The 272,357-nt window shown below is 46.8% G+C and overlaps 106 non-coding genes and 7 pseudogenes across 106 annotated transcripts; all 113 read right to left on the bottom strand.

Moving 5' to 3' along the window:
* Window positions 1-1,433: 1,433 nt before the first annotated feature.
* On the bottom strand, window positions 1,434-1,624 carry LOC130333920 (U2 spliceosomal RNA). Its single transcript, XR_008875967.1, has one exon. It is a non-coding gene; the product is annotated as a U2 spliceosomal RNA (small nuclear RNA).
* A 2,095-nt stretch (window positions 1,625-3,719) lies between these two features.
* LOC130333919 (U2 spliceosomal RNA) lies at window positions 3,720-3,910 on the bottom strand. Its single transcript, XR_008875966.1, has one exon. It is a non-coding gene; the product is annotated as a U2 spliceosomal RNA (small nuclear RNA).
* Window positions 3,911-5,995: 2,085 nt separating this feature from the next.
* On the bottom strand, window positions 5,996-6,186 carry LOC130333918 (U2 spliceosomal RNA). Its single transcript, XR_008875965.1, has one exon. It is a non-coding gene; the product is annotated as a U2 spliceosomal RNA (small nuclear RNA).
* A 2,098-nt stretch (window positions 6,187-8,284) lies between these two features.
* On the bottom strand, window positions 8,285-8,475 carry LOC130333917 (U2 spliceosomal RNA). The gene has a single exon (XR_008875964.1). It is a non-coding gene; the product is annotated as a U2 spliceosomal RNA (small nuclear RNA).
* Window positions 8,476-10,553: 2,078 nt separating this feature from the next.
* Window positions 10,554-10,744, bottom strand: LOC130333915 (U2 spliceosomal RNA). Its single transcript, XR_008875963.1, has one exon. It is a non-coding gene; the product is annotated as a U2 spliceosomal RNA (small nuclear RNA).
* A 2,086-nt stretch (window positions 10,745-12,830) lies between these two features.
* LOC130333932 (U2 spliceosomal RNA) lies at window positions 12,831-13,016 on the bottom strand. The gene has a single exon (XR_008875977.1). It is a non-coding gene; the product is annotated as a U2 spliceosomal RNA (small nuclear RNA).
* A 5,389-nt stretch (window positions 13,017-18,405) lies between these two features.
* On the bottom strand, window positions 18,406-18,623 carry LOC130333946 (U2 spliceosomal RNA; annotated as a pseudogene).
* A 2,088-nt stretch (window positions 18,624-20,711) lies between these two features.
* Window positions 20,712-20,902, bottom strand: LOC130333914 (U2 spliceosomal RNA). Its single transcript, XR_008875962.1, has one exon. It is a non-coding gene; the product is annotated as a U2 spliceosomal RNA (small nuclear RNA).
* Window positions 20,903-22,986: 2,084 nt separating this feature from the next.
* On the bottom strand, window positions 22,987-23,177 carry LOC130333912 (U2 spliceosomal RNA). Its single transcript, XR_008875960.1, has one exon. It is a non-coding gene; the product is annotated as a U2 spliceosomal RNA (small nuclear RNA).
* A 2,086-nt stretch (window positions 23,178-25,263) lies between these two features.
* Window positions 25,264-25,454, bottom strand: LOC130333911 (U2 spliceosomal RNA). The gene has a single exon (XR_008875959.1). It is a non-coding gene; the product is annotated as a U2 spliceosomal RNA (small nuclear RNA).
* Window positions 25,455-27,547: 2,093 nt separating this feature from the next.
* Window positions 27,548-27,738, bottom strand: LOC130333910 (U2 spliceosomal RNA). Its single transcript, XR_008875958.1, has one exon. It is a non-coding gene; the product is annotated as a U2 spliceosomal RNA (small nuclear RNA).
* Window positions 27,739-29,829: 2,091 nt separating this feature from the next.
* LOC130333909 (U2 spliceosomal RNA) lies at window positions 29,830-30,020 on the bottom strand. Its single transcript, XR_008875957.1, has one exon. It is a non-coding gene; the product is annotated as a U2 spliceosomal RNA (small nuclear RNA).
* Window positions 30,021-32,108: 2,088 nt separating this feature from the next.
* Window positions 32,109-32,299, bottom strand: LOC130333908 (U2 spliceosomal RNA). Its single transcript, XR_008875956.1, has one exon. It is a non-coding gene; the product is annotated as a U2 spliceosomal RNA (small nuclear RNA).
* A 2,084-nt stretch (window positions 32,300-34,383) lies between these two features.
* On the bottom strand, window positions 34,384-34,574 carry LOC130333907 (U2 spliceosomal RNA). The gene has a single exon (XR_008875955.1). It is a non-coding gene; the product is annotated as a U2 spliceosomal RNA (small nuclear RNA).
* A 2,080-nt stretch (window positions 34,575-36,654) lies between these two features.
* LOC130333906 (U2 spliceosomal RNA) lies at window positions 36,655-36,845 on the bottom strand. Its single transcript, XR_008875954.1, has one exon. It is a non-coding gene; the product is annotated as a U2 spliceosomal RNA (small nuclear RNA).
* A 2,086-nt stretch (window positions 36,846-38,931) lies between these two features.
* On the bottom strand, window positions 38,932-39,122 carry LOC130333904 (U2 spliceosomal RNA). The gene has a single exon (XR_008875953.1). It is a non-coding gene; the product is annotated as a U2 spliceosomal RNA (small nuclear RNA).
* Window positions 39,123-41,211: 2,089 nt separating this feature from the next.
* LOC130333903 (U2 spliceosomal RNA) lies at window positions 41,212-41,402 on the bottom strand. The gene has a single exon (XR_008875952.1). It is a non-coding gene; the product is annotated as a U2 spliceosomal RNA (small nuclear RNA).
* Window positions 41,403-43,499: 2,097 nt separating this feature from the next.
* Window positions 43,500-43,690, bottom strand: LOC130333902 (U2 spliceosomal RNA). The gene has a single exon (XR_008875951.1). It is a non-coding gene; the product is annotated as a U2 spliceosomal RNA (small nuclear RNA).
* A 2,089-nt stretch (window positions 43,691-45,779) lies between these two features.
* LOC130333900 (U2 spliceosomal RNA) lies at window positions 45,780-45,970 on the bottom strand. The gene has a single exon (XR_008875949.1). It is a non-coding gene; the product is annotated as a U2 spliceosomal RNA (small nuclear RNA).
* Window positions 45,971-48,050: 2,080 nt separating this feature from the next.
* On the bottom strand, window positions 48,051-48,240 carry LOC130333929 (U2 spliceosomal RNA). The gene has a single exon (XR_008875975.1). It is a non-coding gene; the product is annotated as a U2 spliceosomal RNA (small nuclear RNA).
* Window positions 48,241-50,330: 2,090 nt separating this feature from the next.
* On the bottom strand, window positions 50,331-50,521 carry LOC130333899 (U2 spliceosomal RNA). Its single transcript, XR_008875948.1, has one exon. It is a non-coding gene; the product is annotated as a U2 spliceosomal RNA (small nuclear RNA).
* A 2,086-nt stretch (window positions 50,522-52,607) lies between these two features.
* On the bottom strand, window positions 52,608-52,798 carry LOC130333898 (U2 spliceosomal RNA). The gene has a single exon (XR_008875947.1). It is a non-coding gene; the product is annotated as a U2 spliceosomal RNA (small nuclear RNA).
* Window positions 52,799-54,887: 2,089 nt separating this feature from the next.
* On the bottom strand, window positions 54,888-55,078 carry LOC130333897 (U2 spliceosomal RNA). The gene has a single exon (XR_008875946.1). It is a non-coding gene; the product is annotated as a U2 spliceosomal RNA (small nuclear RNA).
* Window positions 55,079-57,157: 2,079 nt separating this feature from the next.
* LOC130333896 (U2 spliceosomal RNA) lies at window positions 57,158-57,348 on the bottom strand. Its single transcript, XR_008875945.1, has one exon. It is a non-coding gene; the product is annotated as a U2 spliceosomal RNA (small nuclear RNA).
* A 2,083-nt stretch (window positions 57,349-59,431) lies between these two features.
* LOC130333895 (U2 spliceosomal RNA) lies at window positions 59,432-59,622 on the bottom strand. Its single transcript, XR_008875944.1, has one exon. It is a non-coding gene; the product is annotated as a U2 spliceosomal RNA (small nuclear RNA).
* A 2,086-nt stretch (window positions 59,623-61,708) lies between these two features.
* LOC130333923 (U2 spliceosomal RNA) lies at window positions 61,709-61,899 on the bottom strand. The gene has a single exon (XR_008875970.1). It is a non-coding gene; the product is annotated as a U2 spliceosomal RNA (small nuclear RNA).
* Window positions 61,900-69,636: 7,737 nt separating this feature from the next.
* On the bottom strand, window positions 69,637-69,827 carry LOC130333893 (U2 spliceosomal RNA). Its single transcript, XR_008875943.1, has one exon. It is a non-coding gene; the product is annotated as a U2 spliceosomal RNA (small nuclear RNA).
* A 2,095-nt stretch (window positions 69,828-71,922) lies between these two features.
* Window positions 71,923-72,113, bottom strand: LOC130333892 (U2 spliceosomal RNA). Its single transcript, XR_008875942.1, has one exon. It is a non-coding gene; the product is annotated as a U2 spliceosomal RNA (small nuclear RNA).
* A 2,086-nt stretch (window positions 72,114-74,199) lies between these two features.
* Window positions 74,200-74,390, bottom strand: LOC130333891 (U2 spliceosomal RNA). Its single transcript, XR_008875941.1, has one exon. It is a non-coding gene; the product is annotated as a U2 spliceosomal RNA (small nuclear RNA).
* Window positions 74,391-76,487: 2,097 nt separating this feature from the next.
* LOC130333890 (U2 spliceosomal RNA) lies at window positions 76,488-76,678 on the bottom strand. Its single transcript, XR_008875940.1, has one exon. It is a non-coding gene; the product is annotated as a U2 spliceosomal RNA (small nuclear RNA).
* A 2,089-nt stretch (window positions 76,679-78,767) lies between these two features.
* Window positions 78,768-78,958, bottom strand: LOC130333888 (U2 spliceosomal RNA). The gene has a single exon (XR_008875938.1). It is a non-coding gene; the product is annotated as a U2 spliceosomal RNA (small nuclear RNA).
* Window positions 78,959-81,046: 2,088 nt separating this feature from the next.
* LOC130333924 (U2 spliceosomal RNA) lies at window positions 81,047-81,237 on the bottom strand. The gene has a single exon (XR_008875971.1). It is a non-coding gene; the product is annotated as a U2 spliceosomal RNA (small nuclear RNA).
* A 2,096-nt stretch (window positions 81,238-83,333) lies between these two features.
* LOC130333887 (U2 spliceosomal RNA) lies at window positions 83,334-83,524 on the bottom strand. The gene has a single exon (XR_008875937.1). It is a non-coding gene; the product is annotated as a U2 spliceosomal RNA (small nuclear RNA).
* A 2,084-nt stretch (window positions 83,525-85,608) lies between these two features.
* On the bottom strand, window positions 85,609-85,799 carry LOC130333886 (U2 spliceosomal RNA). The gene has a single exon (XR_008875936.1). It is a non-coding gene; the product is annotated as a U2 spliceosomal RNA (small nuclear RNA).
* Window positions 85,800-87,886: 2,087 nt separating this feature from the next.
* On the bottom strand, window positions 87,887-88,077 carry LOC130333885 (U2 spliceosomal RNA). Its single transcript, XR_008875935.1, has one exon. It is a non-coding gene; the product is annotated as a U2 spliceosomal RNA (small nuclear RNA).
* A 2,089-nt stretch (window positions 88,078-90,166) lies between these two features.
* Window positions 90,167-90,362, bottom strand: LOC130333936 (U2 spliceosomal RNA). The gene has a single exon (XR_008875980.1). It is a non-coding gene; the product is annotated as a U2 spliceosomal RNA (small nuclear RNA).
* Window positions 90,363-91,055: 693 nt separating this feature from the next.
* Window positions 91,056-91,243, bottom strand: LOC130333944 (U2 spliceosomal RNA). Its single transcript, XR_008875984.1, has one exon. It is a non-coding gene; the product is annotated as a U2 spliceosomal RNA (small nuclear RNA).
* A 2,092-nt stretch (window positions 91,244-93,335) lies between these two features.
* LOC130333884 (U2 spliceosomal RNA) lies at window positions 93,336-93,526 on the bottom strand. The gene has a single exon (XR_008875934.1). It is a non-coding gene; the product is annotated as a U2 spliceosomal RNA (small nuclear RNA).
* A 2,088-nt stretch (window positions 93,527-95,614) lies between these two features.
* LOC130333939 (U2 spliceosomal RNA) lies at window positions 95,615-95,816 on the bottom strand (annotated as a pseudogene).
* A 693-nt stretch (window positions 95,817-96,509) lies between these two features.
* On the bottom strand, window positions 96,510-96,697 carry LOC130333943 (U2 spliceosomal RNA). The gene has a single exon (XR_008875983.1). It is a non-coding gene; the product is annotated as a U2 spliceosomal RNA (small nuclear RNA).
* A 2,092-nt stretch (window positions 96,698-98,789) lies between these two features.
* LOC130333882 (U2 spliceosomal RNA) lies at window positions 98,790-98,980 on the bottom strand. Its single transcript, XR_008875933.1, has one exon. It is a non-coding gene; the product is annotated as a U2 spliceosomal RNA (small nuclear RNA).
* A 2,082-nt stretch (window positions 98,981-101,062) lies between these two features.
* On the bottom strand, window positions 101,063-101,253 carry LOC130333881 (U2 spliceosomal RNA). The gene has a single exon (XR_008875932.1). It is a non-coding gene; the product is annotated as a U2 spliceosomal RNA (small nuclear RNA).
* A 2,091-nt stretch (window positions 101,254-103,344) lies between these two features.
* Window positions 103,345-103,518, bottom strand: LOC130333931 (U2 spliceosomal RNA; annotated as a pseudogene).
* A 5,818-nt stretch (window positions 103,519-109,336) lies between these two features.
* Window positions 109,337-109,494, bottom strand: LOC130333945 (U2 spliceosomal RNA; annotated as a pseudogene).
* A 2,082-nt stretch (window positions 109,495-111,576) lies between these two features.
* LOC130333880 (U2 spliceosomal RNA) lies at window positions 111,577-111,767 on the bottom strand. Its single transcript, XR_008875931.1, has one exon. It is a non-coding gene; the product is annotated as a U2 spliceosomal RNA (small nuclear RNA).
* A 2,086-nt stretch (window positions 111,768-113,853) lies between these two features.
* On the bottom strand, window positions 113,854-114,049 carry LOC130333935 (U2 spliceosomal RNA). Its single transcript, XR_008875979.1, has one exon. It is a non-coding gene; the product is annotated as a U2 spliceosomal RNA (small nuclear RNA).
* Window positions 114,050-114,742: 693 nt separating this feature from the next.
* Window positions 114,743-114,930, bottom strand: LOC130333942 (U2 spliceosomal RNA). The gene has a single exon (XR_008875982.1). It is a non-coding gene; the product is annotated as a U2 spliceosomal RNA (small nuclear RNA).
* Window positions 114,931-117,004: 2,074 nt separating this feature from the next.
* LOC130333879 (U2 spliceosomal RNA) lies at window positions 117,005-117,195 on the bottom strand. The gene has a single exon (XR_008875930.1). It is a non-coding gene; the product is annotated as a U2 spliceosomal RNA (small nuclear RNA).
* A 2,087-nt stretch (window positions 117,196-119,282) lies between these two features.
* LOC130333878 (U2 spliceosomal RNA) lies at window positions 119,283-119,473 on the bottom strand. Its single transcript, XR_008875929.1, has one exon. It is a non-coding gene; the product is annotated as a U2 spliceosomal RNA (small nuclear RNA).
* A 2,081-nt stretch (window positions 119,474-121,554) lies between these two features.
* On the bottom strand, window positions 121,555-121,745 carry LOC130333876 (U2 spliceosomal RNA). Its single transcript, XR_008875927.1, has one exon. It is a non-coding gene; the product is annotated as a U2 spliceosomal RNA (small nuclear RNA).
* Window positions 121,746-123,842: 2,097 nt separating this feature from the next.
* LOC130333875 (U2 spliceosomal RNA) lies at window positions 123,843-124,033 on the bottom strand. The gene has a single exon (XR_008875926.1). It is a non-coding gene; the product is annotated as a U2 spliceosomal RNA (small nuclear RNA).
* Window positions 124,034-126,113: 2,080 nt separating this feature from the next.
* Window positions 126,114-126,304, bottom strand: LOC130333874 (U2 spliceosomal RNA). The gene has a single exon (XR_008875925.1). It is a non-coding gene; the product is annotated as a U2 spliceosomal RNA (small nuclear RNA).
* Window positions 126,305-128,394: 2,090 nt separating this feature from the next.
* Window positions 128,395-128,585, bottom strand: LOC130333873 (U2 spliceosomal RNA). The gene has a single exon (XR_008875924.1). It is a non-coding gene; the product is annotated as a U2 spliceosomal RNA (small nuclear RNA).
* A 2,085-nt stretch (window positions 128,586-130,670) lies between these two features.
* LOC130333871 (U2 spliceosomal RNA) lies at window positions 130,671-130,861 on the bottom strand. The gene has a single exon (XR_008875923.1). It is a non-coding gene; the product is annotated as a U2 spliceosomal RNA (small nuclear RNA).
* A 2,086-nt stretch (window positions 130,862-132,947) lies between these two features.
* On the bottom strand, window positions 132,948-133,138 carry LOC130333995 (U2 spliceosomal RNA). The gene has a single exon (XR_008876027.1). It is a non-coding gene; the product is annotated as a U2 spliceosomal RNA (small nuclear RNA).
* Window positions 133,139-135,222: 2,084 nt separating this feature from the next.
* Window positions 135,223-135,413, bottom strand: LOC130333993 (U2 spliceosomal RNA). The gene has a single exon (XR_008876026.1). It is a non-coding gene; the product is annotated as a U2 spliceosomal RNA (small nuclear RNA).
* A 2,103-nt stretch (window positions 135,414-137,516) lies between these two features.
* LOC130333992 (U2 spliceosomal RNA) lies at window positions 137,517-137,707 on the bottom strand. The gene has a single exon (XR_008876025.1). It is a non-coding gene; the product is annotated as a U2 spliceosomal RNA (small nuclear RNA).
* A 2,083-nt stretch (window positions 137,708-139,790) lies between these two features.
* LOC130333991 (U2 spliceosomal RNA) lies at window positions 139,791-139,981 on the bottom strand. The gene has a single exon (XR_008876024.1). It is a non-coding gene; the product is annotated as a U2 spliceosomal RNA (small nuclear RNA).
* A 2,089-nt stretch (window positions 139,982-142,070) lies between these two features.
* On the bottom strand, window positions 142,071-142,261 carry LOC130333990 (U2 spliceosomal RNA). Its single transcript, XR_008876023.1, has one exon. It is a non-coding gene; the product is annotated as a U2 spliceosomal RNA (small nuclear RNA).
* A 2,084-nt stretch (window positions 142,262-144,345) lies between these two features.
* On the bottom strand, window positions 144,346-144,536 carry LOC130333988 (U2 spliceosomal RNA). The gene has a single exon (XR_008876021.1). It is a non-coding gene; the product is annotated as a U2 spliceosomal RNA (small nuclear RNA).
* A 2,091-nt stretch (window positions 144,537-146,627) lies between these two features.
* Window positions 146,628-146,818, bottom strand: LOC130333987 (U2 spliceosomal RNA). The gene has a single exon (XR_008876020.1). It is a non-coding gene; the product is annotated as a U2 spliceosomal RNA (small nuclear RNA).
* A 2,082-nt stretch (window positions 146,819-148,900) lies between these two features.
* LOC130333986 (U2 spliceosomal RNA) lies at window positions 148,901-149,091 on the bottom strand. Its single transcript, XR_008876019.1, has one exon. It is a non-coding gene; the product is annotated as a U2 spliceosomal RNA (small nuclear RNA).
* Window positions 149,092-151,184: 2,093 nt separating this feature from the next.
* Window positions 151,185-151,375, bottom strand: LOC130333928 (U2 spliceosomal RNA). The gene has a single exon (XR_008875974.1). It is a non-coding gene; the product is annotated as a U2 spliceosomal RNA (small nuclear RNA).
* Window positions 151,376-153,463: 2,088 nt separating this feature from the next.
* Window positions 153,464-153,654, bottom strand: LOC130333985 (U2 spliceosomal RNA). Its single transcript, XR_008876018.1, has one exon. It is a non-coding gene; the product is annotated as a U2 spliceosomal RNA (small nuclear RNA).
* A 2,088-nt stretch (window positions 153,655-155,742) lies between these two features.
* On the bottom strand, window positions 155,743-155,933 carry LOC130333926 (U2 spliceosomal RNA). Its single transcript, XR_008875973.1, has one exon. It is a non-coding gene; the product is annotated as a U2 spliceosomal RNA (small nuclear RNA).
* A 2,087-nt stretch (window positions 155,934-158,020) lies between these two features.
* Window positions 158,021-158,211, bottom strand: LOC130333984 (U2 spliceosomal RNA). The gene has a single exon (XR_008876017.1). It is a non-coding gene; the product is annotated as a U2 spliceosomal RNA (small nuclear RNA).
* A 2,080-nt stretch (window positions 158,212-160,291) lies between these two features.
* Window positions 160,292-160,482, bottom strand: LOC130333982 (U2 spliceosomal RNA). Its single transcript, XR_008876016.1, has one exon. It is a non-coding gene; the product is annotated as a U2 spliceosomal RNA (small nuclear RNA).
* A 2,082-nt stretch (window positions 160,483-162,564) lies between these two features.
* Window positions 162,565-162,755, bottom strand: LOC130333981 (U2 spliceosomal RNA). The gene has a single exon (XR_008876015.1). It is a non-coding gene; the product is annotated as a U2 spliceosomal RNA (small nuclear RNA).
* A 2,085-nt stretch (window positions 162,756-164,840) lies between these two features.
* Window positions 164,841-165,031, bottom strand: LOC130333980 (U2 spliceosomal RNA). Its single transcript, XR_008876014.1, has one exon. It is a non-coding gene; the product is annotated as a U2 spliceosomal RNA (small nuclear RNA).
* Window positions 165,032-167,118: 2,087 nt separating this feature from the next.
* Window positions 167,119-167,309, bottom strand: LOC130333979 (U2 spliceosomal RNA). Its single transcript, XR_008876013.1, has one exon. It is a non-coding gene; the product is annotated as a U2 spliceosomal RNA (small nuclear RNA).
* A 2,091-nt stretch (window positions 167,310-169,400) lies between these two features.
* Window positions 169,401-169,591, bottom strand: LOC130333978 (U2 spliceosomal RNA). The gene has a single exon (XR_008876012.1). It is a non-coding gene; the product is annotated as a U2 spliceosomal RNA (small nuclear RNA).
* Window positions 169,592-171,679: 2,088 nt separating this feature from the next.
* Window positions 171,680-171,870, bottom strand: LOC130333975 (U2 spliceosomal RNA). The gene has a single exon (XR_008876010.1). It is a non-coding gene; the product is annotated as a U2 spliceosomal RNA (small nuclear RNA).
* A 2,086-nt stretch (window positions 171,871-173,956) lies between these two features.
* On the bottom strand, window positions 173,957-174,147 carry LOC130333974 (U2 spliceosomal RNA). Its single transcript, XR_008876009.1, has one exon. It is a non-coding gene; the product is annotated as a U2 spliceosomal RNA (small nuclear RNA).
* Window positions 174,148-176,243: 2,096 nt separating this feature from the next.
* LOC130333930 (U2 spliceosomal RNA) lies at window positions 176,244-176,434 on the bottom strand. The gene has a single exon (XR_008875976.1). It is a non-coding gene; the product is annotated as a U2 spliceosomal RNA (small nuclear RNA).
* A 2,086-nt stretch (window positions 176,435-178,520) lies between these two features.
* On the bottom strand, window positions 178,521-178,711 carry LOC130333973 (U2 spliceosomal RNA). Its single transcript, XR_008876008.1, has one exon. It is a non-coding gene; the product is annotated as a U2 spliceosomal RNA (small nuclear RNA).
* A 2,089-nt stretch (window positions 178,712-180,800) lies between these two features.
* Window positions 180,801-180,991, bottom strand: LOC130333972 (U2 spliceosomal RNA). The gene has a single exon (XR_008876007.1). It is a non-coding gene; the product is annotated as a U2 spliceosomal RNA (small nuclear RNA).
* Window positions 180,992-183,077: 2,086 nt separating this feature from the next.
* Window positions 183,078-183,268, bottom strand: LOC130333970 (U2 spliceosomal RNA). The gene has a single exon (XR_008876006.1). It is a non-coding gene; the product is annotated as a U2 spliceosomal RNA (small nuclear RNA).
* A 2,078-nt stretch (window positions 183,269-185,346) lies between these two features.
* On the bottom strand, window positions 185,347-185,537 carry LOC130333969 (U2 spliceosomal RNA). Its single transcript, XR_008876005.1, has one exon. It is a non-coding gene; the product is annotated as a U2 spliceosomal RNA (small nuclear RNA).
* A 2,085-nt stretch (window positions 185,538-187,622) lies between these two features.
* On the bottom strand, window positions 187,623-187,813 carry LOC130333968 (U2 spliceosomal RNA). The gene has a single exon (XR_008876004.1). It is a non-coding gene; the product is annotated as a U2 spliceosomal RNA (small nuclear RNA).
* Window positions 187,814-189,898: 2,085 nt separating this feature from the next.
* LOC130333967 (U2 spliceosomal RNA) lies at window positions 189,899-190,089 on the bottom strand. Its single transcript, XR_008876003.1, has one exon. It is a non-coding gene; the product is annotated as a U2 spliceosomal RNA (small nuclear RNA).
* Window positions 190,090-192,164: 2,075 nt separating this feature from the next.
* Window positions 192,165-192,355, bottom strand: LOC130333966 (U2 spliceosomal RNA). Its single transcript, XR_008876002.1, has one exon. It is a non-coding gene; the product is annotated as a U2 spliceosomal RNA (small nuclear RNA).
* Window positions 192,356-194,423: 2,068 nt separating this feature from the next.
* Window positions 194,424-194,614, bottom strand: LOC130333965 (U2 spliceosomal RNA). The gene has a single exon (XR_008876001.1). It is a non-coding gene; the product is annotated as a U2 spliceosomal RNA (small nuclear RNA).
* A 2,084-nt stretch (window positions 194,615-196,698) lies between these two features.
* LOC130333963 (U2 spliceosomal RNA) lies at window positions 196,699-196,889 on the bottom strand. Its single transcript, XR_008875999.1, has one exon. It is a non-coding gene; the product is annotated as a U2 spliceosomal RNA (small nuclear RNA).
* Window positions 196,890-198,979: 2,090 nt separating this feature from the next.
* LOC130333933 (U2 spliceosomal RNA) lies at window positions 198,980-199,155 on the bottom strand (annotated as a pseudogene).
* A 5,820-nt stretch (window positions 199,156-204,975) lies between these two features.
* Window positions 204,976-205,146, bottom strand: LOC130333941 (U2 spliceosomal RNA; annotated as a pseudogene).
* A 2,086-nt stretch (window positions 205,147-207,232) lies between these two features.
* Window positions 207,233-207,423, bottom strand: LOC130333962 (U2 spliceosomal RNA). Its single transcript, XR_008875998.1, has one exon. It is a non-coding gene; the product is annotated as a U2 spliceosomal RNA (small nuclear RNA).
* Window positions 207,424-209,501: 2,078 nt separating this feature from the next.
* Window positions 209,502-209,692, bottom strand: LOC130333961 (U2 spliceosomal RNA). Its single transcript, XR_008875997.1, has one exon. It is a non-coding gene; the product is annotated as a U2 spliceosomal RNA (small nuclear RNA).
* Window positions 209,693-211,784: 2,092 nt separating this feature from the next.
* LOC130333959 (U2 spliceosomal RNA) lies at window positions 211,785-211,975 on the bottom strand. Its single transcript, XR_008875996.1, has one exon. It is a non-coding gene; the product is annotated as a U2 spliceosomal RNA (small nuclear RNA).
* A 2,084-nt stretch (window positions 211,976-214,059) lies between these two features.
* LOC130333958 (U2 spliceosomal RNA) lies at window positions 214,060-214,250 on the bottom strand. Its single transcript, XR_008875995.1, has one exon. It is a non-coding gene; the product is annotated as a U2 spliceosomal RNA (small nuclear RNA).
* A 2,091-nt stretch (window positions 214,251-216,341) lies between these two features.
* Window positions 216,342-216,532, bottom strand: LOC130333957 (U2 spliceosomal RNA). The gene has a single exon (XR_008875994.1). It is a non-coding gene; the product is annotated as a U2 spliceosomal RNA (small nuclear RNA).
* Window positions 216,533-218,618: 2,086 nt separating this feature from the next.
* LOC130333956 (U2 spliceosomal RNA) lies at window positions 218,619-218,809 on the bottom strand. The gene has a single exon (XR_008875993.1). It is a non-coding gene; the product is annotated as a U2 spliceosomal RNA (small nuclear RNA).
* Window positions 218,810-220,893: 2,084 nt separating this feature from the next.
* LOC130333934 (U2 spliceosomal RNA) lies at window positions 220,894-221,087 on the bottom strand. The gene has a single exon (XR_008875978.1). It is a non-coding gene; the product is annotated as a U2 spliceosomal RNA (small nuclear RNA).
* A 3,584-nt stretch (window positions 221,088-224,671) lies between these two features.
* LOC130333955 (U2 spliceosomal RNA) lies at window positions 224,672-224,862 on the bottom strand. Its single transcript, XR_008875992.1, has one exon. It is a non-coding gene; the product is annotated as a U2 spliceosomal RNA (small nuclear RNA).
* A 2,088-nt stretch (window positions 224,863-226,950) lies between these two features.
* On the bottom strand, window positions 226,951-227,141 carry LOC130333954 (U2 spliceosomal RNA). The gene has a single exon (XR_008875991.1). It is a non-coding gene; the product is annotated as a U2 spliceosomal RNA (small nuclear RNA).
* A 2,086-nt stretch (window positions 227,142-229,227) lies between these two features.
* LOC130333953 (U2 spliceosomal RNA) lies at window positions 229,228-229,418 on the bottom strand. Its single transcript, XR_008875990.1, has one exon. It is a non-coding gene; the product is annotated as a U2 spliceosomal RNA (small nuclear RNA).
* A 2,104-nt stretch (window positions 229,419-231,522) lies between these two features.
* LOC130333951 (U2 spliceosomal RNA) lies at window positions 231,523-231,713 on the bottom strand. Its single transcript, XR_008875988.1, has one exon. It is a non-coding gene; the product is annotated as a U2 spliceosomal RNA (small nuclear RNA).
* A 2,086-nt stretch (window positions 231,714-233,799) lies between these two features.
* LOC130333950 (U2 spliceosomal RNA) lies at window positions 233,800-233,990 on the bottom strand. Its single transcript, XR_008875987.1, has one exon. It is a non-coding gene; the product is annotated as a U2 spliceosomal RNA (small nuclear RNA).
* Window positions 233,991-236,070: 2,080 nt separating this feature from the next.
* Window positions 236,071-236,242, bottom strand: LOC130333940 (U2 spliceosomal RNA; annotated as a pseudogene).
* A 3,668-nt stretch (window positions 236,243-239,910) lies between these two features.
* On the bottom strand, window positions 239,911-240,101 carry LOC130333948 (U2 spliceosomal RNA). The gene has a single exon (XR_008875986.1). It is a non-coding gene; the product is annotated as a U2 spliceosomal RNA (small nuclear RNA).
* A 2,089-nt stretch (window positions 240,102-242,190) lies between these two features.
* Window positions 242,191-242,381, bottom strand: LOC130333947 (U2 spliceosomal RNA). The gene has a single exon (XR_008875985.1). It is a non-coding gene; the product is annotated as a U2 spliceosomal RNA (small nuclear RNA).
* A 2,088-nt stretch (window positions 242,382-244,469) lies between these two features.
* Window positions 244,470-244,660, bottom strand: LOC130333921 (U2 spliceosomal RNA). Its single transcript, XR_008875968.1, has one exon. It is a non-coding gene; the product is annotated as a U2 spliceosomal RNA (small nuclear RNA).
* Window positions 244,661-246,729: 2,069 nt separating this feature from the next.
* Window positions 246,730-246,920, bottom strand: LOC130333937 (U2 spliceosomal RNA). The gene has a single exon (XR_008875981.1). It is a non-coding gene; the product is annotated as a U2 spliceosomal RNA (small nuclear RNA).
* Window positions 246,921-249,002: 2,082 nt separating this feature from the next.
* LOC130333925 (U2 spliceosomal RNA) lies at window positions 249,003-249,193 on the bottom strand. Its single transcript, XR_008875972.1, has one exon. It is a non-coding gene; the product is annotated as a U2 spliceosomal RNA (small nuclear RNA).
* Window positions 249,194-251,276: 2,083 nt separating this feature from the next.
* Window positions 251,277-251,467, bottom strand: LOC130333913 (U2 spliceosomal RNA). Its single transcript, XR_008875961.1, has one exon. It is a non-coding gene; the product is annotated as a U2 spliceosomal RNA (small nuclear RNA).
* A 2,091-nt stretch (window positions 251,468-253,558) lies between these two features.
* Window positions 253,559-253,749, bottom strand: LOC130333901 (U2 spliceosomal RNA). Its single transcript, XR_008875950.1, has one exon. It is a non-coding gene; the product is annotated as a U2 spliceosomal RNA (small nuclear RNA).
* Window positions 253,750-255,847: 2,098 nt separating this feature from the next.
* LOC130333889 (U2 spliceosomal RNA) lies at window positions 255,848-256,038 on the bottom strand. The gene has a single exon (XR_008875939.1). It is a non-coding gene; the product is annotated as a U2 spliceosomal RNA (small nuclear RNA).
* Window positions 256,039-258,121: 2,083 nt separating this feature from the next.
* On the bottom strand, window positions 258,122-258,312 carry LOC130333877 (U2 spliceosomal RNA). The gene has a single exon (XR_008875928.1). It is a non-coding gene; the product is annotated as a U2 spliceosomal RNA (small nuclear RNA).
* A 2,098-nt stretch (window positions 258,313-260,410) lies between these two features.
* On the bottom strand, window positions 260,411-260,601 carry LOC130333989 (U2 spliceosomal RNA). The gene has a single exon (XR_008876022.1). It is a non-coding gene; the product is annotated as a U2 spliceosomal RNA (small nuclear RNA).
* Window positions 260,602-262,689: 2,088 nt separating this feature from the next.
* LOC130333922 (U2 spliceosomal RNA) lies at window positions 262,690-262,880 on the bottom strand. The gene has a single exon (XR_008875969.1). It is a non-coding gene; the product is annotated as a U2 spliceosomal RNA (small nuclear RNA).
* A 2,077-nt stretch (window positions 262,881-264,957) lies between these two features.
* On the bottom strand, window positions 264,958-265,148 carry LOC130333976 (U2 spliceosomal RNA). The gene has a single exon (XR_008876011.1). It is a non-coding gene; the product is annotated as a U2 spliceosomal RNA (small nuclear RNA).
* A 2,088-nt stretch (window positions 265,149-267,236) lies between these two features.
* Window positions 267,237-267,427, bottom strand: LOC130333964 (U2 spliceosomal RNA). Its single transcript, XR_008876000.1, has one exon. It is a non-coding gene; the product is annotated as a U2 spliceosomal RNA (small nuclear RNA).
* A 2,089-nt stretch (window positions 267,428-269,516) lies between these two features.
* LOC130333952 (U2 spliceosomal RNA) lies at window positions 269,517-269,707 on the bottom strand. Its single transcript, XR_008875989.1, has one exon. It is a non-coding gene; the product is annotated as a U2 spliceosomal RNA (small nuclear RNA).
* A 2,084-nt stretch (window positions 269,708-271,791) lies between these two features.
* Window positions 271,792-271,982, bottom strand: LOC130333870 (U2 spliceosomal RNA). The gene has a single exon (XR_008875922.1). It is a non-coding gene; the product is annotated as a U2 spliceosomal RNA (small nuclear RNA).
* Between the last annotated feature and the right edge of the window lie 375 nt (window positions 271,983-272,357).

Genomic DNA, 272,357 nt, shown 5'->3' with positions numbered 1-272,357 from the left:
ATGGATGCAACAATCTCCTGTTGCTTCTATGAAGGCCGTAATAGACGACATCACCAAACAGCTCCATAGTCACATACACAGCAAAGGAGAGATGTTGTTTACACCTAGTGATGTCAGTGGTATTGAGTGACATCACAGCACAGTGCTAAGGCTCCTGGGCCTGGACACAGCAGCGGCTGCAATATCTCAACGGAGAATACGTTTATATCTATGTGTGTGTGTGCGCATATATATATATATATATATATATATATATATATATTTCTCCGCCGAAATCACTTTTAAACCCATTTCCACCTTTTTTTCCCTTCTCTTCCTCTTACTTTTTTTTCACGTTTTTTTACGTTTTTCTCCTTTTCGCCTCTTTTCTGGGCGTATTATTCTTCTTTTTCTTCTTTTTTTTCGTCTAATGCATACCCCATCAGTGCAGCAATGCTTATTCAATACCGCCAGCAGATGGAGACACTGGGGGATAATTTTCTAAGGATTTATACTGATTTTTCCTGTCTGAATTTGTCGCACAGAAAGTTGCAGGCCAAATATGTGTGACATTTCTGCGACTTTAGCTTCTAGAGCATTTTTACAACATTATACATAGGTGCTGAATACATAAAAAGCGACTGTTCAGCGACAGACAAGTCGCATCGGCTGAAAGTAGGCCAGAATGTCAGTCCATGTTGGAGCAGGTTTAGATACAGTCTAAAGCATAGATCTCAAAGTCTGTGCACAGAATTTAGCAAGGGCCTCGCACCTTCTGATGCATCAGGTAGGTGCACAATAGCATAGCCTAACCCTCTGTACTTTGGTCTATATTGATGCGGGACATAGACAGCCAGCTGATGACCAATCCATTAGTGCAATGGATGGCTGGAAGCATTTGTCTTTGCCTTTGCAATACCACAGAAGCAATGCATGGTCAATGTACAGCAATGACACACCTGTGTGAACAGCCAGGAGACCCCCCCCCCCCATGTTATGTTACATAGTTACATAGTTAGTACGGTCGAAAAAAGACATATGTCCATCACGTTCAACCAGGGAATTAAGGGGTAGGGGTGTGGCGCGATATTGGGGAAGGGATGAGATTTTATATTTCTTCATAAGCATTAATCTTATTTTGTCAATTAGGAACATTCAGCACCCACCCGCTATCAAGGCAGCTGCCTATCATGTCATGCCCTACCTGCACAGGTGTGCTGGCTACTCAAATGATCCAATTAAGGAGGCCATTTAGTCAGCAGCAGCAGAAGTCCTGTGCCTGGACGCTCCAACAGGGGCCAGACACAAGCAGAAGCAGAAGCAGCAGAAGCAGCAGCAGCACCACCTTTTGTTTTTTGGCTGCAGCAGCAGCAAGGCCCACAGGGCTGGCTAGCTGGCTAGCCAGCAAGCAGGTAGCAATGAAAGTAGGAATCTTTCTTTTTAACCCTGTAAGGGGGTGGTGCACTGTACCCGAAGATACTGCCATATCGGGTCAATGCATAGGGCGACGGAAGCAAGCTTCGAAATCGGCCCCCGTTCTCAAAAATCCATTTAATATATGGTCCCCAGATAGGGGACGTATCAGATATTAAACTGATAAGAACAGATACTACACTTGATCTTAGCCAAAAGGCCGAGAAGCGATAACCGTGAAAGGGGCGGGCCCAACAAGGTCCCCTTCATGGGCACTATCACTGCTTGCTGTCAGGGAGGCTGCCAGACAATTTTCCATGCACACTCTGGGCTGGGGGGCAGTCAACCACCAGTACACACAGCAGAACCTAAACCCATACCATTATTGCTAAGCAGCAAGACAGGGGCCCATTGCACTCCCACGGGGCCTTTTTAAATGCAATCCATAACCCGGATTTGCCAGGAACCCTTCTTACTCCTCCTACTTGCATGTGACACTGGGCTTAGGATCTGCATAGGAAACACACACACAAGCACACACCTACCTTTGTTGCCTGCAGATGCCTCCTTGGCTGTCCCCAAACGGTATCAAACCAACACCCACGGGAAGCTGTAAGCATAGAGGACATGCCTGCACCCCATTGGACTTACCTGTGTGGGTTAAATCCGGGTTATTTGACAACCTATGGCGGTGATGGTTCTGCTCAGGCAGAGCAGTGCTGATGCTCCTCATAAAGCTGTCGCTGCTGTGAAGGTTCTAGGTGACATCACAAATCCCTTTGGTTACATACACAACAAAGCTGGGTTGTTGTTGTTTACACTCTGCAAGGCCTGTGGAAGTGAGTGACATCATAGCACTGTAGTTCTGAGGGTTCAAGATGGATGCAACAATCTCCTGTTGCTTCTATGAAGGCCGTAATAGACGACATCACCAAACAGCTCCATAGTCACATACACAGCAAAGGAGAGATGTTGTTTACACCTAGTGATGTCAGTGGTATTGAGTGACATCACAGCACAGTGCTAAGGCTCCTGGGCCTGGACACAGCAGCGGCTGCAATATCTCAACGGAGAATACGTTTATATCTATGTGTGTGTGTGCGCATATATATATATATATATATATATATATATATATATATATATATATATATATTTCTCCGCCGAAATCACTTTTAAACCCATTTCCACCTTTTTTTCCCTTCTCTTCCTCTTACTTTTTTTTCACGTTTTTTTACGTTTTTCTCCTTTTCGCCTCTTTTCTGGGCGTATTATTCTTCTTTTTCTTCTTTTTTTTCGTCTAATGCATACCCCATCAGTGCAGCAATGCTTATTCAATACCGCCAGCAGATGGAGACACTGGGGGATAATTTTCTAAGGATTTATACTGATTTTTCCTGTCTGAATTTGTCGCACAGAAAGTTGCAGGCCAAATATGTGTGACATTTCTGCGACTTTAGCTTCTAGAGCATTTTTACAACATTATACATAGGTGCTGAATACATAAAAAGCGACTGTTCAGCGACAGACAAGTCGCATCGGCTGAAAGTAGGCCAGAATGTCAGTCCATGTTGGAGCAGGTTTAGATACAGTCTAAAGCATAGATCTCAAAGTCTGTGCACAGAATTTAGCAAGGGCCTCGCACCTTCTGATGCATCAGGTAGGTGCACAATAGCATAGCCTAACCCTCTGTACTTTGGTCTATATTGATGCGGGACATAGACAGCCAGCTGATGACCAATCCATTAGTGCAATGGATGGCTGGAAGCATTTGTCTTTGCCTTTGCAATACCACAGAAGCAATGCATGGTCAATGTACAGCAATGACACACCTGTGTGAACAGCCAGGAGACCCCCCCCCCCCATGTTATGTTACATAGTTACATAGTTAGTACGGTCGAAAAAAGACATATGTCCATCACGTTCAACCAGGGAATTAAGGGGTAGGGGTGTGGCGCGATATTGGGGAAGGGATGAGATTTTATATTTCTTCATAAGCATTAATCTTATTTTGTCAATTAGGAACATTCAGCACCCACCCGCTATCAAGGCAGCTGCCTATCATGTCATGCCCTACCTGCACAGGTGTGCTGGCTACTCAAATGATCCAATTAAGGAGGCCATTTAGTCAGCAGCAGCAGAAGTCCTGTGCCTGGACGCTCCAACAGGGGCCAGACACAAGCAGAAGCAGAAGCAGCAGAAGCAGCAGCAGCACCACCTTTTGTTTTTTGGCTGCAGCAGCAGCAAGGCCCACAGGGCTGGCTAGCTGGCTAGCCAGCAAGCAGGTAGCAATGAAAGTAGGAATCTTTCTTTTTAACCCTGTAAGGGGGTGGTGCACTGTACCCGAAGATACTGCCATATCGGGTCAATGCATAGGGCGACGGAAGCAAGCTTCGAAATCGGCCCCCGTTCTCAAAAATCCATTTAATATATGGTCCCCAGATAGGGGACGTATCAGATATTAAACTGATAAGAACAGATACTACACTTGATCTTAGCCAAAAGGCCGAGAAGCGATAACCGTGAAAGGGGCGGGCCCAACAAGGTCCCCTTCATGGGCACTATCACTGCTTGCTGTCAGGGAGGCTGCCAGACAATTTTCCATGCACACTCTGGGCTGGGGGGCAGTCAACCACCAGTACACACAGCAGAACCTAAACCCATACCATTATTGCTAAGCAGCAAGACAGGGGCCCATTGCACTCCCACGGGGCCTTTTTAAATGCAATCCATAACCCGGATTTGCCAGGAACCCTTCTTACTCCTCCTACTTGCATGTGACACTGGGCTTAGGATCTGCATAGGAAACACACACACAAGCACACACCTACCTTTGTTGCCTGCAGATGCCTCCTTGGCTGTCCCCAAACGGTATCAAACCAACACCCACGGGAAGCTGTAAGCATAGAGGACATGCCTGCACCCCATTGGACTTACCTGTGTGGGTTAAATCCGGGTTATTTGACAACCTATGGCGGTGATGGTTCTGCTCAGGCAGAGCAGTGCTGATGCTCCTCATAAAGCTGTCGCTGCTGTGAAGGTTCTAGGTGACATCACAAATCCCTTTGGTTACATACACAACAAAGCTGGGTTGTTGTTGTTTACACTCTGCAAGGCCTGTGGAAGTGAGTGACATCATAGCACTGTAGTTCTGAGGGTTCAAGATGGATGCAACAATCTCCTGTTGCTTCTATGAAGGCCGTAATAGACGACATCACCAAACAGCTCCATAGTCACATACACAGCAAAGGAGAGATGTTGTTTACACCTAGTGATGTCAGTGGTATTGAGTGACATCACAGCACAGTGCTAAGGCTCCTGGGCCTGGACACAGCAGCGGCTGCAATATCTCAACGGAGAATACGTTTATATCTATGTGTGTGTGTGCGCATATATATATATATATATATATATATATATATATATATATATATTTCTCCGCCGAAATCACTTTTAAACCCATTTCCACCTTTTTTTCCCTTCTCTTCCTCTTACTTTTTTTTCACGTTTTTTTACGTTTTTCTCCTTTTCGCCTCTTTTCTGGGCGTATTATTCTTCTTTTTCTTCTTTTTTTTCGTCTAATGCATACCCCATCAGTGCAGCAATGCTTATTCAATACCGCCAGCAGATGGAGACACTGGGGGATAATTTTCTAAGGATTTATACTGATTTTTCCTGTCTGAATTTGTCGCACAGAAAGTTGCAGGCCAAATATGTGTGACATTTCTGCGACTTTAGCTTCTAGAGCATTTTTACAACATTATACATAGGTGCTGAATACATAAAAAGCGACTGTTCAGCGACAGACAAGTCGCATCGGCTGAAAGTAGGCCAGAATGTCAGTCCATGTTGGAGCAGGTTTAGATACAGTCTAAAGCATAGATCTCAAAGTCTGTGCACAGAATTTAGCAAGGGCCTCGCACCTTCTGATGCATCAGGTAGGTGCACAATAGCATAGCCTAACCCTCTGTACTTTGGTCTATATTGATGCGGGACATAGACAGCCAGCTGATGACCAATCCATTAGTGCAATGGATGGCTGGAAGCATTTGTCTTTGCCTTTGCAATACCACAGAAGCAATGCATGGTCAATGTACAGCAATGACACACCTGTGTGAACAGCCAGGAGACCCCCCCCCCATGTTATGTTACATAGTTACATAGTTAGTACGGTCGAAAAAAGACATATGTCCATCACGTTCAACCAGGGAATTAAGGGGTAGGGGTGTGGCGCGATATTGGGGAAGGGATGAGATTTTATATTTCTTCATAAGCATTAATCTTATTTTGTCAATTAGGAACATTCAGCACCCACCCGCTATCAAGGCAGCTGCCTATCATGTCATGCCCTACCTGCACAGGTGTGCTGGCTACTCAAATGATCCAATTAAGGAGGCCATTTAGTCAGCAGCAGCAGAAGTCCTGTGCCTGGACGCTCCAACAGGGGCCAGACACAAGCAGAAGCAGAAGCAGCAGAAGCAGCAGCAGCACCACCTTTTGTTTTTTGGCTGCAGCAGCAGCAAGGCCCACAGGGCTGGCTAGCTGGCTAGCCAGCAAGCAGGTAGCAATGAAAGTAGGAATCTTTCTTTTTAACCCTGTAAGGGGGTGGTGCACTGTACCCGAAGATACTGCCATATCGGGTCAATGCATAGGGCGACGGAAGCAAGCTTCGAAATCGGCCCCCGTTCTCAAAAATCCATTTAATATATGGTCCCCAGATAGGGGACGTATCAGATATTAAACTGATAAGAACAGATACTACACTTGATCTTAGCCAAAAGGCCGAGAAGCGATAACCGTGAAAGGGGCGGGCCCAACAAGGTCCCCTTCATGGGCACTATCACTGCTTGCTGTCAGGGAGGCTGCCAGACAATTTTCCATGCACACTCTGGGCTGGGGGGCAGTCAACCACCAGTACACACAGCAGAACCTAAACCCATACCATTATTGCTAAGCAGCAAGACAGGGGCCCATTGCACTCCCACGGGGCCTTTTTAAATGCAATCCATAACCCGGATTTGCCAGGAACCCTTCTTACTCCTCCTACTTGCATGTGACACTGGGCTTAGGATCTGCATAGGAAACACACACACAAGCACACACCTACCTTTGTTGCCTGCAGATGCCTCCTTGGCTGTCCCCAAACGGTATCAAACCAACACCCACGGGAAGCTGTAAGCATAGAGGACATGCCTGCACCCCATTGGACTTACCTGTGTGGGTTAAATCCGGGTTATTTGACAACCTATGGCGGTGATGGTTCTGCTCAGGCAGAGCAGTGCTGATGCTCCTCATAAAGCTGTCGCTGCTGTGAAGGTTCTAGGTGACATCACAAATCCCTTTGGTTACATACACAACAAAGCTGGGTTGTTGTTGTTTACACTCTGCAAGGCCTGTGGAAGTGAGTGACATCATAGCACTGTAGTTCTGAGGGTTCAAGATGGATGCAACAATCTCCTGTTGCTTCTATGAAGGCCGTAATAGACGACATCACCAAACAGCTCCATAGTCACATACACAGCAAAGGAGAGATGTTGTTTACACCTAGTGATGTCAGTGGTATTGAGTGACATCACAGCACAGTGCTAAGGCTCCTGGGCCTGGACACAGCAGCGGCTGCAATATCTCAACGGAGAATACGTTTATATCTATGTGTGTGTGTGCGCATATATATATATATATATATATATATATATATATATATATATATATATATATATATTTCTCCGCCGAAATCACTTTTAAACCCATTTCCACCTTTTTTTCCCTTCTCTTCCTCTTACTTTTTTTTCACGTTTTTTTACGTTTTTCTCCTTTTCGCCTCTTTTCTGGGCGTATTATTCTTCTTTTTCTTCTTTTTTTTCGTCTAATGCATACCCCATCAGTGCAGCAATGCTTATTCAATACCGCCAGCAGATGGAGACACTGGGGGATAATTTTCTAAGGATTTATACTGATTTTTCCTGTCTGAATTTGTCGCACAGAAAGTTGCAGGCCAAATATGTGTGACATTTCTGCGACTTTAGCTTCTAGAGCATTTTTACAACATTATACATAGGTGCTGAATACATAAAAAGCGACTGTTCAGCGACAGACAAGTCGCATCGGCTGAAAGTAGGCCAGAATGTCAGTCCATGTTGGAGCAGGTTTAGATACAGTCTAAAGCATAGATCTCAAAGTCTGTGCACAGAATTTAGCAAGGGCCTCGCACCTTCTGATGCATCAGGTAGGTGCACAATAGCATAGCCTAACCCTCTGTACTTTGGTCTATATTGATGCGGGACATAGACAGCCAGCTGATGACCAATCCATTAGTGCAATGGATGGCTGGAAGCATTTGTCTTTGCCTTTGCAATACCACAGAAGCAATGCATGGTCAATGTACAGCAATGACACACCTGTGTGAACAGCCAGGAGACCCCCCCCCCCATGTTATGTTACATAGTTACATAGTTAGTACGGTCGAAAAAAGACATATGTCCATCACGTTCAACCAGGGAATTAAGGGGTAGGGGTGTGGCGCGATATTGGGGAAGGGATGAGATTTTATATTTCTTCATAAGCATTAATCTTATTTTGTCAATTAGGAACATTCAGCACCCACCCGCTATCAAGGCAGCTGCCTATCATGTCATGCCCTACCTGCACAGGTGTGCTGGCTACTCAAATGATCCAATTAAGGAGGCCATTTAGTCAGCAGCAGCAGAAGTCCTGTGCCTGGACGCTCCAACAGGGGCCAGACACAAGCAGAAGCAGAAGCAGCAGAAGCAGCAGCAGCACCACCTTTTGTTTTTTGGCTGCAGCAGCAGCAAGGCCCACAGGGCTGGCTAGCTGGCTAGCCAGCAAGCAGGTAGCAATGAAAGTAGGAATCTTTCTTTTTAACCCTGTAAGGGGGTGGTGCACTGTACCCGAAGATACTGCCATATCGGGTCAATGCATAGGGCGACGGAAGCAAGCTTCGAAATCGGCCCCCGTTCTCAAAAATCCATTTAATATATGGTCCCCAGATAGGGGACGTATCAGATATTAAACTGATAAGAACAGATACTACACTTGATCTTAGCCAAAAGGCCGAGAAGCGATAACCGTGAAAGGGGCGGGCCCAACAAGGTCCCCTTCATGGGCACTATCACTGCTTGCTGTCAGGGAGGCTGCCAGACAATTTTCCATGCACACTCTGGGCTGGGGGGCAGTCAACCACCAGTACACACAGCAGAACCTAAACCCATACCATTATTGCTAAGCAGCAAGACAGGGGCCCATTGCACTCCCACGGGGCCTTTTTAAATGCAATCCATAACCCGGATTTGCCAGGAACCCTTCTTACTCCTCCTACTTGCATGTGACACTGGGCTTAGGATCTGCATAGGAAACACACACACAAGCACACACCTACCTTTGTTGCCTGCAGATGCCTCCTTGGCTGTCCCCAAACGGTATCAAACCAACACCCACGGGAAGCTGTAAGCATAGAGGACATGCCTGCACCCCATTGGACTTACCTGTGTGGGTTAAATCCGGGTTATTTGACAACCTATGGCGGTGATGGTTCTGCTCAGGCAGAGCAGTGCTGATGCTCCTCATAAAGCTGTCGCTGCTGTGAAGGTTCTAGGTGACATCACAAATCCCTTTGGTTACATACACAACAAAGCTGGGTTGTTGTTGTTTACACTCTGCAAGGCCTGTGGAAGTGAGTGACATCATAGCACTGTAGTTCTGAGGGTTCAAGATGGATGCAACAATCTCCTGTTGCTTCTATGAAGGCCGTAATAGACGACATCACCAAACAGCTCCATAGTCACATACACAGCAAAGGAGAGATGTTGTTTACACCTAGTGATGTCAGTGGTATTGAGTGACATCACAGCACAGTGCTAAGGCTCCTGGGCCTGGACACAGCAGCGGCTGCAATATCTCAACGGAGAATACGTTTATATCTATGTGTGTGTGTGCGCATATATATATATATATATATATATATATATATATATTTCTCCGCCGAAATCACTTTTAAACCCATTTCCACCTTTTTTTCCCTTCTCTTCCTCTTACTTTTTTTTCACGTTTTTTTACGTTTTTCTCCTTTTCGCCTCTTTTCTGGGCGTATTATTCTTCTTTTTCTTCTTTTTTTTCGTCTAATGCATACCCCATCAGTGCAGCAATGCTTATTCAATACCGCCAGCAGATGGAGACACTGGGGGATAATTTTCTAAGGATTTATACTGATTTTTCCTGTCTGAATTTGTCGCACAGAAAGTTGCAGGCCAAATATGTGTGACATTTCTGCGACTTTAGCTTCTAGAGCATTTTTACAACATTATACATAGGTGCTGAATACATAAAAAGCGACTGTTCAGCGACAGACAAGTCGCATCGGCTGAAAGTAGGCCAGAATGTCAGTCCATGTTGGAGCAGGTTTAGATACAGTCTAAAGCATAGATCTCAAAGTCTGTGCACAGAATTTAGCAAGGGCCTCGCACCTTCTGATGCATCAGGTAGGTGCACAATAGCATAGCCTAACCCTCTGTACTTTGGTCTATATTGATGCGGGACATAGACAGCCAGCTGATGACCAATCCATTAGTGCAATGGATGGCTGGAAGCATTTGTCTTTGCCTTTGCAATACCACAGAAGCAATGCATGGTCAATGTACAGCAATGACACACCTGTGTGAACAGCCAGGAGACCCCCCCCCCCATGTTATGTTACATAGTTACATAGTTAGTACGGTCGAAAAAAGACATATGTCCATCACGTTCAACCAGGGAATTAAGGGGTAGGGGTGTGGCGCGATATTGGGGAAGGGATGAGATTTTATATTTCTTCATAAGCATTAATCTTATTTTGTCAATTAGGAACATTCAGCACCCACCCGCTATCAAGGCAGCTGCCTATCATGTCATGCCCTACCTGCACAGGTGTGCTGGCTACTCAAATGATCCAATTAAGGAGGCCATTTAGTCAGCAGCAGCAGAAGTCCTGTGCCTGGACGCTCCAACAGGGGCCAGACACAAGCAGAAGCAGAAGCAGCAGAAGCAGCAGCAGCACCACCTTTTGTTTTTTGGCTGCAGCAGCAGCAAGGCCCACAGGGCTGGCTAGCTGGCTAGCCAGCAAGCAGGTAGCAATGAAAGTAGGAATCTTTCTTTTTAACCCTGTAAGGGGGTGGTGCACTGTACCCGAAGATACTGCCATATCGGGTCAATGCATAGGGCGACGGAAGCAAGCTTCGAAATCGGCCCCCGTTCTCAAAAATCCATTTAATATATGGTCCCCAGATAGGGGACGTATCAGATATTAAACTGATAAGAACAGATACTACACTTGATCTTAGCCAAAAGGCCGAGAAGCGATAACCGTGAAAGGGGCGGGCCCAACAAGGTCCCCTTCATGGGCACTATCACTGCTTGCTGTCAGGGAGGCTGCCAGACAATTTTCCATGCACACTCTGGGCTGGGGGGCAGTCAACCACCAGTACACACAGCAGAACCTAAACCCATACCATTATTGCTAAGCAGCAAGACAGGGGCCCATTGCACTCCCACGGGGCCTTTTTAAATGCAATCCATAACCCGGATTTGCCAGGAACCCTTCTTACTCCTCCTACTTGCATGTGACACTGGGCTTAGGATCTGCATAGGAAACACACACACAAGCACACACCTACCTTTGTTGCCTGCAGATGCCTCCTTGGCTGTCCCCAAACGGTATCAAACCAACACCCACGGGAAGCTGTAAGCATAGAGGACATGCCTGCACCCCATTGGACTTACCTGTGTGGGTTAAATCCGGGTTATTTGACAACCTATGGCGGTGATGGTTCTGCTCAGGCAGAGCAGTGCTGATGCTCCTCATAAAGCTGTCGCTGCTGTGAAGGTTCTAGGTGACATCACAAATCCCTTTGGTTACATACACAACAAAGCTGGGTTGTTGTTGTTTACACTCTGCAAGGCCTGTGGAAGTGAGTGACATCATAGCACTGTAGTTCTGAGGGTTCAAGATGGATGCAACAATCTCCTGTTGCTTCTATGAAGGCCGTAATAGACGACATCACCAAACAGCTCCATAGTCACATACACAGCAAAGGAGAGATGTTGTTTACACCTAGTGATGTCAGTGGTATTGAGTGACATCACAGCACAGTGCTAAGGCTCCTGGGCCTGGACACAGCAGCGGCTGCAATATCTCAACGGAGAATACGTTTATATCTATGTGTGTGTGTGCGCATATATATATATATATATATATATATATATATATATATATATATTTCTCCGCCGAAATCACTTTTAAACCCATTTCCACCTTTTTTTCCCTTCTCTTCCTCTTACTTTTTTTTCACGTTTTTTTACGTTTTTCTCCTTTTCGCCTCTTTTCTGGGCGTATTATTCTTCTTTTTCTTCTTTTTTTTCGTCTAATGCATACCCCATCAGTGCAGCAATGCTTATTCAATACCGCCAGCAGATGGAGACACTGGGGGATAATTTTCTAAGGATTTATACTGATTTTTCCTGTCTGAATTTGTCGCACAGAAAGTTGCAGGCCAAATATGTGTGACATTTCTGCGACTTTAGCTTCTAGAGCATTTTTACAACATTATACATAGGTGCTGAATACATAAAAAGCGACTGTTCAGCGACAGACAAGTCGCATCGGCTGAAAGTAGGCCAGAATGTCAGTCCATGTTGGAGCAGGTTTAGATACAGTCTAAAGCATAGATCTCAAAGTCTGTGCACAGAATTTAGCAAGGGCCTCGCACCTTCTGATGCATCAGGTAGGTGCACAATAGCATAGCCTAACCCTCTGTACTTTGGTCTATATTGATGCGGGACATAGACAGCCAGCTGATGACCAATCCATTAGTGCAATGGATGGCTGGAAGCATTTGTCTTTGCCTTTGCAATACCACAGAAGCAATGCATGGTCAATGTACAGCAATGACACACCTGTGTGAACAGCCAGGAGACCCCCCCCCCCATGTTATGTTACATAGTTACATAGTTAGTACGGTCGAAAAAAGACATATGTCCATCACGTTCAACCAGGGAATTAAGGGGTAGGGGTGTGGCGCGATATTGGGGAAGGGATGAGATTTTATATTTCTTCATAAGCATTAATCTTATTTTGTCAATTAGGAACATTCAGCACCCACCCGCTATCAAGGCAGCTGCCTATCATGTCATGCCCTACCTGCACAGGTGTGCTGGCTACTCAAATGATCCAATTAAGGAGGCCATTTAGTCAGCAGCAGCAGAAGTCCTGTGCCTGGACGCTCCAACAGGGGCCAGACACAAGCAGAAGCAGAAGCAGCAGAAGCAGCAGCAGCACCACCTTTTGTTTTTTGGCTGCAGCAGCAGCAAGGCCCACAGGGCTGGCTAGCTGGCTAGCCAGCAAGCAGGTAGCAATGAAAGTAGGAATCTTTCTTTTTAACCCTGTAAGGGGGTGGTGCACTGTACCCGAAGATACTGCCATATCGGGTCAATGCATAGGGCGACGGAAGCAAGCTTCGAAATCGGCCCCCGTTCTCAAAAATCCATTTAATATATGGTCCCCAGATAGGGGACGTATCAGATATTAAACTGATAAGAACAGATAAGGTTTCAACAAAATTTTATTGAATAAATAAGAAACCATACAAAATTTAAAATGCAAAATAATAAAAGGTTCACAAAAGTTTTAAAATACAAATAATAAAACCAGTAATAAAAGGAGAAAAAATAAAAATGGCAGGATAAAACATTATATAAATGTCATAAAAACTGATTATATTGTTATTTCGTTCCATAGAGGCAGACACCACATGGATGCTGCCTCGCTGGCCCCCAACTGCTTCTTGTCTCTTAGGTAATAGATGTACATCTCACTCAGGGCCAGCTTTATACAGTTTTTAACATCAATAAAATCATGTTTAAAAAGTAAGATGTTCCTAACTTTCCAGATGGCATTTTTAAAACAATTAATAATCATCCAGCAGATCATCTGCTGTTTAAAATTGGGGCAGTTAAAAAGACCGTAAAAGACACATTCGTGATTAAAATCTTTTAGGCCGCAGGCCCACTTCAAAAGTGGGCCTACCTTCCTCCAAAGCTCCCGTGCAAAAGGGCAGTTCCAAAATATGTGCAGCACCGTTTCGTCCACTCCGCAGCCATCTCTCGGGCACTTGGCTCTCGCCACCAGTCCTCGCCTGTGCTGGAACTCACGAGTAGGGAGGCACTGGTGGACGATTGCCCAGGCAAGATCCCTGTGTACATTCGCCAGAAACTTCCCGTACACGTTCCGCCATACCTTTTTGGATCTTGCCTGTGTGAAATTGGACACTGCCAGGGTAACCTCACTCCGCCTGAGGACCTTTGATACCTTTCTCTGGTCCCCCAGTATGTCAGGCTCCAAATCTTGGAGACCTAGGAGCCTGACTGTCTTTTCCAACACCACATAATGTTTTGGGGGACACAGAAGCACCGGAGCGTTCAGAGGGATGCGCAACCATCTTTTAAAAACCATGCCCGCAGCGTACCTTAAAAAGCAGCTAAAAATGCCATCGGATTTAATAATTTTAAAACAGAAACAGAAATACTTTATGTAAAAGAAAGTAAAAAGGTTAGGAACATCTTTCCCGCCATTATCTTTACTTTTGTACATAAAATCACGCTTTAATTTCTCCATTTTTGAACCCCATAAAAAAGTAAAAACAATTCTAGTTACTTTTTTAATGTATAAAATAGATGGAGGAAATACCATGGCAATGTATAGCATAATAGGGAGTAAAACCATCTTTATTATTAAAATCTTCCCCTCCATGGTAAGGTTTCTAAGATTCCACATTAAAATCTTCTTCTCCATCTTAGCTATAGCTGAATCCCAGTTAGGGCTCCCATCATTGACCTGGTTAAAAACAATACCTAAAACTTTAATTTGATCCTGTTGCATTGTAACTCCTGGGGTGATGGATGAATCCCAGGAGCCAATATAAAAACAGTCACATTTATCTGTGTTTAGCTTAAAACCAGAGACCTCGCAGAAATAGCTGGTGTTCCTCAATGCCCCCCTCATGGATGGAGAGTCCGGGCACAGTATGGTGACATCATCCATGTACCCCAACACCTTTAGATGGGTCCCTCCTCCACCAGGTATCGGTACGCCTCTTACTACCCGGTCTTTTCTGAGGAGGGCCATCAGTGGTTCGATTGCGCAAATAAAAAGGAGTGGGGACAGGGGGCAGCCCTGTTTGACACCTGATAAAAGAGGAACACCGCTGGTTAAAAAGCCATTAACAGAGACTTGACTAAAACAGGATCGGTATAAAAGCATGATTCGGCTTAAAATCGTTTCAGGCACTGCCATCTTTTTAAGAACTAAAAACAGGTATTCATGGGAGACCCTATCAAAGGCTTTTTCAAAGTCTAAGGATAAAATTGCTACAGTTTGATTTCTATCCTTAAAATACCATAAAACATCTCTTAAAATATTTAGGGATTCAGCTATAGACCTTCCAGGTACCCCACAAACCTGATTTGGGTGAATTAATTTATGAATAAAAGGTTTAAAACGGACAGCTAATAACTTGGCTAAAACTTTATAATCGACATTTAAAAGTGTGATGGGGCGCCAATTTTTTAGCATATCCTTTTCACCCTTTTTAAAAAGTAATGATACAATCCCCCTCCTCCAGGAAGGGGGAAGTTCATTAACAATAAAAGTTTCTTTATACAATAAAACCATATCATCCTTTAAAATATCCCAAAAAGCTAAATAAAATTCGATGGGTAAACCATCTTCCCCAGGGGCCTTCCCAGTAGAAAAACTTTTAAAAACAAATAAAAGTTCATCTAAGTTAAGATCACGGGATAAAACCTCCTGGTCTAAAACATCTAGCTTAAAATCAAGGGAATTAAGAACATGTTCTAAAAAGGATGGATTAAGATCTTTCTTATTAAAAAGAAGCTGGTAGAAGTTAAAAACTGCATCTAACATGCCTTTTGGAGTGGATTCACCCTCAAGGTTTTGGATGATATCCCTCCTATTCATCACTTTTTTAAAAAAGAAACGGGAACATTTCTCGCCCTCCTCCAGGTGCTGCACATGTGAGTTAAAAATGATTTGTTTCCCTTTCTTTTCTATGGCATGTTTTATTTCAGTTTTAAGGTTTAAAATATCATTTTCTACATCCATACCAGCTTCTTTCAATTTAAAAAGTACATTTAAACGCATGTTAAGAACATAAAACCACTGTTTTTCCATTTTTGCCTTCTTCTTACCTGCTTTGATAAAAAAATATCTGATTTTAGATTTGGTGCCCTCCCACCAGTGCAGCATAGGCTCGTGGGGTTTTCTTTGTGATTGCCAGCATTGGTAGGTCCGCACAAACTCCTCTTTTATCTCAGGGTCCTCTAGGAGTGTGGTGTTTAATCTCCAGAGGCCCCTTTTTGCTTTTTGCTCCCCCTCTAGCTCCAGGCCCACCAAGAGGAGCTTATGATCAGAGAAGATATTCTGCTCGAGCGTGCATTTCAGGGGTTTAAAAGCTCTAGAGGAAAAAATAAAATCGATTCTGGAGCTCACTCTTCCATTGGACCATGTGGCGCCCGGGTCCTCCGGCAAGAGATCCTTCCAGCAATCTTTCAAATTAAAATCATCAATAAAATTTTTAAGCAGGTAAGAAGTGCGGTCTTTACGATTAATATCCCCACCCTGCCGGTGTTCCCCATCACGTATGCAGTTAAAATCACCTCCCACCAGCAGGGGGGAAGACCCAACACAAAACAGTGGTAAAATTTCAAATAGTTCTGCCCGCTCCTGTTTATCAGGAGGGGCATACACATTTAAAACACGAATTAAAAGTCCATTAAAATATAGATGAATTAAAAGAGCTCTGCCAGGCACAATCTCAGTTACTGTATGAATAGAAAAGGACTGGCCTCGGCAGAGCAGCCCAACACCCACAGAACGACAGTCATTTGCACCGGACCATATGGATGGGCCCAGCTTCCAGTCTTCTTTTAAGTCTTTATAGTCCATTTTACTAGGGATTCCACATTCTTGTAGCAGGCAAAGGTCAAAGTCACATGTCTCTAGATAAGAAAATAAAGCAGCCCTGCGATCAGGGCTCTTTAAGGACCTCACATTGAGTGAGGCAATTTTTACAGGGATAGGCATAGTTTATGGAGAGTCCGTGCTTGGAGAATCAAAGTCAATAATAAGCTGCGTACCGTCATCCCCCGCCTGCGGGGTCATCAGCTCCTTGATGTTCTGAGGGTCGGAGCTTGAGATCGATGATGCCCCGACCCTGAGCTCGCTCTCGTCCGAACTACGGCACGCCGCTTTCCTTTGAATGTCTTCCTCTTCTTCTTCTCTTTGTCTTTTAAATGTCACACTGCTGTCCATATCCTCTGTGTTGCTCTCACTCGATGTAATCTCTGGCCCCCGGCTGATGGATCTGCGTCTTCTTTCATCTTTTGACGACTGAAACTGCTGCACAGGGGCCTGTGAGGCCTCTTTTCCGGAACCTTTGCCGCTACCCTGGGAAGTTTTCATCGCTTGTTCCCCAGCAAGCGTTGCTGAGGACTGTTGCTCCAACTTCCCCATCGATCGACGATGGCCAGTTTTACCCACCGGGTCCACTGCTGGCGGGGCAGCAAACCCTGGTTTGGCGCCACTTGTCTTCTTGGCCCTGTCCTGTATAGGCGGAGTAACAGGACCGGGCTCAGACCTGGCCACCTGGCTCCCCTTCCGGCGGGCTTTCACCGGGGCCTCTTCGTCCGGAGCAGGGCGACCCTGGGCCAAGCCAGTACCTGGCTTATGTTGCAATTTTGGGTCCACCTCTGCCCCCACCGAGGCCCGTCGGCTGCCACCCGCCACAGGTGAGCCCCCTTCAGAAGTTTCGGCGGGCTCTTGAGCCAGGTAGGAAGTCGATCGACGTCTTTCAATTTCCCGGGCAGTAAACTCGATCACCCGCCCGGGCTTCGTGGAATCCCCATGGCCTCCCCCTAGCACTACCACCGGTGGGCCCCCCGATGGAGCACCAGAGGTCTTGGGCCTGGACCCATCAGTACCTGCCATCTGGGGTTTGGGCATCTTAAAAAAGGATGTCTTTTGTCCTGTCCCCTCTTTGGGTGGGCCCAGCCTTGACCCACCCATCGTAGTTTTTGCTTTATGGGGACAGGAATTAAAATCGTGATTTTCCTCTCCGCAGAGGTTGCACCTTATCGTGTGGCTACATCTTGAGGCTATGTGACCTTCTTGGCCACACCTATTGCAGCGAATCACACGCTCCGCGCCGCAGGTCTCCTGGGTGTGGCCAAACCTCAAGCAATTTCGGCAATACATAGGCATTTGAGGATAGAACAGGAAGCCCCGAACTCTCCCGATGGCAAAATTTGGGGGCGGATGGCAAAGACCCCCAATACCACCGGGATCCTTACGGAGCTTGACCCAGAACTTCCTCTTGCCGTTCCAGAACCGCACGGAGTTCAAGATTTTGTTTGCGAATCGCACCTCTTCGCAGTATCGCCGAAGAAAAGTGGCTATATCCTCCGTGGTCACATGAGGGCTGTGCATAGCCACCACCAACGGTATATGTTCCTCACCATAGAGGAACTGGAACGAAAGACCGTCGAGTCGATCGTCCCTCTGGTCCGCACCAGACAAGGTTGCATAGATGTTATCGCAACACGCCGTGGCCGTGAAGGTGACGGTATACAGGCCACGGCTTTCCTGGTCATTTAGACACAGGATGTCCTCCCTATTGAGGCGGAAGTAGTCAAGAAGAATCACCTCCGCAATGAAGCGGAGGTTCTTCAACTGACGATGGCTCTCCGACACCTCTATGCGGATGGTATTTCGCATCGACATTTCCCCAGAGGGGAAAGCCCAGGAGAACGGCATCTTCCACACCCAGGGACTAAGCCCCTTCCCCAATAGCAGCAGGGGCTCGGAATCCCGCTATAAAAGCGGAACCCTTACCCAAGGCAGAGGTCGGGGGTACCCTAGGTGCTTCCGAAGCTACAGGTAACGCTCAACGTACCGAAAATGCCTTCTGAGACACAAGGTCCCAGAGACAGGGGGATCGCAACCCGTTGTCTGTGGACTAAGCCCGCTCCCCAATAGCAGCAAGGGGGTGAAGTCCCTCCGTAAGGAGAGACAATCCCCCAAGGCCGAGAAGCGGGGTACCACAGACACCTTCCGACCAGACCAAATGCAGATACTACACTTGATCTTAGCCAAAAGGCCGAGAAGCGATAACCGTGAAAGGGGCGGGCCCAACAAGGTCCCCTTCATGGGCACTATCACTGCTTGCTGTCAGGGAGGCTGCCAGACAATTTTCCATGCACACTCTGGGCTGGGGGGCAGTCAACCACCAGTACACACAGCAGAACCTAAACCCATACCATTATTGCTAAGCAGCAAGACAGGGGCCCATTGCACTCCCACGGGGCCTTTTTAAATGCAATCCATAACCCGGATTTGCCAGGAACCCTTCTTACTCCTCCTACTTGCATGTGACACTGGGCTTAGGATCTGCATAGGAAACACACACACAAGCACACACCTACCTTTGTTGCCTGCAGATGCCTCCTTGGCTGTCCCCAAACGGTATCAAACCAACACCCACGGGAAGCTGTAAGCATAGAGGACATGCCTGCACCCCATTGGACTTACCTGTGTGGGTTAAATCCGGGTTATTTGACAACCTATGGCGGTGATGGTTCTGCTCAGGCAGAGCAGTGCTGATGCTCCTCATAAAGCTGTCGCTGCTGTGAAGGTTCTAGGTGACATCACAAATCCCTTTGGTTACATACACAACAAAGCTGGGTTGTTGTTGTTTACACTCTGCAAGGCCTGTGGAAGTGAGTGACATCATAGCACTGTAGTTCTGAGGGTTCAAGATGGATGCAACAATCTCCTGTTGCTTCTATGAAGGCCGTAATAGACGACATCACCAAACAGCTCCATAGTCACATACACAGCAAAGGAGAGATGTTGTTTACACCTAGTGATGTCAGTGGTATTGAGTGACATCACAGCACAGTGCTAAGGCTCCTGGGCCTGGACACAGCAGCGGCTGCAATATCTCAACGGAGAATACGTTTATATCTATGTGTGTGTGTGCGCATATATATATATATATATATACATATATATATATATATATATATATTTCTCCGCCGAAATCACTTTTAAACCCATTTCCACCTTTTTTTCCCTTCTCTTCCTCTTACTTTTTTTTCACGTTTTTTTACGTTTTTCTCCTTTTCGCCTCTTTTCTGGGCGTATTATTCTTCTTTTTCTTCTTTTTTTTCGTCTAATGCATACCCCATCAGTGCAGCAATGCTTATTCAATACCGCCAGCAGATGGAGACACTGGGGGATAATTTTCTAAGGATTTATACTGATTTTTCCTGTCTGAATTTGTCGCACAGAAAGTTGCAGGCCAAATATGTGTGACATTTCTGCGACTTTAGCTTCTAGAGCATTTTTACAACATTATACATAGGTGCTGAATACATAAAAAGCGACTGTTCAGCGACAGACAAGTCGCATCGGCTGAAAGTAGGCCAGAATGTCAGTCCATGTTGGAGCAGGTTTAGATACAGTCTAAAGCATAGATCTCAAAGTCTGTGCACAGAATTTAGCAAGGGCCTCGCACCTTCTGATGCATCAGGTAGGTGCACAATAGCATAGCCTAACCCTCTGTACTTTGGTCTATATTGATGCGGGACATAGACAGCCAGCTGATGACCAATCCATTAGTGCAATGGATGGCTGGAAGCATTTGTCTTTGCCTTTGCAATACCACAGAAGCAATGCATGGTCAATGTACAGCAATGACACACCTGTGTGAACAGCCAGGAGACCCCCCCCCCCATGTTATGTTACATAGTTACATAGTTAGTACGGTCGAAAAAAGACATATGTCCATCACGTTCAACCAGGGAATTAAGGGGTAGGGGTGTGGCGCGATATTGGGGAAGGGATGAGATTTTATATTTCTTCATAAGCATTAATCTTATTTTGTCAATTAGGAACATTCAGCACCCACCCGCTATCAAGGCAGCTGCCTATCATGTCATGCCCTACCTGCACAGGTGTGCTGGCTACTCAAATGATCCAATTAAGGAGGCCATTTAGTCAGCAGCAGCAGAAGTCCTGTGCCTGGACGCTCCAACAGGGGCCAGACACAAGCAGAAGCAGAAGCAGCAGAAGCAGCAGCAGCACCACCTTTTGTTTTTTGGCTGCAGCAGCAGCAAGGCCCACAGGGCTGGCTAGCTGGCTAGCCAGCAAGCAGGTAGCAATGAAAGTAGGAATCTTTCTTTTTAACCCTGTAAGGGGGTGGTGCACTGTACCCGAAGATACTGCCATATCGGGTCAATGCATAGGGCGACGGAAGCAAGCTTCGAAATCGGCCCCCGTTCTCAAAAATCCATTTAATATATGGTCCCCAGATAGGGGACGTATCAGATATTAAACTGATAAGAACAGATACTACACTTGATCTTAGCCAAAAGGCCGAGAAGCGATAACCGTGAAAGGGGCGGGCCCAACAAGGTCCCCTTCATGGGCACTATCACTGCTTGCTGTCAGGGAGGCTGCCAGACAATTTTCCATGCACACTCTGGGCTGGGGGGCAGTCAACCACCAGTACACACAGCAGAACCTAAACCCATACCATTATTGCTAAGCAGCAAGACAGGGGCCCATTGCACTCCCACGGGGCCTTTTTAAATGCAATCCATAACCCGGATTTGCCAGGAACCCTTCTTACTCCTCCTACTTGCATGTGACACTGGGCTTAGGATCTGCATAGGAAACACACACACAAGCACACACCTACCTTTGTTGCCTGCAGATGCCTCCTTGGCTGTCCCCAAACGGTATCAAACCAACACCCACGGGAAGCTGTAAGCATAGAGGACATGCCTGCACCCCATTGGACTTACCTGTGTGGGTTAAATCCGGGTTATTTGACAACCTATGGCGGTGATGGTTCTGCTCAGGCAGAGCAGTGCTGATGCTCCTCATAAAGCTGTCGCTGCTGTGAAGGTTCTAGGTGACATCACAAATCCCTTTGGTTACATACACAACAAAGCTGGGTTGTTGTTGTTTACACTCTGCAAGGCCTGTGGAAGTGAGTGACATCATAGCACTGTAGTTCTGAGGGTTCAAGATGGATGCAACAATCTCCTGTTGCTTCTATGAAGGCCGTAATAGACGACATCACCAAACAGCTCCATAGTCACATACACAGCAAAGGAGAGATGTTGTTTACACCTAGTGATGTCAGTGGTATTGAGTGACATCACAGCACAGTGCTAAGGCTCCTGGGCCTGGACACAGCAGCGGCTGCAATATCTCAACGGAGAATACGTTTATATCTATGTGTGTGTGTGCGCATATATATATATATATATATATATATATATATATATATATTTCTCCGCCGAAATCACTTTTAAACCCATTTCCACCTTTTTTTCCCTTCTCTTCCTCTTACTTTTTTTTCACGTTTTTTTACGTTTTTCTCCTTTTCGCCTCTTTTCTGGGCGTATTATTCTTCTTTTTCTTCTTTTTTTTCGTCTAATGCATACCCCATCAGTGCAGCAATGCTTATTCAATACCGCCAGCAGATGGAGACACTGGGGGATAATTTTCTAAGGATTTATACTGATTTTTCCTGTCTGAATTTGTCGCACAGAAAGTTGCAGGCCAAATATGTGTGACATTTCTGCGACTTTAGCTTCTAGAGCATTTTTACAACATTATACATAGGTGCTGAATACATAAAAAGCGACTGTTCAGCGACAGACAAGTCGCATCGGCTGAAAGTAGGCCAGAATGTCAGTCCATGTTGGAGCAGGTTTAGATACAGTCTAAAGCATAGATCTCAAAGTCTGTGCACAGAATTTAGCAAGGGCCTCGCACCTTCTGATGCATCAGGTAGGTGCACAATAGCATAGCCTAACCCTCTGTACTTTGGTCTATATTGATGCGGGACATAGACAGCCAGCTGATGACCAATCCATTAGTGCAATGGATGGCTGGAAGCATTTGTCTTTGCCTTTGCAATACCACAGAAGCAATGCATGGTCAATGTACAGCAATGACACACCTGTGTGAACAGCCAGGAGAGACCCCCCCCCCCATGTTATGTTACATAGTTACATAGTTAGTACGGTCGAAAAAAGACATATGTCCATCACGTTCAACCAGGGAATTAAGGGGTAGGGGTGTGGCGCGATATTGGGGAAGGGATGAGATTTTATATTTCTTCATAAGCATTAATCTTATTTTGTCAATTAGGAACATTCAGCACCCACCCGCTATCAAGGCAGCTGCCTATCATGTCATGCCCTACCTGCACAGGTGTGCTGGCTACTCAAATGATCCAATTAAGGAGGCCATTTAGTCAGCAGCAGCAGAAGTCCTGTGCCTGGACGCTCCAACAGGGGCCAGACACAAGCAGAAGCAGAAGCAGCAGAAGCAGCAGCAGCACCACCTTTTGTTTTTTGGCTGCAGCAGCAGCAAGGCCCACAGGGCTGGCTAGCTGGCTAGCCAGCAAGCAGGTAGCAATGAAAGTAGGAATCTTTCTTTTTAACCCTGTAAGGGGGTGGTGCACTGTACCCGAAGATACTGCCATATCGGGTCAATGCATAGGGCGACGGAAGCAAGCTTCGAAATCGGCCCCCGTTCTCAAAAATCCATTTAATATATGGTCCCCAGATAGGGGACGTATCAGATATTAAACTGATAAGAACAGATACTACACTTGATCTTAGCCAAAAGGCCGAGAAGCGATAACCGTGAAAGGGGCGGGCCCAACAAGGTCCCCTTCATGGGCACTATCACTGCTTGCTGTCAGGGAGGCTGCCAGACAATTTTCCATGCACACTCTGGGCTGGGGGGCAGTCAACCACCAGTACACACAGCAGAACCTAAACCCATACCATTATTGCTAAGCAGCAAGACAGGGGCCCATTGCACTCCCACGGGGCCTTTTTAAATGCAATCCATAACCCGGATTTGCCAGGAACCCTTCTTACTCCTCCTACTTGCATGTGACACTGGGCTTAGGATCTGCATAGGAAACACACACACAAGCACACACCTACCTTTGTTGCCTGCAGATGCCTCCTTGGCTGTCCCCAAACGGTATCAAACCAACACCCACGGGAAGCTGTAAGCATAGAGGACATGCCTGCACCCCATTGGACTTACCTGTGTGGGTTAAATCCGGGTTATTTGACAACCTATGGCGGTGATGGTTCTGCTCAGGCAGAGCAGTGCTGATGCTCCTCATAAAGCTGTCGCTGCTGTGAAGGTTCTAGGTGACATCACAAATCCCTTTGGTTACATACACAACAAAGCTGGGTTGTTGTTGTTTACACTCTGCAAGGCCTGTGGAAGTGAGTGACATCATAGCACTGTAGTTCTGAGGGTTCAAGATGGATGCAACAATCTCCTGTTGCTTCTATGAAGGCCGTAATAGACGACATCACCAAACAGCTCCATAGTCACATACACAGCAAAGGAGAGATGTTGTTTACACCTAGTGATGTCAGTGGTATTGAGTGACATCACAGCACAGTGCTAAGGCTCCTGGGCCTGGACACAGCAGCGGCTGCAATATCTCAACGGAGAATACGTTTATATCTATGTGTGTGTGTGCGCATATATATATATATATATATATATATATATATATATATATATTTCTCCGCCGAAATCACTTTTAAACCCATTTCCACCTTTTTTTCCCTTCTCTTCCTCTTACTTTTTTTTCACGTTTTTTTACGTTTTTCTCCTTTTCGCCTCTTTTCTGGGCGTATTATTCTTCTTTTTCTTCTTTTTTTTCGTCTAATGCATACCCCATCAGTGCAGCAATGCTTATTCAATACCGCCAGCAGATGGAGACACTGGGGGATAATTTTCTAAGGATTTATACTGATTTTTCCTGTCTGAATTTGTCGCACAGAAAGTTGCAGGCCAAATATGTGTGACATTTCTGCGACTTTAGCTTCTAGAGCATTTTTACAACATTATACATAGGTGCTGAATACATAAAAAGCGACTGTTCAGCGACAGACAAGTCGCATCGGCTGAAAGTAGGCCAGAATGTCAGTCCATGTTGGAGCAGGTTTAGATACAGTCTAAAGCATAGATCTCAAAGTCTGTGCACAGAATTTAGCAAGGGCCTCGCACCTTCTGATGCATCAGGTAGGTGCACAATAGCATAGCCTAACCCTCTGTACTTTGGTCTATATTGATGCGGGACATAGACAGCCAGCTGATGACCAATCCATTAGTGCAATGGATGGCTGGAAGCATTTGTCTTTGCCTTTGCAATACCACAGAAGCAATGCATGGTCAATGTACAGCAATGACACACCTGTGTGAACAGCCAGGAGACCCCCCCCCCCCCATGTTATGTTACATAGTTACATAGTTAGTACGGTCGAAAAAAGACATATGTCCATCACGTTCAACCAGGGAATTAAGGGGTAGGGGTGTGGCGCGATATTGGGGAAGGGATGAGATTTTATATTTCTTCATAAGCATTAATCTTATTTTGTCAATTAGGAACATTCAGCACCCACCCGCTATCAAGGCAGCTGCCTATCATGTCATGCCCTACCTGCACAGGTGTGCTGGCTACTCAAATGATCCAATTAAGGAGGCCATTTAGTCAGCAGCAGCAGAAGTCCTGTGCCTGGACGCTCCAACAGGGGCCAGACACAAGCAGAAGCAGAAGCAGCAGAAGCAGCAGCAGCACCACCTTTTGTTTTTTGGCTGCAGCAGCAGCAAGGCCCACAGGGCTGGCTAGCTGGCTAGCCAGCAAGCAGGTAGCAATGAAAGTAGGAATCTTTCTTTTTAACCCTGTAAGGGGGTGGTGCACTGTACCCGAAGATACTGCCATATCGGGTCAATGCATAGGGCGACGGAAGCAAGCTTCGAAATCGGCCCCCGTTCTCAAAAATCCATTTAATATATGGTCCCCAGATAGGGGACGTATCAGATATTAAACTGATAAGAACAGATACTACACTTGATCTTAGCCAAAAGGCCGAGAAGCGATAACCGTGAAAGGGGCGGGCCCAACAAGGTCCCCTTCATGGGCACTATCACTGCTTGCTGTCAGGGAGGCTGCCAGACAATTTTCCATGCACACTCTGGGCTGGGGGGCAGTCAACCACCAGTACACACAGCAGAACCTAAACCCATACCATTATTGCTAAGCAGCAAGACAGGGGCCCATTGCACTCCCACGGGGCCTTTTTAAATGCAATCCATAACCCGGATTTGCCAGGAACCCTTCTTACTCCTCCTACTTGCATGTGACACTGGGCTTAGGATCTGCATAGGAAACACACACACAAGCACACACCTACCTTTGTTGCCTGCAGATGCCTCCTTGGCTGTCCCCAAACGGTATCAAACCAACACCCACGGGAAGCTGTAAGCATAGAGGACATGCCTGCACCCCATTGGACTTACCTGTGTGGGTTAAATCCGGGTTATTTGACAACCTATGGCGGTGATGGTTCTGCTCAGGCAGAGCAGTGCTGATGCTCCTCATAAAGCTGTCGCTGCTGTGAAGGTTCTAGGTGACATCACAAATCCCTTTGGTTACATACACAACAAAGCTGGGTTGTTGTTGTTTACACTCTGCAAGGCCTGTGGAAGTGAGTGACATCATAGCACTGTAGTTCTGAGGGTTCAAGATGGATGCAACAATCTCCTGTTGCTTCTATGAAGGCCGTAATAGACGACATCACCAAACAGCTCCATAGTCACATACACAGCAAAGGAGAGATGTTGTTTACACCTAGTGATGTCAGTGGTATTGAGTGACATCACAGCACAGTGCTAAGGCTCCTGGGCCTGGACACAGCAGCGGCTGCAATATCTCAACGGAGAATACGTTTATATCTATGTGTGTGTGTGCGCATATATATATATATATATATATATATATATATATATATATATATATATATTCTCCGCCGAAATCACTTTTAAACCCATTTCCACCTTTTTTTCCCTTCTCTTCCTCTTACTTTTTTTTCACGTTTTTTTACGTTTTTCTCCTTTTCGCCTCTTTTCTGGGCGTATTATTCTTCTTTTTCTTCTTTTTTTTCGTCTAATGCATACCCCATCAGTGCAGCAATGCTTATTCAATACCGCCAGCAGATGGAGACACTGGGGGATAATTTTCTAAGGATTTATACTGATTTTTCCTGTCTGAATTTGTCGCACAGAAAGTTGCAGGCCAAATATGTGTGACATTTCTGCGACTTTAGCTTCTAGAGCATTTTTACAACATTATACATAGGTGCTGAATACATAAAAAGCGACTGTTCAGCGACAGACAAGTCGCATCGGCTGAAAGTAGGCCAGAATGTCAGTCCATGTTGGAGCAGGTTTAGATACAGTCTAAAGCATAGATCTCAAAGTCTGTGCACAGAATTTAGCAAGGGCCTCGCACCTTCTGATGCATCAGGTAGGTGCACAATAGCATAGCCTAACCCTCTGTACTTTGGTCTATATTGATGCGGGACATAGACAGCCAGCTGATGACCAATCCATTAGTGCAATGGATGGCTGGAAGCATTTGTCTTTGCCTTTGCAATACCACAGAAGCAATGCATGGTCAATGTACAGCAATGACACACCTGTGTGAACAGCCAGGAGACCCCCCCCCCCCCATGTTATGTTACATAGTTACATAGTTAGTACGGTCGAAAAAAGACATATGTCCATCACGTTCAACCAGGGAATTAAGGGGTAGGGGTGTGGCGCGATATTGGGGAAGGGATGAGATTTTATATTTCTTCATAAGCATTAATCTTATTTTGTCAATTAGGAACATTCAGCACCCACCCGCTATCAAGGCAGCTGCCTATCATGTCATGCCCTACCTGCACAGGTGTGCTGGCTACTCAAATGATCCAATTAAGGAGGCCATTTAGTCAGCAGCAGCAGAAGTCCTGTGCCTGGACGCTCCAACAGGGGCCAGACACAAGCAGAAGCAGAAGCAGCAGAAGCAGCAGCAGCACCACCTTTTGTTTTTTGGCTGCAGCAGCAGCAAGGCCCACAGGGCTGGCTAGCTGGCTAGCCAGCAAGCAGGTAGCAATGAAAGTAGGAATCTTTCTTTTTAACCCTGTAAGGGGGTGGTGCACTGTACCCGAAGATACTGCCATATCGGGTCAATGCATAGGGCGACGGAAGCAAGCTTCGAAATCGGCCCCCGTTCTCAAAAATCCATTTAATATATGGTCCCCAGATAGGGGACGTATCAGATATTAAACTGATAAGAACAGATACTACACTTGATCTTAGCCAAAAGGCCGAGAAGCGATAACCGTGAAAGGGGCGGGCCCAACAAGGTCCCCTTCATGGGCACTATCACTGCTTGCTGTCAGGGAGGCTGCCAGACAATTTTCCATGCACACTCTGGGCTGGGGGGCAGTCAACCACCAGTACACACAGCAGAACCTAAACCCATACCATTATTGCTAAGCAGCAAGACAGGGGCCCATTGCACTCCCACGGGGCCTTTTTAAATGCAATCCTAACCCGGATTTGCCAGGAACCCTTCTTACTCCTCCTACTTGCATGTGACACTGGGCTTAGGATCTGCATAGGAAACACACACACAAGCACACACCTACCTTTGTTGCCTGCAGATGCCTCCTTGGCTGTCCCCAAACGGTATCAAACCAACACCCACGGGAAGCTGTAAGCATAGAGGACATGCCTGCACCCCATTGGACTTACCTGTGTGGGTTAAATCCGGGTTATTTGACAACCTATGGCGGTGATGGTTCTGCTCAGGCAGAGCAGTGCTGATGCTCCTCATAAAGCTGTCGCTGCTGTGAAGGTTCTAGGTGACATCACAAATCCCTTTGGTTACATACACAACAAAGCTGGGTTGTTGTTGTTTACACTCTGCAAGGCCTGTGGAAGTGAGTGACATCATAGCACTGTAGTTCTGAGGGTTCAAGATGGATGCAACAATCTCCTGTTGCTTCTATGAAGGCCGTAATAGACGACATCACCAAACAGCTCCATAGTCACATACACAGCAAAGGAGAGATGTTGTTTACACCTAGTGATGTCAGTGGTATTGAGTGACATCACAGCACAGTGCTAAGGCTCCTGGGCCTGGACACAGCAGCGGCTGCAATATCTCAACGGAGAATACGTTTATATCTATGTGTGTGTGTGCGCATATATATATATATATATATATATATATATATATATATATATATATATTTCTCCGCCGAAATCACTTTTAAACCCATTTCCACCTTTTTTTCCCTTCTCTTCCTCTTACTTTTTTTTCACGTTTTTTTTACGTTTTTCTCCTTTTCGCCTCTTTTCTGGGCGTATTATTCTTCTTTTTCTTCTTTTTTTTCGTCTAATGCATACCCCATCAGTGCAGCAATGCTTATTCAATACCGCCAGCAGATGGAGACACTGGGGGATAATTTTCTAAGGATTTATACTGATTTTTCCTGTCTGAATTTGTCGCACAGAAAGTTGCAGGCCAAATATGTGTGACATTTCTGCGACTTTAGCTTCTAGAGCATTTTTACAACATTATACATAGGTGCTGAATACATAAAAAGCGACTGTTCAGCGACAGACAAGTCGCATCGGCTGAAAGTAGGCCAGAATGTCAGTCCATGTTGGAGCAGGTTTAGATACAGTCTAAAGCATAGATCTCAAAGTCTGTGCACAGAATTTAGCAAGGGCCTCGCACCTTCTGATGCATCAGGTAGGTGCACAATAGCATAGCCTAACCCTCTGTACTTTGGTCTATATTGATGCGGGACATAGACAGCCAGCTGATGACCAATCCATTAGTGCAATGGATGGCTGGAAGCATTTGTCTTTGCCTTTGCAATACCACAGAAGCAATGCATGGTCAATGTACAGCAATGACACACCTGTGTGAACAGCCAGGAGACCCCCCCCCCCCATGTTATGTTACATAGTTACATAGTTAGTACGGTCGAAAAAAGACATATGTCCATCACGTTCAACCAGGGAATTAAGGGGTAGGGGTGTGGCGCGATATTGGGGAAGGGATGAGATTTTATATTTCTTCATAAGCATTAATCTTATTTTGTCAATTAGGAACATTCAGCACCCACCCGCTATCAAGGCAGCTGCCTATCATGTCATGCCCTACCTGCACAGGTGTGCTGGCTACTCAAATGATCCAATTAAGGAGGCCATTTAGTCAGCAGCAGCAGAAGTCCTGTGCCTGGACGCTCCAACAGGGGCCAGACACAAGCAGAAGCAGAAGCAGCAGAAGCAGCAGCAGCACCACCTTTTGTTTTTTGGCTGCAGCAGCAGCAAGGCCCACAGGGCTGGCTAGCTGGCTAGCCAGCAAGCAGGTAGCAATGAAAGTAGGAATCTTTCTTTTTAACCCTGTAAGGGGGTGGTGCACTGTACCCGAAGATACTGCCATATCGGGTCAATGCATAGGGCGACGGAAGCAAGCTTCGAAATCGGCCCCCGTTCTCAAAAATCCATTTAATATATGGTCCCCAGATAGGGGACGTATCAGATATTAAACTGATAAGAACAGATACTACACTTGATCTTAGCCAAAAGGCCGAGAAGCGATAACCGTGAAAGGGGCGGGCCCAACAAGGTCCCCTTCATGGGCACTATCACTGCTTGCTGTCAGGGAGGCTGCCAGACAATTTTCCATGCACACTCTGGGCTGGGGGGCAGTCAACCACCAGTACACACAGCAGAACCTAAACCCATACCATTATTGCTAAGCAGCAAGACAGGGGCCCATTGCACTCCCACGGGGCCTTTTTAAATGCAATCCATAACCCGGATTTGCCAGGAACCCTTCTTACTCCTCCTACTTGCATGTGACACTGGGCTTAGGATCTGCATAGGAAACACACACACAAGCACACACCTACCTTTGTTGCCTGCAGATGCCTCCTTGGCTGTCCCCAAACGGTATCAAACCAACACCCACGGGAAGCTGTAAGCATAGAGGACATGCCTGCACCCCATTGGACTTACCTGTGTGGGTTAAATCCGGGTTATTTGACAACCTATGGCGGTGATGGTTCTGCTCAGGCAGAGCAGTGCTGATGCTCCTCATAAAGCTGTCGCTGCTGTGAAGGTTCTAGGTGACATCACAAATCCCTTTGGTTACATACACAACAAAGCTGGGTTGTTGTTGTTTACACTCTGCAAGGCCTGTGGAAGTGAGTGACATCATAGCACTGTAGTTCTGAGGGTTCAAGATGGATGCAACAATCTCCTGTTGCTTCTATGAAGGCCGTAATAGACGACATCACCAAACAGCTCCATAGTCACATACACAGCAAAGGAGAGATGTTGTTTACACCTAGTGATGTCAGTGGTATTGAGTGACATCACAGCACAGTGCTAAGGCTCCTGGGCCTGGACACAGCAGCGGCTGCAATATCTCAACGGAGAATACGTTTATATCTATGTGTGTGTGTGCGCATATATATATATATATATATATATATATATATATATATATATATATTTCTCCGCCGAAATCACTTTTAAACCCATTTCCACCTTTTTTTCCCTTCTCTTCCTCTTACTTTTTTTTCACGTTTTTTTACGTTTTTCTCCTTTTCGCCTCTTTTCTGGGCGTATTATTCTTCTTTTTCTTCTTTTTTTTCGTCTAATGCATACCCCATCAGTGCAGCAATGCTTATTCAATACCGCCAGCAGATGGAGACACTGGGGGATAATTTTCTAAGGATTTATACTGATTTTTCCTGTCTGAATTTGTCGCACAGAAAGTTGCAGGCCAAATATGTGTGACATTTCTGCGACTTTAGCTTCTAGAGCATTTTTACAACATTATACATAGGTGCTGAATACATAAAAAGCGACTGTTCAGCGACAGACAAGTCGCATCGGCTGAAAGTAGGCCAGAATGTCAGTCCATGTTGGAGCAGGTTTAGATACAGTCTAAAGCATAGATCTCAAAGTCTGTGCACAGAATTTAGCAAGGGCCTCGCACCTTCTGATGCATCAGGTAGGTGCACAATAGCATAGCCTAACCCTCTGTACTTTGGTCTATATTGATGCGGGACATAGACAGCCAGCTGATGACCAATCCATTAGTGCAATGGATGGCTGGAAGCATTTGTCTTTGCCTTTGCAATACCACAGAAGCAATGCATGGTCAATGTACAGCAATGACACACCTGTGTGAACAGCCAGGAGACCCCCCCCCCCATGTTATGTTACATAGTTACATAGTTAGTACGGTCGAAAAAAGACATATGTCCATCACGTTCAACCAGGGAATTAAGGGGTAGGGGTGTGGCGCGATATTGGGGAAGGGATGAGATTTTATATTTCTTCATAAGCATTAATCTTATTTTGTCAATTAGGAACATTCAGCACCCACCCGCTATCAAGGCAGCTGCCTATCATGTCATGCCCTACCTGCACAGGTGTGCTGGCTACTCAAATGATCCAATTAAGGAGGCCATTTAGTCAGCAGCAGCAGAAGTCCTGTGCCTGGACGCTCCAACAGGGGCCAGACACAAGCAGAAGCAGAAGCAGCAGAAGCAGCAGCAGCACCACCTTTTGTTTTTTGGCTGCAGCAGCAGCAAGGCCCACAGGGCTGGCTAGCTGGCTAGCCAGCAAGCAGGTAGCAATGAAAGTAGGAATCTTTCTTTTTAACCCTGTAAGGGGGTGGTGCACTGTACCCGAAGATACTGCCATATCGGGTCAATGCATAGGGCGACGGAAGCAAGCTTCGAAATCGGCCCCCGTTCTCAAAAATCCATTTAATATATGGTCCCCAGATAGGGGACGTATCAGATATTAAACTGATAAGAACAGATACTACACTTGATCTTAGCCAAAAGGCCGAGAAGCGATAACCGTGAAAGGGGCGGGCCCAACAAGGTCCCCTTCATGGGCACTATCACTGCTTGCTGTCAGGGAGGCTGCCAGACAATTTTCCATGCACACTCTGGGCTGGGGGGCAGTCAACCACCAGTACACACAGCAGAACCTAAACCCATACCATTATTGCTAAGCAGCAAGACAGGGGCCCATTGCACTCCCACGGGGCCTTTTTAAATGCAATCCATAACCCGGATTTGCCAGGAACCCTTCTTACTCCTCCTACTTGCATGTGACACTGGGCTTAGGATCTGCATAGGAAACACACACACAAGCACACACCTACCTTTGTTGCCTGCAGATGCCTCCTTGGCTGTCCCCAAACGGTATCAAACCAACACCCACGGGAAGCTGTAAGCATAGAGGACATGCCTGCACCCCATTGGACTTACCTGTGTGGGTTAAATCCGGGTTATTTGACAACCTATGGCGGTGATGGTTCTGCTCAGGCAGAGCAGTGCTGATGCTCCTCATAAAGCTGTCGCTGCTGTGAAGGTTCTAGGTGACATCACAAATCCCTTTGGTTACATACACAACAAAGCTGGGTTGTTGTTGTTTACACTCTGCAAGGCCTGTGGAAGTGAGTGACATCATAGCACTGTAGTTCTGAGGGTTCAAGATGGATGCAACAATCTCCTGTTGCTTCTATGAAGGCCGTAATAGACGACATCACCAAACAGCTCCATAGTCACATACACAGCAAAGGAGAGATGTTGTTTACACCTAGTGATGTCAGTGGTATTGAGTGACATCACAGCACAGTGCTAAGGCTCCTGGGCCTGGACACAGCAGCGGCTGCAATATCTCAACGGAGAATACGTTTATATCTATGTGTGTGTGTGCGCATATATATATATATATATATATATATATATATATATATATATTTCTCCGCCGAAATCACTTTTAAACCCATTTCCACCTTTTTTTCCCTTCTCTTCCTCTTACTTTTTTTTCACGTTTTTTTTACGTTTTTCTCCTTTTCGCCTCTTTTCTGGGCGTATTATTCTTCTTTTTCTTCTTTTTTTTCGTCTAATGCATACCCCATCAGTGCAGCAATGCTTATTCAATACCGCCAGCAGATGGAGACACTGGGGGATAATTTTCTAAGGATTTATACTGATTTTTCCTGTCTGAATTTGTCGCACAGAAAGTTGCAGGCCAAATATGTGTGACATTTCTGCGACTTTAGCTTCTAGAGCATTTTTACAACATTATACATAGGTGCTGAATACATAAAAAGCGACTGTTCAGCGACAGACAAGTCGCATCGGCTGAAAGTAGGCCAGAATGTCAGTCCATGTTGGAGCAGGTTTAGATACAGTCTAAAGCATAGATCTCAAAGTCTGTGCACAGAATTTAGCAAGGGCCTCGCACCTTCTGATGCATCAGGTAGGTGCACAATAGCATAGCCTAACCCTCTGTACTTTGGTCTATATTGATGCGGGACATAGACAGCCAGCTGATGACCAATCCATTAGTGCAATGGATGGCTGGAAGCATTTGTCTTTGCCTTTGCAATACCACAGAAGCAATGCATGGTCAATGTACAGCAATGACACACCTGTGTGAACAGCCAGGAGACCCCCCCCCCATGTTATGTTACATAGTTACATAGTTAGTACGGTCGAAAAAAGACATATGTCCATCACGTTCAACCAGGGAATTAAGGGGTAGGGGTGTGGCGCGATATTGGGGAAGGGATGAGATTTTATATTTCTTCATAAGCATTAATCTTATTTTGTCAATTAGGAACATTCAGCACCCACCCGCTATCAAGGCAGCTGCCTATCATGTCATGCCCTACCTGCACAGGTGTGCTGGCTACTCAAATGATCCAATTAAGGAGGCCATTTAGTCAGCAGCAGCAGAAGTCCTGTGCCTGGACGCTCCAACAGGGGCCAGACACAAGCAGAAGCAGAAGCAGCAGAAGCAGCAGCAGCACCACCTTTTGTTTTTTGGCTGCAGCAGCAGCAAGGCCCACAGGGCTGGCTAGCTGGCTAGCCAGCAAGCAGGTAGCAATGAAAGTAGGAATCTTTCTTTTTAACCCTGTAAGGGGGTGGTGCACTGTACCCGAAGATACTGCCATATCGGGTCAATGCATAGGGCGACGGAAGCAAGCTTCGAAATCGGCCCCCGTTCTCAAAAATCCATTTAATATATGGTCCCCAGATAGGGGACGTATCAGATATTAAACTGATAAGAACAGATACTACACTTGATCTTAGCCAAAAGGCCGAGAAGCGATAACCGTGAAAGGGGCGGGCCCAACAAGGTCCCCTTCATGGGCACTATCACTGCTTGCTGTCAGGGAGGCTGCCAGACAATTTTCCATGCACACTCTGGGCTGGGGGGCAGTCAACCACCAGTACACACAGCAGAACCTAAACCCATACCATTATTGCTAAGCAGCAAGAGAGGGGCCCATTGCACTCCCACGGGGCCTTTTTAAATGCAATCCATAACCCGGATTTGCCAGGAACCCTTCTTACTCCTCCTACTTGCATGTGACACTGGGCTTAGGATCTGCATAGGAAACACACACACAAGCACACACCTACCTTTGTTGCCTGCAGATGCCTCCTTGGCTGTCCCCAAACGGTATCAAACCAACACCCACAAGAAGCTGTAAGCATAGAGGACATGCCTGCACCCCATTGGACTTACCTGTGTGGGTTAAATCCGGGTTATTTGACAACCTATGGCGGTGATGGTTCTGCTCAGGCAGAGCAGTGCTGATGCTCCTCATAAAGCTGTCGCTGCTGTGAAGGTTCTAGGTGACATCACAAATCCCTTTGGTTACATACACAACAAAGCTGGGTTGTTGTTGTTTACACTCTGCAAGGCCTGTGGAAGTGAGTGACATCATAGCACTGTAGTTCTGAGGGTTCAAGATGGATGCAACAATCTCCTGTTGCTTCTATGAAGGCCGTAATAGACGACATCACCAAACAGCTCCATAGTCACATACACAGCAAAGGAGAGATGTTGTTTACACCTAGTGATGTCAGTGGTATTGAGTGACATCACAGCACAGTGCTAAGGCTCCTGGGCCTGGACACAGCAGCGGCTGCAATATCTCAACGGAGAATACGTTTATATCTATGTGTGTGTGTGCGCATATATATATATATATATATATATATATATATATATATATATATTTCTCCGCCGAAATCACTTTTAAACCCATTTCCACCTTTTTTTCCCTTCTCTTCCTCTTACTTTTTTTTCACGTTTTTTTACGTTTTTCTCCTTTTCGCCTCTTTTCTGGGCGTATTATTCTTCTTTTTCTTCTTTTTTTTCGTCTAATGCATACCCCATCAGTGCAGCAATGCTTATTCAATACCGCCAGCAGATGGAGACACTGGGGGATAATTTTCTAAGGATTTATACTGATTTTTCCTGTCTGAATTTGTCGCACAGAAAGTTGCAGGCCAAATATGTGTGACATTTCTGCGACTTTAGCTTCTAGAGCATTTTTACAACATTATACATAGGTGCTGAATACATAAAAAGCGACTGTTCAGCGACAGACAAGTCGCATCGGCTGAAAGTAGGCCAGAATGTCAGTCCATGTTGGAGCAGGTTTAGATACAGTCTAAAGCATAGATCTCAAAGTCTGTGCACAGAATTTAGCAAGGGCCTCGCACCTTCTGATGCATCAGGTAGGTGCACAATAGCATAGCCTAACCCTCTGTACTTTGGTCTATATTGATGCGGGACATAGACAGCCAGCTGATGACCAATCCATTAGTGCAATGGATGGCTGGAAGCATTTGTCTTTGCCTTTGCAATACCACAGAAGCAATGCATGGTCAATGTACAGCAATGACACACCTGTGTGAACAGCCAGGAGACCCCCCCCCCCATGTTATGTTACATAGTTACATAGTTAGTACGGTCGAAAAAAGACATATGTCCATCACGTTCAACCAGGGAATTAAGGGGTAGGGGTGTGGCGCGATATTGGGGAAGGGATGAGATTTTATATTTCTTCATAAGCATTAATCTTATTTTGTCAATTAGGAACATTCAGCACCCACCCGCTATCAAGGCAGCTGCCTATCATGTCATGCCCTACCTGCACAGGTGTGCTGGCTACTCAAATGATCCAATTAAGGAGGCCATTTAGTCAGCAGCAGCAGAAGTCCTGTGCCTGGACGCTCCAACAGGGGCCAGACACAAGCAGAAGCAGCAGAAGCAGCAGCAGCACCACCTTTTGTTTTTTGGCTGCAGCAGCAGCAAGGCCCACAGGGCTGGCTAGCTGGCTAGCCAGCAAGCAGGTAGCAATGAAAGTAGGAATCTTTCTTTTTAACCCTGTAAGGGGGTGGTGCACTGTACCCGAAGATACTGCCATATCGGGTCAATGCATAGGGCGACGGAAGCAAGCTTCGAAATCGGCCCCCGTTCTCAAAAATCCATTTAATATATGGTCCCCAGATAGGGGACGTATCAGATATTAAACTGATAAGAACAGATACTACACTTGATCTTAGCCAAAAGGCCGAGAAGCGATAACCGTGAAAGGGGCGGGCCCAACAAGGTCCCCTTCATGGGCACTATCACTGCTTGCTGTCAGGGAGGCTGCCAGACAATTTTCCATGCACACTCTGGGCTGGGGGGCAGTCAACCACCAGTACACACAGCAGAACCTAAACCCATACCATTATTGCTAAGCAGCAAGACAGGGGCCCATTGCACTCCCACGGGGCCTTTTTAAATGCAATCCATAACCCGGATTTGCCAGGAACCCTTCTTACTCCTCCTACTTGCATGTGACACTGGGCTTAGGATCTGCATAGGAAACACACACACAAGCACACACCTACCTTTGTTGCCTGCAGATGCCTCCTTGGCTGTCCCCAAACGGTATCAAACCAACACCCACGGGAAGCTGTAAGCATAGAGGACATGCCTGCACCCCATTGGACTTACCTGTGTGGGTTAAATCCGGGTTATTTGACAACCTATGGCGGTGATGGTTCTGCTCAGGCAGAGCAGTGCTGATGCTCCTCATAAAGCTGTCGCTGCTGTGAAGGTTCTAGGTGACATCACAAATCCCTTTGGTTACATACACAACAAAGCTGGGTTGTTGTTGTTTACACTCTGCAAGGCCTGTGGAAGTGAGTGACATCATAGCACTGTAGTTCTGAGGGTTCAAGATGGATGCAACAATCTCCTGTTGCTTCTATGAAGGCCGTAATAGACGACATCACCAAACAGCTCCATAGTCACATACACAGCAAAGGAGAGATGTTGTTTACACCTAGTGATGTCAGTGGTATTGAGTGACATCACAGCACAGTGCTAAGGCTCCTGGGCCTGGACACAGCAGCGGCTGCAATATCTCAACGGAGAATACGTTTATATCTATGTGTGTGTGTGCGCATATATATATATATATATATATATATATATATATATATATATATATTTCTCCGCCGAAATCACTTTTAAACCCATTTCCACCTTTTTTTCCCTTCTCTTCCTCTTACTTTTTTTTCACGTTTTTTTACGTTTTTCTCCTTTTCGCCTCTTTTCTGGGCGTATTATTCTTCTTTTTCTTCTTTTTTTTCGTCTAATGCATACCCCATCAGTGCAGCAATGCTTATTCAATACCGCCAGCAGATGGAGACACTGGGGGATAATTTTCTAAGGATTTATACTGATTTTTCCTGTCTGAATTTGTCGCACAGAAAGTTGCAGGCCAAATATGTGTGACATTTCTGCGACTTTAGCTTCTAGAGCATTTTTACAACATTATACATAGGTGCTGAATACATAAAAAGCGACTGTTCAGCGACAGACAAGTCGCATCGGCTGAAAGTAGGCCAGAATGTCAGTCCATGTTGGAGCAGGTTTAGATACAGTCTAAAGCATAGATCTCAAAGTCTGTGCACAGAATTTAGCAAGGGCCTCGCACCTTCTGATGCATCAGGTAGGTGCACAATAGCATAGCCTAACCCTCTGTACTTTGGTCTATATTGATGCGGGACATAGACAGCCAGCTGATGACCAATCCATTAGTGCAATGGATGGCTGGAAGCATTTGTCTTTGCCTTTGCAATACCACAGAAGCAATGCATGGTCAATGTACAGCAATGACACACCTGTGTGAACAGCCAGGAGACCCCCCCCCATGTTATGTTACATAGTTACATAGTTAGTACGGTCGAAAAAAGACATATGTCCATCACGTTCAACCAGGGAATTAAGGGGTAGGGGTGTGGCGCGATATTGGGGAAGGGATGAGATTTTATATTTCTTCATAAGCATTAATCTTATTTTGTCAATTAGGAACATTCAGCACCCACCCGCTATCAAGGCAGCTGCCTATCATGTCATGCCCTACCTGCACAGGTGTGCTGGCTACTCAAATGATCCAATTAAGGAGGCCATTTAGTCAGCAGCAGCAGAAGTCCTGTGCCTGGACGCTCCAACAGGGGCCAGACACAAGCAGAAGCAGAAGCAGCAGAAGCAGCAGCAGCACCACCTTTTGTTTTTTGGCTGCAGCAGCAGCAAGGCCCACAGGGCTGGCTAGCTGGCTAGCCAGCAAGCAGGTAGCAATGAAAGTAGGAATCTTTCTTTTTAACCCTGTAAGGGGGTGGTGCACTGTACCCGAAGATACTGCCATATCGGGTCAATGCATAGGGCGACGGAAGCAAGCTTCGAAATCGGCCCCCGTTCTCAAAAATCCATTTAATATATGGTCCCCAGATAGGGGACGTATCAGATATTAAACTGATAAGAACAGATACTACACTTGATCTTAGCCAAAAGGCCGAGAAGCGATAACCGTGAAAGGGGCGGGCCCAACAAGGTCCCCTTCATGGGCACTATCACTGCTTGCTGTCAGGGAGGCTGCCAGACAATTTTCCATGCACACTCTGGGCTGGGGGGCAGTCAACCACCAGTACACACAGCAGAACCTAAACCCATACCATTATTGCTAAGCAGCAAGACAGGGGCCCATTGCACTCCCACGGGGCCTTTTTAAATGCAATCCATAACCCGGATTTGCCAGGAACCCTTCTTACTCCTCCTACTTGCATGTGACACTGGGCTTAGGATCTGCATAGGAAACACACACACAAGCACACACCTACCTTTGTTGCCTGCAGATGCCTCCTTGGCTGTCCCCAAACGGTATCAAACCAACACCCACGGGAAGCTGTAAGCATAGAGGACATGCCTGCACCCCATTGGACTTACCTGTGTGGGTTAAATCCGGGTTATTTGACAACCTATGGCGGTGATGGTTCTGCTCAGGCAGAGCAGTGCTGATGCTCCTCATAAAGCTGTCGCTGCTGTGAAGGTTCTAGGTGACATCACAAATCCCTTTGGTTACATACACAACAAAGCTGGGTTGTTGTTGTTTACACTCTGCAAGGCCTGTGGAAGTGAGTGACATCATAGCACTGTAGTTCTGAGGGTTCAAGATGGATGCAACAATCTCCTGTTGCTTCTATGAAGGCCGTAATAGACGACATCACCAAACAGCTCCATAGTCACATACACAGCAAAGGAGAGATGTTGTTTACACCTAGTGATGTCAGTGGTATTGAGTGACATCACAGCACAGTGCTAAGGCTCCTGGGCCTGGACACAGCAGCGGCTGCAATATCTCAACGGAGAATACGTTTATATCTATGTGTGTGTGTGCGCATATATATATATATATATATATATATATATATATATATATATATATATTTCTCCGCCGAAATCACTTTTAAACCCATTTCCACCTTTTTTCCCCTTCTCTTCCTCTTACTTTTTTTTCACGTTTTTTTACGTTTTTCTCCTTTTCGCCTCTTTTCTGGGCGTATTATTCTTCTTTTTCTTCTTTTTTTTCGTCTAATGCATACCCCATCAGTGCAGCAATGCTTATTCAATACCGCCAGCAGATGGAGACACTGGGGGATAATTTTCTAAGGATTTATACTGATTTTTCCTGTCTGAATTTGTCGCACAGAAAGTTGCAGGCCAAATATGTGTGACATTTCTGCGATTTTAGCTTCTAGAGCATTTTTACAACATTATACATAGGTGCTGAATACATAAAAAGCGACTGTTCAGCGACAGACAAGTCGCATCGGCTGAAAGTAGGCCAGAATGTCAGTCCATGTTGGAGCAGGTTTAGATACAGTCTAAAGCATAGATCTCAAAGTCTGTGCACAGAATTTAGCAAGGGCCTCGCACCTTCTGATGCATCAGGTAGGTGCACAATAGCATAGCCTAACCCTCTGTACTTTGGTCTATATTGATGCGGGACATAGACAGCCAGCTGATGACCAATCCATTAGTGCAATGGATGGCTGGAAGCATTTGTCTTTGCCTTTGCAATACCACAGAAGCAATGCATGGTCAATGTACAGCAATGACACACCTGTGTGAACAGCCAGGAGACCCCCCCCCCATGTTATGTTACATAGTTACATAGTTAGTACGGTCGAAAAAAGACATATGTCCATCACGTTCAACCAGGGAATTAAGGGGTAGGGGTGTGGCGCGATATTGGGGAAGGGATGAGATTTTATATTTCTTCATAAGCATTAATCTTATTTTGTCAATTAGGAACATTCAGCACCCACCCGCTATCAAGGCAGCTGCCTATCATGTCATGCCCTACCTGCACAGGTGTGCTGGCTACTCAAATGATCCAATTAAGGAGGCCATTTAGTCAGCAGCAGCAGAAGTCCTGTGCCTGGACGCTCCAACAGGGGCCAGACACAAGCAGAAGCAGAAGCAGCAGAAGCAGCAGCAGCACCACCTTTTGTTTTTTGGCTGCAGCAGCAGCAAGGCCCACAGGGCTGGCTAGCTGGCTAGCCAGCAAGCAGGTAGCAATGAAAGTAGGAATCTTTCTTTTTAACCCTGTAAGGGGGTGGTGCACTGTACCCGAAGATACTGCCATATCGGGTCAATGCATAGGGCGACGGAAGCAAGCTTCGAAATCGGCCCCCGTTCTCAAAAATCCATTTAATATATGGTCCCCAGATAGGGGACGTATCAGATATTAAACTGATAAGAACAGATACTACACTTGATCTTAGCCAAAAGGCCGAGAAGCGATAACCGTGAAAGGGGCGGGCCCAACAAGGTCCCCTTCATGGGCACTATCACTGCTTGCTGTCAGGGAGGCTGCCAGACAATTTTCCATGCACACTCTGGGCTGGGGGGCAGTCAACCACCAGTACACACAGCAGAACCTAAACCCATACCATTATTGCTAAGCAGCAAGACAGGGGCCCATTGCACTCCCACGGGGCCTTTTTAAATGCAATCCATAACCCGGATTTGCCAGGAACCCTTCTTACTCCTCCTACTTGCATGTGACACTGGGCTTAGGATCTGCATAGGAAACACACACACAAGCACACACCTACCTTTGTTGCCTGCAGATGCCTCCTTGGCTGTCCCCAAACGGTATCAAACCAACACCCACGGGAAGCTGTAAGCATAGAGGACATGCCTGCACCCTATTGGACTTACCTGTGTGGGTTAAATCCGGGTTATTTGACAACCTATGGCGGTGATGGTTCTGCTCAGGCAGAGCAGTGCTGATTCTCCTCATAAAGCTGTCGCTGCTGTGAAGGTTCTAGGTGACATCACAAATCCCTTTGGTTACATACACAACAAAGCTGGGTTGTTGTTGTTTACACTCTGCAAGGCCTGTGGAAGTGAGTGACATCATAGCACTGTAGTTCTGAGGGTTCAAGATGGATGCAACAATCTCCTGTTGCTTCTATGAAGGCCGTAATAGACGACATCACCAAACAGCTCCATAGTCACATACACAGCAAAGGAGAGATGTTGTTTACACCTAGTGATGTCAGTGGTATTGAGTGACATCACAGCACAGTGCTAAGGCTCCTGGGCCTGGACACAGCAGCGGCTGCAATATCTCAACGGAGAATACGTTTATATCTATGTGTGTGTGTGCGCATATATATATATATATATATATATATATATATATATATATATATTTCTCTGCCGAAATCACTTTTAAACCCATTTCCACCTTTTTTTCCCTTCTCTTCCTCTTACTTTTTTTTCACGTTTTTTTACGTTTTTCTCCTTTTCGCCTCTTTTCTGGGCGTATTATTCTTCTTTTTCTTCTTTTTTTTCGTCTAATGCATACCCCATCAGTGCAGCAATGCTTATTCAATACCGCCAGCAGATGGAGACACTGGGGGATAATTTTCTAAGGATTTATACTGATTTTTCCTGTCTGAATTTGTCGCACAGAAAGTTGCAGGCCAAATATGTGTGACATTTCTGCGACTTTAGCTTCTAGAGCATTTTTACAACATTATACATAGGTGCTGAATACATAAAAAGCGACTGTTCAGCGACAGACAAGTCGCATCGGCTGAAAGTAGGCCAGAATGTCAGTCCATGTTGGAGCAGGTTTAGATACAGTCTAAAGCATAGATCTCAAAGTCTGTGCACAGAATTTAGCAAGGGCCTCGCACCTTCTGATGCATCAGGTAGGTGCACAATAGCATAGCCTAACCCTCTGTACTTTGGTCTATATTGATGCGGGACATAGACAGCCAGCTGATGACCAATCCATTAGTGCAATGGATGGCTGGAAGCATTTGTCTTTGCCTTTGCAATACCACAGAAGCAATGCATGGTCAATGTACAGCAATGACACACCTGTGTGAACAGCTGAACAGCCAGGAGACCCCCCCCCCCCCCATGTTATGTTACATAGTTACATAGTTAGTACGGTCGAAAAAAGACATATGTCCATCACGTTCAACCAGGGAATTAAGGGGTAGGGGTGTGGCGCGATATTGGGGAAGGGATGAGATTTTATATTTCTTCATAAGCATTAATCTTATTTTGTCAATTAGGAACATTCAGCACCCACCCGCTATCAAGGCAGCTGCCTATCATGTCATGCCCTACCTGCACAGGTGTGCTGGCTACTCAAATGATCCAATTAAGGAGGCCATTTAGTCAGCAGCAGCAGAAGTCCTGTGCCTGGACGCTCCAACAGGGGCCAGACACAAGCAGAAGCAGAAGCAGCAGAAGCAGCAGCAGCACCACCTTTTGTTTTTTGGCTGCAGCAGCAGCAAGGCCCACAGGGCTGGCTAGCTGGCTAGCCAGCAAGCAGGTAGCAATGAAAGTAGGAATCTTTCTTTTTAACCCTGTAAGGGGGTGGTGCACTGTACCCGAAGATACTGCCATATCGGGTCAATGCATAGGGCGACGGAAGCAAGCTTCGAAATCGGCCCCCGTTCTCAAAAATCCATTTAATATATGGTCCCCAGATAGGGGACGTATCAGATATTAAACTGATAAGAACAGATACTACACTTGATCTTAGCCAAAAGGCCGAGAAGCGATAACCGTGAAAGGGGCGGGCCCAACAAGGTCCCCTTCATGGGCACTATCACTGCTTGCTGTCAGGGAGGCTGCCAGACAATTTTCCATGCACACTCTGGGCTGGGGGGCAGTCAACCACCAGTACACACAGCAGAACCTAAACCCATACCATTATTGCTAAGCAGCAAGACAGGGGCCCATTGCACTCCCACGGGGCCTTTTTAAATGCAATCCATAACCCGGATTTGCCAGGAACCCTTCTTACTCCTCCTACTTGCATGTGACACTGGGCTTAGGATCTGCATAGGAAACACACACACAAGCACACACCTACCTTTGTTGCCTGCAGATGCCTCCTTGGCTGTCCCCAAACGGTATCAAACCAACACCCACGGGAAGCTGTAAGCATAGAGGACATGCCTGCACCCCATTGGACTTACCTGTGTGGGTTAAATCCGGGTTATTTGACAACCTATGGCGGTGATGGTTCTGCTCAGGCAGAGCAGTGCTGATGCTCCTCATAAAGCTGTCGCTGCTGTGAAGGTTCTAGGTGACATCACAAATCCCTTTGGTTACATACACAACAAAGCTGGGTTGTTGTTGTTTACACTCTGCAAGGCCTGTGGAAGTGAGTGACATCATAGCACTGTAGTTCTGAGGGTTCAAGATGGATGCAACAATCTCCTGTTGCTTCTATGAAGGCCGTAATAGACGACATCACCAAACAGCTCCATAGTCACATACACAGCAAAGGAGAGATGTTGTTTACACCTAGTGATGTCAGTGGTATTGAGTGACATCACAGCACAGTGCTAAGGCTCCTGGGCCTGGACACAGCAGCGGCTGCAATATCTCAACGGAGAATACGTTTATATCTATGTGTGTGTGCGCATATATATATATATATATATATATATATATATATATATATATATTTCTCCGCCGAAATCACTTTTAAACCCATTTCCACCTTTTTTTCCCTTCTCTTCCTCTTACTTTTTTTTCACGTTTTTTTACGTTTTTCTCCTTTTCGCCTCTTTTCTGGGCGTATTATTCTTCTTTTTCTTCTTTTTTTTCGTCTAATGCATACCCCATCAGTGCAGCAATGCTTATTCAATACCGCCAGCAGATGGAGACACTGGGGGATAATTTTCTAAGGATTTATACTGATTTTTCCTGTCTGAATTTGTCGCACAGAAAGTTGCAGGCCAAATATGTGTGACATTTCTGCGACTTTAGCTTCTAGAGCATTTTTACAACATTATACATAGGTGCTGAATACATAAAAAGCGACTGTTCAGCGACAGACAAGTCGCATCGGCTGAAAGTAGGCCAGAATGTCAGTCCATGTTGGAGCAGGTTTAGATACAGTCTAAAGCATAGATCTCAAAGTCTGTGCACAGAATTTAGCAAGGGCCTCGCACCTTCTGATGCATCAGGTAGGTGCACAATAGCATAGCCTAACCCTCTGTACTTTGGTCTATATTGATGCGGGACATAGACAGCCAGCTGATGACCAATCCATTAGTGCAATGGATGGCTGGAAGCATTTGTCTTTGCCTTTGCAATACCACAGAAGCAATGCATGGTCAATGTACAGCAATGACACACCTGTGTGAACAGCCAGGAGACCCCCCCCCCCCCCCCATGTTATGTTACATAGTTACATAGTTAGTACGGTCGAAAAAAGACATATGTCCATCACGTTCAACCAGGGAATTAAGGGGTAGGGGTGTGGCGCGATATTGGGGAAGGGATGAGATTTTATATTTCTTCATAAGCATTAATCTTATTTTGTCAATTAGGAACATTCAGCACCCACCCGCTATCAAGGCAGCTGCCTATCATGTCATGCCCTACCTGCACAGGTGTGCTGGCTACTCAAATGATCCAATTAAGGAGGCCATTTAGTCAGCAGCAGCAGAAGTCCTGTGCCTGGACGCTCCAACAGGGGCCAGACACAAGCAGAAGCAGAAGCAGCAGAAGCAGCAGCAGCACCACCTTTTGTTTTTTGGCTGCAGCAGCAGCAAGGCCCACAGGGCTGGCTAGCTGGCTAGCCAGCAAGCAGGTAGCAATGAAAGTAGGAATCTTTCTTTTTAACCCTGTAAGGGGGTGGTGCACTGTACCCGAAGATACTGCCATATCGGGTCAATGCATAGGGCGACGGAAGCAAGCTTCGAAATCGGCCCCCGTTCTCAAAAATCCATTTAATATATGGTCCCCAGATAGGGGACGTATCAGATATTAAACTGATAAGAACAGATACTACACTTGATCTTAGCCAAAAGGCCGAGAAGCGATAACCGTGAAAGGGGCGGGCCCAACAAGGTCCCCTTCATGGGCACTATCACTGCTTGCTGTCAGGGAGGCTGCCAGACAATTTTCCATGCACACTCTGGGCTGGGGGGCAGTCAACCACCAGTACACACAGCAGAACCTAAACCCATACCATTATTGCTAAGCAGCAAGACAGGGGCCCATTGCACTCCCACGGGGCCTTTTTAAATGCAATCCATAACCCGGATTTGCCAGGAACCCTTCTTACTCCTCCTACTTGCATGTGACACTGGGCTTAGGATCTGCATAGGAAACACACACACAAGCACACACCTACCTTTGTTGCCTGCAGATGCCTCCTTGGCTGTCCCCAAACGGTATCAAACCAACACCCACGGGAAGCTGTAAGCATAGAGGACATGCCTGCACCCCATTGGACTTACCTGTGTGGGTTAAATCCGGGTTATTTGACAACCTATGGCGGTGATGGTTCTGCTCAGGCAGAGCAGTGCTGATGCTCCTCATAAAGCTGTCGCTGCTGTGAAGGTTCTAGGTGACATCACAAATCCCTTTGTTTACATACACAACAAAGCTGGGTTGTTGTTGTTTACACTCTGCAAGGCCTGTGGAAGTGAGTGACATCATAGCACTGTAGTTCTGAGGGTTCAAGATGGATGCAACAATCTCCTGTTGCTTCTATGAAGGCCGTAATAGACGACATCACCAAACAGCTCCATAGTCACATACACAGCAAAGGAGAGATGTTGTTTACACCTAGTGATGTCAGTGGTATTGAGTGACATCACAGCACAGTGCTAAGGCTCCTGGGCCTGGACACAGCAGCGGCTGCAATATCTCAACGGAGAATACGTTTATATCTATGTGTGTGTGTGCGCATATATATATATATATATATATATATATATATATATATTTCTCCGCCGAAATTACTTTTAAACCCATTTCCACCTTTTTTTCCCTTCTCTTCCTCTTACTTTTTTTTCACGTTTTTTTAAGTTTTTCTCCTTTTCGCCTCTTTTCTGGGCGTATTATTCTTCTTTTTCTTCTTTTTTTTTCGTCTAATGCATACCCCATCAGTGCAGCAATGCTTATTCAATACCGCCAGCAGATGGAGACACTGGGGGATAATTTTCTAAGGATTTATACTGATTTTTCCTGTCTGAATTTGTCGCACAGAAAGTTGCAGGCCAAATATGTGTGACATTTCTGCGACTTTAGCTTCTAGAGCATTTTTACAACATTATACATAGGTGCTGAATACATAAAAAGCGACTGTTCAGCGACAGACAAGTCGCATCGGCTGAAAGTAGGCCAGAATGTCAGTCCATGTTGGAGCAGGTTTAGATACAGTCTAAAGCATAGATCTCAAAGTCTGTGCACAGAATTTAGCAAGGGCCTCGCACCTTCTGATGCATCAGGTAGGTGCACAATAGCATAGCCTAACCCTCTGTACTTTGGTCTATATTGATGCGGGACATAGACAGCCAGCTGATGACCAATCCATTAGTGCAATGGATGGCTGGAAGCATTTGTCTTTGCCTTTGCAATACCACAGAAGCAATGCATGGTCAATGTACAGCAATGACACACCTGTGTGAACAGCCAGGAGACCCCCCCCCATGTTATGTTACATAGTTACATAGTTAGTACGGTCGAAAAAAGACATATGTCCATCACGTTCAACCAGGGAATTAAGGGGTAGGGGTGTGGCGCGATATTGGGGAAGGGATGAGATTTTATATTTCTTCATAAGCATTAATCTTATTTTGTCAATTAGGAACATTCAGCACCCACCCGCTATCAAGGCAGCTGCCTATCATGGTCATGCCCTACCTGCACAGGTGTGCTGGCTACTCAAATGATCCAATTAAGGAGGCCATTTAGTCAGCAGCAGCAGAAGTCCTGTGCCTGGACGCTCCAACAGGGGCCAGACACAAGCAGAAGCAGAAGCAGCAGAAGCAGCAGCAGCACCACCTTTTGTTTTTTGGCTGCAGCAGCAGCAAGGCCCACAGGGCTGGCTAGCTGGCTAGCCAGCAAGCAGGTAGCAATGAAAGTAGGAATCTTTCTTTTTAACCCTGTAAGGGGGTGGTGCACTGTACCCGAAGATACTGCCATATCGGGTCAATGCATAGGGCGACGGAAGCAAGCTTCGAAATCGGCCCCCGTTCTCAAAAATCCATTTAATATATGGTCCCCAGATAGGGACGTATCAGATATTAAACTGATAAGAACAGATACTACACTTGATCTTAGCCAAAAGGCCGAGAAGCGATAACCGTGAAAGGGGCGGGCCCAACAAGGTCCCCTTCATGGGCACTATCACTGCTTGCTGTCAGGGAGGAGGCTGCCAGACAATTTTCCATGCACACTCTGGGCTGGGGGGCAGTCAACCACCAGTACACACAGCAGAACCTAAACCCATACCATTATTGCTAAGCAGCAAGACAGGGGCCCATTGCACTCCCACGGGGCCTTTTTAAATGCAATCCATAACCCGGATTTGCCAGGAACCCTTCTTACTCCTCCTACTTGCATGTGACACTGGGCTTAGGATCTGCATAGGAAACACACACACAAGCACACACCTACCTTTGTTGCCTGCAGATGCCTCCTTGGCTGTCCCCAAACGGTATCAAACCAACACCCACGGGAAGCTGTAAGCATAGAGGACATGCCTGCACCCCATTGGACTTACCTGTGTGGGTTAAATCCGGGTTATTTGACAACCTATGGCGGTGATGGTTCTGCTCAGGCAGAGCAGTGCTGATGCTCCTCATAAAGCTGTCGCTGCTGTGAAGGTTCTAGGTGACATCACAAATCCCTTTGGTTACATACACAACAAAGCTGGGTTGTTGTTGTTTACACTCTGCAAGGCCTGTGGAAGTGAGTGACATCATAGCACTGTAGTTCTGAGGGTTCAAGATGGATGCAACAATCTCCTGTTGCTTCTATGAAGGCCGTAATAGACGACATCACCAAACAGCTCCATAGTCACATACACAGCAAAGGAGAGATGTTGTTTACACCTAGTGATGTCAGTGGTATTGAGTGACATCACAGCACAGTGCTAAGGCTCCTGGGCCTGGACACAGCAGCGGCTGCAATATCTCAACGGAGAATACGTTTATATCTATGTGTGTGTGTGCGCATATATATATATATATATATATATATATATATATATATATATATTTCTCCGCCGAAATCACTTTTAAACCCCTTTCCACCTTTTTTTCCCTTCTCTTCCTCTTACTTTTTTTTCACGTTTTTTTACGTTTTTCTCCTTTTCGCCTCTTTTCTGGGCGTATTATTCTTCTTTTTCTTCTTTTTTTTCGTCTAATGCATACCCCATCAGTGCAGCAATGCTTATTCAATACCGCCAGCAGATGGAGACACTGGGGGATAATTTTCTAAGGATTTATACTGATTTTTCCTGTCTGAATTTGTCGCACAGAAAGTTGCAGGCCAAATATGTGTGACATTTCTGCGACTTTAGCTTCTAGAGCATTTTTACAACATTATACATAGGTGCTGAATACATAAAAAGCGACTGTTCAGCGACAGACAAGTCGCATCGGCTGAAAGTAGGCCAGAATGTCAGTCCATGTTGGAGCAGGTTTAGATACAGTCTAAAGCATAGATCTCAAAGTCTGTGCACAGAATTTAGCAAGGGCCTCGCACCTTCTGATGCATCAGGTAGGTGCACAATAGCATAGCCTAACCCTCTGTACTTTGGTCTATATTGATGCGGGACATAGACAGCCAGCTGATGACCAATCCATTAGTGCAATGGATGGCTGGAAGCATTTGTCTTTGCCTTTGCAATACCACAGAAGCAATGCATGGTCAATGTACAGCAATGACACACCTGTGTGAACAGCCAGGAGACCCCCCCCCCCCATGTTATGTTACATAGTTACATAGTTAGTACGGTCGAAAAAAGACATATGTCCATCACGTTCAACCAGGGAATTAAGGGGTAGGGGTGTGGCGCGATATTGGGGAAGGGATGAGATTTTATATTTCTTCATAAGCATTAATCTTATTTTGTCAATTAGGAACATTCAGCACCCACCCGCTATCAAGGCAGCTGCCTATCATGTCATGCCCTACCTGCACAGGTGTGCTGGCTACTCAAATGATCCAATTAAGGAGGCCATTTAGTCAGCAGCAGCAGAAGTCCTGTGCCTGGACGCTCCAACAGGGGCCAGACACAAGCAGAAGCAGAAGCAGCAGAAGCAGCAGCAGCACCACCTTTTGTTTTTTGGCTGCAGCAGCAGCAAGGCCCACAGGGCTGGCTAGCTGGCTAGCCAGCAAGCAGGTAGCAATGAAAGTAGGAATCTTTCTTTTTAACCCTGTAAGGGGGTGGTGCACTGTACCCGAAGATACTGCCATATCGGGTCAATGCATAGGGCGACGGAAGCAAGCTTCGAAATCGGCCCCCGTTCTCAAAAATCCATTTAATATATGGTCCCCAGATAGGGGACGTATCAGATATTAAACTGATAAGAACAGATACTACACTTGATCTTAGCCAAAAGGCCGAGAAGCGATAACCGTGAAAGGGGCGGGCCCAACAAGGTCCCCTTCATGGGCACTATCACTGCTTGCTGTCAGGGAGGCTGCCAGACAATTTTCCATGCACACTCTGGGCTGGGGGGCAGTCAACCACCAGTACACACAGCAGAACCTAAACCCATACCATTATTGCTAAGCAGCAAGACAGGGGCCCATTGCACTCCCACGGGGCCTTTTTAAATGCAATCCATAACCCGGATTTGCCAGGAACCCTTCTTACTCCTCCTACTTGCATGTGACACTGGGCTTAGGATCTGCATAGGAAACACACACACAAGCACACACCTACCTTTGTTGCCTGCAGATGCCTCCTTGGCTGTCCCCAAACGGTATCAAACCAACACCCACGGGAAGCTGTAAGCATAGAGGACATGCCTGCACCCCATTGGACTTACCTGTGTGGGTTAAATCCGGGTTATTTGACAACCTATGGCGGTGATGGTTCTGCTCAGGCAGAGCAGTGCTGATGCTCCTCATAAAGCTGTCGCTGCTGTGAAGGTTCTAGGTGACATCACAAATCCCTTTGGTTACATACACAACAAAGCTGGGTTGTTGTTGTTTACACTCTGCAAGGCCTGTGGAAGTGAGTGACATCATAGCACTGTAGTTCTGAGGGTTCAAGATGGATGCAACAATCTCCTGTTGCTTCTATGAAGGCCGTAATAGACGACATCACCAAACAGCTCCATAGTCACATACACAGCAAAGGAGAGATGTTGTTTACACCTAGTGATGTCAGTGGTATTGAGTGACATCACAGCACAGTGCTAAGGCTCCTGGGCCTGGACACAGCAGCGGCTGCAATATCTCAACGGAGAATACGTTTATATCTATGTGTGTGTGTGCGCATATATATATATATATATATATATATATATATATATATATATATTTCTCCGCCGAAATCACTTTTAAACCCATTTCCACCTTTTTTTCCCTTCTCTTCCTCTTACTTTTTTTTCACGTTTTTTTACGTTTTTCTCCTTTTCGCCTCTTTTCTGGGCGTATTATTCTTCTTTTTCTTCTTTTTTTTCGTCTAATGCATACCCCATCAGTGCAGCAATGCTTATTCAATACCGCCAGCAGATGGAGACACTGGGGGATAATTTTCTAAGGATTTATACTGATTTTTCCTGTCTGAATTTGTCGCACAGAAAGTTGCAGGCCAAATATGTGTGACATTTCTGCGACTTTAGCTTCTAGAGCATTTTTACAACATTATACATAGGTGCTGAATACATAAAAAGCGACTGTTCAGCGACAGACAAGTCGCATCGGCTGAAAGTAGGCCAGAATGTCAGTCCATGTTGGAGCAGGTTTAGATACAGTCTAAAGCATAGATCTCAAAGTCTGTGCACAGAATTTAGCAAGGGCCTCGCACCTTCTGATGCATCAGGTAGGTGCACAATAGCATAGCCTAACCCTCTGTACTTTGGTCTATATTGATGCGGGACATAGACAGCCAGCTGATGACCAATCCATTAGTGCAATGGATGGCTGGAAGCATTTGTCTTTGCCTTTGCAATACCACAGAAGCAATGCATGGTCAATGTACAGCAATGACACACCTGTGTGAACAGCCAGGAGACCCCCCCCCCCATGTTATGTTACATAGTTACATAGTTAGTACGGTCGAAAAAAGACATATGTCCATCACGTTCAACCAGGGAATTAAGGGGTAGGGGTGTGGCGCGATATTGGGGAAGGGATGAGATTTTATATTTCTTCATAAGCATTAATCTTATTTTGTCAATTAGGAACATTCAGCACCCACCCGCTATCAAGGCAGCTGCCTATCATGTCATGCCCTACCTGCACAGGTGTGCTGGCTACTCAAATGATCCAATTAAGGAGGCCATTTAGTCAGCAGCAGCAGAAGTCCTGTGCCTGGACGCTCCAACAGGGGCCAGACACAAGCAGAAGCAGAAGCAGCAGAAGCAGCAGCAGCACCACCTTTTGTTTTTTGGCTGCAGCAGCAGCAAGGCCCACAGGGCTGGCTAGCTGGCTAGCCAGCAAGCAGGTAGCAATGAAAGTAGGAATCTTTCTTTTTAACCCTGTAAGGGGGTGGTGCACTGTACCCGAAGATACTGCCATATCGGGTCAATGCATAGGGCGACGGAAGCAAGCTTCGAAATCGGCCCCCGTTCTCAAAAATCCATTTAATATATGGTCCCCAGATAGGGGACGTATCAGATATTAAACTGATAAGAACAGATACTACACTTGATCTTAGCCAAAAGGCCGAGAAGCGATAACCGTGAAAGGGGCGGGCCCAACAAGGTCCCCTTCATGGGCACTATCACTGCTTGCTGTCAGGGAGGCTGCCAGACAATTTTCCATGCACACTCTGGGCTGGGGGGCAGTCAACCACCAGTACACACAGCAGAACCTAAACCCATACCATTATTGCTAAGCAGCAAGACAGGGGCCCATTGCACTCCCACGGGGCCTTTTTAAATGCAATCCATAACCCGGATTTGCCAGGAACCCTTCTTACTCCTCCTACTTGCATGTGACACTGGGCTTAGGATCTGCATAGGAAACACACACACAAGCACACACCTACCTTTGTTGCCTGCAGATGCCTCCTTGGCTGTCCCCAAACGGTATCAAACCAACACCCACGGGAAGCTGTAAGCATAGAGGACATGCCTGCACCCCATTGGACTTACCTGTGTGGGTTAAATCCGGGTTATTTGACAACCTATGGCGGTGATGGTTCTGCTCAGGCAGAGCAGTGCTGATGCTCCTCATAAAGCTGTCGCTGCTGTGAAGGTTCTAGGTGACATCACAAATCCCTTTGGTTACATACACAACAAAGCTGGGTTGTTGTTGTTTACACTCTGCAAGGCCTGTGGAAGTGAGTGACATCATAGCACTGTAGTTCTGAGGGTTCAAGATGGATGCAACAATCTCCTGTTGCTTCTATGAAGGCCGTAATAGACGACATCACCAAACAGCTCCATAGTCACATACACAGCAAAGGAGAGATGTTGTTTACACCTAGTGATGTCAGTGGTATTGAGTGACATCACAGCACAGTGCTAAGGCTCCTGGGCCTGGACACAGCAGCGGCTGCAATATCTCAACGGAGAATACGTTTATATCTATGTGTGTGTGTGCGCATATATATATATATATATATATATATATATATATATATATATATATTTCTCCGCCGAAATCACTTTTAAACCCATTTCCACCTTTTTTTCCCTTCTCTTCCTCTTACTTTTTTTTCACGTTTTTTTACGTTTTTCTCCTTTTCGCCTCTTTTCTGGGCGTATTATTCTTCTTTTTCTTCTTTTTTTTCGTCTAATGCATACCCCATCAGTGCAGCAATGCTTATTCAATACCGCCAGCAGATGGAGACACTGGGGGATAATTTTCTAAGGATTTATACTGATTTTTCCTGTCTGAATTTGTCGCACAGAAAGTTGCAGGCCAAATATGTGTGACATTTCTGCGACTTTAGCTTCTAGAGCATTTTTACAACATTATACATAGGTGCTGAATACATAAAAAGCGACTGTTCAGCGACAGACAAGTCGCATCGGCTGAAAGTAGGCCAGAATGTCAGTCCATGTTGGAGCAGGTTTAGATACAGTCTAAAGCATAGATCTCAAAGTCTGTGCACAGAATTTAGCAAGGGCCTCGCACCTTCTGATGCATCAGGTAGGTGCACAATAGCATAGCCTAACCCTCTGTACTTTGGTCTATATTGATGCGGGACATAGACAGCCAGCTGATGACCAATCCATTAGTGCAATGGATGGCTGGAAGCATTTGTCTTTGCCTTTGCAATACCACAGAAGCAATGCATGGTCAATGTACAGCAATGACACACCTGTGTGAACAGCCAGGAGACCCCCCCCCCCCATGTTATGTTACATAGTTACATAGTTAGTACGGTCGAAAAAAGACATATGTCCATCACGTTCAACCAGGGAATTAAGGGGTAGGGGTGTGGCGCGATATTGGGGAAGGGATGAGATTTTATATTTCTTCATAAGCATTAATCTTATTTTGTCAATTAGGAACATTCAGCACCCACCCGCTATCAAGGCAGCTGCCTATCATGTCATGCCCTACCTGCACAGGTGTGCTGGCTACTCAAATGATCCAATTAAGGAGGCCATTTAGTCAGCAGCAGCAGAAGTCCTGTGCCTGGACGCTCCAACAGGGGCCAGACACAAGCAGAAGCAGAAGCAGCAGAAGCAGCAGCAGCACCACCTTTTGTTTTTTGGCTGCAGCAGCAGCAAGGCCCACAGGGCTGGCTATCTGGCTAGCCAGCAAGCAGGTAGCAATGAAAGTAGGAATCTTTCTTTTTAACCCTGTAAGGGGGTGGTGCACTGTACCCGAAGATACTGCCATATCGGGTCAATGCATAGGGCGACGGAAGCAAGCTTCGAAATCGGCCCCCGTTCTCAAAAATCCATTTAATATATGGTCCCCAGATAGGGGACGTATCAGATATTAAACTGATAAGAACAGATACTACACTTGATCTTAGCCAAAAGGCCGAGAAGCGATAACCGTGAAAGGGGCGGGCCCAACAAGGTCCCCTTCATGGGCACTATCACTGCTTGCTGTCAGGGAGGCTGCCAGACAATTTTCCATGCACACTCTGGGCTGGGGGGCAGTCAACCACCAGTACACACAGCAGAACCTAAACCCATACCATTATTGCTAAGCAGCAAGACAGGGGCCCATTGCACTCCCACGGGGCCTTTTTAAATGCAATCCATAACCCGGATTTGCCAGGAACCCTTCTTACTCCTCCTACTTGCATGTGACACTGGGCTTAGGATCTGCATAGGAAACACACACACAAGCACACACCTACCTTTGTTGCCTGCAGATGCCTCCTTGGCTGTCCCCAAACGGTATCAAACCAACACCCACGGGAAGCTGTAAGCATAGAGGACATGCCTGCACCCCATTGGACTTACCTGTGTGGGTTAAATCCGGGTTATTTGACAACCTATGGCGGTGATGGTTCTGCTCAGGCAGAGCAGTGCTGATGCTCCTCATAAAGCTGTCGCTGCTGTGAAGGTTCTAGGTGACATCACAAATCCCTTTGGTTACATACACAACAAAGCTGGGTTGTTGTTGTTTACACTCTGCAAGGCCTGTGGAAGTGAGTGACATCATAGCACTGTAGTTCTGAGGGTTCAAGATGGATGCAACAATCTCCTGTTGCTTCTATGAAGGCCGTAATAGACGACATCACCAAACAGCTCCATAGTCACATACACAGCAAAGGAGAGATGTTGTTTACACCTAGTGATGTCAGTGGTATTGAGTGACATCACAGCACAGTGCTAAGGCTCCTGGGCCTGGACACAGCAGCGGCTGCAATATCTCAACGGAGAATACGTTTATATCTATGTGTGTGTGTGCGCATATATATATATATATATATATATATATATATATTTCTCCGCCGAAATCACTTTTAAACCCATTTCCACCTTTTTTTCCCTTCTCTTCCTCTTACTTTTTTTTCACGTTTTTTTACGTTTTTCTCCTTTTCGCCTCTTTTCTGGGCGTATTATTCTTCTTTTTCTTCTTTTTTTTCGTCTAATGCATACCCCATCAGTGCAGCAATGCTTATTCAATACCGCCAGCAGATGGAGACACTGGGGGATAATTTTCTAAGGATTTATACTGATTTTTCCTGTCTGAATTTGTCGCACAGAAAGTTGCAGGCCAAATATGTGTGACATTTCTGCGACTTTAGCTTCTAGAGCATTTTTACAACATTATACATAGGTGCTGAATACATAAAAAGCGACTGTTCAGCGACAGACAAGTCGCATCGGCTGAAAGTAGGCCAGAATGTCAGTCCATGTTGGAGCAGGTTTAGATACAGTCTAAAGCATAGATCTCAAAGTCTGTGCACAGAATTTAGCAAGGGCCTCGCACCTTCTGATGCATCAGGTAGGTGCACAATAGCATAGCCTAACCCTCTGTACTTTGGTCTATATTGATGCGGGACATAGACAGCCAGCTGATGACCAATCCATTAGTGCAATGGATGGCTGGAAGCATTTGTCTTTGCCTTTGCAATACCACAGAAGCAATGCATGGTCAATGTACAGCAATGACACACCTGTGTGAACAGCCAGGAGACCCCCCCCCCCATGTTATGTTACATAGTTACATAGTTAGTACGGTCGAAAAAAGACATATGTCCATCACGTTCAACCAGGGAATTAAGGGGTAGGGGTGTGGCGCGATATTGGGGAAGGGATGAGATTTTATATTTCTTCATAAGCATTAATCTTATTTTGTCAATTAGGAACATTCAGCACCCACCCGCTATCAAGGCAGCTGCCTATCATGTCATGCCCTACCTGCACAGGTGTGCTGGCTACTCAAATGATCCAATTAAGGAGGCCATTTAGTCAGCAGCAGCAGAAGTCCTGTGCCTGGACGCTCCAACAGGGGCCAGACACAAGCAGAAGCAGAAGCAGCAGAAGCAGCAGCAGCAGCACCACCTTTTGTTTTTTGGCTGCAGCAGCAGCAAGGCCCACAGGGCTGGCTAGCTGGCTAGCCAGCAAGCAGGTAGCAATGAAAGTAGGAATCTTTCTTTTTAACCCTGTAAGGGGGTGGTGCACTGTACCCGAAGATACTGCCATATCGGGTCAATGCATAGGGCGACGGAAGCAAGCTTCGAAATCGGCCCCCGTTCTCAAAAATCCATTTAATATATGGTCCCCAGATAGGGGACGTATCAGATATTAAACTGATAAGAACAGATACTACACTTGATCTTAGCCAAAAGGCCGAGAAGCGATAACCGTGAAAGGGGCGGGCCCAACAAGGTCCCCTTCATGGGCACTATCACTGCTTGCTGTCAGGGAGGCTGCCAGACAATTTTCCATGCACACTCTGGGCTGGGGGGCAGTCAACCACCAGTACACACAGCAGAACCTAAACCCATACCATTATTGCTAAGCAGCAAGACAGGGGCCCATTGCACTCCCACGGGGCCTTTTTAAATGCAATCCATAACCCGGATTTGCCAGGAACCCTTCTTACTCCTCCTACTTGCATGTGACACTGGGCTTAGGATCTGCATAGGAAACACACACACAAGCACACACCTACCTTTGTTGCCTGCAGATGCCTCCTTGGCTGTCCCCAAACGGTATCAAACCAACACCCACGGGAAGCTGTAAGCATAGAGGACATGCCTGCACCCCATTGGACTTACCTGTGTGGGTTAAATCCGGGTTATTTGACAACCTATGGCGGTGATGGTTCTGCTCAGGCAGAGCAGTGCTGATGCTCCTCATAAAGCTGTCGCTGCTGTGAAGGTTCTAGGTGACATCACAAATCCCTTTGGTTACATACACAACAAAGCTGGGTTGTTGTTGTTTACACTCTGCAAGGCCTGTGGAAGTGAGTGACATCATAGCACTGTAGTTCTGAGGGTTCAAGATGGATGCAACAATCTCCTGTTGCTTCTATGAAGGCCGTAATAGACGACATCACCAAACAGCTCCATAGTCACATACACAGCAAAGGAGAGATGTTGTTTACACCTAGTGATGTCAGTGGTATTGAGTGACATCACAGCACAGTGCTAAGGCTCCTGGGCCTGGACACAGCAGCGGCTGCAATATCTCAACGGAGAATACGTTTATATCTATGTGTGTGTGTGCGCATATATATATATATATATATATATATATATATATATATTTCTCCGCCGAAATCACTTTTAAACCCCTTTCCACCTTTTTTTCCCTTCTCTTCCTCTTACTTTTTTTTCACGTTTTTTTACGTTTTTCTCCTTTTCGCCTCTTTTCTGGGCGTATTATTCTTCTTTTTCTTCTTTTTTTTCGTCTAATGCATACCCCATCAGTGCAGCAATGCTTATTCAATACCGCCAGCAGATGGAGACACTGGGGGATAATTTTCTAAGGATTTATACTGATTTTTCCTGTCTGAATTTGTCGCACAGAAAGTTGCAGGCCAAATATGTGTGACATTTCTGCGACTTTAGCTTCTAGAGCATTTTTACAACATTATACATAGGTGCTGAATACATAAAAAGCGACTGTTCAGCGACAGACAAGTCGCATCGGCTGAAAGTAGGCCAGAATGTCAGTCCATGTTGGAGCAGGTTTAGATACAGTCTAAAGCATAGATCTCAAAGTCTGTGCACAGAATTTAGCAAGGGCCTCGCACCTTCTGATGCATCAGGTAGGTGCACAATAGCATAGCCTAACCCTCTGTACTTTGGTCTATATTGATGCGGGACATAGACAGCCAGCTGATGACCAATCCATTAGTGCAATGGATGGCTGGAAGCATTTGTCTTTGCCTTTGCAATACCACAGAAGCAATGCATGGTCAATGTACAGCAATGACACACCTGTGTGAACAGCCAGGAGACCCCCCCCCCCATGTTATGTTACATAGTTACATAGTTAGTACGGTCGAAAAAAGACATATGTCCATCACGTTCAACCAGGGAATTAAGGGGTAGGGGTGTGGCGCGATATTGGGGAAGGGATGAGATTTTATATTTCTTCATAAGCATTAATCTTATTTTGTCAATTAGGAACATTCAGCACCCACCCGCTATCAAGGCAGCTGCCTATCATGTCATGCCCTACCTGCACAGGTGTGCTGGCTACTCAAATGATCCAATTAAGGAGGCCATTTAGTCAGCAGCAGCAGAAGTCCTGTGCCTGGACGCTCCAACAGGGGCCAGACACAAGCAGAAGCAGAAGCAGCAGAAGCAGCAGCAGCAGCACCACCTTTTGTTTTTTGGCTGCAGCAGCAGCAAGGCCCACAGGGCTGGCTAGCTGGCTAGCCAGCAAGCAGGTAGCAATGAAAGTAGGAATCTTTCTTTTTAACCCTGTAAGGGGGTGGTGCACTGTACCCGAAGATACTGCCATATCGGGTCAATGCATAGGGCGACGGAAGCAAGCTTCGAAATCGGCCCCCGTTCTCAAAAATCCATTTAATATATGGTCCCCAGATAGGGGACGTATCAGATATTAAACTGATAAGAACAGATACTACACTTGATCTTAGCCAAAAGGCCGAGAAGCGATAACCGTGAAAGGGGCGGGCCCAACAAGGTCCCCTTCATGGGCACTATCACTGCTTGCTGTCAGGGAGGCTGCCAGACAATTTTCCATGCACACTCTGGGCTGGGGGGCAGTCAACCACCAGTACACACAGCAGAACCTAAACCCATACCATTATTGCTAAGCAGCAAGACAGGGGCCCATTGCACTCCCACGGGGCCTTTTTAAATGCAATCCATAACCCGGATTTGCCAGGAACCCTTCTTACTCCTCCTACTTGCATGTGACACTGGGCTTAGGATCTGCATAGGAAACACACACACAAGCACACACCTACCTTTGTTGCCTGCAGATGCCTCCTTGGCTGTCCCCAAACGGTATCAAACCAACACCCACGGGAAGCTGTAAGCATAGAGGACATGCCTGCACCCCATTGGACTTACCTGTGTGGGTTAAATCCGGGTTATTTGACAACCTATGGCGGTGATGGTTCTGCTCAGGCAGAGCAGTGCTGATGCTCCTCATAAAGCTGTCGCTGCTGTGAAGGTTCTAGGTGACATCACAAATCCCTTTGGTTACATACACAACAAAGCTGGGTTGTTGTTGTTTACACTCTGCAAGGCCTGTGGAAGTGAGTGACATCATAGCACTGTAGTTCTGAGGGTTCAAGATGGATGCAACAATCTCCTGTTGCTTCTATGAAGGCCGTAATAGACGACATCACCAAACAGCTCCATAGTCACATACACAGCAAAGGAGAGATGTTGTTTACACCTAGTGATGTCAGTGGTATTGAGTGACATCACAGCACAGTGCTAAGGCTCCTGGGCCTGGACACAGCAGCGGCTGCAATATCTCAACGGAGAATACGTTTATATCTATGTGTGTGTGTGCGCATATATATATATATATATATATATATATATATATATATATATATTTCTCCGCCGAAATCACTTTTAAACCCCTTTCCACCTTTTTTTCCCTTCTCTTCCTCTTACTTTTTTTTCACGTTTTTTTACGTTTTTCTCCTTTTCGCCTCTTTTCTGGGCGTATTATTCTTCTTTTTCTTCTTTTTTTTCGTCTAATGCATACCCCATCAGTGCAGCAATGCTTATTCAATACCGCCAGCAGATGGAGACACTGGGGGATAATTTTCTAAGGATTTATACTGATTTTTCCTGTCTGAATTTGTCGCACAGAAAGTTGCAGGCCAAATATGTGTGACATTTCTGCGACTTTAGCTTCTAGAGCATTTTTACAACATTATACATAGGTGCTGAATACATAAAAAGCGACTGTTCAGCGACAGACAAGTCGCATCGGCTGAAAGTAGGCCAGAATGTCAGTCCATGTTGGAGCAGGTTTAGATACAGTCTAAAGCATAGATCTCAAAGTCTGTGCACAGAATTTAGCAAGGGCCTCGCACCTTCTGATGCATCAGGTAGGTGCACAATAGCATAGCCTAACCCTCTGTACTTTGGTCTATATTGATGCGGGACATAGACAGCCAGCTGATGACCAATCCATTAGTGCAATGGATGGCTGGAAGCATTTGTCTTTGCCTTTGCAATACCACAGAAGCAATGCATGGTCAATGTACAGCAATGACACACCTGTGTGAACAGCCAGGAGACCCCCCCCCCCATGTTATGTTACATAGTTACATAGTTAGTACGGTCGAAAAAAGACATATGTCCATCACGTTCAACCAGGGAATTAAGGGGTAGGGGTGTGGCGCGATATTGGGGAAGGGATGAGATTTTATATTTCTTCATAAGCATTAATCTTATTTTGTCAATTAGGAACATTCAGCACCCACCCGCTATCAAGGCAGCTGCCTATCATGTCATGCCCTACCTGCACAGGTGTGCTGGCTACTCAAATGATCCAATTAAGGAGGCCATTTAGTCAGCAGCAGCAGAAGTCCTGTGCCTGGACGCTCCAACAGGGGCCAGACACAAGCAGAAGCAGAAGCAGCAGAAGCAGCAGCAGCACCACCTTTTGTTTTTTGGCTGCAGCAGCAGCAAGGCCCACAGGGCTGGCTAGCTGGCTAGCCAGCAAGCAGGTAGCAATGAAAGTAGGAATCTTTCTTTTTAACCCTGTAAGGGGGTGGTGCACTGTACCCAAAGATACTGCCATATCGGGTCAATGCATAGGGCGACGGAAGCAAGCTTCGAAATCGGCCCCCGTTCTCAAAAATCCATTTAATATATGGTCCCCAGATAGGGGACGTATCAGATATTAAACTGATAAGAACAGATACTACACTTGATCTTAGCCAAAAGGCCGAGAAGCGATAACCGTGAAAGGGGCGGGCCCAACAAGGTCCCCTTCATGGGCACTATCACTGCTTGCTGTCAGGGAGGCTGCCAGACAATTTTCCATGCACACTCTGGGCTGGGGGGCAGTCAACCACCAGTACACACAGCAGAACCTAAACCCATACCATTATTGCTAAGCAGCAAGACAGGGGCCCATTGCACTCCCACGGGGCCTTTTTAAATGCAATCCATAACCCGGATTTGCCAGGAACCCTTCTTACTCCTCCTACTTGCATGTGACACTGGGCTTAGGATCTGCATAGGAAACACACACACAAGCACACACCTACCTTTGTTGCCTGCAGATGCCTCCTTGGCTGTCCCCAAACGGTATCAAACCAACACCCACGGGAAGCTGTAAGCATAGAGGACATGCCTGCACCCCATTGGACTTACCTGTGTGGGTTAAATCCGGGTTATTTGACAACCTATGGCGGTGATGGTTCTGCTCAGGCAGAGCAGTGCTGATGCTCCTCATAAAGCTGTCGCTGCTGTGAAGGTTCTAGGTGACATCACAAATCCCTTTGGTTACATACACAACAAAGCTGGGTTGTTGTTGTTTACACTCTGCAAGGCCTGTGGAAGTGAGTGACATCATAGCACTGTAGTTCTGAGGGTTCAAGATGGATGCAACAATCTCCTGTTGCTTCTATGAAGGCCGTAATAGACGACATCACCAAACAGCTCCATAGTCACATACACAGCAAAGGAGAGATGTTGTTTACACCTAGTGATGTCAGTGGTATTGAGTGACATCACAGCACAGTGCTAAGGCTCCTGGGCCTGGACACAGCAGCGGCTGCAATATCTCAACGGAGAATACGTTTATATCTATGTGTGTGTGTGCGCATATATATATATTGTCACGATGCCGGCTGGCAGGTAGTGGATCCTCTGTGCCAGAGAGGGATTGGCGTGGACCGTGCTAGAGGATCGGTTCTAAGTCACTACTGGTTTTCACCAGAGCCCGCCGCAAAGCGGGATGGTCTTGCTGCGGCGGTAGTGACCAGGTCGTATCCCCTAGCAACGGCTCAACCTCTCTGGCTGCTGAAGATAGGCGCGGTACAAGGGAGTAGACAGAAGCAAGGTCGGACGTAGCAGAAGGTCGGGGCAGGCAGCAAGGATCGTAGTCAGGGGCAACGGCAGAAGGTCTGGAATCACAGGCAAGGAACACACAAGGAACGCTTTCACTGGCACTAGGGCAACAAGATCCGGCGAGGGAGTGAAGGGGAAGTGAGGTGATATAGGGAAGTGCACAGGTGTAAACACTAATTGGAACCACTGCACCAATCAGCGGTGCAGTGGCCCTTTAAATCGCAAAGACCCGGCGCGCGCGCGCCCTAGGGAGCGGGGCCGCGCGCGCCGGGACAGAACTGACGGGGAGCGAGTAAGGTACGGGAGCCGGGGTGCGCATCGCGAGCGGGCGCTACCCGCATCGCGAATCGCATCCCGGCCGGAGGTGGTAACGCAGCGCCCCGGGTCCGTGGAACCGACCGGGGCGCTGCAGTGAGGGAAGTGTAGCGAGCGCTCCGGGGAGGAGCGGGGACCCGGAGCGCTCGGCGTAACAGTACCCCCCCCCTTGGGTCTCCCCCTCTTCTTGGGGCCTGAGAACCTGAGGATCAGACTTTTGTCCAGGATATTGTCCTCAGGTTCCCAGGACCTCTCTTCTGGACCACAACCCTCCCAATCCACTAAAAAAAAAGTTCTTCCCCTGACCTTTTTAGAGGCCAAAATCTCTTTGACAGAGAAGATGTCCGAGGAGCCGGAAACAGGAGTGGGAGGAACAGATTTAGGAGAAAAACGGTTGAGGATGAGAGGTTTAAGAAGAGAGACGTGAAAGGCATTAGGGATACGAAGAGAAGGAGGAAGAAGAAGTTTGTAAGAGACAGGATTAATTTGACACAAAACTTTAAAAGGACCAAGATAGCGTGGTCCCAACTTATAGCTCGGGACACGGAAACGGACATATTTAGCGGAGAGCCATACCTTGTCTCCAGGGGAAAAAATGGGAGGAGCTCTTCTTTTCTTATCTGCGAATCTCTTCATGCGAGAAGAAGCCTGTAAGAGAGAATTTTGGGTCTCTTTCCATATGGTGGAAAGATCACGAGAAATTTCATCCACAGCGGGCAGACCAGAGGGCAAGGGGGTAGGGAGGGGGGGAAGAGGGTGACGGCCGTACACCACGAAAAACGGAGATTTGGAGGAAGATTCAGAGATTCTGAAATTATACGAGAATTCGGCCCAAGGTAGAAGATCTGCCCAGTCATCCTGGCGGGAGGAAACAAAATGTCGTAAATAGTCACCCAAGATCTGGTTAATTCTCTCTACTTGTCCATTGGATTGAGGATGGTATGCAGAAGAAAAATTTAATTTAATCTTGAGTTGTTTACAGAGAGCCCTCCAGAATTTAGACACAAATTGGACGCCTCTATCCGAGACGATCTGTGTAGGCAACCCGTGAAGACGAAAAATGTGTACAAAAAATTGTTTAGCCAACTGAGGCGCTGAAGGAAGACCAGGAAGAGGGATGAAATGTGCCATTTTGGAGAATCGATCAACGACCACCCAAATAACAGTGTTGCCATGGGATGGGGGTAAGTCAGTAATAAAATCCATACCAATCAGAGACCAAGGTTGTTCGGGGACAGGTAGAGGATGAAGAAAACCAGCGGGCTTCTGGCGAGGAGTCTTATCCCGGGCACAGATAGTGCAGGCTCGCACAAAGTCCACCACATCAGTCTCTAGAGTCGGCCACCAATAGAAGCGAGAGATGAGTTGCACAGATTTCTTGATGCCCGCATGACCTGCGAGATGGGAGGAGTGACCCCATTTGAGGATCCCAAGGCGTTGGCGTGGAGAAACAAAGGTCTTTCCTGGAGGAGTTTGCCTGATGGAGGCTGGAGAAGTGGAAATCAGGCAGTCAGGAGGAATGATGTGTTGAGGAGAGAGTTCAATTTCAGAGGCATCTGAGGAACGAGAGAGAGCATCGGCCCTAATGTTTTTATCAGCAGGCCGAAAGTGAATTTCAAAATTAAATCGGGCAAAGAACAGAGACCACCTGGCCTGACGAGGATTCAGCCGTTGGGCAGACTGGAGGTAGGAGAGGTTCTTGTGATCGGTGTAAATAATAACTGGAAATCTTGATCCCTCCAGCAGATGCCTCCATTCCTCAAGTGCTAATTTAATGGCTAGAAGCTCTCGATCCCCGATGGAGTAGTTCCTCTCCGCCGGAGAGAAGGTCCTGGAAAAAAAACCACAAGTAACAGCATGCCCGGAAGAGTTTTTTTGTAGAAGGACAGCTCCAGCTCCCACTGAGGAGGCATCAACCTCCAATAGGAAGGGTTTAGATGGGTCAGGTCTGGAGAGCACGGGAGCCGAAGAAAAGGCAGACTTGAGTCGTTTAAAGGCGTCTTCCGCTTGAGGAGGCCAAGACTTGGGATCGGCATTTTTTTTTGTTAAAGCCACAATAGGAGCCACAATGGTAGAAAAATGTGGAATAAATTGCCTGTAATAATTGGCGAACCCCAAAAAACGTTGGATGGCACGGAGTCCGGAGGGGCGTGGCCAATCTAAGACGGCAGAGAGTTTATCTGGGTCCATTTGTAGTCCCTGGCCAGAGACCAAGTATCCTAGAAAAGGAAGAGATTGGCATTCAAACAGACATTTCTCTATTTTGGCATAGAGTTGATTATCACGAAGTCTCTGAAGAACCATACGGACATGCTGGCGGTGTTCTTCAAGATTGGCAGAAAAAATCAGGATATCGTCCAGATATACAACAACACAGGAGTATAGTAGATCACGAAAAATTTCATTAACAAAGTCTTGGAAGACGGCAGGGGCGTTGCATAGACCAAAGGGCATGACCAGATACTCAAAGTGTCCATCTCTGGTGTTAAATGCCGTTTTCCATTCATCCCCCTCTCTGATGCGGATGAGATTATAAGCACCTCTTAAGTCCAGTTTGGTAAAAATATGGGCACCTTGGAGACGATCAAAGAGTTCAGAGATGAGGGGTAGGGGGTAGCGGTTCTTAACCGTGATTTTATTAAGACCGCGGTAGTCAATGCAAGGACGTAGAGAGCCATCTTTTTTGGACACAAAGAAAAATCCGGCTCCGGCAGGAGAGGAGGATTTACGGATAAAGCCCTTTTTTAAATTTTCTTGGACGTATTCAGACATGGCAAGAGTCTCTGGGACGGACAGAGGATAGATTCTGCCCCGGGGTGGAGTAGTGCCCGGGAGGAGGTCAATGGGACAATCATAAGGCCTGTGAGGAGGTAGAGTCTCAGCTTGTTTTTTGCAAAAAACGTCCGCAAAGTCCATATAGGCCTTAGGGAGACCGGTTACATGAGGAAGCACAGGGACACGGCAAGGTTTACTGGGAACCGGTTTTAAGCAGTCCTTGGAACAAGAGGGCCCCCAACTCTTGATCTCCCCAGTGGACCAATCCAGGATTGGGGAATGGAGTTGAAGCCAGGGAAGTCCAAGAAGGATTTCAGAAGTGCAATTGGGGAGGACCAACAGTTCAATCCTCTCGTGATGAGATCCGATGCACATTAGAAGGGGCTCCGTGCGGAAACGTATAGTACAGTCCAATCTTTCATTGTTTACACAATTGATGTAGAGGGGTCTGGCGAGACTGGTCACCGGGATGTTGAACCTGTTGACGAGAGAGGCTAAGATGAAATTTCCTGCAGATCCAGAGTCCAAGAAGGCCACAGCAGAGAAGGAGAAGGCAGAGGCAGACATCCGCACAGGCACAGTAAGACGTGGAGAAGCAGAGTAGACATCAAGGACTGTCTCACCTTTGTGCGGAGTCAGCGGACGTCTTTCCAGGCGGGGAGGACGGATAGGACAATCCTTCAGGAAGTGTTCGGTACTAGCACAGTACAGGCAGAGATTCTCCATGCGGCGTCGTGTCCTCTCTTGGGGTGTCAGGCGAGACCGGTCGACCTGCATTGCCTCCACGGCGGGAGGCACAGGAACAGATTGCAGGGGACCAGAGGAGAGAGGAGCCGGGGAGAAGAAACGCCTCGTGCGAACAGAGTCCATATCCTGGCGGAGCTCCTGACGCCGTTCGGAAAAACGCATGTCAATGCGAGTGGCAAGATGGATGAGTTCATGTAGGTTAGCAGGGATTTCTCGTGCGGCCAGAACATCTTTAATGTTGCTGGATAGGCCTTTTTTAAAGGTCGCGCAGAGTGCCTCATTATTCCAGGATAATTCTGAAGCAAGGGTACGGAACTGTACGGCATACTCGCCAACGGAAGAATTACCCTGGACCAGGTTCAACAGGGCAGTCTCAGCAGAAGAGGCTCGGGCAGGTTCCTCAAAGACACTTCGAATTTCCGAGAAGAAGGAGTGTACAGAGGCAGTGACGGGGTCATTGCGGTCCCAGAGCGGTGTGGCCCAAGCCAGGGCTTTTCCAGACAGCAGGCTGACTACGAAAGCCACCTTAGACCTTTCAGTGGGGAACTGGTCCGACATCATCTCCAAGTGTAATGAACATTGGGAAAGAAAGCCACGGCAAAACTTAGAGTCCCCATCAAATTTATCCGGCAAGGATAGTCGTATTCCAGAAGCGGCCACTCGCTGCGGAGGAGGTACAGGAGCTGGCGGAGGAGATGATTGCTGGAGCTGTGGTAGTAACTGTTGTAGCATAACAGTCAGTTGAGACAGCTGTTGGCCTTGTTGCGCAATCTGTTGTGACTGCTGGGCGACCACCGTGGTGAGGTCAGCGACAACTGGCAGAGGAACTTCAGCGGGATCCATGGCCGGATCTACTGTCACGATGCCGGCTGGCAGGTAGTGGATCCTCTGTGCCAGAGAGGGATTGGCGTGGACCGTGCTAGAGGATCGGTTCTAAGTCACTACTGGTTTTCACCAGAGCCCGCCGCAAAGCGGGATGGTCTTGCTGCGGCGGTAGTGACCAGGTCGTATCCCCTAGCAACGGCTCAACCTCTCTGGCTGCTGAAGATAGGCGCGGTACAAGGGAGTAGACAGAAGCAAGGTCGGACGTAGCAGAAGGTCGGGGCAGGCAGCAAGGATCGTAGTCAGGGGCAACGGCAGAAGGTCTGGAATCACAGGCAAGGAACACACAAGGAACGCTTTCACTGGCACTAGGGCAACAAGATCCGGCGAGGGAGTGAAGGGGAAGTGAGGTGATATAGGGAAGTGCACAGGTGTAAACACTAATTGGAACCACTGCACCAATCAGCGGTGCAGTGGCCCTTTAAATCGCAAAGACCCGGCGCGCGCGCGCCCTAGGGAGCGGGGCCGCGCGCGCCGGGACAGAACTGACGGGGAGCGAGTAAGGTACGGGAGCCGGGGTGCGCATCGCGAGCGGGCGCTACCCGCATCGCGAATCGCATCCCGGCCGGAGGTGGTAACGCAGCGCCCCGGGTCCGTGGAACCGACCGGGGCGCTGCAGTGAGGGAAGTGTAGCGAGCGCTCCGGGGAGGAGCGGGGACCCGGAGCGCTCGGCGTAACATATATATATATATATATATATATATATATATATATATATATATATATATATTTCTCCGCCGAAATCACTTTTAAACCCATTTCCACCTTTTTTTCCCTTCTCTTCCTCTTACTTTTTTTTCACGTTTTTTTACGTTTTTCTCCTTTTCGCCTCTTTTCTGGGCGTATTATTCTTCTTTTTCTTCTTTTTTTTCGTCTAATGCATACCCCATCAGTGCAGCAATGCTTATTCAATACCGCCAGCAGATGGAGACACTGGGGGATAATTTTCTAAGGATTTATACTGATTTTTCCTGTCTGAATTTGTCGCACAGAAAGTTGCAGGCCAAATATGTGTGACATTTCTGCGACTTTAGCTTCTAGAGCATTTTTACAACATTATACATAGGTGCTGAATACATAAAAAGCGACTGTTCAGCGACAGACAAGTCGCATCGGCTGAAAGTAGGCCAGAATGTCAGTCCATGTTGGAGCAGGTTTAGATACAGTCTAAAGCATAGATCTCAAAGTCTGTGCACAGAATTTAGCAAGGGCCTCGCACCTTCTGATGCATCAGGTAGGTGCACAATAGCATAGCCTAACCCTCTGTACTTTGGTCTATATTGATGCGGGACATAGACAGCCAGCTGATGACCAATCCATTAGTGCAATGGATGGCTGGAAGCATTTGTCTTTGCCTTTGCAATACCACAGAAGCAATGCATGGTCAATGTACAGCAATGACACACCTGTGTGAACAGCCAGGAGACCCCCCCCCCCATGTTATGTTACATAGTTACATAGTTAGTACGGTCGAAAAAAGACATATGTCCATCACGTTCAACCAGGGAATTAAGGGGTAGGGGTGTGGCGCGATATTGGGGAAGGGATGAGATTTTATATTTCTTCATAAGCATTAATCTTATTTTGTCAATTAGGAACATTCAGCACCCACCCGCTATCAAGGCAGCTGCCTATCATGTCATGCCCTACCTGCACAGGTGTGCTGGCTACTCAAATGATCCAATTAAGGAGGCCATTTAGTCAGCAGCAGCAGAAGTCCTGTGCCTGGACGCTCCAACAGGGGCCAGACACAAGCAGAAGCAGAAGCAGCAGAAGCAGCAGCAGCACCACCTTTTGTTTTTTGGCTGCAGCAGCAGCAAGGCCCACAGGGCTGGCTAGCTGGCTAGCCAGCAAGCAGGTAGCAATGAAAGTAGGAATCTTTCTTTTTAACCCTGTAAGGGGGTGGTGCACTGTACCCGAAGATACTGCCATATCGGGTCAATGCATAGGGCGACGGAAGCAAGCTTCGAAATCGGCCCCCGTTCTCAAAAATCCATTTAATATATGGTCCCCAGATAGGGGACGTATCAGATATTAAACTGATAAGAACAGATACTACACTTGATCTTAGCCAAAAGGCCGAGAAGCGATAACCGTGAAAGGGGCGGGCCCAACAAGGTCCCCTTCATGGGCACTATCACTGCTTGCTGTCAGGGAGGCTGCCAGACAATTTTCCATGCACACTCTGGGCTGGGGGGCAGTCAACCACCAGTACACACAGCAGAACCTAAACCCATACCATTATTGCTAAGCAGCAAGACAGGGGCCCATTGCACTCCCACGGGGCCTTTTTAAATGCAATCCATAACCCGGATTTGCCAGGAACCCTTCTTACTCCTCCTACTTGCATGTGACACTGGGCTTAGGATCTGCATAGGAAACACACACACAAGCACACACCTACCTTTGTTGCCTGCAGATGCCTCCTTGGCTGTCCCCAAACGGTATCAAACCAACACCCACGGGAAGCTGTAAGCATAGAGGACATGCCTGCACCCCATTGGACTTACCTGTGTGGGTTAAATCCGGGTTATTTGACAACCTATGGCGGTGATGGTTCTGCTCAGGCAGAGCAGTGCTGATGCTCCTCATAAAGCTGTCGCTGCTGTGAAGGTTCTAGGTGACATCACAAATCCCTTTGGTTACATACACAACAAAGCTGGGTTGTTGTTGTTTACACTCTGCAAGGCCTGTGGAAGTGAGTGACATCATAGCACTGTAGTTCTGAGGGTTCAAGATGGATGCAACAATCTCCTGTTGCTTCTATGAAGGCCGTAATAGACGACATCACCAAACAGCTCCATAGTCACATACACAGCAAAGGAGAGATGTTGTTTACACCTAGTGATGTCAGTGGTATTGAGTGACATCACAGCACAGTGCTAAGGCTCCTGGGCCTGGACACAGCAGCGGCTGCAATATCTCAACGGAGAATACGTTTATATCTATGTGTGTGTGTGCGCATATATATATATATATATATATATATATATATATATATATATATATATATATATTTCTCCGCCGAAATCACTTTTAAACCCATTTCCACCTTTTTTTCCCTTCTCTTCCTCTTACTTTTTTTTCACGTTTTTTTACGTTTTTCTCCTTTTCGCCTCTTTTCTGGGCGTATTATTCTTCTTTTTCTTCTTTTTTTTCGTCTAATGCATACCCCATCAGTGCAGCAATGCTTATTCAATACCGCCAGCAGATGGAGACACTGGGGGATAATTTTCTAAGGATTTATACTGATTTTTCCTGTCTGAATTTGTCGCACAGAAAGTTGCAGGCCAAATATGTGTGACATTTCTGCGACTTTAGCTTCTAGAGCATTTTTACAACATTATACATAGGTGCTGAATACATAAAAAGCGACTGTTCAGCGACAGACAAGTCGCATCGGCTGAAAGTAGGCCAGAATGTCAGTCCATGTTGGAGCAGGTTTAGATACAGTCTAAAGCATAGATCTCAAAGTCTGTGCACAGAATTTAGCAAGGGCCTCGCACCTTCTGATGCATCAGGTAGGTGCACAATAGCATAGCCTAACCCTCTGTACTTTGGTCTATATTGATGCGGGACATAGACAGCCAGCTGATGACCAATCCATTAGTGCAATGGATGGCTGGAAGCATTTGTCTTTGCCTTTGCAATACCACAGAAGCAATGCATGGTCAATGTACAGCAATGACACACCTGTGTGAACAGCCAGGAGACCCCCCCCCCATGTTATGTTACATAGTTACATAGTTAGTACGGTCGAAAAAAGACATATGTCCATCACGTTCAACCAGGGAATTAAGGGGTAGGGGTGTGGCGCGATATTGGGGAAGGGATGAGATTTTATATTTCTTCATAAGCATTAATCTTATTTTGTCAATTAGGAACATTCAGCACCCACCCGCTATCAAGGCAGCTGCCTATCATGTCATGCCCTACCTGCACAGGTGTGCTGGCTACTCAAATGATCCAATTAAGGAGGCCATTTAGTCAGCAGCAGCAGAAGTCCTGTGCCTGGACGCTCCAACAGGGGCCAGACACAAGCAGAAGCAGAAGCAGCAGAAGCAGCAGCAGCACCACCTTTTGTTTTTTGGCTGCAGCAGCAGCAAGGCCCACAGGGCTGGCTAGCTGGCTAGCCAGCAAGCAGGTAGCAATGAAAGTAGGAATCTTTCTTTTTAACCCTGTAAGGGGGTGGTGCACTGTACCCGAAGATACTGCCATATCGGGTCAATGCATAGGGCGACGGAAGCAAGCTTCGAAATCGGCCCCCGTTCTCAAAAATCCATTTAATATATGGTCCCCAGATAGGGGACGTATCAGATATTAAACTGATAAGAACAGATACTACACTTGATCTTAGCCAAAAGGCCGAGAAGCGATAACCGTGAAAGGGGCGGGCCCAACAAGGTCCCCTTCATGGGCACTATCACTGCTTGCTGTCAGGGAGGCTGCCAGACAATTTTCCATGCACACTCTGGGCTGGGGGGCAGTCAACCACCAGTACACACAGCAGAACCTAAACCCATACCATTATTGCTAAGCAGCAAGACAGGGGCCCATTGCACTCCCACGGGGCCTTTTTAAATGCAATCCATAACCCGGATTTGCCAGGAACCCTTCTTACTCCTCCTACTTGCATGTGACACTGGGCTTAGGATCTGCATAGGAAACACACACACAAGCACACACCTACCTTTGTTGCCTGCAGATGCCTCCTTGGCTGTCCCCAAACGGTATCAAACCAACACCCACGGGAAGCTGTAAGCATAGAGGACATGCCTGCACCCCATTGGACTTACCTGTGTGGGTTAAATCCGGGTTATTTGACAACCTATGGCGGTGATGGTTCTGCTCAGGCAGAGCAGTGCTGATGCTCCTCATAAAGCTGTCGCTGCTGTGAAGGTTCTAGGTGACATCACAAATCCCTTTGGTTACATACACAACAAAGCTGGGTTGTTGTTGTTTACACTCTGCAAGGCCTGTGGAAGTGAGTGACATCATAGCACTGTAGTTCTGAGGGTTCAAGATGGATGCAACAATCTCCTGTTGCTTCTATGAAGGCCGTAATAGACGACATCACCAAACAGCTCCATAGTCACATACACAGCAAAGGAGAGATGTTGTTTACACCTAGTGATGTCAGTGGTATTGAGTGACATCACAGCACAGTGCTAAGGCTCCTGGGCCTGGACACAGCAGCGGCTGCAATATCTCAACGGAGAATACGTTTATATCTATGTGTGTGTGTGCGCATATATATATATATATATATATATATATATATATATATATATATTTCTCCGCCGAAATCACTTTTAAACCCATTTCCACCTTTTTTTCCCTTCTCTTCCTCTTACTTTTTTTTCACGTTTTTTTACGTTTTTCTCCTTTTCGCCTCTTTTCTGGGCGTATTATTCTTCTTTTTCTTCTTTTTTTTCGTCTAATGCATACCCCATCAGTGCAGCAATGCTTATTCAATACCGCCAGCAGATGGAGACACTGGGGGATAATTTTCTAAGGATTTATACTGATTTTTCCTGTCTGAATTTGTCGCACAGAAAGTTGCAGGCCAAATATGTGTGACATTTCTGCGACTTTAGCTTCTAGAGCATTTTTACAACATTATACATAGGTGCTGAATACATAAAAAGCGACTGTTCAGCGACAGACAAGTCGCATCGGCTGAAAGTAGGCCAGAATGTCAGTCCATGTTGGAGCAGGTTTAGATACAGTCTAAAGCATAGATCTCAAAGTCTGTGCACAGAATTTAGCAAGGGCCTCGCACCTTCTGATGCATCAGGTAGGTGCACAATAGCATAGCCTAACCCTCTGTACTTTGGTCTATATTGATGCGGGACATAGACAGCCAGCTGATGACCAATCCATTAGTGCAATGGATGGCTGGAAGCATTTGTCTTTGCCTTTGCAATACCACAGAAGCAATGCATGGTCAATGTACAGCAATGACACACCTGTGTGAACAGCCAGGAGACCCCCCCCCCCATGTTATGTTACATAGTTACATAGTTAGTACGGTCGAAAAAAGACATATGTCCATCACGTTCAACCAGGGAATTAAGGGGTAGGGGTGTGGCGCGATATTGGGGAAGGGATGAGATTTTATATTTCTTCATAAGCATTAATCTTATTTTGTCAATTAGGAACATTCAGCACCCACCCGCTATCAAGGCAGCTGCCTATCATGTCATGCCCTACCTGCACAGGTGTGCTGGCTACTCAAATGATCCAATTAAGGAGGCCATTTAGTCAGCAGCAGCAGAAGTCCTGTGCCTGGACGCTCCAACAGGGGCCAGACACAAGCAGAAGCAGAAGCAGCAGAAGCAGCAGCAGCACCACCTTTTGTTTTTTGGCTGCAGCAGCAGCAAGGCCCACAGGGCTGGCTAGCTGGCTAGCCAGCAAGCAGGTAGCAATGAAAGTAGGAATCTTTCTTTTTAACCCTGTAAGGGGGTGGTGCACTGTACCCGAAGATACTGCCATATCGGGTCAATGCATAGGGCGACGGAAGCAAGCTTCGAAATCGGCCCCCGTTCTCAAAAATCCATTTAATATATGGTCCCCAGATAGGGGACGTATCAGATATTAAACTGATAAGAACAGATACTACACTTGATCTTAGCCAAAAGGCCGAGAAGCGATAACCGTGAAAGGGGCGGGCCCAACAAGGTCCCCTTCATGGGCACTATCACTGCTTGCTGTCAGGGAGGCTGCCAGACAATTTTCCATGCACACTCTGGGCTGGGGGGCAGTCAACCACCAGTACACACAGCAGAACCTAAACCCATACCATTATTGCTAAGCAGCAAGACAGGGGCCCATTGCACTCCCACGGGGCCTTTTTAAATGCAATCCATAACCCGGATTTGCCAGGAACCCTTCTTACTCCTCCTACTTGCATGTGACACTGGGCTTAGGATCTGCATAGGAAACACACACACAAGCACACACCTACCTTTGTTGCCTGCAGATGCCTCCTTGGCTGTCCCCAAACGGTATCAAACCAACACCCACGGGAAGCTGTAAGCATAGAGGACATGCCTGCACCCCATTGGACTTACCTGTGTGGGTTAAATCCGGGTTATTTGACAACCTATGGCGGTGATGGTTCTGCTCAGGCAGAGCAGTGCTGATGCTCCTCATAAAGCTGTCGCTGCTGTGAAGGTTCTAGGTGACATCACAAATCCCTTTGGTTACATACACAACAAAGCTGGGTTGTTGTTGTTTACACTCTGCAAGGCCTGTGGAAGTGAGTGACATCATAGCACTGTAGTTCTGAGGGTTCAAGATGGATGCAACAATCTCCTGTTGCTTCTATGAAGGCCGTAATAGACGACATCACCAAACAGCTCCATAGTCACATACACAGCAAAGGAGAGATGTTGTTTACACCTAGTGATGTCAGTGGTATTGAGTGACATCACAGCACAGTGCTAAGGCTCCTGGGCCTGGACACAGCAGCGGCTGCAATATCTCAACGGAGAATACGTTTATATCTATGTGTGTGTGTGCGCATATATATATATATATATATATATATATATATATATATATATATATATATATATATTCTCCGCCGAAATCACTTTTAAACCCATTTCCACCTTTTTTTCCCTTCTCTTCCTCTTACTTTTTTTTCACGTTTTTTTACGTTTTTCTCCTTTTCGCCTCTTTTCTGGGCGTATTATTCTTCTTTTTCTTCTTTTTTTTCGTCTAATGCATACCCCATCAGTGCAGCAATGCTTATTCAATACCGCCAGCAGATGGAGACACTGGGGGATAATTTTCTAAGGATTTATACTGATTTTTCCTGTCTGAATTTGTCGCACAGAAAGTTGCAGGCCAAATATGTGTGACATTTCTGCGACTTTAGCTTCTAGAGCATTTTTACAACATTATACATAGGTGCTGAATACATAAAAAGCGACTGTTCAGCGACAGACAAGTCGCATCGGCTGAAAGTAGGCCAGAATGTCAGTCCATGTTGGAGCAGGTTTAGATACAGTCTAAAGCATAGATCTCAAAGTCTGTGCACAGAATTTAGCAAGGGCCTCGCACCTTCTGATGCATCAGGTAGGTGCACAATAGCATAGCCTAACCCTCTGTACTTTGGTCTATATTGATGCGGGACATAGACAGCCAGCTGATGACCAATCCATTAGTGCAATGGATGGCTGGAAGCATTTGTCTTTGCCTTTGCAATACCACAGAAGCAATGCATGGTCAATGTACAGCAATGACACACCTGTGTGAACAGCCAGGAGACCCCCCCCCCCATGTTATGTTACATAGTTACATAGTTAGTACGGTCGAAAAAAGACATATGTCCATCACGTTCAACCAGGGAATTAAGGGGTAGGGGTGTGGCGCGATATTGGGGAAGGGATGAGATTTTATATTTCTTCATAAGCATTAATCTTATTTTGTCAATTAGGAACATTCAGCACCCACCCGCTATCAAGGCAGCTGCCTATCATGTCATGCCCTACCTGCACAGGTGTGCTGGCTACTCAAATGATCCAATTAAGGAGGCCATTTAGTCAGCAGCAGCAGAAGTCCTGTGCCTGGACGCTCCAACAGGGGCCAGACACAAGCAGAAGCAGAAGCAGCAGAAGCAGCAGCAGCACCACCTTTTGTTTTTTGGCTGCAGCAGCAGCAAGGCCCACAGGGCTGGCTAGCTGGCTAGCCAGCAAGCAGGTAGCAATGAAAGTAGGAATCTTTCTTTTTAACCCTGTAAGGGGGTGGTGCACTGTACCCGAAGATACTGCCATATCGGGTCAATGCATAGGGCGACGGAAGCAAGCTTCGAAATCGGCCCCCGTTCTCAAAAATCCATTTAATATATGGTCCCCAGATAGGGGACGTATCAGATATTAAACTGATAAGAACAGATACTACACTTGATCTTAGCCAAAAGGCCGAGAAGCGATAACCGTGAAAGGGGCGGGCCCAACAAGGTCCCCTTCATGGGCACTATCACTGCTTGCTGTCAGGGAGGCTGCCAGACAATTTTCCATGCACACTCTGGGCTGGGGGGCAGTCAACCACCAGTACACACAGCAGAACCTAAACCCATACCATTATTGCTAAGCAGCAAGACAGGGGCCCATTGCACTCCCACGGGGCCTTTTTAAATGCAATCCATAACCCGGATTTGCCAGGAACCCTTCTTACTCCTCCTACTTGCATGTGACACTGGGCTTAGGATCTGCATAGGAAACACACACACAAGCACACACCTACCTTTGTTGCCTGCAGATGCCTCCTTGGCTGTCCCCAAACGGTATCAAACCAACACCCACGGGAAGCTGTAAGCATAGAGGACATGCCTGCACCCCATTGGACTTACCTGTGTGGGTTAAATCCGGGTTATTTGACAACCTATGGCGGTGATGGTTCTGCTCAGGCAGAGCAGTGCTGATGCTCCTCATAAAGCTGTCGCTGCTGTGAAGGTTCTAGGTGACATCACAAATCCCTTTGGTTACATACACAACAAAGCTGGGTTGTTGTTGTTTACACTCTGCAAGGCCTGTGGAAGTGAGTGACATCATAGCACTGTAGTTCTGAGGGTTCAAGATGGATGCAACAATCTCCTGTTGCTTCTATGAAGGCCGTAATAGACGACATCACCAAACAGCTCCATAGTCACATACACAGCAAAGGAGAGATGTTGTTTACACCTAGTGATGTCAGTGGTATTGAGTGACATCACAGCACAGTGCTAAGGCTCCTGGGCCTGGACACAGCAGCGGCTGCAATATCTCAACGGAGAATACGTTTATATCTATGTGTGTGTGTGCGCATATATATATATATATATATATATATATATATATATATATATATATTTCTCCGCCGAAATCACTTTTAAACCCATTTCCACCTTTTTTTCCCTTCTCTTCCTCTTACTTTTTTTTCACGTTTTTTTACGTTTTTCTCCTTTTCGCCTCTTTTCTGGGCGTATTATTCTTCTTTTTCTTCTTTTTTTTCGTCTAATGCATACCCCATCAGTGCAGCAATGCTTATTCAATACCGCCAGCAGATGGAGACACTGGGGGATAATTTTCTAAGGATTTATACTGATTTTTCCTGTCTGAATTTGTCGCACAGAAAGTTGCAGGCCAAATATGTGTGACATTTCTGCGACTTTAGCTTCTAGAGCATTTTTACAACATTATACATAGGTGCTGAATACATAAAAAGCGACTGTTCAGCGACAGACAAGTCGCATCGGCTGAAAGTAGGCCAGAATGTCAGTCCATGTTGGAGCAGGTTTAGATACAGTCTAAAGCATAGATCTCAAAGTCTGTGCACAGAATTTAGCAAGGGCCTCGCACCTTCTGATGCATCAGGTAGGTGCACAATAGCATAGCCTAACCCTCTGTACTTTGGTCTATATTGATGCGGGACATAGACAGCCAGCTGATGACCAATCCATTAGTGCAATGGATGGCTGGAAGCATTTGTCTTTGCCTTTGCAATACCACAGAAGCAATGCATGGTCAATGTACAGCAATGACACACCTGTGTGAACAGCCAGGAGACCCCCCCCCCCCATGTTATGTTACATAGTTACATAGTTAGTACGGTCGAAAAAAGACATATGTCCATCACGTTCAACCAGGGAATTAAGGGGTAGGGGTGTGGCGCGATATTGGGGAAGGGATGAGATTTTATATTTCTTCATAAGCATTAATCTTATTTTGTCAATTAGGAACATTCAGCACCCACCCGCTATCAAGGCAGCTGCCTATCATGTCATGCCCTACCTGCACAGGTGTGCTGGCTACTCAAATGATCCAATTAAGGAGGCCATTTAGTCAGCAGCAGCAGAAGTCCTGTGCCTGGACGCTCCAACAGGGGCCAGACACAAGCAGAAGCAGAAGCAGCAGAAGCAGCAGCAGCACCACCTTTTGTTTTTTGGCTGCAGCAGCAGCAAGGCCCACAGGGCTGGCTAGCTGGCTAGCCAGCAAGCAGGTAGCAATGAAAGTAGGAATCTTTCTTTTTAACCCTGTAAGGGGGTGGTGCACTGTACCCGAAGATACTGCCATATCGGGTCAATGCATAGGGCGACGGAAGCAAGCTTCGAAATCGGCCCCCGTTCTCAAAAATCCATTTAATATATGGTCCCCAGATAGGGGACGTATCAGATATTAAACTGATAAGAACAGATACTACACTTGATCTTAGCCAAAAGGCCGAGAAGCGATAACCGTGAAAGGGGCGGGCCCAACAAGGTCCCCTTCATGGGCACTATCACTGCTTGCTGTCAGGGAGGCTGCCAGACAATTTTCCATGCACACTCTGGGCTGGGGGGCAGTCAACCACCAGTACACACAGCAGAACCTAAACCCATACCATTATTGCTAAGCAGCAAGACAGGGGCCCATTGCACTCCCACGGGGCCTTTTTAAATGCAATCCATAACCCGGATTTGCCAGGAACCCTTCTTACTCCTCCTACTTGCATGTGACACTGGGCTTAGGATCTGCATAGGAAACACACACACAAGCACACACCTACCTTTGTTGCCTGCAGATGCCTCCTTGGCTGTCCCCAAACGGTATCAAACCAACACCCACGGGAAGCTGTAAGCATAGAGGACATGCCTGCACCCCATTGGACTTACCTGTGTGGGTTAAATCCGGGTTATTTGACAACCTATGGCGGTGATGGTTCTGCTCAGGCAGAGCAGTGCTGATGCTCCTCATAAAGCTGTCGCTGCTGTGAAGGTTCTAGGTGACATCACAAATCCCTTTGGTTACATACACAACAAAGCTGGGTTGTTGTTGTTTACACTCTGCAAGGCCTGTGGAAGTGAGTGACATCATAGCACTGTAGTTCTGAGGGTTCAAGATGGATGCAACAATCTCCTGTTGCTTCTATGAAGGCCGTAATAGACGACATCACCAAACAGCTCCATAGTCACATACACAGCAAAGGAGAGATGTTGTTTACACCTAGTGATGTCAGTGGTATTGAGTGACATCACAGCACAGTGCTAAGGCTCCTGGGCCTGGACACAGCAGCGGCTGCAATATCTCAACGGAGAATACGTTTATATCTATGTGTGTGTGTGCGCATATATATATATATATATATATATATATATATATATATATATATATTTCTCCGCCGAAATCACTTTTAAACCCATTTCCACCTTTTTTTCCCTTCTCTTCCTCTTACTTTTTTTTCACGTTTTTTTACGTTTTTCTCCTTTTCGCCTCTTTTCTGGGCGTATTATTCTTCTTTTTCTTCTTTTTTTTCGTCTAATGCATACCCCATCAGTGCAGCAATGCTTATTCAATACCGCCAGCAGATGGAGACACTGGGGGATAATTTTCTAAGGATTTATACTGATTTTTCCTGTCTGAATTTGTCGCACAGAAAGTTGCAGGCCAAATATGTGTGACATTTCTGCGACTTTAGCTTCTAGAGCATTTTTACAACATTATACATAGGTGCTGAATACATAAAAAGCGACTGTTCAGCGACAGACAAGTCGCATCGGCTGAAAGTAGGCCAGAATGTCAGTCCATGTTGGAGCAGGTTTAGATACAGTCTAAAGCATAGATCTCAAAGTCTGTGCACAGAATTTAGCAAGGGCCTCGCACCTTCTGATGCATCAGGTAGGTGCACAATAGCATAGCCTAACCCTCTGTACTTTGGTCTATATTGATGCGGGACATAGACAGCCAGCTGATGACCAATCCATTAGTGCAATGGATGGCTGGAAGCATTTGTCTTTGCCTTTGCAATACCACAGAAGCAATGCATGGTCAATGTACAGCAATGACACACCTGTGTGAACAGCCAGGAGACCCCCCCCCCCATGTTATGTTACATAGTTACATAGTTAGTACGGTCGAAAAAAGACATATGTCCATCACGTTCAACCAGGGAATTAAGGGGTAGGGGTGTGGCGCGATATTGGGGAAGGGATGAGATTTTATATTTCTTCATAAGCATTAATCTTATTTTGTCAATTAGGAACATTCAGCACCCACCCGCTATCAAGGCAGCTGCCTATCATGTCATGCCCTACCTGCACAGGTGTGCTGGCTACTCAAATGATCCAATTAAGGAGGCCATTTAGTCAGCAGCAGCAGAAGTCCTGTGCCTGGACGCTCCAACAGGGGCCAGACACAAGCAGAAGCAGAAGCAGCAGAAGCAGCAGCAGCACCACCTTTTGTTTTTTGGCTGCAGCAGCAGCAAGGCCCACAGGGCTGGCTAGCTGGCTAGCCAGCAAGCAGGTAGCAATGAAAGTAGGAATCTTTCTTTTTAACCCTGTAAGGGGGTGGTGCACTGTACCCAAAGATACTGCCATATCGGGTCAATGCATAGGGCGACGGAAGCAAGCTTCGAAATCGGCCCCCGTTCTCAAAAATCCAATTAATATATGGTCCCCAGATAGGGGACGTATCAGATATTAAACTGATAAGAACAGATACTACACTTGATCTTAGCCAAAAGGCCGAGAAGCGATAACCGTGAAAGGGGCGGGCCCAACAAGGTCCCCTTCATGGGCACTATCACTGCTTGCTGTCAGGGAGGCTGCCAGACAATTTTCCATGCACACTCTGGGCTGGGGGGCAGTCAACCACCAGTACACACAGCAGAACCTAAACCCATACCATTATTGCTAAGCAGCAAGACAGGGGCCCATTGCACTCCCACGGGGCCTTTTTAAATGCAATCCATAACCCGGATTTGCCAGGAACCCTTCTTACTCCTCCTACTTGCATGTGACACTGGGCTTAGGATCTGCATAGGAAACACACACACAAGCACACACCTACCTTTGTTGCCTGCAGATGCCTCCTTGGCTGTCCCCAAACGGTATCAAACCAACACCCACGGGAAGCTGTAAGCATAGAGGACATGCCTGCACCCCATTGGACTTACCTGTGTGGGTTAAATCCGGGTTATTTGACAACCTATGGCGGTGATGGTTCTGCTCAGGCAGAGCAGTGCTGATGCTCCTCATAAAGCTGTCGCTGCTGTGAAGGTTCTAGGTGACATCACAAATCCCTTTGGTTACATACACAACAAAGCTGGGTTGTTGTTGTTTACACTCTGCAAGGCCTGTGGAAGTGAGTGACATCATAGCACTGTAGTTCTGAGGGTTCAAGATGGATGCAACAATCTCCTGTTGCTTCTATGAAGGCCGTAATAGACGACATCACCAAACAGCTCCATAGTCACATACACAGCAAAGGAGAGATGTTGTTTACACCTAGTGATGTCAGTGGTATTGAGTGACATCACAGCACAGTGCTAAGGCTCCTGGGCCTGGACACAGCAGCGGCTGCAATATCTCAACGGAGAATACGTTTATATCTATGTGTGTGTGTGCGCATATATATATATATATATATATATATATATATATATATATATATATATATATATTTCTCCGCCGAAATCACTTTTAAACCCATTTCCACCTTTTTTTCCCTTCTCTTCCTCTTACTTTTTTTTCACGTTTTTTTACGTTTTTCTCCTTTTCGCCTCTTTTCTGGGCGTATTATTCTTCTTTTTCTTCTTTTTTTTCGTCTAATGCATACCCCATCAGTGCAGCAATGCTTATTCAATACCGCCAGCAGATGGAGACACTGGGGGATAATTTTCTAAGGATTTATACTGATTTTTCCTGTCTGAATTTGTCGCACAGAAAGTTGCAGGCCAAATATGTGTGACATTTCTGCGACTTTAGCTTCTAGAGCATTTTTACAACATTATACATAGGTGCTGAATACATAAAAAGCGACTGTTCAGCGACAGACAAGTCGCATCGGCTGAAAGTAGGCCAGAATGTCAGTCCATGTTGGAGCAGGTTTAGATACAGTCTAAAGCATAGATCTCAAAGTCTGTGCACAGAATTTAGCAAGGGCCTCGCACCTTCTGATGCATCAGGTAGGTGCACAATAGCATAGCCTAACCCTCTGTACTTTGGTCTATATTGATGCGGGACATAGACAGCCAGCTGATGACCAATCCATTAGTGCAATGGATGGCTGGAAGCATTTGTCTTTGCCTTTGCAATACCACAGAAGCAATGCATGGTCAATGTACAGCAATGACACACCTGTGTGAACAGCCAGGAGACCCCCCCCCCCATGTTATGTTACATAGTTACATAGTTAGTACGGTCGAAAAAAGACATATGTCCATCACGTTCAACCAGGGAATTAAGGGGTAGGGGTGTGGCGCGATATTGGGGAAGGGATGAGATTTTATATTTCTTCATAAGCATTAATCTTATTTTGTCAATTAGGAACATTCAGCACCCACCCGCTATCAAGGCAGCTGCCTATCATGTCATGCCCTACCTGCACAGGTGTGCTGGCTACTCAAATGATCCAATTAAGGAGGCCATTTAGTCAGCAGCAGCAGAAGTCCTGTGCCTGGACGCTCCAACAGGGGCCAGACACAAGCAGAAGCAGAAGCAGCAGAAGCAGCAGCAGCACCACCTTTTGTTTTTTGGCTGCAGCAGCAGCAAGGCCCACAGGGCTGGCTAGCTGGCTAGCCAGCAAGCAGGTAGCAATGAAAGTAGGAATCTTTCTTTTTAACCCTGTAAGGGGGTGGTGCACTGTACCCGAAGATACTGCCATATCGGGTCAATGCATAGGGCGACGGAAGCAAGCTTCGAAATCGGCCCCCGTTCTCAAAAATCCATTTAATATATGGTCCCCAGATAGGGGACGTATCAGATATTAAACTGATAAGAACAGATACTACACTTGATCTTAGCCAAAAGGCCGAGAAGCGATAACCGTGAAAGGGGCGGGCCCAACAAGGTCCCCTTCATGGGCACTATCACTGCTTGCTGTCAGGGAGGCTGCCAGACAATTTTCCATGCACACTCTGGGCTGGGGGGCAGTCAACCACCAGTACACACAGCAGAACCTAAACCCATACCATTATTGCTAAGCAGCAAGACAGGGGCCCATTGCACTCCCACGGGGCCTTTTTAAATGCAATCCATAACCCGGATTTGCCAGGAACCCTTCTTACTCCTCCTACTTGCATGTGACACTGGGCTTAGGATCTGCATAGGAAACACACACACAAGCACACACCTACCTTTGTTGCCTGCAGATGCCTCCTTGGCTGTCCCCAAACGGTATCAAACCAACACCCACGGGAAGCTGTAAGCATAGAGGACATGCCTGCACCCCATTGGACTTACCTGTGTGGGTTAAATCCGGGTTATTTGACAACCTATGGCGGTGATGGTTCTGCTCAGGCAGAGCAGTGCTGATGCTCCTCATAAAGCTGTCGCTGCTGTGAAGGTTCTAGGTGACATCACAAATCCCTTTGGTTACATACACAACAAAGCTGGGTTGTTGTTGTTTACACTCTGCAAGGCCTGTGGAAGTGAGTGACATCATAGCACTGTAGTTCTGAGGGTTCAAGATGGATGCAACAATCTCCTGTTGCTTCTATGAAGGCCGTAATAGACGACATCACCAAACAGCTCCATAGTCACATACACAGCAAAGGAGAGATGTTGTTTACACCTAGTGATGTCAGTGGTATTGAGTGACATCACAGCACAGTGCTAAGGCTCCTGGGCCTGGACACAGCAGCGGCTGCAATATCTCAACGGAGAATACGTTTATATCTATGTGTGTGTGTGCGCATATATATATATATATATATATATATATATATATATATATATTTCTCCGCCGAAATCACTTTTAAACCCATTTCCACCTTTTTTTCCCTTCTCTTCCTCTTACTTTTTTTTCACGTTTTTTTACGTTTTTCTCCTTTTCGCCTCTTTTCTGGGCGTATTATTCTTCTTTTTCTTCTTTTTTTTCGTCTAATGCATACCCCATCAGTGCAGCAATGCTTATTCAATACCGCCAGCAGATGGAGACACTGGGGGATAATTTTCTAAGGATTTATACTGATTTTTCCTGTCTGAATTTGTCGCACAGAAAGTTGCAGGCCAAATATGTGTGACATTTCTGCGACTTTAGCTTCTAGAGCATTTTTACAACATTATACATAGGTGCTGAATACATAAAAAGCGACTGTTCAGCGACAGACAAGTCGCATCGGCTGAAAGTAGGCCAGAATGTCAGTCCATGTTGGAGCAGGTTTAGATACAGTCTAAAGCATAGATCTCAAAGTCTGTGCACAGAATTTAGCAAGGGCCTCGCACCTTCTGATGCATCAGGTAGGTGCACAATAGCATAGCCTAACCCTCTGTACTTTGGTCTATATTGATGCGGGACATAGACAGCCAGCTGATGACCAATCCATTAGTGCAATGGATGGCTGGAAGCATTTGTCTTTGCCTTTGCAATACCACAGAAGCAATGCATGGTCAATGTACAGCAATGACACACCTGTGTGAACAGCCAGGAGACCCCCCCCCCCATGTTATGTTACATAGTTACATAGTTAGTACGGTCGAAAAAAGACATATGTCCATCACGTTCAACCAGGGAATTAAGGGGTAGGGGTGTGGCGCGATATTGGGGAAGGGATGAGATTTTATATTTCTTCATAAGCATTAATCTTATTTTGTCAATTAGGAACATTCAGCACCCACCCGCTATCAAGGCAGCTGCCTATCATGTCATGCCCTACCTGCACAGGTGTGCTGGCTACTCAAATGATCCAATTAAGGAGGCCATTTAGTCAGCAGCAGCAGAAGTCCTGTGCCTGGACGCTCCAACAGGGGCCAGACACAAGCAGAAGCAGAAGCAGCAGAAGCAGCAGCAGCACCACCTTTTGTTTTTTGGCTGCAGCAGCAGCAAGGCCCACAGGGCTGGCTAGCTGGCTAGCCAGCAAGCAGGTAGCAATGAAAGTAGGAATCTTTCTTTTTAACCCTGTAAGGGGGTGGTGCACTGTACCCGAAGATACTGCCATATCGGGTCAATGCATAGGGCGACGGAAGCAAGCTTCGAAATCGGCCCCCGTTCTCAAAAATCCATTTAATATATGGTCCCCAGATAGGGGACGTATCAGATATTAAACTGATAAGAACAGATACTACACTTGATCTTAGCCAAAAGGCCGAGAAGCGATAACCGTGAAAGGGGCGGGCCCAACAAGGTCCCCTTCATGGGCACTATCACTGCTTGCTGTCAGGGAGGCTGCCAGACAATTTTCCATGCACACTCTGGGCTGGGGGGCAGTCAACCACCAGTACACACAGCAGAACCTAAACCCATACCATTATTGCTAAGCAGCAAGACAGGGGCCCATTGCACTCCCACGGGGCCTTTTTAAATGCAATCCATAACCCGGATTTGCCAGGAACCCTTCTTACTCCTCCTACTTGCATGTGACACTGGGCTTAGGATCTGCATAGGAAACACACACACAAGCACACACCTACCTTTGTTGCCTGCAGATGCCTCCTTGGCTGTCCCCAAACGGTATCAAACCAACACCCACGGGAAGCTGTAAGCATAGAGGACATGCCTGCACCCCATTGGACTTACCTGTGTGGGTTAAATCCGGGTTATTTGACAACCTATGGCGGTGATGGTTCTGCTCAGGCAGAGCAGTGCTGATGCTCCTCATAAAGCTGTCGCTGCTGTGAAGGTTCTAGGTGACATCACAAATCCCTTTGGTTACATACACAACAAAGCTGGGTTGTTGTTGTTTACACTCTGCAAGGCCTGTGGAAGTGAGTGACATCATAGCACTGTAGTTCTGAGGGTTCAAGATGGATGCAACAATCTCCTGTTGCTTCTATGAAGGCCGTAATAGACGACATCACCAAACAGCTCCATAGTCACATACACAGCAAAGGAGAGATGTTGTTTACACCTAGTGATGTCAGTGGTATTGAGTGACATCACAGCACAGTGCTAAGGCTCCTGGGCCTGGACACAGCAGCGGCTGCAATATCTCAACGGAGAATACGTTTATATCTATGTGTGTGTGTGCGCATATATATATATATATATATATATATATATATATATATATATATTTCTCCGCCGAAATCACTTTTAAACCCATTTCCACCTTTTTTTCCCTTCTCTTCCTCTTACTTTTTTTTCACGTTTTTTTACGTTTTTCTCCTTTTCGCCTCTTTTCTGGGCGTATTATTCTTCTTTTTCTTCTTTTTTTTCGTCTAATGCATACCCCATCAGTGCAGCAATGCTTATTCAATACCGCCAGCAGATGGAGACACTGGGGGATAATTTTCTAAGGATTTATACTGATTTTTCCTGTCTGAATTTGTCGCACAGAAAGTTGCAGGCCAAATATGTGTGACATTTCTGCGACTTTAGCTTCTAGAGCATTTTTACAACATTATACATAGGTGCTGAATACATAAAAAGCGACTGTTCAGCGACAGACAAGTCGCATCGGCTGAAAGTAGGCCAGAATGTCAGTCCATGTTGGAGCAGGTTTAGATACAGTCTAAAGCATAGATCTCAAAGTCTGTGCACAGAATTTAGCAAGGGCCTCGCACCTTCTGATGCATCAGGTAGGTGCACAATAGCATAGCCTAACCCTCTGTACTTTGGTCTATATTGATGCGGGACATAGACAGCCAGCTGATGACCAATCCATTAGTGCAATGGATGGCTGGAAGCATTTGTCTTTGCCTTTGCAATACCACAGAAGCAATGCATGGTCAATGTACAGCAATGACACACCTGTGTGAACAGCCAGGAGACCCCCCCCCCCCATGTTATGTTACATAGTTACATAGTTAGTACGGTCGAAAAAAGACATATGTCCATCACGTTCAACCAGGGAATTAAGGGGTAGGGGTGTGGCGCGATATTGGGGAAGGGATGAGATTTTATATTTCTTCATAAGCATTAATCTTATTTTGTCAATTAGGAACATTCAGCACCCACCCGCTATCAAGGCAGCTGCCTATCATGTCATGCCCTACCTGCACAGGTGTGCTGGCTACTCAAATGATCCAATTAAGGAGGCCATTTAGTCAGCAGCAGCAGAAGTCCTGTGCCTGGACGCTCCAACAGGGGCCAGACACAAGCAGAAGCAGAAGCAGCAGAAGCAGCAGCAGCACCACCTTTTGTTTTTTGGCTGCAGCAGCAGCAAGGCCCACAGGGCTGGCTAGCTGGCTAGCCAGCAAGCAGGTAGCAATGAAAGTAGGAATCTTTCTTTTTAACCCTGTAAGGGGGTGGTGCACTGTACCCGAAGATACTGCCATATCGGGTCAATGCATAGGGCGACGGAAGCAAGCTTCGAAATCGGCCCCCGTTCTCAAAAATCCATTTAATATATGGTCCCCAGATAGGGGACGTATCAGATATTAAACTGATAAGAACAGATACTACACTTGATCTTAGCCAAAAGGCCGAGAAGCGATAACCGTGAAAGGGGCGGGCCCAACAAGGTCCCCTTCATGGGCACTATCACTGCTTGCTGTCAGGGAGGCTGCCAGACAATTTTCCATGCACACTCTGGGCTGGGGGGCAGTCAACCACCAGTACACACAGCAGAACCTAAACCCATACCATTATTGCTAAGCAGCAAGACAGGGGCCCATTGCACTCCCACGGGGCCTTTTTAAATGCAATCCATAACCCGGATTTGCCAGGAACCCTTCTTACTCCTCCTACTTGCATGTGACACTGGGCTTAGGATCTGCATAGGAAACACACACACAAGCACACACCTACCTTTGTTGCCTGCAGATGCCTCCTTGGCTGTCCCCAAACGGTATCAAACCAACACCCACGGGAAGCTGTAAGCATAGAGGACATGCCTGCACCCCATTGGACTTACCTGTGTGGGTTAAATCCGGGTTATTTGACAACCTATGGCGGTGATGGTTCTGCTCAGGCAGAGCAGTGCTGATGCTCCTCATAAAGCTGTCGCTGCTGTGAAGGTTCTAGGTGACATCACAAATCCCTTTGGTTACATACACAACAAAGCTGGGTTGTTGTTGTTTACACTCTGCAAGGCCTGTGGAAGTGAGTGACATCATAGCACTGTAGTTCTGAGGGTTCAAGATGGATGCAACAATCTCCTGTTGCTTCTATGAAGGCCGTAATAGACGACATCACCAAACAGCTCCATAGTCACATACACAGCAAAGGAGAGATGTTGTTTACACCTAGTGATGTCAGTGGTATTGAGTGACATCACAGCACAGTGCTAAGGCTCCTGGGCCTGGACACAGCAGCGGCTGCAATATCTCAACGGAGAATACGTTTATATCTATGTGTGTGTGTGCGCATATATATATATATATATATATATATATATATATATATATATATATATTCTCCGCCGAAATCACTTTTAAACCCATTTCCACCTTTTTTTCCCTTCTCTTCCTCTTACTTTTTTTTCACGTTTTTTTACGTTTTTCTCCTTTTCGCCTCTTTTCTGGGCGTATTATTCTTCTTTTTCTTCTTTTTTTTCGTCTAATGCATACCCCATCAGTGCAGCAATGCTTATTCAATACCGCCAGCAGATGGAGACACTGGGGGATAATTTTCTAAGGATTTATACTGATTTTTCCTGTCTGAATTTGTCGCACAGAAAGTTGCAGGCCAAATATGTGTGACATTTCTGCGACTTTAGCTTCTAGAGCATTTTTACAACATTATACATAGGTGCTGAATACATAAAAAGCGACTGTTCAGCGACAGACAAGTCGCATCGGCTGAAAGTAGGCCAGAATGTCAGTCCATGTTGGAGCAGGTTTAGATACAGTCTAAAGCATAGATCTCAAAGTCTGTGCACAGAATTTAGCAAGGGCCTCGCACCTTCTGATGCATCAGGTAGGTGCACAATAGCATAGCCTAACCCTCTGTACTTTGGTCTATATTGATGCGGGACATAGACAGCCAGCTGATGACCAATCCATTAGTGCAATGGATGGCTGGAAGCATTTGTCTTTGCCTTTGCAATACCACAGAAGCAATGCATGGTCAATGTACAGCAATGACACACCTGTGTGAACAGCCAGGAGACCCCCCCCCCCATGTTATGTTACATAGTTACATAGTTAGTACGGTCGAAAAAAGACATATGTCCATCACGTTCAACCAGGGAATTAAGGGGTAGGGGTGTGGCGCGATATTGGGGAAGGGATGAGATTTTATATTTCTTCATAAGCATTAATCTTATTTTGTCAATTAGGAACATTCAGCACCCACCCGCTATCAAGGCAGCTGCCTATCATGTCATGCCCTACCTGCACAGGTGTGCTGGCTACTCAAATGATCCAATTAAGGAGGCCATTTAGTCAGCAGCAGCAGAAGTCCTGTGCCTGGACGCTCCAACAGGGGCCAGACACAAGCAGAAGCAGAAGCAGCAGAAGCAGCAGCAGCACCACCTTTTGTTTTTTGGCTGCAGCAGCAGCAAGGCCCACAGGGCTGGCTAGCTGGCTAGCCAGCAAGCAGGTAGCAATGAAAGTAGGAATCTTTCTTTTTAACCCTGTAAGGGGGTGGTGCACTGTACCCGAAGATACTGCCATATCGGGTCAATGCATAGGGCGACGGAAGCAAGCTTCGAAATCGGCCCCCGTTCTCAAAAATCCATTTAATATATGGTCCCCAGATAGGGGACGTATCAGATATTAAACTGATAAGAACAGATTTTATTTTTTTTTTTTTTTTTTTTTTTTTATCTAAAGCCGAGGAACGTGCTTTCGATTCACCCAAAGTGCAAGAAAAAGTGCAAACGTGTTACACTAAAAAAACGTGCACAAAGGATGCGGTCTATCGCAAGCCCTTCTCCGATAGGAGAGAGGCCCCCCAACAAACCTTACCCTTCGCCTCCGGACCAAAAGGTACCTGCGAGGTTCCAGGTTCGCTGTCCCTTTTCGCCGAAGCTACTAGGGGACCACAAATGCTCCCGGCATCCCCCTTGGCGTTAGCCAAGGTATCTGCCCGCAGAGCCGATTACGGTAGGTACCCTGCCAAAGCAGGAGTACCCGGGGTGTTTGCAGGGAGGTGCGGAACCTAATGGCCACACACACCTCCCCTAGACCGCCAGGAGGGACACCCAGAAGGGCTACCGCATCCTGACAAATCCTGTGAACACACAACACGCAAAAAGTGACACAGTGAGACAAAAAAGAAATAAATAAGTGAATGTGTGCAGATATACTGCCCGGACATCCGGCCGGATCTATAAAAATTTCTTTGATCCTAGCCAGAAGGCCGGGAATCAAGAGGTGAGTGCCACAAGGTGAAGAGATTATGGTGCCCGTGCTTCAACTCAGTGAGTCTATTCTCCCAGTGAGTTTCGGCACCTCGGGGTCACCACTCCCCGAGGCACAAAAGTACCTCGGCTCTAGACCCTCTCAGCCTCATGGCGAGACCCGGAGGGAACAGGTCACATCGGGGCAGCCGTCGAGCTGATTCCTCAGAACCAGCCCCGGAAAGCCCTGGTACACCTGCATCCTCCATGCAGCACCCATCCCCACCAGCCCCATACCGGCGTTACTGTACACCGGCATGAAAAACTGATAAGAACAGATACTACACTTGATCTTAGCCAAAAGGCCGAGAAGCGATAACCGTGAAAGGGGCGGGCCCAACAAGGTCCCCTTCATGGGCACTATCACTGCTTGCTGTCAGGGAGGCTGCCAGACAATTTTCCATGCACACTCTGGGCTGGGGGGCAGTCAACCACCAGTACACACAGCAGAACCTAAACCCATACCATTATTGCTAAGCAGCAAGACAGGGGCCCATTGCACTCCCACGGGGCCTTTTTAAATGCAATCCATAACCCGGATTTGCCAGGAACCCTTCTTACTCCTCCTACTTGCATGTGACACTGGGCTTAGGATCTGCATAGGAAACACACACACAAGCACACACCTACCTTTGTTGCCTGCAGATGCCTCCTTGGCTGTCCCCAAACGGTATCAAACCAACACCCACGGGAAGCTGTAAGCATAGAGGACATGCCTGCACCCCATTGGACTTACCTGTGTGGGTTAAATCCGGGTTATTTGACAACCTATGGCGGTGATGGTTCTGCTCAGGCAGAGCAGTGCTGATGCTCCTCATAAAGCTGTCGCTGCTGTGAAGGTTCTAGGTGACATCACAAATCCCTTTGGTTACATACACAACAAAGCTGGGTTGTTGTTGTTTACACTCTGCAAGGCCTGTGGAAGTGAGTGACATCATAGCACTGTAGTTCTGAGGGTTCAAGATGGATGCAACAATCTCCTGTTGCTTCTATGAAGGCCGTAATAGACGACATCACCAAACAGCTCCATAGTCACATACACAGCAAAGGAGAGATGTTGTTTACACCTAGTGATGTCAGTGGTATTGAGTGACATCACAGCACAGTGCTAAGGCTCCTGGGCCTGGACACAGCAGCGGCTGCAATATCTCAACGGAGAATACGTTTATATCTATGTGTGTGTGTGCGCATATATATATATATATATATATATATATATATATATATATATATATATATTTCTCCGCCGAAATCACTTTTAAACCCATTTCCACCTTTTTTTCCCTTCTCTTCCTCTTACTTTTTTTTCACGTTTTTTTACGTTTTTCTCCTTTTCGCCTCTTTTCTGGGCGTATTATTCTTCTTTTTCTTCTTTTTTTTCGTCTAATGCATACCCCATCAGTGCAGCAATGCTTATTCAATACCGCCAGCAGATGGAGACACTGGGGGATAATTTTCTAAGGATTTATACTGATTTTTCCTGTCTGAATTTGTCGCACAGAAAGTTGCAGGCCAAATATGTGTGACATTTCTGCGACTTTAGCTTCTAGAGCATTTTTACAACATTATACATAGGTGCTGAATACATAAAAAGCGACTGTTCAGCGACAGACAAGTCGCATCGGCTGAAAGTAGGCCAGAATGTCAGTCCATGTTGGAGCAGGTTTAGATACAGTCTAAAGCATAGATCTCAAAGTCTGTGCACAGAATTTAGCAAGGGCCTCGCACCTTCTGATGCATCAGGTAGGTGCACAATAGCATAGCCTAACCCTCTGTACTTTGGTCTATATTGATGCGGGACATAGACAGCCAGCTGATGACCAATCCATTAGTGCAATGGATGGCTGGAAGCATTTGTCTTTGCCTTTGCAATACCACAGAAGCAATGCATGGTCAATGTACAGCAATGACACACCTGTGTGAACAGCCAGGAGACCCCCCCCCCCATGTTATGTTACATAGTTACATAGTTAGTACGGTCGAAAAAAGACATATGTCCATCACGTTCAACCAGGGAATTAAGGGGTAGGGGTGTGGCGCGATATTGGGGAAGGGATGAGATTTTATATTTCTTCATAAGCATTAATCTTATTTTGTCAATTAGGAACATTCAGCACCCACCCGCTATCAAGGCAGCTGCCTATCATGTCATGCCCTACCTGCACAGGTGTGCTGGCTACTCAAATGATCCAATTAAGGAGGCCATTTAGTCAGCAGCAGCAGAAGTCCTGTGCCTGGACGCTCCAACAGGGGCCAGACACAAGCAGAAGCAGAAGCAGCAGAAGCAGCAGCAGCACCACCTTTTGTTTTTTGGCTGCAGCAGCAGCAAGGCCCACAGGGCTGGCTAGCTGGCTAGCCAGCAAGCAGGTAGCAATGAAAGTAGGAATCTTTCTTTTTAACCCTGTAAGGGGGTGGTGCACTGTACCCGAAGATACTGCCATATCGGGTCAATGCATAGGGCGACGGAAGCAAGCTTCGAAATCGGCCCCCGTTCTCAAAAATCCATTTAATATATGGTCCCCAGATAGGGGACGTATCAGATATTAAACTGATAAGAACAGATACTACACTTGATCTTAGCCAAAAGGCCGAGAAGCGATAACCGTGAAAGGGGCGGGCCCAACAAGGTCCCCTTCATGGGCACTATCACTGCTTGCTGTCAGGGAGGCTGCCAGACAATTTTCCATGCACACTCTGGGCTGGGGGGCAGTCAACCACCAGTACACACAGCAGAACCTAAACCCATACCATTATTGCTAAGCAGCAAGACAGGGGCCCATTGCACTCCCACGGGGCCTTTTTAAATGCAATCCATAACCCGGATTTGCCAGGAACCCTTCTTACTCCTCCTACTTGCATGTGACACTGGGCTTAGGATCTGCATAGGAAACACACACACAAGCACACACCTACCTTTGTTGCCTGCAGATGCCTCCTTGGCTGTCCCCAAACGGTATCAAACCAACACCCACGGGAAGCTGTAAGCATAGAGGACATGCCTGCACCCCATTGGACTTACCTGTGTGGGTTAAATCCGGGTTATTTGACAACCTATGGCGGTGATGGTTCTGCTCAGGCAGAGCAGTGCTGATGCTCCTCATAAAGCTGTCGCTGCTGTGAAGGTTCTAGGTGACATCACAAATCCCTTTGGTTACATACACAACAAAGCTGGGTTGTTGTTGTTTACACTCTGCAAGGCCTGTGGAAGTGAGTGACATCATAGCACTGTAGTTCTGAGGGTTCAAGATGGATGCAACAATCTCCTGTTGCTTCTATGAAGGCCGTAATAGACGACATCACCAAACAGCTCCATAGTCACATACACAGCAAAGGAGAGATGTTGTTTACACCTAGTGATGTCAGTGGTATTGAGTGACATCACAGCACAGTGCTAAGGCTCCTGGGCCTGGACACAGCAGCGGCTGCAATATCTCAACGGAGAATACGTTTATATCTATGTGTGTGTGTGCGCATATATATATATATATATATATATATATATATATATATATATATATTTCTCCGCCGAAATCACTTTTAAACCCATTTCCACCTTTTTTTCCCTTCTCTTCCTCTTACTTTTTTTTCACGTTTTTTTACGTTTTTCTCCTTTTCGCCTCTTTTCTGGGCGTATTATTCTTCTTTTTCTTCTTTTTTTTCGTCTAATGCATACCCCATCAGTGCAGCAATGCTTATTCAATACCGCCAGCAGATGGAGACACTGGGGGATAATTTTCTAAGGATTTATACTGATTTTTCCTGTCTGAATTTGTCGCACAGAAAGTTGCAGGCCAAATATGTGTGACATTTCTGCGACTTTAGCTTCTAGAGCATTTTTACAACATTATACATAGGTGCTGAATACATAAAAAGCGACTGTTCAGCGACAGACAAGTCGCATCGGCTGAAAGTAGGCCAGAATGTCAGTCCATGTTGGAGCAGGTTTAGATACAGTCTAAAGCATAGATCTCAAAGTCTGTGCACAGAATTTAGCAAGGGCCTCGCACCTTCTGATGCATCAGGTAGGTGCACAATAGCATAGCCTAACCCTCTGTACTTTGGTCTATATTGATGCGGGACATAGACAGCCAGCTGATGACCAATCCATTAGTGCAATGGATGGCTGGAAGCATTTGTCTTTGCCTTTGCAATACCACAGAAGCAATGCATGGTCAATGTACAGCAATGACACACCTGTGTGAACAGCCAGGAGACCCCCCCCCCCATGTTATGTTACATAGTTACATAGTTAGTACGGTCGAAAAAAGACATATGTCCATCACGTTCAACCAGGGAATTAAGGGGTAGGGGTGTGGCGCGATATTGGGGAAGGGATGAGATTTTATATTTCTTCATAAGCATTAATCTTATTTTGTCAATTAGGAACATTCAGCACCCACCCGCTATCAAGGCAGCTGCCTATCATGTCATGCCCTACCTGCACAGGTGTGCTGGCTACTCAAATGATCCAATTAAGGAGGCCATTTAGTCAGCAGCAGCAGAAGTCCTGTGCCTGGACGCTCCAACAGGGGCCAGACACAAGCAGAAGCAGAAGCAGCAGAAGCAGCAGCAGCACCACCTTTTGTTTTTTGGCTGCAGCAGCAGCAAGGCCCACAGGGCTGGCTAGCTGGCTAGCCAGCAAGCAGGTAGCAATGAAAGTAGGAATCTTTCTTTTTAACCCTGTAAGGGGGTGGTGCACTGTACCCGAAGATACTGCCATATCGGGTCAATGCATAGGGCGACGGAAGCAAGCTTCGAAATCGGCCCCCGTTCTCAAAAATCCATTTAATATATGGTCCCCAGATAGGGGACGTATCAGATATTAAACTGATAAGAACAGATTTTATTTTTTTTTTTTTTTTTTTTTTTTTTTTTTTATCTAAAGCCGAGGAACGTGCTTTCGATTCACCCAAAGTGCAAGAAAAAGTGCAAACGTGTTACACTAAAAAAACGTGCACAAAGGATGCGGTCTATCGCAAGCCCTTCTCCGATAGGAGAGAGGCCCCCCAACAAACCTTACCCTTCGCCTCCGGACCAAAAGGTACCTGCGAGGTTCCAGGTTCGCTGTCCCTTTTCGCCGAAGCTACTAGGGGACCACAAATGCTCCCGGCATCCCCCTTGGCGTTAGCCAAGGTATCTGCCCGCAGAGCCGATTACGGTAGGTACCCTGCCAAAGCAGGAGTACCCGGGGTGTTTGCAGGGAGGTGCGGAACCTAATGGCCACACACACCTCCCCTAGACCGCCAGGAGGGACACCCAGAAGGGCTACCGCATCCTGACAAATCCTGTGAACACACAACACGCAAAAAGTGACACAGTGAGACAAAAAAGAAATAAATAAGTGAATGTGTGCAGATATACTGCCCGGACATCCGGCCGGATCTATAAAAATTTCTTTGATCCTAGCCAGAAGGCCGGGAATCAAGAGGTGAGTGCCACAAGGTGAAGAGATTATGGTGCCCGTGCTTCAACTCAGTGAGTCTATTCTCCCAGTGAGTTTCGGCACCTCGGGGTCACCACTCCCCGAGGCACAAAAGTACCTCGGCTCTAGACCCTCTCAGCCTCATGGCGAGACCCGGAGGGAACAGGTCACATCGGGGCAGCCGTCGAGCTGATTCCTCAGAACCAGCCCCGGAAAGCCCTGGTACACCTGCATCCTCCATGCAGCACCCATCCCCACCAGCCCCATACCGGCGTTACTGTACACCGGCATGAAAAACTGATAAGAACAGATACTACACTTGATCTTAGCCAAAAGGCCGAGAAGCGATAACCGTGAAAGGGGCGGGCCCAACAAGGTCCCCTTCATGGGCACTATCACTGCTTGCTGTCAGGGAGGCTGCCAGACAATTTTCCATGCACACTCTGGGCTGGGGGGCAGTCAACCACCAGTACACACAGCAGAACCTAAACCCATACCATTATTGCTAAGCAGCAAGACAGGGGCCCATTGCACTCCCACGGGGCCTTTTTAAATGCAATCCATAACCCGGATTTGCCAGGAACCCTTCTTACTCCTCCTACTTGCATGTGACACTGGGCTTAGGATCTGCATAGGAAACACACACACAAGCACACACCTACCTTTGTTGCCTGCAGATGCCTCCTTGGCTGTCCCCAAACGGTATCAAACCAACACCCACGGGAAGCTGTAAGCATAGAGGACATGCCTGCACCCCATTGGACTTACCTGTGTGGGTTAAATCCGGGTTATTTGACAACCTATGGCGGTGATGGTTCTGCTCAGGCAGAGCAGTGCTGATGCTCCTCATAAAGCTGTCGCTGCTGTGAAGGTTCTAGGTGACATCACAAATCCCTTTGGTTACATACACAACAAAGCTGGGTTGTTGTTGTTTACACTCTGCAAGGCCTGTGGAAGTGAGTGACATCATAGCACTGTAGTTCTGAGGGTTCAAGATGGATGCAACAATCTCCTGTTGCTTCTATGAAGGCCGTAATAGACGACATCACCAAACAGCTCCATAGTCACATACACAGCAAAGGAGAGATGTTGTTTACACCTAGTAATGTCAGTGGTATTGAGTGACATCACAGCACAGTGCTAAGGCTCCTGGGCCTGGACACAGCAGCGGCTGCAATATCTCAACGGAGAATACGTTTATATCTATGTGTGTGTGTGCGCATATATATATATATATATATATATATATATATATATATATATATATATATTTCTCCGCCGAAATCACTTTTAAACCCATTTCCACCTTTTTTTCCCTTCTCTTCCTCTTACTTTTTTTTCACGTTTTTTTACGTTTTTCTCCTTTTCGCCTCTTTTCTGGGCGTATTATTCTTCTTTTTCTTCTTTTTTTTCGTCTAATGCATACCCCATCAGTGCAGCAATGCTTATTCAATACCGCCAGCAGATGGAGACACTGGGGGATAATTTTCTAAGGATTTATACTGATTTTTCCTGTCTGAATTTGTCGCACAGAAAGTTGCAGGCCAAATATGTGTGACATTTCTGCGACTTTAGCTTCTAGAGCATTTTTACAACATTATACATAGGTGCTGAATACATAAAAAGCGACTGTTCAGCGACAGACAAGTCGCATCGGCTGAAAGTAGGCCAGAATGTCAGTCCATGTTGGAGCAGGTTTAGATACAGTCTAAAGCATAGATCTCAAAGTCTGTGCACAGAATTTAGCAAGGGCCTCGCACCTTCTGATGCATCAGGTAGGTGCACAATAGCATAGCCTAACCCTCTGTACTTTGGTCTATATTGATGCGGGACATAGACAGCCAGCTGATGACCAATCCATTAGTGCAATGGATGGCTGGAAGCATTTGTCTTTGCCTTTGCAATACCACAGAAGCAATGCATGGTCAATGTACAGCAATGACACACCTGTGTGAACAGCCAGGAGACCCCCCCCCCCATGTTATGTTACATAGTTACATAGTTAGTACGGTCGAAAAAAGACATATGTCCATCACGTTCAACCAGGGAATTAAGGGGTAGGGGTGTGGCGCGATATTGGGGAAGGGATGAGATTTTATATTTCTTCATAAGCATTAATCTTATTTTGTCAATTAGGAACATTCAGCACCCACCCGCTATCAAGGCAGCTGCCTATCATGTCATGCCCTACCTGCACAGGTGTGCTGGCTACTCAAATGATCCAATTAAGGAGGCCATTTAGTCAGCAGCAGCAGAAGTCCTGTGCCTGGACGCTCCAACAGGGGCCAGACACAAGCAGAAGCAGAAGCAGCAGAAGCAGCAGCAGCACCACCTTTTGTTTTTTGGCTGCAGCAGCAGCAAGGCCCACAGGGCTGGCTAGCTGGCTAGCCAGCAAGCAGGTAGCAATGAAAGTAGGAATCTTTCTTTTTAACCCTGTAAGGGGGTGGTGCACTGTACCCGAAGATACTGCCATATCGGGTCAATGCATAGGGCGACGGAAGCAAGCTTCGAAATCGGCCCCCGTTCTCAAAAATCCATTTAATATATGGTCCCCAGATAGGGGACGTATCAGATATTAAACTGATAAGAACAGATACTACACTTGATCTTAGCCAAAAGGCCGAGAAGCGATAACCGTGAAAGGGGCGGGCCCAACAAGGTCCCCTTCATGGGCACTATCACTGCTTGCTGTCAGGGAGGCTGCCAGACAATTTTCCATGCACACTCTGGGCTGGGGGGCAGTCAACCACCAGTACACACAGCAGAACCTAAACCCATACCATTATTGCTAAGCAGCAAGACAGGGGCCCATTGCACTCCCACGGGGCCTTTTTAAATGCAATCCATAACCCGGATTTGCCAGGAACCCTTCTTACTCCTCCTACTTGCATGTGACACTGGGCTTAGGATCTGCATAGGAAACACACACACAAGCACACACCTACCTTTGTTGCCTGCAGATGCCTCCTTGGCTGTCCCCAAACGGTATCAAACCAACACCCACGGGAAGCTGTAAGCATAGAGGACATGCCTGCACCCCATTGGACTTACCTGTGTGGGTTAAATCCGGGTTATTTGACAACCTATGGCGGTGATGGTTCTGCTCAGGCAGAGCAGTGCTGATGCTCCTCATAAAGCTGTCGCTGCTGTGAAGGTTCTAGGTGACATCACAAATCCCTTTGGTTACATACACAACAAAGCTGGGTTGTTGTTGTTTACACTCTGCAAGGCCTGTGGAAGTGAGTGACATCATAGCACTGTAGTTCTGAGGGTTCAAGATGGATGCAACAATCTCCTGTTGCTTCTATGAAGGCCGTAATAGACGACATCACCAAACAGCTCCATAGTCACATACACAGCAAAGGAGAGATGTTGTTTACACCTAGTGATGTCAGTGGTATTGAGTGACATCACAGCACAGTGCTAAGGCTCCTGGGCCTGGACACAGCAGCGGCTGCAATATCTCAACGGAGAATACGTTTATATCTATGTGTGTGTGTGCGCATATATATATATATATATATATATATATATATATATATATTTCTCCGCCGAAATCACTTTTAAACCCATTTCCACCTTTTTTTCCCTTCTCTTCCTCTTACTTTTTTTTCACGTTTTTTTACGTTTTTCTCCTTTTCGCCTCTTTTCTGGGCGTATTATTCTTCTTTTTCTTCTTTTTTTTCGTCTAATGCATACCCCATCAGTGCAGCAATGCTTATTCAATACCGCCAGCAGATGGAGACACTGGGGGATAATTTTCTAAGGATTTATACTGATTTTTCCTGTCTGAATTTGTCGCACAGAAAGTTGCAGGCCAAATATGTGTGACATTTCTGCGACTTTAGCTTCTAGAGCATTTTTACAACATTATACATAGGTGCTGAATACATAAAAAGCGACTGTTCAGCGACAGACAAGTCGCATCGGCTGAAAGTAGGCCAGAATGTCAGTCCATGTTGGAGCAGGTTTAGATACAGTCTAAAGCATAGATCTCAAAGTCTGTGCACAGAATTTAGCAAGGGCCTCGCACCTTCTGATGCATCAGGTAGGTGCACAATAGCATAGCCTAACCCTCTGTACTTTGGTCTATATTGATGCGGGACATAGACAGCCAGCTGATGACCAATCCATTAGTGCAATGGATGGCTGGAAGCATTTGTCTTTGCCTTTGCAATACCACAGAAGCAATGCATGGTCAATGTACAGCAATGACACACCTGTGTGAACAGCCAGGAGACCCCCCCCCCCATGTTATGTTACATAGTTACATAGTTAGTACGGTCGAAAAAAGACATATGTCCATCACGTTCAACCAGGGAATTAAGGGGTAGGGGTGTGGCGCGATATTGGGGAAGGGATGAGATTTTATATTTCTTCATAAGCATTAATCTTATTTTGTCAATTAGGAACATTCAGCACCCACCCGCTATCAAGGCAGCTGCCTATCATGTCATGCCCTACCTGCACAGGTGTGCTGGCTACTCAAATGATCCAATTAAGGAGGCCATTTAGTCAGCAGCAGCAGAAGTCCTGTGCCTGGACGCTCCAACAGGGGCCAGACACAAGCAGAAGCAGAAGCAGCAGAAGCAGCAGCAGCACCACCTTTTGTTTTTTGGCTGCAGCAGCAGCAAGGCCCACAGGGCTGGCTAGCTGGCTAGCCAGCAAGCAGGTAGCAATGAAAGTAGGAATCTTTCTTTTTAACCCTGTAAGGGGGTGGTGCACTGTACCCGAAGATACTGCCATATCGGGTCAATGCATAGGGCGACGGAAGCAAGCTTCGAAATCGGCCCCCGTTCTCAAAAATCCATTTAATATATGGTCCCCAGATAGGGGACGTATCAGATATTAAACTGATAAGAACAGATACTACACTTGATCTTAGCCAAAAGGCCGAGAAGCGATAACCGTGAAAGGGGCGGGCCCAACAAGGTCCCCTTCATGGGCACTATCACTGCTTGCTGTCAGGGAGGCTGCCAGACAATTTTCCATGCACACTCTGGGCTGGGGGGCAGTCAACCACCAGTACACACAGCAGAACCTAAACCCATACCATTATTGCTAAGCAGCAAGACAGGGGCCCATTGCACTCCCACGGGGCCTTTTTAAATGCAATCCATAACCCGGATTTGCCAGGAACCCTTCTTACTCCTCCTACTTGCATGTGACACTGGGCTTAGGATCTGCATAGGAAACACACACACAAGCACACACCTACCTTTGTTGCCTGCAGATGCCTCCTTGGCTGTCCCCAAACGGTATCAAACCAACACCCACGGGAAGCTGTAAGCATAGAGGACATGCCTGCACCCCATTGGACTTACCTGTGTGGGTTAAATCCGGGTTATTTGACAACCTATGGCGGTGATGGTTCTGCTCAGGCAGAGCAGTGCTGATGCTCCTCATAAAGCTGTCGCTGCTGTGAAGGTTCTAGGTGACATCACAAATCCCTTTGGTTACATACACAACAAAGCTGGGTTGTTGTTGTTTACACTCTGCAAGGCCTGTGGAAGTGAGTGACATCATAGCACTGTAGTTCTGAGGGTTCAAGATGGATGCAACAATCTCCTGTTGCTTCTATGAAGGCCGTAATAGACGACATCACCAAACAGCTCCATAGTCACATACACAGCAAAGGAGAGATGTTGTTTACACCTAGTGATGTCAGTGGTATTGAGTGACATCACAGCACAGTGCTAAGGCTCCTGGGCCTGGACACAGCAGCGGCTGCAATATCTCAACGGAGAATACGTTTATATCTATGTGTGTGTGTGCGCATATATATATATATATATATATATATATATATATATATATATATATATTTCTCCGCCGAAATCACTTTTAAACCCATTTCCACCTTTTTTTCCCTTCTCTTCCTCTTACTTTTTTTTCACGTTTTTTTACGTTTTTCTCCTTTTCGCCTCTTTTCTGGGCGTATTATTCTTCTTTTTCTTCTTTTTTTTCGTCTAATGCATACCCCATCAGTGCAGCAATGCTTATTCAATACCGCCAGCAGATGGAGACACTGGGGGATAATTTTCTAAGGATTTATACTGATTTTTCCTGTCTGAATTTGTCGCACAGAAAGTTGCAGGCCAAATATGTGTGACATTTCTGCGACTTTAGCTTCTAGAGCATTTTTACAACATTATACATAGGTGCTGAATACATAAAAAGCGACTGTTCAGCGACAGACAAGTCGCATCGGCTGAAAGTAGGCCAGAATGTCAGTCCATGTTGGAGCAGGTTTAGATACAGTCTAAAGCATAGATCTCAAAGTCTGTGCACAGAATTTAGCAAGGGCCTCGCACCTTCTGATGCATCAGGTAGGTGCACAATAGCATAGCCTAACCCTCTGTACTTTGGTCTATATTGATGCGGGACATAGACAGCCAGCTGATGACCAATCCATTAGTGCAATGGATGGCTGGAAGCATTTGTCTTTGCCTTTGCAATACCACAGAAGCAATGCATGGTCAATGTACAGCAATGACACACCTGTGTGAACAGCCAGGAGACCCCCCCCCCCCATGTTATGTTACATAGTTACATAGTTAGTACGGTCGAAAAAAGACATATGTCCATCACGTTCAACCAGGGAATTAAGGGGTAGGGGTGTGGCGCGATATTGGGGAAGGGATGAGATTTTATATTTCTTCATAAGCATTAATCTTATTTTGTCAATTAGGAACATTCAGCACCCACCCGCTATCAAGGCAGCTGCCTATCATGTCATGCCCTACCTGCACAGGTGTGCTGGCTACTCAAATGATCCAATTAAGGAGGCCATTTAGTCAGCAGCAGCAGAAGTCCTGTGCCTGGACGCTCCAACAGGGGCCAGACACAAGCAGAAGCAGAAGCAGCAGAAGCAGCAGCAGCACCACCTTTTGTTTTTTGGCTGCAGCAGCAGCAAGGCCCACAGGGCTGGCTAGCTGGCTAGCCAGCAAGCAGGTAGCAATGAAAGTAGGAATCTTTCTTTTTAACCCTGTAAGGGGGTGGTGCACTGTACCCGAAGATACTGCCATATCGGGTCAATGCATAGGGCGACGGAAGCAAGCTTCGAAATCGGCCCCCGTTCTCAAAAATCCATTTAATATATGGTCCCCAGATAGGGGACGTATCAGATATTAAACTGATAAGAACAGATTTTTTGATTGAAAGAGCTTTATTTTCCGTTCAGTCATTACAAGTCGTACAATAAATTACAGTCACACAAAGCATGATAGTACAATACACAGCAAAGGTTCCCTAAGCTATACATCGCACACCATGCTACTCTAACATTCAGCTCAATCCTGCAATAGAAAAGCACAAGAGATCAAACAAAAACCAAATAATACAATCTGTGATCGGGGTAGGGGTGTGGGCGACTATGTGGGGGTAGGGAGGGGGCGGATCACAGGGCCAAACTGTTGGGCTGTATCTTCAGGGAGACATGGGAGAAGGAGAGGGGTCTTCACTCCTCTTCTTCCTCATCAACGGCCGAGCTGTCCAAGATGGAATAGTCTCTAAGCAGGTTCTTGATGAACCTGCGGCAGTCCCGGACGGACATGTTTTCCCTGTTGATCACGAGGCGGTTCCTGGAGAGCCACACTGCGTCCTTAAAACAGTTCATAAGGCGCCAGGCCTCCTGGATGGCCTCCACGTCGTGGGTCCCAGGGAACAGGCCGTAAAGCACCGAATGGTACGATAGGCAGCTCCTGGGCACTGAGTCTCTGAGTTCCTGTTCTAGGGCGTCCAACAGACCCTGTGCAAAGGGGCACTGCCAAAACACGTGGAAAGATGTTTCCTCCACGTAGGGGCAACGGGGGCAGTACCGGGTCTTGCACAGGTTGCGGGCATGCATGAATGACCTGAGAGAGAGACCTCCCATGACGGCCATCCACGACAAGTCCTTGTGTCCATTGGTAAGCCGCTTTGAGGCCACATTGTTCCAAACTGTCTCTGCAGTGGCTGCGGGGAGTCCCGGAACCAGCTCGGTCGAGTCCTTAGCTCGGATGAGCTTGTGGATTGTCTTTGGCTTCCATAGGTCTGGTTTCAGTCCTTCCAGCTGGTGCTCCCTCACAAACCGGACAACATCCCCATAGAACCAGGGAGTGTTCCAGTTGTAAGGGATGGAGCTGTCCCACTTGTCCCAGCCCAGCTGTCTCCAGAGGGGCATGAGAAGCAAGCGAGACATGGACCTGCCCGCTGAGCCAGTCTTTTCTACAAGAGTCCGCTGCACCGTGACACATGCAAAGGAGGCCCTCAGCAGAGCGGGGATGTCGGGTATTCCCTTCCCACCCTTGCGGGGTTCCTTGTACATCACGGTCCTCTTGACTCTGTCCATTTTGCCCCAGACGAAGCCAAATACTGTCCGGGTGATGGCCTTGCAAACGGTGGTATGGGGAGGCCAGGCCTGTGCGGTATATTGGAGCACAGGCAAAACTTCACTCCGCAGGACAAGTGCCTTGCCTTCCATCGTGAGCTTTCTGGAGCTCCACAGTCCGATCTTTGAGTTTATCCTTCCTAGTCGGTCTTGCCAAGACTTAAGGGCCGCTCCTTCCTTCCCGAACCAGACTCCAAGAATTTGAATGAAGTCCGGCTTAATAGTAAAGGGGAAGGGGGCGGAAGAAGCCAGGTGCCACTCCCCGAAGAGCATGGCCTCCGACTTCCCGCAGTTGACTTTTGCCCCCGAAGCTCTGCCGAAGTCCTCGCAGGTCTGGACGAGTGCAGTCACCGAACGCTGGTCAGCGCAGAAGACGGTCACGTCGTCCATGTAGAGCGAGCACTTGACCTCGTGGCGATCTGGTCCTGGTGCGGTGATCCCTCTGATCTCTCCACTCTGCCGGATAGTCTCAGCGAAGAGCTCTATAACACAAACAAAAAGGAGAGGTGAAAGAGGGCAGCCTTGTCTAACCCCTGAAAGAATGGAAAAGGGGTCAGTCTTCCAGCCGTTCACCAACACCGTGCTGTAAATGTCAAAATACATAACGTTAACAAAAGAGCAAAACATCTTCCCCAGACCCAGCCTGCGCAAAACCCTGTCCATGAATGCGTGGGAGACACGGTCGAACGCCTTCTCCTGATCTAAGCTGACCAGGGCGGCGCGGCCCCCGCGGTCCTGGATGTAATGGACCGTGTCTCTCACAAGGGCAAGGCTGTCGGCAATCCTGCGGCCAGGAATGCTGCAGGTCTGGTCCGGATGGACGATCTGCCCCATGACAGGTTTCAGCCTGTTGGCCAGCACCTTGGCGAGGATCTTGTAGTCCACGTTCAGGAGAGAGATGGGACGCCAGTTTTTCAGGTCACATCTCTCCCCCTTCCGCTTATACAAGATCGTGATCATCCCTTCCCTCAACGACGGAGGCATTCTGCCCCCCACCACCATCTCCTCGTACACCTCCAACAGGTCCGGACAGGTCAGGTCACCCAGCGCTACGTAGAGCTCGGCCGGGAGACCGTCACTGCCCGGGGTCCTGCCGGGCTTAAAGGATTTAGCGGCAGAGAGCAGCTCCCCCACCGTCAAGGGATCGTCCATAGCCGCCGCACCTGCGGGATCAACAACGTTAGTGACACCTGACAGGAACCTCTCGGCGGCTTCGGGGTCGGATGACTTGGGGGCGTAGAGGTTGCTGTAGAAGTCGTGGACGACCCCCATCACTTCCTCCTTGCCGCTCCTCATGTGTCCGGTCTCATCTCGTAGCTCAGTCAGGGGCGTGTGGCCGGCATGGAGCTTCCTGAAAAAGAAAGAGTTACATTTCTCACCCTTCTCCAGGTTCTCCACCTTGGAACGAAAGACGATTCGCTTGGATTCCTCCTCAAAGTGCCTTTTCAAGCTCTTTTTGGTCTCCTCCAGCTCCTCCCTGACGTCCCAGCCACACTGGAGCAGGTCCTGCAGGGACCGCAGCTCGCGCTGCAGTTTCCTCAAGTCCCACTTCTTCGCACACGCCTGTTGTCTGCCTTTTGCCTGAAAGAAACAACGGAATTCGACTTTAACATATTCCCACCAGTCGCTGATGCACTTGAACAGACATTTGTCATTTCGCCATACAAGGTACGCATCCCTAAGTTCCTCCATGACCTCCCTCTGCTCCAACAGGGCACAATTCAACTTCCAGGAGCCTGGGCCAGGTGGGAATCCATGGCCCAGAGTCCCCCGGAATCGAATGGCCCTGTGGTCAGAGAAGAAGCAGGGGACCATAGAGTACGACACCTTTCTGACTGCTCTCGAAGTGAAGATGAAGTCTATCCGAGAACGGAGCGAGCCATCGGGGCGGCTCCACGTATAGTTTACGGAGCCGTTCCCGATGGACCCGACAACGTCCTGCAAGGATGCCTCCGTCACCATCTCAATCAGCAGTTTAGACGTCACGTCCAGGTTGGCGGATGTGCCAGAACTGCGCCCGTCCACCTCAATGGGGCAGTTGAAGTCACCACCCAACACTACTGCCCTAGTGGTGGCGAGTTCAGCCCGCAGGGCCTGGAGAACCTCCAGTCGGACATCCCTCTCAGGGGAGGCGTACACGTTGATGAGCCGCACGGGCTCACCCGCCCAGGAACCGTCTGCGACAAGAAGTCTGCCACAGACGAGCTCCCGGACGGAATCAAGTGCAAAGTTACCTCCCCTGATCAGGATGGCCACCCCCGCAGACCTATTGTCGCCCCCACCAGACCAGTAGGAAGGGCCGTGAGGCCACTGCCTGGCCAGATGGTTGTAAGACCTAGAAGCAGACAAAGCACATTCCTGCAACATGTAAACATCACACCTCTGGGAATCTAAGAACGTAAGAACAGTCTGGAATCTAAACCAAGCTCTAATACTCCTCACATTAATGCAGAAGATGTTGAGATCAGCCATGGGAATAAAAAAGAGAGGTTAGTTCTGATACTAGTTACCAGTCTGGTCGGACGGGTCCTCTTCTCTGGCGCCTGTCGGCTCGTGTGGCTTCTCGTAGCGCCCTTCCAAGAACTCGTCGTAGACCGTGTTGGACGGAGTGTCCAGGATTTTCTTAACCTCTGGGTCCTGCAGCAGCTCCTCCATAGATTGAGCTTGGACTGGCTCTGCTTGGACCTGCTCCACTTGGGCCTGCTCCATCACCTCCTCTCCTTCTGAAGCCTCAGGGCTCTCGCAGACCTGCTCCATCTCCTCCTCCTCATCTGAAGCTTGAGGGGTTTCGCAGGTCTCGATTATCTTTCTTTTGTGGGACTCTTCTGATACGTTGTCCCTTCCTTTCCTCTTCCTCTGTATGGTACCTGGGGGAGGAAGCACAGGAAAGTCCTCCGAAGGGCGGGCACCAGCAGCTGGAGGGGGGTTAGGTGCTGCTGGGCCAGGAGAGAAAGGAGGCTGGGTGGGGCGGGGGGCAGGAGAGAGTGCCCGGGCAGGGGAGGACGGGGCAGGGGTGGGCCGGGCAGGGGAGGACGGGGCAGGGGTGGGCCGGGCAGGGGAGGACGGGGCAGGGGTGGGCCGGGGTGGGGTACGGGGGGCAGGGGTGGGCCGGGGTGGGGTACGGGGGGCAGGGGTGGGGCGGGATGGGGCAGGAGGGGTGGGGGTGGGACGGGATGGGGCAGGAGGGGCAGGGGTGGGACGGGATGGGGCAGGAGGGGCAGGGGTGGGACGGGATGGGGCAGGGGTGGGACGGGATGGGGCAGGGGTGGGGCGGGATGGGGCAGGAGATGGGGCGGGAGGGGCAGGGGATGGGGCGGGAGGTGCAGGGGAGGGGCGGGACGGGGCAGGGGTGGTGGCTTTCGCCTTCTTACCCTCCTTGGTCGGCTTGGCCATCCGTGGTGTTGGCTCCGGAGCTGGGGCTGGCTTCGGTGCTCTCGCTGCCACAGATGCCCATGTTCTCTCCCTCTGGGGGCAGTCCTTGTAGCTGTGGGCTGCCAGTCCGCAGAGGTTGCAGGTCTTGCTCTTGGGGCAGTCCTTGGTCGTGTGACCTGTCACACGGCAATACCTGCAGGCATCCTCCGTACAGTCCTTGCCCTCGTGGCCCATCTTGCCACATCTCCTGCAGGTCTGCGGCATGTCCGGGTAGAAGATAAGTCCTGTGGAGTTGCCCAAGGAAAATGTCGTTGGCAGGTGCTGTAGTCCGTCTGGAGAAGCAGGGTTCTTGTTGAGTCTGACGACCACAGACCACTTGCAGGTCCAGTATCCGAGTGAGTTCAGGATGCGGGTGGGCTCCCTCACCACGGTGCAGAAGCGCTTCAGGAAGGTCGAGATGTCCGTGCCTGGGGTGTGTGGGTTCCGCATTGAGACCGTCACCCGCCTCTCCTCTCTTTGAATAAGGCAGTTGCCCACAAAGCGAGAGAAAGGGGATTCGGGACTCGCCGCTTTCACCACCTCCCAGTATCTTCTACAGGTCCCAATGGTGGCAAAGGTGATGTAGAAGATTCCCGAAAAGAAGGTTGCTATTCCCAGGGTGTCAGCCGTGGGGAAGCCTTGATCCGCCAGCATCTTCTTGCAGAACACGTCGTGGGACATGTCCGGCACCCTTCCGTCCACGGGCTTGAGCTTCAAGGCAACAGTCTGCCTCATCCAGGGCTCCAGGGTTGGAGCTTCCAGGTTAGGAATTCTGCCGCCCTTCTGCCTTGCCGTGGTGGAGGTTGAAGCTTGCTGTGGTTGGGGCTGGACCTCCAGGCCTTGCCCTGCAGCCTCCTGGGTGGACTTGCTGGTTGAGGCCATGGCTTCTTCCAGCAGGCTCTTTTCCGCTTCCTTGCTTGCTTGTGGAGAGAGGCTTCGCAAAGTCTTCTTTCCCGGGTGGGAGGAGCTATGCAGATCCGGTCCCGGTGGGAGGAGCTATGCAAATCCTTCTCCAGAGGCAGCGAGTTTCTTCGAAAAGATTCTGCGCCGCCTTCCTCTTCGCCGCTGTTCCGGAATTCACCGCCGATTCCCTTCTTCCAGGTTCTTCGTCGGCTTCTTCCGGAGCTGCAGTCTTCAAGATCTTCTCCTTCTTCAGATGTTCCGAGGCAGGCAGGAGACGATCTTCAGGTGGTATGCTCTAGAGAAATGCGGTTCTAATAAGAACGAAAAGTACTGCAATCGTACTACGCAAAATCTCTACCACAATGCTTGGAGTTCTTCAGACCGTAGCGATCATGGTATCTCCCCTGCCAGGTAAGTAACAGATACTACACTTGATCTTAGCCAAAAGGCCGAGAAGCGATAACCGTGAAAGGGGCGGGCCCAACAAGGTCCCCTTCATGGGCACTATCACTGCTTGCTGTCAGGGAGGCTGCCAGACAATTTTCCATGCACACTCTGGGCTGGGGGGCAGTCAACCACCAGTACACACAGCAGAACCTAAACCCATACCATTATTGCTAAGCAGCAAGACAGGGGCCCATTGCACTCCCACGGGGCCTTTTTAAATGCAATCCATAACCCGGATTTGCCAGGAACCCTTCTTACTCCTCCTACTTGCATGTGACACTGGGCTTAGGATCTGCATAGGAAACACACACACAAGCACACACCTACCTTTGTTGCCTGCAGATGCCTCCTTGGCTGTCCCCAAACGGTATCAAACCAACACCCACGGGAAGCTGTAAGCATAGAGGACATGCCTGCACCCCATTGGACTTACCTGTGTGGGTTAAATCCGGGTTATTTGACAACCTATGGCGGTGATGGTTCTGCTCAGGCAGAGCAGTGCTGATGCTCCTCATAAAGCTGTCGCTGCTTCTAGGTGACATCACAAATCCCTTTGGTTACATACACAACAAAGCTGGGTTGTTGTTGTTTACACTCTGCAAGGCCTGTGGAAGTGAGTGACATCATAGCACTGTAGTTCTGAGGGTTCAAGATGGATGCAACAATCTCCTGTTGCTTCTATGAAGGCCGTAATAGACGACATCACCAAACAGCTCCATAGTCACATACACAGCAAAGGAGAGATGTTGTTTACACCTAGTGATGTCAGTGGTATTGAGTGACATCACAGCACAGTGCTAAGGCTCCTGGGCCTGGACACAGCAGCGGCTGCAATATCTCAACGGAGAATACGTTTATATCTATGTGTGTGTGTGCGCATATATATATATATATATATATATATATATATATATATATATATATTTCTCCGCCGAAATCACTTTTAAACCCATTTCCACCTTTTTTTCCCTTCTCTTCCTCTTACTTTTTTTTCACGTTTTTTTACGTTTTTCTCCTTTTCGCCTCTTTTCTGGGCGTATTATTCTTCTTTTTCTTCTTTTTTTTCGTCTAATGCATACCCCATCAGTGCAGCAATGCTTATTCAATACCGCCAGCAGATGGAGACACTGGGGGATAATTTTCTAAGGATTTATACTGATTTTTCCTGTCTGAATTTGTCGCACAGAAAGTTGCAGGCCAAATATGTGTGACATTTCTGCGACTTTAGCTTCTAGAGCATTTTTACAACATTATACATAGGTGCTGAATACATAAAAAGCGACTGTTCAGCGACAGACAAGTCGCATCGGCTGAAAGTAGGCCAGAATGTCAGTCCATGTTGGAGCAGGTTTAGATACAGTCTAAAGCATAGATCTCAAAGTCTGTGCACAGAATTTAGCAAGGGCCTCGCACCTTCTGATGCATCAGGTAGGTGCACAATAGCATAGCCTAACCCTCTGTACTTTGGTCTATATTGATGCGGGACATAGACAGCCAGCTGATGACCAATCCATTAGTGCAATGGATGGCTGGAAGCATTTGTCTTTGCCTTTGCAATACCACAGAAGCAATGCATGGTCAATGTACAGCAATGACACACCTGTGTGAACAGCCAGGAGACCCCCCCCCCCCCATGTTATGTTACATAGTTACATAGTTAGTACGGTCGAAAAAAGACATATGTCCATCACGTTCAACCAGGGAATTAAGGGGTAGGGGTGTGGCGCGATATTGGGGAAGGGATGAGATTTTATATTTCTTCATAAGCATTAATCTTATTTTGTCAATTAGGAACATTCAGCACCCACCCGCTATCAAGGCAGCTGCCTATCATGTCATGCCCTACCTGCACAGGTGTGCTGGCTACTCAAATGATCCAATTAAGGAGGCCATTTAGTCAGCAGCAGCAGAAGTCCTGTGCCTGGACGCTCCAACAGGGGCCAGACACAAGCAGAAGCAGAAGCAGCAGAAGCAGCAGCAGCACCACCTTTTGTTTTTTGGCTGCAGCAGCAGCAAGGCCCACAGGGCTGGCTAGCTGGCTAGCCAGCAAGCAGGTAGCAATGAAAGTAGGAATCTTTCTTTTTAACCCTGTAAGGGGGTGGTGCACTGTACCCGAAGATACTGCCATATCGGGTCAATGCATAGGGCGACGGAAGCAAGCTTCGAAATCGGCCCCCGTTCTCAAAAATCCATTTAATATATGGTCCCCAGATAGGGGACGTATCAGATATTAAACTGATAAGAACAGATACTACACTTGATCTTAGCCAAAAGGCCGAGAAGCGATAACCGTGAAAGGGGCGGGCCCAACAAGGTCCCCTTCATGGGCACTATCACTGCTTGCTGTCAGGGAGGCTGCCAGACAATTTTCCATGCACACTCTGGGCTGGGGGGCAGTCAACCACCAGTACACACAGCAGAACCTAAACCCATACCATTATTGCTAAGCAGCAAGACAGGGGCCCATTGCACTCCCACGGGGCCTTTTTAAATGCAATCCATAACCCGGATTTGCCAGGAACCCTTCTTACTCCTCCTACTTGCATGTGACACTGGGCTTAGGATCTGCATAGGAAACACACACACAAGCACACACCTACCTTTGTTGCCTGCAGATGCCTCCTTGGCTGTCCCCAAACGGTATCAAACCAACACCCACGGGAAGCTGTAAGCATAGAGGACATGCCTGCACCCCATTGGACTTACCTGTGTGGGTTAAATCCGGGTTATTTGACAACCTATGGCGGTGATGGTTCTGCTCAGGCAGAGCAGTGCTGATGCTCCTCATAAAGCTGTCGCTGCTGTGAAGGTTCTAGGTGACATCACAAATCCCTTTGGTTACATACACAACAAAGCTGGGTTGTTGTTGTTTACACTCTGCAAGGCCTGTGGAAGTGAGTGACATCATAGCACTGTAGTTCTGAGGGTTCAAGATGGATGCAACAATCTCCTGTTGCTTCTATGAAGGCCGTAATAGACGACATCACCAAACAGCTCCATAGTCACATACACAGCAAAGGAGAGATGTTGTTTACACCTAGTGATGTCAGTGGTATTGAGTGACATCACAGCACAGTGCTAAGGCTCCTGGGCCTGGACACAGCAGCGGCTGCAATATCTCAACGGAGAATACGTTTATATCTATGTGTGTGTGTGCGCATATATATATATATATATATATATATATATATATATATATATATATCTCCGCCGAAATCACTTTTAAACCCATTTCCACCTTTTTTTCCCTTCTCTTCCTCTTACTTTTTTTTCACGTTTTTTTACGTTTTTCTCCTTTTCGCCTCTTTTCTGGGCGTATTATTCTTCTTTTTCTTCTTTTTTTTCGTCTAATGCATACCCCATCAGTGCAGCAATGCTTATTCAATACCGCCAGCAGATGGAGACACTGGGGGATAATTTTCTAAGGATTTATACTGATTTTTCCTGTCTGAATTTGTCGCACAGAAAGTTGCAGGCCAAATATGTGTGACATTTCTGCGACTTTAGCTTCTAGAGCATTTTTACAACATTATACATAGGTGCTGAATACATAAAAAGCGACTGTTCAGCGACAGACAAGTCGCATCGGCTGAAAGTAGGCCAGAATGTCAGTCCATGTTGGAGCAGGTTTAGATACAGTCTAAAGCATAGATCTCAAAGTCTGTGCACAGAATTTAGCAAGGGCCTCGCACCTTCTGATGCATCAGGTAGGTGCACAATAGCATAGCCTAACCCTCTGTACTTTGGTCTATATTGATGCGGGACATAGACAGCCAGCTGATGACCAATCCATTAGTGCAATGGATGGCTGGAAGCATTTGTCTTTGCCTTTGCAATACCACAGAAGCAATGCATGGTCAATGTACAGCAATGACACACCTGTGTGAACAGCCAGGAGACCCCCCCCCCCATGTTATGTTACATAGTTACATAGTTAGTACGGTCGAAAAAAGACATATGTCCATCACGTTCAACCAGGGAATTAAGGGGTAGGGGTGTGGCGCGATATTGGGGAAGGGATGAGATTTTATATTTCTTCATAAGCATTAATCTTATTTTGTCAATTAGGAACATTCAGCACCCACCCGCTATCAAGGCAGCTGCCTATCATGTCATGCCCTACCTGCACAGGTGTGCTGGCTACTCAAATGATCCAATTAAGGAGGCCATTTAGTCAGCAGCAGCAGAAGTCCTGTGCCTGGACGCTCCAACAGGGGCCAGACACAAGCAGAAGCAGAAGCAGCAGAAGCAGCAGCAGCACCACCTTTTGTTTTTTGGCTGCAGCAGCAGCAAGGCCCACAGGGCTGGCTAGCTGGCTAGCCAGCAAGCAGGTAGCAATGAAAGTAGGAATCTTTCTTTTTAACCCTGTAAGGGGGTGGTGCACTGTACCCGAAGATACTGCCATATCGGGTCAATGCATAGGGCGACGGAAGCAAGCTTCGAAATCGGCCCCCGTTCTCAAAAATCCATTTAATATATGGTCCCCAGATAGGGGACGTATCAGATATTAAACTGATAAGAACAGATTTTATTTTTTTTTTTTTTTTTTTTTTTTTATCTAAAGCCGAGGAACGTGCTTTCGATTCACCCAAAGTGCAAGAAAAAGTGCAAACGTGTTACACTAAAAAAACGTGCACAAAGGATGCGGTCTATCGCAAGCCCTTCTCCGATAGGAGAGAGGCCCCCCAACAAACCTTACCCTTCGCCTCCGGACCAAAAGGTACCTGCGAGGTTCCAGGTTCGCTGTCCCTTTTCGCCGAAGCTACTAGGGGACCACAAATGCTCCCGGCATCCCCCTTGGCGTTAGCCAAGGTATCTGCCCGCAGAGCCGATTACGGTAGGTACCCTGCCAAAGCAGGAGTACCCGGGGTGTTTGCAGGGAGGTGCGGAACCTAATGGCCACACACACCTCCCCTAGACCGCCAGGAGGGACACCCAGAAGGGCTACCGCATCCTGACAAATCCTGTGAACACACAACACGCAAAAAGTGACACAGTGAGACAAAAAAGAAATAAATAAGTGAATGTGTGCAGATATACTGCCCGGACATCCGGCCGGATCTATAAAAATTTCTTTGATCCTAGCCAGAAGGCCGGGAATCAAGAGGTGAGTGCCACAAGGTGAAGAGATTATGGTGCCCGTGCTTCAACTCAGTGAGTCTATTCTCCCAGTGAGTTTCGGCACCTCGGGGTCACCACTCCCCGAGGCACAAAAGTACCTCGGCTCTAGACCCTCTCAGCCTCATGGCGAGACCCGGAGGGAACAGGTCACATCGGGGCAGCCGTCGAGCTGATTCCTCAGAACCAGCCCCGGAAAGCCCTGGTACACCTGCATCCTCCATGCAGCACCCATCCCCACCAGCCCCATACCGGCGTTACTGTACACCGGCATGAAAAACTGATAAGAACAGATACTACACTTGATCTTAGCCAAAAGGCCGAGAAGCGATAACCGTGAAAGGGGCGGGCCCAACAAGGTCCCCTTCATGGGCACTATCACTGCTTGCTGTCAGGGAGGCTGCCAGACAATTTTCCATGCACACTCTGGGCTGGGGGGCAGTCAACCACCAGTACACACAGCAGAACCTAAACCCATACCATTATTGCTAAGCAGCAAGACAGGGGCCCATTGCACTCCCACGGGGCCTTTTTAAATGCAATCCATAACCCGGATTTGCCAGGAACCCTTCTTACTCCTCCTACTTGCATGTGACACTGGGCTTAGGATCTGCATAGGAAACACACACACAAGCACACACCTACCTTTGTTGCCTGCAGATGCCTCCTTGGCTGTCCCCAAACGGTATCAAACCAACACCCACGGGAAGCTGTAAGCATAGAGGACATGCCTGCACCCCATTGGACTTACCTGTGTGGGTTAAATCCGGGTTATTTGACAACCTATGGCGGTGATGGTTCTGCTCAGGCAGAGCAGTGCTGATGCTCCTCATAAAGCTGTCGCTGCTGTGAAGGTTCTAGGTGACATCACAAATCCCTTTGGTTACATACACAACAAAGCTGGGTTGTTGTTGTTTACACTCTGCAAGGCCTGTGGAAGTGAGTGACATCATAGCACTGTAGTTCTGAGGGTTCAAGATGGATGCAACAATCTCCTGTTGCTTCTATGAAGGCCGTAATAGACGACATCACCAAACAGCTCCATAGTCACATACACAGCAAAGGAGAGATGTTGTTTACACCTAGTGATGTCAGTGGTATTGAGTGACATCACAGCACAGTGCTAAGGCTCCTGGGCCTGGACACAGCAGCGGCTGCAATATCTCAACGGAGAATACGTTTATATCTATGTGTGTGTGTGCGCATATATATATATATATATATATATATATATATTTCTCCGCCGAAATCACTTTTAAACCCATTTCCACCTTTTTTTCCCTTCTCTTCCTCTTACTTTTTTTTCACGTTTTTTTACGTTTTTCTCCTTTTCGCCTCTTTTCTGGGCGTATTATTCTTCTTTTTCTTCTTTTTTTTCGTCTAATGCATACCCCATCAGTGCAGCAATGCTTATTCAATACCGCCAGCAGATGGAGACACTGGGGGATAATTTTCTAAGGATTTATACTGATTTTTCCTGTCTGAATTTGTCGCACAGAAAGTTGCAGGCCAAATATGTGTGACATTTCTGCGACTTTAGCTTCTAGAGCATTTTTACAACATTATACATAGGTGCTGAATACATAAAAAGCGACTGTTCAGCGACAGACAAGTCGCATCGGCTGAAAGTAGGCCAGAATGTCAGTCCATGTTGGAGCAGGTTTAGATACAGTCTAAAGCATAGATCTCAAAGTCTGTGCACAGAATTTAGCAAGGGCCTCGCACCTTCTGATGCATCAGGTAGGTGCACAATAGCATAGCCTAACCCTCTGTACTTTGGTCTATATTGATGCGGGACATAGACAGCCAGCTGATGACCAATCCATTAGTGCAATGGATGGCTGGAAGCATTTGTCTTTGCCTTTGCAATACCACAGAAGCAATGCATGGTCAATGTACAGCAATGACACACCTGTGTGAACAGCCAGGAGACCCCCCCCCCCATGTTATGTTACATAGTTACATAGTTAGTACGGTCGAAAAAAGACATATGTCCATCACGTTCAACCAGGGAATTAAGGGGTAGGGGTGTGGCGCGATATTGGGGAAGGGATGAGATTTTATATTTCTTCATAAGCATTAATCTTATTTTGTCAATTAGGAACATTCAGCACCCACCCGCTATCAAGGCAGCTGCCTATCATGTCATGCCCTACCTGCACAGGTGTGCTGGCTACTCAAATGATCCAATTAAGGAGGCCATTTAGTCAGCAGCAGCAGAAGTCCTGTGCCTGGACGCTCCAACAGGGGCCAGACACAAGCAGAAGCAGAAGCAGCAGAAGCAGCAGCAGCACCACCTTTTGTTTTTTGGCTGCAGCAGCAGCAAGGCCCACAGGGCTGGCTAGCTGGCTAGCCAGCAAGCAGGTAGCAATGAAAGTAGGAATCTTTCTTTTTAACCCTGTAAGGGGGTGGTGCACTGTACCCGAAGATACTGCCATATCGGGTCAATGCATAGGGCGACGGAAGCAAGCTTCGAAATCGGCCCCCGTTCTCAAAAATCCATTTAATATATGGTCCCCAGATAGGGGACGTATCAGATATTAAACTGATAAGAACAGATACTACACTTGATCTTAGCCAAAAGGCCGAGAAGCGATAACCGTGAAAGGGGCGGGCCCAACAAGGTCCCCTTCATGGGCACTATCACTGCTTGCTGTCAGGGAGGCTGCCAGACAATTTTCCATGCACACTCTGGGCTGGGGGGCAGTCAACCACCAGTACACACAGCAGAACCTAAACCCATACCATTATTGCTAAGCAGCAAGACAGGGGCCCATTGCACTCCCACGGGGCCTTTTTAAATGCAATCCATAACCCGGATTTGCCAGGAACCCTTCTTACTCCTCCTACTTGCATGTGACACTGGGCTTAGGATCTGCATAGGAAACACACACACAAGCACACACCTACCTTTGTTGCCTGCAGATGCCTCCTTGGCTGTCCCCAAACGGTATCAAACCAACACCCACGGGAAGCTGTAAGCATAGAGGACATGCCTGCACCCCATTGGACTTACCTGTGTGGGTTAAATCCGGGTTATTTGACAACCTATGGCGGTGATGGTTCTGCTCAGGCAGAGCAGTGCTGATGCTCCTCATAAAGCTGTCGCTGCTGTGAAGGTTCTAGGTGACATCACAAATCCCTTTGGTTACATACACAACAAAGCTGGGTTGTTGTTGTTTACACTCTGCAAGGCCTGTGGAAGTGAGTGACATCATAGCACTGTAGTTCTGAGGGTTCAAGATGGATGCAACAATCTCCTGTTGCTTCTATGAAGGCCGTAATAGACGACATCACCAAACAGCTCCATAGTCACATACACAGCAAAGGAGAGATGTTGTTTACACCTAGTGATGTCAGTGGTATTGAGTGACATCACAGCACAGTGCTAAGGCTCCTGGGCCTGGACACAGCAGCGGCTGCAATATCTCAACGGAGAATACGTTTATATCTATGTGTGTGTGTGCGCATATATATATATATATATATATATATATATATATATATATATATTTCTCCGCCGAAATCACTTTTAAACCCATTTCCACCTTTTTTTCCCTTCTCTTCCTCTTACTTTTTTTTCACGTTTTTTTACGTTTTTCTCCTTTTCGCCTCTTTTCTGGGCGTATTATTCTTCTTTTTCTTCTTTTTTTTCGTCTAATGCATACCCCATCAGTGCAGCAATGCTTATTCAATACCGCCAGCAGATGGAGACACTGGGGGATAATTTTCTAAGGATTTATACTGATTTTTCCTGTCTGAATTTGTCGCACAGAAAGTTGCAGGCCAAATATGTGTGACATTTCTGCGACTTTAGCTTCTAGAGCATTTTTACAACATTATACATAGGTGCTGAATACATAAAAAGCGACTGTTCAGCGACAGACAAGTCGCATCGGCTGAAAGTAGGCCAGAATGTCAGTCCATGTTGGAGCAGGTTTAGATACAGTCTAAAGCATAGATCTCAAAGTCTGTGCACAGAATTTAGCAAGGGCCTCGCACCTTCTGATGCATCAGGTAGGTGCACAATAGCATAGCCTAACCCTCTGTACTTTGGTCTATATTGATGCGGGACATAGACAGCCAGCTGATGACCAATCCATTAGTGCAATGGATGGCTGGAAGCATTTGTCTTTGCCTTTGCAATACCACAGAAGCAATGCATGGTCAATGTACAGCAATGACACACCTGTGTGAACAGCCAGGAGACCCCCCCCCCCCATGTTATGTTACATAGTTACATAGTTAGTACGGTCGAAAAAAGACATATGTCCATCACGTTCAACCAGGGAATTAAGGGGTAGGGGTGTGGCGCGATATTGGGGAAGGGATGAGATTTTATATTTCTTCATAAGCATTAATCTTATTTTGTCAATTAGGAACATTCAGCACCCACCCGCTATCAAGGCAGCTGCCTATCATGTCATGCCCTACCTGCACAGGTGTGCTGGCTACTCAAATGATCCAATTAAGGAGGCCATTTAGTCAGCAGCAGCAGAAGTCCTGTGCCTGGACGCTCCAACAGGGGCCAGACACAAGCAGAAGCAGAAGCAGCAGAAGCAGCAGCAGCACCACCTTTTGTTTTTTGGCTGCAGCAGCAGCAAGGCCCACAGGGCTGGCTAGCTGGCTAGCCAGCAAGCAGGTAGCAATGAAAGTAGGAATCTTTCTTTTTAACCCTGTAAGGGGGTGGTGCACTGTACCCGAAGATACTGCCATATCGGGTCAATGCATAGGGCGACGGAAGCAAGCTTCGAAATCGGCCCCCGTTCTCAAAAATCCATTTAATATATGGTCCCCAGATAGGGGACGTATCAGATATTAAACTGATAAGAACAGATACTACACTTGATCTTAGCCAAAAGGCCGAGAAGCGATAACCGTGAAAGGGGCGGGCCCAACAAGGTCCCCTTCATGGGCACTATCACTGCTTGCTGTCAGGGAGGCTGCCAGACAATTTTCCATGCACACTCTGGGCTGGGGGGCAGTCAACCACCAGTACACACAGCAGAACCTAAACCCATACCATTATTGCTAAGCAGCAAGACAGGGGCCCATTGCACTCCCACGGGGCCTTTTTAAATGCAATCCATAACCCGGATTTGCCAGGAACCCTTCTTACTCCTCCTACTTGCATGTGACACTGGGCTTAGGATCTGCATAGGAAACACACACACAAGCACACACCTACCTTTGTTGCCTGCAGATGCCTCCTTGGCTGTCCCCAAACGGTATCAAACCAACACCCACGGGAAGCTGTAAGCATAGAGGACATGCCTGCACCCCATTGGACTTACCTGTGTGGGTTAAATCCGGGTTATTTGACAACCTATGGCGGTGATGGTTCTGCTCAGGCAGAGCAGTGCTGATGCTCCTCATAAAGCTGTCGCTGCTGTGAAGGTTCTAGGTGACATCACAAATCCCTTTGGTTACATACACAACAAAGCTGGGTTGTTGTTGTTTACACTCTGCAAGGCCTGTGGAAGTGAGTGACATCATAGCACTGTAGTTCTGAGGGTTCAAGATGGATGCAACAATCTCCTGTTGCTTCTATGAAGGCCGTAATAGACGACATCACCAAACAGCTCCATAGTCACATACACAGCAAAGGAGAGATGTTGTTTACACCTAGTGATGTCAGTGGTATTGAGTGACATCACAGCACAGTGCTAAGGCTCCTGGGCCTGGACACAGCAGCGGCTGCAATATCTCAACGGAGAATACGTTTATATCTATGTGTGTGTGTGCGCATATATATATATATATATATATATATATATATATATATTTCTCCGCCGAAATCACTTTTAAACCCATTTCCACCTTTTTTTCCCTTCTCTTCCTCTTACTTTTTTTTCACGTTTTTTTACGTTTTTCTCCTTTTCGCCTCTTTTCTGGGCGTATTATTCTTCTTTTTCTTCTTTTTTTTCGTCTAATGCATACCCCATCAGTGCAGCAATGCTTATTCAATACCGCCAGCAGATGGAGACACTGGGGGATAATTTTCTAAGGATTTATACTGATTTTTCCTGTCTGAATTTGTCGCACAGAAAGTTGCAGGCCAAATATGTGTGACATTTCTGCGACTTTAGCTTCTAGAGCATTTTTACAACATTATACATAGGTGCTGAATACATAAAAAGCGACTGTTCAGCGACAGACAAGTCGCATCGGCTGAAAGTAGGCCAGAATGTCAGTCCATGTTGGAGCAGGTTTAGATACAGTCTAAAGCATAGATCTCAAAGTCTGTGCACAGAATTTAGCAAGGGCCTCGCACCTTCTGATGCATCAGGTAGGTGCACAATAGCATAGCCTAACCCTCTGTACTTTGGTCTATATTGATGCGGGACATAGACAGCCAGCTGATGACCAATCCATTAGTGCAATGGATGGCTGGAAGCATTTGTCTTTGCCTTTGCAATACCACAGAAGCAATGCATGGTCAATGTACAGCAATGACACACCTGTGTGAACAGCCAGGAGACCCCCCCCCCCCATGTTATGTTACATAGTTACATAGTTAGTACGGTCGAAAAAAGACATATGTCCATCACGTTCAACCAGGGAATTAAGGGGTAGGGGTGTGGCGCGATATTGGGGAAGGGATGAGATTTTATATTTCTTCATAAGCATTAATCTTATTTTGTCAATTAGGAACATTCAGCACCCACCCGCTATCAAGGCAGCTGCCTATCATGTCATGCCCTACCTGCACAGGTGTGCTGGCTACTCAAATGATCCAATTAAGGAGGCCATTTAGTCAGCAGCAGCAGAAGTCCTGTGCCTGGACGCTCCAACAGGGGCCAGACACAAGCAGAAGCAGAAGCAGCAGAAGCAGCAGCAGCACCACCTTTTGTTTTTTGGCTGCAGCAGCAGCAAGGCCCACAGGGCTGGCTAGCTGGCTAGCCAGCAAGCAGGTAGCAATGAAAGTAGGAATCTTTCTTTTTAACCCTGTAAGGGGGTGGTGCACTGTACCCGAAGATACTGCCATATCGGGTCAATGCATAGGGCGACGGAAGCAAGCTTCGAAATCGGCCCCCGTTCTCAAAAATCCATTTAATATATGGTCCCCAGATAGGGGACGTATCAGATATTAAACTGATAAGAACAGATACTACACTTGATCTTAGCCAAAAGGCCGAGAAGCGATAACCGTGAAAGGGGCGGGCCCAACAAGGTCCCCTTCATGGGCACTATCACTGCTTGCTGTCAGGGAGGCTGCCAGACAATTTTCCATGCACACTCTGGGCTGGGGGGCAGTCAACCACCAGTACACACAGCAGAACCTAAACCCATACCATTATTGCTAAGCAGCAAGACAGGGGCCCATTGCACTCCCACGGGGCCTTTTTAAATGCAATCCATAACCCGGATTTGCCAGGAACCCTTCTTACTCCTCCTACTTGCATGTGACACTGGGCTTAGGATCTGCATAGGAAACACACACACAAGCACACACCTACCTTTGTTGCCTGCAGATGCCTCCTTGGCTGTCCCCAAACGGTATCAAACCAACACCCACGGGAAGCTGTAAGCATAGAGGACATGCCTGCACCCCATTGGACTTACCTGTGTGGGTTAAATCCGGGTTATTTGACAACCTATGGCGGTGATGGTTCTGCTCAGGCAGAGCAGTGCTGATGCTCCTCATAAAGCTGTCGCTGCTGTGAAGGTTCTAGGTGACATCACAAATCCCTTTGGTTACATACACAACAAAGCTGGGTTGTTGTTGTTTACACTCTGCAAGGCCTGTGGAAGTGAGTGACATCATAGCACTGTAGTTCTGAGGGTTCAAGATGGATGCAACAATCTCCTGTTGCTTCTATGAAGGCCGTAATAGACGACATCACCAAACAGCTCCATAGTCACATACACAGCAAAGGAGAGATGTTGTTTACACCTAGTGATGTCAGTGGTATTGAGTGACATCACAGCACAGTGCTAAGGCTCCTGGGCCTGGACACAGCAGCGGCTGCAATATCTCAACGGAGAATACGTTTATATCTATGTGTGTGTGTGCGCATATATATATATATATATATATATATATATATATATATATATATATATATATATTTCTCCGCCGAAATCACTTTTAAACCCATTTCCACCTTTTTTTCCCTTCTCTTCCTCTTACTTTTTTTTCACGTTTTTTTACGTTTTTCTCCTTTTCGCCTCTTTTCTGGGCGTATTATTCTTCTTTTTCTTCTTTTTTTTCGTCTAATGCATACCCCATCAGTGCAGCAATGCTTATTCAATACCGCCAGCAGATGGAGACACTGGGGGATAATTTTCTAAGGATTTATACTGATTTTTCCTGTCTGAATTTGTCGCACAGAAAGTTGCAGGCCAAATATGTGTGACATTTCTGCGACTTTAGCTTCTAGAGCATTTTTACAACATTATACATAGGTGCTGAATACATAAAAAGCGACTGTTCAGCGACAGACAAGTCGCATCGGCTGAAAGTAGGCCAGAATGTCAGTCCATGTTGGAGCAGGTTTAGATACAGTCTAAAGCATAGATCTCAAAGTCTGTGCACAGAATTTAGCAAGGGCCTCGCACCTTCTGATGCATCAGGTAGGTGCACAATAGCATAGCCTAACCCTCTGTACTTTGGTCTATATTGATGCGGGACATAGACAGCCAGCTGATGACCAATCCATTAGTGCAATGGATGGCTGGAAGCATTTGTCTTTGCCTTTGCAATACCACAGAAGCAATGCATGGTCAATGTACAGCAATGACACACCTGTGTGAACAGCCAGGAGACCCCCCCCCCCCATGTTATGTTACATAGTTACATAGTTAGTACGGTCGAAAAAAGACATATGTCCATCACGTTCAACCAGGGAATTAAGGGGTAGGGGTGTGGCGCGATATTGGGGAAGGGATGAGATTTTATATTTCTTCATAAGCATTAATCTTATTTTGTCAATTAGGAACATTCAGCACCCACCCGCTATCAAGGCAGCTGCCTATCATGTCATGCCCTACCTGCACAGGTGTGCTGGCTACTCAAATGATCCAATTAAGGAGGCCATTTAGTCAGCAGCAGCAGAAGTCCTGTGCCTGGACGCTCCAACAGGGGCCAGACACAAGCAGAAGCAGAAGCAGCAGAAGCAGCAGCAGCACCACCTTTTGTTTTTTGGCTGCAGCAGCAGCAAGGCCCACAGGGCTGGCTAGCTGGCTAGCCAGCAAGCAGGTAGCAATGAAAGTAGGAATCTTTCTTTTTAACCCTGTAAGGGGGTGGTGCACTGTACCCGAAGATACTGCCATATCGGGTCAATGCATAGGGCGACGGAAGCAAGCTTCGAAATCGGCCCCCGTTCTCAAAAATCCATTTAATATATGGTCCCCAGATAGGGGACGTATCAGATATTAAACTGATAAGAACAGATACTACACTTGATCTTAGCCAAAAGGCCGAGAAGCGATAACCGTGAAAGGGGCGGGCCCAACAAGGTCCCCTTCATGGGCACTATCACTGCTTGCTGTCAGGGAGGCTGCCAGACAATTTTCCATGCACACTCTGGGCTGGGGGGCAGTCAACCACCAGTACACACAGCAGAACCTAAACCCATACCATTATTGCTAAGCAGCAAGACAGGGGCCCATTGCACTCCCACGGGGCCTTTTTAAATGCAATCCATAACCCGGATTTGCCAGGAACCCTTCTTACTCCTCCTACTTGCATGTGACACTGGGCTTAGGATCTGCATAGGAAACACACACACAAGCACACACCTACCTTTGTTGCCTGCAGATGCCTCCTTGGCTGTCCCCAAACGGTATCAAACCAACACCCACGGGAAGCTGTAAGCATAGAGGACATGCCTGCACCCCATTGGACTTACCTGTGTGGGTTAAATCCGGGTTATTTGACAACCTATGGCGGTGATGGTTCTGCTCAGGCAGAGCAGTGCTGATGCTCCTCATAAAGCTGTCGCTGCTGTGAAGGTTCTAGGTGACATCACAAATCCCTTTGGTTACATACACAACAAAGCTGGGTTGTTGTTGTTTACACTCTGCAAGGCCTGTGGAAGTGAGTGACATCATAGCACTGTAGTTCTGAGGGTTCAAGATGGATGCAACAATCTCCTGTTGCTTCTATGAAGGCCGTAATAGACGACATCACCAAACAGCTCCATAGTCACATACACAGCAAAGGAGAGATGTTGTTTACACCTAGTGATGTCAGTGGTATTGAGTGACATCACAGCACAGTGCTAAGGCTCCTGGGCCTGGACACAGCAGCGGCTGCAATATCTCAACGGAGAATACGTTTATATCTATGTGTGTGTGTGCGCATATATATATATATATATATATATATATATATATATATTTCTCCGCCGAAATCACTTTTAAACCCATTTCCACCTTTTTTTCCCTTCTCTTCCTCTTACTTTTTTTTCACGTTTTTTTACGTTTTTCTCCTTTTCGCCTCTTTTCTGGGCGTATTATTCTTCTTTTTCTTCTTTTTTTTCGTCTAATGCATACCCCATCAGTGCAGCAATGCTTATTCAATACCGCCAGCAGATGGAGACACTGGGGGATAATTTTCTAAGGATTTATACTGATTTTTCCTGTCTGAATTTGTCGCACAGAAAGTTGCAGGCCAAATATGTGTGACATTTCTGCGACTTTAGCTTCTAGAGCATTTTTACAACATTATACATAGGTGCTGAATACATAAAAAGCGACTGTTCAGCGACAGACAAGTCGCATCGGCTGAAAGTAGGCCAGAATGTCAGTCCATGTTGGAGCAGGTTTAGATACAGTCTAAAGCATAGATCTCAAAGTCTGTGCACAGAATTTAGCAAGGGCCTCGCACCTTCTGATGCATCAGGTAGGTGCACAATAGCATAGCCTAACCCTCTGTACTTTGGTCTATATTGATGCGGGACATAGACAGCCAGCTGATGACCAATCCATTAGTGCAATGGATGGCTGGAAGCATTTGTCTTTGCCTTTGCAATACCACAGAAGCAATGCATGGTCAATGTACAGCAATGACACACCTGTGTGAACAGCCAGGAGACCCCCCCCCCCATGTTATGTTACATAGTTACATAGTTAGTACGGTCGAAAAAAGACATATGTCCATCACGTTCAACCAGGGAATTAAGGGGTAGGGGTGTGGCGCGATATTGGGGAAGGGATGAGATTTTATATTTCTTCATAAGCATTAATCTTATTTTGTCAATTAGGAACATTCAGCACCCACCCGCTATCAAGGCAGCTGCCTATCATGTCATGCCCTACCTGCACAGGTGTGCTGGCTACTCAAATGATCCAATTAAGGAGGCCATTTAGTCAGCAGCAGCAGAAGTCCTGTGCCTGGACGCTCCAACAGGGGCCAGACACAAGCAGAAGCAGAAGCAGCAGAAGCAGCAGCAGCACCACCTTTTGTTTTTTGGCTGCAGCAGCAGCAAGGCCCACAGGGCTGGCTAGCTGGCTAGCCAGCAAGCAGGTAGCAATGAAAGTAGGAATCTTTCTTTTTAACCCTGTAAGGGGGTGGTGCACTGTACCCGAAGATACTGCCATATCGGGTCAATGCATAGGGCGACGGAAGCAAGCTTCGAAATCGGCCCCCGTTCTCAAAAATCCATTTAATATATGGTCCCCAGATAGGGGACGTATCAGATATTAAACTGATAAGAACAGATACTACACTTGATCTTAGCCAAAAGGCCGAGAAGCGATAACCGTGAAAGGGGCGGGCCCAACAAGGTCCCCTTCATGGGCACTATCACTGCTTGCTGTCAGGGAGGCTGCCAGACAATTTTCCATGCACACTCTGGGCTGGGGGGCAGTCAACCACCAGTACACACAGCAGAACCTAAACCCATACCATTATTGCTAAGCAGCAAGACAGGGGCCCATTGCACTCCCACGGGGCCTTTTTAAATGCAATCCATAACCCGGATTTGCCAGGAACCCTTCTTACTCCTCCTACTTGCATGTGACACTGGGCTTAGGATCTGCATAGGAAACACACACACAAGCACACACCTACCTTTGTTGCCTGCAGATGCCTCCTTGGCTGTCCCCAAACGGTATCAAACCAACACCCACGGGAAGCTGTAAGCATAGAGGACATGCCTGCACCCCATTGGACTTACCTGTGTGGGTTAAATCCGGGTTATTTGACAACCTATGGCGGTGATGGTTCTGCTCAGGCAGAGCAGTGCTGATGCTCCTCATAAAGCTGTCGCTGCTGTGAAGGTTCTAGGTGACATCACAAATCCCTTTGGTTACATACACAACAAAGCTGGGTTGTTGTTGTTTACACTCTGCAAGGCCTGTGGAAGTGAGTGACATCATAGCACTGTAGTTCTGAGGGTTCAAGATGGATGCAACAATCTCCTGTTGCTTCTATGAAGGCCGTAATAGACGACATCACCAAACAGCTCCATAGTCACATACACAGCAAAGGAGAGATGTTGTTTACACCTAGTGATGTCAGTTGTATTGAGTGACATCACAGCACAGTGCTAAGGCTCCTGGGCCTGGACACAGCAGCGGCTGCAATATCTCAACGGAGAATACGTTTATATCTATGTGTGTGTGTGCGCATATATATATATATATATATATATATATATATATATATATATATATATTTCTCCGCCGAAATCACTTTTAAACCCATTTCCACCTTTTTTTCCCTTCTCTTCCTCTTACTTTTTTTTCACGTTTTTTTACGTTTTTCTCCTTTTCGCCTCTTTTCTGGGCGTATTATTCTTCTTTTTCTTCTTTTTTTTCGTCTAATGCATACCCCATCAGTGCAGCAATGCTTATTCAATACCGCCAGCAGATGGAGACACTGGGGGATAATTTTCTAAGGATTTATACTGATTTTTCCTGTCTGAATTTGTCGCACAGAAAGTTGCAGGCCAAATATGTGTGACATTTCTGCGACTTTAGCTTCTAGAGCATTTTTACAACATTATACATAGGTGCTGAATACATAAAAAGCGACTGTTCAGCGACAGACAAGTCGCATCGGCTGAAAGTAGGCCAGAATGTCAGTCCATGTTGGAGCAGGTTTAGATACAGTCTAAAGCATAGATCTCAAAGTCTGTGCACAGAATTTAGCAAGGGCCTCGCACCTTCTGATGCATCAGGTAGGTGCACAATAGCATAGCCTAACCCTCTGTACTTTGGTCTATATTGATGCGGGACATAGACAGCCAGCTGATGACCAATCCATTAGTGCAATGGATGGCTGGAAGCATTTGTCTTTGCCTTTGCAATACCACAGAAGCAATGCATGGTCAATGTACAGCAATGACACACCTGTGTGAACAGCCAGGAGACCCCCCCCCCCATGTTATGTTACATAGTTACATAGTTAGTACGGTCGAAAAAAGACATATGTCCATCACGTTCAACCAGGGAATTAAGGGGTAGGGGTGTGGCGCGATATTGGGGAAGGGATGAGATTTTATATTTCTTCATAAGCATTAATCTTATTTTGTCAATTAGGAACATTCAGCACCCACCCGCTATCAAGGCAGCTGCCTATCATGTCATGCCCTACCTGCACAGGTGTGCTGGCTACTCAAATGATCCAATTAAGGAGGCCATTTAGTCAGCAGCAGCAGAAGTCCTGTGCCTGGACGCTCCAACAGGGGCCAGACACAAGCAGAAGCAGAAGCAGCAGAAGCAGCAGCAGCACCACCTTTTGTTTTTTGGCTGCAGCAGCAGCAAGGCCCACAGGGCTGGCTAGCTGGCTAGCCAGCAAGCAGGTAGCAATGAAAGTAGGAATCTTTCTTTTTAACCCTGTAAGGGGGTGGTGCACTGTACCCGAAGATACTGCCATATCGGGTCAATGCATAGGGCGACGGAAGCAAGCTTCGAAATCGGCCCCCGTTCTCAAAAATCCATTTAATATATGGTCCCCAGATAGGGGACGTATCAGATATTAAACTGATAAGAACAGATACTACACTTGATCTTAGCCAAAAGGCCGAGAAGCGATAACCGTGAAAGGGGCGGGCCCAACAAGGTCCCCTTCATGGGCACTATCACTGCTTGCTGTCAGGGAGGCTGCCAGACAATTTTCCATGCACACTCTGGGCTGGGGGGCAGTCAACCACCAGTACACACAGCAGAACCTAAACCCATACCATTATTGCTAAGCAGCAAGACAGGGGCCCATTGCACTCCCACGGGGCCTTTTTAAATGCAATCCATAACCCGGATTTGCCAGGAACCCTTCTTACTCCTCCTACTTGCATGTGACACTGGGCTTAGGATCTGCATAGGAAACACACACACAAGCACACACCTACCTTTGTTGCCTGCAGATGCCTCCTTGGCTGTCCCCAAACGGTATCAAACCAACACCCACGGGAAGCTGTAAGCATAGAGGACATGCCTGCACCCCATTGGACTTACCTGTGTGGGTTAAATCCGGGTTATTTGACAACCTATGGCGGTGATGGTTCTGCTCAGGCAGAGCAGTGCTGATGCTCCTCATAAAGCTGTCGCTGCTGTGAAGGTTCTAGGTGACATCACAAATCCCTTTGGTTACATACACAACAAAGCTGGGTTGTTGTTGTTTACACTCTGCAAGGCCTGTGGAAGTGAGTGACATCATAGCACTGTAGTTCTGAGGGTTCAAGATGGATGCAACAATCTCCTGTTGCTTCTATGAAGGCCGTAATAGACGACATCACCAAACAGCTCCATAGTCACATACACAGCAAAGGAGAGATGTTGTTTACACCTAGTGATGTCAGTGGTATTGAGTGACATCACAGCACAGTGCTAAGGCTCCTGAGCCTGGACACAGCAGCGGCTGCAATATCTCAACGGAGAATACGTTTATATCTATGTGTGTGTGTGCGCATATATATATATATATATATATATATATATATATATATATATTTCTCCGCCGAAATCACTTTTAAACCCATTTCCACCTTTTTTTCCCTTTTCTTCCTCTTACTTTTTTTTCACGTTTTTTTACGTTTTTCTCCTTTTCGCCTCTTTTCTGGGCGTATTATTCTTCTTTTTCTTCTTTTTTTTCGTCTAATGCATACCCCATCAGTGCAGCAATGCTTATTCAATACCGCCAGCAGATGGAGACACTGGGGGATAATTTTCTAAGGATTTATACTGATTTTTCCTGTCTGAATTTGTCGCACAGAAAGTTGCAGGCCAAATATGTGTGACATTTCTGCGACTTTAGCTTCTAGAGCATTTTTACAACATTATACATAGGTGCTGAATACATAAAAAGCGACTGTTCAGCGACAGACAAGTCGCATCGGCTGAAAGTAGGCCAGAATGTCAGTCCATGTTGGAGCAGGTTTAGATACAGTCTAAAGCATAGATCTCAAAGTCTGTGCACAGAATTTAGCAAGGGCCTCGCACCTTCTGATGCATCAGGTAGGTGCACAATAGCATAGCCTAACCCTCTGTACTTTGGTCTATATTGATGCGGGACATAGACAGCCAGCTGATGACCAATCCATTAGTGCAATGGATGGCTGGAAGCATTTGTCTTTGCCTTTGCAATACCACAGAAGCAATGCATGGTCAATGTACAGCAATGACACACCTGTGTGAACAGCCAGGAGACCCCCCCCCCCCATGTTATGTTACATAGTTACATAGTTAGTACGGTCGAAAAAAGACATATGTCCATCACGTTCAACCAGGGAATTAAGGGGTAGGGGTGTGGCGCGATATTGGGGAAGGGATGAGATTTTATATTTCTTCATAAGCATTAATCTTATTTTGTCAATTAGGAACATTCAGCACCCACCCGCTATCAAGGCAGCTGCCTATCATGTCATGCCCTACCTGCACAGGTGTGCTGGCTACTCAAATGATCCAATTAAGGAGGCCATTTAGTCAGCAGCAGCAGAAGTCCTGTGCCTGGACGCTCCAACAGGGGCCAGACACAAGCAGAAGCAGAAGCAGCAGAAGCAGCAGCAGCACCACCTTTTGTTTTTTGGCTGCAGCAGCAGCAAGGCCCACAGGGCTGGCTAGCTGGCTAGCCAGCAAGCAGGTAGCAATGAAAGTAGGAATCTTTCTTTTTAACCCTGTAAGGGGGTGGTGCACTGTACCCGAAGATACTGCCATATCGGGTCAATGCATAGGGCGACGGAAGCAAGCTTCGAAATCGGCCCCCGTTCTCAAAAATCCATTTAATATATGGTCCCCAGATAGGGGACGTATCAGATATTAAACTGATAAGAACAGATACTACACTTGATCTTAGCCAAAAGGCCGAGAAGCGATAACCGTGAAAGGGGCGGGCCCAACAAGGTCCCCTTCATGGGCACTATCACTGCTTGCTGTCAGGGAGGCTGCCAGACAATTTTCCATGCACACTCTGGGCTGGGGGGCAGTCAACCACCAGTACACACAGCAGAACCTAAACCCATACCATTATTGCTAAGCAGCAAGACAGGGGCCCATTGCACTCCCACGGGGCCTTTTTAAATGCAATCCATAACCCGGATTTGCCAGGAACCCTTCTTACTCCTCCTACTTGCATGTGACACTGGGCTTAGGATCTGCATAGGAAACACACACACAAGCACACACCTACCTTTGTTGCCTGCAGATGCCTCCTTGGCTGTCCCCAAACGGTATCAAACCAACACCCACGGGAAGCTGTAAGCATAGAGGACATGCCTGCACCCCATTGGACTTACCTGTGTGGGTTAAATCCGGGTTATTTGACAACCTATGGCGGTGATGGTTCTGCTCAGGCAGAGCAGTGCTGATGCTCCTCATAAAGCTGTCGCTGCTGTGAAGGTTCTAGGTGACATCACAAATCCCTTTGGTTACATACACAACAAAGCTGGGTTGTTGTTGTTTACACTCTGCAAGGCCTGTGGAAGTGAGTGACATCATAGCACTGTAGTTCTGAGGGTTCAAGATGGATGCAACAATCTCCTGTTGCTTCTATGAAGGCCGTAATAGACGACATCACCAAACAGCTCCATAGTCACATACACAGCAAAGGAGAGATGTTGTTTACACCTAGTGATGTCAGTGGTATTGAGTGACATCACAGCACAGTGCTAAGGCTCCTGGGCCTGGACACAGCAGCGGCTGCAATATCTCAACGGAGAATACGTTTATATCTATGTGTGTGTGTGCGCATATATATATATATATATATATATATATATATATATATATATATTTCTCCGCCGAAATCACTTTTAAACCCATTTCCACCTTTTTTTCCCTTCTCTTCCTCTTACTTTTTTTTCACGTTTTTTTACGTTTTTCTCCTTTTCGCCTCTTTTCTGGGCGTATTATTCTTCTTTTTCTTCTTTTTTTTCGTCTAATGCATACCCCATCAGTGCAGCAATGCTTATTCAATACCGCCAGCAGATGGAGACACTGGGGGATAATTTTCTAAGGATTTATACTGATTTTTCCTGTCTGAATTTGTCGCACAGAAAGTTGCAGGCCAAATATGTGTGACATTTCTGCGACTTTAGCTTCTAGAGCATTTTTACAACATTATACATAGGTGCTGAATACATAAAAAGCGACTGTTCAGCGACAGACAAGTCGCATCGGCTGAAAGTAGGCCAGAATGTCAGTCCATGTTGGAGCAGGTTTAGATACAGTCTAAAGCATAGATCTCAAAGTCTGTGCACAGAATTTAGCAAGGGCCTCGCACCTTCTGATGCATCAGGTAGGTGCACAATAGCATAGCCTAACCCTCTGTACTTTGGTCTATATTGATGCGGGACATAGACAGCCAGCTGATGACCAATCCATTAGTGCAATGGATGGCTGGAAGCATTTGTCTTTGCCTTTGCAATACCACAGAAGCAATGCATGGTCAATGTACAGCAATGACACACCTGTGTGAACAGCCAGGAGACCCCCCCCCCCATGTTATGTTACATAGTTACATAGTTAGTACGGTCGAAAAAAGACATATGTCCATCACGTTCAACCAGGGAATTAAGGGGTAGGGGTGTGGCGCGATATTGGGGAAGGGATGAGATTTTATATTTCTTCATAAGCATTAATCTTATTTTGTCAATTAGGAACATTCAGCACCCACCCGCTATCAAGGCAGCTGCCTATCATGTCATGCCCTACCTGCACAGGTGTGCTGGCTACTCAAATGATCCAATTAAGGAGGCCATTTAGTCAGCAGCAGCAGAAGTCCTGTGCCTGGACGCTCCAACAGGGGCCAGACACAAGCAGAAGCAGAAGCAGCAGAAGCAGCAGCAGCACCACCTTTTGTTTTTTGGCTGCAGCAGCAGCAAGGCCCACAGGGCTGGCTAGCTGGCTAGCCAGCAAGCAGGTAGCAATGAAAGTAGGAATCTTTCTTTTTAACCCTGTAAGGGGGTGGTGCACTGTACCCGAAGATACTGCCATATCGGGTCAATGCATAGGGCGACGGAAGCAAGCTTCGAAATCGGCCCCCGTTCTCAAAAATCCATTTAATATATGGTCCCCAGATAGGGGACGTATCAGATATTAAACTGATAAGAACAGATACTACACTTGATCTTAGCCAAAAGGCCGAGAAGCGATAACCGTGAAAGGGGCGGGCCCAACAAGGTCCCCTTCATGGGCACTATCACTGCTTGCTGTCAGGGAGGCTGCCAGACAATTTTCCATGCACACTCTGGGCTGGGGGGCAGTCAACCACCAGTACACACAGCAGAACCTAAACCCATACCATTATTGCTAAGCAGCAAGACAGGGGCCCATTGCACTCCCACGGGGCCTTTTTAAATGCAATCCATAACCCGGATTTGCCAGGAACCCTTCTTACTCCTCCTACTTGCATGTGACACTGGGCTTAGGATCTGCATAGGAAACACACACACAAGCACACACCTACCTTTGTTGCCTGCAGATGCCTCCTTGGCTGTCCCCAAACGGTATCAAACCAACACCCACGGGAAGCTGTAAGCATAGAGGACATGCCTGCACCCCATTGGACTTACCTGTGTGGGTTAAATCCGGGTTATTTGACAACCTATGGCGGTGATGGTTCTGCTCAGGCAGAGCAGTGCTGATGCTCCTCATAAAGCTGTCGCTGCTGTGAAGGTTCTAGGTGACATCACAAATCCCTTTGGTTACATACACAACAAAGCTGGGTTGTTGTTGTTTACACTCTGCAAGGCCTGTGGAAGTGAGTGACATCATAGCACTGTAGTTCTGAGGGTTCAAGATGGATGCAACAATCTCCTGTTGCTTCTATGAAGGCCGTAATAGACGACATCACCAAACAGCTCCATAGTCACATACACAGCAAAGGAGAGATGTTGTTTACACCTAGTGATGTCAGTGGTATTGAGTGACATCACAGCACAGTGCTAAGGCTCCTGGGCCTGGACACAGCAGCGGCTGCAATATCTCAACGGAGAATACGTTTATATCTATGTGTGTGTGTGCGTATATATATATATATATATATATATATATATATATATATATATTTCTCCGCCGAAATCACTTTTAAACCCATTTCCACCTTTTTTTCCCTTCTCTTCCTCTTACTTTTTTTTCACGTTTTTTTACGTTTTTCTCCTTTTCGCCTCTTTTCTGGGCGTATTATTCTTCTTTTTCTTCTTTTTTTTCGTCTAATGCATACCCCATCAGTGCAGCAATGCTTATTCAATACCGCCAGCAGATGGAGACACTGGGGGATAATTTTCTAAGGATTTATACTGATTTTTCCTGTCTGAATTTGTCGCACAGAAAGTTGCAGGCCAAATATGTGTGACATTTCTGCGACTTTAGCTTCTAGAGCATTTTTACAACATTATACATAGGTGCTGAATACATAAAAAGCGACTGTTCAGCGACAGACAAGTCGCATCGGCTGAAAGTAGGCCAGAATGTCAGTCCATGTTGGAGCAGGTTTAGATACAGTCTAAAGCATAGATCTCAAAGTCTGTGCACAGAATTTAGCAAGGGCCTTGCACCTTCTGATGCATCAGGTAGGTGCACAATAGCATAGCCTAACCCTCTGTACTTTGGTCTATATTGATGCGGGACATAGACAGCCAGCTGATGACCAATCCATTAGTGCAATGGATGGCTGGAAGCATTTGTCTTTGCCTTTGCAATACCACAGAAGCAATGCATGGTCAATGTACAGCAATGACACACCTGTGTGAACAGCCAGGAGACCCCCCCCCCCATGTTATGTTACATAGTTACATAGTTAGTACGGTCGAAAAAAGACATATGTCCATCACGTTCAACCAGGGAATTAAGGGGTAGGGGTGTGGCGCGATATTGGGGAAGGGATGAGATTTTATATTTCTTCATAAGCATTAATCTTATTTTGTCAATTAGGAACATTCAGCACCCACCCGCTATCAAGGCAGCTGCCTATCATGTCATGCCCTACCTGCACAGGTGTGCTGGCTACTCAAATGATCCAATTAAGGAGGCCATTTAGTCAGCAGCAGCAGAAGTCCTGTGCCTGGACGCTCCAACAGGGGCCAGACACAAGCAGAAGCAGAAGCAGCAGAAGCAGCAGCAGCACCACCTTTTGTTTTTTGGCTGCAGCAGCAGCAAGGCCCACAGGGCTGGCTAGCTGGCTAGCCAGCAAGCAGGTAGCAATGAAAGTAGGAATCTTTCTTTTTAACCCTGTAAGGGGGTGGTGCACTGTACCCGAAGATACTGCCATATCGGGTCAATGCATAGGGCGACGGAAGCAAGCTTCGAAATCGGCCCCCGTTCTCAAAAATCCATTTAATATATGGTCCCCAGATAGGGGACGTATCAGATATTAAACTGATAAGAACAGATACTACACTTGATCTTAGCCAAAAGGCCGAGAAGCGATAACCATGAAAGGGGCGGGCCCAACAAGGTCCCCTTCATGGGCACTATCACTGCTTGCTGTCAGGGAGGCTGCCAGACAATTTTCCATGCACACTCTGGGCTGGGGGGCAGTCAACCACCAGTACACACAGCAGAACCTAAACCCATACCATTATTGCTAAGCAGCAAGACAGGGGCCCATTGCACTCCCACGGGGCCTTTTTAAATGCAATCCATAACCCGGATTTGCCAGGAACCCTTCTTACTCCTCCTACTTGCATGTGACACTGGGCTTAGGATCTGCATAGGAAACACACACACAAGCACACACCTACCTTTGTTGCCTGCAGATGCCTCCTTGGCTGTCCCCAAACGGTATCAAACCAACACCCACGGGAAGCTGTAAGCATAGAGGACATGCCTGCACCCCATTGGACTTACCTGTGTGGGTTAAATCCGGGTTATTTGACAACCTATGGCGGTGATGGTTCTGCTCAGGCAGAGCAGTGCTGATGCTCCTCATAAAGCTGTCGCTGCTGTGAAGGTTCTAGGTGACATCACAAATCCCTTTGGTTACATACACAACAAAGCTGGGTTGTTGTTGTTTACACTCTGCAAGGCCTGTGGAAGTGAGTGACATCATAGCACTGTAGTTCTGAGGGTTCAAGATGGATGCAACAATCTCCTGTTGCTTCTATGAAGGCCGTAATAGACGACATCACCAAACAGCTCCATAGTCACATACACAGCAAAGGAGAGATGTTGTTTACACCTAGTGATGTCAGTGGTATTGAGTGACATCACAGCACAGTGCTAAGGCTCCTGGGCCTGGACACAGCAGCGGCTGCAATATCTCAACGGAGAATACGTTTATATCTATGTGTGTGTGTGCGCATATATATATATATATATATATATATATATATATATATATATATATATATATATATATTTCTCCGCCGAAATCACTTTTAAACCCATTTCCACCTTTTTTTCCCTTCTCTTCCTCTTACTTTTTTTTCACGTTTTTTTACGTTTTTCTCCTTTTCGCCTCTTTTCTGGGCGTATTATTCTTCTTTTTCTTCTTTTTTTTCGTCTAATGCATACCCCATCAGTGCAGCAATGCTTATTCAATACCGCCAGCAGATGGAGACACTGGGGGATAATTTTCTAAGGATTTATACTGATTTTTCCTGTCTGAATTTGTCGCACAGAAAGTTGCAGGCCAAATATGTGTGACATTTCTGCGACTTTAGCTTCTAGAGCATTTTTACAACATTATACATAGGTGCTGAATACATAAAAAGCGACTGTTCAGCGACAGACAAGTCGCATCGGCTGAAAGTAGGCCAGAATGTCAGTCCATGTTGGAGCAGGTTTAGATACAGTCTAAAGCATAGATCTCAAAGTCTGTGCACAGAATTTAGCAAGGGCCTCGCACCTTCTGATGCATCAGGTAGGTGCACAATAGCATAGCCTAACCCTCTGTACTTTGGTCTATATTGATGCGGGACATAGACAGCCAGCTGATGACCAATCCATTAGTGCAATGGATGGCTGGAAGCATTTGTCTTTGCCTTTGCAATACCACAGAAGCAATGCATGGTCAATGTACAGCAATGACACACCTGTGTGAACAGCCAGGAGACCCCCCCCCCCATGTTATGTTACATAGTTACATAGTTAGTACGGTCGAAAAAAGACATATGTCCATCACGTTCAACCAGGGAATTAAGGGGTAGGGGTGTGGCGCGATATTGGGGAAGGGATGAGATTTTATATTTCTTCATAAGCATTAATCTTATTTTGTCAATTAGGAACATTCAGCACCCACCCGCTATCAAGGCAGCTGCCTATCATGTCATGCCCTACCTGCACAGGTGTGCTGGCTACTCAAATGATCCAATTAAGGAGGCCATTTAGTCAGCAGCAGCAGAAGTCCTGTGCCTGGACGCTCCAACAGGGGCCAGACACAAGCAGAAGCAGAAGCAGCAGAAGCAGCAGCAGCAGCACCACCTTTTGTTTTTTGGCTGCAGCAGCAGCAAGGCCCACAGGGCTGGCTAGCTGGCTAGCCAGCAAGCAGGTAGCAATGAAAGTAGGAATCTTTCTTTTTAACCCTGTAAGGGGGTGGTGCACTGTACCCGAAGATACTGCCATATCGGGTCAATGCATAGGGCGACGGAAGCAAGCTTCGAAATCGGCCCCCGTTCTCAAAAATCCATTTAATATATGGTCCCCAGATAGGGGACGTATCAGATATTAAACTGATAAGAACAGATACTACACTTGATCTTAGCCAAAAGGCCGAGAAGCGATAACCGTGAAAGAGTCGGGCCCAACAAGGTCCCCTTCATGGGCACTATCACTGCTTGCTGTCAGGGAGGCTGCCAGACAATTTTCCATGCACACTCTGGGCTGGGGGGCAGTCAACCACCAGTACACACAGCAGAACCTAAACCCATACCATTATTGCTAAGCAGCAAGACAGGGGCCCATTGCACTCCCACGGGGCCTTTTTAAATGCAATCCATAACCCGGATTTGCCAGGAACCCTTCTTACTCCTCCTACTTGCATGTGACACTGGGCTTAGGATCTGCATAGGAAACACACACACAAGCACACACCTACCTTTGTTGCCTGCAGATGCCTCCTTGGCTGTCCCCAAACGGTATCAAACCAACACCCACGGGAAGCTGTAAGCATAGAGGACATGCCTGCACCCCATTGGACTTACCTGTGTGGGTTAAATCCGGGTTATTTGACAACCTATGGCGGTGATGGTTCTGCTCAGGCAGAGCAGTGCTGATGCTCCTCATAAAGCTGTCGCTGCTGTGAAGGTTCTAGGTGACATCACAAATCCCTTTGGTTACATACACAACAAAGCTGGGTTGTTGTTGTTTACACTCTGCAAGGCCTGTGGAAGTGAGTGACATCATAGCACTGTAGTTCTGAGGGTTCAAGATGGATGCAACAATCTCCTGTTGCTTCTATGAAGGCCGTAATAGACGACATCACCAAACAGCTCCATAGTCACATACACAGCAAAGGAGAGATGTTGTTTACACCTAGTGATGTCAGTGGTATTGAGTGACATCACAGCACAGTGCTAAGGCTCCTGGGCCTGGACACAGCAGCGGCTGCAATATCTCAACGGAGAATACGTTTATATCTATGTGTGTGTGTGCGCATATATATATATATATATATATATATATATATATATATATATTTCTCCGCCGAAATCACTTTTAAACCCATTTCCACCTTTTTTTCCCTTCTCTTCCTCTTACTTTTTTTTCACGTTTTTTTACGTTTTTCTCCTTTTCGCCTCTTTTCTGGGCGTATTATTCTTCTTTTTCTTCTTTTTTTTCGTCTAATGCATACCCCATCAGTGCAGCAATGCTTATTCAATACCGCCAGCAGATGGAGACACTGGGGGATAATTTTCTAAGGATTTATACTGATTTTTCCTGTCTGAATTTGTCGCACAGAAAGTTGCAGGCCAAATATGTGTGACATTTCTGCGACTTTAGCTTCTAGAGCATTTTTACAACATTATACATAGGTGCTGAATACATAAAAAGCGACTGTTCAGCGACAGACAAGTCGCATCGGCTGAAAGTAGGCCAGAATGTCAGTCCATGTTGGAGCAGGTTTAGATACAGTCTAAAGCATAGATCTCAAAGTCTGTGCACAGAATTTAGCAAGGGCCTCGCACCTTCTGATGCATCAGGTAGGTGCACAATAGCATAGCCTAACCCTCTGTACTTTGGTCTATATTGATGCGGGACATAGACAGCCAGCTGATGACCAATCCATTAGTGCAATGGATGGCTGGAAGCATTTGTCTTTGCCTTTGCAATACCACAGAAGCAATGCATGGTCAATGTACAGCAATGACACACCTGTGTGAACAGCCAGGAGACCCCCCCCCCATGTTATGTTACATAGTTACATAGTTAGTACGGTCGAAAAAAGACATATGTCCATCACGTTCAACCAGGGAATTAAGGGGTAGGGGTGTGGCGCGATATTGGGGAAGGGATGAGATTTTATATTTCTTCATAAGCATTAATCTTATTTTGTCAATTAGGAACATTCAGCACCCACCCGCTATCAAGGCAGCTGCCTATCATGTCATGCCCTACCTGCACAGGTGTGCTGGCTACTCAAATGATCCAATTAAGGAGGCCATTTAGTCAGCAGCAGCAGAAGTCCTGTGCCTGGACGCTCCAACAGGGGCCAGACACAAGCAGAAGCAGAAGCAGCAGAAGCAGCAGCAGCACCACCTTTTGTTTTTTGGCTGCAGCAGCAGCAAGGCCCACAGGGCTGGCTAGCTGGCTAGCCAGCAAGCAGGTAGCAATGAAAGTAGGAATCTTTCTTTTTAACCCTGTAAGGGGGTGGTGCACTGTACCCGAAGATACTGCCATATCGGGTCAATGCATAGGGCGACGGAAGCAAGCTTCGAAATCGGCCCCCGTTCTCAAAAATCCATTTAATATATGGTCCCCAGATAGGGGACGTATCAGATATTAAACTGATAAGAACAGATACTACACTTGATCTTAGCCAAAAGGCCGAGAAGCGATAACCGTGAAAGGGGCGGGCCCAACAAGGTCCCCTTCATGGGCACTATCACTGCTTGCTGTCAGGGAGGCTGCCAGACAATTTTCCATGCACACTCTGGGCTGGGGGGCAGTCAACCACCAGTACACACAGCAGAACCTAAACCCATACCATTATTGCTAAGCAGCAAGACAGGGGCCCATTGCACTCCCACGGGGCCTTTTTAAATGCAATCCATAACCCGGATTTGCCAGGAACCCTTCTTACTCCTCCTACTTGCATGTGACACTGGGCTTAGGATCTGCATAGGAAACACACACACAAGCACACACCTACCTTTGTTGCCTGCAGATGCCTCCTTGGCTGTCCCCAAACGGTATCAAACCAACACCCACGGGAAGCTGTAAGCATAGAGGACATGCCTGCACCCCATTGGACTTACCTGTGTGGGTTAAATCCGGGTTATTTGACAACCTATGGCGGTGATGGTTCTGCTCAGGCAGAGCAGTGCTGATGCTCCTCATAAAGCTGTCGCTGCTGTGAAGGTTCTAGGTGACATCACAAATCCCTTTGGTTACATACACAACAAAGCTGGGTTGTTGTTGTTTACACTCTGCAAGGCCTGTGGAAGTGAGTGACATCATAGCACTGTAGTTCTGAGGGTTCAAGATGGATGCAACAATCTCCTGTTGCTTCTATGAAGGCCGTAATAGACGACATCACCAAACAGCTCCATAGTCACATACACAGCAAAGGAGAGATGTTGTTTACACCTAGTGATGTCAGTGGTATTGAGTGACATCACAGCACAGTGCTAAGGCTCCTGGGCCTGGACACAGCAGCGGCTGCAATATCTCAACGGAGAATACGTTTATATCTATGTGTGTGTGTGCGCATATATATATATATATATATATATATATATATATATATATATATATATTTCTCCGCCGAAATCACTTTTAAACCCATTTCCACCTTTTTTTCCCTTCTCTTCCTCTTACTTTTTTTTCACGTTTTTTTACGTTTTTCTCCTTTTCGCCTCTTTTCTGGGCGTATTATTCTTCTTTTTCTTCTTTTTTTCGTCTAATGCATACCCCATCAGTGCAGCAATGCTTATTCAATACCGCCAGCAGATGGAGACACTGGGGGATAATTTTCTAAGGATTTATACTGATTTTTCCTGTCTGAATTTGTCGCACAGAAAGTTGCAGGCCAAATATGTGTGACATTTCTGCGACTTTAGCTTCTAGAGCATTTTTACAACATTATACATAGGTGCTGAATACATAAAAAGCGACTGTTCAGCGACAGACAAGTCGCATCGGCTGAAAGTAGGCCAGAATGTCAGTCCATGTTGGAGCAGGTTTAGATACAGTCTAAAGCATAGATCTCAAAGTCTGTGCACAGAATTTAGCAAGGGCCTCGCACCTTCTGATGCATCAGGTAGGTGCACAATAGCATAGCCTAACCCTCTGTACTTTGGTCTATATTGATGCGGGACATAGACAGCCAGCTGATGACCAATCCATTAGTGCAATGGATGGCTGGAAGCATTTGTCTTTGCCTTTGCAATACCACAGAAGCAATGCATGGTCAATGTACAGCAATGACACACCTGTGTGAACAGCCAGGAGACCCCCCCCCCCATGTTATGTTACATAGTTACATAGTTAGTACGGTCGAAAAAAGACATATGTCCATCACGTTCAACCAGGGAATTAAGGGGTAGGGGTGTGGCGCGATATTGGGGAAGGGATGAGATTTTATATTTCTTCATAAGCATTAATCTTATTTTGTCAATTAGGAACATTCAGCACCCACCCGCTATCAAGGCAGCTGCCTATCATGTCATGCCCTACCTGCACAGGTGTGCTGGCTACTCAAATGATCCAATTAAGGAGGCCATTTAGTCAGCAGCAGCAGAAGTCCTGTGCCTGGACGCTCCAACAGGGGCCAGACACAAGCAGAAGCAGAAGCAGCAGAAGCAGCAGCAGCACCACCTTTTGTTTTTTGGCTGCAGCAGCAGCAAGGCCCACAGGGCTGGCTAGCTGGCTAGCCAGCAAGCAGGTAGCAATGAAAGTAGGAATCTTTCTTTTTAACCCTGTAAGGGGGTGGTGCACTGTACCCGAAGATACTGCCATATCGGGTCAATGCATAGGGCGACGGAAGCAAGCTTCGAAATCGGCCCCCGTTCTCAAAAATCCATTTAATATATGGTCCCCAGATAGGGGACGTATCAGATATTAAACTGATAAGAACAGATACTACACTTGATCTTAGCCAAAAGGCCGAGAAGCGATAACCGTGAAAGGGGCGGGCCCAACAAGGTCCCCTTCATGGGCACTATCACTGCTTGCTGTCAGGGAGGCTGCCAGACAATTTTCCATGCACACTCTGGGCTGGGGGGCAGTCAACCACCAGTACACACAGCAGAACCTAAACCCATACCATTATTGCTAAGCAGCAAGACAGGGGCCCATTGCACTCCCACGGGGCCTTTTTAAATGCAATCCATAACCCGGATTTGCCAGGAACCCTTCTTACTCCTCCTACTTGCATGTGACACTGGGCTTAGGATCTGCATAGGAAACACACACACAAGCACACACCTACCTTTGTTGCCTGCAGATGCCTCCTTGGCTGTCCCCAAACGGTATCAAACCAACACCCACGGGAAGCTGTAAGCATAGAGGACATGCCTGCACCCCATTGGACTTACCTGTGTGGGTTAAATCCGGGTTATTTGACAACCTATGGCGGTGATGGTTCTGCTCAGGCAGAGCAGTGCTGATGCTCCTCATAAAGCTGTCGCTGCTGTGAAGGTTCTAGGTGACATCACAAATCCCTTTGGTTACATACACAACAAAGCTGGGTTGTTGTTGTTTACACTCTGCAAGGCCTGTGGAAGTGAGTGACATCATAGCACTGTAGTTCTGAGGGTTCAAGATGGATGCAACAATCTCCTGTTGCTTCTATGAAGGCCGTAATAGACGACATCACCAAACAGCTCCATAGTCACATACACAGCAAAGGAGAGATGTTGTTTACACCTAGTGATGTCAGTGGTATTGAGTGACATCACAGCACAGTGCTAAGGCTCCTGGGCCTGGACACAGCAGCGGCTGCAATATCTCAACGGAGAATACGTTTATATCTATGTGTGTGTGTGCGCATATATATATATATATATATATATATATATATATATATATATTTCTCCGCCGAAATCACTTTTAAACCCATTTCCACCTTTTTTTCCCTTCTCTTCCTCTTACTTTTTTTTCACGTTTTTTTACGTTTTTCTCCTTTTCGCCTCTTTTCTGGGCGTATTATTCTTCTTTTTCTTCTTTTTTTCGTCTAATGCATACCCCATCAGTGCAGCAATGCTTATTCAATACCGCCAGCAGATGGAGACACTGGGGGATAATTTTCTAAGGATTTATACTGATTTTTCCTGTCTGAATTTGTCGCACAGAAAGTTGCAGGCCAAATATGTGTGACATTTCTGCGACTTTAGCTTCTAGAGCATTTTTACAACATTATACATAGGTGCTGAATACATAAAAAGCGACTGTTCAGCGACAGACAAGTCGCATCGGCTGAAAGTAGGCCAGAATGTCAGTCCATGTTGGAGCAGGTTTAGATACAGTCTAAAGCATAGATCTCAAAGTCTGTGCACAGAATTTAGCAAGGGCCTTGCACCTTCTGATGCATCAGGTAGGTGCACAATAGCATAGCCTAACCCTCTGTACTTTGGTCTATATTGATGCGGGACATAGACAGCCAGCTGATGACCAATCCATTAGTGCAATGGATGGCTGGAAGCATTTGTCTTTGCCTTTGCAATACCACAGAAGCAATGCATGGTCAATGTACAGCAATGACACACCTGTGTGAACAGCCAGGAGACCCCCCCCCCCCATGTTATGTTACATAGTTACATAGTTAGTACGGTCGAAAAAAGACATATGTCCATCACGTTCAACCAGGGAATTAAGGGGTAGGGGTGTGGCGCGATATTGGGGAAGGGATGAGATTTTATATTTCTTCATAAGCATTAATCTTATTTTGTCAATTAGGAACATTCAGCACCCACCCGCTATCAAGGCAGCTGCCTATCATGTCATGCCCTACCTGCACAGGTGTGCTGGCTACTCAAATGATCCAATTAAGGAGGCCATTTAGTCAGCAGCAGCAGAAGTCCTGTGCCTGGACGCTCCAACAGGGGCCAGACACAAGCAGAAGCAGAAGCAGCAGAAGCAGCAGCAGCACCACCTTTTGTTTTTTGGCTGCAGCAGCAGCAAGGCCCACAGGGCTGGCTAGCTGGCTAGCCAGCAAGCAGGTAGCAATGAAAGTAGGAATCTTTCTTTTTAACCCTGTAAGGGGGTGGTGCACTGTACCCGAAGATACTGCCATATCGGGTCAATGCATAGGGCGACGGAAGCAAGCTTCGAAATCGGCCCCCGTTCTCAAAAATCCATTTAATATATGGTCCCCAGATAGGGGACGTATCAGATATTAAACTGATAAGAACAGATACTACACTTGATCTTAGCCAAAAGGCCGAGAAGCGATAACCGTGAAAGGGGCGGGCCCAACAAGGTCCCCTTCATGGGCACTATCACTGCTTGCTGTCAGGGAGGCTGCCAGACAATTTTCCATGCACACTCTGGGCTGGGGGGCAGTCAACCACCAGTACACACAGCAGAACCTAAACCCATACCATTATTGCTAAGCAGCAAGACAGGGGCCCATTGCACTCCCACGGGGCCTTTTTAAATGCAATCCATAACCCGGATTTGCCAGGAACCCTTCTTACTCCTCCTACTTGCATGTGACACTGGGCTTAGGATCTGCATAGGAAACACACACACAAGCACACACCTACCTTTGTTGCCTGCAGATGCCTCCTTGGCTGTCCCCAAACGGTATCAAACCAACACCCACGGGAAGCTGTAAGCATAGAGGACATGCCTGCACCCCATTGGACTTACCTGTGTGGGTTAAATCCGGGTTATTTGACAACCTATGGCGGTGATGGTTCTGCTCAGGCAGAGCAGTGCTGATGCTCCTCATAAAGCTGTCGCTGCTGTGAAGGTTCTAGGTGACATCACAAATCCCTTTGGTTACATACACAACAAAGCTGGGTTGTTGTTGTTTACACTCTGCAAGGCCTGTGGAAGTGAGTGACATCATAGCACTGTAGTTCTGAGGGTTCAAGATGGATGCAACAATCTCCTGTTGCTTCTATGAAGGCCGTAATAGACGACATCACCAAACAGCTCCATAGTCACATACACAGCAAAGGAGAGATGTTGTTTACACCTAGTGATGTCAGTGGTATTGAGTGACATCACAGCACAGTGCTAAGGCTCCTGGGCCTGGACACAGCAGCGGCTGCAATATCTCAACGGAGAATACGTTTATATCTATGTGTGTGTGTGCGCATATATATATATATATATATATATATATATATATATATATATATATTTCTCCGCCGAAATCACTTTTAAACCCATTTCCACCTTTTTTTCCCTTCTCTTCCTCTTACTTTTTTTTCACGTTTTTTTACGTTTTTCTCCTTTTCGCCTCTTTTCTGGGCGTATTATTCTTCTTTTTCTTCTTTTTTTTCGTCTAATGCATACCCCATCAGTGCAGCAATGCTTATTCAATACCGCCAGCAGATGGAGACACTGGGGGATAATTTTCTAAGGATTTATACTGATTTTTCCTGTCTGAATTTGTCGCACAGAAAGTTGCAGGCCAAATATGTGTGACATTTCTGCGACTTTAGCTTCTAGAGCATTTTTACAACATTATACATAGGTGCTGAATACATAAAAAGCGACTGTTCAGCGACAGACAAGTCGCATCGGCTGAAAGTAGGCCAGAATGTCAGTCCATGTTGGAGCAGGTTTAGATACAGTCTAAAGCATAGATCTCAAAGTCTGTGCACAGAATTTAGCAAGGGCCTCGCACCTTCTGATGCATCAGGTAGGTGCACAATAGCATAGCCTAACCCTCTGTACTTTGGTCTATATTGATGCGGGACATAGACAGCCAGCTGATGACCAATCCATTAGTGCAATGGATGGCTGGAAGCATTTGTCTTTGCCTTTGCAATACCACAGAAGCAATGCATGGTCAATGTACAGCAATGACACACCTGTGTGAACAGCCAGGAGACCCCCCCCCCCATGTCATGTTACATAGTTACATAGTTAGTACGGTCGAAAAAAGACATATGTCCATCACGTTCAACCAGGGAATTAAGGGGTAGGGGTGTGGCGCGATATTGGGGAAGGGATGAGATTTTATATTTCTTCATAAGCATTAATCTTATTTTGTCAATTAGGAACATTCAGCACCCACCCGCTATCAAGGCAGCTGCCTATCATGTCATGCCCTACCTGCACAGGTGTGCTGGCTACTCAAATGATCCAATTAAGGAGGCCATTTAGTCAGCAGCAGCAGAAGTCCTGTGCCTGGACGCTCCAACAGGGGCCAGACACAAGCAGAAGCAGAAGCAGCAGAAGCAGCAGCAGCAGCACCACCTTTTGTTTTTTGGCTGCAGCAGCAGCAAGGCCCACAGGGCTGGCTAGCTGGCTAGCCAGCAAGCAGGTAGCAATGAAAGTAGGAATCTTTCTTTTTAACCCTGTAAGGGGGTGGTGCACTGTACCCGAAGATACTGCCATATCGGGTCAATGCATAGGGCGACGGAAGCAAGCTTCGAAATCGGCCCCCGTTCTCAAAAATCCATTTAATATATGGTCCCCAGATAGGGGACGTATCAGATATTAAACTGATAAGAACAGATACTACACTTGATCTTAGCCAAAAGGCCGAGAAGCGATAACCGTGAAAGGGGCGGGCCCAACAAGGTCCCCTTCATGGGCACTATCACTGCTTGCTGTCAGGGAGGCTGCCAGACAATTTTCCATGCACACTCTGGGCTGGGGGGCAGTCAACCACCAGTACACACAGCAGAACCTAAACCCATACCATTATTGCTAAGCAGCAAGACAGGGGCCCATTGCACTCCCACGGGGCCTTTTTAAATGCAATCCATAACCCGGATTTGCCAGGAACCCTTCTTACTCCTCCTACTTGCATGTGACACTGGGCTTAGGATCTGCATAGGAAACACACACACAAGCACACACCTACCTTTGTTGCCTGCAGATGCCTCCTTGGCTGTCCCCAAACGGTATCAAACCAACACCCACGGGAAGCTGTAAGCATAGAGGACATGCCTGCACCCCATTGGACTTACCTGTGTGGGTTAAATCCGGGTTATTTGACAACCTATGGCGGTGATGGTTCTGCTCAGGCAGAGCAGTGCTGATGCTCCTCATAAAGCTGTCGCTGCTGTGAAGGTTCTAGGTGACATCACAAATCCCTTTGGTTACATACACAACAAAGCTGGGTTGTTGTTGTTTACACTCTGCAAGGCCTGTGGAAGTGAGTGACATCATAGCACTGTAGTTCTGAGGGTTCAAGATGGATGCAACAATCTCCTGTTGCTTCTATGAAGGCCGTAATAGACGACATCACCAAACAGCTCCATAGTCACATACACAGCAAAGGAGAGATGTTGTTTACACCTAGTGATGTCAGTGGTATTGAGTGACATCACAGCACAGTGCTAAGGCTCCTGGGCCTGGACACAGCAGCGGCTGCAATATCTCAACGGAGAATACGTTTATATCTATGTGTGTGTGTGCGCATATATATATATATATATATATATATATATATATATATATATTTCTCCGCCGAAATCACTTTTAAACCCATTTCCACCTTTTTTCCCTTCTCTTCCTCTTACTTTTTTTTCACGTTTTTTTACGTTTTTCTCCTTTTCGCCTCTTTTCTGGGCGTATTATTCTTCTTTTTCTTCTTTTTTTTCGTCTAATGCATACCCCATCAGTGCAGCAATGCTTATTCAATACCGCCAGCAGATGGAGACACTGGGGGATAATTTTCTAAGGATTTATACTGATTTTTCCTGTCTGAATTTGTCGCACAGAAAGTTGCAGGCCAAATATGTGTGACATTTCTGCGACTTTAGCTTCTAGAGCATTTTTACAACATTATACATAGGTGCTGAATACATAAAAAGCGACTGTTCAGCGACAGACAAGTCGCATCGGCTGAAAGTAGGCCAGAATGTCAGTCCATGTTGGAGCAGGTTTAGATACAGTCTAAAGCATAGATCTCAAAGTCTGTGCACAGAATTTAGCAAGGGCCTCGCACCTTCTGATGCATCAGGTAGGTGCACAATAGCATAGCCTAACCCTCTGTACTTTGGTCTATATTGATGCGGGACATAGACAGCCAGCTGATGACCAATCCATTAGTGCAATGGATGGCTGGAAGCATTTGTCTTTGCCTTTGCAATACCACAGAAGCAATGCATGGTCAATGTACAGCAATGACACACCTGTGTGAACAGCCAGGAGACCCCCCCCCCATGTTATGTTACATAGTTACATAGTTAGTACGGTCGAAAAAAGACATATGTCCATCACGTTCAACCAGGGAATTAAGGGGTAGGGGTGTGGCGCGATATTGGGGAAGGGATGAGATTTTATATTTCTTCATAAGCATTAATCTTATTTTGTCAATTAGGAACATTCAGCACCCACCCGCTATCAAGGCAGCTGCCTATCATGTCATGCCCTACCTGCACAGGTGTGCTGGCTACTCAAATGATCCAATTAAGGAGGCCATTTAGTCAGCAGCAGCAGAAGTCCTGTGCCTGGACGCTCCAACAGGGGCCAGACACAAGCAGAAGCAGAAGCAGCAGAAGCAGCAGCAGCACCACCTTTTGTTTTTTGGCTGCAGCAGCAGCAAGGCCCACAGGGCTGGCTAGCTGGCTAGCCAGCAAGCAGGTAGCAATGAAAGTAGGAATCTTTCTTTTTAACCCTGTAAGGGGGTGGTGCACTGTACCCGAAGATACTGCCATATCGGGTCAATGCATAGGGCGACGGAAGCAAGCTTCGAAATCGGCCCCCGTTCTCAAAAATCCATTTAATATATGGTCCCCAGATAGGGGACGTATCAGATATTAAACTGATAAGAACAGATACTACACTTGATCTTAGCCAAAAGGCCGAGAAGCGATAACCGTGAAAGGGGCGGGCCCAACAAGGTCCCCTTCATGGGCACTATCACTGCTTGCTGTCAGGGAGGCTGCCAGACAATTTTCCATGCACACTCTGGGCTGGGGGGCAGTCAACCACCAGTACACACAGCAGAACCTAAACCCATACCATTATTGCTAAGCAGCAAGACAGGGGCCCATTGCACTCCCACGGGGCCTTTTTAAATGCAATCCATAACCCGGATTTGCCAGGAACCCTTCTTACTCCTCCTACTTGCATGTGACACTGGGCTTAGGATCTGCATAGGAAACACACACACAAGCACACACCTACCTTTGTTGCCTGCAGATGCCTCCTTGGCTGTCCCCAAACGGTATCAAACCAACACCCACGGGAAGCTGTAAGCATAGAGGACATGCCTGCACCCCATTGGACTTACCTGTGTGGGTTAAATCCGGGTTATTTGACAACCTATGGCGGTGATGGTTCTGCTCAGGCAGAGCAGTGCTGATGCTCCTCATAAAGCTGTCGCTGCTGTGAAGGTTCTAGGTGACATCACAAATCCCTTTGGTTACATACACAACAAAGCTGGGTTGTTGTTGTTTACACTCTGCAAGGCCTGTGGAAGTGAGTGACATCATAGCACTGTAGTTCTGAGGGTTCAAGATGGATGCAACAATCTCCTGTTGCTTCTATGAAGGCCGTAATAGACGACATCACCAAACAGCTCCATAGTCACATACACAGCAAAGGAGAGATGTTGTTTACACCTAGTGATGTCAGTGGTATTGAGTGACATCACAGCACAGTGCTAAGGCTCCTGGGCCTGGACACAGCAGCGGCTGCAATATCTCAACGGAGAATACGTTTATATCTATGTGTGTGTGTGCGCATATATATATATATATATATATATATATATATATATATATATATATATATTTCTCCGCCGAAATCACTTTTAAACCCATTTCCACCTTTTTTTCCCTTCTCTTCCTCTTACTTTTTTTTCACGTTTTTTTACGTTTTTCTCCTTTTCGCCTCTTTTCTGGGCGTATTATTCTTCTTTTTCTTCTTTTTTTTCGTCTAATGCATACCCCATCAGTGCAGCAATGCTTATTCAATACCGCCAGTAGATGGAGACACTGGGGGATAATTTTCTAAGGATTTATACTGATTTTTCCTGTCTGAATTTGTCGCACAGAAAGTTGCAGGCCAAATATGTGTGACATTTCTGCGACTTTAGCTTCTAGAGCATTTTTACAACATTATACATAGGTGCTGAATACATAAAAAGCGACTGTTCAGCGACAGACAAGTCGCATCGGCTGAAAGTAGGCCAGAATGTCAGTCCATGTTGGAGCAGGTTTAGATACAGTCTAAAGCATAGATCTCAAAGTCTGTGCACAGAATTTAGCAAGGGCCTCGCACCTTCTGATGCATCAGGTAGGTGCACAATAGCATAGCCTAACCCTCTGTACTTTGGTCTATATTGATGCGGGACATAGACAGCCAGCTGATGACCAATCCATTAGTGCAATGGATGGCTGGAAGCATTTGTCTTTGCCTTTGCAATACCACAGAAGCAATGCATGGTCAATGTACAGCAATGACACACCTGTGTGAACAGCCAGGAGACCCCCCCCCCCCATGTTATGTTACATAGTTACATAGTTAGTACGGTCGAAAAAAGACATATGTCCATCACGTTCAACCAGGGAATTAAGGGGTAGGGGTGTGGCGCGATATTGGGGAAGGGATGAGATTTTATATTTCTTCATAAGCATTAATCTTATTTTGTCAATTAGGAACATTCAGCACCCACCCGCTATCAAGGCAGCTGCCTATCATGTCATGCCCTACCTGCACAGGTGTGCTGGCTACTCAAATGATCCAATTAAGGAGGCCATTTAGTCAGCAGCAGCAGAAGTCCTGTGCCTGGACGCTCCAACAGGGGCCAGACACAAGCAGAAGCAGAAGCAGCAGAAGCAGCAGCAGCACCACCTTTTGTTTTTTGGCTGCAGCAGCAGCAAGGCCCACAGGGCTGGCTAGCTGGCTAGCCAGCAAGCAGGTAGCAATGAAAGTAGGAATCTTTCTTTTTAACCCTGTAAGGGGGTGGTGCACTGTACCGGAAGATACTGCCATATCGGGTCAATGCATAGGGCGACGGAAGCAAGCTTCGAAATCGGCCCCCGTTCTCAAAAATCCATTTAATATATGGTCCCCAGATAGGGGACGTATCAGATATTAAACTGATAAGAACAGATACTACACTTGATCTTAGCCAAAAGGCCGAGAAGCGATAACCGTGAAAGGGGCGGGCCCAACAAGGTCCCCTTCATGGGCACTATCACTGCTTGCTGTCAGGGAGGCTGCCAGACAATTTTCCATGCACACTCTGGGCTGGGGGGCAGTCAACCACCAGTACACACAGCAGAACCTAAACCCATACCATTATTGCTAAGCAGCAAGACAGGGGCCCATTGCACTCCCACGGGGCCTTTTTAAATGCAATCCATAACCCGGATTTGCCAGGAACCCTTCTTACTCCTCCTACTTGCATGTGACACTGGGCTTAGGATCTGCATAGGAAACACACACACAAGCACACACCTACCTTTGTTGCCTGCAGATGCCTCCTTGGCTGTCCCCAAACGGTATCAAACCAACACCCACGGGAAGCTGTAAGCATAGAGGACATGCCTGCACCCCATTGGACTTACCTGTGTGGGTTAAATCCGGGTTATTTGACAACCTATGGCGGTGATGGTTCTGCTCAGGCAGAGCAGTGCTGATGCTCCTCATAAAGCTGTCGCTGCTGTGAAGGTTCTAGGTGACATCACAAATCCCTTTGGTTACATACACAACAAAGCTGGGTTGTTGTTGTTTACACTCTGCAAGGCCTGTGGAAGTGAGTGACATCATAGCACTGTAGTTCTGAGGGTTCAAGATGGATGCAACAATCTCCTGTTGCTTCTATGAAGGCCGTAATAGACGACATCACCAAACAGCTCCATAGTCACATACACAGCAAAGGAGAGATGTTGTTTACACCTAGTGATGTCAGTGGTATTGAGTGACATCACAGCACAGTGCTAAGGCTCCTGGGCCTGGACACAGCAGCGGCTGCAATATCTCAACGGAGAATACGTTTATATCTATGTGTGTGTGTGCGCATATATATATATATATATATATATATATATATATATATATATATATTTCTCCGCCGAAATCACTTTTAAACCCATTTCCACCTTTTTTTCCCTTCTCTTCCTCTTACTTTTTTTTCACGTTTTTTTACGTTTTTCTCCTTTTCGCCTCTTTTCTGGGCGTATTATTCTTCTTTTTCTTCTTTTTTTTCGTCTAATGCATACCCCATCAGTGCAGCAATGCTTATTCAATACCGCCAGCAGATGGAGACACTGGGGGATAATTTTCTAAGGATTTATACTGATTTTTCCTGTCTGAATTTGTCGCACAGAAAGTTGCAGGCCAAATATGTGTGACATTTCTGCGACTTTAGCTTCTAGAGCATTTTTACAACATTATACATAGGTGCTGAATACATAAAAAGCGACTGTTCAGCGACAGACAAGTCGCATCGGCTGAAAGTAGGCCAGAATGTCAGTCCATGTTGGAGCAGGTTTAGATACAGTCTAAAGCATAGATCTCAAAGTCTGTGCACAGAATTTAGCAAGGGCCTCGCACCTTCTGATGCATCAGGTAGGTGCACAATAGCATAGCCTAACCCTCTGTACTTTGGTCTATATTGATGCGGGACATAGACAGCCAGCTGATGACCAATCCATTAGTGCAATGGATGGCTGGAAGCATTTGTCTTTGCCTTTGCAATACCACAGAAGCAATGCATGGTCAATGTACAGCAATGACACACCTGTGTGAACAGCCAGGAGACCCCCCCCCCCATGTTATGTTACATAGTTACATAGTTAGTACGGTCGAAAAAAGACATATGTCCATCACGTTCAACCAGGGAATTAAGGGGTAGGGGTGTGGCGCGATATTGGGGAAGGGATGAGATTTTATATTTCTTCATAAGCATTAATCTTATTTTGTCAATTAGGAACATTCAGCACCCACCCGCTATCAAGGCAGCTGCCTATCATGTCATGCCCTACCTGCACAGGTGTGCTGGCTACTCAAATGATCCAATTAAGGAGGCCATTTAGTCAGCAGCAGCAGAAGTCCTGTGCCTGGACGCTCCAACAGGGGCCAGACACAAGCAGAAGCAGAAGCAGCAGAAGCAGCAGCAGCACCACCTTTTGTTTTTTGGCTGCAGCAGCAGCAAGGCCCACAGGGCTGGCTAGCTGGCTAGCCAGCAAGCAGGTAGCAATGAAAGTAGGAATCTTTCTTTTTAACCCTGTAAGGGGGTGGTGCACTGTACCCGAAGATACTGCCATATCGGGTCAATGCATAGGGCGACGGAAGCAAGCTTCGAAATCGGCCCCCGTTCTCAAAAATCCATTTAATATATGGTCCCCAGATAGGGGACGTATCAGATATTAAACTGATAAGAACAGATACTACACTTGATCTTAGCCAAAAGGCCGAGAAGCGATAACCGTGAAAGGGGCGGGCCCAACAAGGTCCCCTTCATGGGCACTATCACTGCTTGCTGTCAGGGAGGCTGCCAGACAATTTTCCATGCACACTCTGGGCTGGGGGGCAGTCAACCACCAGTACACACAGCAGAACCTAAACCCATACCATTATTGCTAAGCAGCAAGACAGGGGCCCATTGCACTCCCACGGGGCCTTTTTAAATGCAATCCATAACCCGGATTTGCCAGGAACCCTTCTTACTCCTCCTACTTGCATGTGACACTGGGCTTAGGATCTGCATAGGAAACACACACACAAGCACACACCTACCTTTGTTGCCTGCAGATGCCTCCTTGGCTGTCCCCAAACGGTATCAAACCAACACCCACGGGAAGCTGTAAGCATAGAGGACATGCCTGCACCCCATTGGACTTACCTGTGTGGGTTAAATCCGGGTTATTTGACAACCTATGGCGGTGATGGTTCTGCTCAGGCAGAGCAGTGCTGATGCTCCTCATAAAGCTGTCGCTGCTGTGAAGGTTCTAGGTGACATCACAAATCCCTTTGGTTACATACACAACAAAGCTGGGTTGTTGTTGTTTACACTCTGCAAGGCCTGTGGAAGTGAGTGACATCATAGCACTGTAGTTCTGAGGGTTCAAGATGGATGCAACAATCTCCTGTTGCTTCTATGAAGGCCGTAATAGACGACATCACCAAACAGCTCCATAGTCACATACACAGCAAAGGAGAGATGTTGTTTACACCTAGTGATGTCAGTGGTATTGAGTGACATCACAGCACAGTGCTAAGGCTCCTGGGCCTGGACACAGCAGCGGCTGCAATATCTCAACGGAGAATACGTTTATATCTATGTGTGTGTGTGCGCATATATATATATATATATATATATATATATATATATATATATATATTTCTCCGCCGAAATCACTTTTAAACCCATTTCCACCTTTTTTTCCCTTCTCTTCCTCTTACTTTTTTTTCACGTTTTTCTACGTTTTTCTCCTTTTCGCCTCTTTTCTGGGCGTATTATTCTTCTTTTTCTTCTTTTTTTTCGTCTAATGCATACCCCATCAGTGCAGCAATGCTTATTCAATACCGCCAGCAGATGGAGACACTGGGGGATAATTTTCTAAGGATTTATACTGATTTTTCCTGTCTGAATTTGTCGCACAGAAAGTTGCAGGCCAAATATGTGTGACATTTCTGCGACTTTAGCTTCTAGAGCATTTTTACAACATTATACATAGGTGCTGAATACATAAAAAACGACTGTTCAGCGACAGACAAGTCGCATCGGCTGAAAGTAGGCCAGAATGTCAGTCCATGTTGGAGCAGGTTTAGATACAGTCTAAAGCATAGATCTCAAAGTCTGTGCACAGAATTTAGCAAGGGCCTCGCACCTTCTGATGCATCAGGTAGGTGCACAATAGCATAGCCTAACCCTCTGTACTTTGGTCTATATTGATGCGGGACATAGACAGCCAGCTGATGACCAATCCATTAGTGCAATGGATGGCTGGAAGCATTTGTCTTTGCCTTTGCAATACCACAGAAGCAATGCATGGTCAATGTACAGCAATGACACACCTGTGTGAACAGCCAGGAGACCCCCCCCCCCATGTTATGTTACATAGTTACATAGTTAGTACGGTCGAAAAAAGACATATGTCCATCACGTTCAACCAGGGAATTAAGGGGTAGGGGTGTGGCGCGATATTGGGGAAGGGATGAGATTTTATATTTCTTCATAAGCATTAATCTTATTTTGTCAATTAGGAACATTCAGCACCCACCCGCTATCAAGGCAGCTGCCTATCATGTCATGCCCTACCTGCACAGGTGTGCTGGCTACTCAAATGATCCAATTAAGGAGGCCATTTAGTCAGCAGCAGCAGAAGTCCTGTGCCTGGACGCTCCAACAGGGGCCAGACACAAGCAGAAGCAGAAGCAGCAGAAGCAGCAGCAGCACCACCTTTTGTTTTTTGGCTGCAGTAGCAGCAAGGCCCACAGGGCTGGCTAGCTGGCTAGCCAGCAAGCAGGTAGCAATGAAAGTAGGAATCTTTCTTTTTAACCCTGTAAGGGGGTGGTGCACTGTACCGGAAGATACTGCCATATCGGGTCAATGCATAGGGCGACGGAAGCAAGCTTCGAAATCGGCCCCCGTTCTCAAAAATCCATTTAATATATGGTCCCCAGATAGGGGACGTATCAGATATTAAACTGATAAGAACAGATACTACACTTGATCTTAGCCAAAAGGCCGAGAAGCGATAACCGTGAAAGGGGCGGGCCCAACAAGGTCCCCTTCATGGGCACTATCACTGCTTGCTGTCAGGGAGGCTGCCAGACAATTTTCCATGCACACTCTGGGCTGGGGGGCAGTCAACCACCAGTACACACAGCAGAACCTAAACCCATACCATTATTGCTAAGCAGCAAGACAGGGGCCCATTGCACTCCCACGGGGCCTTTTTAAATGCAATCCATAACCCGGATTTGCCAGGAACCCTTCTTACTCCTCCTACTTGCATGTGACACTGGGCTTAGGATCTGCATAGGAAACACACACACAAGCACACACCTAACTTTGTTGCCTGCAGATGCCTCCTTGGCTGTCCCCAAACGGTATCAAACCAACACCCACGGGAAGCTGTAAGCATAGAGGACATGCCTGCACCCCATTGGACTTACCTGTGTGGGTTAAATCCGGGTTATTTGACAACCTATGGCGGTGATGGTTCTGCTCAGGCAGAGCAGTGCTGATGCTCCTCATAAAGCTGTCGCTGCTGTGAAGGTTCTAGGTGACATCACAAATCCCTTTGGTTACATACACAACAAAGCTGGGTTGTTGTTGTTTACACTCTGCAAGGCCTGTGGAAGTGAGTGACATCATAGCACTGTAGTTCTGAGGGTTCAAGATGGATGCAACAATCTCCTGTTGCTTCTATGAAGGCCGTAATAGACGACATCACCAAACAGCTCCATAGTCACATACACAGCAAAGGAGAGATGTTGTTTACACCTAGTGATGTCAGTGGTATTGAGTGACATCACAGCACAGTGCTAAGGCTCCTGGGCCTGGACACAGCAGCGGCTGCAATATCTCAACGGAGAATACGTTTATATCTATGTGTGTGTGTGCGCATATATATATATATATATATATATATATATATATATATATATATTTCTCCGCCGAAATCACTTTTAAACCCATTTCCACCTTTTTTTCCCTTCTCTTCCTCTTACTTTTTTTTCACGTTTTTTTACGTTTTTCTCCTTTTCGCCTCTTTTCTGGGCGTATTATTCTTCTTTTTCTTCTTTTTTTTCGTCTAATGCATACCCCATCAGTGCAGCAATGCTTATTCAATACCGCCAGCAGATGGAGACACTGGGGGATAATTTTCTAAGGATTTATACTGATTTTTCCTGTCTGAATTTGTCGCACAGAAAGTTGCAGGCCAAATATGTGTGACATTTCTGCGACTTTAGCTTCTAGAGCATTTTTACAACATTATACATAGGTGCTGAATACATAAAAAACGACTGTTCAGCGACAGACAAGTCGCATCGGCTGAAAGTAGGCCAGAATGTCAGTCCATGTTGGAGCAGGTTTAGATACAGTCTAAAGCATAGATCTCAAAGTCTGTGCACAGAATTTAGCAAGGGCCTCGCACCTTCTGATGCATCAGGTAGGTGCACAATAGCATAGCCTAACCCTCTGTACTTTGGTCTATATTGATGCGGGACATAGACAGCCAGCTGATGACCAATCCATTAGTGCAATGGATGGCTGGAAGCATTTGTCTTTGCCTTTGCAATACCACAGAAGCAATGCATGGTCAATGTACAGCAATGACACACCTGTGTGAACAGCCAGGAGACCCCCCCCCCCCATGTTATGTTACATAGTTACATAGTTAGTACGGTCGAAAAAAGACATATGTCCATCACGTTCAACCAGGGAATTAAGGGGTAGGGGTGTGGCGCGATATTGGGGAAGGGATGAGATTTTATATTTCTTCATAAGCATTAATCTTATTTTGTCAATTAGGAACATTCAGCACCCACCCGCTATCAAGGCAGCTGCCTATCATGTCATGCCCTACCTGCACAGGTGTGCTGGCTACTCAAATGATCCAATTAAGGAGGCCATTTAGTCAGCAGCAGCAGAAGTCCTGTGCCTGGACGCTCCAACAGGGGCCAGACACAAGCAGAAGCAGAAGCAGCAGAAGCAGCAGCAGCACCACCTTTTGTTTTTTGGCTGCAGCAGCAGCAAGGCCCACAGGGCTGGCTAGCTGGCTAGCCAGCAAGCAGGTAGCAATGAAAGTAGGAATCTTTCTTTTTAACCCTGTAAGGGGGTGGTGCACTGTACCCGAAGATACTGCCATATCGGGTCAATGCATAGGGCGACGGAAGCAAGCTTCGAAATCGGCCCCCGTTCTCAAAAATCCATTTAATATATGGTCCCCAGATAGGGGACGTATCAGATATTAAACTGATAAGAACAGATACTACACTTGATCTTAGCCAAAAGGCCGAGAAGCGATAACCGTGAAAGGGGCGGGCCCAACAAGGTCCCCTTCATGGGCACTATCACTGCTTGCTGTCAGGGAGGCTGCCAGACAATTTTCCATGCACACTCTGGGCTGGGGGGCAGTCAACCACCAGTACACACAGCAGAACCTAAACCCATACCATTATTGCTAAGCAGCAAGACAGGGGCCCATTGCACTCCCACGGGGCCTTTTTAAATGCAATCCATAACCCGGATTTGCCAGGAACCCTTCTTACTCCTCCTACTTGCATGTGACACTGGGCTTAGGATCTGCATAGGAAACACACACACAAGCACACACCTACCTTTGTTGCCTGCAGATGCCTCCTTGGCTGTCCCCAAACGGTATCAAACCAACACCCACGGGAAGCTGTAAGCATAGAGGACATGCCTGCACCCCATTGGACTTACCTGTGTGGGTTAAATCCGGGTTATTTGACAACCTATGGCGGTGATGGTTCTGCTCAGGCAGAGCAGTGCTGATGCTCCTCATAAAGCTGTCGCTGCTGTGAAGGTTCTAGGTGACATCACAAATCCCTTTGGTTACATACACAACAAAGCTGGGTTGTTGTTGTTTACACTCTGCAAGGCCTGTGGAAGTGAGTGACATCATAGCACTGTAGTTCTGAGGGTTCAAGATGGATGCAACAATCTCCTGTTGCTTCTATGAAGGCCGTAATAGACGACATCACCAAACAGCTCCATAGTCACATACACAGCAAAGGAGAGATGTTGTTTACACCTAGTGATGTCAGTGGTATTGAGTGACATCACAGCACAGTGCTAAGGCTCCTGGGCCTGGACACAGCAGCGGCTGCAATATCTCAACGGAGAATACGTTTATATCTATGTGTGTGTGTGCGCATATATATATATATATATATATATATATATATATATATATATATATATATTTCTCCGCCGAAATCACTTTTAAACCCATTTCCACCTTTTTTTCCCTTCTCTTCCTCTTACTTTTTTTTCACGTTTTTTTACGTTTTTCTCCTTTTCGCCTCTTTTCTGGGCGTATTATTCTTCTTTTTCTTCTTTTTTTTCGTCTAATGCATACCCCATCAGTGCAGCAATGCTTATTCAATACCGCCAGCAGATGGAGACACTGGGGGATAATTTTCTAAGGATTTATACTGATTTTTCCTGTCTGAATTTGTCGCACAGAAAGTTGCAGGCCAAATATGTGTGACATTTCTGCGACTTTAGCTTCTAGAGCATTTTTACAACATTATACATAGGTGCTGAATACATAAAAAGCGACTGTTCAGCGACAGACAAGTCGCATCGGCTGAAAGTAGGCCAGAATGTCAGTCCATGTTGGAGCAGGTTTAGATACAGTCTAAAGCATAGATCTCAAAGTCTGTGCACAGAATTTAGCAAGGGCCTCGCACCTTCTGATGCACAATAGCATAGCCTAACCCTCTGTACTTTGGTCTATATTGATGCGGGACATAGACAGCCAGCTGATGACCAATCCATTAGTGCAATGGATGGCTGGAAGCATTTGTCTTTGCCTTTGCAATACCACAGAAGCAATGCATGGTCAATGTACAGCAATGACACACCTGTGTGAACAGCCAGGAGACCCCCCCCCCCCATGTTATGTTACATAGTTACATAGTTAGTACGGTCGAAAAAAGACATATGTCCATCACGTTCAACCAGGGAATTAAGGGGTAGGGGTGTGGCGCGATATTGGGGAAGGGATGAGATTTTATATTTCTTCATAAGCATTAATCTTATTTTGTCAATTAGGAACATTCAGCACCCACCCGCTATCAAGGCAGCTGCCTATCATGTCATGCCCTACCTGCACAGGTGTGCTGGCTACTCAAATGATCCAATTAAGGAGGCCATTTAGTCAGCAGCAGCAGAAGTCCTGTGCCTGGACGCTCCAACAGGGGCCAGACACAAGCAGAAGCAGAAGCAGCAGAAGCAGCAGCAGCACCACCTTTTGTTTTTTGGCTGCAGCAGCAGCAAGGCCCACAGGGCTGGCTAGCTGGCTAGCCAGCAAGCAGGTAGCAATGAAAGTAGGAATCTTTCTTTTTAACCCTGTAAGGGGGTGGTGCACTGTACCCGAAGATACTGCCATATCGGGTCAATGCATAGGGCGACGGAAGCAAGCTTCGAAATCGGCCCCCGTTCTCAAAAATCCATTTAATATATGGTCCCCAGATAGGGGACGTATCAGATATTAAACTGATAAGAACAGATACTACACTTGATCTTAGCCAAAAGGCCGAGAAGCGATAACCGTGAAAGGGGCGGGCCCAACAAGGTCCCCTTCATGGGCACTATCACTGCTTGCTGTCAGGGAGGCTGCCAGACAATTTTCCATGCACACTCTGGGCTGGGGGGCAGTCAACCACCAGTACACACAGCAGAACCTAAACCCATACCATTATTGCTAAGCAGCAAGACAGGGGCCCATTGCACTCCCACGGGGCCTTTTTAAATGCAATCCATAACCCGGATTTGCCAGGAACCCTTCTTACTCCTCCTACTTGCATGTGACACTGGGCTTAGGATCTGCATAGGAAACACACACACAAGCACACACCTACCTTTGTTGCCTGCAGATGCCTCCTTGGCTGTCCCCAAACGGTATCAAACCAACACCCACGGGAAGCTGTAAGCATAGAGGACATGCCTGCACCCCATTGGACTTACCTGTGTGGGTTAAATCCGGGTTATTTGACAACCTATGGCGGTGATGGTTCTGCTCAGGCAGAGCAGTGCTGATGCTCCTCATAAAGCTGTCGCTGCTGTGAAGGTTCTAGGTGACATCACAAATCCCTTTGGTTACATACACAACAAAGCTGGGTTGTTGTTGTTTACACTCTGCAAGGCCTGTGGAAGTGAGTGACATCATAGCACTGTAGTTCTGAGGGTTCAAGATGGATGCAACAATCTCCTGTTGCTTCTATGAAGGCCGTAATAGACGACATCACCAAACAGCTCCATAGTCACATACACAGCAAAGGAGAGATGTTGTTTACACCTAGTGATGTCAGTGGTATTGAGTGACATCACAGCACAGTGCTAAGGCTCCTGGGCCTGGACACAGCAGCGGCTGCAATATCTCAACGGAGAATACGTTTATATCTATGTGTGTGTGTGCGCATATATATATATATATATATATATATATATATATATATATTTCTCCGCCGAAATCACTTTTAAACCCATTTCCACCTTTTTTTCCCTTCTCTTCCTCTTACTTTTTTTTCACGTTTTTTTACGTTTTTCTCCTTTTCGCCTCTTTTCTGGGCGTATTATTCTTCTTTTTCTTCTTTTTTTTCGTCTAATGCATACCCCATCAGTGCAGCAATGCTTATTCAATACCGCCAGCAGATGGAGACACTGGGGGATAATTTTCTAAGGATTTATACTGATTTTTCCTGTCTGAATTTGTCGCACAGAAAGTTGCAGGCCAAATATGTGTGACATTTCTGCGACTTTAGCTTCTAGAGCATTTTTACAACATTATACATAGGTGCTGAATACATAAAAAGCGACTGTTCAGCGACAGACAAGTCGCATCGGCTGAAAGTAGGCCAGAATGTCAGTCCATGTTGGAGCAGGTTTAGATACAGTCTAAAGCATAGATCTCAAAGTCTGTGCACAGAATTTAGCAAGGGCCTCGCACCTTCTGATGCATCAGGTAGGTGCACAATAGCATAGCCTAACCCTCTGTACTTTGGTCTATATTGATGCGGGACATAGACAGCCAGCTGATGACCAATCCATTAGTGCAATGGATGGCTGGAAGCATTTGTCTTTGCCTTTGCAATACCACAGAAGCAATGCATGGTCAATGTACAGCAATGACACACCTGTGTGAACAGCCAGGAGACCCCCCCCCCCATGTTATGTTACATAGTTACATAGTTAGTACGGTCGAAAAAAGACATATGTCCATCACGTTCAACCAGGGAATTAAGGGGTAGGGGTGTGGCGCGATATTGGGGAAGGGATGAGATTTTATATTTCTTCATAAGCATTAATCTTATTTTGTCAATTAGGAACATTCAGCACCCACCCGCTATCAAGGCAGCTGCCTATCATGTCATGCCCTACCTGCACAGGTGTGCTGGCTACTCAAATGATCCAATTAAGGAGGCCATTTAGTCAGCAGCAGCAGAAGTCCTGTGCCTGGACGCTCCAACAGGGGCCAGACACAAGCAGAAGCAGAAGCAGCAGAAGCAGCAGCAGCACCACCTTTTGTTTTTTGGCTGCAGCAGCAGCAAGGCCCACAGGGCTGGCTAGCTGGCTAGCCAGCAAGCAGGTAGCAATGAAAGTAGGAATCTTTCTTTTTAACCCTGTAAGGGGGTGGTGCACTGTACCCGAAGATACTGCCATATCGGGTCAATGCATAGGGCGACGGAAGCAAGCTTCGAAATCGGCCCCCGTTCTCAAAAATCCATTTAATATATGGTCCCCAGATAGGGGACGTATCAGATATTAAACTGATAAGAACAGATACTACACTTGATCTTAGCCAAAAGGCCGAGAAGCGATAACCGTGAAAGGGGCGGGCCCAACAAGGTCCCCTTCATGGGCACTATCACTGCTTGCTGTCAGGGAGGCTGCCAGACAATTTTCCATGCACACTCTGGGCTGGGGGGCAGTCAACCACCAGTACACACAGCAGAACCTAAACCCATACCATTATTGCTAAGCAGCAAGACAGGGGCCCATTGCACTCCCACGGGGCCTTTTTAAATGCAATCCATAACCCGGATTTGCCAGGAACCCTTCTTACTCCTCCTACTTGCATGTGACACTGGGCTTAGGATCTGCATAGGAAACACACACACAAGCACACACCTACCTTTGTTGCCTGCAGATGCCTCCTTGGCTGTCCCCAAACGGTATCAAACCAACACCCACGGGAAGCTGTAAGCATAGAGGACATGCCTGCACCCCATTGGACTTACCTGTGTGGGTTAAATCCGGGTTATTTGACAACCTATGGCGGTGATGGTTCTGCTCAGGCAGAGCAGTGCTGATGCTCCTCATAAAGCTGTCGCTGCTGTGAAGGTTCTAGGTGACATCACAAATCCCTTTGGTTACATACACAACAAAGCTGGGTTGTTGTTGTTTACACTCTGCAAGGCCTGTGGAAGTGAGTGACATCATAGCACTGTAGTTCTGAGGGTTCAAGATGGATGCAACTCCTGTTGCTTCTATGAAGGCCGTAATAGACGACATCACCAAACAGCTCCATAGTCACATACACAGCAAAGGAGAGATGTTGTTTACACCTAGTGATGTCAGTGGTATTGAGTGACATCACAGCACAGTGCTAAGGCTCCTGGGCCTGGACACAGCAGCGGCTGCAATATCTCAACGGAGAATACGTTTATATCTATGTGTGTGTGTGCGCATATATATATATATATATATATATATATATATATATATATATATTTCTCCGCCGAAATCACTTTTAAACCCATTTCCACCTTTTTTTCCCTTCTCTTCCTCTTACTTTTTTTTCACGTTTTTTTACGTTTTTCTCCTTTTCGCCTCTTTTCTGGGCGTATTATTCTTCTTTTTCTTCTTTTTTTTCGTCTAATGCATACCCCATCAGTGCAGCAATGCTTATTCAATACCGCCAGCAGATGGAGACACTGGGGGATAATTTTCTAAGGATTTATACTGATTTTTCCTGTCTGAATTTGTCGCACAGAAAGTTGCAGGCCAAATATGTGTGACATTTCTGCGACTTTAGCTTCTAGAGCATTTTTACAACATTATACATAGGTGCTGAATACATAAAAAGCGACTGTTCAGCGACAGACAAGTCGCATCGGCTGAAAGTAGGCCAGAATGTCAGTCCATGTTGGAGCAGGTTTAGATACAGTCTAAAGCATAGATCTCAAAGTCTGTGCACAGAATTTAGCAAGGGCCTCGCACCTTCTGATGCATCAGGTAGGTGCACAATAGCATAGCCTAACCCTCTGTACTTTGGTCTATATTGATGCGGGACATAGACAGCCAGCTGATGACCAATCCATTAGTGCAATGGATGGCTGGAAGCATTTGTCTTTGCCTTTGCAATACCACAGAAGCAATGCATGGTCAATGTACAGCAATGACACACCTGTGTGAACAGCCAGGAGACCCCCCCCCCCCCCATGTTATGTTACATAGTTACATAGTTAGTACGGTCGAAAAAAGACATATGTCCATCACGTTCAACCAGGGAATTAAGGGGTAGGGGTGTGGCGCGATATTGGGGAAGGGATGAGATTTTATATTTCTTCATAAGCATTAATCTTATTTTGTCAATTAGGAACATTCAGCACCCACCCGCTATCAAGGCAGCTGCCTATCATGTCATGCCCTACCTGCACAGGTGTGCTGGCTACTCAAATGATCCAATTAAGGAGGCCATTTAGTCAGCAGCAGCAGAAGTCCTGTGCCTGGACGCTCCAACAGGGGCCAGACACAAGCAGAAGCAGAAGCAGCAGAAGCAGCAGCAGCACCACCTTTTGTTTTTTGGCTGCAGCAGCAGCAAGGCCCACAGGGCTGGCTAGCTGGCTAGCCAGCAAGCAGGTAGCAATGAAAGTAGGAATCTTTCTTTTTAACCCTGTAAGGGGGTGGTGCACTGTACCCGAAGATACTGCCATATCGGGTCAATGCATAGGGCGACGGAAGCAAGCTTCGAAATCGGCCCCCGTTCTCAAAAATCCATTTAATATATGGTCCCCAGATAGGGGACGTATCAGATATTAAACTGATAAGAACAGATACTACACTTGATCTTAGCCAAAAGGCCGAGAAGCGATAACCGTGAAAGGGGCGGGCCCAACAAGGTCCCCTTCATGGGCACTATCACTGCTTGCTGTCAGGGAGGCTGCCAGACAATTTTCCATGCACACTCTGGGCTGGGGGGCAGTCAACCACCAGTACACACAGCAGAACCTAAACCCATACCATTATTGCTAAGCAGCAAGACAGGGGCCCATTGCACTCCCACGGGGCCTTTTTAAATGCAATCCATAACCCGGATTTGCCAGGAACCCTTCTTACTCCTCCTACTTGCATGTGACACTGGGCTTAGGATCTGCATAGGAAACACACACACAAGCACACACCTACCTTTGTTGCCTGCAGATGCCTCCTTGGCTGTCCCCAAACGGTATCAAACCAACACCCACGGGAAGCTGTAAGCATAGAGGACATGCCTGCACCCCATTGGACTTACCTGTGTGGGTTAAATCCGGGTTATTTGACAACCTATGGCGGTGATGGTTCTGCTCAGGCAGAGCAGTGCTGATGCTCCTCATAAAGCTGTCGCTGCTGTGAAGGTTCTAGGTGACATCACAAATCCCTTTGGTTACATACACAACAAAGCTGGGTTGTTGTTGTTTACACTCTGCAAGGCCTGTGGAAGTGAGTGACATCATAGCACTGTAGTTCTGAGGGTTCAAGATGGATGCAACAATCTCCTGTTGCTTCTATGAAGGCCGTAATAGACGACATCACCAAACAGCTCCATAGTCACATACACAGCAAAGGAGAGATGTTGTTTACACCTAGTGATGTCAGTGGTATTGAGTGACATCACAGCACAGTGCTAAGGCTCCTGGGCCTGGACACAGCAGCGGCTGCAATATCTCAACGGAGAATACGTTTATATCTATGTGTGTGTGTGCGCATATATATATATATATATATATATATATATATATATATATATATTTCTCCGCCGAAATCACTTTTAAACCCATTTCCACCTTTTTTTCCCTTCTCTTCCTCTTACTTTTTTTTCACGTTTTTTTACGTTTTTCTCCTTTTCGCCTCTTTTCTGGGCGTATTATTCTTCTTTTTCTTCTTTTTTTTCGTCTAATGCATACCCCATCAGTGCAGCAATGCTTATTCAATACCGCCAGCAGATGGAGACACTGGGGGATAATTTTCTAAGGATTTATACTGATTTTTCCTGTCTGAATTTGTCGCACAGAAAGTTGCAGGCCAAATATGTGTGACATTTCTGCGACTTTAGCTTCTAGAGCATTTTTACAACATTATACATAGGTGCTGAATACATAAAAAGCGACTGTTCAGCGACAGACAAGTCGCATCGGCTGAAAGTAGGCCAGAATGTCAGTCCATGTTGGAGCAGGTTTAGATACAGTCTAAAGCATAGATCTCAAAGTCTGTGCACAGAATTTAGCAAGGGCCTCGCACCTTCTGATGCATCAGGTAGGTGCACAATAGCATAGCCTAACCCTCTGTACTTTGGTCTATATTGATGCGGGACATAGACAGCCAGCTGATGACCAATCCATTAGTGCAATGGATGGCTGGAAGCATTTGTCTTTGCCTTTGCAATACCACAGAAGCAATGCATGGTCAATGTACAGCAATGACACACCTGTGTGAACAGCCAGGAGACCCCCCCCCCCCATGTTATGTTACATAGTTACATAGTTAGTACGGTCGAAAAAAGACATATGTCCATCACGTTCAACCAGGGAATTAAGGGGTAGGGGTGTGGCGCGATATTGGGGAAGGGATGAGATTTTATATTTCTTCATAAGCATTAATCTTATTTTGTCAATTAGGAACATTCAGCACCCACCCGCTATCAAGGCAGCTGCCTATCATGTCATGCCCTACCTGCACAGGTGTGCTGGCTACTCAAATGATCCAATTAAGGAGGCCATTTAGTCAGCAGCAGCAGAAGTCCTGTGCCTGGACGCTCCAACAGGGGCCAGACACAAGCAGAAGCAGAAGCAGCAGAAGCAGCAGCAGCACCACCTTTTGTTTTTTGGCTGCAGCAGCAGCAAGGCCCACAGGGCTGGCTAGCTGGCTAGCCAGCAAGCAGGTAGCAATGAAAGTAGGAATCTTTCTTTTTAACCCTGTAAGGGGGTGGTGCACTGTACCCGAAGATACTGCCATATCGGGTCAATGCATAGGGCGACGGAAGCAAGCTTCGAAATCGGCCCCCGTTCTCAAAAATCCATTTAATATATGGTCCCCAGATAGGGGACGTATCAGATATTAAACTGATAAGAACAGATACTACACTTGATCTTAGCCAAAAGGCCGAGAAGCGATAACCGTGAAAGGGGCGGGCCCAACAAGGTCCCCTTCATGGGCACTATCACTGCTTGCTGTCAGGGAGGCTGCCAGACAATTTTCCATGCACACTCTGGGCTGGGGGGCAGTCAACCACCAGTACACACAGCAGAACCTAAACCCATACCATTATTGCTAAGCAGCAAGACAGGGGCCCATTGCACTCCCACGGGGCCTTTTTAAATGCAATCCATAACCCGGATTTGCCAGGAACCCTTCTTACTCCTCCTACTTGCATGTGACACTGGGCTTAGGATCTGCATAGGAAACACACACACAAGCACACACCTACCTTTGTTGCCTGCAGATGCCTCCTTGGCTGTCCCCAAACGGTATCAAACCAACACCCACGGGAAGCTGTAAGCATAGAGGACATGCCTGCACCCCATTGGACTTACCTGTGTGGGTTAAATCCGGGTTATTTGACAACCTATGGCGGTGATGGTTCTGCTCAGGCAGAGCAGTGCTGATGCTCCTCATAAAGCTGTCGCTGCTGTGAAGGTTCTAGGTGACATCACAAATCCCTTTGGTTACATACACAACAAAGCTGGGTTGTTGTTGTTTACACTCTGCAAGGCCTGTGGAAGTGAGTGACATCATAGCACTGTAGTTCTGAGGGTTCAAGATGGATGCAACAATCTCCTGTTGCTTCTATGAAGGCCGTAATAGACGACATCACCAAACAGCTCCATAGTCACATACACAGCAAAGGAGAGATGTTGTTTACACCTAGTGATGTCAGTGGTATTGAGTGACATCACAGCACAGTGCTAAGGCTCCTGGGCCTGGACACAGCAGCGGCTGCAATATCTCAACGGAGAATACGTTTATATCTATGTGTGTGTGTGCGCATATATATATATATATATATATATATATATATATATATATATATATTTCTCCGCCGAAATCACTTTTAAACCCATTTCCACCTTTTTTTCCCTTCTCTTCCTCTTACTTTTTTTTCACGTTTTTTTACGTTTTTCTCCTTTTCGCCTCTTTTCTGGGCGTATTATTCTTCTTTTTCTTCTTTTTTTTCGTCTAATGCATACCCCATCAGTGCAGCAATGCTTATTCAATACCGCCAGCAGATGGAGACACTGGGGGATAATTTTCTAAGGATTTATACTGATTTTTCCTGTCTGAATTTGTCGCACAGAAAGTTGCAGGCCAAATATGTGTGACATTTCTGCGACTTTAGCTTCTAGAGCATTTTTACAACATTATACATAGGTGCTGAATACATAAAAAGCGACTGTTCAGCGACAGACAAGTCGCATCGGCTGAAAGTAGGCCAGAATGTCAGTCCATGTTGGAGCAGGTTTAGATACAGTCTAAAGCATAGATCTCAAAGTCTGTGCACAGAATTTAGCAAGGGCCTCGCACCTTCTGATGCATCAGGTAGGTGCACAATAGCATAGCCTAACCCTCTGTACTTTGGTCTATATTGATGCGGGACATAGACAGCCAGCTGATGACCAATCCATTAGTGCAATGGATGGCTGGAAGCATTTGTCTTTGCCTTTGCAATACCACAGAAGCAATGCATGGTCAATGTACAGCAATGACACACCTGTGTGAACAGCCAGGAGACCCCCCCCCCCCCCATGTTATGTTACATAGTTACATAGTTAGTACGGTCGAAAAAAGACATATGTCCATCACGTTCAACCAGGGAATTAAGGGGTAGGGGTGTGGCGCGATATTGGGGAAGGGATGAGATTTTATATTTCTTCATAAGCATTAATCTTATTTTGTCAATTAGGAACATTCAGCACCCACCCGCTATCAAGGCAGCTGCCTATCATGTCATGCCCTACCTGCACAGGTGTGCTGGCTACTCAAATGATCCAATTAAGGAGGCCATTTAGTCAGCAGCAGCAGAAGTCCTGTGCCTGGACGCTCCAACAGGGGCCAGACACAAGCAGAAGCAGAAGCAGCAGAAGCAGCAGCAGCACCACCTTTTGTTTTTTGGCTGCAGCAGCAGCAAGGCCCACAGGGCTGGCTAGCTGGCTAGCCAGCAAGCAGGTAGCAATGAAAGTAGGAATCTTTCTTTTTAACCCTGTAAGGGGGTGGTGCACTGTACCCGAAGATACTGCCATATCGGGTCAATGCATAGGGCGACGGAAGCAAGCTTCGAAATCGGCCCCCGTTCTCAAAAATCCATTTAATATATGGTCCCCAGATAGGGGACGTATCAGATATTAAACTGATAAGAACAGATACTACACTTGATCTTAGCCAAAAGGCCGAGAAGCGATAACCGTGAAAGGGGCGGGCCCAACAAGGTCCCCTTCATGGGCACTATCACTGCTTGCTGTCAGGGAGGCTGCCAGACAATTTTCCATGCACACTCTGGGCTGGGGGGCAGTCAACCACCAGTACACACAGCAGAACCTAAACCCATACCATTATTGCTAAGCAGCAAGACAGGGGCCCATTGCACTCCCACGGGGCCTTTTTAAATGCAATCCATAACCCGGATTTGCCAGGAACCCTTCTTACTCCTCCTACTTGCATGTGACACTGGGCTTAGGATCTGCATAGGAAACACACACACAAGCACACACCTACCTTTGTTGCCTGCAGATGCCTCCTTGGCTGTCCCCAAACGGTATCAAACCAACACCCACGGGAAGCTGTAAGCATAGAGGACATGCCTGCACCCCATTGGACTTACCTGTGTGGGTTAAATCCGGGTTATTTGACAACCTATGGCGGTGATGGTTCTGCTCAGGCAGAGCAGTGCTGATGCTCCTCATAAAGCTGTCGCTGCTGTGAAGGTTCTAGGTGACATCACAAATCCCTTTGGTTACATACACAACAAAGCTGGGTTGTTGTTGTTTACACTCTGCAAGGCCTGTGGAAGTGAGTGACATCATAGCACTGTAGTTCTGAGGGTTCAAGATGGATGCAACAATCTCCTGTTGCTTCTATGAAGGCCGTAATAGACGACATCACCAAACAGCTCCATAGTCACATACACAGCAAAGGAGAGATGTTGTTTACACCTAGTGATGTCAGTGGTATTGAGTGACATCACAGCACAGTGCTAAGGCTCCTGGGCCTGGACACAGCAGCGGCTGCAATATCTCAACGGAGAATACGTTTATATCTATGTGTGTGTGTGCGCATATATATATATATATATATATATATATATATATATATATATATATTTCTCCGCCGAAATCACTTTTAAACCCATTTCCACCTTTTTTTCCCTTCTCTTCCTCTTACTTTTTTTTCACGTTTTTTTACGTTTTTCTCCTTTTCGCCTCTTTTCTGGGCGTATTATTCTTCTTTTTCTTCTTTTTTTTCGTCTAATGCATACCCCATCAGTGCAGCAATGCTTATTCAATACCGCCAGCAGATGGAGACACTGGGGGATAATTTTCTAAGGATTTATACTGATTTTTCCTGTCTGAATTTGTCGCACAGAAAGTTGCAGGCCAAATATGTGTGACATTTCTGCGACTTTAGCTTCTAGAGCATTTTTACAACATTATACATAGGTGCTGAATACATAAAAAGCGACTGTTCAGCGACAGACAAGTCGCATCGGCTGAAAGTAGGCCAGAATGTCAGTCCATGTTGGAGCAGGTTTAGATACAGTCTAAAGCATAGATCTCAAAGTCTGTGCACAGAATTTAGCAAGGGCCTCGCACCTTCTGATGCATCAGGTAGGTGCACAATAGCATAGCCTAACCCTCTGTACTTTGGTCTATATTGATGCGGGACATAGACAGCCAGCTGATGACCAATCCATTAGTGCAATGGATGGCTGGAAGCATTTGTCTTTGCCTTTGCAATACCACAGAAGCAATGCATGGTCAATGTACAGCAATGACACACCTGTGTGAACAGCCAGGAGACCCCCCCCCCCATGTTATGTTACATAGTTACATAGTTAGTACGGTCGAAAAAAGACATATGTCCATCACGTTCAACCAGGGAATTAAGGGGTAGGGGTGTGGCGCGATATTGGGGAAGGGATGAGATTTTATATTTCTTCATAAGCATTAATCTTATTTTGTCAATTAGGAACATTCAGCACCCACCCGCTATCAAGGCAGCTGCCTATCATGTCATGCCCTACCTGCACAGGTGTGCTGGCTACTCAAATGATCCAATTAAGGAGGCCATTTAGTCAGCAGCAGCAGAAGTCCTGTGCCTGGACGCTCCAACAGGGGCCAGACACAAGCAGAAGCAGAAGCAGCAGAAGCAGCAGCAGCACCACCTTTTGTTTTTTGGCTGCAGCAGCAGCAAGGCCCACAGGGCTGGCTAGCTGGCTAGCCAGCAAGCAGGTAGCAATGAAAGTAGGAATCTTTCTTTTTAACCCTGTAAGGGGGTGGTGCACTGTACCCGAAGATACTGCCATATCGGGTCAATGCATAGGGCGACGGAAGCAAGCTTCGAAATCGGCCCCCGTTCTCAAAAATCCATTTAATATATGGTCCCCAGATAGGGGACGTATCAGATATTAAACTGATAAGAACAGATACTACACTTGATCTTAGCCAAAAGGCCGAGAAGCGATAACCGTGAAAGGGGCGGGCCCAACAAGGTCCCCTTCATGGGCACTATCACTGCTTGCTGTCAGGGAGGCTGCCAGACAATTTTCCATGCACACTCTGGGCTGGGGGGCAGTCAACCACCAGTACACACAGCAGAACCTAAACCCATACCATTATTGCTAAGCAGCAAGACAGGGGCCCATTGCACTCCCACGGGGCCTTTTTAAATGCAATCCATAACCCGGATTTGCCAGGAACCCTTCTTACTCCTCCTACTTGCATGTGACACTGGGCTTAGGATCTGCATAGGAAACACACACACAAGCACACACCTACCTTTGTTGCCTGCAGATGCCTCCTTGGCTGTCCCCAAACGGTATCAAACCAACACCCACGGGAAGCTGTAAGCATAGAGGACATGCCTGCACCCCATTGGACTTACCTGTGTGGGTTAAATCCGGGTTATTTGACAACCTATGGCGGTGATGGTTCTGCTCAGGCAGAGCAGTGCTGATGCTCCTCATAAAGCTGTCGCTGCTGTGAAGGTTCTAGGTGACATCACAAATCCCTTTGGTTACATACACAACAAAGCTGGGTTGTTGTTGTTTACACTCTGCAAGGCCTGTGGAAGTGAGTGACATCATAGCACTGTAGTTCTGAGGGTTCAAGATGGATGCAACAATCTCCTGTTGCTTCTATGAAGGCCGTAATAGACGACATCACCAAACAGCTCCATAGTCACATACACAGCAAAGGAGAGATGTTGTTTACACCTAGTGATGTCAGTGGTATTGAGTGACATCACAGCACAGTGCTAAGGCTCCTGGGCCTGGACACAGCAGCGGCTGCAATATCTCAATGGAGAATACGTTTATATCTATGTGTGTGTGTGCGCATATATATATATATATATATATATATATATATATATATATATATTTCTCCGCCGAAATCACTTTTAAACCCATTTCCACCTTTTTTTCCCTTCTCTTCCTCTTACTTTTTTTTCACGTTTTTTTACGTTTTTCTCCTTTTCGCCTCTTTTCTGGGCGTATTATTCTTCTTTTTCTTCTTTTTTTTCGTCTAATGCATACCCCATCAGTGCAGCAATGCTTATTCAATACCGCCAGCAGATGGAGACACTGGGGGATAATTTTCTAAGGATTTATACTGATTTTTCCTGTCTGAATTTGTCGCACAGAAAGTTGCAGGCCAAATATGTGTGACATTTCTGCGACTTTAGCTTCTAGAGCATTTTTACAACATTATACATAGGTGCTGAATACATAAAAAGCGACTGTTCAGCGACAGACAAGTCGCATCGGCTGAAAGTAGGCCAGAATGTCAGTCCATGTTGGAGCAGGTTTAGATACAGTCTAAAGCATAGATCTCAAAGTCTGTGCACAGAATTTAGCAAGGGCCTCGCACCTTCTGATGCATCAGGTAGGTGCACAATAGCATAGCCTAACCCTCTGTACTTTGGTCTATATTGATGCGGGACATAGACAGCCAGCTGATGACCAATCCATTAGTGCAATGGATGGCTGGAAGCATTTGTCTTTGCCTTTGCAATACCACAGAAGCAATGCATGGTCAATGTACAGCAATGACACACCTGTGTGAACAGCCAGGAGACCCCCCCCCCCATGTTATGTTACATAGTTACATAGTTAGTACGGTCGAAAAAAGACATATGTCCATCACGTTCAACCAGGGAATTAAGGGGTAGGGGTGTGGCGCGATATTGGGGAAGGGATGAGATTTTATATTTCTTCATAAGCATTAATCTTATTTTGTCAATTAGGAACATTCAGCACCCACCCGCTATCAAGGCAGCTGCCTATCATGTCATGCCCTACCTGCACAGGTGTGCTGGCTACTCAAATGATCCAATTAAGGAGGCCATTTAGTCAGCAGCAGCAGAAGTCCTGTGCCTGGACGCTCCAACAGGGGCCAGACACAAGCAGAAGCAGAAGCAGCAGAAGCAGCAGCAGCACCACCTTTTGTTTTTTGGCTGCAGCAGCAGCAAGGCCCACAGGGCTGGCTAGCTGGCTAGCCAGCAAGCAGGTAGCAATGAAAGTAGGAATCTTTCTTTTTAACCCTGTAAGGGGGTGGTGCACTGTACCCGAAGATACTGCCATATCGGGTCAATGCATAGGGCGACGGAAGCAAGCTTCGAAATCGGCCCCCGTTCTCAAAAATCCATTTAATATATGGTCCCCAGATAGGGGACGTATCAGATATTAAACTGATAAGAACAGATACTACACTTGATCTTAGCCAAAAGGCCGAGAAGCGATAACCGTGAAAGGGGCGGGCCCAACAAGGTCCCCTTCATGGGCACTATCACTGCTTGCTGTCAGGGAGGCTGCCAGACAATTTTCCATGCACACTCTGGGCTGGGGGGCAGTCAACCACCAGTACACACAGCAGAACCTAAACCCATACCATTATTGCTAAGCAGCAAGACAGGGGCCCATTGCACTCCCACGGGGCCTTTTTAAATGCAATCCATAACCCGGATTTGCCAGGAACCCTTCTTACTCCTCCTACTTGCATGTGACACTGGGCTTAGGATCTGCATAGGAAACACACACACAAGCACACACCTACCTTTGTTGCCTGCAGATGCCTCCTTGGCTGTCCCCAAACGGTATCAAACCAACACCCACGGGAAGCTGTAAGCATAGAGGACATGCCTGCACCCCATTGGACTTACCTGTGTGGGTTAAATCCGGGTTATTTGACAACCTATGGCGGTGATGGTTCTGCTCAGGCAGAGCAGTGCTGATGCTCCTCATAAAGCTGTCGCTGCTGTGAAGGTTCTAGGTGACATCACAAATCCCTTTGGTTACATACACAACAAAGCTGGGTTGTTGTTGTTTACACTCTGCAAGGCCTGTGGAAGTGAGTGACATCATAGCACTGTAGTTCTGAGGGTTCAAGATGGATGCAACAATCTCCTGTTGCTTCTATGAAGGCCGTAATAGACGACATCACCAAACAGCTCCATAGTCACATACACAGCAAAGGAGAGATGTTGTTTACACCTAGTGATGTCAGTGGTATTGAGTGACATCACAGCACAGTGCTAAGGCTCCTGGGCCTGGACACAGCAGCGGCTGCAATATCTCAACGGAGAATACGTTTATATCTATGTGTGTGTGTGCGCATATATATATATATATATATATATATATATATATATATATATATATATATTTCTCCGCCGAAATCACTTTTAAACCCATTTCCACCTTTTTTTCCCTTCTCTTCCTCTTACTTTTTTTTCACGTTTTTTTACGTTTTTCTCCTTTTCGCCTCTTTTCTGGGCGTATTATTCTTCTTTTTCTTCTTTTTTTTCGTCTAATGCATACCCCATCAGTGCAGCAATGCTTATTCAATACCGCCAGCAGATGGAGACACTGGGGGATAATTTTCTAAGGATTTATACTGATTTTTCCTGTCTGAATTTGTCGCACAGAAAGTTGCAGGCCAAATATGTGTGACATTTCTGCGACTTTAGCTTCTAGAGCATTTTTACAACATTATACATAGGTGCTGAATACATAAAAAGCGACTGTTCAGCGACAGACAAGTCGCATCGGCTGAAAGTAGGCCAGAATGTCAGTCCATGTTGGAGCAGGTTTAGATACAGTCTAAAGCATAGATCTCAAAGTCTGTGCACAGAATTTAGCAAGGGCCTCGCACCTTCTGATGCATCAGGTAGGTGCACAATAGCATAGCCTAACCCTCTGTACTTTGGTCTATATTGATGCGGGACATAGACAGCCAGCTGATGACCAATCCATTAGTGCAATGGATGGCTGGAAGCATTTGTCTTTGCCTTTGCAATACCACAGAAGCAATGCATGGTCAATGTACAGCAATGACACACCTGTGTGAACAGCCAGGAGACCCCCCCCCCCCATGTTATGTTACATAGTTACATAGTTAGTACGGTCGAAAAAAGACATATGTCCATCACGTTCAACCAGGGAATTAAGGGGTAGGGGTGTGGCGCGATATTGGGGAAGGGATGAGATTTTATATTTCTTCATAAGCATTAATCTTATTTTGTCAATTAGGAACATTCAGCACCCACCCGCTATCAAGGCAGCTGCCTATCATGTCATGCCCTACCTGCACAGGTGTGCTGGCTACTCAAATGATCCAATTAAGGAGGCCATTTAGTCAGCAGCAGCAGAAGTCCTGTGCCTGGACGCTCCAACAGGGGCCAGACACAAGCAGAAGCAGAAGCAGCAGAAGCAGCAGCAGCACCACCTTTTGTTTTTTGGCTGCAGCAGCAGCAGCAAGGCCCACAGGGCTGGCTAGCTGGCTAGCCAGCAAGCAGGTAGCAATGAAAGTAGGAATCTTTCTTTTTAACCCTGTAAGGGGGTGGTGCACTGTACCCGAAGATACTGCCATATCGGGTCAATGCATAGGGCGACGGAAGCAAGCTTCGAAATCGGCCCCCGTTCTCAAAAATCCATTTAATATATGGTCCCCAGATAGGGGACGTATCAGATATTAAACTGATAAGAACAGATACTACACTTGATCTTAGCCAAAAGGCCGAGGAGCGATAACCGTGAAAGGGGCGGGCCCAACAAGGTCCCCTTCATGGGCACTATCACTGCTTGCTGTCAGGGAGGCTGCCAGACAATTTTCCATGCACACTCTGGGCTGGGGGGCAGTCAACCACCAGTACGCACAGCAGAACCTAAACCCATACCATTATTGCTAAGCAGCAAGACAGGGGCCCATTGCACTCCCACGGGGCCTTTTTAAATGCAATCCATAACCCGGATTTGCCAGGAACCCTTCTTACTCCTCCTACTTGCATGTGACACTGGGCTTAGGATCTGCATAGGAAACACACACACAAGCACACACCTACCTTTGTTGCCTGCAGATGCCTCCTTGGCTGTCCCCAAACGGTATCAAACCAACACCCACGGGAAGCTGTAAGCATAGAGGACATGCCTGCACCCCATTGGACTTACCTGTGTGGGTTAAATCCGGGTTATTTGACAACCTATGGCGGTGATGGTTCTGCTCAGGCAGAGCAGTGCTGATGCTCCTCATAAAGCTGTCGCTGCTGTGAAGGTTCTAGGTGACATCACAAATCCCTTTGGTTACATACACAACAAAGCTGGGTTGTTGTTGTTTACACTCTGCAAGGCCTGTGGAAGTGAGTGACATCATAGCACTGTAGTTCTGAGGGTTCAAGATGGATGCAACAATCTCCTGTTGCTTCTATGAAGGCCGTAATAGACGACATCACCAAACAGCTCCATAGTCACATACACAGCAAAGGAGAGATGTTGTTTACACCTAGTGATGTCAGTGGTATTGAGTGACATCACAGCACAGTGCTAAGGCTCCTGGGCCTGGACACAGCAGCGGCTGCAATATCTCAACGGAGAATACGTTTATATCTATGTGTGTGTGTGCGCATATATATATATATATATATATATATATATATATATATATATATTTCTCCGCCGAAATCACTTTTAAACCCATTTCCACCTTTTTTTCCCTTCTCTTCCTCTTACTTTTTTTTCACGTTTTTTTACGTTTTTCTCCTTTTCGCCTCTTTTCTGGGCGTATTATTCTTCTTTTTCTTCTTTTTTTTCGTCTAATGCATACCCCATCAGTGCAGCAATGCTTATTCAATACCGCCAGCAGATGGAGACACTGGGGGATAATTTTCTAAGGATTTATACTGATTTTTCCTGTCTGAATTTGTCGCAGAGAAAGTTGCAGGCCAAATATGTGTGACATTTCTGCGACTTTAGCTTCTAGAGCATTTTTACAACATTATACATAGGTGCTGAATACATAAAAAGCAACTGTTCAGCGACAGACAAGTCGCATCGGCTGAAAGTAGGCCAGAATGTCAGTCCATGTTGGAGCAGGTTTAGATACAGTCTAAAGCATAGATCTCAAAGTCTGTGCACAGAATTTAGCAAGGGCCTCGCACCTTCTGATGCATCAGGTAGGTGCACAATAGCATAGCCTAACCCTCTGTACTTTGGTCTATATTGATGCGGGACATAGACAGCCAGCTGATGACCAATCCATTAGTGCAATGGATGGCTGGAAGCATTTGTCTTTGCCTTTGCAATACCACAGAAGCAATGCATGGTCAATGTACAGCAATGACACACCTGTGTGAACAGCCAGGAGACCCCCCCCCCCATGTTATGTTACATAGTTACATAGTTAGTACGGTCGAAAAAAGACATATGTCCATCACGTTCAACCAGGGAATTAAGGGGTAGGGGTGTGGCGCGATATTGGGGAAGGGATGAGATTTTATATTTCTTCATAAGCATTAATCTTATTTTGTCAATTAGGAACATTCAGCACCCACCCGCTATCAAGGCAGCTGCCTATCATGTCATGCCCTACCTGCACAGGTGTGCTGGCTACTCAAATGATCCAATTAAGGAGGCCATTTAGTCAGCAGCAGCAGAAGTCCTGTGCCTGGACGCTCCAACAGGGGCCAGACACAAGCAGAAGCAGAAGCAGCAGAAGCAGCAGCAGCACCACCTTTTGTTTTTTGGCTGCAGCAGCAGCAAGGCCCACAGGGCTGGCTAGCTGGCTAGCCAGCAAGCAGGTAGCAATGAAAGTAGGAATCTTTCTTTTTAACCCTGTAAGGGGGTGGTGCACTGTACCCGAAGATACTGCCATATCGGGTCAATGCATAGGGCGACGGAAGCAAGCTTCGAAATCGGCCCCCGTTCTCAAAAATCCATTTAATATATGGTCCCCAGATAGGGGACGTATCAGATATTAAACTGATAAGAACAGATACTACACTTGATCTTAGCCAAAAGGCCGAGAAGCGATAACCGTGAAAGGGGCGGGCCCAACAAGGTCCCCTTCATGGGCACTATCACTGCTTGCTGTCAGGGAGGCTGCCAGACAATTTTCCATGCACACTCTGGGCTGGGGGGCAGTCAACCACCAGTACACACAGCAGAACCCAAACCCATACCATTATTGCTAAGCAGCAAGACAGGGGCCCATTGCACTCCCACGGGGCCTTTTTAAATGCAATCCATAACCCGGATTTGCCAGGAACCCTTCTTACTCCTCCTACTTGCATGTGACACTGGGCTTAGGATCTGCATAGGAAACACACACACAAGCACACACCTACCTTTGTTGCCTGCAGATGCCTCCTTGGCTGTCCCCAAACGGTATCAAACCAACACCCACGGGAAGCTGTAAGCATAGAGGACATGCCTGCACCCCATTGGACTTACCTGTGTGGGTTAAATCCGGGTTATTTGACAACCTATGGCGGTGATGGTTCTGCTCAGGCAGAGCAGTGCTGATGCTCCTCATAAAGCTGTCGCTGCTGTGAAGGTTCTAGGTGACATCACAAATCCCTTTGGTTACATACACAACAAAGCTGGGTTGTTGTTGTTTACACTCTGCAAGGCCTGTGGAAGTGAGTGACATCATAGCACTGTAGTTCTGAGGGTTCAAGATGGATGCAACAATCTCCTGTTGCTTCTATGAAGGCCGTAATAGACGACATCACCAAACAGCTCCATAGTCACATACACAGCAAAGGAGAGATGTTGTTTACACCTAGTGATGTCAGTGGTATTGAGTGACATCACAGCACAGTGCTAAGGCTCCTGGGCCTGGACACAGCAGCGGCTGCAATATCTCAACGGAGAATACGTTTATATCTATGTGTGTGTGTGCGCATATATATATATATATATATATATATATATATATATATATATATTTCTCCGCCGAAATCACTTTTAAACCCATTTCCACCTTTTTTTCCCTTCTCTTACTCTTACTTTTTTTTCACGTTTTTTTACGTTTTTCTCCTTTTCGACTCTTTTCTGGGCGTATTATTCTTCTTTTTCTTCTTTTTTTTCGTCTAATGCATACCCCATCAGTGCAGCAATGCTTATTCAATACCGCCAGCAGATGGAGACACTGGGGGATAATTTTCTAAGGATTTATACTGATTTTTCCTGTCTGAATTTGTCGCACAGAAAGTTGCAGGCCAAATATGTGTGACATTTCTGCGACTTTAGCTTCTAGAGCATTTTTACAACATTATACATAGGTGCTGAATACATAAAAAGCGACTGTTCAGCGACAGACAAGTCGCATCGGCTGAAAGTAGGCCAGAATGTCAGTCCATGTTGGAGCAGGTTTAGATACAGTCTAAAGCATAGATCTCAAAGTCTGTGCACAGAATTTAGCAAGGGCCTCGCACCTTCTGATGCATCAGGTAGGTGCACAATAGCATAGCCTAACCCTCTGTACTTTGGTCTATATTGATGCGGGACATAGACAGCCAGCTGATGACCAATCCATTAGTGCAATGGATGGCTGGAAGCATTTGTCTTTGCCTTTGCAATACCACAGAAGCAATGCATGGTCAATGTACAGCAATGACACACCTGTGTGAACAGCCAGGAGACCCCCCCCCCCATGTTATGTTACATAGTTACATAGTTAGTACGGTCGAAAAAAGACATATGTCCATCACGTTCAACCAGGGAATTAAGGGGTAGGGGTGTGGCGCGATATTGGGGAAGGGATGAGATTTTATATTTCTTCATAAGCATTAATCTTATTTTGTCAATTAGGAACATTCAGCACCCACCCGCTATCAAGGCAGCTGCCTATCATGTCATGCCCTACCTGCACAGGTGTGCTGGCTACTCAAATGATCCAATTAAGGAGGCCATTTAGTCAGCAGCAGCAGAAGTCCTGTGCCTGGACGCTCCAACAGGGGCCAGACACAAGCAGAAGCAGAAGCAGCAGAAGCAGCAGCAGCACCACCTTTTGTTTTTTGGCTGCAGCAGCAGCAGCAAGGCCCACAGGGCTGGCTAGCTGGCTAGCCAGCAAGCAGGTAGCAATGAAAGTAGGAATCTTTCTTTTTAACCCTGTAAGGGGGTGGTGCACTGTACCCGAAGATACTGCCATATCGGGTCAATGCATAGGGCGACGGAAGCAAGCTTCGAAATCGGCCCCCGTTCTCAAAAATCCATTTAATATATGGTCCCCAGATAGGGGACGTATCAGATATTAAACTGATAAGAACAGATACTACACTTGATCTTAGCCAAAAGGCCGAGAAGCGATAACCGTGAAAGGGGCGGGCCCAACAAGGTCCCCTTCATGGGCACTATCACTGCTTGCTGTCAGGGAGGCTGCCAGACAATTTTCCATGCACACTCTGGGCTGGGGGGCAGTCAACCACCAGTACGCACAGCAGAACCTAAACCCATACCATTATTGCTAAGCAGCAAGACAGGGGCCCATTGCACTCCCACGGGGCCTTTTTAAATGCAATCCATAACCCGGATTTGCCAGGAACCCTTCTTACTCCTCCTACTTGCATGTGACACTGGGCTTAGGATCTGCATAGGAAACACACACACAAGCACACACCTACCTTTGTTGCCTGCAGATGCCTCCTTGGCTGTCCCCAAACGGTATCAAACCAACACCCACGGGAAGCTGTAAGCATAGAGGACATGCCTGCACCCCATTGGACTTACCTGTGTGGGTTAAATCCGGGTTATTTGACAACCTATGGCGGTGATGGTTCTGCTCAGGCAGAGCAGTGCTGATGCTCCTCATAAAGCTGTCGCTGCTGTGAAGGTTCTAGGTGACATCACAAATCCCTTTGGTTACATACACAACAAAGCTGGGTTGTTGTTGTTTACACTCTGCAAGGCCTGTGGAAGTGAGTGACATCATAGCACTGTAGTTCTGAGGGTTCAAGATGGATGCAACAATCTCCTGTTGCTTCTATGAAGGCCGTAATAGACGACATCACCAAACAGCTCCATAGTCACATACACAGCAAAGGAGAGATGTTGTTTACACCTAGTGATGTCAGTGGTATTGAGTGACATCACAGCACAGTGCTAAGGCTCCTGGGCCTGGACACAGCAGCGGCTGCAATATCTCAACGGAGAATACGTTTATATCTATGTGTGTGTGTGCGCATATATATATATATATATATATATATATATATATATATATATATATTTCTCCGCCGAAATCACTTTTAAACCCATTTCCACCTTTTTTTCCCTTCTCTTCCTCTTACTTTTTTTTCACGTTTTTTTACGTTTTTCTCCTTTTCGCCTCTTTTCTGGGCGTATTATTCTTCTTTTTCTTCTTTTTTTTCGTCTAATGCATACCCCATCAGTGCAGCAATGCTTATTCAATACCGCCAGCAGATGGAGACACTGGGGGATAATTTTCTAAGGATTTATACTGATTTTTCCTGTCTGAATTTGTCGCACAGAAAGTTGCAGGCCAAATATGTGTGACATTTCTGCGACTTTAGCTTCTAGAGCATTTTTACAACATTATACATAGGTGCTGAATACATAAAAAGCGACTGTTCAGCGACAGACAAGTCGCATCGGCTGAAAGTAGGCCAGAATGTCAGTCCATGTTGGAGCAGGTTTAGATACAGTCTAAAGCATAGATCTCAAAGTCTGTGCACAGAATTTAGCAAGGGCCTCGCACCTTCTGATGCATCAGGTAGGTGCACAATAGCATAGCCTAACCCTCTGTACTTTGGTCTATATTGATGCGGGACATAGACAGCCAGCTGATGACCAATCCATTAGTGCAATGGATGGCTGGAAGCATTTGTCTTTGCCTTTGCAATACCACAGAAGCAATGCATGGTCAATGTACAGCAATGACACACCTGTGTGAACAGCCAGGAGACCCCCCCCCCCCCCCATGTTATGTTACATAGTTACATAGTTAGTACGGTCGAAAAAAGACATATGTCCATCACGTTCAACCAGGGAATTAAGGGGTAGGGGTGTGGCGCGATATTGGGGAAGGGATGAGATTTTATATTTCTTCATAAGCATTAATCTTATTTTGTCAATTAGGAACATTCAGCACCCACCCGCTATCAAGGCAGCTGCCTATCATGTCATGCCCTACCTGCACAGGTGTGCTGGCTACTCAAATGATCCAATTAAGGAGGCCATTTAGTCAGCAGCAGCAGAAGTCCTGTGCCTGGACGCTCCAACAGGGGCCAGACACAAGCAGAAGCAGCAGAAGCAGCAGCAGCACCACCTTTTGTTTTTTGGCTGCAGCAGCAGCAAGGCCCACAGGGCTGGCTAGCTGGCTAGCCAGCAAGCAGGTAGCAATGAAAGTAGGAATCTTTCTTTTTAACCCTGTAAGGGGGTGGTGCACTGTACCCGAAGATACTGCCATATCGGGTCAATGCATAGGGCGACGGAAGCAAGCTTCGAAATCGGCCCCCGTTCTCAAAAATCCATTTAATATATGGTCCCCAGATAGGGGACGTATCAGATATTAAACTGATAAGAACAGATACTACACTTGATCTTAGCCAAAAGGCCGAGAAGCGATAACCGTGAAAGGGGCGGGCCCAACAAGGTCCCCTTCATGGGCACTATCACTGCTTGCTGTCAGGGAGGCTGCCAGACAATTTTCCATGCACACTCTGGGCTGGGGGGCAGTCAACCACCAGTACACACAGCAGAACCTAAACCCATACCATTATTGCTAAGCAGCAAGACAGGGGCCCATTGCACTCCCACGGGGCCTTTTTAAATGCAATCCATAACCCGGATTTGCCAGGAACCCTTCTTACTCCTCCTACTTGCATGTGACACTGGGCTTAGGATCTGCATAGGAAACACACACACAAGCACACACCTACCTTTGTTGCCTGCAGATGCCTCCTTGGCTGTCCCCAAACGGTATCAAACCAACACCCACGGGAAGCTGTAAGCATAGAGGACATGCCTGCACCCCATTGGACTTACCTGTGTGGGTTAAATCCGGGTTATTTGACAACCTATGGCGGTGATGGTTCTGCTCAGGCAGAGCAGTGCTGATGCTCCTCATAAAGCTGTCGCTGCTGTGAAGGTTCTAGGTGACATCACAAATCCCTTTGGTTACATACACAACAAAGCTGGGTTGTTGTTGTTTACACTCTGCAAGGCCTGTGGAAGTGAGTGACATCATAGCACTGTAGTTCTGAGGGTTCAAGATGGATGCAACAATCTCCTGTTGCTTCTATGAAGGCCGTAATAGACGACATCACCAAACAGCTCCATAGTCACATACACAGCAAAGGAGAGATGTTGTTTACACCTAGTGATGTCAGTGGTATTGAGTGACATCACAGCACAGTGCTAAGGCTCCTGGGCCTGGACACAGCAGCGGCTGCAATATCTCAACGGAGAATACGTTTATATCTATGTGTGTGTGTGCGCATATATATATATATATATATATATATATATATATATTTCTCCGCCGAAATCACTTTTAAACCCATTTCCACCTTTTTTTCCCTTCTCTTCCTCTTACTTTTTTTTCACGTTTTTTTACGTTTTTCTCCTTTTCGCCTCTTTTCTGGGCGTATTATTCTTCTTTTTCTTCTTTTTTTTCGTCTAATGCATACCCCATCAGTGCAGCAATGCTTATTCAATACCGCCAGCAGATGGAGACACTGGGGGATAATTTTCTAAGGATTTATACTGATTTTTCCTGTCTGAATTTGTCGCACAGAAAGTTGCAGGCCAAATATGTGTGACATTTCTGCGACTTTAGCTTCTAGAGCATTTTTACAACATTATACATAGGTGCTGAATACATAAAAAGCGACTGTTCAGCGACAGACAAGTCGCATCGGCTGAAAGTAGGCCAGAATGTCAGTCCATGTTGGAGCAGGTTTAGATACAGTCTAAAGCATAGATCTCAAAGTCTGTGCACAGAATTTAGCAAGGGCCTCGCACCTTCTGATGCATCAGGTAGGTGCACAATAGCATAGCCTAACCCTCTGTACTTTGGTCTATATTGATGCGGGACATAGACAGCCAGCTGATGACCAATCCATTAGTGCAATGGATGGCTGGAAGCATTTGTCTTTGCCTTTGCAATACCACAGAAGCAATGCATGGTCAATGTACAGCAATGACACACCTGTGTGAACAGCCAGGAGACCCCCCCCCCCATGTTATGTTACATAGTTACATAGTTAGTACGGTCGAAAAAAGACATATGTCCATCACGTTCAACCAGGGAATTAAGGGGTAGGGGTGTGGCGCGATATTGGGGAAGGGATGAGATTTTATATTTCTTCATAAGCATTAATCTTATTTTGTCAATTAGGAACATTCAGCACCCACCCGCTATCAAGGCAGCTGCCTATCATGTCATGCCCTACCTGCACAGGTGTGCTGGCTACTCAAATGATCCAATTAAGGAGGCCATTTAGTCAGCAGCAGCAGAAGTCCTGTGCCTGGACGCTCCAACAGGGGCCAGACACAAGCAGAAGCAGAAGCAGCAGAAGCAGCAGCAGCACCACCTTTTGTTTTTTGGCTGCAGCAGCAGCAAGGCCCACAGGGCTGGCTAGCTGGCTAGCCAGCAAGCAGGTAGCAATGAAAGTAGGAATCTTTCTTTTTAACCCTGTAAGGGGGTGGTGCACTGTACCCGAAGATACTGCCATATCGGGTCAATGCATAGGGCGACGGAAGCAAGCTTCGAAATCGGCCCCCGTTCTCAAAAATCCATTTAATATATGGTCCCCAGATAGGGGACGTATCAGATATTAAACTGATAAGAACAGATACTACACTTGATCTTAGCCAAAAGGCCGAGAAGCGATAACCGTGAAAGGGGCGGGCCCAACAAGGTCCCCTTCATGGGCACTATCACTGCTTGCTGTCAGGGAGGCTGCCAGACAATTTTCCATGCACACTCTGGGCTGGGGGGCAGTCAACCACCAGTACACACAGCAGAACCTAAACCCATACCATTATTGCTAAGCAGCAAGACAGGGGCCCATTGCACTCCCACGGGGCCTTTTTAAATGCAATCCATAACCCGGATTTGCCAGGAACCCTTCTTACTCCTCCTACTTGCATGTGACACTGGGCTTAGGATCTGCATAGGAAACACACACACAAGCACACACCTACCTTTGTTGCCTGCAGATGCCTCCTTGGCTGTCCCCAAACGGTATCAAACCAACACCCACGGGAAGCTGTAAGCATAGAGGACATGCCTGCACCCCATTGGACTTACCTGTGTGGGTTAAATCCGGGTTATTTGACAACCTATGGCGGTGATGGTTCTGCTCAGGCAGAGCAGTGCTGATGCTCCTCATAAAGCTGTCGCTGCTGTGAAGGTTCTAGGTGACATCACAAATCCCTTTGGTTACATACACAACAAAGCTGGGTTGTTGTTGTTTACACTCTGCAAGGCCTGTGGAAGTGAGTGACATCATAGCACTGTAGTTCTGAGGGTTCAAGATGGATGCAACAATCTCCTGTTGCTTCTATGAAGGCCGTAATAGACGACATCACCAAACAGCTCCATAGTCACATACACAGCAAAGGAGAGATGTTGTTTACACCTAGTGATGTCAGTGGTATTGAGTGACATCACAGCACAGTGCTAAGGCTCCTGGGCCTGGACACAGCAGCGGCTGCAATATCTCAACGGAGAATACGTTTATATCTATGTGTGTGTGTGCGCATATATATATATATATATATATATATATATATATATATATTTCTCCGCCGAAATCACTTTTAAACCCATTTCCACCTTTTTTTCCCTTCTCTTCCTCTTACTTTTTTTTCACGTTTTTTTACGTTTTTCTCCTTTTCGCCTCTTTTCTGGGCGTATTATTCTTCTTTTTCTTCTTTTTTTTCGTCTAATGCATACCCCATCAGTGCAGCAATGCTTATTCAATACCGCCAGCAGATGGAGACACTGGGGGATAATTTTCTAAGGATTTATACTGATTTTTCCTGTCTGAATTTGTCGCACAGAAAGTTGCAGGCCAAATATGTGTGACATTTCTGCGACTTTAGCTCCTAGAGCATTTTTACAACATTATACATAGGTGCTGAATACATAAAAAGCGACTGTTCAGCGACAGACAAGTCGCATCGGCTGAAAGTAGGCCAGAATGTCAGTCCATGTTGGAGCAGGTTTAGATACAGTCTAAAGCATAGATCTCAAAGTCTGTGCACAGAATTTAGCAAGGGCCTCGCACCTTCTGATGCATCAGGTAGGTGCACAATAGCATAGCCTAACCCTCTGTACTTTGGTCTATATTGATGCGGGACATAGACAGCCAGCTGATGACCAATCCATTAGTGCAATGGATGGCTGGAAGCATTTGTCTTTGCCTTTGCAATACCACAGAAGCAATGCATGGTCAATGTACAGCAATGACACACCTGTGTGAACAGCCAGGAGACCCCCCCCCCCATGTTATGTTACATAGTTACATAGTTAGTACGGTCGAAAAAAGACATATGTCCATCACGTTCAACCAGGGAATTAAGGGGTAGGGGTGTGGCGCGATATTGGGGAAGGGATGAGATTTTATATTTCTTCATAAGCATTAATCTTATTTTGTCAATTAGGAACATTCAGCACCCACCCGCTATCAAGGCAGCTGCCTATCATGTCATGCCCTACCTGCACAGGTGTGCTGGCTACTCAAATGATCCAATTAAGGAGGCCATTTAGTCAGCAGCAGCAGAAGTCCTGTGCCTGGACGCTCCAACAGGGGCCAGACACAAGCAGAAGCAGAAGCAGCAGAAGCAGCAGCAGCACCACCTTTTGTTTTTTGGCTGCAGCAGCAGCAGCAAGGCCCACAGGGCTGGCTAGCTGGCTAGCCAGCAAGCAGGTAGCAATGAAAGTAGGAATCTTTCTTTTTAACCCTGTAAGGGGGTGGTGCACTGTACCCGAAGATACTGCCATATCGGGTCAATGCATAGGGCGACGGAAGCAAGCTTCGAAATCGGCCCCCGTTCTCAAAAATCCATTTAATATATGGTCCCCAGATAGGGGACGTATCAGATATTAAACTGATAAGAACAGATACTACACTTGATCTTAGCCAAAAGGCCGAGAAGCGATAACCGTGAAAGGGGCGGGCCCAACAAGGTCCCCTTCATGGGCACTATCACTGCTTGCTGTCAGGGAGGCTGCCAGACAATTTTCCATGCACACTCTGGGCTGGGGGGCAGTCAACCACCAGTACACACAGCAGAACCTAAACCCATACCATTATTGCTAAGCAGCAAGACAGGGGCCCATTGCACTCCCACGGGGCCTTTTTAAATGCAATCCATAACCCGGATTTGCCAGGAACCCTTCTTACTCCTCCTACTTGCATGTGACACTGGGCTTAGGATCTGCATAGGAAACACACACACAAGCACACACCTACCTTTGTTGCCTGCAGATGCCTCCTTGGCTGTCCCCAAACGGTATCAAACCAACACCCACGGGAAGCTGTAAGCATAGAGGACATGCCTGCACCCCATTGGACTTACCTGTGTGGGTTAAATCCGGGTTATTTGACAACCTATGGCGGTGATGGTTCTGCTCAGGCAGAGCAGTGCTGATGCTCCTCATAAAGCTGTCGCTGCTGTGAAGGTTCTAGGTGACATCACAAATCCCTTTGGTTACATACACAACAAAGCTGGGTTGTTGTTGTTTACACTCTGCAAGGCCTGTGGAAGTGAGTGACATCATAGCACTGTAGTTCTGAGGGTTCAAGATGGATGCAACAATCTCCTGTTGCTTCTATGAAGGCCGTAATAGACGACATCACCAAACAGCTCCATAGTCACATACACAGCAAAGGAGAGATGTTGTTTACACCTAGTGATGTCAGTGGTATTGAGTGACATCACAGCACAGTGCTAAGGCTCCTGGGCCTGGACACAGCAGCGGCTGCAATATCTCAACGGAGAATACGTTTATATCTATGTGTGTGTGTGTGCGCATATATATATATATATATATATATATATATATATATATATTTCTCCGCCGAAATCACTTTTAAACCCATTTCCACCTTTTTTTCCCTTCTCTTCCTCTTACTTTTTTTTCACGTTTTTTTTACGTTTTTCTCCTTTTCGCCTCTTTTCTGGGCGTATTATTCTTCTTTTTCTTCTTTTTTTTCGTCTAATGCATACCCCATCAGTGCAGCAATGCTTATTCAATACCGCCAGCAGATGGAGACACTGGGGGATAATTTTCTAAGGATTTATACTGATTTTTCCTGTCTGAATTTGTCGCACAGAAAGTTGCAGGCCAAATATGTGTGACATTTCTGCGACTTTAGCTTCTAGAGCATTTTTACAACATTATACATAGGTGCTGAATACATAAAAAGCGACTGTTCAGCGACAGACAAGTCGCATCGGCTGAAAGTAGGCCAGAATGTCAGTCCATGTTGGAGCAGGTTTAGATACAGTCTAAAGCATAGATCTCAAAGTCTGTGCACAGAATTTAGCAAGGGCCTCGCACCTTCTGATGCATCAGGTAGGTGCACAATAGCATAGCCTAACCCTCTGTACTTTGGTCTATATTGATGCGGGACATAGACAGCCAGCTGATGACCAATCCATTAGTGCAATGGATGGCTGGAAGCATTTGTCTTTGCCTTTGCAATACCACAGAAGCAATGCATGGTCAATGTACAGCAATGACACACCTGTGTGAACAGCCAGGAGACCCCCCCCCCCATGTTATGTTACATAGTTACATAGTTAGTACGGTCGAAAAAAGACATATGTCCATCACGTTCAACCAGGGAATTAAGGGGTAGGGGTGTGGCGCGATATTGGGGAAGGGATGAGATTTTATATTTCTTCATAAGCATTAATCTTATTTTGTCAATTAGGAACATTCAGCACCCACCCGCTATCAAGGCAGCTGCCTATCATGTCATGCCCTACCTGCACAGGTGTGCTGGCTACTCAAATGATCCAATTAAGGAGGCCATTTAGTCAGCAGCAGCAGAAGTCCTGTGCCTGGACGCTCCAACAGGGGCCAGACACAAGCAGAAGCAGAAGCAGCAGAAGCAGCAGCAGCACCACCTTTTGTTTTTTGGCTGCAGCAGCAGCAAGGCCCACAGGGCTGGCTAGCTGGCTAGCCAGCAAGCAGGTAGCAATGAAAGTAGGAATCTTTCTTTTTAACCCTGTAAGGGGGTGGTGCACTGTACCCGAAGATACTGCCATATCGGGTCAATGCATAGGGCGACGGAAGCAAGCTTCGAAATCGGCCCCCGTTCTCAAAAATCCATTTAATATATGGTCCCCAGATAGGGGACGTATCAGATATTAAACTGATAAGAACAGATACTACACTTGATCTTAGCCAAAAGGCCGAGAAGCGATAACCGTGAAAGGGGCGGGCCCAACAAGGTCCCCTTCATGGGCACTATCACTGCTTGCTGTCAGGGAGGCTGCCAGACAATTTTCCATGCACACTCTGGGCTGGGGGGCAGTCAACCACCAGTACACACAGCAGAACCTAAACCCATACCATTATTGCTAAGCAGCAAGACAGGGGCCCATTGCACTCCCACGGGGCCTTTTTAAATGCAATCCATAACCCGGATTTGCCAGGAACCCTTCTTACTCCTCCTACTTGCATGTGACACTGGGCTTAGGATCTGCATAGGAAACACACACACAAGCACACACCTACCTTTGTTGCCTGCAGATGCCTCCTTGGCTGTCCCCAAACGGTATCAAACCAACACCCACGGGAAGCTGTAAGCATAGAGGACATGCCTGCACCCCATTGGACTTACCTGTGTGGGTTAAATCCGGGTTATTTGACAACCTATGGCGGTGATGGTTCTGCTCAGGCAGAGCAGTGCTGATGCTCCTCATAAAGCTGTCGCTGCTGTGAAGGTTCTAGGTGACATCACAAATCCCTTTGGTTACATACACAACAAAGCTGGGTTGTTGTTGTTTACACTCTGCAAGGCCTGTGGAAGTGAGTGACATCATAGCACTGTAGTTCTGAGGGTTCAAGATGGATGCAACAATCTCCTGTTGCTTCTATGAAGGCCGTAATAGACGACATCACCAAACAGCTCCATAGTCACATACACAGCAAAGGAGAGATGTTGTTTACACCTAGTGATGTCAGTGGTATTGAGTGACATCACAGCACAGTGCTAAGGCTCCTGGGCCTGGACACAGCAGCGGCTGCAATATCTCAACGGAGAATACGTTTATATCTATGTGTGTGTGTGCGCATATATATATATATATATATATATATATATATATATATATATTTCTCCGCCGAAATCACTTTTAAACCCATTTCCACCTTTTTTTCCCTTCTCTTCCTCTTACTTTTTTTTCACGTTTTTTTACGTTTTTCTCCTTTTCGCCTCTTTTCTGGGCGTATTATTCTTCTTTTTCTTCTTTTTTTTCGTCTAATGCATACCCCATCAGTGCAGCAATGCTTATTCAATACCGCCAGCAGATGGAGACACTGGGGGATAATTTTCTAAGGATTTATACTGATTTTTCCTGTCTGAATTTGTCGCACAGAAAGTTGCAGGCCAAATATGTGTGACATTTCTGCGACTTTAGCTTCTAGAGCATTTTTACAACATTATACATAGGTGCTGAATACATAAAAAGCGACTGTTCAGCGACAGACAAGTCGCATCGGCTGAAAGTAGGCCAGAATGTCAGTCCATGTTGGAGCAGGTTTAGATACAGTCTAAAGCATAGATCTCAAAGTCTGTGCACAGAATTTAGCAAGGGCCTCGCACCTTCTGATGCATCAGGTAGGTGCACAATAGCATAGCCTAACCCTCTGTACTTTGGTCTATATTGATGCGGGACATAGACAGCCAGCTGATGACCAATCCATTAGTGCAATGGATGGCTGGAAGCATTTGTCTTTGCCTTTGCAATACCACAGAAGCAATGCATGGTCAATGTACAGCAATGACACACCTGTGTGAACAGCCAGGAGACCCCCCCCCCCATGTTATGTTACATAGTTACATAGTTAGTACGGTCGAAAAAAGACATATGTCCATCACGTTCAACCAGGGAATTAAGGGGTAGGGGTGTGGCGCGATATTGGGGAAGGGATGAGATTTTATATTTCTTCATAAGCATTAATCTTATTTTGTCAATTAGGAACATTCAGCACCCACCCGCTATCAAGGCAGCTGCCTATCATGTCATGCCCTACCTGCACAGGTGTGCTGGCTACTCAAATGATCCAATTAAGGAGGCCATTTAGTCAGCAGCAGCAGAAGTCCTGTGCCTGGACGCTCCAACAGGGGCCAGACACAAGCAGAAGCAGAAGCAGCAGAAGCACCACCTTTTGTTTTTTGGCTGCAGCAGCAGCAAGGCCCACAGGGCTGGCTAGCTGGCTAGCCAGCAAGCAGGTAGCAATGAAAGTAGGAATCTTTCTTTTTAACCCTGTAAGGGGGTGGTGCACTGTACCCGAAGATACTGCCATATCGGGTCAATGCATAGGGCGACGGAAGCAAGCTTCGAAATCGGCCCCCGTTCTCAAAAATCCATTTAATATATGGTCCCCAGATAGGGGACGTATCAGATATTAAACTGATAAGAACAGATACTACACTTGATCTTAGCCAAAAGGCCGAGAAGCGATAACCGTGAAAGGGGCGGGCCCAACAAGGTCCCCTTCATGGGCACTATCACTGCTTGCTGTCAGGGAGGCTGCCAGACAATTTTCCATGCACACTCTGGGCTGGGGGGCAGTCAACCACCAGTACACACAGCAGAACCTAAACCCATACCATTATTGCTAAGCAGCAAGACAGGGGCCCATTGCACTCCCACGGGGCCTTTTTAAATGCAATCCATAACCCGGATTTGCCAGGAACCCTTCTTACTCCTCCTACTTGCATGTGACACTGGGCTTAGGATCTGCATAGGAAACACACACACAAGCACACACCTACCTTTGTTGCCTGCAGATGCCTCCTTGGCTGTCCCCAAACGGTATCAAACCAACACCCACGGGAAGCTGTAAGCATAGAGGACATGCCTGCACCCCATTGGACTTACCTGTGTGGGTTAAATCCGGGTTATTTGACAACCTATGGCGGTGATGGTTCTGCTCAGGCAGAGCAGTGCTGATGCTCCTCATAAAGCTGTCGCTGCTGTGAAGGTTCTAGGTGACATCACAAATCCCTTTGGTTACATACACAACAAAGCTGGGTTGTTGTTGTTTACACTCTGCAAGGCCTGTGGAAGTGAGTGACATCATAGCACTGTAGTTCTGAGGGTTCAAGATGGATGCAACAATCTCCTGTTGCTTCTATGAAGGCCGTAATAGACGACATCACCAAACAGCTCCATAGTCACATACACAGCAAAGGAGAGATGTTGTTTACACCTAGTGATGTCAGTGGTATTGAGTGACATCACAGCACAGTGCTAAGGCTCCTGGGCCTGGACACAGCAGCGGCTGCAATATCTCAACGGAGAATACGTTTATATCTATGTGTGTGTGTGCGCATATATATATATATATATATATATATATATATATTTCTCCGCCGAAATCACTTTTAAACCCATTTCCACCTTTTTTTCCCTTCTCTTCCTCTTACTTTTTTTTCACGTTTTTTTACGTTTTTCTCCTTTTCGCCTCTTTTCTGGGCGTATTATTCTTCTTTTTCTTCTTTTTTTTCGTCTAATGCATACCCCATCAGTGCAGCAATGCTTATTCAATACCGCCAGCAGATGGAGACACTGGGGGATAATTTTCTAAGGATTTATACTGATTTTTCCTGTCTGAATTTGTCGCACAGAAAGTTGCAGGCCAAATATGTGTGACATTTCTGCGACTTTAGCTTCTAGAGCATTTTTACAACATTATACATAGGTGCTGAATACATAAAAAGCGACTGTTCAGCGACAGACAAGTCGCATCGGCTGAAAGTAGGCCAGAATGTCAGTCCATGTTGGAGCAGGTTTAGATACAGTCTAAAGCATAGATCTCAAAGTCTGTGCACAGAATTTAGCAAGGGCCTCGCACCTTCTGATGCATCAGGTAGGTGCACAATAGCATAGCCTAACCCTCTGTACTTTGGTCTATATTGATGCGGGACATAGACAGCCAGCTGATGACCAATCCATTAGTGCAATGGATGGCTGGAAGCATTTGTCTTTGCCTTTGCAATACCACAGAAGCAATGCATGGTCAATGTACAGCAATGACACACCTGTGTGAACAGCCAGGAGACCCCCCCCCCCCATGTTATGTTACATAGTTACATAGTTAGTACGGTCGAAAAAAGACATATGTCCATCACGTTCAACCAGGGAATTAAGGGGTAGGGGTGTGGCGCGATATTGGGGAAGGGATGAGATTTTATATTTCTTCATAAGCATTAATCTTATTTTGTCAATTAGGAACATTCAGCACCCACCCGCTATCAAGGCAGCTGCCTATCATGTCATGCCCTACCTGCACAGGTGTGCTGGCTACTCAAATGATCCAATTAAGGAGGCCATTTAGTCAGCAGCAGCAGAAGTCCTGTGCCTGGACGCTCCAACAGGGGCCAGACACAAGCAGAAGCAGAAGCAGCAGAAGCACCACCTTTTGTTTTTTGGCTGCAGCAGCAGCAAGGCCCACAGGGCTGGCTAGCTGGCTAGCCAGCAAGCAGGTAGCAATGAAAGTAGGAATCTTTCTTTTTAACCCTGTAAGGGGGTGGTGCACTGTACCCGAAGATACTGCCATATCGGGTCAATGCATAGGGCGACGGAAGCAAGCTTCGAAATCGGCCCCCGTTCTCAAAAATCCATTTAATATATGGTCCCCAGATAGGGGACGTATCAGATATTAAACTGATAAGAACAGATACTACACTTGATCTTAGCCAAAAGGCCGAGAAGCGATAACCGTGAAAGGGGCGGGCCCAACAAGGTCCCCTTCATGGGCACTATCACTGCTTGCTGTCAGGGAGGCTGCCAGACAATTTTCCATGCACACTCTGGGCTGGGGGGCAGTCAACCACCAGTACACACAGCAGAACCTAAACCCATACCATTATTGCTAAGCAGCAAGACAGGGGCCCATTGCACTCCCACGGGGCCTTTTTAAATGCAATCCATAACCCGGATTTGCCAGGAACCCTTCTTACTCCTCCTACTTGCATGTGACACTGGGCTTAGGATCTGCATAGGAAACACACACACAAGCACACACCTACCTTTGTTGCCTGCAGATGCCTCCTTGGCTGTCCCCAAACGGTATCAAACCAACACCCACGGGAAGCTGTAAGCATAGAGGACATGCCTGCACCCCATTGGACTTACCTGTGTGGGTTAAATCCGGGTTATTTGACAACCTATGGCGGTGATGGTTCTGCTCAGGCAGAGCAGTGCTGATGCTCCTCATAAAGCTGTCGCTGCTGTGAAGGTTCTAGGTGACATCACAAATCCCTTTGGTTACATACACAACAAAGCTGGGTTGTTGTTGTTTACACTCTGCAAGGCCTGTGGAAGTGAGTGACATCATAGCACTGTAGTTCTGAGGGTTCAAGATGGATGCAACAATCTCCTGTTGCTTCTATGAAGGCCGTAATAGACGACATCACCAAACAGCTCCATAGTCACATACACAGCAAAGGAGAGATGTTGTTTACACCTAGTGATGTCAGTGGTATTGAGTGACATCACAGCACAGTGCTAAGGCTCCTGGGCCTGGACACAGCAGCGGCTGCAATATCTCAACGGAGAATACGTTTATATCTATGTGTGTGTGTGCGCATATATATATATATATATATATATATATATATATATATATATTTCTCCGCCGAAATCACTTTTAAACCCATTTCCACCTTTTTTTCCCTTCTCTTCCTCTTACTTTTTTTTCACGTTTTTTTACGTTTTTCTCCTTTTCGCCTCTTTTCTGGGCGTATTATTCTTCTTTTTCTTCTTTTTTTTCGTCTAATGCATACCCCATCAGTGCAGCAATGCTTATTCAATACCGCCAGCAGATGGAGACACTGGGGGATAATTTTCTAAGGATTTATACTGATTTTTCCTGTCTGAATTTGTCGCACAGAAAGTTGCAGGCCAAATATGTGTGACATTTCTGCGACTTTAGCTTCTAGAGCATTTTTACAACATTATACATAGGTGCTGAATACATAAAAAGCGACTGTTCAGCGACAGACAAGTCGCATCGGCTGAAAGTAGGCCAGAATGTCAGTCCATGTTGGAGCAGGTTTAGATACAGTCTAAAGCATAGATCTCAAAGTCTGTGCACAGAATTTAGCAAGGGCCTCGCACCTTCTGATGCATCAGGTAGGTGCACAATAGCATAGCCTAACCCTCTGTACTTTGGTCTATATTGATGCGGGACATAGACAGCCAGCTGATGACCAATCCATTAGTGCAATGGATGGCTGGAAGCATTTGTCTTTGCCTTTGCAATACCACAGAAGCAATGCATGGTCAATGTACAGCAATGACACACCTGTGTGAACAGCCAGGAGACCCCCCCCCCCATGTTATGTTACATAGTTACATAGTTAGTACGGTCGAAAAAAGACATATGTCCATCACGTTCAACCAGGGAATTAAGGGGTAGGGGTGTGGCGCGATATTGGGGAAGGGATGAGATTTTATATTTCTTCATAAGCATTAATCTTATTTTGTCAATTAGGAACATTCAGCACCCACCCGCTATCAAGGCAGCTGCCTATCATGTCATGCCCTACCTGCACAGGTGTGCTGGCTACTCAAATGATCCAATTAAGGAGGCCATTTAGTCAGCAGCAGCAGAAGTCCTGTGCCTGGACGCTCCAACAGGGGCCAGACACAAGCAGAAGCAGAAGCAGCAGAAGCAGCAGCAGCACCACCTTTTGTTTTTTGGCTGCAGCAGCAGCAAGGCCCACAGGGCTGGCTAGCTGGCTAGCCAGCAAGCAGGTAGCAATGAAAGTAGGAATCTTTCTTTTTAACCCTGTAAGGGGGTGGTGCACTGTACCCGAAGATACTGCCATATCGGGTCAATGCATAGGGCGACGGAAGCAAGCTTCGAAATCGGCCCCCGTTCTCAAAAATCCATTTAATATATGGTCCCCAGATAGGGGACGTATCAGATATTAAACTGATAAGAACAGATACTACACTTGATCTTAGCCAAAAGGCCGAGAAGCGATAACCGTGAAAGGGGCGGGCCCAACAAGGTCCCCTTCATGGGCACTATCACTGCTTGCTGTCAGGGAGGCTGCCAGACAATTTTCCATGCACACTCTGGGCTGGGGGGCAGTCAACCACCAGTACACACAGCAGAACCTAAACCCATACCATTATTGCTAAGCAGCAAGACAGGGGCCCATTGCACTCCCACGGGGCCTTTTTAAATGCAATCCATAACCCGGATTTGCCAGGAACCCTTCTTACTCCTCCTACTTGCATGTGACACTGGGCTTAGGATCTGCATAGGAAACACACACACAAGCACACACCTACCTTTGTTGCCTGCAGATGCCTCCTTGGCTGTCCCCAAACGGTATCAAACCAACACCCACGGGAAGCTGTAAGCATAGAGGACATGCCTGCACCCCATTGGACTTACCTGTGTGGGTTAAATCCGGGTTATTTGACAACCTATGGCGGTGATGGTTCTGCTCAGGCAGAGCAGTGCTGATGCTCCTCATAAAGCTGTCGCTGCTGTGAAGGTTCTAGGTGACATCACAAATCCCTTTGGTTACATACACAACAAAGCTGGGTTGTTGTTGTTTACACTCTGCAAGGCCTGTGGAAGTGAGTGACATCATAGCACTGTAGTTCTGAGGGTTCAAGATGGATGCAACAATCTCCTGTTGCTTCTATGAAGGCCGTAATAGACGACATCACCAAACAGCTCCATAGTCACATACACAGCAAAGGAGAGATGTTGTTTACACCTAGTGATGTCAGTGGTATTGAGTGACATCACAGCACAGTGCTAAGGCTCCTGGGCCTGGACACAGCAGCGGCTGCAATATCTCAACGGAGAATACGTTTATATCTATGTGTGTGTGTGCGCATATATATATATATATATATATATATATATATATATATATATATATATTTCTCCGCCAAAATCACTTTTAAACCCATTTCCACCTTTTTTTCCCTTCTCTTCCTCTTACTTTTTTTTCACGTTTTTTTACGTTTTTCTCCTTTTCGCCTCTTTTCTGGGCGTATTATTCTTCTTTTTCTTCTTTTTTTTCGTCTAATGCATACCCCATCAGTGCAGCAATGCTTATTCAATACCGCCAGCAGATGGAGACACTGGGGGATAATTTTCTAAGGATTTATACTGATTTTTCCTGTCTGAATTTGTCGCACAGAAAGTTGCAGGCCAAATATGTGTGACATTTCTGCGACTTTAGCTTCTAGAGCATTTTTACAACATTATACATAGGTGCTGAATACATAAAAAGCGACTGTTCAGCGACAGACAAGTCGCATCGGCTGAAAGTAGGCCAGAATGTCAGTCCATGTTGGAGCAGGTTTAGATACAGTCTAAAGCATAGATCTCAAAGTCTGTGCACAGAATTTAGCAAGGGCCTCGCACCTTCTGATGCATCAGGTAGGTGCACAATAGCATAGCCTAACCCTCTGTACTTTGGTCTATATTGATGCGGGACATAGACAGCCAGCTGATGACCAATCCATTAGTGCAATGGATGGCTGGAAGCATTTGTCTTTGCCTTTGCAATACCACAGAAGCAATGCATGGTCAATGTACAGCAATGACACACCTGTGTGAACAGCCAGGAGACCCCCCCCCCCATGTTATGTTACATAGTTACATAGTTAGTACGGTCGAAAAAAGACATATGTCCATCACGTTCAACCAGGGAATTAAGGGGTAGGGGTGTGGCGCGATATTGGGGAAGGGATGAGATTTTATATTTCTTCATAAGCATTAATCTTATTTTGTCAATTAGGAACATTCAGCACCCACCCGCTATCAAGGCAGCTGCCTATCATGTCATGCCCTACCTGCACAGGTGTGCTGGCTACTCAAATGATCCAATTAAGGAGGCCATTTAGTCAGCAGCAGCAGAAGTCCTGTGCCTGGACGCTCCAACAGGGGCCAGACACAAGCAGAAGCAGAAGCAGCAGAAGCAGCAGCAGCACCACCTTTTGTTTTTTGGCTGCAGCAGCAGCAAGGCCCACAGGGCTGGCTAGCTGGCTAGCCAGCAAGCAGGTAGCAATGAAAGTAGGAATCTTTCTTTTTAACCCTGTAAGGGGGTGGTGCACTGTACCCGAAGATACTGCCATATCGGGTCAATGCATAGGGCGACGGAAGCAAGCTTCGAAATCGGCCCCCGTTCTCAAAAATCCATTTAATATATGGTCCCCAGATAGGGGACGTATCAGATATTAAACTGATAAGAACAGATTTTTTTTGATTGAAAGAGCTTTATTTTCCGTTCAGTCATTACAAGTCGTACAATAAATTACAGTCACACAAAGCATGATAGTACAATACACAGCAAAGGTTCCCTAAGCTATACATCGCACACCATGCTACTCTAACATTCAGCTCAATCCTGCAATATAAAGGCACAAGAGATCAAACAAAAACCAAATAATACAATCTGTGATCGGGGTAGGGGTGTGGGCGACTATGTGGGGGTAGGGAGGGGGGCGGATCACAGGGCCAAACTGTTGGGCTGTATCTTCAGGGGGACATGGGAGAAGGAGAGGGGTCTTCACTCCTCTTCTTCCTCATCAACGGCCGAGCTGTCCAAGATGGAATAGTCTCTAAGCAGGTTCTTGATGAACCTGCGGCAGTCCCGGACGGACATGTTTTCCCTGTTGATCACGAGGCGGTTCCTGGCAAGCCACACTGCGTCCTTAAAACAGTTCATAAGGCGCCAGGCCTCCTGGATGGCCTCCACGTCGTGGGTCCCAGGGAACAGGCCGTAAAGCACCGAATGGTACGATAGGCAGCTCCTGGGCACTGAGTCTCTGAGTTCCTGTTCTAGGGCGTCCAACAGACCCTGTGCAAAGGGGCACTGCCAAAACACGTGGAAAGATGTTTCCTCCACGTAGGGGCAACGGGGGCAGTACCGGGTCTTGCACAGGTTGCGGGCATGCATGAATGACCTGAGAGAGAGACCTCCCATGACGGCCATCCACGACAAGTCCTTGTGTCCATTGGTAAGCCGCTTTGAGGCCACATTGTTCCAAACTGTCTCTGCAGTGGCTGCGGGGAGTCCCGGAACCAGCTCGGTCGAGTCCTTAGCTCGGATGAGCTTGTGGATTGTCTTTGGCTTCCATAGGTCTGGTTTCAGTCCTTCCAGCTGGTGCTCCCTCACAAACCGGACAACATCCCCATAGAACCAGGGAGTGTTCCAGTTGTAAGGGATGGAGCTGTCCCACTTGTCCCAGCCCAGCTGTCTCCAGAGGGGCATGAGAAGCAAGCGAGACATGGACCTGCCCGCTGAGCCAGTCTTTTCTACAAGAGTCCGCTGCACCGTGACACATGCAAAGGAGGCCCTCAGCAGAGCGGGGATGTCGGGTATTCCCTTCCCACCCTTGCGGGGTTCCTTGTACATCACGGTCCTCTTGACTCTGTCCATTTTGCCCCAGACGAAGCCAAACACTGTCCGGGTGATGGCCTTGCAAACGGTGGTATGGGGAGGCCAGGCCTGTGCGGTATATTGGAGCACAGGCAAAACTTCACTCCGCAGGACAAGTGCCTTGCCTTCCATCGTGAGCTTTCTGGAGCTCCACAGTCCGATCTTTGAGTTTATCCTTCCTAGTCGGTCTTGCCAAGACTTAAGGGCCGCTCCTTCCTTCCCGAACCAGACTCCAAGAATTTGAATGAAGTCCGGCTTAATAGTAAAGGGGAAGGGGGCGGAAGAAGCCAGGTGCCACTCCCCGAAGAGCATGGCCTCCGACTTCCCGCAGTTGACTTTTGCCCCCGAAGCTCTGCCGAAGTCCTCGCAGGTCTGGACGAGTGCAGTCACCGAACGCTGGTCAGCGCAGAAGACGGTCACGTCGTCCATGTAGAGCGAGCACTTGACCTCGTGGCGATCTGGTCCTGGTGCGGTGATCCCTCTGATCTCTCCATTCTGCCGGATAGTCTCAGCGAAGAGCTCTATAACACAAACAAAAAGGAGAGGTGAAAGGGGGCAGCCTTGTCTAACCCCTGAAAGAATGGAAAAGGGGTCAGTCTTCCAGCCGTTCACCAACACCGTGCTGTAAATGTCAAAATACATAACGTTAACAAAAGAGCAAAACATCTTCCCCAGACCCAGCCTGCGCAAAACCCTGTCCATGAATGCGTGGGAGACACGGTCGAACGCCTTCTCCTGATCTAAGCTGACCAGGGCGGCGCGGCCCCCGCGGTCCTGGATGTAATGGACCGTGTCTCTCACAAGGGCAAGGCTGTCGGCAATCCTGCGGCCAGGAATGCTGCAGGTCTGGTCCGGATGGACGATCTGCCCCATGACAGGTTTCAGCCTGTTGGCCAGCACCTTGGCGAGGATCTTGTAGTCCACGTTCAGGAGAGAGATGGGACGCCAGTTTTTCAGGTCACATCTCTCCCCCTTCCGCTTATACAAGATCGTGATCATCCCTTCCCTCAACGACGGAGGCATTCTGCCCCCCACCACCATCTCCTCGTACACCTCCAACAGGTCCGGACAGATCAGGTCACCCAGCGCTACGTAGAGCTCGGCCGGGAGACCGTCACTGCCCGGGGTCCTGCCGGGCTTAAAGGATCTAGCGGCAGAGAGCAGCTCCCCCACCGTCAAGGGATCGTCCATAGCCGCCGCACCTGCGGGATCAACAACGTTAGTGACACCTGACAGGAACCTCTCGGCGGCTTCGGGGTCGGATGACTTGGGGGCGTAGAGGTTGCTGTAGAAGTCGTGGACGACCCCCATCACTTCCTCCTTGCCGCTCCTCATGTGTCCGGTCTCATCTCGTAGCTCAGTCAGGGGCGTGTGGCCGGCATGGAGCTTCCTGAAAAAGAAAGAGTTACATTTCTCACCCTTCTCCAGGTTCTCCACCTTGGAACGAAAGACGATTCGCTTGGATTCCTCCTCAAAGTGCCTTTTCAAGCTCTTTTTGGTCTCCTCCAGCTCCTCCCTGACGTCCCAGCCACACTGGAGCAGGTCCTGCAGGGACCGCAGCTCGCGCTGCAGTTTCCTCAAGTCCCACTTCTTCGCACACGCCTGTTGTCTGCCTTTTGCCTGAAAGAAACAACGGAATTCGACTTTAACATATTCCCACCAATCGCTGATGCACTTGAACAGACATTTGTCATTTCGCCATACAAGGTACGCATCCCTAAGTTCCTCCATGACCTCCCTCTGCTCCAACAGGGCACAATTCAACTTCCAGGAGCCTGGGCCAGGAGGGAATCCATGGCCCAGAGTCCCCCGGAATCGAATGGCCCTGTGGTCAGAGAAGAAGCAGGGGACCATAGAGTACGACACCTTTCTGACTGCTCTCGAAGTGAAGATGAAGTCTATCCGAGAACGGAGCGAGCCATCGGGGCGGCTCCACGTATAGTTTACGGAGCCGTTCCCGATGGACCCGACAACGTCCTGCAAGGATGCCTCCGTCACCATCTCAATCAGCAGTTTAGACGTCACGTCCAGGTTGGCGGATGTGCCAGAACTGCGCCCGTCCACCTCAATGGGGCAGTTGAAGTCACCACCCAACACTACTGCCCTAGTGGTGGCGAGTTCAGCCCGCAGGGCCTGGAGAACCTCCAGTCGGACATCCCTCTCAGGGGAGGCGTACACGTTGATGAGCCGCACGGGCTCACCCGCCCAGGAACCGTCTGCGACAAGAAGTCTGCCACAGACGAGCTCCCGGACGGAATCAAGTGCAAAGTTACCTCCCCTGATCAGGATGGCCACCCCCGCAGACCTATTGTCGCCCCCACCAGACCAGTAGGAAGGGCCGTGAGGCCACTGCCTGGCCAGATGGTTGTAAGACCTAGAAGCAGACAAAGCACATTCCTGCAACATGTAAACATCACACCTCTGGGAATCTAAGAACGTAAGAACAGTCTGGAATCTAAACCAAGCTCTAATACTCCTCACATTAATGCAGAAGATGTTGAGATCAGCCATGGGAATAAAAAAAGAGAGGTTAGTTCTGATACTAGTTACCAGTCTGGTCGGACGGGTCCTCTTCTCTGGCGCCTGTCGGCTCGTGTGGCTTCTCGTAGCGCCCTTCCAAGAACTCGTCGTAGACCGTGTTGGACGGAGTGTCCAGGATTTTCTTAACCTCTGGGTCCTGCAGCAGCTCCTCCATAGATTGAGCTTGGACTGGCTCTGCTTGGACCTGCTCCACTTGGGCCTGCTCCATCACCTCCTCTCCTTCTGAAGCCTCAGGGCTCTCGCAGACCTGCTCCATCTCCTCCTCCTCATCTGAAGCTTGAGGGGTTTCGCAGGTCTCGATTATCTTTCTTTTGTGGGACTCTTCTGATACGTTGTCCCTTCCTTTCCTCTTCCTCTGTATGGTACCTGGGGGAGGAAGCACAGGAAAGTCCTCCGAAGGGCGGGCACCAGCAGCTGGAGGGGGGTTAGGTGCTGCTGGGCCAGGAGAGAAAGGAGGCTGGGTGGGGCGGGGGGCAGGAGAGAGTGCCCGGGCAGGGGAGGACGGGGCAGGGGTGGGCCGGGCAGGGGAGGACGGGGCAGGGGTGGGCCGGGCAGGGGAGGACGGGGCAGGGGTGGGCCGGGGTGGGGTACGGGGGGCAGGGGTGGGCCGGGGTGGGGTACGGGGGGCAGGGGTGGGGCGGGATGGGGCAGGAGGGGTGGGGGTGGGACGGGATGGGGCAGGAGGGGCAGGGGTGGGACGGGATGGGGCAGGAGGGGCAGGGGTAGGACGGGATGGGGCAGGGGTGGGACGGGATGGGGCAGGGGTGGGGCGGGATGGGGCAGGAGATGGGGCGGGAGGGGCAGGGGATGGGGCGGGAGGGGCAGGGGAGGGGCGGGACGGGGCAGGGGTGGTGGCTTTCGCCTTCTTACCCTCCTTGGTCGGCTTGGCCATCCGTGGTGTTGGCTCCGGAGCTGGGGCTGGCTTCGGTGCTCTCGCTGCCACAGATGCCCATGTTCTCTCCCTCTGGGGGCAGTCCTTGTAGCTGTGGGCTGCCAGTCCGCAGAGGTTGCAGGTCTTGCTCTTGGGGCAGTCCTTGGTCGTGTGACCTGTCACACGGCAATACCTGCAGGCATCCTCCGTACAGTCCTTGCCCTCGTGGCCCATCTTGCCACATCTCCTGCAGGTCTGCGGCATGTCCGGGTAGAAGATAAGTCCTGTGGAGTTGCCCAAGGAAAATGTCGTTGGCAGGTGCTGTAGTCCGTCTGGAGAAGCAGGGTTCTTGTTGAGTCTGACGACCACAGACCACTTGCAGGTCCAGTATCCGAGTGAGTTCAGGATGCGGGTGGGCTCCCTCACCACGGTGCAGAAGCGCTTCAGGAAGGTCGAGATGTCCGTGCCTGGGGTGTGTGGGTTCCGCATTGAGACCGTCACCCGCCTCTCCTCTCTTTGAATAAGGCAGTTGCCCACAAAGCGAGAGAAAGGGGATTCGGGACTCGCCGCTTTCACCACCTCCCAGTATCTTCTACAGGTCCCAATGGTGGCAAAGGTGATGTAGAAGATTCCCGAAAAGAAGGTTGCTATTCCCAGGGTGTCAGCCGTGGGGAAGCCTTGATCCGCCAGCATCTTCTTGCAGAACACGTCGTGGGACATGTCCGGCACCCTTCCGTCCACGGGCTTGAGCTTCAAGGCAACAGTCTGCCTCATCCAGGGCTCCAGGGTTGGAGCTTCCAGGTTAGGAATTCTGCCGCCCTTCTGCCTTGCCGTGGTGGAGGTTGAAGCTTGCTGTGGTTGGGGCTGGACCTCCAGGCCTTGCCCTGCAGCCTCCTGGGTGGACTTGCTGGTTGAGGCCATGGCTTCTTCCAGCAGGCTCTTTTCCGCTTCCTTGCTTGCTTGTGGAGAGAGGCTTCGCAAAGTCTTCTTTCCCGGGTGGGAGGAGCTATGCAGATCCGGTCCCGGTGGGAGGAGCTATGCAAATCCTTCTCCAGAGGCAGCGAGTTTCTTCGAAAAGATTCTGCGCCGCCTTCCTCTTCGCCGCTGTTCCGGAATTCACCGCCGATTCCCTTCTTCCAGGTTCTTCGTCGGCTTCTTCCGGAGCTGCAGTCTTCAAGATCTTCTCCTTCTTCAGATGTTCCGAGGCAGGCAGGAGACGATCTTCAGGTGGTATGCTCTAGAGAAATGCGGTTCTAATAAGAACGAAAAGTACTGCAATCGTACTACGCAAAATCTCTACCACAATGCTTGGAGTTCTTCAGACCGTAGCGATCATGGTATCTCCCCTGCCAGGTAAGTATAAACTGATAAGAACAGATACTACACTTGATCTTAGCCAAAAGGCCGAGAAGCGATAACCGTGAAAGGGGCGGGCCCAACAAGGTCCCCTTCATGGGCACTATCACTGCTTGCTGTCAGGGAGGCTGCCAGACAATTTTCCATGCACACTCTGGGCTGGGGGGCAGTCAACCACCAGTACACACAGCAGAACCTAAACCCATACCATTATTGCTAAGCAGCAAGACAGGGGCCCATTGCACTCCCACGGGGCCTTTTTAAATGCAATCCATAACCCGGATTTGCCAGGAACCCTTCTTACTCCTCCTACTTGCATGTGACACTGGGCTTAGGATCTGCATAGGAAACACACACACAAGCACACACCTACCTTTGTTGCCTGCAGATGCCTCCTTGGCTGTCCCCAAACGGTATCAAACCAACACCCACGGGAAGCTGTAAGCATAGAGGACATGCCTGCACCCCATTGGACTTACCTGTGTGGGTTAAATCCGGGTTATTTGACAACCTATGGCGGTGATGGTTCTGCTCAGGCAGAGCAGTGCTGATGCTCCTCATAAAGCTGTCGCTGCTGTGAAGGTTCTAGGTGACATCACAAATCCCTTTGGTTACATACACAACAAAGCTGGGTTGTTGTTGTTTACACTCTGCAAGGCCTGTGGAAGTGAGTGACATCATAGCACTGTAGTTCTGAGGGTTCAAGATGGATGCAACAATCTCCTGTTGCTTCTATGAAGGCCGTAATAGACGACATCACCAAACAGCTCCATAGTCACATACACAGCAAAGGAGAGATGTTGTTTACACCTAGTGATGTCAGTGGTATTGAGTGACATCACAGCACAGTGCTAAGGCTCCTGGGCCTGGACACAGCAGCGGCTGCAATATCTCAACGGAGAATACGTTTATATCTATGTGTGTGTGTGCGCATATATATATATATATATATATATATATATATATATATATATATTTCTCCGCCGAAATCACTTTTAAACCCATTTCCACCTTTTTTTCCCTTCTCTTCCTCTTACTTTTTTTTCACGTTTTTTTACGTTTTTCTCCTTTTCGCCTCTTTTCTGGGCGTATTATTCTTCTTTTTCTTCTTTTTTTTCGTCTAATGCATACCCCATCAGTGCAGCAATGCTTATTCAATACCGCCAGCAGATGGAGACACTGGGGGATAATTTTCTAAGGATTTATACTGATTTTTCCTGTCTGAATTTGTCGCACAGAAAGTTGCAGGCCAAATATGTGTGACATTTCTGCGACTTTAGCTTCTAGAGCATTTTTACAACATTATACATAGGTGCTGAATACATAAAAAGCGACTGTTCAGCGACAGACAAGTCGCATCGGCTGAAAGTAGGCCAGAATGTCAGTCCATGTTGGAGCAGGTTTAGATACAGTCTAAAGCATAGATCTCAAAGTCTGTGCACAGAATTTAGCAAGGGCCTCGCACCTTCTGATGCATCAGGTAGGTGCACAATAGCATAGCCTAACCCTCTGTACTTTGGTCTATATTGATGCGGGACATAGACAGCCAGCTGATGACCAATCCATTAGTGCAATGGATGGCTGGAAGCATTTGTCTTTGCCTTTGCAATACCACAGAAGCAATGCATGGTCAATGTACAGCAATGACACACCTGTGTGAACAGCCAGGAGACCCCCCCCCCCATGTTATGTTACATAGTTACATAGTTAGTACGGTCGAAAAAAGACATATGTCCATCACGTTCAACCAGGGAATTAAGGGGTAGGGGTGTGGCGCGATATTGGGGAAGGGATGAGATTTTATATTTCTTCATAAGCATTAATCTTATTTTGTCAATTAGGAACATTCAGCACCCACCCGCTATCAAGGCAGCTGCCTATCATGTCATGCCCTACCTGCACAGGTGTGCTGGCTACTCAAATGATCCAATTAAGGAGGCCATTTAGTCAGCAGCAGCAGAAGTCCTGTGCCTGGACGCTCCAACAGGGGCCAGACACAAGCAGAAGCAGAAGCAGCAGAAGCAGCAGCAGCACCACCTTTTGTTTTTTGGCTGCAGCAGCAGCAAGGCCCACAGGGCTGGCTAGCTGGCTAGCCAGCAAGCAGGTAGCAATGAAAGTAGGAATCTTTCTTTTTAACCCTGTAAGGGGGTGGTGCACTGTACCCGAAGATACTGCCATATCGGGTCAATGCATAGGGCGACGGAAGCAAGCTTCGAAATCGGCCCCCGTTCTCAAAAATCCATTTAATATATGGTCCCCAGATAGGGGACGTATCAGATATTAAACTGATAAGAACAGATACTACACTTGATCTTAGCCAAAAGGCCGAGAAGCGATAACCGTGAAAGGGGCGGGCCCAACAAGGTCCCCTTCATGGGCACTATCACTGCTTGCTGTCAGGGAGGCTGCCAGACAATTTTCCATGCACACTCTGGGCTGGGGGGCAGTCAACCACCAGTACACACAGCAGAACCTAAACCCATACCATTATTGCTAAGCAGCAAGACAGGGGCCCATTGCACTCCCACGGGGCCTTTTTAAATGCAATCCATAACCCGGATTTGCCAGGAACCCTTCTTACTCCTCCTACTTGCATGTGACACTGGGCTTAGGATCTGCATAGGAAACACACACACAAGCACACACCTACCTTTGTTGCCTGCAGATGCCTCCTTGGCTGTCCCCAAACGGTATCAAACCAACACCCACGGGAAGCTGTAAGCATAGAGGACATGCCTGCACCCCATTGGACTTACCTGTGTGGGTTAAATCCGGGTTATTTGACAACCTATGGCGGTGATGGTTCTGCTCAGGCAGAGCAGTGCTGATGCTCCTCATAAAGCTGTCGCTGCTGTGAAGGTTCTAGGTGACATCACAAATCCCTTTGGTTACATACACAACAAAGCTGGGTTGTTGTTGTTTACACTCTGCAAGGCCTGTGGAAGTGAGTGACATCATAGCACTGTAGTTCTGAGGGTTCAAGATGGATGCAACAATCTCCTGTTGCTTCTATGAAGGCCGTAATAGACGACATCACCAAACAGCTCCATAGTCACATACACAGCAAAGGAGAGATGTTGTTTACACCTAGTGATGTCAGTGGTATTGAGTGACATCACAGCACAGTGCTAAGGCTCCCCTGGGCCTGGACACAGCAGCGGCTGCAATATCTCAACGGAGAATACGTTTATATCTATGTGTGTGTGTGCGCATATATATATATATATATATATATATATATATATATATATATCTCCGCCGAAATCACTTTTAAACCCATTTCCACCTTTTTTTCCCTTCTCTTCCTCTTACTTTTTTTTCACGTTTTTTTACGTTTTTCTCCTTTTCGCCTCTTTTCTGGGCGTATTATTCTTCTTTTTCTTCTTTTTTTTCGTCTAATGCATACCCCATCAGTGCAGCAATGCTTATTCAATACCGCCAGCAGATGGAGACACTGGGGGATAATTTTCTAAGGATTTATACTGATTTTTCCTGTCTGAATTTGTCGCACAGAAAGTTGCAGGCCAAATATGTGTGACATTTCTGCGACTTTAGCTTCTAGAGCATTTTTACAACATTATACATAGGTGCTGAATACATAAAAAGCGACTGTTCAGCGACAGACAAGTCGCATCGGCTGAAAGTAGGCCAGAATGTCAGTCCATGTTGGAGCAGGTTTAGATACAGTCTAAAGCATAGATCTCAAAGTCTGTGCACAGAATTTAGCAAGGGCCTCGCACCTTCTGATGCATCAGGTAGGTGCACAATAGCATAGCCTAACCCTCTGTACTTTGGTCTATATTGATGCGGGACATAGACAGCCAGCTGATGACCAATCCATTAGTGCAATGGATGGCTGGAAGCATTTGTCTTTGCCTTTGCAATACCACAGAAGCAATGCATGGTCAATGTACAGCAATGACACACCTGTGTGAACAGCCAGGAGACCCCCCCCCCCATGTTATGTTACATAGTTACATAGTTAGTACGGTCGAAAAAAGACATATGTCCATCACGTTCAACCAGGGAATTAAGGGGTAGGGGTGTGGCGCGATATTGGGGAAGGGATGAGATTTTATATTTCTTCATAAGCATTAATCTTATTTTGTCAATTAGGAACATTCAGCACCCACCCGCTATCAAGGCAGCTGCCTATCATGTCATGCCCTACCTGCACAGGTGTGCTGGCTACTCAAATGATCCAATTAAGGAGGCCATTTAGTCAGCAGCAGCAGAAGTCCTGTGCCTGGACGCTCCAACAGGGGCCAGACACAAGCAGAAGCAGCAGAAGCAGCAGCAGCACCACCTTTTGTTTTTTGGCTGCAGCAGCAGCAAGGCCCACAGGGCTGGCTAGCTGGCTAGCCAGCAAGCAGGTAGCAATGAAAGTAGGAATCTTTCTTTTTAACCCTATAAGGGGGTGGTGCACTGTACCCGAAGATACTGCCATATCGGGTCAATGCATAGGGCGACGGAAGCAAGCTTCGAAATCGGCCCCCGTTCTCAAAAATCCATTTAATATATGGTCCCCAGATAGGGGACGTATCAGATATTAAACTGATAAGAACAGATACTACACTTGATCTTAGCCAAAAGGCCGAGAAGCGATAACCGTGAAAGGGGCGGGCCCAACAAGGTCCCCTTCATGGGCACTATCACTGCTTGCTGTCAGGGAGGCTGCCAGACAATTTTCCATGCACACTCTGGGCTGGGGGGCAGTCAACCACCAGTACACACAGCAGAACCTAAACCCATACCATTATTGCTAAGCAGCAAGACAGGGGCCCATTGCACTCCCACGGGGCCTTTTTAAATGCAATCCATAACCCGGATTTGCCAGGAACCCTTCTTACTCCTCCTACTTGCATGTGACACTGGGCTTAGGATCTGCATAGGAAACACACACACAAGCACACACCTACCTTTGTTGCCTGCAGATGCCTCCTTGGCTGTCCCCAAACGGTATCAAACCAACACCCACGGGAAGCTGTAAGCATAGAGGACATGCCTGCACCCCATTGGACTTACCTGTGTGGGTTAAATCCGGGTTATTTGACAACCTATGGCGGTGATGGTTCTGCTCAGGCAGAGCAGTGCTGATGCTCCTCATAAAGCTGTCGCTGCTGTGAAGGTTCTAGGTGACATCACAAATCCCTTTGGTTACATACACAACAAAGCTGGGTTGTTGTTGTTTACACTCTGCAAGGCCTGTGGAAGTGAGTGACATCATAGCACTGTAGTTCTGAGGGTTCAAGATGGATGCAACAATCTCCTGTTGCTTCTATGAAGGCCGTAATAGACGACATCACCAAACAGCTCCATAGTCACATACACAGCAAAGGAGAGATGTTGTTTACACCTAGTGATGTCAGTGGTATTGAGTGACATCACAGCACAGTGCTAAGGCTCCTGGGCCTGGACACAGCAGCGGCTGCAATATCTCAACGGAGAATACGTTTATATCTATGTGTGTGTGTGCGCATATATATATATATATATATATATATATATATATATATATATATATATATTTCTCCGCCGAAATCACTTTTAAACCCATTTCCACCTTTTTTTCCCTTCTCTTCCTCTTACTTTTTTTTCACGTTTTTTTACGTTTTTCTCCTTTTCGCCTCTTTTCTGGGCGTATTATTCTTCTTTTTCTTCTTTTTTTTCGTCTAATGCATACCCCATCAGTGCAGCAATGCTTATTCAATACCGCCAGCAGATGGAGACACTGGGGGATAATTTTCTAAGGATTTATACTGATTTTTCCTGTCTGAATTTGTCGCACAGAAAGTTGCAGGCCAAATATGTGTGACATTTCTGCGACTTTAGCTTCTAGAGCATTTTTACAACATTATACATAGGTGCTGAATACATAAAAAGCGACTGTTCAGCGACAGACAAGTCGCATCGGCTGAAAGTAGGCCAGAATGTCAGTCCATGTTGGAGCAGGTTTAGATACAGTCTAAAGCATAGATCTCAAAGTCTGTGCACAGAATTTAGCAAGGGCCTCGCACCTTCTGATGCATCAGGTAGGTGCACAATAGCATAGCCTAACCCTCTGTACTTTGGTCTATATTGATGCGGGACATAGACAGCCAGCTGATGACCAATCCATTAGTGCAATGGATGGCTGGAAGCATTTGTCTTTGCCTTTGCAATACCACAGAAGCAATGCATGGTCAATGTACAGCAATGACACACCTGTGTGAACAGCCAGGAGACCCCCCCCCCCATGTTATGTTACATAGTTACATAGTTAGTACGGTCGAAAAAAGACATATGTCCATCACGTTCAACCAGGGAATTAAGGGGTAGGGGTGTGGCGCGATATTGGGGAAGGGATGAGATTTTATATTTCTTCATAAGCATTAATCTTATTTTGTCAATTAGGAACATTCAGCACCCACCCGCTATCAAGGCAGCTGCCTATCATGTCATGCCCTACCTGCACAGGTGTGCTGGCTACTCAAATGATCCAATTAAGGAGGCCATTTAGTCAGCAGCAGCAGAAGTCCTGTGCCTGGACGCTCCAACAGGGGCCAGACACAAGCAGAAGCAGAAGCAGCAGAAGCAGCAGCAGCACCACCTTTTGTTTTTTGGCTGCAGCAGCAGCAAGGCCCACAGGGCTGGCTAGCTGGCTAGCCAGCAAGCAGGTAGCAATGAAAGTAGGAATCTTTCTTTTTAACCCTGTAAGGGGGTGGTGCACTGTACCCGAAGATACTGCCATATCGGGTCAATGCATAGGGCGACGGAAGCAAGCTTCGAAATCGGCCCCCGTTCTCAAAAATCCATTTAATATATGGTCCCCAGATAGGGGACGTATCAGATATTAAACTGATAAGAACAGATACTACACTTGATCTTAGCCAAAAGGCCGAGAAGCGATAACCGTGAAAGGGGCGGGCCCAACAAGGTCCCCTTCATGGGCACTATCACTGCTTGCTGTCAGGGAGGCTGCCAGACAATTTTCCATGCACACTCTGGGCTGGGGGGCAGTCAACCACCAGTACACACAGCAGAACCTAAACCCATACCATTATTGCTAAGCAGCAAGACAGGGGCCCATTGCACTCCCACGGGGCCTTTTTAAATGCAATCCATAACCCGGATTTGCCAGGAACCCTTCTTACTCCTCCTACTTGCATGTGACACTGGGCTTAGGATCTGCATAGGAAACACACACACAAGCACACACCTACATTTGTTGCCTGCAGATGCCTCCTTGGCTGTCCCCAAACGGTATCAAACCAACACCCACGGGAAGCTGTAAGCATAGAGGACATGCCTGCACCCCATTGGACTTACCTGTGTGGGTTAAATCCGGGTTATTTGACAACCTATGGCGGTGATGGTTCTGCTCAGGCAGAGCAGTGCTGATGCTCCTCATAAAGCTGTCGCTGCTGTGAAGGTTCTAGGTGACATCACAAATCCCTTTGGTTACATACACAACAAAGCTGGGTTGTTGTTGTTTACACTCTGCAAGGCCTGTGGAAGTGAGTGACATCATAGCACTGTAGTTCTGAGGGTTCAAGATGGATGCAACAATCTCCTGTTGCTTCTATGAAGGCCGTAATAGACGACATCACCAAACAGCTCCATAGTCACATACACAGCAAAGGAGAGATGTTGTTTACACCTAGTGATGTCAGTGGTATTGAGTGACATCACAGCACAGTGCTAAGGCTCCTGGGCCTGGACACAGCAGCGGCTGCAATATCTCAACGGAGAATACGTTTATATCTATGTGTGTGTGTGCGCATATATATATATATATATATATATATATATATATATATATATTTCTCCGCCGAAATCACTTTTAAACCCATTTCCACCTTTTTTTCCCTTCTCTTCCTCTTACTTTTTTTTCACGTTTTTTTACGTTTTTCTCCTTTTCGCCTCTTTTCTGGGCGTATTATTCTTCTTTTTCTTCTTTTTTTTCGTCTAATGCATACCCCATCAGTGCAGCAATGCTTATTCAATACCGCCAGCAGATGGAGACACTGGGGGATAATTTTCTAAGGATTTATACTGATTTTTCCTGTCTGAATTTGTCGCACAGAAAGTTGCAGGCCAAATATGTGTGACATTTCTGCGACTTTAGCTTCTAGAGCATTTTTACAACATTATACATAGGTGCTGAATACATAAAAAGCGACTGTTCAGCGACAGACAAGTCGCATCGGCTGAAAGTAGGCCAGAATGTCAGTCCATGTTGGAGCAGGTTTAGATACAGTCTAAAGCATAGATCTCAAAGTCTGTGCACAGAATTTAGCAAGGGCCTCGCACCTTCTGATGCATCAGGTAGGTGCACAATAGCATAGCCTAACCCTCTGTACTTTGGTCTATATTGATGCGGGACATAGACAGCCAGCTGATGACCAATCCATTAGTGCAATGGATGGCTGGAAGCATTTGTCTTTGCCTTTGCAATACCACAGAAGCAATGCATGGTCAATGTACAGCAATGACACACCTGTGTGAACAGCCAGGAGACCCCCCCCCCCATGTTATGTTACATAGTTACATAGTTAGTACGGTCGAAAAAAGACATATGTCCATCACGTTCAACCAGGGAATTAAGGGGTAGGGGTGTGGCGCGATATTGGGGAAGGGATGAGATTTTATATTTCTTCATAAGCATTAATCTTATTTTGTCAATTAGGAACATTCAGCACCCACCCGCTATCAAGGCAGCTGCCTATCATGTCATGCCCTACCTGCACAGGTGTGCTGGCTACTCAAATGATCCAATTAAGGAGGCCATTTAGTCAGCAGCAGCAGAAGTCCTGTGCCTGGACGCTCCAACAGGGGCCAGACACAAGCAGAAGCAGAAGCAGCAGAAGCAGCAGCAGCACCACCTTTTGTTTTTTGGCTGCAGCAGCAGCAAGGCCCACAGGGCTGGCTAGCTGGCTAGCCAGCAAGCAGGTAGCAATGAAAGTAGGAATCTTTCTTTTTAACCCTGTAAGGGGGTGGTGCACTGTACCCGAAGATACTGCCATATCGGGTCAATGCATAGGGCGACGGAAGCAAGCTTCGAAATCGGCCCCCGTTCTCAAAAATCCATTTAATATATGGTCCCCAGATAGGGGACGTATCAGATATTAAACTGATAAGAACAGATACTACACTTGATCTTAGCCAAAAGGCCGAGAAGCGATAACCGTGAAAGGGGCGGGCCCAACAAGGTCCCCTTCATGGGCACTATCACTGCTTGCTGTCAGGGAGGCTGCCAGACAATTTTCCATGCACACTCTGGGCTGGGGGGCAGTCAACCACCAGTACACACAGCAGAACCTAAACCCATACCATTATTGCTAAGCAGCAAGACAGGGGCCCATTGCACTCCCACGGGGCCTTTTTAAATGCAATCCATAACCCGGATTTGCCAGGAACCCTTCTTACTCCTCCTACTTGCATGTGACACTGGGCTTAGGATCTGCATAGGAAACACACACACAAGCACACACCTACCTTTGTTGCCTGCAGATGCCTCCTTGGCTGTCCCCAAACGGTATCAAACCAACACCCACGGGAAGCTGTAAGCATAGAGGACATGCCTGCACCCCATTGGACTTACCTGTGTGGGTTAAATCCGGGTTATTTGACAACCTATGGCGGTGATGGTTCTGCTCAGGCAGAGCAGTGCTGATGCTCCTCATAAAGCTGTCGCTGCTGTGAAGGTTCTAGGTGACATCACAAATCCCTTTGGTTACATACACAACAAAGCTGGGTTGTTGTTGTTTACACTCTGCAAGGCCTGTGGAAGTGAGTGACATCATAGCACTGTAGTTCTGAGGGTTCAAGATGGATGCAACAATCTCCTGTTGCTTCTATGAAGGCCGTAATAGACGACATCACCAAACAGCTCCATAGTCACATACACAGCAAAGGAGAGATGTTGTTTACACCTAGTGATGTCAGTGGTATTGAGTGACATCACAGCACAGTGCTAAGGCTCCTGGGCCTGGACACAGCAGCGGCTGCAATATCTCAACGGAGAATACGTTTATATCTATGTGTGTGTGTGCGCATATATATATATATATATATATATATATATATATATATATATATATATTTCTCCGCCGAAATCACTTTTAAACCCATTTCCACCTTTTTTTCCCTTCTCTTCCTCTTACTTTTTTTTCACGTTTTTTTACGTTTTTCTCCTTTTCGCCTCTTTTCTGGGCGTATTATTCTTCTTTTTCTTCTTTTTTTTCGTCTAATGCATACCCCATCAGTGCAGCAATGCTTATTCAATACCGCCAGCAGATGGAGACACTGGGGGATAATTTTCTAAGGATTTATACTGATTTTTCCTGTCTGAATTTGTCGCACAGAAAGTTGCAGGCCAAATATGTGTGACATTTCTGCGACTTTAGCTTCTAGAGCATTTTTACAACATTATACATAGGTGCTGAATACATAAAAAGCGACTGTTCAGCGACAGACAAGTCGCATCGGCTGAAAGTAGGCCAGAATGTCAGTCCATGTTGGAGCAGGTTTAGATACAGTCTAAAGCATAGATCTCAAAGTCTGTGCACAGAATTTAGCAAGGGCCTCGCACCTTCTGATGCATCAGGTAGGTGCACAATAGCATAGCCTAACCCTCTGTACTTTGGTCTATATTGATGCGGGACATAGACAGCCAGCTGATGACCAATCCATTAGTGCAATGGATGGCTGGAAGCATTTGTCTTTGCCTTTGCAATACCACAGAAGCAATGCATGGTCAATGTACAGCAATGACACACCTGTGTGAACAGCCAGGAGACCCCCCCCCCCCATGTTATGTTACATAGTTACATAGTTAGTACGGTCGAAAAAAGACATATGTCCATCACGTTCAACCAGGGAATTAAGGGGTAGGGGTGTGGCGCGATATTGGGGAAGGGATGAGATTTTATATTTCTTCATAAGCATTAATCTTATTTTGTCAATTAGGAACATTCAGCACCCACCCGCTATCAAGGCAGCTGCCTATCATGTCATGCCCTACCTGCACAGGTGTGCTGGCTACTCAAATGATCCAATTAAGGAGGCCATTTAGTCAGCAGCAGCAGAAGTCCTGTGCCTGGACGCTCCAACAGGGGCCAGACACAAGCAGAAGCAGAAGCAGCAGAAGCAGCAGCAGCACCACCTTTTGTTTTTTGGCTGCAGCAGCAGCAAGGCCCACAGGGCTGGCTAGCTGGCTAGCCAGCAAGCAGGTAGCAATGAAAGTAGGAATCTTTCTTTTTAACCCTGTAAGGGGGTGGTGCACTGTACCCGAAGATACTGCCATATCGGGTCAATGCATAGGGCGACGGAAGCAAGCTTCGAAATCGGCCCCCGTTCTCAAAAATCCATTTAATATATGGTCCCCAGATAGGGGACGTATCAGATATTAAACTGATAAGAACAGATACTACACTTGATCTTAGCCAAAAGGCCGAGAAGCGATAACCGTGAAAGGGGCGGGCCCAACAAGGTCCCCTTCATGGGCACTATCACTGCTTGCTGTCAGGGAGGCTGCCAGACAATTTTCCATGCACACTCTGGGCTGGGGGGCAGTCAACCACCAGTACACACAGCAGAACCTAAACCCATACCATTATTGCTAAGCAGCAAGACAGGGGCCCATTGCACTCCCACGGGGCCTTTTTAAATGCAATCCATAACCCGGATTTGCCAGGAACCCTTCTTACTCCTCCTACTTGCATGTGACACTGGGCTTAGGATCTGCATAGGAAACACACACACAAGCACACACCTACCTTTGTTGCCTGCAGATGCCTCCTTGGCTGTCCCCAAACGGTATCAAACCAACACCCACGGGAAGCTGTAAGCATAGAGGACATGCCTGCACCCCATTGGACTTACCTGTGTGGGTTAAATCCGGGTTATTTGACAACCTATGGCGGTGATGGTTCTGCTCAGGCAGAGCAGTGCTGATGCTCCTCATAAAGCTGTCGCTGCTGTGAAGGTTCTAGGTGACATCACAAATCCCTTTGGTTACATACACAACAAAGCTGGGTTGTTGTTGTTTACACTCTGCAAGGCCTGTGGAAGTGAGTGACATCATAGCACTGTAGTTCTGAGGGTTCAAGATGGATGCAACAATCTCCTGTTGCTTCTATGAAGGCCGTAATAGACGACATCACCAAACAGCTCCATAGTCACATACACAGCAAAGGAGAGATGTTGTTTACACCTAGTGATGTCAGTGGTATTGAGTGACATCACAGCACAGTGCTAAGGCTCCTGGGCCTGGACACAGCAGCGGCTGCAATATCTCAACGGAGAATACGTTTATATCTATGTGTGTGTGTGCGCATATATATATATATATATATATATATATATATATATATATATATTTCTCCGCCGAAATCACTTTTAAACCCATTTCCACCTTTTTTTCCCTTCTCTTCCTCTTACTTTTTTTTCACGTTTTTTTACGTTTTTCTCCTTTTCGCCTCTTTTCTGGGCGTATTATTCTTCTTTTTCTTCTTTTTTTTCGTCTAATGCATACCCCATCAGTGCAGCAATGCTTATTCAATACCGCCAGCAGATGGAGACACTGGGGGATAATTTTCTAAGGATTTATACTGATTTTTCCTGTCTGAATTTGTCGCACAGAAAGTTGCAGGCCAAATATGTGTGACATTTCTGCGACTTTAGCTTCTAGAGCATTTTTACAACATTATACATAGGTGCTGAATACATAAAAAGCGACTGTTCAGCGACAGACAAGTCGCATCGGCTGAAAGTAGGCCAGAATGTCAGTCCATGTTGGAGCAGGTTTAGATACAGTCTAAAGCATAGATCTCAAAGTCTGTGCACAGAATTTAGCAAGGGCCTCGCACCTTCTGATGCATCAGGTAGGTGCACAATAGCATAGCCTAACCCTCTGTACTTTGGTCTATATTGATGCGGGACATAGACAGCCAGCTGATGACCAATCCATTAGTGCAATGGATGGCTGGAAGCATTTGTCTTTGCCTTTGCAATACCACAGAAGCAATGCATGGTCAATGTACAGCAATGACACACCTGTGTGAACAGCCAGGAGACCCCCCCCCCCATGTTATGTTACATAGTTACATAGTTAGTACGGTCGAAAAAAGACATATGTCCATCACGTTCAACCAGGGAATTAAGGGGTAGGGGTGTGGCGCGATATTGGGGAAGGGATGAGATTTTATATTTCTTCATAAGCATTAATCTTATTTTGTCAATTAGGAACATTCAGCACCCACCCGCTATCAAGGCAGCTGCCTATCATGTCATGCCCTACCTGCACAGGTGTGCTGGCTACTCAAATGATCCAATTAAGGAGGCCATTTAGTCAGCAGCAGCAGAAGTCCTGTGCCTGGACGCTCCAACAGGGGCCAGACACAAGCAGAAGCAGAAGCAGCAGAAGCAGCAGCAGCACCACCTTTTGTTTTTTGGCTGCAGCAGCAGCAAGGCCCACAGGGCTGGCTAGCTGGCTAGCCAGCAAGCAGGTAGCAATGAAAGTAGGAATCTTTCTTTTTAACCCTGTAAGGGGGTGGTGCACTGTACCCGAAGATACTGCCATATCGGGTCAATGCATAGGGCGACGGAAGCAAGCTTCGAAATCGGCCCCCGTTCTCAAAAATCCATTTAATATATGGTCCCCAGATAGGGGACGTATCAGATATTAAACTGATAAGAACAGATACTACACTTGATCTTAGCCAAAAGGCCGAGAAGCGATAACCGTGAAAGGGGCGGGCCCAACAAGGTCCCCTTCATGGGCACTATCACTGCTTGCTGTCAGGGAGGCTGCCAGACAATTTTCCATGCACACTCTGGGCTGGGGGGCAGTCAACCACCAGTACACACAGCAGAACCTAAACCCATACCATTATTGCTAAGCAGCAAGACAGGGGCCCATTGCACTCCCACGGGGCCTTTTTAAATGCAATCCATAACCCGGATTTGCCAGGAACCCTTCTTACTCCTCCTACTTGCATGTGACACTGGGCTTAGGATCTGCATAGGAAACACACACACAAGCACACACCTACCTTTGTTGCCTGCAGATGCCTCCTTGGCTGTCCCCAAACGGTATCAAACCAACACCCACGGGAAGCTGTAAGCATAGAGGACATGCCTGCACCCCATTGGACTTACCTGTGTGGGTTAAATCCGGGTTATTTGACAACCTATGGCGGTGATGGTTCTGCTCAGGCAGAGCAGTGCTGATGCTCCTCATAAAGCTGTCGCTGCTGTGAAGGTTCTAGGTGACATCACAAATCCCTTTGGTTACATACACAACAAAGCTGGGTTGTTGTTGTTTACACTCTGCAAGGCCTGTGGAAGTGAGTGACATCATAGCACTGTAGTTCTGAGGGTTCAAGATGGATGCAACAATCTCCTGTTGCTTCTATGAAGGCCGTAATAGACGACATCACCAAACAGCTCCATAGTCACATACACAGCAAAGGAGAGATGTTGTTTACACCTAGTGATGTCAGTGGTATTGAGTGACATCACAGCACAGTGCTAAGGCTCCTGGGCCTGGACACAGCAGCGGCTGCAATATCTCAACGGAGAATACGTTTATATCTATGTGTGTGTGTGCGCATATATATATATATATATATATATATATATATATATATATATTTCTCCGCCGAAATCACTTTTAAACCCATTTCCACCTTTTTTTCCCTTCTCTTCCTCTTACTTTTTTTTCACGTTTTTTTACGTTTTTCTCCTTTTCGCCTCTTTTCTGGGCGTATTATTCTTCTTTTTCTTCTTTTTTTTCGTCTAATGCATACCCCATCAGTGCAGCAATGCTTATTCAATACCGCCAGCAGATGGAGACACTGGGGGATAATTTTCTAAGGATTTATACTGATTTTTCCTGTCTGAATTTGTCGCACAGAAAGTTGCAGGCCAAATATGTGTGACATTTCTGCGACTTTAGCTTCTAGAGCATTTTTACAACATTATACATAGGTGCTGAATACATAAAAAGCGACTGTTCAGCGACAGACAAGTCGCATCGGCTGAAAGTAGGCCAGAATGTCAGTCCATGTTGGAGCAGGTTTAGATACAGTCTAAAGCATAGATCTCAAAGTCTGTGCACAGAATTTAGCAAGGGCCTCGCACCTTCTGATGCATCAGGTAGGTGCACAATAGCATAGCCTAACCCTCTGTACTTTGGTCTATATTGATGCGGGACATAGACAGCCAGCTGATGACCAATCCATTAGTGCAATGGATGGCTGGAAGCATTTGTCTTTGCCTTTGCAATACCACAGAAGCAATGCATGGTCAATGTACAGCAATGACACACCTGTGTGAACAGCCAGGAGACCCCCCCCCCCATGTTATGTTACATAGTTACATAGTTAGTACGGTCGAAAAAAGACATATGTCCATCACGTTCAACCAGGGAATTAAGGGGTAGGGGTGTGGCGCGATATTGGGGAAGGGATGAGATTTTATATTTCTTCATAAGCATTAATCTTATTTTGTCAATTAGGAACATTCAGCACCCACCCGCTATCAAGGCAGCTGCCTATCATGTCATGCCCTACCTGCAAAGGTGTGCTGGCTACTCAAATGATCCAATTAAGGAGGCCATTTAGTCAGCAGCAGCAGAAGTCCTGTGCCTGGACGCTCCAACAGGGGCCAGACACAAGCAGAAGCAGAAGCAGCAGAAGCAGCAGCAGCACCACCTTTTGTTTTTTGGCTGCAGCAGCAGCAAGGCCCACAGGGCTGGCTAGCTGGCTAGCCAGCAAGCAGGTAGCAATGAAAGTAGGAATCTTTCTTTTTAACCCTGTAAGGGGGTGGTGCACTGTACCCGAAGATACTGCCATATCGGGTCAATGCATAGGGCGACGGAAGCAAGCTTCGAAATCGGCCCCCGTTCTCAAAAATCCATTTAATATATGGTCCCCAGATAGGGGACGTATCAGATATTAAACTGATAAGAACAGATTTGAAACTCAATTATTGTGTTCATCCTTGGGTAACATAATTTAATTTCTTTTCTTAAACACCAAATGAAATAAAAAGAAACATTTTAAAATCAATACATAAAGAAAAAACTCATAAAATAACTAAACCATACCTTACTTTCTAATTAACAAATCTCCATTAGAAAGTCATTCCCTTCCTCCAAGCATACACCGTTAGGAAATCAATCAAACCTAGACTGATATTCCCTCTAGTCACATCACTCTTGGCTTGAGATGCCAACCAGGCTGGAATTTTATACGCTTCAATGAAACGATTCATATCCGCCTTAAAAGAAAAATAAACTTTGTCCCGCACCTCCTCCTCCCGTGACTTAAATCTTGCTTTTAGCTCAATCATTTCTTTATCAAATGTCCGTCTTTCTGTTTCTGACAGATTCTCCAATAAACTTCCAAGCACACCACCATATTGTGACGGCACAAACTCTTCCACCTCTTTCTTTTTCTTCTGTTCCGCTGCTCTTCTTATTGGAACCTGTTCTAGCTCAGGCTCTTTTGCTTCAACTACTTCCTCTCGGCTTCTTTTAACCGCCTCTTTTTTCCCAACCTTTTTCTTGGGACAAGAGCCAAGAAGATGGCCCTCATTCCCACACAGATGGCACTTCTTCTTCTTCTCACAATTCTCCGCCTCATGACCTTCTTCTTGGCACTTGAAGCACCACAGGAATGTACATACATCCTTACTATGGCCATACTGCTTACACTTACGGCAAAACTCTTGCATGCCGGAGAAAAACAAGTCACCGTTTACCGTTCCAATTTTAAACCGCCCTGGCGGGACTATTAGCTTACCATCCACCGTTTCTTTAAATTTTACATCAAACTTCCATTTGGTAGTCCATAATCCAAACTGGTTCAAAATCTTACCTTTGGGCAATACATTATCACAAAATCTTAACAGGAAAGTAACAATGTCTTCTTCTGGTGTATATGGGCTGTACATTCTTACAGTCACCAGTCTTTCTCTGCGAGGGAAGTGTGGAATTATCCCCACTCCCTCCAGGACCGAACTTCCTTTCCTTTGCTGAAAACGGCTCCAGAATACATCATAGTCCTCTTCTGACATAAGCACAACATCATAGTATCCACTCTTTGGAAATTCCAGCATGGAAAGAATTTGTTCCTTCCTGATCTCCAAGAGCTTGAACAAAACATCCTCGACCACGAATACCAGGCCTCTCTCCTTTTTCTGCACATCCTGCAAGGAAATCCGCACTCCATTCCGTAATCTTGCGAAGGATGGTACACCTTCAGAAGCAGATCCACGATCTTCAGCCATCTCCAAGGTATCCAGGCACCTCCCCCACGCAAGCAGGTAGGTGTGGATCGCCTCCCGTTGTCTGGGGACTAGGCCGGCTCCCTAATAGCAGCAGGGGGGTGAAGTCCCTCCGTTAAGAAGGACGATCCCCCCAGGCAAAGGAGCCGGGTACCCCAGACACCCTCTGGCCAGACCAAGTGAGCAGAACTACACTTGATCTTAGCCAAAAGGCCGAGAAGCGATAACCGTGAAAGGGGCGGGCCCAACAAGGTCCCCTTCATGGGCACTATCACTGCTTGCTGTCAGGGAGGCTGCCAGACAATTTTCCATGCACACTCTGGGCTGGGGGGCAGTCAACCACCAGTACACACAGCAGAACCTAAACCCATACCATTATTGCTAAGCAGCAAGACAGGGGCCCATTGCACTCCCACGGGGCCTTTTTAAATGCAATCCATAACCCGGATTTGCCAGGAACCCTTCTTACTCCTCCTACTTGCATGTGACACTGGGCTTAGGATCTGCATAGGAAACACACACACAAGCACACACCTACCTTTGTTGCCTGCAGATGCCTCCTTGGCTGTCCCCAAACGGTATCAAACCAACACCCACGGGAAGCTGTAAGCATAGAGGACATGCCTGCACCCCATTGGACTTACCTGTGTGGGTTAAATCCGGGTTATTTGACAACCTATGGCGGTGATGGTTCTGCTCAGGCAGAGCAGTGCTGATGCTCCTCATAAAGCTGTCGCTGCTGTGAAGGTTCTAGGTGACATCACAAATCCCTTTGGTTACATACACAACAAAGCTGGGTTGTTGTTGTTTACACTCTGCAAGGCCTGTGGAAGTGAGTGACATCATAGCACTGTAGTTCTGAGGGTTCAAGATGGATGCAACAATCTCCTGTTGCTTCTATGAAGGCCGTAATAGACGACATCACCAAACAGCTCCATAGTCACATACACAGCAAAGGAGAGATGTTGTTTACACCTAGTGATGTCAGTGGTATTGAGTGACATCACAGCACAGTGCTAAGGCTCCTGGGCCTGGACACAGCAGCGGCTGCAATATCTCAACGGAGAATACGTTTATATCTATGTGTGTGTGTGCGCATATATATATATATATATATATATATATATATATATATATATATTTCTCCGCCGAAATCACTTTTAAACCCATTTCCACCTTTTTTTCCCTTCTCTTCCTCTTACTTTTTTTTCACGTTTTTTTACGTTTTTCTCCTTTTCGCCTCTTTTCTGGGCGTATTATTCTTCTTTTTCTTCTTTTTTTTCGTCTAATGCATACCCTATCAGTGCAGCAATGCTTATTCAATACCGCCAGCAGATGGAGACACTGGGGGATAATTTTCTAAGGATTTATACTGATTTTTCCTGTCTGAATTTGTCGCACAGAAAGTTGCAGCCCAAATATGTGTGACATTTCTGCGACTTTAGCTTCTAGAGCATTTTTACAACATTATACATAGGTGCTGAATACATAAAAAGCGACTGTTCAGCGACAGACAAGTCGCATCGGCTGAAAGTAGGCCAGAATGTCAGTCCATGTTGGAGCAGGTTTAGATACAGTCTAAAGCATAGATCTCAAAGTCTGTGCACAGAATTTAGCAAGGGCCTCGCACCTTCTGATGCATCAGGTAGGTGCACAATAGCATAGCCTAACCCTCTGTACTTTGGTCTATATTGATGCGGGACATAGACAGCCAGCTGATGACCAATCCATTAGTGCAATGGATGGCTGGAAGCATTTGTCTTTGCCTTTGCAATACCACAGAAGCAATGCATGGTCAATGTACAGCAATGACACACCTGTGTGAACAGCCAGGAGACCCCCCCCCCCATGTTATGTTACATAGTTACATAGTTAGTACGGTCGAAAAAAGACATATGTCCATCACGTTCAACCAGGGAATTAAGGGGTAGGGGTGTGGCGCGATATTGGGGAAGGGATGAGATTTTATATTTCTTCATAAGCATTAATCTTATTTTGTCAATTAGGAACATTCAGCACCCACCCGCTATCAAGGCAGCTGCCTATCATGTCATGCCCTACCTGCACAGGTGTGCTGGCTACTCAAATGATCCAATTAAGGAGGCCATTTAGTCAGCAGCAGCAGAAGTCCTGTGCCTGGACGCTCCAACAGGGGCCAGACACAAGCAGAAGCAGAAGCAGCAGAAGCAGCAGCAGCACCACCTTTTGTTTTTTGGCTGCAGCAGCAGCAAGGCCCACAGGGCTGGCTAGCTGGCTAGCCAGCAAGCAGGTAGCAATGAAAGTAGGAATCTTTCTTTTTAACCCTGTAAGGGGGTGGTGCACTGTACCCGAAGATACTGCCATATCGGGTCAATGCATAGGGCGACGGAAGCAAGCTTCGAAATCGGCCCCCGTTCTCAAAAATCCATTTAATATATGGTCCCCAGATAGGGGACGTATCAGATATTAAACTGATAAGAACAGATACTACACTTGATCTTAGCCAAAAGGCCGAGAAGCGATAACCGTGAAAGGGGCGGGCCCAACAAGGTCCCCTTCATGGGCACTATCACTGCTTGCTGTCAGGGAGGCTGCCAGACAATTTTCCATGCACACTCTGGGCTGGGGGGCAGTCAACCACCAGTACACACAGCAGAACCTAAACCCATACCATTATTGCTAAGCAGCAAGACAGGGGCCCATTGCACTCCCACGGGGCCTTTTTAAATGCAATCCATAACCCGGATTTGCCAGGAACCCTTCTTACTCCTCCTACTTGCATGTGACACTGGGCTTAGGATCTGCATAGGAAACACACACACAAGCACACACCTACCTTTGTTGCCTGCAGATGCCTCCTTGGCTGTCCCCAAACGGTATCAAACCAACACCCACGGGAAGCTGTAAGCATAGAGGACATGCCTGCACCCCATTGGACTTACCTGTGTGGGTTAAATCCGGGTTATTTGACAACCTATGGCGGTGATGGTTCTGCTCAGGCAGAGCAGTGCTGATGCTCCTCATAAAGCTGTCGCTGCTGTGAAGGTTCTAGGTGACATCACAAATCCCTTTGGTTACATACACAACAAAGCTGGGTTGTTGTTGTTTACACTCTGCAAGGCCTGTGGAAGTGAGTGACATCATAGCACTGTAGTTCTGAGGGTTCAAGATGGATGCAACAATCTCCTGTTGCTTCTATGAAGGCCGTAATAGACGACATCACCAAACAGCTCCATAGTCACATACACAGCAAAGGAGAGATGTTGTTTACACCTAGTGATGTCAGTGGTATTGAGTGACATCACAGCACAGTGCTAAGGCTCCTGGGCCTGGACACAGCAGCGGCTGCAATATCTCAACGGAGAATACGTTTATATCTATGTGTGTGTGTGCGCATATATATATATATATATATATATATATATATATATATATATATATTTCTCCGCCGAAATCACTTTTAAACCCATTTCCACCTTTTTTTCCCTTCTCTTCCTCTTACTTTTTTTTCACGTTTTTTTACGTTTTTCTCCTTTTCGCCTCTTTTCTGGGCGTATTATTCTTCTTTTTCTTCTTTTTTTTCGTCTAATGCATACCCCATCAGTGCAGCAATGCTTATTCAATACCGCCAGCAGATGGAGACACTGGGGGATAATTTTCTAAGGATTTATACTGATTTTTCCTGTCTGAATTTGTCGCACAGAAAGTTGCAGGCCAAATATGTGTGACATTTCTGCGACTTTAGCTTCTAGAGCATTTTTACAACATTATACATAGGTGCTGAATACATAAAAAGCGACTGTTCAGCGACAGACAAGTCGCATCGGCTGAAAGTAGGCCAGAATGTCAGTCCATGTTGGAGCAGGTTTAGATACAGTCTAAAGCATAGATCTCAAAGTCTGTGCACAGAATTTAGCAAGGGCCTCGCACCTTCTGATGCATCAGGTAGGTGCACAATAGCATAGCCTAACCCTCTGTACTTTGGTCTATATTGATGCGGGACATAGACAGCCAGCTGATGACCAATCCATTAGTGCAATGGATGGCTGGAAGCATTTGTCTTTGCCTTTGCAATACCACAGAAGCAATGCATGGTCAATTTACAGCAATGACACACCTGTGTGAACAGCCAGGAGACCCCCCCCCCCATGTTATGTTACATAGTTACATAGTTAGTACGGTCGAAAAAAGACATATGTCCATCACGTTCAACCAGGGAATTAAGGGGTAGGGGTGTGGCGCGATATTGGGGAAGGGATGAGATTTTATATTTCTTCATAAGCATTAATCTTATTTTGTCAATTAGGAACATTCAGCACCCACCCGCTATCAAGGCAGCTGCCTATCATGTCATGCCCTACCTGCACAGGTGTGCTGGCTACTCAAATGATCCAATTAAGGAGGCCATTTAGTCAGCAGCAGCAGAAGTCCTGTGCCTGGACGCTCCAACAGGGGCCAGACACAAGCAGAAGCAGAAGCAGCAGAAGCAGCAGCAGCACCACCTTTTGTTTTTTGGCTGCAGCAGCAGCAAGGCCCACAGGGCTGGCTAGCTGGCTAGCCAGCAAGCAGGTAGCAATGAAAGTAGGAATCTTTCTTTTTAACCCTGTAAGGGGGTGGTGCACTGTACCCGAAGATACTGCCATATCGGGTCAATGCATAGGGCGACGGAAGCAAGCTTCGAAATCGGCCCCCGTTCTCAAAAATCCATTTAATATATGGTCCCCAGATAGGGGACGTATCAGATATTAAACTGATAAGAACAGATACTACACTTGATCTTAGCCAAAAGGCCGAGAAGCGATAACCGTGAAAGGGGCGGGCCCAACAAGGTCCCCTTCATGGGCACTATCACTGCTTGCTGTCAGGGAGGCTGCCAGACAATTTTCCATGCACACTCTGGGCTGGGGGGCAGTCAACCACCAGTACACACAGCAGAACCTAAACCCATACCATTATTGCTAAGCAGCAAGACAGGGGCCCATTGCACTCCCACGGGGCCTTTTTAAATGCAATCCATAACCCGGATTTGCCAGGAACCCTTCTTACTCCTCCTACTTGCATGTGACACTGGGCTTAGGATCTGCATAGGAAACACACACACAAGCACACACCTACCTTTGTTGCCTGCAGATGCCTCCTTGGCTGTCCCCAAACGGTATCAAACCAACACCCACGGGAAGCTGTAAGCATAGAGGACATGCCTGCACCCCATTGGACTTACCTGTGTGGGTTAAATCCGGGTTATTTGACAACCTATGGCGGTGATGGTTCTGCTCAGGCAGAGCAGTGCTGATGCTCCTCATAAAGCTGTCGCTGCTGTGAAGGTTCTAGGTGACATCACAAATCCCTTTGGTTACATACACAACAAAGCTGGGTTGTTGTTGTTTACACTCTGCAAGGCCTGTGGAAGTGAGTGACATCATAGCACTGTAGTTCTGAGGGTTCAAGATGGATGCAACAATCTCCTGTTGCTTCTATGAAGGCCGTAATAGACGACATCACCAAACAGCTCCATAGTCACATACACAGCAAAGGAGAGATGTTGTTTACACCTAGTGATGTCAGTGGTATTGAGTGACATCACAGCACAGTGCTAAGGCTCCTGGGCCTGGACACAGCAGCGGCTGCAATATCTCAACGGAGAATACGTTTATATCTATGTGTGTGTGTGCGCATATATATATATATATATATATATATATATATATATATATATATTTCTCCGCCGAAATCACTTTTAAACCCATTTCCACCTTTTTTTCCCTTCTCTTCCTCTTACTTTTTTTTCACGTTTTTTTACGTTTTTCTCCTTTTCGCCTCTTTTCTGGGCGTATTATTCTTCTTTTTCTTCTTTTTTTTCGTCTAATGCATACCCCATCAGTGCAGCAATGCTTATTCAATACCGCCAGCAGATGGAGACACTGGGGGATAATTTTCTAAGGATTTATACTGATTTTTCCTGTCTGAATTTGTCGCACAGAAAGTTGCAGGCCAAATATGTGTGACATTTCTGCGACTTTAGCTTCTAGAGCATTTTTACAACATTATACATAGGTGCTGAATACATAAAAAGCGACTGTTCAGCGACAGACAAGTCGCATCGGCTGAAAGTAGGCCAGAATGTCAGTCCATGTTGGAGCAGGTTTAGATACAGTCTAAAGCATAGATCTCAAAGTCTGTGCACAGAATTTAGCAAGGGCCTCGCACCTTCTGATGCATCAGGTAGGTGCACAATAGCATAGCCTAACCCTCTGTACTTTGGTCTATATTGATGCGGGACATAGACAGCCAGCTGATGACCAATCCATTAGTGCAATGGATGGCTGGAAGCATTTGTCTTTGCCTTTGCAATACCACAGAAGCAATGCATGGTCAATGTACAGCAATGACACACCTGTGTGAACAGCCAGGAGACCCCCCCCCCCATGTTATGTTACATAGTTACATAGTTAGTACGGTCGAAAAAAGACATATGTCCATCACGTTCAACCAGGGAATTAAGGGGTAGGGGTGTGGCGCGATATTGGGGAAGGGATGAGATTTTATATTTCTTCATAAGCATTAATCTTATTTTGTCAATTAGGAACATTCAGCACCCACCCGCTATCAAGGCAGCTGCCTATCATGTCATGCCCTACCTGCACAGGTGTGCTGGCTACTCAAATGATCCAATTAAGGAGGCCATTTAGTCAGCAGCAGCAGAAGTCCTGTGCCTGGACGCTCCAACAGGGGCCAGACACAAGCAGAAGCAGAAGCAGCAGAAGCAGCAGCAGCACCACCTTTTGTTTTTTGGCTGCAGCAGCAGCAAGGCCCACAGGGCTGGCTAGCTGGCTAGCCAGCAAGCAGGTAGCAATGAAAGTAGGAATCTTTCTTTTTAACCCTGTAAGGGGGTGGTGCACTGTACCCGAAGATACTGCCATATCGGGTCAATGCATAGGGCGACGGAAGCAAGCTTCGAAATCGGCCCCCGTTCTCAAAAATCCATTTAATATATGGTCCCCAGATAGGGGACGTATCAGATATTAAACTGATAAGAACAGATACTACACTTGATCTTAGCCAAAAGGCCGAGAAGCGATAACCGTGAAAGGGGCGGGCCCAACAAGGTCCCCTTCATGGGCACTATCACTGCTTGCTGTCAGGGAGGCTGCCAGACAATTTTCCATGCACACTCTGGGCTGGGGGGCAGTCAACCACCAGTACACACAGCAGAACCTAAACCCATACCATTATTGCTAAGCAGCAAGACAGGGGCCCATTGCACTCCCACGGGGCCTTTTTAAATGCAATCCATAACCCGGATTTGCCAGGAACCCTTCTTACTCCTCCTACTTGCATGTGACACTGGGCTTAGGATCTGCATAGGAAACACACACACAAGCACACACCTACCTTTGTTGCCTGCAGATGCCTCCTTGGCTGTCCCCAAACGGTATCAAACCAACACCCACGGGAAGCTGTAAGCATAGAGGACATGCCTGCACCCCATTGGACTTACCTGTGTGGGTTAAATCCGGGTTATTTGACAACCTATGGCGGTGATGGTTCTGCTCAGGCAGAGCAGTGCTGATGCTCCTCATAAAGCTGTCGCTGCTGTGAAGGTTCTAGGTGACATCACAAATCCCTTTGGTTACATACACAACAAAGCTGGGTTGTTGTTGTTTACACTCTGCAAGGCCTGTGGAAGTGAGTGACATCATAGCACTGTAGTTCTGAGGGTTCAAGATGGATGCAACAATCTCCTGTTGCTTCTATGAAGGCCGTAATAGACGACATCACCAAACAGCTCCATAGTCACATACACAGCAAAGGAGAGATGTTGTTTACACCTAGTGATGTCAGTGGTATTGAGTGACATCACAGCACAGTGCTAAGGCTCCTGGGCCTGGACACAGCAGCGGCTGCAATATCTCAACGGAGAATACGTTTATATCTATGTGTGTGTGTGCGCATATATATATATATGTATATATATATATATATATATATATATATATATATATATATATATATTTCTCCGCCGAAATCACTTTTAAACCCATTTCCACCTTTTTTTCCCTTCTCTTCCTCTTACTTTTTTTTCACGTTTTTTTACGTTTTTCTCCTTTTCGCCTCTTTTCTGGGCGTATTATTCTTCTTTTTCTTCTTTTTTTTCGTCTAATGCATACCCCATCAGTGCAGCAATGCTTATTCAATACCGCCAGCAGATGGAGACACTGGGGGATAATTTTCTAAGGATTTATACTGATTTTTCCTGTCTGAATTTGTCGCACAGAAAGTTGCAGGCCAAATATGTGTGACATTTCTGCGACTTTAGCTTCTAGAGCATTTTTACAACATTATACATAGGTGCTGAATACATAAAAAGCGACTGTTCAGCGACAGACAAGTCGCATCGGCTGAAAGTAGGCCAGAATGTCAGTCCATGTTGGAGCAGGTTTAGATACAGTCTAAAGCATAGATCTCAAAGTCTGTGCACAGAATTTAGCAAGGGCCTCGCACCTTCTGATGCATCAGGTAGGTGCACAATAGCATAGCCTAACCCTCTGTACTTTGGTCTATATTGATGCGGGACATAGACAGCCAGCTGATGACCAATCCATTAGTGCAATGGATGGCTGGAAGCATTTGTCTTTGCCTTTGCAATACCACAGAAGCAATGCATGGTCAATGTACAGCAATGACACACCTGTGTGAACAGCCAGGAGACCCCCCCCCCCATGTTATGTTACATAGTTACATAGTTAGTACGGTCGAAAAAAGACATATGTCCATCACGTTCAACCAGGGAATTAAGGGGTAGGGGTGTGGCGCGATATTGGGGAAGGGATGAGATTTTATATTTCTTCATAAGCATTAATCTTATTTTGTCAATTAGGAACATTCAGCACCCACCCGCTATCAAGGCAGCTGCCTATCATGTCATGCCCTACCTGCACAGGTGTGCTGGCTACTCAAATGATCCAATTAAGGAGGCCATTTAGTCAGCAGCAGCAGAAGTCCTGTGCCTGGACGCTCCAACAGGGGCCAGACACAAGCAGAAGCAGAAGCAGCAGAAGCAGCAGCAGCACCACCTTTTGTTTTTTGGCTGCAGCAGCAGCAAGGCCCACAGGGCTGGCTAGCTGGCTAGCCAGCAAGCAGGTAGCAATGAAAGTAGGAATCTTTCTTTTTAACCCTGTAAGGGGGTGGTGCACTGTACCCGAAGATACTGCCATATCGGGTCAATGCATAGGGCGACGGAAGCAAGCTTCGAAATCGGCCCCCGTTCTCAAAAATCCATTTAATATATGGTCCCCAGATAGGGGACGTATCAGATATTAAACTGATAAGAACAGATACTACACTTGATCTTAGCCAAAAGGCCGAGAAGCGATAACCGTGAAAGGGGCGGGCCCAACAAGGTCCCCTTCATGGGCACTATCACTGCTTGCTGTCAGGGAGGCTGCCAGACAATTTTCCATGCACACTCTGGGCTGGGGGGCAGTCAACCACCAGTACACACAGCAGAACCTAAACCCATACCATTATTGCTAAGCAGCAAGACAGGGGCCCATTGCACTCCCACGGGGCCTTTTTAAATGCAATCCATAACCCGGATTTGCCAGGAACCCTTCTTACTCCTCCTACTTGCATGTGACACTGGGCTTAGGATCTGCATAGGAAACACACACACAAGCACACACCTACCTTTGTTGCCTGCAGATGCCTCCTTGGCTGTCCCCAAACGGTATCAAACCAACACCCACGGGAAGCTGTAAGCATAGAGGACATGCCTGCACCCCATTGGACTTACCTGTGTGGGTTAAATCCGGGTTATTTGACAACCTATGGCGGTGATGGTTCTGCTCAGGCAGAGCAGTGCTGATGCTCCTCATAAAGCTGTCGCTGCTGTGAAGGTTCTAGGTGACATCACAAATCCCTTTGGTTACATACACAACAAAGCTGGGTTGTTGTTGTTTACACTCTGCAAGGCCTGTGGAAGTGAGTGACATCATAGCACTGTAGTTCTGAGGGTTCAAGATGGATGCAACAATCTCCTGTTGCTTCTATGAAGGCCGTAATAGACGACATCACCAAACAGCTCCATAGTCACATACACAGCAAAGGAGAGATGTTGTTTACACCTAGTGATGTCAGTGGTATTGAGTGACATCACAGCACAGTGCTAAGGCTCCTGGGCCTGGACACAGCAGCGGCTGCAATATCTCAACGGAGAATACGTTTATATCTATGTGTGTGTGTGCGCATATATATATATATATATATATATATATATATATATATATATATTTCTCCGCCAAAATCACTTTTAAACCCATTTCCACCTTTTTTTCCCTTCTCTTCCTCTTACTTTTTTTTCACGTTTTTTTACGTTTTTCTCCTTTTCGCCTCTTTTCTGGGCGTATTATTCTTCTTTTTCTTCTTTTTTTTCGTCTAATGCATACCCCATCAGTGCAGCAATGCTTATTCAATACCGCCAGCAGATGGAGACACTGGGGGATAATTTTCTAAGGATTTATACTGATTTTTCCTGTCTGAATTTGTCGCACAGAAAGTTGCAGGCCAAATATGTGTGACATTTCTGCGACTTTAGCTTCTAGAGCATTTTTACAACATTATACATAGGTGCTGAATACATAAAAAGCGACTGTTCAGCGACAGACAAGTCGCATCGGCTGAAAGTAGGCCAGAATGTCAGTCCATGTTGGAGCAGGTTTAGATACAGTCTAAAGCATAGATCTCAAAGTCTGTGCACAGAATTTAGCAAGGGCCTCGCACCTTCTGATGCATCAGGTAGGTGCACAATAGCATAGCCTAACCCTCTGTACTTTGGTCTATATTGATGCGGGACATAGACAGCCAGCTGATGACCAATCCATTAGTGCAATGGATGGCTGGAAGCATTTGTCTTTGCCTTTGCAATACCACAGAAGCAATGCATGGTCAATGTACAGCAATGACACACCTGTGTGAACAGCCAGGAGACCCCCCCCCCCATGTTATGTTACATAGTTACATAGTTAGTACGGTCGAAAAAAGACATATGTCCATCACGTTCAACCAGGGAATTAAGGGGTAGGGGTGTGGCGCGATATTGGGGAAGGGATGAGATTTTATATTTCTTCATAAGCATTAATCTTATTTTGTCAATTAGGAACATTCAGCACCCACCCGCTATCAAGGCAGCTGCCTATCATGTCATGCCCTACCTGCACAGGTGTGCTGGCTACTCAAATGATCCAATTAAGGAGGCCATTTAGTCAGCAGCAGCAGAAGTCCTGTGCCTGGACGCTCCAACAGGGGCCAGACACAAGCAGAAGCAGAAGCAGCAGAAGCAGCAGCAGCACCACCTTTTGTTTTTTGGCTGCAGCAGCAGCAAGGCCCACAGGGCTGGCTAGCTGGCTAGCCAGCAAGCAGGTAGCAATGAAAGTAGGAATCTTTCTTTTTAACCCTGTAAGGGGGTGGTGCACTGTACCCGAAGATACTGCCATATCGGGTCAATGCATAGGGCGACGGAAGCAAGCTTCGAAATCGGCCCCCGTTCTCAAAAATCCATTTAATATATGGTCCCCAGATAGGGGACGTATCAGATATTAAACTGATAAGAACAGATACTACACTTGATCTTAGCCAAAAGGCCGAGAAGCGATAACCGTGAAAGGGGCGGGCCCAACAAGGTCCCCTTCATGGGCACTATCACTGCTTGCTGTCAGGGAGGCTGCCAGACAATTTTCCATGCACACTCTGGGCTGGGGGGCAGTCAACCACCAGTACACACAGCAGAACCTAAACCCATACCATTATTGCTAAGCAGCAAGACAGGGGCCCATTGCACTCCCACGGGGCCTTTTTAAATGCAATCCATAACCCGGATTTGCCAGGAACCCTTCTTACTCCTCCTACTTGCATGTGACACTGGGCTTAGGATCTGCATAGGAAACACACACACAAGCACACACCTACCTTTGTTGCCTGCAGATGCCTCCTTGGCTGTCCCCAAACGGTATCAAACCAACACCCACGGGAAGCTGTAAGCATAGAGGACATGCCTGCACCCCATTGGACTTACCTGTGTGGGTTAAATCCGGGTTATTTGACAACCTATGGCGGTGATGGTTCTGCTCAGGCAGAGCAGTGCTGATGCTCCTCATAAAGCTGTCGCTGCTGTGAAGGTTCTAGGTGACATCACAAATCCCTTTGGTTACATACACAACAAAGCTGGGTTGTTGTTGTTTACACTCTGCAAGGCCTGTGGAAGTGAGTGACATCATAGCACTGTAGTTCTGAGGGTTCAAGATGGATGCAACAATCTCCTGTTGCTTCTATGAAGGCCGTAATAGACGACATCACCAAACAGCTCCATAGTCACATACACAGCAAAGGAGAGATGTTGTTTACACCTAGTGATGTCAGTGGTATTGAGTGACATCACAGCACAGTGCTAAGGCTCCTGGGCCTGGACACAGCAGCGGCTGCAATATCTCAACAGAGAATACGTTTATATCTATGTGTGTGTGTGCGCATATATATATATATATATATATATATATATATATATATTTCTCCGCCGAAATCACTTTTAAACCCATTTCCACCTTTTTTTCCCTTCTCTTCCTCTTACTTTTTTTTCACGTTTTTTTACGTTTTTCTCCTTTTCGCCTCTTTTCTGGGCGTATTATTCTTCTTTTTCTTCTTTTTTTTCGTCTAATGCATACCCCATCAGTGCAGCAATGCTTATTCAATACCGCCAGCAGATGGAGACACTGGGGGATAATTTTCTAAGGATTTATACTGATTTTTCCTGTCTGAATTTGTCGCACAGAAAGTTGCAGGCCAAATATGTGTGACATTTCTGCGACTTTAGCTTCTAGAGCATTTTTACAACATTATACATAGGTGCTGAATACATAAAAAGCGACTGTTCAGCGACAGACAAGTCGCATCGGCTGAAAGTAGGCCAGAATGTCAGTCCATGTTGGAGCAGGTTTAGATACAGTCTAAAGCATAGATCTCAAAGTCTGTGCACAGAATTTAGCAAGGGCCTCGCACCTTCTGATGCATCAGGTAGGTGCACAATAGCATAGCCTAACCCTCTGTACTTTGGTCTATATTGATGCGGGACATAGACAGCCAGCTGATGACCAATCCATTAGTGCAATGGATGGCTGGAAGCATTTGTCTTTGCCTTTGCAATACCACAGAAGCAATGCATGGTCAATGTACAGCAATGACACACCTGTGTGAACAGCCAGGAGACCCCCCCCCCCATGTTATGTTACATAGTTACATAGTTAGTACGGTCGAAAAAAGACATATGTCCATCACGTTCAACCAGGGAATTAAGGGGTAGGGGTGTGGCGCGATATTGGGGAAGGGATGAGATTTTATATTTCTTCATAAGCATTAATCTTATTTTGTCAATTAGGAACATTCAGCACCCACCCGCTATCAAGGCAGCTGCCTATCATGTCATGCCCTACCTGCACAGGTGTGCTGGCTACTCAAATGATCCAATTAAGGAGGCCATTTAGTCAGCAGCAGCAGAAGTCCTGTGCCTGGACGCTCCAACAGGGGCCAGACACAAGCAGAAGCAGAAGCAGCAGAAGCAGCAGCAGCACCACCTTTTGTTTTTTGGCTGCAGCAGCAGCAAGGCCCACAGGGCTGGCTAGCTGGCTAGCCAGCAAGCAGGTAGCAATGAAAGTAGGAATCTTTCTTTTTAACCCTGTAAGGGGGTGGTGCACTGTACCCGAAGATACTGCCATATCGGGTCAATGCATAGGGCGACGGAAGCAAGCTTCGAAATCGGCCCCCGTTCTCAAAAATCCATTTAATATATGGTCCCCAGATAGGGGACGTATCAGATATTAAACTGATAAGAACAGATTTTTTTTTTTTAAGTTAGCCCTCAGAACTCACTCAGAGTTCCAAGATCTTATTTGGAACTCAATTTTGTGTTCATCATCAGGTAACATGTTTTTATTTCTTTTCTTAAACACTAATGAAACAAAATAGAACATTTAAAAACAAAATAAGAAACAACATAAAATAGCAAAACCAAACATTACTTTCTAATTAAGCAAAACCAAATTAGAAGGTCATCCCCTTCCTCCATGCAAACACCATTAGAAAGTCTATCAGTCCTCGACTGATATTGCCATTTGCTATATCTTTCTTAACTTGAGACGCTAACCAGCCTGGAATTTTATACGTTTCAACAAAACGGTTCATGTCTGCCTTGAAAGAAAAATAGACTTTATCCCGAGCTTCTTCCTCCCGGTTCTTCAAGCCTATCTTTAGATCCATCATATCTTTGTCAAACGTTTTTCTTTCTGCTTCCGACAAATTTTCCAACAAACCACCAAGCACACCAAAATACTGCACTGGCACATACACTTCCTCCTCTCTCTTCTTCTTCTGCTCTGTAGGTCTTCTAGTTGGAACCTGCTCCACTTCTGGTTCTTTCACTTCAGCTGGTTCCTCTCTGCTTCTTTTTACAGCTTCCTTTTTCTCTGAATTTTTCTCAGACTTTTTCTTAGGACACGAGCCAAGCAGATGGCCCTCCTCACCACACAGATGGCATTTCCTTTTCTTTTGACAATTTTCCACGTCGTGACCCTCCTCTTGACACTTGAAACACCACAAAAACGTGCAATCCTCCTTTCTGTGACCGTACTGTTTACATTTGCGGCAAAAATCTTGCATGCCAGAAAAATACAGATCCCCGTTCACAGAACCAATTTTAAACCGTCCTGGGGGGATCACTAACTTGCCATCTGCCATTTTAAATTTCACATGGAACCTCCACTTGGTGGTCCATAGTCCATATTGATTAAATACCTTGCCTTTAGGCAGAACACTGTCACAGAATCGAGACAAAAAGGTAACGATATCCTCCTCCGAAGTATATGGGCTATACATCCTTATAGTCACCAATCGTTCTCTACGTGGGAAATGTGGAACTATCTCCACCCCTTCCAAAACCGGACATACCTTCTTTTGCTGCAATATGTTCCAAAATGACTCATAGTCCTCTTCAGAAGCCAGCACCACGTCGTAGTATCCACTTCTGGGAAACTCAAGCATGGATAGGATTTGCTCCCTCTTGACTTCCAGCAACTTAAACAGCACTTCTTCCACGACAAAGACAAGGCCTCTTTCCTTCTTCCGGACATCGAGCAGGGAAATACGAACTCCATTCCGAAGTCTCGCAAAAGGCGGCACGCCTTCCGAAGAAAAACCGCAATCTTCCTCCATGTCCATGATGTCCAGACACCTCCCCCACCGAAGTAGGTAGGTGGGGATCGCCTCCCGTTGTCTGGGGACTAAGCCGGCTCCCTGATAGCAGCAGGGGGGTGAAGTCCCTCCGTTAAGAAGGACGATCCCCCCAGGCAAAGGAGCCGGGTACCCCAGACACCCTCTGGCCAGACCAAGTGAGCAGAACTACACTTGATCTTAGCCAAAAGGCCGAGAAGCGATAACCGTGAAAGGGGCGGGCCCAACAAGGTCCCCTTCATGGGCACTATCACTGCTTGCTGTCAGGGAGGCTGCCAGACAATTTTCCATGCACACTCTGGGCTGGGGGGCAGTCAACCACCAGTACACACAGCAGAACCTAAACCCATACCATTATTGCTAAGCAGCAAGACAGGGGCCCATTGCACTCCCACGGGGCCTTTTTAAATGCAATCCATAACCCGGATTTGCCAGGAACCCTTCTTACTCCTCCTACTTGCATGTGACACTGGGCTTAGGATCTGCATAGGAAACACACACACAAGCACACACCTACCTTTGTTGCCTGCAGATGCCTCCTTGGCTGTCCCCAAACGGTATCAAACCAACACCCACGGGAAGCTGTAAGCATAGAGGACATGCCTGCACCCCATTGGACTTACCTGTGTGGGTTAAATCCGGGTTATTTGACAACCTATGGCGGTGATGGTTCTGCTCAGGCAGAGCAGTGCTGATGCTCCTCATAAAGCTGTCGCTGCTGTGAAGGTTCTAGGTGACATCACAAATCCCTTTGGTTACATACACAACAAAGCTGGGTTGTTGTTGTTTACACTCTGCAAGGCCTGTGGAAGTGAGTGACATCATAGCACTGTAGTTCTGAGGGTTCAAGATGGATGCAACAATCTCCTGTTGCTTCTATGAAGGCCGTAATAGACGACATCACCAAACAGCTCCATAGTCACATACACAGCAAAGGAGAGATGTTGTTTACACCTAGTGATGTCAGTGGTATTGAGTGACATCACAGCACAGTGCTAAGGCTCCTGGGCCTGGACACAGCAGCGGCTGCAATATCTCAACGGAGAATACGTTTATATCTATGTGTGTGTGTGCGCATATATATATATATATATATATATATATATATATATATATATATATATATATTTCTCCGCCGAAATCACTTTTAAACCCATTTCCACCTTTTTTTCCCTTCTCTTCCTCTTACTTTTTTTTCACGTTTTTTTACGTTTTTCTCCTTTTCGCCTCTTTTCTGGGCGTATTATTCTTCTTTTTCTTCTTTTTTTTCGTCTAATGCATACCCCATCAGTGCAGCAATGCTTATTCAATACCGCCAGCAGATGGAGACACTGGGGGATAATTTTCTAAGGATTTATACTGATTTTTCCTGTCTGAATTTGTCGCACAGAAAGTTGCAGGCCAAATATGTGTGACATTTCTGCGACTTTAGCTTCTAGAGCATTTTTACAACATTATACATAGGTGCTGAATACATAAAAAGCGACTGTTCAGCGACAGACAAGTCGCATCGGCTGAAAGTAGGCCAGAATGTCAGTCCATGTTGGAGCAGGTTTAGATACAGTCTAAAGCATAGATCTCAAAGTCTGTGCACAGAATTTAGCAAGGGCCTCGCACCTTCTGATGCATCAGGTAGGTGCACAATAGCATAGCCTAACCCTCTGTACTTTGGTCTATATTGATGCGGGACATAGACAGCCAGCTGATGACCAATCCATTAGTGCAATGGATGGCTGGAAGCATTTGTCTTTGCCTTTGCAATACCACAGAAGCAATGCATGGTCAATGTACAGCAATGACACACCTGTGTGAACAGCCAGGAGACCCCCCCCCCCATGTTATGTTACATAGTTACATAGTTAGTACGGTCGAAAAAAGACATATGTCCATCACGTTCAACCAGGGAATTAAGGGGTAGGGGTGTGGCGCGATATTGGGGAAGGGATGAGATTTTATATTTCTTCATAAGCATTAATCTTATTTTGTCAATTAGGAACATTCAGCACCCACCCGCTATCAAGGCAGCTGCCTATCATGTCATGCCCTACCTGCACAGGTGTGCTGGCTACTCAAATGATCCAATTAAGGAGGCCATTTAGTCAGCAGCAGCAGAAGTCCTGTGCCTGGACGCTCCAACAGGGGCCAGACACAAGCAGAAGCAGAAGCAGCAGAAGCAGCAGCAGCACCACCTTTTGTTTTTTGGCTGCAGCAGCAGCAAGGCCCACAGGGCTGGCTAGCTGGCTAGCCAGCAAGCAGGTAGCAATGAAAGTAGGAATCTTTCTTTTTAACCCTGTAAGGGGGTGGTGCACTGTACCCGAAGATACTGCCATATCGGGTCAATGCATAGGGCGACGGAAGCAAGCTTCGAAATCGGCCCCCGTTCTCAAAAATCCATTTAATATATGGTCCCCAGATAGGGGACGTATCAGATATTAAACTGATAAGAACAGATACTACACTTGATCTTAGCCAAAAGGCCGAGAAGCGATAACCGTGAAAGGGGCGGGCCCAACAAGGTCCCCTTCATGGGCACTATCACTGCTTGCTGTCAGGGAGGCTGCCAGACAATTTTCCATGCACACTCTGGGCTGGGGGGCAGTCAACCACCAGTACACACAGCAGAACCTAAACCCATACCATTATTGCTAAGCAGCAAGACAGGGGCCCATTGCACTCCCACGGGGCCTTTTTAAATGCAATCCATAACCCGGATTTGCCAGGAACCCTTCTTACTCCTCCTACTTGCATGTGACACTGGGCTTAGGATCTGCATAGGAAACACACACACAAGCACACACCTACCTTTGTTGCCTGCAGATGCCTCCTTGGCTGTCCCCAAACGGTATCAAACCAACACCCACGGGAAGCTGTAAGCATAGAGGACATGCCTGCACCCCATTGGACTTACCTGTGTGGGTTAAATCCGGGTTATTTGACAACCTATGGCGGTGATGGTTCTGCTCAGGCAGAGCAGTGCTGATGCTCCTCATAAAGCTGTCGCTGCTGTGAAGGTTCTAGGTGACATCACAAATCCCTTTGGTTACATACACAACAAAGCTGGGTTGTTGTTGTTTACACTCTGCAAGGCCTGTGGAAGTGAGTGACATCATAGCACTGTAGTTCTGAGGGTTCAAGATGGATGCAACAATCTCCTGTTGCTTCTATGAAGGCCGTAATAGACGACATCACCAAACAGCTCCATAGTCACATACACAGCAAAGGAGAGATGTTGTTTACACCTAGTGATGTCAGTGGTATTGAGTGACATCACAGCACAGTGCTAAGGCTCCTGGGCCTGGACACAGCAGCGGCTGCAATATCTCAACGGAGAATACGTTTATATCTATGTGTGTGTGTGCGCATATATATATATATATATATATATATATATATATATATATATATATTTCTCCGCCGAAATCACTTTTAAACCCATTTCCACCTTTTTTTCCCTTCTCTTCCTCTTACTTTTTTTTCACGTTTTTTTACGTTTTTCTCCTTTTCGCCTCTTTTCTGGGCGTATTATTCTTCTTTTTCTTCTTTTTTTTCGTCTAATGCATACCCCATCAGTGCAGCAATGCTTATTCAATACCGCCAGCAGATGGAGACACTGGGGGATAATTTTCTAAGGATTTATACTGATTTTTCCTGTCTGAATTTGTCGCACAGAAAGTTGCAGGCCAAATATGTGTGACATTTCTGCGACTTTAGCTTCTAGAGCATTTTTACAACATTATACATAGGTGCTGAATACATAAAAAGCGACTGTTCAGCGACAGACAAGTCGCATCGGCTGAAAGTAGGCCAGAATGTCAGTCCATGTTGGAGCAGGTTTAGATACAGTCTAAAGCATAGATCTCAAAGTCTGTGCACAGAATTTAGCAAGGGCCTCGCACCTTCTGATGCATCAGGTAGGTGCACAATAGCATAGCCTAACCCTCTGTACTTTGGTCTATATTGATGCGGGACATAGACAGCCAGCTGATGACCAATCCATTAGTGCAATGGATGGCTGGAAGCATTTGTCTTTGCCTTTGCAATACCACAGAAGCAATGCATGGTCAATGTACAGCAATGACACACCTGTGTGAACAGCCAGGAGACCCCCCCCCCCCATGTTATGTTACATAGTTACATAGTTAGTACGGTCGAAAAAAGACATATGTCCATCACGTTCAACCAGGGAATTAAGGGGTAGGGGTGTGGCGCGATATTGGGGAAGGGATGAGATTTTATATTTCTTCATAAGCATTAATCTTATTTTGTCAATTAGGAACATTCAGCACCCACCCGCTATCAAGGCAGCTGCCTATCATGTCATGCCCTACCTGCACAGGTGTGCTGGCTACTCAAATGATCCAATTAAGGAGGCCATTTAGTCAGCAGCAGCAGAAGTCCTGTGCCTGGACGCTCCAACAGGGGCCAGACACAAGCAGAAGCAGAAGCAGCAGAAGCAGCAGCAGCACCACCTTTTGTTTTTTGGCTGCAGCAGCAGCAAGGCCCACAGGGCTGGCTAGCTGGCTAGCCAGCAAGCAGGTAGCAATGAAAGTAGGAATCTTTCTTTTTAACCCTGTAAGGGGGTGGTGCACTGTACCCGAAGATACTGCCATATCGGGTCAATGCATAGGGCGACGGAAGCAAGCTTCGAAATCGGCCCCCGTTCTCAAAAATCCATTTAATATATGGTCCCCAGATAGGGGACGTATCAGATATTAAACTGATAAGAACAGATACTACACTTGATCTTAGCCAAAAGGCCGAGAAGCGATAACCGTGAAAGGGGCGGGCCCAACAAGGTCCCCTTCATGGGCACTATCACTGCTTGCTGTCAGGGAGGCTGCCAGACAATTTTCCATGCACACTCTGGGCTGGGGGGCAGTCAACCACCAGTACACACAGCAGAACCTAAACCCATACCATTATTGCTAAGCAGCAAGACAGGGGCCCATTGCACTCCCACGGGGCCTTTTTAAATGCAATCCATAACCCGGATTTGCCAGGAACCCTTCTTACTCCTCCTACTTGCATGTGACACTGGGCTTAGGATCTGCATAGGAAACACACACACAAGCACACACCTACCTTTGTTGCCTGCAGATGCCTCCTTGGCTGTCCCCAAACGGTATCAAACCAACACCCACGGGAAGCTGTAAGCATAGAGGACATGCCTGCACCCCATTGGACTTACCTGTGTGGGTTAAATCCGGGTTATTTGACAACCTATGGCGGTGATGGTTCTGCTCAGGCAGAGCAGTGCTGATGCTCCTCATAAAGCTGTCGCTGCTGTGAAGGTTCTAGGTGACATCACAAATCCCTTTGGTTACATACACAACAAAGCTGGGTTGTTGTTGTTTACACTCTGCAAGGCCTGTGGAAGTGAGTGACATCATAGCACTGTAGTTCTGAGGGTTCAAGATGGATGCAACAATCTCCTGTTGCTTCTATGAAGGCCGTAATAGACGACATCACCAAACAGCTCCATAGTCACATACACAGCAAAGGAGAGATGTTGTTTACACCTAGTGATGTCAGTGGTATTGAGTGACATCACAGCACAGTGCTAAGGCTCCTGGGCCTGGACACAGCAGCGGCTGCAATATCTCAACGGAGAATACGTTTATATCTATGTGTGTGTGTGCGCATATATATATATATATATATATATATATATATATATATATATATATTTCTCCGCCGAAATCACTTTTAAACCCATTTCCACCTTTTTTTCCCTTCTCTTCCTCTTACTTTTTTTCACGTTTTTTTACGTTTTTCTCCTTTTCGCCTCTTTTCTGGGCGTATTATTCTTCTTTTTCTTCTTTTTTTTCGTCTAATGCATACCCCATCAGTGCAGCAATGCTTATTCAATACCGCCAGCAGATGGAGACACTGGGGGATAATTTTCTAAGGATTTATACTGATTTTTCCTGTCTGAATTTGTCGCACAGAAAGTTGCAGGCCAAATATGTGTGACATTTCTGCGACTTTAGCTTCTAGAGCATTTTTACAACATTATACATAGGTGCTGAATACATAAAAAGCGACTGTTCAGCGACAGACAAGTCGCATCGGCTGAAAGTAGGCCAGAATGTCAGTCCATGTTGGAGCAGGTTTAGATACAGTCTAAAGCATAGATCTCAAAGTCTGTGCACAGAATTTAGCAAGGGCCTCGCACCTTCTGATGCATCAGGTAGGTGCACAATAGCATAGCCTAACCCTCTGTACTTTGGTCTATATTGATGCGGGACATAGACAGCCAGCTGATGACCAATCCATTAGTGCAATGGATGGCTGGAAGCATTTGTCTTTGCCTTTGCAATACCACAGAAGCAATGCATGGTCAATGTACAGCAATGACACACCTGTGTGAACAGCCAGGAGACCCCCCCCCCCCATGTTATGTTACATAGTTACATAGTTAGTACGGTCGAAAAAAGACATATGTCCATCACGTTCAACCAGGGAATTAAGGGGTAGGGGTGTGGCGCGATATTGGGGAAGGGATGAGATTTTATATTTCTTCATAAGCATTAATCTTATTTTGTCAATTAGGAACATTCAGCACCCACCCGCTATCAAGGCAGCTGCCTATCATGTCATGCCCTACCTGCACAGGTGTGCTGGCTACTCAAATGATCCAATTAAGGAGGCCATTTAGTCAGCAGCAGCAGAAGTCCTGTGCCTGGACGCTCCAACAGGGGCCAGACACAAGCAGAAGCAGAAGCAGCAGAAGCAGCAGCAGCACCACCTTTTGTTTTTTGGCTGCAGCAGCAGCAAGGCCCACAGGGCTGGCTAGCTGGCTAGCCAGCAAGCAGGTAGCAATGAAAGTAGGAATCTTTCTTTTTAACCCTGTAAGGGGGTGGTGCACTGTACCCGAAGATACTGCCATATCGGGTCAATGCATAGGGCGACGGAAGCAAGCTTCGAAATCGGCCCCCGTTCTCAAAAATCCAATTAATATATGGTCCCCAGATAGGGGACGTATCAGATATTAAACTGATAAGAACAGATACTACACTTGATCTTAGCCAAAAGGCCGAGAAGCGATAACCGTGAAAGGGGCGGGCCCAACAAGGTCCCCTTCATGGGCACTATCACTGCTTGCTGTCAGGGAGGCTGCCAGACAATTTTCCATGCACACTCTGGGCTGGGGGGCAGTCAACCACCAGTACACACAGCAGAACCTAAACCCATACCATTATTGCTAAGCAGCAAGACAGGGGCCCATTGCACTCCCACGGGGCCTTTTTAAATGCAATCCATAACCCGGATTTGCCAGGAACCCTTCTTACTCCTCCTACTTGCATGTGACACTGGGCTTAGGATCTGCATAGGAAACACACACACAAGCACACACCTACCTTTGTTGCCTGCAGATGCCTCCTTGGCTGTCCCCAAACGGTATCAAACCAACACCCACGGGAAGCTGTAAGCATAGAGGACATGCCTGCACCCCATTGGACTTACCTGTGTGGGTTAAATCCGGGTTATTTGACAACCTATGGCGGTGATGGTTCTGCTCAGGCAGAGCAGTGCTGATGCTCCTCATAAAGCTGTCGCTGCTGTGAAGGTTCTAGGTGACATCACAAATCCCTTTGGTTACATACACAACAAAGCTGGGTTGTTGTTGTTTACACTCTGCAAGGCCTGTGGAAGTGAGTGACATCATAGCACTGTAGTTCTGAGGGTTCAAGATGGATGCAACAATCTCCTGTTGCTTCTATGAAGGCCGTAATAGACGACATCACCAAACAGCTCCATAGTCACATACACAGCAAAGGAGAGATGTTGTTTACACCTAGTGATGTCAGTGGTATTGAGTGACATCACAGCACAGTGCTAAGGCTCCTGGGCCTGGACACAGCAGCGGCTGCAATATCTCAACGGAGAATACGTTTATATCTATGTGTGTGTGTGCGCATATATATATATATATATATATATATATATATATTTCTCCGCCGAAATCACTTTTAAACCCATTTCCACCTTTTTTTCCCTTCTCTTCCTCTTACTTTTTTTTCACGTTTTTTTACGTTTTTCTCCTTTTCGCCTCTTTTCTGGGCGTATTATTCTTCTTTTTCTTCTTTTTTTTCGTCTAATGCATACCCCATCAGTGCAGCAATGCTTATTCAATACCGCCAGCAGATGGAGACACTGGGGGATAATTTTCTAAGGATTTATACTGATTTTTCCTGTCTGAATTTGTCGCACAGAAAGTTGCAGGCCAAATATGTGTGACATTTCTGCGACTTTAGCTTCTAGAGCATTTTTACAACATTATACATAGGTGCTGAATACATAAAAAGCGACTGTTCAGCGACAGACAAGTCGCATCGGCTGAAAGTAGGCCAGAATGTCAGTCCATGTTGGAGCAGGTTTAGATACAGTCTAAAGCATAGATCTCAAAGTCTGTGCACAGAATTTAGCAAGGGCCTCGCACCTTCTGATGCATCAGGTAGGTGCACAATAGCATAGCCTAACCCTCTGTACTTTGGTCTATATTGATGCGGGACATAGACAGCCAGCTGATGACCAATCCATTAGTGCAATGGATGGCTGGAAGCATTTGTCTTTGCCTTTGCAATACCACAGAAGCAATGCATGGTCAATGTACAGCAATGACACACCTGTGTGAACAGCCAGGAGACCCCCCCCCCCCATGTTATGTTACATAGTTAGTACGGTCGAAAAAAGACATATGTCCATCACGTTCAACCAGGGAATTAAGGGGTAGGGGTGTGGCGCGATATTGGGGAAGGGATGAGATTTTATATTTCTTCATAAGCATTAATCTTATTTTGTCAATTAGGAACATTCAGCACCCACCCGCTATCAAGGCAGCTGCCTATCATGTCATGCCCTACCTGCACAGGTGTGCTGGCTACTCAAATGATCCAATTAAGGAGGCCATTTAGTCAGCAGCAGCAGAAGTCCTGTGCCTGGACGCTCCAACAGGGGCCAGACACAAGCAGAAGCAGAAGCAGCAGAAGCAGCAGCAGCACCACCTTTTGTTTTTTGGCTGCAGCAGCAGCAAGGCCCACAGGGCTGGCTAGCTGGCTAGCCAGCAAGCAGGTAGCAATGAAAGTAGGAATCTTTCTTTTTAACCCTGTAAGGGGGTGGTGCACTGTACCCGAAGATACTGCCATATCGGGTCAATGCATAGGGCGACGGAAGCAAGCTTCGAAATCGGCCCCCGTTCTCAAAAATCCATTTAATATATGGTCCCCAGATAGGGGACGTATCAGATATTAAACTGATAAGAACAGATACTACACTTGATCTTAGCCAAAAGGCCGAGAAGCGATAACCGTGAAAGGGGCGGGCCCAACAAGGTCCCCTTCATGGGCACTATCACTGCTTGCTGTCAGGGAGGCTGCCAGACAATTTTCCATGCACACTCTGGGCTGGGGGGCAGTCAACCACCAGTACACACAGCAGAACCTAAACCCATACCATTATTGCTAAGCAGCAAGACAGGGGCCCATTGCACTCCCACGGGGCCTTTTTAAATGCAATCCATAACCCGGATTTGCCAGGAACCCTTCTTACTCCTCCTACTTGCATGTGACACTGGGCTTAGGATCTGCATAGGAAACACACACACAAGCACACACCTACCTTTGTTGCCTGCAGATGCCTCCTTGGCTGTCCCCAAACGGTATCAAACCAACACCCACGGGAAGCTGTAAGCATAGAGGACATGCCTGCACCCCATTGGACTTACCTGTGTGGGTTAAATCCGGGTTATTTGACAACCTATGGCGGTGATGGTTCTGCTCAGGCAGAGCAGTGCTGATGCTCCTCATAAAGCTGTCGCTGCTGTGAAGGTTCTAGGTGACATCACAAATCCCTTTGGTTACATACACAACAAAGCTGGGTTGTTGTTGTTTACACTCTGCAAGGCCTGTGGAAGTGAGTGACATCATAGCACTGTAGTTCTGAGGGTTCAAGATGGATGCAACAATCTCCTGTTGCTTCTATGAAGGCCGTAATAGACGACATCACCAAACAGCTCCATAGTCACATACACAGCAAAGGAGAGATGTTGTTTACACCTAGTGATGTCAGTGGTATTGAGTGACATCACAGCACAGTGCTAAGGCTCCTGGGCCTGGACACAGCAGCGGCTGCAATATCTCAACGGAGAATACGTTTATATCTATGTGTGTGTGTGCGCATATATATATATATATATATATATATATATATATATATTTCTCCGCCGAAATCACTTTTAAACCCATTTCCACCTTTTTTTCCCTTCTCTTCCTCTTACTTTTTTTTCACGTTTTTTTACGTTTTTCTCCTTTTCGCCTCTTTTCTGGGCGTATTATTCTTCTTTTTCTTCTTTTTTTTCGTCTAATGCATACCCCATCAGTGCAGCAATGCTTATTCAATACCGCCAGCAGATGGAGACACTGGGGGATAATTTTCTAAGGATTTATACTGATTTTTCCTGTCTGAATTTGTCGCACAGAAAGTTGCAGGCCAAATATGTGTGACATTTCTGCGACTTTAGCTTCTAGAGCATTTTTACAACATTATACATAGGTGCTGAATACATAAAAAGCGACTGTTCAGCGACAGACAAGTCGCATCGGCTGAAAGTAGGCCAGAATGTCAGTCCATGTTGGAGCAGGTTTAGATACAGTCTAAAGCATAGATCTCAAAGTCTGTGCACAGAATTTAGCAAGGGCCTCGCACCTTCTGATGCATCAGGTAGGTGCACAATAGCATAGCCTAACCCTCTGTACTTTGGTCTATATTGATGCGGGACATAGACAGCCAGCTGATGACCAATCCATTAGTGCAATGGATGGCTGGAAGCATTTGTCTTTGCCTTTGCAATACCACAGAAGCAATGCATGGTCAATGTACAGCAATGACACACCTGTGTGAACAGCCAGGAGACCCCCCCCCCCCCATGTTATGTTACATAGTTACATAGTTAGTACGGTCGAAAAAAGACATATGTCCATCACGTTCAACCAGGGAATTAAGGGGTAGGGGTGTGGCGCGATATTGGGGAAGGGATGAGATTTTATATTTCTTCATAAGCATTAATCTTATTTTGTCAATTAGGAACATTCAGCACCCACCCGCTATCAAGGCAGCTGCCTATCATGTCATGCCCTACCTGCACAGGTGTGCTGGCTACTCAAATGATCCAATTAAGGAGGCCATTTAGTCAGCAGCAGCAGAAGTCCTGTGCCTGGACGCTCCAACAGGGGCCAGACACAAGCAGAAGCAGAAGCAGCAGAAGCAGCAGCAGCACCACCTTTTGTTTTTTGGCTGCAGCAGCAGCAAGGCCCACAGGGCTGGCTAGCTGGCTAGCCAGCAAGCAGGTAGCAATGAAAGTAGGAATCTTTCTTTTTAACCCTGTAAGGGGGTGGTGCACTGTACCCGAAGATACTGCCATATCGGGTCAATGCATAGGGCGACGGAAGCAAGCTTCGAAATCGGCCCCCGTTCTCAAAAATCCATTTAATATATGGTCCCCAGATAGGGGACGTATCAGATATTAAACTGATAAGAACAGATACTACACTTGATCTTAGCCAAAAGGCCGAGAAGCGATAACCGTGAAAGGGGCGGGCCCAACAAGGTCCCCTTCATGGGCACTATCACTGCTTGCTGTCAGGGAGGCTGCCAGACAATTTTCCATGCACACTCTGGGCTGGGGGGCAGTCAACCACCAGTACACACAGCAGAACCTAAACCCATACCATTATTGCTAAGCAGCAAGACAGGGGCCCATTGCACTCCCACGGGGCCTTTTTAAATGCAATCCATAACCCGGATTTGCCAGGAACCCTTCTTACTCCTCCTACTTGCATGTGACACTGGGCTTAGGATCTGCATAGGAAACACACACACAAGCACACACCTACCTTTGTTGCCTGCAGATGCCTCCTTGGCTGTCCCCAAACGGTATCAAACCAACACCCACGGGAAGCTGTAAGCATAGAGGACATGCCTGCACCCCATTGGACTTACCTGTGTGGGTTAAATCCGGGTTATTTGACAACCTATGGCGGTGATGGTTCTGCTCAGGCAGAGCAGTGCTGATGCTCCTCATAAAGCTGTCGCTGCTGTGAAGGTTCTAGGTGACATCACAAATCCCTTTGGTTACATACACAACAAAGCTGGGTTGTTGTTGTTTACACTCTGCAAGGCCTGTGGAAGTGAGTGACATCATAGCACTGTAGTTCTGAGGGTTCAAGATGGATGCAACAATCTCCTGTTGCTTCTATGAAGGCCGTAATAGACGACATCACCAAACAGCTCCATAGTCACATACACAGCAAAGGAGAGATGTTGTTTACACCTAGTGATGTCAGTGGTATTGAGTGACATCACAGCACAGTGCTAAGGCTCCTGGGCCTGGACACAGCAGCGGCTGCAATATCTCAACGGAGAATACGTTTATATCTATGTGTGTGTGTGCGCATATATATATATATATATATATATATATATATATATATATATTTCTCCGCCGAAATCACTTTTAAACCCATTTCCACCTTTTTTTCCCTTCTCTTCCTCTTACTTTTTTTTCACGTTTTTTTACGTTTTTCTCCTTTTCGCCTCTTTTCTGGGCGTATTATTCTTCTTTTTCTTCTTTTTTTTCGTCTAATGCATACCCCATCAGTGCAGCAATGCTTATTCAATACCGCCAGCAGATGGAGACACTGGGGGATAATTTTCTAAGGATTTATACTGATTTTTCCTGTCTGAATTTGTCGCACAGAAAGTTGCAGGCCAAATATGTGTGACATTTCTGCGACTTTAGCTTCTAGAGCATTTTTACAACATTATACATAGGTGCTGAATACATAAAAAGCGACTGTTCAGCGACAGACAAGTCGCATCGGCTGAAAGTAGGCCAGAATGTCAGTCCATGTTGGAGCAGGTTTAGATACAGTCTAAAGCATAGATCTCAAAGTCTGTGCACAGAATTTAGCAAGGGCCTCGCACCTTCTGATGCATCAGGTAGGTGCACAATAGCATAGCCTAACCCTCTGTACTTTGGTCTATATTGATGCGGGACATAGACAGCCAGCTGATGACCAATCCATTAGTGCAATGGATGGCTGGAAGCATTTGTCTTTGCCTTTGCAATACCACAGAAGCAATGCATGGTCAATGTACAGCAATGACACACCTGTGTGAACAGCCAGGAGACCCCCCCCCCATGTTATGTTACATAGTTACATAGTTAGTACGGTCGAAAAAAGACATATGTCCATCACGTTCAACCAGGGAATTAAGGGGTAGGGGTGTGGCGCGATATTGGGGAAGGGATGAGATTTTATATTTCTTCATAAGCATTAATCTTATTTTGTCAATTAGGAACATTCAGCACCCACCCGCTATCAAGGCAGCTGCCTATCATGTCATGCCCTACCTGCACAGGTGTGCTGGCTACTCAAATGATCCAATTAAGGAGGCCATTTAGTCAGCAGCAGCAGAAGTCCTGTGCCTGGACGCTCCAACAGGGGCCAGACACAAGCAGAAGCAGAAGCAGCAGAAGCAGCAGCAGCACCACCTTTTGTTTTTTGGCTGCAGCAGCAGCAAGGCCCACAGGGCTGGCTAGCTGGCTAGCCAGCAAGCAGGTAGCAATGAAAGTAGGAATCTTTCTTTTTAACCCTGTAAGGGGGTGGTGCACTGTACCCGAAGATACTGCCATATCGGGTCAATGCATAGGGCGACGGAAGCAAGCTTCGAAATCGGCCCCCGTTCTCAAAAATCCATTTAATATATGGTCCCCAGATAGGGGACGTATCAGATATTAAACTGATAAGAACAGATACTACACTTGATCTTAGCCAAAAGGCCGAGAAGCGATAACCGTGAAAGGGGCGGGCCCAACAAGGTCCCCTTCATGGGCACTATCACTGCTTGCTGTCAGGGAGGCTGCCAGACAATTTTCCATGCACACTCTGGGCTGGGGGGCAGTCAACCACCAGTACACACAGCAGAACCTAAACCCATACCATTATTGCTAAGCAGCAAGACAGGGGCCCATTGCACTCCCACGGGGCCTTTTTAAATGCAATCCATAACCCGGATTTGCCAGGAACCCTTCTTACTCCTCCTACTTGCATGTGACACTGGGCTTAGGATCTGCATAGGAAACACACACACAAGCACACACCTACCTTTGTTGCCTGCAGATGCCTCCTTGGCTGTCCCCAAACGGTATCAAACCAACACCCACGGGAAGCTGTAAGCATAGAGGACATGCCTGCACCCCATTGGACTTACCTGTGTGGGTTAAATCCGGGTTATTTGACAACCTATGGCGGTGATGGTTCTGCTCAGGCAGAGCAGTGCTGATGCTCCTCATAAAGCTGTCGCTGCTGTGAAGGTTCTAGGTGACATCACAAATCCCTTTGGTTACATACACAACAAAGCTGGGTTGTTGTTGTTTACACTCTGCAAGGCCTGTGGAAGTGAGTGACATCATAGCACTGTAGTTCTGAGGGTTCAAGATGGATGCAACAATCTCCTGTTGCTTCTATGAAGGCCGTAATAGACGACATCACCAAACAGCTCCATAGTCACATACACAGCAAAGGAGAGATGTTGTTTACACCTAGTGATGTCAGTGGTATTGAGTGACATCACAGCACAGTGCTAAGGCTCCTGGGCCTGGACACAGCAGCGGCTGCAATATCTCAACGGAGAATACGTTTATATCTATGTGTGTGTGTGCGCATATATATATATATATATATATATATATATATATATATATATATATATTTCTCCGCCGAAATCACTTTTAAACCCATTTCCACCTTTTTTTCCCTTCTCTTCCTCTTACTTTTTTTTCACGTTTTTTTACGTTTTTCTCCTTTTCGCCTCTTTTCTGGGCGTATTATTCTTCTTTTTCTTCTTTTTTTTCGTCTAATGCATACCCCATCAGTGCAGCAATGCTTATTCAATACCGCCAGCAGATGGAGACACTGGGGGATAATTTTCTAAGGATTTATACTGATTTTTCCTGTCTGAATTTGTCGCACAGAAAGTTGCAGGCCAAATATGTGTGACATTTCTGCGACTTTAGCTTCTAGAGCATTTTTACAACATTATACATAGGTGCTGAATACATAAAAAGCGACTGTTCAGCGACAGACAAGTCGCATCGGCTGAAAGTAGGCCAGAATGTCAGTCCATGTTGGAGCAGGTTTAGATACAGTCTAAAGCATAGATCTCAAAGTCTGTGCACAGAATTTAGCAAGGGCCTCGCACCTTCTGATGCATCAGGTAGGTGCACAATAGCATAGCCTAACCCTCTGTACTTTGGTCTATATTGATGCGGGACATAGACAGCCAGCTGATGACCAATCCATTAGTGCAATGGATGGCTGGAAGCATTTGTCTTTGCCTTTGCAATACCACAGAAGCAATGCATGGTCAATGTACAGCAATGACACACCTGTGTGAACAGCCAGGAGACCCCCCCCCCCCATGTTATGTTACATAGTTACATAGTTAGTACGGTCGAAAAAAGACATATGTCCATCACGTTCAACCAGGGAATTAAGGGGTAGGGGTGTGGCGCGATATTGGGGAAGGGATGAGATTTTATATTTCTTCATAAGCATTAATCTTATTTTGTCAATTAGGAACATTCAGCACCCACCCGCTATCAAGGCAGCTGCCTATCATGTCATGCCCTACCTGCACAGGTGTGCTGGCTACTCAAATGATCCAATTAAGGAGGCCATTTAGTCAGCAGCAGCAGAAGTCCTGTGCCTGGACGCTCCAACAGGGGCCAGACACAAGCAGAAGCAGAAGCAGCAGAAGCAGCAGCAGCACCACCTTTTGTTTTTTGGCTGCAGCAGCAGCAAGGCCCACAGGGCTGGCTAGCTGGCTAGCCAGCAAGCAGGTAGCAATGAAAGTAGGAATCTTTCTTTTTAACCCTGTAAGGGGGTGGTGCACTGTACCCGAAGATACTGCCATATCGGGTCAATGCATAGGGCGACGGAAGCAAGCTTCGAAATCGGCCCCCGTTCTCAAAAATCCATTTAATATATGGTCCCCAGATAGGGGACGTATCAGATATTAAACTGATAAGAACAGATACTACACTTGATCTTAGCCAAAAGGCCGAGAAGCGATAACCGTGAAAGGGGCGGGCCCAACAAGGTCCCCTTCATGGGCACTATCACTGCTTGCTGTCAGGGAGGCTGCCAGACAATTTTCCATGCACACTCTGGGCTGGGGGGCAGTCAACCACCAGTACACACAGCAGAACCTAAACCCATACCATTATTGCTAAGCAGCAAGACAGGGGCCCATTGCACTCCCACGGGGCCTTTTTAAATGCAATCCATAACCCGGATTTGCCAGGAACCCTTCTTACTCCTCCTACTTGCATGTGACACTGGGCTTAGGATCTGCATAGGAAACACACACACAAGCACACACCTACCTTTGTTGCCTGCAGATGCCTCCTTGGCTGTCCCCAAACGGTATCAAACCAACACCCACGGGAAGCTGTAAGCATAGAGGACATGCCTGCACCCCATTGGACTTACCTGTGTGGGTTAAATCCGGGTTATTTGACAACCTATGGCGGTGATGGTTCTGCTCAGGCAGAGCAGTGCTGATGCTCCTCATAAAGCTGTCGCTGCTGTGAAGGTTCTAGGTGACATCACAAATCCCTTTGGTTACATACACAACAAAGCTGGGTTGTTGTTGTTTACACTCTGCAAGGCCTGTGGAAGTGAGTGACATCATAGCACTGTAGTTCTGAGGGTTCAAGATGGATGCAACAATCTCCTGTTGCTTCTATGAAGGCCGTAATAGACGACATCACCAAACAGCTCCATAGTCACATACACAGCAAAGGAGAGATGTTGTTTACACCTAGTGATGTCAGTGGTATTGAGTGACATCACAGCACAGTGCTAAGGCTCCTGGGCCTGGACACAGCAGCGGCTGCAATATCTCAACGGAGAATACGTTTATATCTATGTGTGTGTGTGCGCATATATATATATATATATATATATATATATATATATATATATATATATTTCTCCGCCGAAATCACTTTTAAACCCATTTCCACCTTTTTTTCCCTTCTCTTCCTCTTACTTTTTTTTCACGTTTTTTTACGTTTTTCTCCTTTTCGCCTCTTTTCTGGGCGTATTATTCTTCTTTTTCTTCTTTTTTTTCGTCTAATGCATACCCCATCAGTGCAGCAATGCTTATTCAATACCGCCAGCAGATGGAGACACTGGGGGATAATTTTCTAAGGATTTATACTGATTTTTCCTGTCTGAATTTGTCGCACAGAAAGTTGCAGGCCAAATATGTGTGACATTTCTGCGACTTTAGCTTCTAGAGCATTTTTACAACATTATACATAGGTGCTGAATACATAAAAAGCGACTGTTCAGCGACAGACAAGTCGCATCGGCTGAAAGTAGGCCAGAATGTCAGTCCATGTTGGAGCAGGTTTAGATACAGTCTAAAGCATAGATCTCAAAGTCTGTGCACAGAATTTAGCAAGGGCCTCGCACCTTCTGATGCATCAGGTAGGTGCACAATAGCATAGCCTAACCCTCTGTACTTTGGTCTATATTGATGCGGGACATAGACAGCCAGCTGATGACCAATCCATTAGTGCAATGGATGGCTGGAAGCATTTGTCTTTGCCTTTGCAATACCACAGAAGCAATGCATGGTCAATGTACAGCAATGACACACCTGTGTGAACAGCCAGGAGACCCCCCCCCCATGTTATGTTACATAGTTACATAGTTAGTACGGTCGAAAAAAGACATATGTCCATCACGTTCAACCAGGGAATTAAGGGGTAGGGGTGTGGCGCGATATTGGGGAAGGGATGAGATTTTATATTTCTTCATAAGCATTAATCTTATTTTGTCAATTAGGAACATTCAGCACCCACCCGCTATCAAGGCAGCTGCCTATCATGTCATGCCCTACCTGCACAGGTGTGCTGGCTACTCAAATGATCCAATTAAGGAGGCCATTTAGTCAGCAGCAGCAGAAGTCCTGTGCCTGGACGCTCCAACAGCGGCCAGACACAAGCAGAAGCAGCAGAAGCAGCAGCAGCACCACCTTTTGTTTTTTGGCTGCAGCAGCAGCAGCAGCAGCAGCAGCAAGGCCCACAGGGCTGGCTAGCTGGCTAGCCAGCAAGCAGGTAGCAATGAAAGTAGGAATCTTTCTTTTTAACCCTGTAAGGGGGTGGTGCACTGTACCCGAAGATACTGCCATATCGGGTCAATGCATAGGGCGACGGAAGCAAGCTTCGAAATCGGCCCCCGTTCTCAAAAATCCATTTAATATATGGTCCCCAGATAGGGGACGTATCAGATATTAAACTGATAAGAACAGATACTACACTTGATCTTAGCCAAAAGGCCGAGAAGCGATAACCGTGAAAGGGGCGGGCCCAACAAGGTCCCCTTCATGGGCACTATCACTGCTTGCTGTCAGGGAGGCTGCCAGACAATTTTCCATGCACACTCTGGGCTGGGGGGCAGTCAACCACCAGTACACACAGCAGAACCTAAACCCATACCATTATTGCTAAGCAGCAAGACAGGGGCCCATTGCACTCCCACGGGGCCTTTTTAAATGCAATCCATAACCCGGATTTGCCAGGAACCCTTCTTACTCCTCCTACTTGCATGTGACACTGGGCTTAGGATCTGCATAGGAAACACACACACAAGCACACACCTACCTTTGTTGCCTGCAGATGCCTCCTTGGCTGTCCCCAAACGGTATCAAACCAACACCCACGGGAAGCTGTAAGCATAGAGGACATGCCTGCACCCCATTGGACTTACCTGTGTGGGTTAAATCCGGGTTATTTGACAACCTATGGCGGTGATGGTTCTGCTCAGGCAGAGCAGTGCTGATGCTCCTCATAAAGCTGTCGCTGCTGTGAAGGTTCTAGGTGACATCACAAATCCCTTTGGTTACATACACAACAAAGCTGGGTTGTTGTTGTTTACACTCTGCAAGGCCTGTGGAAGTGAGTGACATCATAGCACTGTAGTTCTGAGGGTTCAAGATGGATGCAACAATCTCCTGTTGCTTCTATGAAGGCCGTAATAGACGACATCACCAAACAGCTCCATAGTCACATACACAGCAAAGGAGAGATGTTGTTTACACCTAGTGATGTCAGTGGTATTGAGTGACATCACAGCACAGTGCTAAGGCTCCTGGGCCTGGACACAGCAGCGGCTGCAATATCTCAACGGAGAATACGTTTATATCTATGTGTGTGTGTGCGCATATATATATATATATATATATATATATATATATATATATATATATATTTCTCCGCCGAAATCACTTTTAAACCCATTTCCACCTTTTTTTCCCTTCTCTTCCTCTTACTTTTTTTTCACGTTTTTTTACGTTTTTCTCCTTTTCGCCTCTTTTCTGGGCGTATTATTCTTCTTTTTCTTCTTTTTTTTCGTCTAATGCATACCCCATCAGTGCAGCAATGCTTATTCAATACCGCCAGCAGATGGAGACACTGGGGGATAATTTTCTAAGGATTTATACTGATTTTTCCTGTCTGAATTTGTCGCACAGAAAGTTGCAGGCCAAATATGTGTGACATTTCTGCGACTTTAGCTTCTAGAGCATTTTTACAACATTATACATAGGTGCTGAATACATAAAAAGCGACTGTTCAGCGACAGACAAGTCGCATCGGCTGAAAGTAGGCCAGAATGTCAGTCCATGTTGGAGCAGGTTTAGATACAGTCTAAAGCATAGATCTCAAAGTCTGTGCACAGAATTTAGCAAGGGCCTCGCACCTTCTGATGCATCAGGTAGGTGCACAATAGCATAGCCTAACCCTCTGTACTTTGGTCTATATTGATGCGGGACATAGACAGCCAGCTGATGACCAATCCATTAGTGCAATGGATGGCTGGAAGCATTTGTCTTTGCCTTTGCAATACCACAGAAGCAATGCATGGTCAATGTACAGCAATGACACACCTGTGTGAACAGCCAGGAGACCCCCCCCCCATGTTATGTTACATAGTTACATAGTTAGTACGGTCGAAAAAAGACATATGTCCATCACGTTCAACCAGGGAATTAAGGGGTAGGGGTGTGGCGCGATATTGGGGAAGGGATGAGATTTTATATTTCTTCATAAGCATTAATCTTATTTTGTCAATTAGGAACATTCAGCACCCACCCGCTATCAAGGCAGCTGCCTATCATGTCATGCCCTACCTGCACAGGTGTGCTGGCTACTCAAATGATCCAATTAAGGAGGCCATTTAGTCAGCAGCAGCAGAAGTCCTGTGCCTGGACGCTCCAACAGGGGCCAGACACAAGCAGAAGCAGCAGAAGCAGCAGCAGCACCACCTTTTGTTTTTTGGCTGCAGCAGCAGCAAGGCCCACAGGGCTGGCTAGCTGGCTAGCCAGCAAGCAGGTAGCAATGAAAGTAGGAATCTTTCTTTTTAACCCTGTAAGGGGGTGGTGCACTGTACCCGAAGATACTGCCATATCGGGTCAATGCATAGGGCGACGGAAGCAAGCTTCGAAATCGGCCCCCGTTCTCAAAAATCCATTTAATATATGGTCCCCAGATAGGGGACGTATCAGATATTAAACTGATAAGAACAGATACTACACTTGATCTTAGCCAAAAGGCCGAGAAGCGATAACCGTGAAAGGGGTGGGCCCAACAAGGTCCCCTTCATGGGCACTATCACTGCTTGCTGTCAGGGAGGCTGCCAGACAATTTTCCATGCACACTCTGGGCTGGGGGGCAGTCAACCACCAGTACACACAGCAGAACCTAAACCCATACCATTATTGCTAAGCAGCAAGACAGGGGCCCATTGCACTCCCACGGGGCCTTTTTAAATGCAATCCATAACCCGGATTTGCCAGGAACCCTTCTTACTCCTCCTACTTGCATGTGACACTGGGCTTAGGATCTGCATAGGAAACACACACACAAGCACACACCTACCTTTGTTGCCTGCAGATGCCTCCTTGGCTGTCCCCAAACGGTATCAAACCAACACCCACGGGAAGCTGTAAGCATAGAGGACATGCCTGCACCCCATTGGACTTACCTGTGTGGGTTAAATCCGGGTTATTTGACAACCTATGGCGGTGATGGTTCTGCTCAGGCAGAGCAGTGCTGATGCTCCTCATAAAGCTGTCGCTGCTGTGAAGGTTCTAGGTGACATCACAAATCCCTTTGGTTACATACACAACAAAGCTGGGTTGTTGTTGTTTACACTCTGCAAGGCCTGTGGAAGTGAGTGACATCATAGCACTGTAGTTCTGAGGGTTCAAGATGGATGCAACAATCTCCTGTTGCTTCTATGAAGGCCGTAATAGACGACATCACCAAACAGCTCCATAGTCACATACACAGCAAAGGAGAGATGTTGTTTACACCTAGTGATGTCAGTGGTATTGAGTGACATCACAGCACAGTGCTAAGGCTCCTGGGCCTGGACACAGCAGCGGCTGCAATATCTCAACGGAGAATACGTTTATATCTATGTGTGTGTGTGCGCATATATATATATATATATATATATATATATATATATATATATATATATATATATATTTCTCCGCCGAAATCACTTTTAAACCCATTTCCACCTTTTTTTCCCTTCTCTTCCTCTTACTTTTTTTTCACGTTTTTTTACGTTTTTCTCCTTTTCGCCTCTTTTCTGGGCGTATTATTCTTCTTTTTCTTCTTTTTTTTCGTCTAATGCATACCCCATCAGTGCAGCAATGCTTATTCAATACCGCCAGCAGATGGAGACACTGGGGGATAATTTTCTAAGGATTTATACTGATTTTTCCTGTCTGAATTTGTCGCACAGAAAGTTGCAGGCCAAATATGTGTGACATTTCTGCGACTTTAGCTTCTAGAGCATTTTTACAACATTATACATAGGTGCTGAATACATAAAAAGCGACTGTTCAGCGACAGACAAGTCGCATCGGCTGAAAGTAGGCCAGAATGTCAGTCCATGTTGGAGCAGGTTTAGATACAGTCTAAAGCATAGATCTCAAAGTCTGTGCACAGAATTTAGCAAGGGCCTCGCACCTTCTGATGCATCAGGTAGGTGCACAATAGCATAGCCTAACCCTCTGTACTTTGGTCTATATTGATGCGGGACATAGACAGCCAGCTGATGACCAATCCATTAGTGCAATGGATGGCTGGAAGCATTTGTCTTTGCCTTTGCAATACCACAGAAGCAATGCATGGTCAATGTACAGCAATGACACACCTGTGTGAACAGCCAGGAGACCCCCCCCCCCATGTTATGTTACATAGTTACATAGTTAGTACGGTCGAAAAAAGACATATGTCCATCACGTTCAACCAGGGAATTAAGGGGTAGGGGTGTGGCGCGATATTGGGGAAGGGATGAGATTTTATATTTCTTCATAAGCATTAATCTTATTTTGTCAATTAGGAACATTCAGCACCCACCCGCTATCAAGGCAGCTGCCTATCATGTCATGCCCTACCTGCACAGGTGTGCTGGCTACTCAAATGATCCAATTAAGGAGGCCATTTAGTCAGCAGCAGCAGAAGTCCTGTGCCTGGACGCTCCAACAGGGGCCAGACACAAGCAGAAGCAGAAGCAGCAGAAGCAGCAGCAGCACCACCTTTTGTTTTTTGGCTGCAGCAGCAGCAAGGCCCACAGGGCTGGCTAGCTGGCTAGCCAGCAAGCAGGTAGCAATGAAAGTAGGAATCTTTCTTTTTAACCCTGTAAGGGGGTGGTGCACTGTACCCGAAGATACTGCCATATCGGGTCAATGCATAGGGCGACGGAAGCAAGCTTCGAAATCGGCCCCCGTTCTCAAAAATCCATTTAATATATGGTCCCCAGATAGGGGACGTATCAGATATTAAACTGATAAGAACAGATACTACACTTGATCTTAGCCAAAAGGCCGAGAAGCGATAACCGTGAAAGGGGCGGGCCCAACAAGGTCCCCTTCATGGGCACTATCACTGCTTGCTGTCAGGGAGGCTGCCAGACAATTTTCCATGCACACTCTGGGCTGGGGGGCAGTCAACCACCAGTACACACAGCAGAACCTAAACCCATACCATTATTGCTAAGCAGCAAGACAGGGGCCCATTGCACTCCCACGGGGCCTTTTTAAATGCAATCCATAACCCGGATTTGCCAGGAACCCTTCTTACTCCTCCTACTTGCATGTGACACTGGGCTTAGGATCTGCATAGGAAACACACACACAAGCACACACCTACCTTTGTTGCCTGCAGATGCCTCCTTGGCTGTCCCCAAACGGTATCAAACCAACACCCACGGGAAGCTGTAAGCATAGAGGACATGCCTGCACCCCATTGGACTTACCTGTGTGGGTTAAATCCGGGTTATTTGACAACCTATGGCGGTGATGGTTCTGCTCAGGCAGAGCAGTGCTGATGCTCCTCATAAAGCTGTCGCTGCTGTGAAGGTTCTAGGTGACATCACAAATCCCTTTGGTTACATACACAACAAAGCTGGGTTGTTGTTGTTTACACTCTGCAAGGCCTGTGGAAGTGAGTGACATCATAGCACTGTAGTTCTGAGGGTTCAAGATGGATGCAACAATCTCCTGTTGCTTCTATGAAGGCCGTAATAGACGACATCACCAAACAGCTCCATAGTCACATACACAGCAAAGGAGAGATGTTGTTTACACCTAGTGATGTCAGTGGTATTGAGTGACATCACAGCACAGTGCTAAGGCTCCTGGGCCTGGACACAGCAGCGGCTGCAATATCTCAACGGAGAATACGTTTATATCTATGTGTGTGTGTGCGCATATATATATATATATATATATATATATATATATATATATATATATTTCTCCGCCGAAATCACTTTTAAACCCATTTCCACCTTTTTTTCCCTTCTCTTCCTCTTACTTTTTTTTCACGTTTTTTTACGTTTTTCTCCTTTTCGCCTCTTTTCTGGGCGTATTATTCTTCTTTTTCTTCTTTTTTTTCGTCTAATGCATACCCCATCAGTGCAGCAATGCTTATTCAATACCGCCAGCAGATGGAGACACTGGGGGATAATTTTCTAAGGATTTATACTGATTTTTCCTGTCTGAATTTGTCGCACAGAAAGTTGCAGGCCAAATATGTGTGACATTTCTGCGACTTTAGCTTCTAGAGCATTTTTACAACATTATACATAGGTGCTGAATACATAAAAAGCGACTGTTCAGTGACAGACAAGTCGCATCGGCTGAAAGTAGGCCAGAATGTCAGTCCATGTTGGAGCAGGTTTAGATACAGTCTAAAGCATAGATCTCAAAGTCTGTGCACAGAATTTAGCAAGGGCCTCGCACCTTCTGATGCATCAGGTAGGTGCACAATAGCATAGCCTAACCCTCTGTACTTTGGTCTATATTGATGCGGGACATAGACAGCCAGCTGATGACCAATCCATTAGTGCAATGGATGGCTGGAAGCATTTGTCTTTGCCTTTGCAATACCACAGAAGCAATGCATGGTCAATGTACAGCAATGACACACCTGTGTGAACAGCCAGGAGACCCCCCCCCCCCCGTTATGTTACATAGTTACATAGTTAGTACGGTCGAAAAAAGACATATGTCCATCACGTTCAACCAGGGAATTAAGGGGTAGGGGTGTGGCGCGATATTGGGGAAGGGATGAGATTTTATATTTCTTCATAAGCATTAATCTTATTTTGTCAATTAGGAACATTCAGCACCCACCCGCTATCAAGGCAGCTGCCTATCATGTCATGCCCTACCTGCACAGGTGTGCTGGCTACTCAAATGATCCAATTAAGGAGGCCATTTAGTCAGCAGCAGCAGAAGTCCTGTGCCTGGACGCTCCAACAGGGGCCAGACACAAGCAGAAGCAGAAGCAGCAGAAGCAGCAGCAGCACCACCTTTTGTTTTTTGGCTGCAGCAGCAGCAAGGCCCACAGGGCTGGCTAGCTGGCTAGCCAGCAAGCAGGTAGCAATGAAAGTAGGAATCTTTCTTTTTAACCCTGTAAGGGGGTGGTGCACTGTACCCGAAGATACTGCCATAACGGGTCAATGCATAGGGCGACGGAAGCAAGCTTCGAAATCGGCCCCCGTTCTCAAAAATCCATTTAATATATGGTCCCCAGATAGGGGACGTATCAGATATTAAACTGATAAGAACAGATACTACACTTGATCTTAGCCAAAAGGCCGAGAAGCGATAACCGTGAAAGGGGCGGGCCCAACAAGGTCCCCTTCATGGGCACTATCACTGCTTGCTGTCAGGGAGGCTGCCAGACAATTTTCCATGCACACTCTGGGCTGGGGGGCAGTCAACCACCAGTACACACAGCAGAACCTAAACCCATACCATTATTGCTAAGCAGCAAGACAGGGGCCCATTGCACTCCCACGGGGCCTTTTTAAATGCAATCCATAACCCGGATTTGCCAGGAACCCTTCTTACTCCTCCTACTTGCATGTGACACTGGGCTTAGGATCTGCATAGGAAACACACACACAAGCACACACCTACCTTTGTTGCCTGCAGATGCCTCCTTGGCTGTCCCCAAACGGTATCAAACCAACACCCACGGGAAGCTGTAAGCATAGAGGACATGCCTGCACCCCATTGGACTTACCTGTGTGGGTTAAATCCGGGTTATTTGACAACCTATGGCGGTGATGGTTCTGCTCAGGCAGAGCAGTGCTGATGCTCCTCATAAAGCTGTCGCTGCTGTGAAGGTTCTAGGTGACATCACAAATCCCTTTGGTTACATACACAACAAAGCTGGGTTGTTGTTGTTTACACTCTGCAAGGCCTGTGGAAGTGAGTGACATCATAGCACTGTAGTTCTGAGGGTTCAAGATGGATGCAACAATCTCCTGTTGCTTCTATGAAGGCCGTAATAGACGACATCACCAAACAGCTCCATAGTCACATACACAGCAAAGGAGAGATGTTGTTTACACCTAGTGATGTCAGTGGTATTGAGTGACATCACAGCACAGTGCTAAGGCTCCTGGGCCTGGACACAGCAGCGGCTGCAATATCTCAACGGAGAATACGTTTATATCTATGTGTGTGTGTGCGCATATATATATATATATATATATATATATATATATATATATTTCTCCGCCGAAATCACTTTTAAACCCATTTCCACCTTTTTTTCCCTTCTCTTCCTCTTACTTTTTTTTCACGTTTTTTTACGTTTTTCTCCTTTTCGCCTCTTTTCTGGGCGTATTATTCTTCTTTTTCTTCTTTTTTTTCGTCTAATGCATACCCCATCAGTGCAGCAATGCTTATTCAATACCGCCAGCAGATGGAGACACTGGGGGATAATTTTCTAAGGATTTATACTGATTTTTCCTGTCTGAATTTGTCGCACAGAAAGTTGCAGGCCAAATATGTGTGACATTTCTGCGACTTTAGCTTCTAGAGCATTTTTACAACATTATACATAGGTGCTGAATACATAAAAAGCGACTGTTCAGCGACAGACAAGTCGCATCGGCTGAAAGTAGGCCAGAATGTCAGTCCATGTTGGAGCAGGTTTAGATACAGTCTAAAGCATAGATCTCAAAGTCTGTGCACAGAATTTAGCAAGGGCCTCGCACCTTCTGATGCATCAGGTAGGTGCACAATAGCATAGCCTAACCCTCTGTACTTTGGTCTATATTGATGCGGGACATAGACAGCCAGCTGATGACCAATCCATTAGTGCAATGGATGGCTGGAAGCATTTGTCTTTGCCTTTGCAATACCACAGAAGCAATGCATGGTCAATGTACAGCAATGACACACCTGTGTGAACAGCCAGGAGACCCCCCCCCCCCATGTTATGTTACATAGTTACATAGTTAGTACGGTCGAAAAAAGACATATGTCCATCACGTTCAACCAGGGAATTAAGGGGTAGGGGTGTGGCGCGATATTGGGGAAGGGATGAGATTTTATATTTCTTCATAAGCATTAATCTTATTTTGTCAATTAGGAACATTCAGCACCCACCCGCTATCAAGGCAGCTGCCTATCATGTCATGCCCTACCTGCACAGGTGTGCTGGCTACTCAAATGATCCAATTAAGGAGGCCATTTAGTCAGCAGCAGCAGAAGTCCTGTGCCTGGACGCTCCAACAGGGGCCAGACACAAGCAGAAGCAGCAGAAGCAGCAGCAGCACCACCTTTTGTTTTTTGGCTGCAGCAGCAGCAAGGCCCACAGGGCTGGCTAGCTGGCTAGCCAGCAAGCAGGTAGCAATGAAAGTAGGAATCTTTCTTTTTAACCCTGTAAGGGGGTGGTGCACTGTACCCGAAGATACTGCCATATCGGGTCAATGCATAGGGCGACGGAAGCAAGCTTCGAAATCGGCCCCCGTTCTCAAAAATCCATTTAATATATGGTCCCCAGATAGGGGACGTATCAGATATTAAACTGATAAGAACAGATACTACACTTGATCTTAGCCAAAAGGCCGAGAAGCGATAACCGTGAAAGGGGTGGGCCCAACAAGGTCCCCTTCATGGGCACTATCACTGCTTGCTGTCAGGGAGGCTGCCAGACAATTTTCCATGCACACTCTGGGCTGGGGGGCAGTCAACCACCAGTACACACAGCAGAACCTAAACCCATACCATTATTGCTAAGCAGCAAGACAGGGGCCCATTGCACTCCCACGGGGCCTTTTTAAATGCAATCCATAACCCGGATTTGCCAGGAACCCTTCTTACTCCTCCTACTTGCATGTGACACTGGGCTTAGGATCTGCATAGGAAACACACACACAAGCACACACCTACCTTTGTTGCCTGCAGATGCCTCCTTGGCTGTCCCCAAACGGTATCAAACCAACACCCACGGGAAGCTGTAAGCATAGAGGACATGCCTGCACCCCATTGGACTTACCTGTGTGGGTTAAATCCGGGTTATTTGACAACCTATGGCGGTGATGGTTCTGCTCAGGCAGAGCAGTGCTGATGCTCCTCATAAAGCTGTCGCTGCTGTGAAGGTTCTAGGTGACATCACAAATCCCTTTGGTTACATACACAACAAAGCTGGGTTGTTGTTGTTTACACTCTGCAAGGCCTGTGGAAGTGAGTGACATCATAGCACTGTAGTTCTGAGGGTTCAAGATGGATGCAACAATCTCCTGTTGCTTCTATGAAGGCCGTAATAGACGACATCACCAAACAGCTCCATAGTCACATACACAGCAAAGGAGAGATGTTGTTTACACCTAGTGATGTCAGTGGTATTGAGTGACATCACAGCACAGTGCTAAGGCTCCTGGGCCTGGACACAGCAGCGGCTGCAATATCTCAACGGAGAATACGTTTATATCTATGTGTGTGTGTGCGCATATATATATATATATATATATATATATATATATATATATATATTTCTCCGCCGAAATCACTTTTAAACCCATTTCCACCTTTTTTTCCCTTCTCTTCCTCTTACTTTTTTTTCACGTTTTTTTACGTTTTTCTCCTTTTCGCCTCTTTTCTGGGCGTATTATTCTTCTTTTTCTTCTTTTTTTTCGTCTAATGCATACCCCATCAGTGCAGCAATGCTTATTCAATACCGCCAGCAGATGGAGACACTGGGGGATAATTTTCTAAGGATTTATACTGATTTTTCCTGTCTGAATTTGTCGCACAGAAAGTTGCAGGCCAAATATGTGTGACATTTCTGCGACTTTAGCTTCTAGAGCATTTTTACAACATTATACATAGGTGCTGAATACATAAAAAGCGACTGTTCAGCGACAGACAAGTCGCATCGGCTGAAAGTAGGCCAGAATGTCAGTCCATGTTGGAGCAGGTTTAGATACAGTCTAAAGCATAGATCTCAAAGTCTGTGCACAGAATTTAGCAAGGGCCTCGCACCTTCTGATGCATCAGGTAGGTGCACAATAGCATAGCCTAACCCTCTGTACTTTGGTCTATATTGATGCGGGACATAGACAGCCAGCTGATGACCAATCCATTAGTGCAATGGATGGCTGGAAGCATTTGTCTTTGCCTTTGCAATACCACAGAAGCAATGCATGGTCAATGTACAGCAATGACACACCTGTGTGAACAGCCAGGAGACCCCCCCCCCCCCATGTTATGTTACATAGTTACATAGTTAGTACGGTCGAAAAAAGACATATGTCCATCACGTTCAACCAGGGAATTAAGGGGTAGGGGTGTGGCGCGATATTGGGGAAGGGATGAGATTTTATATTTCTTCATAAGCATTAATCTTATTTTGTCAATTAGGAACATTCAGCACCCACCCGCTATCAAGGCAGCTGCCTATCATGTCATGCCCTACCTGCACAGGTGTGCTGGCTACTCAAATGATCCAATTAAGGAGGCCATTTAGTCAGCAGCAGCAGAAGTCCTGTGCCTGGACGCTCCAACAGGGGCCAGACACAAGCAGAAGCAGAAGCAGCAGAAGCAGCAGCAGCACCACCTTTTGTTTTTTGGCTGCAGCAGCAGCAAGGCCCACAGGGCTGGCTAGCTGGCTAGCCAGCAAGCAGGTAGCAATGAAAGTAGGAATCTTTCTTTTTAACCCTGTAAGGGGGTGGTGCACTGTACCCGAAGATACTGCCATATCGGGTCAATGCATAGGGCGACGGAAGCAAGCTTCGAAATCGGCCCCCGTTCTCAAAAATCCATTTAATATATGGTCCCCAGATAGGGGACGTATCAGATATTAAACTGATAAGAACAGATACTACACTTGATCTTAGCCAAAAGGCCGAGAAGCGATAACCGTGAAAGGGGCGGGCCCAACAAGGTCCCCTTCATGGGCACTATCACTGCTTGCTGTCAGGGAGGCTGCCAGACAATTTTCCATGCACACTCTGGGCTGGGGGGCAGTCAACCACCAGTACACACAGCAGAACCTAAACCCATACCATTATTGCTAAGCAGCAAGACAGGGGCCCATTGCACTCCCACGGGGCCTTTTTAAATGCAATCCATAACCCGGATTTGCCAGGAACCCTTCTTACTCCTCCTACTTGCATGTGACACTGGGCTTAGGATCTGCATAGGAAACACACACACAAGCACACACCTACCTTTGTTGCCTGCAGATGCCTCCTTGGCTGTCCCCAAACGGTATCAAACCAACACCCACGGGAAGCTGTAAGCATAGAGGACATGCCTGCACCCCATTGGACTTACCTGTGTGGGTTAAATCCGGGTTATTTGACAACCTATGGCGGTGATGGTTCTGCTCAGGCAGAGCAGTGCTGATGCTCCTCATAAAGCTGTCGCTGCTGTGAAGGTTCTAGGTGACATCACAAATCCCTTTGGTTACATACACAACAAAGCTGGGTTGTTGTTGTTTACACTCTGCAAGGCCTGTGGAAGTGAGTGACATCATAGCACTGTAGTTCTGAGGGTTCAAGATGGATGCAACAATCTCCTGTTGCTTCTATGAAGGCCGTAATAGACGACATCACCAAACAGCTCCATAGTCACATACACAGCAAAGGAGAGATGTTGTTTACACCTAGTGATGTCAGTGGTATTGAGTGACATCACAGCACAGTGCTAAGGCTCCTGGGCCTGGACACAGCAGCGGCTGCAATATCTCAACGGAGAATACGTTTATATCTATGTGTGTGTGTGCGCATATATATATATATATATATATATATATATATATATATATATATATTTCTCCGCCGAAATCACTTTTAAACCCATTTCCACCTTTTTTTCCCTTCTCTTCCTCTTACTTTTTTTTCACGTTTTTTTACGTTTTTCTCCTTTTCGCCTCTTTTCTGGGCGTATTATTCTTCTTTTTCTTCTTTTTTTTCGTCTAATGCATACCCCATCAGTGCAGCAATGCTTATTCAATACCGCCAGCAGATGGAGACACTGGGGGATAATTTTCTAAGGATTTATACTGATTTTTCCTGTCTGAATTTGTCGCACAGAAAGTTGCAGGCCAAATATGTGTGACATTTCTGCGACTTTAGCTTCTAGAGCATTTTTACAACATTATACATAGGTGCTGAATACATAAAAAGCGACTGTTCAGTGACAGACAAGTCGCATCGGCTGAAAGTAGGCCAGAATGTCAGTCCATGTTGGAGCAGGTTTAGATACAGTCTAAAGCATAGATCTCAAAGTCTGTGCACAGAATTTAGCAAGGGCCTCGCACCTTCTGATGCATCAGGTAGGTGCACAATAGCATAGCCTAACCCTCTGTACTTTGGTCTATATTGATGCGGGACATAGACAGCCAGCTGATGACCAATCCATTAGTGCAATGGATGGCTGGAAGCATTTGTCTTTGCCTTTGCAATACCACAGAAGCAATGCATGGTCAATGTACAGCAATGACACACCTGTGTGAACAGCCAGGAGACCCCCCCCCCCCATGTTATGTTACATAGTTACATAGTTAGTACGGTCGAAAAAAGACATATGTCCATCACGTTCAACCAGGGAATTAAGGGGTAGGGGTGTGGCGCGATATTGGGGAAGGGATGAGATTTTATATTTCTTCATAAGCATTAATCTTATTTTGTCAATTAGGAACATTCAGCACCCACCCGCTATCAAGGCAGCTGCCTATCATGTCATGCCCTACCTGCACAGGTGTGCTGGCTACTCAAATGATCCAATTAAGGAGGCCATTTAGTCAGCAGCAGCAGAAGTCCTGTGCCTGGACGCTCCAACAGGGGCCAGACACAAGCAGAAGCAGAAGCAGCAGAAGCAGCAGCAGCACCACCTTTTGTTTTTTGGCTGCAGCAGCAGCAAGGCCCACAGGGCTGGCTAGCTGGCTAGCCAGCAAGCAGGTAGCAATGAAAGTAGGAATCTTTCTTTTTAACCCTGTAAGGGGGTGGTGCACTGTACCCGAAGATACTGCCATATCGGGTCAATGCATAGGGCGACGGAAGCAAGCTTCGAAATCGGCCCCCGTTCTCAAAAATCCATTTAATATATGGTCCCCAGATAGGGGACGTATCAGATATTAAACTGATAAGAACAGATACTACACTTGATCTTAGCCAAAAGGCCGAGAAGCGATAACCGTGAAAGGGGCGGGCCCAACAAGGTCCCCTTCATGGGCACTATCACTGCTTGCTGTCAGGGAGGCTGCCAGACAATTTTCCATGCACACTCTGGGCTGGGGGGCAGTCAACCACCAGTACACACAGCAGAACCTAAACCCATACCATTATTGCTAAGCAGCAAGACAGGGGCCCATTGCACTCCCACGGGGCCTTTTTAAATGCAATCCATAACCCGGATTTGCCAGGAACCCTTCTTACTCCTCCTACTTGCATGTGACACTGGGCTTAGGATCTGCATAGGAAACACACACACAAGCACACACCTACCTTTGTTGCCTGCAGATGCCTCCTTGGCTGTCCCCAAACGGTATCAAACCAACACCCACGGGAAGCTGTAAGCATAGAGGACATGCCTGCACCCCATTGGACTTACCTGTGTGGGTTAAATCCGGGTTATTTGACAACCTATGGCGGTGATGGTTCTGCTCAGGCAGAGCAGTGCTGATGCTCCTCATAAAGCTGTCGCTGCTGTGAAGGTTCTAGGTGACATCACAAATCCCTTTGGTTACATACACAACAAAGCTGGGTTGTTGTTGTTTACACTCTGCAAGGCCTGTGGAAGTGAGTGACATCATAGCACTGTAGTTCTGAGGGTTCAAGATGGATGCAACAATCTCCTGTTGCTTCTATGAAGGCCGTAATAGACGACATCACCAAACAGCTCCATAGTCACATACACAGCAAAGGAGAGATGTTGTTTACACCTAGTGATGTCAGTGGTATTGAGTGACATCACAGCACAGTGCTAAGGCTCCTGGGCCTGGACACAGCAGCGGCTGCAATATCTCAACGGAGAATACGTTTATATCTATGTGTGTGTGTGCGCATATATATATATATATATATATATATATATATATATATATATTTCTCCGCCGAAATCACTTTTAAACCCATTTCCACCTTTTTTTCCCTTCTCTTCCTCTTACTTTTTTTTCACGTTTTTTTACGTTTTTCTCCTTTTCGCCTCTTTTCTGGGCGTATTATTCTTCTTTTTCTTCTTTTTTTTCGTCTAATGCATACCCCATCAGTGCAGCAATGCTTATTCAATACCGCCAGCAGATGGAGACACTGGGGGATAATTTTCTAAGGATTTATACTGATTTTTCCTGTCTGAATTTGTCGCACAGAAAGTTGCAGGCCAAATATGTGTGACATTTCTGCGACTTTAGCTTCTAGAGCATTTTTACAACATTATACATAGGTGCTGAATACATAAAAAGCGACTGTTCAGCGACAGACAAGTCGCATCGGCTGAAAGTAGGCCAGAATGTCAGTCCATGTTGGAGCAGGTTTAGATACAGTCTAAAGCATAGATCTCAAAGTCTGTGCACAGAATTTAGCAAGGGCCTCGCACCTTCTGATGCATCAGGTAGGTGCACAATAGCATAGCCTAACCCTCTGTACTTTGGTCTATATTGATGCGGGACATAGACAGCCAGCTGATGACCAATCCATTAGTGCAATGGATGGCTGGAAGCATTTGTCTTTGCCTTTGCAATACCACAGAAGCAATGCATGGTCAATGTACAGCAATGACACACCTGTGTGAACAGCCAGGAGACCCCCCCCCCCATGTTATGTTACATAGTTACATAGTTAGTACGGTCGAAAAAAGACATATGTCCATCACGTTCAACCAGGGAATTAAGGGGTAGGGGTGTGGCGCGATATTGGGGAAGGGATGAGATTTTATATTTCTTCATAAGCATTAATCTTATTTTGTCAATTAGGAACATTCAGCACCCACCCGCTATCAAGGCAGCTGCCTATCATGTCATGCCCTACCTGCACAGGTGTGCTGGCTACTCAAATGATCCAATTAAGGAGGCCATTTAGTCAGCAGCAGCAGAAGTCCTGTGCCTGGACGCTCCAACAGGGGCCAGACACAAGCAGAAGCAGAAGCAGCAGAAGCAGCAGCAGCACCACCTTTTGTTTTTTGGCTGCAGCAGCAGCAAGGCCCACAGGGCTGGCTAGCTGGCTAGCCAGCAAGCAGGTAGCAATGAAAGTAGGAATCTTTCTTTTTAACCCTGTAAGGGGGTGGTGCACTGTACCCGAAGATACTGCCATATCGGGTCAATGCATAGGGCGACGGAAGCAAGCTTCGAAATCGGCCCCCGTTCTCAAAAATCCATTTAATATATGGTCCCCAGATAGGGGACGTATCAGATATTAAACTGATAAGAACAGATACTACACTTGATCTTAGCCAAAAGGCCGAGAAGCGATAACCGTGAAAGGGGCGGGCCCAACAAGGTCCCCTTCATGGGCACTATCACTGCTTGCTGTCAGGGAGGCTGCCAGACAATTTTCCATGCACACTCTGGGCTGGGGGGCAGTCAACCACCAGTACACACAGCAGAACCTAAACCCATACCATTATTGCTAAGCAGCAAGACAGGGGCCCATTGCACTCCCACGGGGCCTTTTTAAATGCAATCCATAACCCGGATTTGCCAGGAACCCTTCTTACTCCTCCTACTTGCATGTGACACTGGGCTTAGGATCTGCATAGGAAACACACACACAAGCACACACCTACCTTTGTTGCCTGCAGATGCCTCCTTGGCTGTCCCCAAACGGTATCAAACCAACACCCACGGG

The sequence above is a fragment of the Hyla sarda genome, unplaced genomic scaffold, assembly GCF_029499605.1.
Source record: "Hyla sarda isolate aHylSar1 unplaced genomic scaffold, aHylSar1.hap1 scaffold_420, whole genome shotgun sequence".
Classification (NCBI taxonomy): Eukaryota; Metazoa; Chordata; class Amphibia; order Anura; family Hylidae; genus Hyla; species Hyla sarda.
The sequence above is the reverse complement of the archived record's forward strand: the minus strand, read 5'-3'. Positions and strand labels throughout refer to the sequence as shown.